This window comes from Necator americanus, chromosome I, assembly GCF_031761385.1.
Source record: "Necator americanus strain Aroian chromosome I, whole genome shotgun sequence".
Classification (NCBI taxonomy): domain Eukaryota; kingdom Metazoa; phylum Nematoda; class Chromadorea; order Rhabditida; family Ancylostomatidae; genus Necator; species Necator americanus.
In genome coordinates, this window is record NC_087371.1 from 1,567,415 (window position 1) to 1,820,568 (window position 253,154).

Genomic DNA, 253,154 nt, shown 5'->3' on the forward strand with positions numbered 1-253,154 from the left:
CTAAAAACTCTTAAGATGTTCATTAGTTCGCTCCTCCTACCTCGTACGTAGTTGTACTTAACTTTGAACAAGAAAAAAAATCCTAGAAAATCTCTCTTTGTGCTTTGAGAAATTCCATTTTTTTCTAGGATATTTTTGTAAAATAAAAAAAAACACCACATTTTTTTTTCTGGTGTGTCACATGGGAATTCTCCCGTCTTTCTGTTTTTGTTTACTTTTGATATGTTTCACTGCTGCATATAAATCCTCTACGCGCTCTTGAAAATAATATTTTCTAAGCAAATTACTCGTGTCAAAGGAGTTTCGTCAAATTTCCTAGCACAGTTCCTGGTGGTTCCAGAGAAACTTCTAAGGTTGAATCACAATCAATTCGCTGAAACCACCGTGATGTCACCAGCGTCAGAATCCTTGATATGTCAGTATTCACGTCATGGTGGCAGGAATATTTCTGTACTTGTGAAATCTAAGTCATTTCCAGATTCACCCGGCAAAGTATACAAGACACAAGTTACTGTACCATCCCAAATACGGTAGAATATCTTCAGCCAACCGAATCATCCTCCTCTCCCTTTTCCGCTCTTCCTCACTCCCTTAACAAAAAGATATTCTGCAGAAAAAAAATTCACTTATATTAATATTTCGCGTAATTCTTACATCTCTTAATCTTATAGCAAAGATCTGTCTTTAAAAATTCTTCTATTGACATCACAGATGATTTGAACACCGTGACGATGGAAGTTAATTAGTAGAAAAAAATTCGTTAAAATCCTTATTAACATTTTTCATGTCTCATACGCTCCTCTTCATCACCATTTTCTTCATTTTCTTTATTTTCGTTCATTTACAATTCGCTAATTTAAATAAATGAGGGAAATTTCTAGAAGAAAGCTCAAGAAGAGGTGGATTATAACATGTAGATTTCCAAGACTTATGTATTCTCCTTTGATCTATGGAAGGCACAGCGCTTCTGTTGCTTTCCAATTTTTTCAAAGAAAAATAGCAAAAACTCTAAGAAAAATTCATTTCACCTGTTCTGAATATATAATTCAGAGAAAGAAAATATTCGGACAATTCCGGAATCTCTTTAAAGAGAACTGTTTGGATCGTCCAACGAGCTAATATTAAAAAATTTTGTTTCGCAATCAAACATTATTGTTTTTAAAGAAGTCAGTTTTTTGAAAGTCCCACTGGAAAATTGAAAAAATTCTAAATTTCTTAAATTTCCGTCGCTGAATGAACTCGGTGAACAGAAAGGAGATAATGTTTGCCCTTTGAGAACAGCAGGAGCACAGAATAAATCGTATTAGGTGATTTTAGGTGAAAATATTCCTATCAAACTAAGGATAGAGATTTGTAAAGTTCACGAAAAAAAGGGTTTCACATAGAACAGTAAGATCAAAAGTTGTTTTTGACCGTGAAAATGTTCTGGGAAGCTGAGAAGATTTCAACACAAATAAATAAATAAATGAGGAAAAATAGCAATAAAAAGTGGCTCACCTAATGTGAAAGAAGTCGTACGAAGGGAACAAAACAAGAAAAAAAATCAAGTATTTCGAGTTAAAGACTGGTCTTTCGTTTCCTGTTTGTTGAAAAAAAATAAAATATATACATTTTTCCATAGAGCAAATACATAAGAAAACACCTTTTAGGTAACTCCAATGTGGAAAGGACTAGAATAAGAGGACCAATAATAATTAAAATTACCACCAACATTTTACAAAGCTTGCATTAACCAAAAATTATAGGTCGCATGAACGAAATCCAGGGAATCTCGGAAATCGTTTGCGAGAATAAAATTTCCGAAAAATTTCAGAAAGGGAGCACATATGTAGTTTTCGTGATAGTCTCTAAAGGGGTCTCGAACCATCGACCACCCAGTCTCAAGTCGCACTCAAGCCTCTTACCAACTGCGCTACAGCCAGTTCCCAAATATGAATTGAATTAATATATTTAAAGCTCTAATTACAACACGGTCATAGGCTATATGAAGGGCTCCAAACTTCTTGATTTGTTTACAATCTCCGCCATGTTACTATCATTCCAAGATTTTCAAACATCTTCTCCTATTTTATTTTAAAGGCATCACCCTACGAATCTAAGGTGGTGCGGATTTCAGGTGGAGTGTTCGTATACGGGATGGGAGATTATGTCCAGGAGGGTGATTCCGTCCATTTCTTCCTAATTGCCGTAAAAAACGGCCCAGAAGATGCAGCGCGCGCGTAAGGCTGGCGCGCTCCAATCGAACTCGTTGTAGGAAATAGCGCGCCGGAACGCCCGAAGCCGTATTTCCCGGGCCATTTTTTACGGCAATTAGGAAGAAATGGACGGAATCACACCCTCTCCTTAATCTACGATCCTGTATACGAATACTCCACCTGAAATCCGTACCACCTCAAAATCGTGGGGTGATGCCTTTAAACGAATCATATCTATTAGGTCATGCCGAAAATGATGAATTTTTTAATTCCATAAATTAAACTCAGACGGAGTTAGAGGAGAAGCGGACTTTTATTTTTGAAGAAAAGGACTAAAAACCAGCCAAAAAGATAGAGGAGGATTACAAAGAATAAAAGAGATTTTGACAGAAAATTTTGTTTTTAAAGGTTTTTACAAGTATAATACATCACAAAACAGTTTCCTTAACTACGAGTTTACGTCTCCCTAACTTTCATTATATTGTATTAAATAATTTTCTGCTGTGAAATTCCTACTATTTTCTGACGACTAAATAGTGTAATGTCTGAGGAGAGTATATTTTAGATTATAAAAAAGTTGTTTTCTATTATTTTTTATTTTACTTATTTTATTTCTCTTCTTACTATTACTTACTACATATTTGTTATTTTTATTTTGAAAGAAAAGAATAAGAATAAGAATAAGAATGCTTATGAGATGCCCCAAAACAACACTAAGAAGTCGGGTTCAAGTTCTAACAAAGTGATGCGAAAGAATCGATTTTTTTTTTCTTCTTTTTTTTCTGTATTCTTTTGAAAAAAAAAATGGTGATTTATTTGAACAACTACTCGAAAAGTACAACTCTTCAGTTAAATACAAGTCAGGAATGTAAAAAAAAAACATCAAAAGATCGAGAGCACTTTGCAGCAAGCGTTCAAACATTTTTTTTTCATCCAAAGAGGATAAAAGCGGATAGGAAACGCTTGGAAATCGAGAAATACGAGCATGGACAAATAATGGCGGATTTTTCAAGACCCCTCGGAGAGGGTCGTACAGTAGAGAGGAAGAGATAAACCCTATTAGTTGATCAGTTTTCTCATTTCCTTTTAAAATTAGACCACTTTTCATTTCTTTTAAAATAATTAAGCTCGAAGAGAAAAATTCGACGATTTTCCCATTCGAAGAGAAATGTACATAAAAAAATTATAAAAATTTAAAAAAAAATCAGGACCTTACTAATGTAATGGTAATGATGTATTAATAATACCATAAGATAATTTTTTTGTCAATGTATAGAAATTCTTACTAGAAACAAGGAGCTTCATTACCTAATTGCATAGTCCCTCGTAGTTAAGTAGGTCAATAGGTTAATCACAAAAGATATCATACGTTGATCGCCAAATGTTGTGTTTTGTTAAGCGTTTCGTGGGGGGGGGGAAATCTTAGAATTTTCTGAAGGAAAAGATCTCCTGTTCCCGTCGAGGATTTTTCACTGGAGAAATCAACGAGATCAACGCCATCTCAGATTCACTTCTGAATCTCCATTATTCTCTCGATCTACCCAAAATTTCCTACCGATCTTTACACTCTGTTGTGGTCGGTGATCTTCGCGGAATTATGTGTTCAGTGTTTTGTTATCGTTCTCGTCTAGACCCCACCGATGTGGCCTCCCCGTTGCCTTGGATGCCATTGTGTACTAACCGGTTCTTTCGATCTACTTTCACCGTTTGCTTTCGACGTTCGACGATGACAACGACGACGACGACGTTTCGGTTCTTATTAGCCCGAACTTTACATTTGACTCTAACGAATAACATTCTTTGGTTGAATTAGTTCTCATTCACGTAACTGGGCCGGTTAGGTCTTTTTTCTCGGGTTCTTGAAGGTTCTATTCTATTTTTTTTCCGCTCCTCAAGCTTTTTTTTCTTATTCTCAATCTTTTTTTTTCAACTCATCTACTCTTTACTTCATAACCCCAAGCTTTCCTCCTCCTGAAATTCTTCCTCTATACCTCATCTTTTAAAATGGAGTTGAACTGGGTTGATGACTAAGACCACCACCTAGAAATATAATAAATTGTCACGTGATACGCCCAATTGATGCGAAAGGGTCCCAGGTCCCACCTCCTTACGCCTCCAACTGTATAAAATCTCACGGGAAATTATGTCTTTTTCAGCCTAACTCCCACGGATTTATTTAGTTTGTATCTGTAAACCTCAAAAATTGAGGAAAATAAAGAAAACATAAATCGTTCGTCCAATTAGGGTAACAAATTTATTTTTCAAAGGACTTCTTTTGTAACTTTAAATACACAACAATGAATCACGAAAATTTCCTGCCAAAAGAGCCGAACCACTAATAAATCTTATCCTAGAAATACTTTTCTAATGTATATGTAATCGAGAGAATTGAGGGAAAAAATTGTGAGCAACTTTGCTTGGAACAAAAATGTCCGGAACATTTCACGTAAAAACAAATAATATTTTTTAACCAGGGATGTTCCCCGGAAAACATCCTCTCTTTTAACTCCAAATTCCTCACCAATATGGTGGGAGTTGTCAGCTACTTCTTCTATGAAGCAGGATTTTCAAGAGGTACAAGTTCGATTCTGTGAAAAAGACTTTAAACTGTTGCCATCGGCAAAAAACTCCCCAATTTCTTACACTTTGAAATCATTAGCGAATTCTCGTAGAGGAAAAAAGAAAGTGAGAAGTACTTGAAATTTCGAAGAATTTGGAAAGTTAGAAGAGCTGAGTAAGTTTGAACCACTTTAAAAGACCACTTACTACCTGAAAATTTATCTCAGTCTCTTCGAAACAAAGTACAATTTGCCAAAGCTGAAGAATTAATAAAAGAAAAAGGAAAAATAGAAACTTAGATGAAAATTTTGGTATAATCATCCTGGTGGTAGTTTTCCTGAAATCAATAATTTTTCTTTAAATATGAAATTAAATACTAGATTTATTAAGTATTAATTTAAACATACTATTAATTCATTATGGTTGATATGAACAAAAAAGCAATTTTTTTTCTAATGATAGCCAGGCATTTACGGCTGAGTAGTCTTGGAAAATTTCCAAGAATTTTGTCTCTTTCTCATCCAAAAACACTATTTATTGCTCCACGTTTCTGATCCTTTACTATCGCATCTATTTTTACCCAAATCCTTCCATCAACCTTCTTACATAAATATCTTTGTTAAACAGTAGCTCCACAATAACTTAGAAATATTTTTATAGAAATTGTTATTTTATTATTATATTATTTATAAGGGCGGGTGTAGTGTAGCGGTTCCGCTTCCTGCACGATCGATCGGACGTTCGAATCCGCCCTAGTGCTCACCAAGCTTTTCATCCCTCGGGGGTCGATGAATTGGTACCAGACTTGTCTGGGAGGATAAAAGCACTGACTTGACACATCGGCTAGCCACCGCAAGTCATTGTATAGGTCAGATACACGTTCGTAAACCTCAAACGATTCTGAATTGAAGTAAACGTGTTGGCGCATCCCGAGCGGATTGATCAACGCCAGAAACTTCGCCCTTTACTTTATCCTTTTATTATTTATAAAATCGATACAACATCTTACGATGCCAAGATTCATTGAAAACCGAATATTTCGACTGCTTAACAATGTTATAGCTGAGTATTATGGACTTGATTTATTATTCTTCTTTTATGGAATGGGTGTTGGGACAGTTTGTAAGTGGTTGCACGGTCGATGGTTCGAATCCGCTCAGGTGCCAGCAAAGCTTTTGATGCTTCCAGGAACGATAAATTCGTACCAGATTTGTCTGGCAGGATAAAAACACTGAGTGACTTGACTGTGACTCGGCTAGTCCTCGCAAGTCATTATATAGGTCAAACACGCGCTCGTAAATCTCAGACGATCTTGTTGACTTGGAGCTTTCGGAACGAATTTTTAACGACGGAAAATTTAATTTATATGATCTATGGTCAAATATGGTCAACTATGAGCTGCGGATACGTTGATTTGGTTTTCAGCTTAAAGACATCACCCCTCGAATCTCTGGCTCCGGTATGGATTTTCGTTAGAGTACACCTATATCGGGTCTTAGATTATGAATGCAGGGGTGATTCCGCTCATCTTTCCCCACGTCGCTGTAAACAGACGGCTCCGGAACGCTGTTTCTTACGACGTCTTCTATTGCGCGGGGCGGAAGGGTGGCGCGCTGCAATAGAGTCGATTTTCGACGAGTCGCAGGCGGGGGCGGGGCGCAAGGGTGGCGCGTTGCAATAGAGGACATCGTAAGAAACAGCGTTCCGGAGCCGTATGTTTACAGCGACGTGGGGAAAGATAAGCGGAATCACCCCTGCATTCATAATCTAAGATCCGATATCGGTGTACTCTAACGAAAATCCATACCGGAGCCAGAGATTCGAGGGGTGATACCTTTAACCACGTCCGCCTCAACTCTGCTTATTAGCGAATTATTAGCGAAGTGTTAAATTTTGTGCGTCTACTAGCGTTAGTTATGGATCTGATTCATTTCTATACCAACGGTTCTATTGAAAAATTCAGGGGAAATTCCTGGAAGATCTTCAGAAAGGTTCTAAAGTTATCTCGAGTTTTTCTGGATTCTCCGGCGTTTTGGCGCGGACAAAGTGCTCGATGTTAGGCACCATATCAAGCCCGCGGAACCCGTTCATTCGTTTTTACCCTTTCTCTCTTTTATAGAAAACTCAACATTTTTAAGGGATTTTTCGAGAAAAAAAACATATGATTATATCGTATAAGTATTACTGAAGGTCTATTCACGAGTTATTTTCAACGGGCGAGAATGTAATTAACGAACAGGTATCAGGAACTGTATTAGGTTGTTTCAAAATTTTAATCCACGGTCGTAAACATTTTTGAATTCACAACAACCTAAGTCCTGGAAGAAAAGCACCGACGGACGAATCGGTTTGCTAAAACGACGAAATCTCTTCGCTATTCTATTGACTATATTGTTGATTGGAATTTTCTTTTTTGAAAGAAAAAAATAAAAATATAAGAAAAGTAGGAAAGGAACCTATGGGACAACCTATCACATATTTATTGTAGAGTTATACTGATCTCACGGTGAATATTCAAATATTTTGTCGTAACCAAAAAAAAATTCCCAAAATTAACAGATTGACGAAGAAGAACTGTACGTGCTTTCGAAATCGCTGTAAAATCCGGAAAATTATAGAACTTCAGTTTCTTCTGAAATTTCTTCTGAGAGTTTGCAATTATGATGCAATTGATTAATCACTACACTTCTTAGGATTTACGAATACGACATCAAAATCAAAATAAAATTTAAAATTTAAAAGAAATAATAATTAAATTTAAAAAATTAAAATTGGAAAAGATTTGAAAAATAATAACAATAAAATAATAACTAAAGCTAAGGCGGTCAATGATACAAGGTGATCTGGGTTAATCCTGTAATAATCGTGTAGCTATATCGTATCTCTCCTTTTTATTGCTACATAACATATAAAATATGTTAATTAATTAAAAAATAGTACCAAAACACTAATCGCACAAAAATAAAAAAGAAAATTCCCGGTCGCAAACTTCCCCATTCCAAACAATGCAACGCGAATCGCAAAAACGAAAAAGACATCGCTGCGCTTCGCTGATGCATTGTACGTTTTTTATTTACACACGAGAAATTATGAACAGCAAAAAAAGAAACCATTTATTACTTGTAATAATTGCCCAATAACATACGCAATAACAAGTTCAGGAATTTAATCGTTTTATGTTTTCTTTACGTTTTTTACGACGGAAGCAAGGCCAAGAGCGCCAAGAGTTCAACGGAGAAACTCCGCTAACTACAAAATTGTGATTAGATTTATGGCAGTTTTTCCACCTATTTCACCATTCCTAAAATTTATGCAACTAGAAATTTCGATCAATACTGGAATTATTCTCTTTTTTTCTGAAAGTCTTCTGTTTAACATCGGCTTCAGATAATTGTCGTCTTTAATTCGATCAAACTTCAATCGGTATTCGATTCGATCATGAGGCAAACTGATTTTCTCACGATGCTAATCTGATGAATTGGTATCGAATTCTTCTGAAAACTACCTACAATTACAGTAATTATAGTAGTAGCACAGTGCGTAGTAGTTATAATTACATGTGTAGAAATCCCAGAAATTATATGAGACAGTTCCAAGAAATGTTTTAAACGCCAAAAATAACCTACTTTATTTATTTTACCTGCAACGAAATTTTCCACGTGTTTTCTACCAGTTTTCAGTTTGTCCTCAATCTAAGAATTAAGAATTTTTTCTTTTTTAATTTTTTAATTTTTAAGATTTTTTTCTCAACAAGTAGAAAGAGATAAATCATCTAGGAAACCCCCCCCCCTCACTCCCATCAAAAAAAAAAAAAAAAAAACGAAACACCCTATGAAAAACATATATGGAGTCAACGAAAATCGTTGTAATTAGCTCTCGTTTGAGAAAGCCGCTTTTCTCGCATAACAATCTGTGACTCAAAAAATACCTCCCAAAAAATAAATAAATAAATAAATGAAAAACACGAAGTTTTAATCGAAAACTTATTGTGAGCTGAACTCTTTGGTTGCTTATCTTCTAGGCTTACGAGTTTTACCTTAAACGAGATTTTGGATTTCTTCCAAAAGTAATTTGACTAGTTATATAATTTAGTTAATTTAGTTGTTAAATTTAATTGTTAAATTAATTTAATTTAGTTTTCTAAATTTCTTGTCCACAGATTTCTGGATGTATTTCTAAAGGTTTACCTTTTGTTTTCTATTTTTTTCCGATTCTCACCATTTCTGCTGTGAATCTAATGCTGCAGATCATTTTCTCGTCTTTCAGTCCAAATGTACCCAATTTTATGTTAAGTTTGCAGTAAACGCTTTTACTTGCCAAAAAACTAATTAAACTAATATAAAGTAAATAAATAATAAATTAAATAATAATTAAATTAAAAATTAATTTCTGCCAAAAATTTTTCAAAACTTTTCGAATTCCGAACCAGGAAGGTTTCTAACTTAATTTCTATCACTTCTACACTATTTTTCTGTACTTTTTTCCTCATTTCATCCATGAATTTTCTCGAATACCTCTTCGATTCGATCTGACACCACGCTAATACCGTGTAACTTTCGCGCAACGCTGAAACGCTTCCCCGTGGAATTAGCGTCAACCGCACTTTCACCGGGGAGCGCATCTTTTTCATTGTATGGCCGCTACCATTCAACCACCTCCTGAGCTTGACAATAGCGCTAGAGGTCACGATCTGTCGGAAGGCGCGTGATGAATTCGTGAAGGTGGCAGTGGCACAAATTTGAGTAAACAAACGCTCGGAACACAGCGAATTCACGGTTTCGGAGTCGGTTTCTGGACTCGTGTGCCGCTGCCGCTGCTGATCCGATCCCGAGTCCCGAGTCGATGCGCAGCCATTGTTGTTTCAGTGACTATTAGAACCTGTTCATTTTCTGCATGTTTCTTGTTTCACTTTTTCTTTTCTCCGCTACAAAGCGATTAACCGTTCATTCGTTGAACATTGAACGCTCCTATATTTCAATTTTATATAATTACCCTCTAATACTTTTTTTTACGATGAAGATACTTTCGTTGATAAGAGCGCGAAGAAGCTTGAAGAGCTCTCGAACTAGTTCTAGCGTCAAAAAAAAGAAAAGAAAAACGCCGAGTACCCACGTCAGAATTGTTTCAAATACTAACGTATTTTTGAATTAATTCAAAAAAAACTTGAAAGAAAAAACATCATTTTAGCGAATCTGAAGGGAAAGATTGAGAGGATTACAAGGATAAATGCGGTGAAGAAGGACTTTTCCTAACGTGGAGGTTCCCAAATACTAGCTGGAGACAGAAATTGAATAGTTAAACTCTGACTTTACACCTAAAATAAAGTTTAAGGGGATCTTAACTCCTAAGAATGAACAGGGCGCAGACAGGAGGAGTACAGCTCTAGCTTCTATCTATTCCTGCAACTGCGCTTACCGCTAGTTATAGAAATTTTAGTTAGATTAACCAGGGTCGTTGGAAAGCGGCCCTTGCTAGGTTCGGCTGGGGAAAGTCTGCATCGAGTCCAAGTCCAAGGGAGCGCACGATTTACGGCCGGCGCGTCGCGGTCACAACCTCAACATAAGTTGCGGAGGCATTCAAGAACAGTTTGATGTTTCCCAGTTCTTGCAGCGTCATTTTGCCCCTAGATGGAAATGTGCAGCTCATATATGAATGCAAAGACTCTAAACAAATTTATTTATGAGCTTTCAGGCTCTGAAGAAGGCATCTACACCGAAACGTTAGACGAAATAAGATGCCGTTATCAGTCTCGGTCCTCCCCCCTGTGTAACGAAGCAAAAAGTAGATTATCTATTCCCTACCAGGTCGAAAAATTGGTAGAAGACTTCAAAAACATTTTCGGAAAGAAAAACATTTTTAAAAATGACATAAAAAAGACATTTACAAAAAAGACTGAAGAAAAAATAATGTTTAAAACGCTGACTTGAAAAGTCGGCTGTTGGGACCGATTCAGCCCTCAATCCGCTATTTATATTTTCAAAATTATTGTATTATTATTGTTTTCTGACTATTATTATCCGCGGAGCATTCTATCTTTTTATCCTAATTTTCTATCTATTCATTCTCTTTTAATGCCATAAATCTTTTCTTGTTGTTGAACGAATTCGGAGGTATCGGCGCTCGTTGATCTAACGGGTTTGAGGGAAGAATTTCAGTAAAATTCGAGAATTTTCCGCCTTTCACGTCTTCTGTCTCTTTTATTCGTACTTCCGAAGCATCATCAGGTTCTACGACACATTCCAAACCAGTTTTTATTCAAAAGAGTTACGATTTCACATAAAAGTTTTCCGGATTTTGCAGAGGAGTACAATGAATCATCTCTTCAACCTTTCTTAACCACGTTGTTAAGCTATCAAGATGCGGAACTGCCGAAAAGATCTATGTAAAGATGATCTATGTATAGAAAAGGGTAATTCGCTGGTTTTTAAAGAAAACAAACATATTTTGAACATAAATAAATATTGTGCAAAAAAATCAATAAAATATATGATAAATGAAAACGAGAAATAGCTGCCCGCGGAAATTTATATTGTTGTTGTTCGTTGGTAAAAAAGAATTACAATAGATTAAAAATTAGTTGTTAAAACCGAATGATGTATTTATTCATGATATTTATTTGGTGTTTTTTTAGATTCTCAATAATTTTAGAGAAAAAATTATTTGAATGAAGCTAATGTGACATTTCTTTTACGTGAAACACGTGAATTAAGTCAAAGGGCAGAAAAAGTAAAAAAAAAAGAAATCTTTTGATTTTGAACGCAATACATGAAACTGAAAGCGTTAATTGTATTGATGTATTAAATAAATAAATAATAGATATAATAAATTAATTTAGTGTTTTAACACTGTCAACGTCAAAGGAAAAAAGAAATTTAGAAAAATTGTAAACAGAGAGTAGGAAGTAACATAATGCCAAAAAATTTATTTTTACTATAGAGGATTTCCGGTGCTTGCAAAAAAAAAAATTCCATATGGTTTTCAACCTAATATTAGTGGGGTTCTTGTCTTTGTAAAAGAAAAAAAGAAAGATTTTTATACGTTTTTGTCTCAATTATCAAAGCATTCAAGTAGAAACCATAAGCGAAATTGTTTTCATGCTTGAGAGATCAGAAATTTCTGTATGACTGCTTACAGAACGTTTAAGTACAATTATAATTCCAGGAATTACGAGGAAGGAATAGGCACGAACTGGTCGTTTACGACATCAATCAATTAAAAATCAGAACTTACGGAAAGATCAATAGGAGTCCCAAAGGAATTGTCATTTCTACTTTTTTTTTCGCTTTTTTTATCACTTTTAATGCACCGACCCCTGCGCTTTTTTATTTTCATGTTATATAAGACTGTAGCAATTTTCTAATCACCTGCACAAAAATACTGTTCATCGCTCTGTCCTCAGTGACAGTATCTTTGTAACGATTTTCTCGTTCTTGTTTTTGATTTTCATCTTTTTCTAGAGCAAAAAATCTACAAAATCCTTAATTACGTATTGTCTCATGGATCTAAATCCACGTGACCCAGACGTGGGTTATTGGGTTAGGAAAATAGAATTAAAAGACTAACCAGTAACTTTGCCGTATCTTTCTTCCTGCAGCGTAAGCGGAAACCACCGAAACCGTGAATGAACATCACAAAGTCGCCAATTGATGGACATTCCAGTGCTAAGGGGACCCATCGCAACGAGATCAATGCATTCTAAAAAATCAATATCAGAAATATGATCTCAAAATAATCACGAATAGAAAGAGCCAGATCCATGATGCTATCCGCCCCTACAAAATCTTCGATTCAACAAAATTCGTACAAACACAACAGAGCGCACGAATCAAAGCTAATATGCGGAAAAACGGAAGGATCGAATAAGATTTTGAGGTTTTTGGTGGTTTTTTGAAATTTTTTTTGGATGTCTGCGGAATATCGGTCAAGAAATAGCTCCGAAGCAGAATTTCTGATTCTGAGCACTTAAACGCCTGTACCGGTAAAATAAAACAGTTGATAATGCAAAAAAAAAAAATAAATGGCAAAAAATGAAGCCCATAACAGTAAAAACTCGTAGGAAAATTAATTGTGGACGATAAGGCAATGTTTGTAGGAAAAAAGGTGAAAAAGTAGGTTGCTATTGAACGAGAAGAAAGATGAATTGAAAAGATTGGAACTGATTTTTAAAAAAATCCATGAAAAAGACATATATCGGAGGGAATTAATGGATTTGCTCCGATTTCATATCATATATGTTGTTTTTTTCTCGAAAATTCCAAGGATTCCACAATCTTAGAACTCAAAGATCAGAATAGAACTGCTTCAGAGCAGAAATTCACTATGGGTAGTGAAAACACGTTAAAGAGCGCCAGAGTGTACTTTCGAGAAGAAGTTGAAGCTGTTTACAACTTCTGATTTTTCCCACATCGTTCAGTTGGGATTTTTTTTTCGCAAGGTCAGGTGGTCTCACACATCACCGATGAGGTTCAAGCACCTCGTCGGTCTTTTAGCCTCTCTTCTCCTCGCTACACACACACACACACACACACCTGTACGACGACTTTTTAACGTGGTGGTACAGTCGTTATTTTATCGTAAATAAGGCTATTTATCGCTGGATTTATCATCGTTGCTCGGATTTTTTCCCTTTTCCAGGAATACCAATTACTCTAAGTTTACTCTCTCTCTCTCTCTCGCTCTTACTCAACCCACATTCAACATTCTTCAGACAATCGTGCGGGTTTTCCCGTAGTTTTTGCGGGTAACCACACGAAATGGGCGTGTCCGTGCGTTGACTTTCACTTTGCTACCTCTCATTTCGTTCATATAAACTCAGCTGCGAAGCCTCTTTGAGGTTCGTCATTCGTGTTGATGTACGGTCTATTTTGCTTCCTTACGATGTTGTTTTCTTCCATGTTCGTTCAGCGTTCAGCTTGTTGTGTGTACTGTGCCGTATTCATTGCCGCGGTAATACGCTCGAAATAGCGCTTTTCATGACTGAATCGTAAAACGACGAGCTCGTCGTCTTTTAAGGTTTTCCACCACATCCCTCCTCATTCCTCCCTCATCTGTTGTGTTCTGTGATTCTGAATGATTCCTCCGGTTTCATCTTTTCGTGGTTGCTCCGGTTGTGAAAAGAGAAACTTTCTCCAAAGAGAGCCGCCGTGTTCTAGCCGTATTTTCTCGGTAAATACTTCTCCTCCAAACTTTTCTCCTTACTTTACAGGAAAGAGTAAAATTTTGGTTCGTTCCGGTTTCTTATCAAAATAGAACTTGTTTCCAGAAGAAAACGTTAGTGGATTTAAAGTGCAACCTTTTATAAATGCCTGTTTATTGCTATAAAACTCCTTTCCGTTCACTTTTAGTTACCAGTAGCTGCGGTCCGCCGTGGCACTTTGCAGCTGATTGCTCAGACTCAGCAAAAAACCTGCAAAGAGCGTCTTTTGAAGCGCTTTTACCACTCCTGCTATAAAGCTGCTATTCTCCTGCAAAATGTGAACGAGCTACTGCTTTTGCACTTAACAATGGCTCATCCCATTCCTTGGATAAATTTCCTTTCTCTTTTTCTTTGGATTTCTCTTTGGAATTCCCGGAATTCTTCTTATTTTCATTCTCATTTGTTCAGTTCGGTTTTCTTGCATTTTCGCATTCGCACCATTTCCACTTAAGCTCTATTTATTCTATTGATTGATCTATTGAAGGTCTTTTTTTTTCATTCCTGCTGATATATCCATAATTTTATAAATCGGAAGAGTTATCCATTCTTGCAAATTGGACAAAAAATAAGTTACTGGACAAAGAATATGGATCGAATACTTAATCTAAACGCTCATCTCTAACATTGTCAAGAATTTTTCCAGAAACCAAGCATTTTAATTCTTCAGCACCACATTAAAGTAGGACTTGGGCTTTTCAGGCCCTTTTACCTCTTCTTTTTTTTTCTTTTCAGCAGAAATCTTTGTTATGTTTATATTTACGTCTGTTTCGTCAATTGCAAAAAAAGGATAATGCGATGAAACGAAGCTAATAATATTGAATAAAAATTATATTAAGAACAACAGAAAATATTAATCACTGCTTTGAAAGCACTGTAAGCAACGCTCGGAATAAGAACCAACCAACATACGGACGGAGACTAACTGGCCATAATCCTCGGTGGCCGAGAGACGTTTCCCACCCAGAAATATCATAATCGTTACCAACTTAATTTCACTTCCATGAATTACGTTTTCGCTACCTTTCCGAGATTTTCCGAGGGAGATAGAAATTGGTAAAATTATTAATTAGAAAGTGATTGGTAAATTTCGTTAAATTTGATCGTTAATCAAATTTAGTCAAATCGTAAATTAATGTACATTTTTTTGAACTTGAAAAATTAAAATTAAATTCTTACATTTTTTTATTCTTGAATTATAATTTTAGGTTTTTTGCCGATGTTTTTGGTTTCTTTTCGTACTATAATTTTTAATCAGTGTTTTTAGTTCCATTTTATCGTTAATTTCAAACTTCTGAAGGACCATTACAACTATAAGAATTCTCATGAGAAGATATATGGAATTTTCTAATTTCTACACAATTCACTATGATGTATTCATTGTTTTACGCGACTAATACTATCAATACATAAATACTATACTATCAATACTATCAACACATAAATAAGAGGACAGAATTCTATTAATATTTCTTTTATCTTTATGTTCTAATTTTTTTGCATCCTAATATTATTTATATTTTATACTTTATTGCTCATATTTTTATATCTTCATGTGCATAGATTTTACATATGCACTTTGTTACATTTTATATTTTATTTTCTATATTCTTACTTATATCAGCAGCAACGATATTACGATCAAAAACAGTTCACTCTGGAAAGATGCGAATTGGACAGTAAATCAGAAAAAAAAATCCCGAAAATAAAAACTTTTAAAGTTCAAAGTTTTCAGCTAAGGAAATGTAGCACAGTAGTTTGGGTTAGCAGCATTCTCTAATTTCAAGCCAATACCTGGTCAAAGTCCATTTTTAATAAGCGCAAAAAAAAAATTAACAGACCTTCAATCAGGATCATCAATTAAATTCACTATTAAAAAGACTAGATTTGCTCCCTTAACTTTACAGTTCTGGAATCCATAAATAAAATGGCAGGAGTTCGAAGAATATTTTTTTATAGTTTTATATTCTTATTATTATTATTCGTTATAATTATTATACTGCTACATATTATTATACTATTATTTATTATTATTATTATTATTATCTTATTTTTAATACTCTAATAATCTTCTTATATATATTTACTTAGTTTTTGTTTCTTTTTATTTATTTTCAGTTCTGGAAGGAAGTATTTGTATTAGCTGATATACTATCCGATGCATGCGATTACCATTACTTTACCGCAAATCCAGTCCCGATGATGTTGGCATTCATCGATTAGATCAGCTGAGCTCAATTTCGATTTATCCACTGGTCATAAACACGAGCGCATTAAAAGGCATTAAAGCCAACATATCAGGAATTTGACGGTGGTGAGGGAATCCACGGGAAAAGCTAGAGTTGGAGTTGTTGATTAGGGGATTCGTTAAAAAAACGATGTGGAAAACACAATTTTTTACGACGATTTCAATTGCAACGCGCCACCATATGCGCACGCGCTGCATCCGCGTGCGTGCAGTCCAGCAGGTCAATGATGTCTCTTCACCATCCTATTTAAGTGAAACCAAAGAATAGGCTGCTGAGAGGATCGCAACGCAACGCGTAAAAGGTTAAGTGTTCCAACGTGCATCGTAGGAAATAAAGGTTTTACCCACGAGTTTTTTTTTAACGAAGATTAGGAGAAAGACGAGTGTAATCACACTAGGTTTATCAGTCTATGACCTAAACTCTACGCTTTCGCTGCTGGTTCCAAAATATGTCAAAATTGTGATACAATGCGTTTAGCTGACCTTGTGGTTACATAGATCTACGTAACCGTCCGGATCTAAGCACAACTCCGCCTTCTTATCACAAAACCGGTCCTAACCCTTACAGATAAATTCTCTATCCCTTAAAACAGAGAAATCAAGCGAATATTTTAATTTTGAATAGAACAAGCTAAAATATTCGCTAGTGAAAACCACGAGTTACTTGAAGAATTCGAAAATTCGACTATTCGAATAGTCGAACGATTAAGAAGATCGTTCTATAAATTCCATCCATTATTTTCATTTGCTCTTCAAAAAAACACCTCATCATTTAAAGTTGTTTTGCAGAGATTTGTGTACCAAAAATCTTTCTCAACCAGATTTTCAGCACTCACTCACTCATTTCATTTCTATTTTTTTTCTAGAAAAATCCATTAGCTTCAACATTCATGCAAATATATCATTCACACTTTTCGCGGTCCGGAAACAACGATTAATTCCAGTTTTTATACATGGCATCTACTAAATTTTCCAGGTTTTTCTTTTATTCTTCTAAAAAAACAAGTCGTGAACATGCAAGATTAATGTCTCACCCATTAAAGGGCATATGTCGACGAGTTGAAAAATTGGTTCCAGTTATAGACTGCAAATAGCGAAACGAAAACGGACATTTACGAATTATGTAAGTGATCGCTTTTATGAGAATATAATAAGAGCAATCATGTTAATAACCTTAGCGATTTAATCGGAAACTACCGCTACATACAACTATACTATATACGCTACATATACCTCTCATAGAGAAATTAATCATTAATTCCAGAAATTTATCTTTTTTTCATAGAGAAATCAATCATTAATTCCAGAAATTTATCACATTCCTCCTTATTTTAATCTTATTTTATTTATCTCTTTCTCTTTTTCTCTTTTTCCTCCTTTACATTCCCACATTCCCATTCCTTCCTCCAGAGTTTCATTTCTCACAAAAACACTAAAATAATCGTAGACCTTCGCTGGTTCTTTGGGAATCCTTTCGAACTCAAACTTTCTCTTTTTTTCGCGGATATGAATAAATCAAATGAGCAATAAACAAACAGAAACAACAACAAACAACAGTAAAACAATCATAATTATCCTCTTCTTTTTCCTACCGCATTTTTGTGATTTTGAATACGAAAATTTGATAGTTTGCATTTAAGAAAGGTGTGCTCTTTCAAAAATGATAAAAGTGACTAAATTTGATCATGAGGTTAGGAATTTCCGGTTTACTTTCCTGATTCATTAGAGATTTCTATCACTGAACACTCAAAAATTCGATTCCTTAACATTTTTGCCGTTTTCGGATGCACAACTAGTTTATCATTTTACAGCTGTCCTCACAAATTTCTAGCACGATCTGTTCTTCTCAGCTCTCAAGGTCGTTATTGAAACGAGCGAGAAGGGCACGGATACATTTTCCTTTCTAGTTTTCTCGTTACCTTAACCACACTTTTAACGATATATGGTACCTTCGTTTCGGTCGCGGTCGCTCTTTTTACTTTCAGGAAAACAATCCTCCTCAAACGACTCATAACGTCCTTATCGAAAAGTGATAATCTTTCGAAATGGAAATAGCCAAACAAAATCCGCCTCTCTCTTTGTTTTTTTTTTGTTCTTTTTTTTTGTTTTTTTTTTTTCGTTTTGCTATCTACTGATTTTTAATATTGATAAAAAAAAATGGAAAATTAGCGGCAAGGTCCATCCTGCAGTGACTTCTTAGTTGAAAAAACCTCAATTTTTGACTGGAAGGTAAACAGAACGCTATTACGGTTGTAAAAGTAGTTTAATCTTAAATAAAGTAAAGAAAAATGGGAAACTTGTAAACAAAAGTAAAATTGTAAAACAAAAAAAAAAACGCAACAGATTCAAGTAAACCAACCGATGATAGTTCCATGGGCATTTCAAAAATGATTTCCAAGAAAAAAAAGGAATTACGAATCCGCAAGTGATATATTTTTGAGTTCGTTCCATTAAAAAAATAAGAATATATAAAAAAAAGCATATAAAATAATCCATATAAAAAAGTTCCATAACTTCTGATCTCTGAATTATGACCACCAACCTCATTTACTAGGTCCTCATTCATTTTAGAATACAATCCTCAGGATCTTATGATAAGTTCTACACTGAGATAAGCTCAAGAGAATACCAGTACGGTAGCAAAAGATAGAAACGTCTTATATATCTGCTATATATTGCATATCTACAAAAATCCCTCAGCATTTCTATTCGGGATCTACATACTGTCACCGTAACGATACATTTTACAGTAACATTTTTGCTTTGCTCATTTTATGATGTGTCAAATCCTTGAGAATGCAATATGAATGAATGTTAACTACGTCTGACAACTTCTGCTTTCCTGGGAATCTCTGGAGAATTTTTCTGTGGACGTACATTTTCATAGCGCAGTTTTTCACGAAGAACAGCGCAAATTCTTTACCTATCACTGGAACGACGTTGAGTTCATTGGAAAAATGTGTTTTCTGCCACAAATTTTTCTCTTCTGCCCCTTTTTCTTCCAATATTCCGCTCCCAGACTCGAAAAACATTTTAATTCTCACCTAGGCCGATGGAAGGTGACGACGTAACGCTTTTTCTTGTGGAATCTTTTTGAAACTTATGTTTGACAGAAAAAAACCTCCATATTCAAGCAGAAAAGAAGTTTTTCCTATGAAATGAAGAAATGCTGTGTTCACTCTCTTTAAATGACTAGATTTCGCCAAAAAAAAAGGTGAAAGACTGGGAAGATGTGTAAAGTAACCCATGGAAAGACTATTCTCCTATTACATCATTTTTCTGAGAACGGTGACCTTTCCATTCAAATTTTCTCTTCTCGCTTTCTTATCGCTTATTAGTTAATGGTAAGTGGTTTCTACTTGTTTTCACACAAGGTTTGCTACCTTTCGCTTGTTTGTTTTTCCTGCGATTCTGTAGATGAATAACTGAAACACAATACATCCAGAAAACCAAAAGTAGCAAACCCCGAGTCTAAACAAGGAGAAACTACTTGCCATCAAATAAACAAGTATTTAGAAAGCATCCACATCGAAGAGGGAAGTTCAGTTTTTGTCTATATCATGTAGAAATTTGTAATTTTAATTTAATTTTAATTATTTAATAATAATTATAATAATTATTTTAATTGTACCAATTTTAATTTAATTTAATTTTTTAATTAATTTAATTTATAGTTTTCACATAGTTTTTTTGATTTTTTGTAAAAGATAGTAGATAGAAAATAACTTTGTAAAATTGTAATATATAATTACATTATATTATAAAAAAATATTACAAAAGAGATCTGTCCATTCTTATTTCTTTTTTATGACCCAACTATGGGTGATTTCAAATAAATAATAAATAATTTATCCAAGATCAAGCATTCATCGTCATGATCTTTTTTTTTCTTGCTTCCGTTTCTTTTCTCTTTCCCCCACCTCTCCACTTTTTCTTTCTTCGGCTCATCGAATGTTTCATTTCCGTGCAGTGTTGCTGCGTAAAAGTGGCTATTTCTCAAATCCGCACCAGATTCGTATTTTTTCTATTACAAAATAAAGCCAAATCGTCAGTTAACGATATTATAACGCTAGTCTTTTGGATTCAGAGAATGTCCACGTTCACCACGACCCTAACGACCTGTTTGTTTTGCTTCGTTCTACTTATAGATGGACAGGAAACGAATGATGAAGTGAGTGATTTCTTTTCCTTTTTTCCTGATGTTTTCATCTATCTTGGACGGAGCTCGTTTTCCAAAGGCATTCGCTGCGAAACCAGCATGAAATATGTGCTCTACAACCTCTGCACATTTGTTTCTCTCATTGTTTCCGCGAACCCCGAGCATGTAACGAAAAGTGAGAGAAGAACTTATGCAAACAACACAAATCATTGGCTACATCTAAAAATACAAACCACCTCCACCACCACCACCAATCCTGAAGAAAATGTTTGTCTTCCGGCCGGCCACGTTCTGCATCCATGCAATCTAGCGCTTGTTCTCTCATATGACCGGTATCGGTTTCGTTCGTTGTGTTTGGCCAGCGGCCAAATCCACACCGTAATCAATGGCCGCTTCCGGTATGCGATCGTCACGGATCGGATTCCCCCGCAGCAATTGCGACAATTGCAAAATGTTTGCCTAAAGACGCCCCAGGGCGCAAAAAAAAATCACAACCGTTCGCTTTTCTAAGGAGGGATCTTTGAGCTTTCATTTTTTTCCAGAAAAAAAACCGCCTTCATATTCAAAGAACACGGTTGGAACCGTTGAGAATTTTCGAAAAAAAAATTTGTGCGAATGTGCAAATATTTGAGTAAATTGCAGCAGAATCACGTAAACATTTAGGGAACAGGTTTCGGATTTCTCTCGAGTTACCAATTTCATTGAAAGAAAAAAATCATTGTTCAAGTCTAATTTAATTAGAAAGAGCCCGAAGATAACCTGCTTCTCGGCAGCAATTGCTTGACACGAAGAATTTTCAAAAAAAAAAAAAAAAAAAAGACGTCTAGCACGTCCCATTCGAGACATTTTTCTGGAACGTCGCTAATAGCTGTTGATATAGGTAACACCAAATAAGGAACAAACTCAGTAGCTAAGGGTAACTGTAACTGGTTCCCAGAATATAGGGAAAAATTAAGGGGAAAATCCTACAAATATTCCAGAGAAGATCCATTGATTTCTATAGTAAATGTTACGGTAACATTTCATTTTTTCAAAGTTCAAAGTTTAAAATTCAAAGAAATAAATCAATCATAAGGTGGTGAGGGTGCACCTAGCAGTTGACGTCATTAAGCTTTACCGTCATACTTGTTTGAATAAGAGTTCATTCCGGCAGAAACCAAGTCATTCATCAGAGCGTCCGAGTAGCAGGGACCTTAGTCGTAGAACACTACACTTTCTTACAAAGTACCTTTACAAAAATGAATTTGGCAATTTGAAAGAAAAAATGTTTGAGATTCTTTGGATTTGAAGAAAATGATTTTTTTTAAATTTTTAACAGAGAGTAGATACCCGCAAATCCTTCGCTTTTTTCCCAACAATGCAATTTTGGCGTTGCAATTTCTCAGCCCTTCAAACTTTTTGCAATTCACTAATATGAAAGCGAGAGTGTGTGTGAAAAAGTATATTTCAAAAAATAACAAAAAATAAAATAAAGAAAATAAATAAATATAAATAAATAACAAAAAGTAAGTTGCTAGGAAAAAAATTAGATTCTGCTTTGATTTTGGCATAAAGTGGCTATCTGATTTTTCAAAGCACCTTTCGTGCATATGAATAGGTAAAATAAACAGTAGATAAACATAAACAACAAAAAACAGAAAAATAAATACGGTTATACTTTGCTTTTTCACCCAAAACCCGTGATTAAGGAATGTAAAAAGCCGATAATTCTGCAATCTAGAAAGGTAAGCTCTTTCATGAATGGAAAAAGTAACCAGATCTAGTTATGAGGTCGACGATACCGTAATGAGTAGTTCGGATTTCGAGTTCGTAAACGGTTACGCTATGCTTCCGGAATTCGCAAGCGTATAATCGCTCAATACTGTGAGAACGATTTTCTGTAAAAACTATACACTATGCACTGTATAAATTGCGCTGCAATCTATTGTTGCTGAGTATCTGACAGAAAACACCAGAAAAAATATAATATATTGGAGGATTGTATAGGCTTGTGCCCGATCCAAACATAGACTTCAGAAGGTCAAATTTTTAGAAAAAAAAATGTTTTTATTAGTCATTTATATAGTTTTCATTGCTCTTCACAGTTGTCTTCAGTCTCCACAATCCCCTCAGTTGTAATTCCTGAGTTTTCTTCCACTGATGTACTCAAAATTTGTCATCAATGTCAGAAGGCTTCCCCAGAACGGGGTTGATCTCCCAGAATGAAATCTCCGCTACAAAATCTGTCAAAGCAATTTTTTTAAGTATCCGGAAAGCAGGAGCACGAATTAAATAAACATCCGAAATGATCTTTTCAAGCAGTTCCAACACTCACACTTTTCCCAAACTCGTATAGCATTCACTTTATACCGCAAATGCATTTTTCACTCTTAATTCGGGAAAAAAAAATCCACAAATCGATTTATTTGGGAGATATTTTGCAATAAACTGATACAAAATCTTATAACCTCTCCGGAAAAGTAAACAAAAATACCAGAGTTTACCTAAAAACACCAAATTTAGTTTACTTTCATGCCATCCATAAAAATCAGGCCCGAACTACCTGCATCCTCTAATACGCGGGAGGAGCGCCAACATCACGGGAATCTATGAGTGTGACCGCACCATCACAGTGGCCTTAGTTACGGATAATCCTAAAGAATTTCTCTGCACGGGAACCACTTTTCAGATATTTTCTTTCTTCTTTAACCGCAAGAAAACTGGTTCCAAAACCAAATCATCGCCAAATGGTTACGCCATTCTTCCAGTGTAAACAACATTTCAAACAAAAGTAGCGAATTTATGGACTCCTCTTGAAAAAAAAACTCCTCTTTGCTGTTATTGTCACTGTACTAAAATAATTTTGCAGATTTTCGATGTTGTTATCATCGGCGCGGGGCTCACCGGTTTGAGTGCGGCTCGAGAGTTGAAGAAAAATGTGCCGGATGCTCGAGTAAAACTACTGGAAGCTAGAAATGAGGTAACATAAGCCTCTTTGCTTCCCAAATCCAATTTTTAACACTTCTGCATAAAAATTCCAACAAATCTACGGGTTTGGATCCGTAAATTATCTACTGACTAGTTAATGTTAAGGTTGGTGGCCGAATTCGAGCGAAGACGATGCGAACTTCTAAACAAGAAGAGTTTGTGGATATTGGTAATGTCGTCTTTTCAAAAAACACTCTTTTTAATACTCTGAGTCTAGAGGAGTGCGGTAACTTTAAGTCCTCACATCCCATCAGATATCCCTCACAGCAGGTCCCAATATTTTTGTTGCACCAAGCGACTGCGACGCGTCTGCTTCACTTTTCTGCCTCCACGTTCCTCTTGTATTTTTGATAAAAACCCTCTCTGTAGCCAAAACTAAACCTTCATTGCGGTGGTTTGATTCAACACATTTCTTTTGTACATATTTCCATCGCCAAAAAATACTAGATCCAAATTCAAAAACAAAGTTATAATATAATTTGTTTGCATCTTCATAGTTTTTTTCTTTTATTTTAAAGTGCCTCAGGTTCATCTTCCATTTCTATTTATCCATGAACCTAAGGGATTCCCACAAAAAAAAAGTTCGATGTTTATTCCTGTTTGTTCGCCAGATCGATAATTATAGGAAAGTGCCGAAAAAGATCCGAGTCTCATTTAAAAAAAAAGTTTCTACTGACAGCATTAATCTCATAGAAGAACGTAGCAGTAATAATGCCAAGTAGAATAAAGTAAAGTAAATAAAGTAGAACTCTTTTTTCATGTAATCCATCCTGCTTCCATACTATGTATCCCGTCAAAAAAAATATTGATTTCCCGAATTTTTCGAAGTTCCGAAAGAAAAACACTGTAGAAAGTAAACTTCGAGGTTTTTTTTTGCAATTTCAAAGTGAAATTTGGAAGATCTATTTAAAAAATCAAAAAAAAATAAAATCGCACCTCACTGTCATACTTGGCGCCTGCTTCCAGGTTCTCGATTCATTTCACCTTCTTCAAGCGGACTTATCAATCTTGCTAAAGAGCTTGGTCTTGGGGTTTTTACTCAATCGAATTGTGGAACACGTACGCTGAACATCCGTGGATTCCGAATAAAAAGGTAACTTTTGTCATTGTGCTTAACTCAGACCGGATTGTGATTTTACGTATTTCACCACAGACATTACGATGTCAATGGCTGAAACGTTAATTTGAACTTAAACAGACATTAAGTGCGGAAATGGCTACGACTTCACAGAAAACTTCTCAATTAGTTGTAATTGATGCTAAGTGCGGGCGTAAAACGATGAGGAGTCGGAGGAAGAGATGTTTTTGTAGGCAATCACCGCTTCTTTCAACTCCTCACACGTTCAATGAGGTGCTCGAATCACCGAATATACTCGTACTCGCTTCAAAGAATGTTCATAAATACTTCAGCGGTAAGGATACTTCACGAACTGAAACCGATACGGCTAATCGATTATTACAGGTGAGTGACGGGCAAGAATTATTGTGAAGTTTGTTGTTGTTGTTGTTGTTGTTTTTTTTTGCAAAAGCAAAAGCGAACGCGGTTTTTAAAACTAATATGACATATGTGGAAAATATATTGGACATGTAATAAAATGGTTAATTTATATATTGGAAATATAATAAAATGGTTTTTAAAACTCATATGACATATATGTAAAATTTATTGGACATATAATAATAAAAACAAAACCAAATGTCTTTTAAACTACATAATATGACATATACGGAAAATATATTGGACATATAATAATAATAATAGTAATTAATAATAAAACACAATAATAATAATAGTAATAATATATAGGATGGAACTTCACCTTTCATGTCTAGATTAGGTTTTTTGAAAATCGAATTCCATTCGAAATTCATTGAAATTCAAATTCAATGGGTCCAGAGCAGAAAAATTGGAGGTTTTCATTATATTTCAATTAAATTATTAATTAGTATTAATAATTAATTAAATTAATTAATTAATACAGAATTGAAAGTTCTCTTATAATTTTCTTTCTCAAACGTCAATTTTTTTTTCACCACGACAAGCTATATTATTAGTTACCGATTTCCGTAAGTGAAAAAGTAATGGACAAGGTATCAGACGTAAGTTTAATTAAAACTGGACACACGGATCTTCTTTTTGTTTGCAGACTCATGTTAGATCGAATTGTGCGTTTCCGACGACACATTAGCACACTCCTACGCAAAAAAAAGTACAAGGACAGTCCATCCTACAGTATTCAAAGCTCGACTGGGCCATTTTATTGTAAAAACCCTGGCACGTCCTTATCCTAATATATATTATCGTTATCATTAGATTATAACAAGTGGCTTTTCTCATGCAATCCCATAGATCAATAGATAGCGATCAATGGCTGTTGCAGAAATTTCTCTCAGAAGCAATGAACGCCAAGAAAAAACGTGGCCTTCAAGAAATTTATTGAAGAAAATATTGAAAATCAAAACTTGAATAATCGAATAATAGTAGTTTCGAAAAAAAAATTAAGAAAGGTAGAAGAAGAATTCAAGACAAATTTCAAAATTTTTCGGTGATAATAACGTCTCTCTCTATGCTGTTCTTTCTAATGAATTTATCTACTCCAGAATTTCTAGCACTCTTGTAAGTTGTAGAATTTTCTTTGAAAAATATTTCATACTTCAGGAGATTTTTCTTTTCCAGCATGAAAATAATTCATTGGGAAGTTGAACATATTCAAATTATTTATTTATATTATATTATTATATTACTTATTACTATATTTATTTACTTATAAATCTTTTACGTCTACTTCCCCAAAATTTCCCTGAAGGAGAAGAATTTGAGCAGTTTGCAATAATTAAACAGAGCTAACGGAGATTTCTGAGACTAATCCCAGTGATATATGTATATGTATTTATATACCATGAGCAACATCACATTAAGAACTCCATAATATCAGCATGCACCACGGTGTTTGGGAGTTAATTGTCAGCGGAGATCAGTTCTCGCATCATTTCATCGACACATGTCATTCTTTGGTAAGAAGTTCCCAGACCGGCAATACAATTAAAAGGACTCCTTGAAAAACTGGTTTTTTTTTTCAAGTGATCTATTTGCTATTTTTGTTTACTTATTTACCCAAGTCCAGTGCGTTGCGATATTGACAAACACTTTAGTATATCTAAGCTTTAAGTGGAGCTAATGTTATCAGAAAAGTGGATATGGTGGGAAGGAAAAGAAAAAGCCGTAGAAAATATCAGAAAACTGCATATGGTGAGAAAGAAAAAGGAGAAAGCAAAAGGAAAAAAAAGCGAAGAGAACACCCACGTAATCTATGGTCCGCAAAAGTATGTCGATTTGTGGATCTGGTTACAGATTCTCTACGACGCTCCCGATGTCTCCGCTTCCATTGTTCATCTAATGTTGGCATCTGGAAGTGAGAACGCTACGCTTGCTGACATGCTCTCCTACTATGGGCATGGTCAAAGTCTCTTGATGCAAGACGGTTTATATAAAATGACAAGGTTTTCAATTTCAGGATCACTTCATAGAATTTGTTCAAATGATCAATTGTTACACGTAATTTTTGCACTTTTCAGAGCGCTGGCTGAAAAAATGGATGTCGGATTAAATGAAACTGTTACCGCTATTGAAGAAGGTAAAAGAATTCAGTCCATAAATTTCTCCGCTGCAAGCAATTGCAAAAAAAAATCATGAAATGACATCTTCTAAAGTCTCCAAAACATAATAAGGTGGAATAAAAGGATTTCTTGGTATCGATAATTTAATAATTGGTACCAGACTTGTGTGAGAGGATAAAAACACTGACTTGATCATCGGCTGGCCCTCGGAAGTTCTGTATACCCCAACACGGGTTCCAAAACCTCTACGATTACGCATAGCAGCAAAACGTGTAAGCGGATCCCAAACGGATTGATACGCCATATACTACTTTTTAATAACGTGGAATCATACCCACTCATCATCAACAATGACGTATTTCATCGTAAAATGTAATGTAGAAAAATGTAAAAAGTTCCATCTTAAACTTTTCTGAGTTTAATATGTAGCTTGATTGATTTGTCTGAGCTGTATCCAAGATAGGTATTATGATCATGATCTTCTTCACTGTTAACGTTCTCAATTTACTCCAAATAAGTCTCCAGTTGCTTAATTAGACACACAATTCTGATTACTGAAAACAGGATTACGATCAGAAAAAAAGATCAGTTGTGCAATATCGCGTCACGGTTACGTATGAAGCAAAAAGCGAAATCTCTTCTAATTGACCTGACTGGATGACTGTAAGAATGTCGTTACGGCAGCGGTTGTTGATTACGACAGCGGAGTTATGTGATTACCTCATAGCGTAGACGCATACGATAGATTCGTCGGAAAACAACACGCGACAAAGGGATTGCAAGTGCTGTAATTACAGAATACTTGACTGTACTATATGTATGGTATGGTTGGATTGAGATTGTCCTAATCTGCAGCAAGAAATTTTGTCATCAATGGTCTCTGCTAGATTCTAACCGCTGCGCTCCGCCGCACCGCTTCGAGCGCAGCCGCTTACGCAATTGCACGGTGTTTCATGTCGTTTCGACCCTACTATTTGCGCTACAAAGAAAAACAAGCTGCGAACAAGCACAACACTATGTTTCTCTTTGTCGAAATAAGAGCAATCCTTTCGGAAACGAAGTCTTGGCCACCGAAAAAAAAGCAATAAGCCTTAAATATCAAGGCAGCACTGAATAAAATTATACACATCTTGGGAATGTGCAACTTATCTCCACTCCAATTCTTTTTAGGCGAATCCCATGTGACCATCAAGACTAACTCTGGTTTGTATACGGCACGACAGGTCATAGTCACCGTTCCACCTGTTCTAACATCATCCATACAGTTCACACCAGAATTAGAAACAGATTTCGCCGAATTTGCCAGTAAGTTTTTGAAATTCGCCAATTTAATCGCTTATTTAACTATCAATAGCAATTAAATTAGCGACGTTGGTTTTGGTTTCAACAAAATAAAGTTTAAAAGTGTCTATGAAAATTGTATTCTAATATTGGCTACGACTCCAAGAAAAAAAAAACTTCTTAACACTTCACGACCTCGACACAATTTTAGAGACATATAAACCATCTGGTCGAGCCTACTACTTCAGTATGATCTACGAGAATCCTTTCTGGAGGTCCGAGGGGAAGAATGGACAGGTATGTATGTCATAGAAAGGTGATTTACCAGAGACTCTAGGTTGCTTTAGTTTTGTCGAAACCTACGAGGTGACCAATAGCTGAACTTTGAACTTGACGTTAAAAAAAAGAAAAAAAAGTAAGCAAAGAAGCATAAAGAGGAAGCAAGGATGTGTGTTAGCCCCTGCTACCACATGGCTCCGCGAAGAGAAGGTCCCTCACAGAAATTTACATTGGAATAAATACCGCAGTTTTTGTTTTTCAAACAACTGCGATTCGGAACAGTTCGCAACTGCAACAATTTGTACCCTATGCATGCTTTTTTGCGTGTATTGACATCATTTGAAATAAAATGCTGAATTCAACTTAAGTTTTGTTTACAAACGTCAGCTAAGGCGTGAGAATGTTCAAAATATGACAAGTGTTTCTTTAGATTATCTACACAAACGCGCAGGGACCAATCGTTTGGTTGACGACATTCGATGTTGGGAAAACCACTGAATGCGGTATGAAAGAATCGTTTTCTTTTATGTGTTTGTATGATATGTTCGCATAAGTTATACTAAAAAGATGTTTTCATCTACAAATGTTTTTTTTTCCATTGAGAAACTAAATCCATGCAAAATTCGATAACCTATGTCTCAATAATCAAAGTGCGGGCCAAACAGGTCACTAACTATACGCGAACGCAGCTTGTTTATGAAATGTTGAAGTTTGTACACTCGGCAAATGGCCTTTTTGTCTCTTTCGTGAATCTGACCAAGCCAACTATCCAGCTCCATTAAAACAGCACTTAGAGAGACTTTTATACCTAGTGCCAGGTTTACTGTTCCCTACAACGACGCATCATGGCGGCGTTGATCTTCAGGAACACCTGGGGACAAAATAGTCGTGTTAGAAATTGTTTCCTATTTACATTGTTGACAGCTTCATTGAAATTGTTTTTTAATGATGCATGAATGCATGGTTTCCCACACATCCCATATATATTCTAGCTGGAACTGGATCGCCAGGAATTCTTTGGGGAATCGCTCACTTCACTGAGGGTAGAAATAGCAGCCAAGCACAACGAAATGCCGCTTACGTTGACGTTGTCACGAAATCGCTTGGACTTGGAACGCATTTACCATTAGATATCAGGTAAAAAAAGGAGCAAATGAATAATTTCTTCAGAATTTGAGTTAAGAAGAAGTTATATAAACAATGTACCTCGCTCAGTGATGTACATTTTTCCTCCGATCCGTTCGCTCGCGGTACGATTGGGGTAATTCCGCCCGGAGTGAAAGTCACGGGTTTGCAGTACATACAAGGAGTTAACAATCATGGCAAGGTGTTCTGAAATAATTACGCTGATTCTTATATGTGCTACTGACTTTCATTGTTTTTAGAGAGTTGTTTTTGCCTCAGCAGAATATTCGAACGTGTCTATGGGTCTTATGAATGGGGCGATTCTTTCAGGAAAACTGGCAGCAACTGTAATTGCACCGAGGGTGCAAAATCCTGTGGGTGAGTAACGAGTAATTCTCTACGTCTGAACACTCAAAACTACTCCTATTAAGCCGTTGTCGTCAGAAATTTCGAAATAAAATTCCAAACATTACAATAAATGAGCAGATTTCAGAATCTATGAGAGAAGGCAACGAAATCGCTAACATGGTTCGTCTCAATGATGATGCTAGTGAGGTTGGCCAGAGTTCCAGCATAGCAGCCTTATTATCCGAGATCTATGAGTTCCTGAATCTCACCCTTAGTTCCAGAAGCCTATAAATCCCGTCTCTCCTCAATTCCCATACAGTACTTCGACCCATTATCCGCCAACGACTACTCTAGAGTTTACGACTTATAAACACTTCAGCTTTGGTAACAATGATGAGGATCAAAGCGATGAAGGTAAGCGATCGAGGTATTACATTCTATGAAGTACCGTACTCCGCGTATTTGCAAAGGAGAACAAGACAATTTGCTGGGAAGGAATGTGGGCGTAGAATCGCAGACGCAAGGCACATCATTCGTGTATCAGACGTCTAGCCAATATCCACCTACATCCACAACACCAGATCCAACCACCTTCACACATTTCAGCTTCGGAAATGGAGAACTACGTAGGGATTTGCGGATTTTAAAGACACACCTCTTCTGCTAAACGCAACTTTCCTTTCTTAACACATACATGCTTCGACTACCATTTTTCATCATGTCCCTTAGACATCCATTCCCTAGGGTGTAGCGCATTCGGTAAGAGGTTCCGCTATGGCTACAATCGATCTGAGGTTCAAATCCGCTCTAGTGCAAACCAAACCTTTCACTTCTCTGGGGTCGATAAATTGGTATCAGATTTGTCTGGGAAGATTAAAACAGTGACTTGGCACACCGGCTAGTACCTGCAAGTAATTGTAAGACTGCAGCGCGTTCATAAATCTCAAACGAAGTCTGAGTTGAAGTGTAGGCCCCGTGGGGATTGATCAACGCCGTCCCTTTATTCTCTGTCCTTTATTCCTCAGAAAAGCAAATATATGGGGAGTAAGTCATACTAAAGTTGCATCACTCTATTTGATTTGTTTTAGTTTATTTCATCAACCCTCACTTTCTATTTGAGTTACAACTGGTCTAGTTGAGTGTGGTTATTAGAATTGTTACCAGTATGCGTTCAATGCCGCTAACTCATCCGCATCCTACAAATCCGGAATGCCAACCTCTGATCAATTTAACACACAGTGGAAATAGAGACGTTCCACAACAAATCTGCAGCAAGCAGCTAAGTATCCTACATTTTTCTGGGATATCTCCATTTTTGGGTCGTCACCATCACCGTCGAATGGTACCTTTTACCCCTTAGTTTTAAGTAACGGTTTTTCACAATGAGAAGACTATGAATTCTAACTATGCACCCATTAACCCAGTGTTGAAACCATTACATTAACCCGCATACTGTAAGAGAACTTAAACCCACTTTAAAAACACACACACACATTTGAAAAAGGAAGTAAGCGCATTGAAAACATCTCTGGCTATAATGAGAGGTAAGGATCAGGCAAAAACTGTGTAATTCACCATCACAGAAACAACCAAATGAGAAAAAAAGAAACAAAAAAAAGCGCACGAAACTCTACAAACGTTGATACTACTGAATAATTAAAGCAAGAGTTAAGTAAAGAGTTAAGTAACACTTCACCTTATATCATTCGCTGTACAGGCCAATTTTGTGTTAAAGCCCTTGCCTTTAATGCCAATTTCTAATTTCTTTTTTTTTATGACGCCGTGGAAGCTTCCGTTCTTCTCGCAACTTCTATCTAACATGCGTTTCTAAACTACTGTCTATCAGCTGTTAACGCTTTGGAATAGAAACGCGCATTTAATCCGATTTTCCATTCCAATACAAATTACAAACTTATTAGTTTCAGTGAAACCATTTGTTCCTCCACAGATTGTTCCCAATCTGTCTATTTCGACAATTCCACCGCCTACAACAACACAGAGGTTCACACTTACTCCCGTCGATCCAACCAGAAGCACAACACCGTTCGACTACCACACGTCTACCGTTAACTCTCCATTGGAGACGATTGAAACAAGCACATTCAAGCATTTCAGTAATGGAAATGGTGAAAGCGGTATGTATTAATCAAATAGAAGAAAAATCTTTTTAAAGAAAGTCAGAAAATCAAGTTAACTAACCGGAAAGTTTTCTAAAAACGAAAACTTGCAGAGTCCGTATTAGCAGTCCAACAGGATGCTTTAGCAAGGAACAGTGTCATTGACGAGGACATCATGAGACGCCTCAAAGATGCGGTTGATGAGGTGAGACCCTATTGATACTACTAGACTATTCACCTCTCTTTATCATATTTTTATTTCATACTTTATCCCACACTAATCTCAAAGAGTTCCCAGTAGAAACACGACCTCTAGCGTCCCGTTCAGGCACCAACATCCACTTCGATCATGCTGGCTAAGAAACTATCGTCGATCCTTCAAAGTCTGTTACAGTCAGTAGACGCCGCACGACGATAATCATGTACAGATGTGATTGCCTGCGCTTGTCACAATCTTTTTATATAACGTTTTCCGTTCAATCCTATTCGCAGCGGGTCGTTTTTGTGCCTTTCTTTCAATAAACATTATGAAAATTCTCAATCACAGTTATCATGGGTACAGTGATCACAGTCAGCAATTTCTAACTGATCACAAGTCACTTTAAAAATTTAAGATTCTGGGAGAAAAAAAGAGTATTGTGCAAAGGAAACGTCACGGATGGTGAAAGAAAACCGAACGGATGAATTGGTGCCAGGTTATGGATGTCTCACTACTTCAAACTGCAAAACCGAGGGTACGAATGACAAAAAGAAGGATAGAGAAAGGATGGCTTTTTTCTTCGAAACATCGATGAAGAAAATAAAAGTCGAAAATCGTGCAAGAAATCCAGAAGCAAATCGAAACAAATTAACCGGAACTAACTTTTTAGACTTTTTCTGTTTTGAAACAGGAAGTAGAAGAGGAGTTAAGTGTGAATTCTTCGGCAATTAATTGAAGTTCTGCAACTATCGAAGCAGAAAGAATAAACGAAGCGAAACCTATTAGGATTTGACTTTGTCATAAAGAAACTAGTTGACAGCACTCGCCAGAAAATTTGATACCATTCATGTCTGCAATCTCATCCTAAAAATAAAGCTACCATATCCCCGAGTCACCACATTTTTATCGCATTCGCTGTACTACGATCACATTTATTATTTTTTATTTACCCCATCTCCAGCTAAATAGTTAACAGGTGTCAATATAGGTTGCGCTGTACGTCTTAATAGGACTGGCAACTGCACAACCACAAATAAACTATAAGATTCCGCCTACGAATACTTTAAAGATAATCGAATTCGATACTCGGAGCGGAATAGCCGTGTTCCATGGAGTTTCTGACGGAGCGATACCGCACCACAACTAGACCCAATAGTTTTCTAAGTTATCGGTGAATTGCTCGGGATATGTGATTCCCCATAACTGACTGTTTTGATGCATTAAACCGATCGAATCCGGCGCACGATTTAACAGGCTACCACAAATTCAAACCCTTGAACAAACCAATGGATATTCACGCGATTAAATCCACCAAATTTCTTTTCTCTACAAGTCTTTAAAGGCAGCGTATCACGATGTTAACGATGTTTGGATCTCAGTGGGCAAATATGGAGTTCGAGCTGTAGATTACGAGTATGACCGTGCCCCGGCTCAATTTCCACTATCCGTCCTGAAAACGGCATGGGGAGAGGAGTTTGCTCCTACGAGGTACGTGAAAACGCGCCACCATTGTACATGCGCTGCGTCCATGTACGAGCCGTCGGAAGGAGATGGGATCTTCTCGGCAGCTTATTGGGAAAGAACTAATGAATAGGCTGCTAAGGGAACTGGACAAGGGACAAGCCACCCAAACAAACTACGGCGGCAGATTTTGTTTCCGCGGCCGCGTCGCGGCAGACCACATCGGACAGAGCAGCATCGGCGCAGGCTTCTACTGCTTACTATTCGTAATTGTGAGGACAAATAAGGCTTTGTCCTTGCCTCATTTTCTCTCGTTCCTTCAATGTCGTTTTTCTTAACAGTCTAGCTTCACTACGCTATTGCTACTTTTCAAACTTATTGACTTGATTTACAACTTGATTTACATTAAATTACATTTTTATATTAAAGAGAAGTGTTTCTTCTACAAACTTCCGTACTTTCCTCTTCACGTATGAATTCAGCTTCTGTCTCTTCAGAGTTGTTCTTTAGGCAAATATAGCCTTACTTTCGATACATTACTGCTCTTCATTCAAGTTTATTCCTACGATCGCCTATATTTAAGAGGTATGTATCTTGTGTAAGCTCCTGCTGCTTTCTTTTCATGACTTTACGCTTTTATCTCCTCTCTTTTCTTCAGAGTCCTTCCTTACATCAGTCTATCTTTATCTCTGATTCGTTACTGCTCTTTATTCAAGTTTATTGCTAAGCTGCTTACATGGAGAAGGTATTTTTCTTCGATGAACTCAGGTTGTTTTCTCTTGATGTGTGGTTTCAGTTTCCGTCGTTTCTTCAGAGTCGCTCTTCACGTCTGGTGATATGATAGACTGATGTAAGCAACGACTCTGAAGAAATGAAAGAAGATAAGAACTTCAAACCACGAAAAGAAAACAGCAGGAGCTTACAAAAGAAACATAACTCTTGAATATAGGCGATCGTAGGAATAAACTTGAGTGAGGAGCAGTAATGTATCGAAAGTAAGGCTACATTTACCTAAAATAAACTTTGAAGAGACGACAGAAGCTGAATTCATGCGTGAAGAGAACAGAGCGGGAGTTTGTAGAAGAAACACATCTCTTTGATATAAGCAGTTTAGCAATAAGTTTGAAAAGCAGCAATAGCGTACCAAAGAGGTTCTAGACTGTTGAGGAAAACGACATTGAAGGAACGACAGAAAACGAAGCAAGGACAAAGCTTTACATGTCCTCACAATTGCGAATAGTAAGCAGTAAAAACTTGCGCCGAGGCTGCTCTGTCCAATGTGGCCTGCCGCGACGCGGCCGCGGAAACAAAATCTGCCGCCGTAGCGTGTTTTAGTGGCTTGCGACTAAGGGTGGCGCGACCACGCCTTTTTCCAGGGCGATTAGGGGGATTGAGAAGCACCACGCTCATGTTCGTATCTATATGTCTTGAATCTATCTTGAACTTTATGTTTCCCCACACAGACCCAAATGTCGCTAGTTTCATGACTTCTCAAGCATATAAATTCTATGCGTCTGTTAACTACTCCTACCTGCAAGCGAAACATCAATGAACAACCACGGTGGAACAGAAGGAAGTAGATAAGCTCTAGCGTAGACTCGCTAAGTTAAACGTTTATTTCCGTAGTTAAATACAACTGAATAATATATAGCACAATCGAGTCAACATTCTTAAAAGATTAAAACATGTGGCCAATAAATAACATCCACTGAAAATAGATCAAATAATCTGCTCCACACATTCTTACGAAGCATTGATCAGTGCCTTAATCAAATTATTAAATATACCATATAGAAAGGTCTAATAGGTACTACAGACAATATTTCTGTGTTCTCCTATTGAATGAGTAAAGCACTGCATCGAAGTACTCTTGAGAGAGCGGCAGTGAGCAACACTGAATGGTGAGCAAATGCTGACTTGAAAACTAGAAAGAAGGCACAACCAACGAAAAAAATACACTGAAATCTATAAAACTTTCAGCCGCTTACTCACGAATGATGTTAGATTCGCGGCTAGTAAGAAGAAAATGAAGATTATCCCTTCAAAAATAAATCTAGGCGCAAAAATTTTCCACACCATCAAATGTCTTCTGTGGATAGTGGCAGCTAAACATGAAAACAACGAAGAAATTGCAGCACTGCCAACTAATGAGAGTAAGGACTCTCGAGAGACAAAGAGGTGAAGGGGTAATGAAAGAGGCACTAAAATGGCAGAGACACAAACATGCGATAAAATCAACATGGCTGGAAAAAAGCGAACAGGGAAATTACCAGGAATACCAACAAATGCGGCTTGCCATGGAATATTCGACAGCGTCGGTGAATGTCCGGTGAGGTAGAACCCAAGTGGAATCAACAGTGATAGGAGAGGTGGAAGCACAGCTGAAAAAACCCAAAAACACCTAAAAAATAATACAAATATAGCAGTCAACACAAGGAAATGAGCCGACCTTCGTTGGATAAATGAACGGATCCATAAAGAATGATTAAAAATCCGATGAAAGAAGGTTGCAGGCCATCGCCAAGAAGAAGTAGTAAGGGCCAGCAGATTGTGTGAACGAAACAGAGATAGGCAGCGCGACCATAAGTACTGCAATTGAAACGTATGTGTTGCGAAAAAAAATGACAGGGAAAGAAAATAGAAAAAAACTTCCAAATAGTTAATGGTTATCAGGAAAAAAAAAATCCAATGAAACTTTAATTGAACTGATTCTAAAGATCATGGTAACTACGAAAATTGGGTGACAACGACCTGAAGCTCGGTGTAGCTGCGTAAACGTCTGCGCTCCGTTGCTAGCTCATTCAGCGGGGAGTAAGATTAGCGAGGGTCCCGCTCCGATCGCAATTGCTTGTTTCACCGCGCCGCTTCGAGCGCAGACGTTCACGCATTCGAATTTGATTGATTCAGGTCGTTTTGCGCCCTACTATAACTTACGCCTTCGTGCCGACATACTCGCAGATGATAGCAATAGCAGATATGGCGTAAACACTCTGAAACACAAAACATGGATTAGTAAAGAAATTTTCGAGAAAAAGAAAACAAAAACTTTAACTTTTCTTTCTCCATAAAACGACACATGCAAGAAAGAAATACCTTTAGCAAACAATGACAGAAGTATTTCTAAGTTTGGAAACAAAAAAGTGAACTCACCAAAGCAAGAGCGATGCTCATTGTTTCTACCCGCTTCTGCATTGCTTCAGCTTGCGGAGCGATTTGAATTAAGTGATAAAGTGTTATGAATGCATGGCAGGGCCATGAAAGCGCTCGAGCAATCTGAATAATGAATTAATTACTAATCCAAAATCACTTTGGAAATTCACAGAAATTAGTATTTACTCTGATCGAATTCGGGAGGTCTTTTGGTAGAATGCTTCCGATAAAAAAGTTCAGCGAATATATGGCTCCCGTTGCTAGGATGAACCGCCAGAAAAGTGCATCTGCTGCAAAGTACGAGCAAATTTCCGAGCTTTGGACCATAAAATGTACTCCGAAATGTTTCATGTCATCAAATATTTGTACTGTTTTGCTGATAATTTAAACATAGAAGCTGTAAAAAAATAACTTACATGACAAAGACGTTATTAACTCAAGTGGTAGATACTGTTGACAGCCAACTTCTTCTTCCCTGCATCGATGAAATATAGGCTCAAATCTGAGCAATAGTAGAGACAGGATTAGTACTCCCAAATCCCATGTGTTACATCTTGAGAGCACTGCTTGAAGTGGAGAAGTTGTACGAACAACTGCTTTGCGATCCGAGATTGCGCTTTAATTGGGCGAATAATTGTAGTATCTTGCTTACTTTCCAAACAATTATACGTTATAAAAAGTAAGAATAAGTTTAGGATTACGTAAGATAATACGTTAAAACATAAGAACATAAGAACAATCAAATTGGTTAAGATAGATTCAAAGAACTGTATTCCTACCTAGCTGCTTTCTCCACAAAGCAAACGAGCAAAATGCTTTGTGTCACAAATCTCACGACGTGGCTCTCATAGACAATATAGCTGTTAGAAAGAAACGAAAAAGAATGGAGAATGACGCAGAGATAGGCAAATAATGTCGAAAATGACGACAAGCGTAGAGATAGAAGCCCAGAAATTAAAGAAGTTATCGAATGAAGTGCCGATAAGGGTAGAACTGCCTAAATCACATTTCTAATAGCACATCACGCAAGCAGGACTAAAGGAAAACTTTGAAAAATAACTGTAACGCACCAGTAGCAGCGGCACTGCTGGACTATCGTTGGAACCACCGAATATTACAGATAGTTGGAGCAGGAGACATCCTGAGCGTACGACAGACTGAGCTGCTGAGAGTGATCGAGAGGACATGGTGAACAGTAGGGTCTCGACAAAGGATAGCAACCCGATTCTCATGAGGGATAGATCGAACTGAGTCCATGCGGCTCGAAGAGATGCTTGCAACCGGTGCATGATTCTGGAACCGACACAAGAAGCTTCGAATAAATCAGATGATGAGGTTAGGATACTACATCTGGGATTTAGAACTTTGTTAAAGTTGGGTTAAAAACCTCTCGCGTTGCTTTTGTTTGAATATTGTAATCTTTGTAAGATTCACAGAACATACCTTAGTTGTTCTACAGCATTTGTTGCGTCACGGACAATAATTTCCGAAATTTCGAATGATGGATTAGCTGCAGCATAAGAATTCGCAAATCTGGAAGTGAGATCGTTGCACTCATTGTATATCGATGTCTTTTTAAGAAAAAAATCATCAAACCTTCGAATTTGTTCATAATTTAGAGCTATGGCCTGTTCAGTAAGGTTCTGCGGGAAAACTGATTCAATCACTATCCCCAGATTTGAGAATGGAATAGGAAGGCCGAGGAGCAGAGCTAGAGAAGGTACTAGATCTATTTGGCGCAATCCATCCTGTAGAGGGGGAAATTTACGTCCCGGAGAGAAAACCTGTAACAAGACGGTTTGGTGCTTCAAGTTCAAAGAAGATGTTTGATATGATTCCCATAGAATTCACCCGGTCCACTCACCAGTAGTCCAGCATGAGTCTCATCGTCGCTATCTCCACCGTGATCACCTGTGGATGTCATACCGTGGTCTCCGAGCACTACCAAGAGATCGTCATCGAACAACTGATTTGCTGTCTCCAAAATAATCTCATCCACCTGCAATTAAATTCCTTTGACTCATACCATCTGAAGAGTTCTATCAGTGACAGTTCTCCATTCTCACTGATTTCATTTCAGAGAAAGTTCAATAGCTCGACAAACCCGAACGTAGATGGAGTAACCTGTGAATTCAAATTTTTGTACGTTCGAAAGCGAAGGCGTGGTCTTCTTTATATTTGAATAAATACAGGAATAAATAGTACAAGGTGAGATAAATGAGGTTTTCAAGTGAAACCATGAGCAATAGGATCCTAGTGCTTTTCCCGAAGCGTGATTTCACAAATTACAAAAAAGTAAAGTCAATGAGTTTCAAATTACAAGCTTCTCTGGTCCATGCTCCTTGAGCAGATTTGGAAACAAATACAGTAATCTTTCAAAATCATACTACGATTCCAGTATATAGTCCAGCTATTAAAATAATCAAGAAGGAATAAAACAGCGACTGTTAATCATGAGTATTCTAAAAAGAAAGTTGGACATACCTTTCTCAGCTGGTTAGTCATTTGGATATGATTAGGTCCATACTTATGACCACAGTGATCTACTCCGAGCACATGAGCCACGATAAGATCCGCAGGGGACTGTGATAGTAACTCGTCGTGCAGCAACTCTACAACGAGAGTCAATTACATCAAGATAAAAATCATCGCAGTTAGAAAAGTCATAAGTCATGATTCTGCTCAATATCCCAGTTATTAAGATGTACTCTGTAGAGAAAAAGCGTTGAAAAATAGTTGCAGAAAAATCCCAGAGACTTGTTCTGAAAGATGACCGCGAGGTTGACAATTCAGGATTTCAGAATTTTGAGATTTTAAGAGCTGCATTCTCCCTTCCGCAACTCTTTAGTGATTTGATAACAGAAGGCGTGGAACGCGTTGTGTCGCCCTGACGCTTTACGTCAGTAGTGGACCACAGTGGGCGACTTGATGACGATCGCTCACCTTGATGGTCGAACATGTGATTATCTTTTAAAGTAAAAGGCCATTTGGAAGAATTGTGAACAAAAGGAGGGTAGGGAGCAATTGTAAACAAAAAAGATAGTCTCAAAAGTAATTTTTTAATCGAATCAGAAGCTCTTCTCTTGAGAAACGCACCTTTCACAACTGCATCAACTGTATTAAGATCGTGAATATCGAAGCTGTCGAATGGATGTGCGCGCGTGAATACATCCGGATATAGAGAGGTCCTGAATTTTTGAAATTCCATGTGGCAAAAATAACCACCAGAAAAAATACTAATATATTCGCAGGTTTTGAGGGAAACCCTAGCTGAGAAATGGATTCTTCTGCCTCTCAAAGATATAGCTCACCATGTATTATCTCCCATGAAGGTTACATTCAGGTTTTTGTTGCGGGCTTGGAAGAAGATATTATCCTCATTTATATGAGCGCTTGGAGCGAAATTGTCACCAGCATCGATAAATGTTGGCAGCGTTCCTGCAAATTTTATGTTGCCCCAACAGGATTTTTTTATACAAGATAAATAACCGATATCATGAAGAGTGGGGTGGAAAAAGTAGTAGATAGGAGCAGATAATATGGATTAATGGGTGTTGGATCATGGAGTTGTTTATTCCCAAAAATAGGGAAAAAAGTTCTCAGCAAAAAAAAAAGAAAAAAGACAATCAATCGAACAAATTTAGAGTAAATAAAAAGAGCGTTTATAAAAAGCACTTGCTTCACTTCTTCAGTGGATAGAAGAACCATACCTGTACTGATTGCTTTGATTCTTTGCAACGTAGTCGTGGGCGGATCGGCAAGAAGTAATCCAATCGCTGCACCGCGTTCTATTAGCTTTTTCACACCGGGCATATGACCACGGAAAAATGAGCGTGGAGTATCATTTTCCGGAGGATCGAGAAAATCGTAGCGAAGGGCATCAACTAGAAGGACTACAACCTAAAAACAGTGTTGTTTCACTTAATGAAGCGTATTTTGCGATAAGAAATTATAGAACAGAAAAGTTCAACCTTTTTAAACTGCCGCTGCATCCAACATTCTGAATGAGGTAGTTTGGCGTCACTGCATTTGCTTAACATGTGAAGTTCCTTCCTTTTAAGAAGGAAACCGCTTTGAAAGATTACAAGAGAAAAAACGAAACTAAGTGACAACAAAAAGAGACGCATCATATCCTGAGATGTACGGTGACAAGAGATAGCATAAAATAAACTTCAATGTGCCGCGACGTGATTCTAGTCGTTATCACTTGTGTATTCGTGATCTCCAAGAACTTCTTTGGCGCAGGCCAGCAAGGTGATGAGATCGCTGGCACGTGACGGAATTCGGTAAGGTGGCGGCAACCGTGGAGCTTCCGCAGTTTCCGGTTTGTCTTTTTGCGATTCTTCCGTAACCTTATCGTTAGTTGAAGTCGCTGTCTCAGTTAGAGAAGTTGCTTCCTTTTCCTCGTTGGTTTTTTTGTCAGTAACTCCCAGTTTCTCGACTGGTTGCTGCTTTTTTGGAGTTGTGGTCTTTGCAGGTGACTCTTCTATTTTGCTACCTTTTGACGATTTATTTTCGTTTTTCTTCGGCGACTCTGTCGTTTCTTCTGTTTCCCTGCCCACTTGTATTTTAGACGTTGTTGATACAGGAGTAATATCGGCCTTAGTCTCCTTCTCCTCCCCCTTCGTTTTTCTCACAGCTACTATTTTTTCTTTCTTCGACGCGGGCGATTTCTTCTGGTCCGAAACTCGGCGTGCAGGCGGAGATGTTTTGGTTTGCTGGAATGAATCCCCTTTACTGAAACCAAAACGCACAAGCAATTGTTTACCTTAGCTTCACTTTTGTTTCCCTCCCTTTTGTTGCGATCCTCTGGCTCAGATTCTTTCACTTTCCTCTTCTTAACAGTTGGATGGGCAACAGGTTTGGCCTGTAGAAATTTTAAAAAATTTTGGTTCTAATTCTGACCACACTGACCGTATACTGAGGCAAAAAAGGATGAGAAAAACTATTGAGACCTTCGAAAAATGATTCTTACCTTTTCAGCTTTTGTTTTAGTAGCTCTTTTTGTCGGTTTTTCCTTCTCCCTTAAGCGCTCCTCCTCCAAACTTTGTCGCAGCGCGCGTTCGAGTTCGTGTCTATCAAACCTGAACGATGATCAAAATTAAACCTTGCATCCCTGAACATTTGACGTCAGTATTATCAGATATAAACTCTAAACCGTTATTGATTGCATTTCCTCAAAATGACTGAAACGAAAACAGTTTCTTTTTGTCGAAAATACCAAGTAACTATTTAAGAAAAAAACATGATTCTGTGATCACTCATAAGGATTTAATGAAGAAATCTACATCAAACTTATTTTAATACCAGGTGATGAAAGGGATAAGGATACAACAGTTTGCGAAAAAAAAAACCGGTAAGTAACGGAAACTTTACGCCGAGGAAAATCAAAAGAGTATGAGTGAGAATGCGCGGTACAAACAGGTATTCTGACTCTTTTGGACTATGGATGGACTACTTAATGCGAGATACTTCATTAGAATAATCAGAGTTATTAAGACTTTTACAACTTATCATAGAGAAAAACGTTGAAGGAAAGAACGTTCTTATTTAAAAAAAAGCAACATAAATGAGAAGTGGAAGAGTCTCAAAAGAGTTTATAAAACACATCTGATGAGTGTACTAGATCATTTGTGAAGATAAACCTTAGAATTGCGCGCAAAAATACCACATACTATAGTCGAGTGAAAACGACGTGAATCTCGGTGCAATCGCACAAGCAGTCACGCTGGAGCTGTGCGGTTTTTACGCGCAGCTTACTTGGTAATTTGCCAACTGCCGGATCAATACTCGGTGTTGCTTCGGCAGTTTATGCATCTTTTTGCTTCTGATTTCTTCCTTCTCATCTTTTATGTTTCTTCCCTAGTATTTTTGCTAAGTTTACCGCACATTCTTTTGTTATGGAGATCTACATAGTACCCGTATTCTACTTGTGTTATTACAATGTCTTTGACTATGTTTTGCTGCTGAAACTTGGTTCAAATCCAATACAAAGGTTATGGCAATAGGCAAGAACAATTCAAATCTTGACCCAACTCATGACAAAAATGATTTCTTCCAAAAGTGTTTTATGAATTGAATTTTGAATTATTATTCATACGAAGAAGAACAGGCTATTCCTCTTACTCCACAGCCTGTTGAAAAAAAAAATCCCGCGATCTACGTGCTACATCTCGTTATTTCGTGTTTACGCGGCGCGAGACTCGTTTAACTTTCCTCTCGAGATTGAAACTCGTCTGCCACAATGGCAGATAAAAAAGTGATCAGCGATTTAAGAAAAAAAAAAACATTTTCAGGTGTGAGTCATAGAAAAGCCACGTGTTATGATAAAACACATTATTAGAGATCGTCCAACTTTGTACCAGTTTACACCATAAATCGAAATCAAAGTTTTTAATTGTGTTGGACTTTGTAATGACAAGACAAACATTCGAACTCACCCTTCCTCCGATGTAAGGTCGATTCGCTGGCGCTTACTCCGCCTCGGCTCACCAGGGCTTTCGTCCGTGCTTGTACCACCGCGCATGCACGCCTTCAGAAATAGCAAAGAAATTTCATGGAGATTTCGAGCTATGGTACGGTAATACGCGTTGGTAACAAAACTGTGAATATCGCCCAAAACTGGTGCACTGAACATTCCTAACCGAAACAGATCTGTGCTCTCTACGAAGGAGAAAACAGTCGTGATAAATGCTTAACCTCGAATTTAGCCCCATGTGGATTTTTGAACCAAAAACTAAGGACATCACAATCGACAGAATAGAACATCACACTACATTTATCACATTGCTTTCTGTCGCTAATCTGACCGATATTTAGTAAAATTCATGGAGTCATGTGAATTTATCAAGTTGCTTCCGGAAAAAAAATATACGATTGTAACATACCGTTGGAATATAAGCTACAGAAGTTGCGCTTGGACTAAATACCATGCAGAGTACGAACAACGGTAAACGACACAACATCATTTACTCCAACAGCGTCATGTATTAAACAGTTCAAAAAACGCGACAAATCAAAGCATAGCCATAATAAATAGGATTAATTAAATCGAACAAAATGAAATAAATAATAGCACAAAACAGATTACGTGAGGATATGAAGACCTGAAAGACACGTAGGATTCATATCTAATAGAAGAGAAAAAGTGGAAAATCAAATGAAAAAAGATAAAGATCACGAAGTGGTCCACGTAACTGAACAATAACTGAAACAGACTAGACGCTACGACGTAATACATATAAGTAGAAACAAAAAACAAACAATATTACTCGAAAAGATAGATATTACAACCATAGTTACTACATTAGAACAAACAAGACAACAAAGTACGCTAATGCAACTTGCAATGTGTTCGAAACAATGTACAGTAATGAACAATCCTGCAGCAAGATGCTCAGCACTAAATGAGCTCGGCTATTCTGTTTCAGTCGACCTTTCAGATTCTCGACTACCAGTAGGCGACGGAGCACTACAACACTGCTCTCGCATCCTTTGAATTTTCTTCATTTTTATAGCGTTGATTCCAGTGCGGATCTGTAAAACAAGTACTTTCTACTGAACAGTGAATTGAAATTAGGATATATTTATGAAAATCTCTGAATTCTAAGTCTTCATTCTTGAAACAAAGCCAAAAGTCTGAACTTGAATGAAAATATTATTGAATATGTCAATCCACAAAATAGCTAACTTAAACCCTTCTCCTACTTTTTAGCGGCAAAATCTCTCTTTTCTAACTAAACTGTTTATGTTCTCAGTGATCAGATATGCCCCTCATAGCTTATGAAAATTGTTTCATGAGATGAGACTAAAAGTATGTTGCCTCCGGCAATACCTGTTGTATACAAAGAAAATAGACAATTCTAAAATATCGCTGTAGAAATCGCTTACCATGCGAGGCATTTTCTCCGGTGACGGCAGATTTCGGGGAAGCTTCCACACCTCCAACGGCGTATCGTTATCAACGTTCAGTAAAGTATGAGCTGTAAAACCATATCACTTAGGATTTTTCGTCCACAAAAAGAAGAAGAGAGGACGCATACCAAGATGGGCAGCCGATGATGGAGTTATCAATCGTCGTGTGCGATTCTGCTGTATTTTCCCATTTGGCAAACTCACAACCTCTTCGTCGTAAAGGCTAGTTCTACGCAGCAATGGTTCGTAGTAAACCTATGAAAAGAAAGGACAATAAGAAAAAGTGACGGCGACCACATAAAACACATTTGCTTCGCACTAACCTCAGACTCATCCAATTCTTTAATGTTGTTGATTTCCTCAACACGGCGTTGAAATCTAAATTATTCAAATTAGAGATTCTAACTTCGACATACTTGTCACCAGCTAACTTTTTAACCAAAGGATAAAAATCAATCATCTCAATGTTATGTACATGTCACTTTTAACATCACAATTTCGCGCAGCATGGCAATATGTGTGCCCTAACACTGCAGAAAAGCTGTTAGCTAATGAAAAAAAGCAAAAAGCATGGCGAATTGTAAATTCTCACTAAGTCAGCAACAACAAACTCAGTTTGTTCAATTGAATAGGGAATTTCTTAGTATCACCTGTAAAGTCTCAAATAATAGCGCAACAGGAACAAAGAAGATGAAAAAGTGACGAGATACAGAAATTGAGGAAGATTTTCAGAAGTGTTGTACCTAGACAATTGTTCTTTTCCAAGAATCTCGTCTATTCCGGCAGTGGAGGGAGAATTCACGGGGGTAGAAGTAGGTGCAGATGTAGCAGAAGATGAGAGTCGAGTTTTCTTCTCGGGAGGCTCCGACGACTACAAATAAAAATAAATAAGTATTTATTACATTGAAGCCACAAACACTAACACGCGAAAAAGAAACATACACTAGGTTTTACGTCGGCTGCCCTCTTAGGAGGCGTATTGTGCGAAGTACTCGAACTTCGTAACACTCGCATAGGCACTTCTTCGGCCTCTTTATCCTTCGATTCTTTGTTGACTGTGTTGCTGAATCTACTTAGTAGGTTCGACTTGGCCCTTTGAGGCCGAGGTGAAGGAGTGTGTAATCCGAGAAGGGAGTCACGGGATGTCGGCACAACACTTTGAGACGCCTAGATAAATGTTTGGAGGGTGGACAACAAAACTTCTTGCAGAATATGAGCAACAATTGCAAAAAATCTAAATGCTAGTTATTGCTAACCTGAATTATAGCTTTACAAGCTTTAGCCGACGCTATGGCAGCTGCTCGTGGGATTTTTGCCCGTTCCTCACTTATACGAACCAATTCGGAGAGTCTTGAATGGCGTCGCCTTGGATTTCCGCAAACTTTTGCCATCGGAGTAGCTTTTACAACCTGAATCGGTTCCATATATATTTTAAAAAAACAGCCCATAAAAAGAAACGAGTACATATAACAGTGTTTGGTTACAGAATGAAAACTTGAATTCGGCGCTGTGATGTCGGTGAGTAAGGAAAGCATTCAAAGAGCGTGCCATGAATTGGAAAGACCATTATTAGTACATACAAAGTTTCGTAGGAAAAAAAAAACGCAAAATAAAAACGATCAGAAACAAGATTACAATACAGAAACCAATTATTCAAACAATACCTCAACTTCTTCATCTTTTACACGTTCACGTAATTTTTCTTCTGGAGTTTCAGGAATGGTGCGAGGTGGATGTAGGCGACTAGACTTCCTCTGTGTGGTTTCTGTAAATTTTTTTGTCATACAACTTCACTGTGTCTCAATTTAAGCATAGAAATAGGAAAAGTAATTAATAAGGATTTCCATGACAGTTCTCAAATGTGGAATACCAAGGTCCCGCATTAGTCGCAATAACATGGAAGTACGAGTGGCGGAGAAATAAGATTACCACCCAATAATCACGTTCACCATAACACGCAATCCCTTTTGAACAAGGTAATCTTTTCTCATTGGAGTCGTTGGTTGTAAATCTTTGATCGTAGGAACGTTATATGCTCATCTCTGACACGAACGCATGCCGATAAGACGCCCATTGCCCCACAGTGAAGGTCAATGAATGTTACAGCGCGTAACAATTAGCGACACTTAACGGGATGTTGGTGTATTAATTCTTCGTTGATCACTGCCAAAAGCGTTCATATTTAGAGCACCTATATTACACAAATTTTGGTTACAAGTTACATTTCCCTCATATTAATTTACTTTCTCAGATTTCAAATATGCATTCTCGATTTGTTTATGAGAAATTGTCAAGATTAAACCGGAAACGTTATTTATGAGGAAACCAGAAAATTCCGTTTGAGATTCCGAAATAATAAAGGGTAGGAAGCTCGACAGTAGTGGGATATGTGCTCTGTACGATAAAAGACAACCTGACTCTGGCAAAGGTCAATGGGTCGTGCAATACGGCAAGTATCTCATTAGATAAAGCTCAACGTGCCCAAAAAAGTGCATAGTGCAAATAAATAAAAAACAAATTTAGTGTACGAAGCGAAATCACATTTCGAGGGCGTGGCATAAGAAATGTTGAGGATAAAAAACCATTTTTCAAAGAAGAACAATGAATGCAAAATTGAGTTGTTACTCTACTTAAACGATTCATTTCTTCATTTCTCGTCTTCATCACTAAGATATTGAAAAAGCTCGATATTCAACAGCAGACATAAACCCGAGAAGAAACAAAAGTCATAAGAAAATTCCAGGAAAAATGTGGAGAACGCCAAATAAACAAATACTTGTGAAAACCCGGCATCGAAAAAAGTCTCTTTGGGGAATAAATGCGATTGAAATGAAACCATCGGCGTCTTTTCCTTACAACCGTACAAGTATTATTCTGACGATCTCCTTACGCAAATTTCATGTAATGGGACTTCGTTGTGGGCCCTACCCACTTCTCGGATGAGATGTTTGCGGTGTTAAAACGGGTATTCACTTCCATTGCGTGATGCTTTTATCAGCAGTCAAAATTCTATTGGTATCTCCAACCCGAGCGCATTTACTTCGGTTGAATAAATGATATTGGATTCGAACCCAGATTCCTAACACACTGACCAATTTTACAAGCGTGAAAAGAGATGGAACTGTGTCAATTGAGAATGAAATGAACAGAAGGGGCGGGGTATCGCAAAAAAAAACTGTTGATAACACTCGTGCAGAAAAGAGTAAAATATTCGTTGGAGACGACATCTTAACGAAAGGCTAAAGAAACATTTTAACACGGCACGAAAACTCACTCCCAGACTGCGATTCATCATCCTTTGCTGTTTGTATGTTAACTTCTACGCCACGATCAGATTTTTTCTTCGCTCCTTTTATCTTCCCATTCACAGGTTCTTCTTCAGGTGCTTGAACTTCTTCGATGAGTTGATCAAGTTGCTGTTGTTGGGTTGGGTTGCCACCTTTTTGATTAAACAGAGGGAAAGAGAGATCATCATCCTGGAAGAGTAGAAAACATTGAAAAACATTAATGAACGCAAGAAAGAAAGAACGTACTTTATTCCACACGGAGTCATACTCCTCCAGGTCATGGGGAAGTTGTATGCACAATTCGTCGAATAATTCTGCGACCAGCTTTGGCACAAGGTGGACAAAACTAGAAGCACATCACTCAAAAAGCGCCGTGAATCTAACGTCTCCAGAGAGATAAGATCTCAAAAAACCGAAAAAGCGATACAAAAACTATAGAAAAAGTGACAAAACCTCTAAACTAACTTATCAGCCACTTGCTCCTCCAAAAATGTACGCATACTACTTGCATTGGCCACGAAGTAAACGATACGCATTTTCCTTACGATCTGTAATAATCGAGAAGTGGTAATAACACTATTGAGCTACATTTTGAAGAAAAAAAACTTCAAAAACGAACATCAGGAACTCTCGATGGGCCCTTGGGATCAAGATGACTAATGTGCACCTCCAGAAGTACTTGTAATTGCGTTTCACGTAATCTACGTTCACTATCAGTTGTTGAAACTTCGTACTGTCGGTTTAATTCAGCACAGGATCGGATGACATGAGCTCTAAGAAAGTCGCTCACCATCGTCTAGAAAAAGTGTTTTGACAATAGCCGTATACAACATGAAGAAAGAGAAACCGAAGCAATAACGAAATGAATATTTCAAATGTGTACATGGTGGAAAATGCAATAAAGATGAGGTGCTATAGCGTATTTATCGAAACCGTACCTCCACTGCGTTCCCGAATGTGTTCGTTACAAAGAACTTCTTCAACGAATTAACGATGAGTTGATAACATTTTACAGGCTGTTCTCCGGCATCCAAAAGGCCATCATACCACTGTCCGAACACCACAGGAAGATCTTCTTCAGAACAACCTGGAACGTTTCAATATTTTTCTCGATTCAAAGATGGTAAAACATAGCTCTTAATCTCTTTTACTGACAAAACATATGAGTTTCATCTGTCTGAGCAGCTTTCCTTCTGGCAGCACGTAATTCTGTTAAACGACGAGCTCTAGTGCTCTGTTTGAGTGACTTTGGTGGCGAATTGAGCTGCGAAAGTGAAGAAGCTGACGAGCTGTAGCCACCAACACGACCTGAAACAGCACATCCACAATATAATCTCTGAACTACATCACGATAACTGACCAAATTATTGTTTAAATAACTTCTGAGGAAGCCTATGTACGAATTCAAAGAAAAAGAATGGATTGAAAGAGGAAGCGCTTGTTCCAGATGTGAAAAGTATGCGTTGAAGTGAGCAAATTTTTACCGTGAACTTAAAAAGACATCATTTCAGGAAAAGAGTTAGGGAGTTGAGAAGAAATTGTTTTGCTTCGAAATGAACCGTCCTCAAATCGCATAGCTTCAACAAATGGTAACTGTTGTTAAAAAACCAATAGATTTCACTACAATTTGTATCAGCTAAAAAGTATGTTGTCAAGTAATGTGAGCAAATACATTTGAGTTGAGCTTTAACAAAATATTACGAGAAATAAATGCGAAAAATCAATTTGTCGAGTATATCAGTACAACAACTCGCAGTTAGTTTTGAAAAACATGTTAGAATGAACTATAGAACGTGCAGCAAATAAATTGCCCAGCAGTTAGCGCAGATGAACACGTGCATCACAAAAGGCAGCTATGTAAACAAACAATGACAGTGAATCTCATACAAAACACCAGCCAGCAGTTAAAGCTCGTTGTTAACATACACATGTTACATATTCTACTCAATTTAACATTATCTTCTAAAGTGAAATCAAAAGTTATAACTTTCGAACTGCTTGCTTTCGTACGCATTACTAAATAAAGGCCTCGAAAGTGCAAAAACAAGTCTTTCGATAGGAGTAAAAGAACCCGCGTCTCAGATAAAAATTGAAAAAAAGAACACTGAGAAACGCATTGAGAAACAACACACTGAAATTCACTCTGAAAATAGTTAGGAATCCTTCGTTCATATAAATCAGTTACTACCAGTATGTATTACTGTAGTGAATTTCGAGTCGAATTTTGAAAAACGAAATGTTATCTCTGAATATTGAAGCTCTGCAGAAAATCAATAAGAAAAATCAGCTAAACTATTCAGAACATTCTACTGTTTAAAAAATGTAGAATCACCTACTTTTGGCAAGTAACCTCTGAGGTTCGTCCTCAATAGAGCATTGGGATTGTGATCCCTCGGACGATTCGCATCCTGACATTCGAGAATCTTCGTCCTCGAACAGCCCTGAAGGTTAAAAATGACCTTTTAGGTGCACTGTTGCCCACTCATAGAGATCATCGATAGCCAGTGAAAACAGCAAGTAACGAATAATCACGTGGGCCACATCGCGAAACGACAATCAATGGAAAGGTGAACAGACAAGCGAAGCGCGTTCAACAACTACGCGAAAATGATAATGGTAGGAACAGCAGATAGCTGCACAAAACTATCCCCCATCAGCGTTACACTTTTTTTGCGTCACGTTTGCGTTTTTACACAGTGTGGCATGGTTGCAGCGGAGACAGAACAGACAGAAAGACACGAAAACATAACAGAACAAATTAAAAAATAGAACAACAATTAAAAGAAGTCATGTTATCACGTTTATACCTACCAAAATTTGGTCTCACTGGTTCTACTATATCCTCCGGTAGATTACCATTCGATGCCGCGCCGCTGGGTAATGCCGCAACAAAATGAGGGCTTGGAATCGATGACAACTGAAAAAGTAAACGAGAAACAAACATGAAACCACAAGCAACTAGGAACTAACGAGGGAAAAGTACCTCGTTTGAAACCATTTTTCGAAGTGCATGGAAAGCCTCATTCGGAATATCGCTTCTTTTTATCTTCCGTGGACTGACCCTGAAAACGACGAAAGATAATTCATACTCGGTCGAAAGGGCACTGACTTCCTTATCTGCACGCACGCATTGTTCCTTTACTGTGTTTTGGCAAACTATCAAGAAAGTGGAAACTGAGAGTTAAAAATATAACGAGCGGTCGAATGACCGTCACTAAAGGAACTAAGGATTTATTTACTCCTTTCGAAATAAGCTGGGATCAAGAAATTCGTCCTAAGTAATGTGACGTCGGTAGAAAAACGAAACTAGAAGAAGAGCAGAACTAGAAAGATTGAAAGTTCCGTTATTTTCAGTGTAAGTTAATACGAAGAAAGAAAAAACTTAATGAAATGTGATTAATTCCCAAAGGAAGCCAATACAATCCCAAACATCACGAAAATAACAATGCCGAAATATTCGAAAGTCAGGCAAACTAATTACAGCGTTGGATTTGCAAAAATAAGGAACTTGCAAAAACTACTGGATCCGTACATTTCGCAATCCTTAAAATTCTCTGTTAGAGTGGCTGCTCTGAAAATGAACTTCACTGCATCAAAATCTTCCCAGTCAGATAATTCCAAAAAAATCTAGTTATTAGCCATAACGAGTTTGATTTCAAAGAAAATGCTTCATCTTCCTGAAGTGAGTATTCTTAGGCTGAGCAGTGAATCAAATTACGATACCTAACACAGTTTCATCGCGACAGCTGAGGCGTTGTAGTCATTTCCACCAGAAAATGGATAGAAAAAGCACTAGACACAGAAACTGCGATGCTGACCTGTGGTTCTCGGCCAGGTCTACCCATATGCAGTTGGCTCAAAACCTGTAGCCTGGAGCAATTGGGTAAACGATTGCGCTCAGAGTGGAGCGGTGCAGCCAGGGATTGGAATCGAGGTAAAAAAATGACTAGCTTCAGTGGGGCTACAGCGATGAGTTGTACAATGAAAGGTCCCACCGCGTCCGGTCGCTTCGACCGCAGCTGTTTACGCAACAGCACCGATCTTCGCGTCGGTTTGATCCGACTATACTTTCGGTAGCCTCACTCGCGTATGTATTCGACTTCACGCCGTTTTCACCTGACTGTGAAACAGCCTCACATAACACTCAACTCGAATTTTGATTTGGTAACTGTCTTCAATTGTTGCAGGTGTACTAAACTTTATAAATACATTTCTTTTTTCAATACGAAAAGGGACAAGCTTTATGGAGCTCTTTTCTTCTTGTCGTTCATAGTTTTCATTCAGTTTTTTCGTGTAATAGTCCTGTGAATAGAATTGCACAGTCTGAACAAAGCTTTTTTCCTCTAGATTTGGCGTTTGTTCTGTTCCGATGGCGTTTCTAACAAATTTATTTGTAGATTTCTCCTTTTTCTTTGTGATTGTGCGCAATTAGCATCCTTCATAGTCGTAATACTAAGAAGATTCTTTTTTCTGCTAATTCATTACCTTCTTCTGGTCCCAAGGTATCTTCTAAAAAAACTTGACCATGAAAACATTGGATTTAAGCATGACTTCTAATTGTGCACCGTTAGAGATCTCCTAGGCATTTTGCGATTTTACTACGCCTACGGTAGGAAAAAAAGATAATCATGCAAAGTTACACGAGGGAATGAAGGATGAATCCAATCTCTCCAAATTAAAATCTTAGAGGCGATCTAACAGTAAAACAAACGAGAAAACTTATGAAAAAGGAGTCAGCTAGAACTAACTAATCTTATACACATACTATTACACAAAGAAAGGACTTTAAACAAAGGGAAACAGAAGGAAAGGAGCTCCTAGGGGCTAGTCCCTCTCTTTTGGGGGGAAGCTTTCACCGAGAACGTAACGCGTCGTGCGGATACAACATCTTTTGCGCTGGCTGCACGTAATACACCATGTGTATACATCGTGAAGTTCTATAAACTATAGCGAAAAGAGAAGGGAGTACTGACATCTAAGAACTCACCAGGGCGATTACGAGTCTAACAATTTCATAAATTAGTTACTGGCAAAGTTAACTTTAAAAAAAGCCAGCAAATATGTAACAGCGCAACTTATAAGAAGGAAGTATATCAAAAAGAAACTTCAAACATATAAAAAAGTAGAAAAGAAAATTTCTTTCATCGGCATCCCTAAGAACACCGTAGCAGAATGTCAGAGGCATCAGTCATGCCGGTTTTTTTTGTATGCGAGCCGGGATTGTCCTGCTCGCATACAAAAAAACTGCGACATAAACTGATGGGAACTTGTTGGGTACCTAGATATTTGGTTTTATTCATATCTACTTGGTAAACGAATGTAACCTGCAATAATAAGGTTTTTAACTGCAAACTATTCCATATATTTTTCTGAGAAAGACAAGGTCAGTTTCCAACTTATTAAATGTTCAAAATCGATTTCTGTCCCTCGTTGTTCACGGTAGTAATCGTAGCAGTTTCTACTGCTCGAGCTCAAACTATATACACTCAATATTCGCTCTTTTATGTTCGAGAATGTACGCAACGAAATAATGGAGAAGAATGTTAAATTAGGTAAAATAACAGCTGCCTACTATATTCGACTGAAAAAAAAAGAACAGCGAAGCTCAGAACTCAAATTCCCCATAACGTTCTAATCGATCATAGTTCAACATAACGAACGATTGTTTTTTTAAAAACGCCTTTCAAGGACATATGACACATCTGTTCAACTTTTCGCGAATACCACATTCGATCCATTAAACTTCTTTGAATGTTCTCGTTAGATACATAGAAATAATGATAAAAAAAAAGAACATGGAGATCTTACTGTGAAGGGAAAACAAGGTGAAAACAAAAAATTATTATTGACAGTAATTTGATGTAGTTCAGTAGTTATAAGGGAAATAAAAACGCGTTTTTCATTTTGCACAGTTTTTCTCCTATACGCATGTAAAAAATGGTCACGATTAACTTCACTTTCTCAAAATGAAGCCGATTCTCCTTTACGAAGATAATTTTCGTCCTCAATACTTCTTATTAATCAAAAACTTAAGGGAAGCGATGCACTGCATGTTGACCTGCGAAGGTGTGTTTATATTGATGTGTAGGTATCGACCGCCGAAAACAACCGCAGCTCAACCCGTACCCGAAGACTAATCCCACTCCCTATACATCAAGATTTCAATTGATCCGCATTTCAAAGTGATTTACTGAATTTCTAATCGAAATGTTCACATCTTGGATGAAGAAGAATTCGATTGTTTTCTTTTAAATAGATGAATAGGTCATGTAAAAAATCCTAACAACGACTAAAACTAACTTTTGAATAAGAGCAAAAGTAACGTCGGCGAACGATGCTGATGAAACTTCACCCATCCTAGCACTTGAAGGAATAAACGACTAAGAATAGCAGCACGGACATTTGACAGAATATGAAGAGCGAATGGGATCTGAAAACGATTGAAATGTCATGCCTCTTTCATTTGCATTTCAGATGCATCTATTTTTGCAATAACTATGCATAGACATGGAACAATATTGCAGAATCCACAATCGCATTGAAATAGTACGTAAAAGCAGACTACAGATGACAACCGTAAATTCGGAAATCACAAAATTTCAACTAAAACGAAATGAAATGTCTAGAAAATGCATTGATTTGAATATGGGAACACAGTATGGAATTACTAGTAATAGCGAACGAGTAGTGTGAGGAGGTATGGGAGCGAAATGAGAGAACGGCTGGCTGGCTGGCCCCGTTCTCAGCCCCCCCTTTCCAGCGTTCGTTCGTACGTGATGCGGATCGATAGACGCGCAGACCTCCTCAGCCTCCGCCACCACCACCGATGGCACATTTCGCGTCGAGTCTCCAAGGCGAATGGCGTCGTCTCGTCGCCCATTCGTTGCCCCGTTGCTAGTGCACATAGAAAAATGTCCAACGAATGCCCTGATAATCAATGAAATCTTCGGTCTCGAATGGGTCCCTATAGCAGAAAAGTATGAACATTTAAAAGTAGGCGGTCATTGTAAAAACAAAAGAAAAAATTCAAAGCAAATCTGCTTGCAAAAACAGACCACCGGACCTTTATTTTCCACTTAAACGTCTAAAATTTAAATTAACTCTCAATTAGCCGAGCATTAACACATAACACATAACGTAATTTTGCCATATTTTTATGGATCCTAACTGGAACCGATAAATCTATTTGAAATTCTGGAACTCATATCTAGGAATAATAATGGAATAAAATCATTGTAATTGTATGCTATTCAAATATTGTTCCCTAATATGATGTGGTTCTTTTTTTTTTTCTTTGAATAAGTACGTAACGTCTGTTTTTCTGTTGTTTTTTTTTTTTGCGCGCTACTTTTTTTTTTCTTTTGTTTTGTCCAGAAGCACTTATTACACTTACGCTTTAAGTAGATCCTTCCCGAATAAAGGAAACAAAAAAAAAAAAAAAACAGACGTTCGAATCTTTTTTCTCTGTCCCGTGCGTTGAGGAAATGTGTCCAGTTCGCGTCTCAATACCGAATGAATTATCTTATTTTCAAAATGTTACGTCCTTCACCGTAATTAGTGTTTGCAAATGCCGATAGTGGAAACAGATAAGACGTGTCGTGTCGATTACACGACATATTATTGACAGCCGAGCGTAACGGTGACATCATTTGCTTATGTGCACCGCACGCACCGCACGTGAACGAACCGTGAATACTAGATCTTGAGACTTGAGTAGATCTTGAGACTTGTCACCTTTGATAACATATCATCGGCAGAATTTGGATACGTTTCTTTCGTTACTCCCGATGTCTGCCTAGATTTCGAGCAAATTCCATTTGACCCTGACGCAAACCGTCCGCATTTTCAAACCTCGGAGAAAATTGTACTATAAACCCTGCACATAGTGTGGTCAGAACGACATGAAGCACGTACGCAATTGCGTACGCGGCTTCTCTCAAGGCGCTTCGGTGGAGCGTAGCGGCTAGGGGTGCGGTGAAACCGTTGCTGGCACATCCATCGCTGCAGTTTGCGACGGTCCCACCTCGGTTCTAACTGCTTACTCTACCGCGCCGTTTCGAGCGTGTACGCAAATGCCCCGCAACTCGTGGTTCATGTCGTTTTCATCCGATTACATCGTCGGCAGGATTTGAATACGTCCCTTCTCATCTCTACCTAGAATCCAGGCGAGTCAAATTATTCCCGATTAATGAACAAATTCTGTCCGACCCTGACCTAAACCGTCCTCATTTTCAAACCTCGGAGGGAATTGTGCTATAACTGGCGAACTTCGCTCAAATCCTGACTAATTATCCTTCGTGTTAACTTATGGCATAGTGTCGTCCCCTTTTTTCCACCCATGACTTCTTCCGGTGGTGCATCCTACAGGGTGAAATGAGTGTAAAATAATAGGTATGGTAGAAAATCGACCTTGGATCTGACCAAAACCCTATACGAGGGTGGAACGTGCTGACAACAGAACAGTCTGGAAAGGAGAAGTATATAAATCAACCATCCAAAATGTAGCACCGTAATCCTGAAGCGGTTAGGCGTGCGATATGTGCGGACGTCTGCGACTTCACAATCCATGCTCGTTCCAGGATGCCCGAGGCTCAGGTTTTGGAGTGCTGATTTCTGTACGCTTCCCTAACGAACAAAAAGACCGATATCCATGAAAGTGCTGGCAGGTCAGAGGATTAAAGTTTTTTTTGGGAAATTCTGTAGCGTTCAGTTTATTGTGTCGATTTATCTTTTTTTATGTTGATTCGAGTCGCATGATACTCAAGCAATGACTCCTGCCAGCAAATACTTGGAGGTTTTTTTTTATCCAGATCTAAGTAGGAAGGCATATTTTGCTTCTCAAATCACCCCTTTTGACGCATGTGCATGTCATTTCTCAAAGATACTGTAAGCCTATTTCTCCTATATTTTTACGTTGCAATGCCCACAACAACTGCAGCAACTTTAGCATAAAAATAATACCGCAGGTGAAAACTGAACAATGAACTTCAAATTTAATTCATTATGGCTAGTCTTTTGTATTTGATTTGTATTTGTATTGTATTAAGACTTCACGACTCTCACCTTGGCGTCCGCAACATGAATAACTGTTCAAAAGATGCATATCGGGCACAAGATTGTAATCTATGATCAAACTAACACCTGCACGTACGACGAGTCAATGAAAAGATACCTTTTTTCAAAAAAAAATTACGGAAAGCATAAGGATAGTGTTCTAATCCTGGAGTGAAATGATTGCACCTCAGGCGTTACTTAACCAATGATCCCCTAACAAGGCATCGCTATTTTTCACTCAGTTATGCATGCACATTAGAAGCACGAACAACAATCTGACTCTTGGTGCAATTGCGTAGACGACTGCACTTAAAAGACCAGGGGGAAGTTTGAGCAGGCACGCAGTACCACCGGATATAGCGAGGGTCCCATTGCAAGAGCAACTGTTCACGAAATTGCACCATGAGAGTTCATTTTAACCTCAGCGTACCACTGTTGCATCCATGGCTCTTGCTCCAAGAAAGCATGACTAGCGAAAGAGAAGGAGAATTACGGCGAGGATCAATGTATGTATAGGGTAGGGTCAAAACGACATGAAACACGGTGCAGTTGCGTAGGCGGTTGCGCTCGTAGCGGTGAGGAGGTTGGGATAGTGGTGGGACCTTGCTAGCATCACCATTCGCTGCAGTTCGCGATGGTCCCACCCGCCTCCACCGCGCCGCTTCGAGTGCAGCCACAAACAGTTGCGCAACTGTACCGTGCTTCCTGCTTTATATTCCAAGTTTCCAAGCTGAAGCGCTTAAATGGGAGAAACAATGATAATTTAAACAGAGCAATATGAACCAGATCAGATCAGAAGATCGCCACAGTATCCTCTTCCGTTGCTGAGTTGTTAGCTAATTTTCACGTTCTTCATAATTTCATTCTTAAACCACTGCTTGGAACGAACTAACGATAATACTATCATTTCATAGGAATTGTAACAATTAGTGTTAACAACGTGAGCGCATTAGGCATTTCATAATGAGAAACAAGGAACAACAAAGTGTCAACGAGATTCAATTTGGACAAATAAAACAGTAAACAACATAACAATCATCCGTAAGAAAGACGAGCGTGCTTAAAGAGAGAACAAAAATGGAAGTTCTTCTCTTTGAATTGGTCAATTTAATAGAAATCTAAATCACTTCTACCTTCCATTAAATCGGCATATTATTAATTGAAATGAGACAATGGAAAAGGTTATAATAATCCCCTGAGGCCGCCATAATTCAAAAAGGTAATTCAACTATCTTCTCCTTTTCCGAGATGTGGCTACTTCCTTCGACGGAGGTCTGAGGAGACGAGCCGCTCGAAGAGACTCCGATCTTGCAGCCTCTTCCACATTACACTGAATAATTTCACATCCAAGACCAACAAGCATCTGAAACAGCACGATAAACATGGAGTGAATTTGAAGTACAATGAAAAAAAACACCACAACTTTTATTACTTACAACGCTAAACTTTTCTCAGTAAATGTTGTAATTTAATTAGCTACTTCGACGAAATTTAATCCAAAAGTTGCTTTCTACGGGTTAAGCCTCCAAAAATTCTCAGATACCGGGGTGGAAGGATTTTTAAAGACATTTCTGAAGGGAATCGAGTGCAATTAATAAGAAAACACTAATCTATAAAGTTGCCGAGCCAGAAACCAGAAACGATTAAGGAACTATTCCACTGAGATAACGTACCTTTTCTAAAAATCTAGAAGAAGTTCTCAACGCAAGTTGCCATGGTGTAATCGGCAATGAACAATTTGAGCCTAAAAATCGGAAACATGTCTAAGATGACGAGCCGCATGGAAGGAGAAACACAACAGGAGTTACACATAAAATGATGCTATTATCACAGCTGAATCAAATTGCGGGACTTCCGAAAAACTAGAATATGGAAGGATACATGGTTAATTACTAAGTGTAAAGCGCAAACTTACTCAAAGTTAGAGCAAAGGCAAGCAAATGAGCAACAAGTTTATCCTTTTCCAGAGAAGAAACCGTCAATCGGGCAGCCGTTCGACCGTTAACTCCTCGATCAAATTGCGCAGCTAAACTTATGAATAAGATGCTACGATCAAATAGCCAAATAATTTGAGAAAACTCAATAACTCACTTATATACTCTCCCATAACCTTTTGAATGAACACTTCAGGAAATGGAATCTCCTGACATTCTTTCTTCAAGACGGATTTTCTTGAAAAAAGCTGGAGAAAGAGGATTGGTGAGGTTAGGCAAAGGAAAACGTAAAAATTACGTACCGCAGACATGTAGGTCATGCACCCCAACAAAGTGAAAGGAGCTGCCAATGATTTGTCCTTACATGCGGCCATAGAGAGCATTTTTAATACCACCTCTGGGAAACCTAAAAGTGAGCAAATATGAAAAAAACCGCTGAGAGTTATAACAAAAGCGAACGACTACAATTAAAATTCGATCCCAGGAACGAACTGCTAAAATTTGCTGATATTCCAATCAGGTATATTGTTACAACACCAACATGACTTCTTTTATAGGGGTTTTATAGACCTTTAATCTTATTGAAACAGAATCAATCTCCAAAAGACAAAAAGTACAAGGAAACATTGAGCAGAATTTGTTCTCAACGTATTCGTGGACAATTTACTAAAGAGACTGATAGCACCGTTTTAATAGAGAAAATCAAGGATGGCAGGTGGGAAGCGCAAAAATGATAGTTCATCAATGAAAAAAAAAATTTAACCACAAGGTCTCCGTGATTAGGAGCGTACGTACGTGAAGTCCTAATATGAAATTAAATACACTCTAAATGTAACAACTGGGCTTGCGCTAGCTTATGTCACATAAATTAAATGTTACTAAGATGGAGATTACCAAAATTTAAGGAAAAATGCACTACCTTTTTCAAGAAGTTCTTTCTTTGGTGTAGAAAGGAATTCTAGCGCAGCATCAGCAAACTGTTCAATTTCCTCTTGAGATATGAACAACGACAATGGATAGATGTTTCGAGGTAACTCCGCTTGCTCCGCATGAGGAAGAATGGATGATTCTGCCTGAGGAAAAATGCTGCTTGTATCTCCTGTACTTCATAACTTGTAGAAGTATTTGCCTTACCTTTGCAACCAAACTGATTTGCTCCATCTTAATATCTTCTGGCTCAGCTAACACACTTGTAGATGCAAAAGCTGTCTTTCTCATGGCATCAAGTGTTTCCTTAGAAAATAATTTTTGATTTCATTTCAAAAAGAGCGTAGCGCAAAGCAACATACGGTATTTATTTGTCGTCTAACGGCAGCTTCTTGTATTTTCATTTTCTTCGAGGAACCGAAGTCTACAGTAAGATCCATACGTTTTTTCGCCCAGTCTTCAGTTTTGATGTCATAGCTGGCTCCGTAGTCGATAGGCGCGGTTCTTCTTCAAAATATAATCTTGACTGAACTTTTAACTTATCTTAACGAATTTGAAAAAAAGTGCAAAACTTTCACTTCACTCCGAGAAGTTGTGGTACATCCGATGAATAAGTTGCCTGAAAGTTGTACACTCGTACCGGACGATAAGTGGTTGCACCGCTTTCGCGATCTACTATTGCCAGTGCATAGTCATATCCCTCATCGAGATTGGACATTTCAGTTCCAACTTCAATAACATGTTCACATACCTTAAAAACCCTTATTATAAGAGTATGATACAGTCCGAACTGATGAAAAAGGCATTACCAGCGGAGAAATCAATAACAATGCAACAAACTACCCAGCGAAAAGGAAATGAATTTCTGCAAACTCGGAGAAAGAGCACGAGCAAAAATTAAGGAGAATTCCGGCGATTTTTAGAACGCACATTAAATCAAGGATAGAGGTTAATGAAGTAAATGGTAGGTTAATAGCATGATGACTATGAAATTCGTCAGACTGGTAAAAAAAAAACAAATTAAAGAAAAGATATTTAACACATACGACTTACATCGTTCTCTACAGTGAATACTGCATCGCCACGACGACCGTCTACGGGCTTGTGCTCGCGGAATCGAAGCTGCTCCGGATTAACAAGTCGATTGTGATTAAATACGGCTATGACGTCATGATCCGCACGCCCAATAGTTGACCTGCGTTTCATACGTTCCCGATCAAACCGACGTCGTTCTGTTTCTGTTTTTTCCATTTCCTGAGAAGAGAAAAAACCTAAATTCATTTATATTTCAGCAAAACAGTACCATATGCAAAATGTATGTGGTGCATGGATGACTGTATAACCTTCCTGCGATCGAAATCTGTTCAGTGCTCCTGGCAGAAGTCACTGCGCATCAACTCTGAGAGAGAAGTATGATCTGCTACTTCAATTGAAGTCAGAGTTCGTTCAAAAATTCTAACTTCTTACTAAGATCTACTATCGCCAATCAGAAAGGAAGCTATCTTCAGCACCTTCGCCAACTAGTAACACCAAATTGTTTCAAGACCCAGAAGATTTTAGTTATAAACTGTTGATAGGACTACCGCTGCTATAAACCGCTGTCCGTGCGGGCGCAAACTCTGCCGACAGGGCAGTTTCGAATTCTCCTTAGCGCTAGAGTAACGCACGACTAAGCAAATATACATACCTTCTTCAAGTCATAACATACACGATTCAAAACCTGACCTTACCAATATGTACTTTTACCTTACTTTTTTACTTTTAAAACGAAGGAGACTGAAAACAAAAAATAGAAAGCGTGAATAGAAACCGCGCAATCCAGAAGAAACCATCCTTACTGCTACAAATTTATTAAAATACAACAAAATGCATTATTAGAAGAAACAATGTTGACAAAATAAGTTGTTCGATAACTTACAGTGACTGCATTTCTGCTTCTCAAACTCAACTATACATAATCACATGTGATTTTACAGATAGTATTGAAGGGTAAGAACGATCTGATGCCGTATTTGCACATGCGGCACGGTGTTGCCAGCGGTTGCGATCAGGGTGGGACCACTGCTTCATAGATCACTAGAGTTTAGGAAACCCCCAGCTCGATCGAAACCCCTAGCTTTGAGCGTAGCCTTCTACGCAATTGCACCATGTTTCAAGTCGTTTTGATCCGATTATACGAAATCTACATCTAATGTGGAATTTTTACAACCATTCAACGCTGCCCAAAATACCGAAAAAAAAACAGAACAAACAGAAAGAATGGTGTGATGTACCCGTTTTTATATGAGAAAAGTCTAAAACAGTGCTAGAAGTGGGAAATTGCAAACAGAAGTGAAGTTCAGTAACAAAAAGTAAAATAAAACAAAATTGCTGCAAAGAAAAACTAATGGGAAGGTATGTGCACGATTTGCATTCCTGGATGCAGCTGGCTGATATCGATATTTCCAGACGAGGGAGCAGCTGGAACGTCGTCAATAACTGAAGCATTGTAGAAACAGTAAATTACAAACTTACCTATCGGAATCGGCTGTCCAATAGGCGTGGCGTGCAACACTTGTCCATTGTCCAAATGGTAAACGTCGTTCCCTTGAGCAGTATCGCCAGCTAATACGTACTGAACCTGAGCTGGTGTTCCTACTGTGCCGTCCGACGTGACATTCATTGCATGTACATTGTTAACACCTGATTCGTCCTGAATTGACCAAAATTTTGAGATAAAAGAAACATTGTCACATAATTAGATGACTTACATGCATCTTTTTGGAGTCTTCTCGAGGAACAATATCGATGAGGAAGTCAAAGTGTTCGAACCTGCTGGCAGCGGCAGCTATATCAGACTGGAAAGACAAGTTGGGAAAAATTTATAAAGGATTGCGTTTATTTCTTGATCCTAAAGATGAAGACTGCGTATAAATGTAGCCTCAAGGACACTCTATGCACAGTGGCAGCATTGAGGAACAAAATAAATAACAAAATAAACAATAATAGTAGATACAAAATAAATAAATAATAAAAAATAATAAAAATATAGTAAAATAAATAATAATACCTTATTTCTCGAACATATACCTGAAAGAAAGAAAATCAAATGAGAGAAGGCGTGTGAGAAAGAAGAAGGGAAAAGAGGAAGAAAATCGTTAATTAACCATTTAGCAAAAGTAGCATTGGTTCTTTAGTGAAATTTACTGTTATACTAACGATGCGTGCAATATTTAAAAAAAAACCGTTGGCAGACATGGTATCATTCATGAGTTTAATAAATGGCAATTTTCTTCACAGTTGTACAGTGCTTACCTATACCTAAAGATCCAACTGTTATATTTTGAGAAACAAGTTTTTTTTTTGATAGAATAGTCGTTTTGAATGAAGGTTGTAAAAATTCAATAGTGGGGGGGGGGTTGGGATGTGGCATAATCTCAAAAAAAGGATAAATTTTAATATCCAGACGAAGTAACTATAATTGAATGCGAGCAAACACCTTTTGAAGAGTTTTTCGTCGTCCCTCTTCAACAAGTTGCCAAGCACGTAGTGTGATCTCCTGGATGAACATCTCAGAAGCAGCAGCCAGCAGTAACGGGGCATCGGAACTTATCATTTGCGATCGCACCTCGTCATCTAACCGCATTACCTTCTTCACCCGTGCCATTGGAAGCTCCATGTGTTTGCAGTGCTCACGCATTTCATTCTGAAAATACTCACATCATTTTATTAAATAGACGTGAATGCATTCTTCGCATCAATGATAAATAATAATAGTGCAACGAGAAGGGAAAATGCTACACTTCAGGATCATACTCATATAACTGCTTTCAACATTACAAACATTACTCTTGATTATAGCATATGCACAAAACCCACCGTCTTAAAAAAAATCGCAAAGATGAGCTCTCAAATGTCCAAATGCAAATGTTCTACAAGACGTATCTGAATAGATCCGTACCAAGACTATACGGAAATTCCCTTGATTGTAAGAAATCTACACTCCGAACAGTAGAAAAGACAGAGGCAACAAAGTTTTGTAACAGTAAGAGATGCTGTGCGTTCATATTAATTGGATATAACTTGCTTAATAAAAAAAGAAAAGAAAAAGAAAAAGAAAGATGTTGAAAGGAAAGAAATGTTGACTTTAAAACAAACCAAAGCATGCCAAAAAATAGAGAGGAATACACTTTTAAGGGTATTTTCGCATCTCTTTCGAGATAAGAGTGATTATCTTAACTTAAGCGATAAAAGGATTAAACCACAACAAAAATAATTAGGATCCATTTAATCTATGAAGTTTCAGTCGTCAACTAAGCTAATAGTTCGCACATCAGAAAAAAAGCACTCGCCTATCACATGTCTGTTTTCCTCTACTACCATTTCCAATTTTCCTTTCAGTTTAATATTGACAAAAACCTAACACTGTATGTGTTCATTCGATAAGTTACTGATTACTACAACAAATCAAGTAAGGAAAGTATGGAATGGGATGAATGATAATGATCGTCAATGATACCTCAGTCATGTGTTCGATCTTACGCATCTGACTTGGCCAAAAGTCTCGAACCATTTTTGTCACATCATACAGTGGCCCAGGCCTTTGTTGACGAGCGGATTGCATCGATGAATTGACGAAACATTGACCAGATATGTTCGCCGTTTGTTCATCTACCATCATCTCCTCTGTATTGCTCATACGTCTAAACTTTTAATTTTAAAACAAAATTCAAGTTTCTCCTATAGAATACACAATTTGAAAAGCACACATGAAGCGGTTACAGACGACTAAGATGTGAGAGCGAAAATTAACGAAAGAATAGAAAAATAAGAAAAGGAAAGCAGTGAAGAACAAAAAAAAAGTGCAAAATATAGTTGAAAGACCAAATAGTAATGGTGCAGGGATCTCACTTTTTCGAAAGCAAAAAGTTGGTGCAACAAAAACCGCACAACCAAGGAACCCGGAGACCGAACGGAAAATAATATTTGTGGAAAATATAAGCAAAATAGCGAAACGAACCCAATAATAATCGGTAAGTAGAAGGCGAAAATGCCGCACGCGAATTCGCGCCTCCACGCGCGCGAACATTTGTAGGATCGATGACTGCGGAGCGAGCACTACGGACCCAATTTCACCTTTCACTCATATGATTCATCCATAAAAGTTGGGTACGAGCGTTCTTTTTCTGATTTCTGTGGGTGATTTTGTTGCTGATACCGTAGTTCGTGTTTACACTTTGCTTCACGTTAGAACCGCTCCTTATTTTCTTCCTTTCTTCGTTTCTTTGAATTTTTCCTAATCTTAAATTGTCACTGGGAAGAATTCAAATGCAAACAGGTTACAGGATCTTATCGGGAAACAGCAGAAGTTTTTGTTCAGGCTGTTAGTGAATCTAATCTGCTTCCAACTTGTCGCAAATTATGTTTTTACTATAACTTTACAAAATTTTACAACAATTTACTTTTCCTAAGACTGCACAGTCTAATTTTATTAAAAAGTTGTCCAGAACTGCTACAATGTACAGGATATAATCGCAGTAATGTATTTTTTAATGTATTAGGTGTGGTCAACGGAACGGCTCCAGCGCTGCTGACATCATGAAATGCGAAAATATTTCGAGTATTCCTCTTTGAATTTACCACAAGCCTCAACCAATAATAGTTTAAACGCAATAGTTGGCAGCACAATTTTATTTGTGTTGCATAAGCAGCTGCGCTCGGAGCGAATCAAGGTGGGACCAACGCAAGCTGCAGCGATGATTGGTGTATTCCTCTCGATCCTATCCGCTGTGCTCGTTAACAGGAAAAAAGAGTGTTCATAATCCTAGTTCTTGTTTCACATCAATAATCGGCAAGTTGCACTCATTATGCTAAAATTCAAGCAGGTTCAAACTTTTACGCTTCTGAATTCGAGTTCCGTTTCATACACAAAGTTCGTACAACCTGGTTTCGATTATGATCAAAGTTTTTACAGAAATAAGCTATGGCTTCTAATCCAGCATTGCTTCGGGAAGTGAGACTACACGAGAATCACACTGAAAGAGAACAAATGGAAAATATGAGCGAACTATTTGCTGTCTTGAATGCGCTCGAATGTTTAGAGAAAATGTTTAGCAGAGACTACATCTCGCATGAAGAGTACAAAGTTGAATGTTTCAAACTTCTCGATCAATATAAGGTTTGTTCTCAATCCACATTACTACATTGCCCAACGATTTTTTCTTCTTAAATTTAGGTGGCGATGCGATTAGTGCATGGAACGGATGTGGAAGCTTTTGCAGCAAAATATCGTTTACACTGCCCCGCAGCCTTAGAACGTATCCACGAAGGTCGCCCGATAACTGTCAAGGATGATAAGGGAAATCTACTCAAGAATATAGCAGTCATTGTTGAGGTAAATGGGCATGTGATCCTTGGTTAGCTGTAAATTATTATGTATTATGCATTCATAACTCATTTGTGCTCGGTACCGAATTTCTTTAACCGGGTGAAAACAACCGCAACCAACGCTCTTTCTTGATTCAAGAAAAAAAAAACATTCCCTGTTCTTTCTGCACTTCCCCAATAGAAAGGAGGGAATTCCGTCCACCATCCCAACTTAGACTCACTAGGCATGCTATTTCGATCGTTTGCGTGAAGAAAGTGCGTGATCAGACTTTTTTTTCTTAAATACGAATTACAACTCGATGAGTTCACGCAATTCTTGCTTTTTTTTACTGCGTATCGTCAAATCTTTTCGTTTTCCAACATATTCCTCCGTTTTTCATCAGAGGCGTCTTACGTTGATGAGAAGTCATTGCGAGAACTTTTCGCTCTTCCACTCTCCTATTTTAATTCTACAGGTATTCATCACTTTCTTCGATCAGCTAAAGCTAAATGTACGAGCAGTGGACGAACTTTATCCAAATCTCAACGAACTATACACTTCTATTAATGCAATGAGCAGCCTACCAGAAGACTTCGATGGTAAGGCGAAGGTAAAGGCATGGTGAGTATTAACATTTCTTTAAATACTATACATATTGTTGATTCTAATACGAGAATTTCACGAATTATTCGTTAGCAAGAAATACGAATTATAGCCTTTTGTTAATCGCCACTACAATTTTTTTTTGCTCAAAACACAGAACTTCTTAGTCTTCAGACAGAGAGTTCTATCGTTTAATTATGATAGAGTGCAAATTCCATGGTTCTTCAGAAATATGAAATATTTAACGAAGTTGCTCCTTCAGTTCAGATTTTTATTAGCTTTACTATTTTTATAGTAAGAATAAGGTGCAATTGGTACTGTGGTACATAATTTTATAATGAAAGTTAATAATTCTTTTGAATAGTCTTTTGTATAATAGTTATAATAGTTGCCATCATTGCGTAGGGACTTTTCTTTGTTTTTAAATTGAAATGTTGATGATTCTCTAACTTAGGCATGATCGTCTTTCAAAGATGTCTGCGTCCGAAGAAATTACTGACGAAGAAGCTCGACAAATGATTTTTGAACTCGAAGGAGCGTACTCCTCTTTTATAAAATTCCTACACAATCAACAACATTAGTTTTTGATAATTTACTTGTAAATATGTAATAAATTATAACCGTTCTTTGCACTGAACGACATAAAAATTCGTGATCAGATGTTGAGATCTTAAGTTACATTTATAATTTCATTAGTGCATATTTGTGTTTTCTGCTGACTCTTGAAACAACCACCCGTCCATCGTAGGAAAGCGATGCAAATGTCCACGGATCCGCAGCAGCCCATACACAAGAATAACTGGAAGTGAAGCTAGTACTTACACTATACGATGTAAATCACAAGAATAGGGAGTAAAGGGAAAATTTTGCAAGCATCCGTGGCTCACACTGATTCTTCATGTTCCTCTATCTTCTCCAATTGTCCATCTTCCAGTTTCTCACTTCCCTCCTCCTCTGAGGTCCCGTCTAGACCTAGATCCCCCATTTCGCTACTTGCAGAGAGAACACATGACAGGACAACGGTCGCATCACTACCAGCGGATAAAATCAGCTGGTCATGAACTGGATGAAATCGAACCTAAATGGGTGGGAGTCACTAATGCTAGCACTAGCGTAGTTAAAACAACCGAAAACTTACTTGCCAAGCCCAATGAGCATGTGGTGTGACCGTTACTAACGATACATTTGGTTTACGCCAGTCCCACAATCGCACCGCGCCATCGTCTCCGCATGAGGCCACACTAAAAAAAAAGCTTGCAGCTTCAAAAAAGAATACGGAATCCGTTCAAGCAATGCGCGAAGGAATTGTTTTCGCTTCATAAGGCCATAACTTCAAATATTAATTGGCGGAAGACGGACTCCTCGCACACCTCCCGTTGTTGTGCTCATCACTTCTAAGAAGACTTCATGAAATTTTAAAAAGGTGATCATACATTCGTGAGTGAGTGCTGGCTAAACGTCCCAAACAGGGAGCGATAACGAACAAATAAACAAAATGCACTAAGAACAAATATATAGGATTTTCATGTTGTTGTCGGATCCCGAATAAAAAATCCCGAGCTATAAGAAATTAGAACGTACACATGTTGTAGATTGGGATTGAAGTCCAAATGAAGAGCACGATGTGCATGCGCGTCCTGGATGCGGACAGATTCTCTGGAATGAAAATTTTGTAATTGGCTTCCTCAAGAAGATTTCTTGATGATTTTTACTTACTTATTATAACCAACACAAACATTTTTTCGTATGAATATTAGCGATTCAATTCTATTTATTCGAAATAGAAAAGAGCGCTGACTATTTAAAAATTGTGAAAGAAATTATAAGTAAGCAATAAATAGTGTCAATGGTGTAATTTTCATGTTGTCCTCACTCTGAGGTGCGTAGATCATGGCACATAATGTCCTTATCTACAGCCAATCCTAACAAATTTCCACCACTATGAGGGTTCCATGCCTGAGCGTGTGCATTGCCGTTCAGTGTTCGTTTAGAGTTCACCTACGAAAAAAGGACATTACTCGAGATAGATTCAGAAAACGATGGGATCATGATAGGAATGATCACTCTTGCCTTTAAATTAGAATCACAATCAAAAATTCGCACAGATGATTGGAACAGAGACGATGCCTGATCACTTTGTTGGTCCCATTCCAGGCTGATCACAAAGCAATTGTATACGGTAAACTACTTTCTATCACGTCCGATAAACAAATAAACGAACAAAGTATTAAGTGTATCCACCTCAAAGGGCACTCTTCCACGGGAGCTGAAGCAGTTTCTTTCAATACTCCTTTATCGGTATCCATTTCCCATAGGTGAATACCAAATTTCGCCGGTGAACCACGAACTAAAACGACATATGTCAGAAACAATCAGGGAAAATGAAGCCATTAGCATTTTGTGACATACAAAGTATAATAATTAGTCAGTAGAAAATGCAAATTCAAGTACATGGAGAGGAGAATGGAGGCCCATTACGGAAAGAGAGTGAGTTTGTGAAAATCATTCATCATAAAAAAAAGAATGAAACACTAGTCGCATTTGAACGAAAATACTTCCGTTGTATAGTACACTTGCATAATATCGGTATTTTTCTGAGGAAATTGTAGTGACGGACCTCCAATTTCGTAATGCGATATCTTATATTCCTAATGTGAACGAAAATTGTCTTTTTTTAAATGAAAGGCAAGAAAACGAGAAAATGAGAGGCGACAGAGAAGATAACTAAACAAAAATAAAAAGACAGTCAAATGGAAAAAATACTTACAATCGGCTGCCGCCGACGCTACAATGTCTGCGTTCGACGGTGAAGCTGCTAGTCCTCGCACTTCGCCGGCTGGATGAGGAAATGACAGCGATGAAATGCGCGAGTAGTCGCCATCCAGAGAAAGACGACATATCTGATGAAAGAAAGTCAGTGCCTTGTGTTACGCCAGACAGTGCTTTCAAACAACCAGTCAATCAATAGTATCGACAATCGAAGGGTTCATGTGATGACCCACTGTTAGCTATACATGATTAGGTAGGAAGAGGATCACCATCTGTTCAAAGGACAACAAACCTGACAGGGGCTACATACCAAAGATGTTTTTGCTTGTAGCGAACCAATATGTTAAGAAGCATCTGTGGTTTAAGGATAAAAATTAGTAATGACAAACTAGAAGATCACAACTTCAAGTGAATGCATGTGGTCTACTATTTCCTAGAAGTTATACGATTACCTGTGCAGATTTGTAACCTGGGGAAAGCTTATAAACTAAAAGACGACATTGTTTTCATTCATCAGCATTCATTACCCCGATTTCTCTCTAAGTCCATCTCTACTGAGAATAATAAAACTATAATGGAGTCCCAGCAAAGGACAGATCACCTAAGTTTTGTTGTTTCCCTATCAAAATTTGTACCGAAGCACATCTTAAACACACACTTCGGTTACAATCATGGAGTAAAACAGCACTTTTCGAAGCATTAAAGAGGGCGAGCTGTGAAGAAAAAATGCCTTGGAAGTTTAGAACAAGAGGTAGCCTTGTTTTAGTCCTAGTCCTTCACCCATAATATAATAATGAATATGCTGCTTCTGCCGGGAATACCCCGACTAAAAAGAGTAATATCTGCATATATTGTGTGCCCAATGCTCAATAGGTTCAACGCAACACTCCTTCCAGTTCAGTATCTGACAGTAGTTTATTACACGATTCGGGTAAAATGTAGTTGGGTAGTTGGGGGGGGGGGGGGGAAGTGGGCACTCATTGGCGCAGCTGTTTCTCGAAGTAAATAATTAATCAATCGCGGTCCTAAGGCCTTAGCATTAGTCTTAGAGGATTTATGACACGTAAACTAAAGTTGCTAAGAGAAAAAAGTAAACTAGAGCGTCGAGAAATATGGGCGCCTCTGAGTGCCCCTCCAACTACATTTTCCCCCACGCTTCTGGCGTCTTCCTAGCCGTAGGAATTGTTAGCGATCTTTTTACAGTCAAAGTAAAATGTGTGACAAAGATGCGAGAAGGTACACCCTCAGTGAAGACGGCCACAGTCCCGCCAGACCGATTGCGATGTAGAAATATAAGAATCAATCTTTCACTAGTGAGGCACCGTAATCCTACAATGGTTAGATGTGACACATGTTGTTGGGTGTGCGTACCCACACATCCCACAAGTAGATACGACATTATTAATTTTTTTTCTGAAATGCTTCTGATTTCCACATTTCTACGTCGCTATACATGTGAAACAAATTCTTCTTCTTTCTTAGATTTTTTTTTGCGTAAATGTTCAATGGTTCAGCGACACGACTGAGGTATTTACTTTGCGTGCATGCCTCCATTGAGTGCAGTTTTTTTTTCTTTGAATGCGCATTTTGCGTTTTCCTCTGATTCTCCGCACGATTGTAATTTCTACTTTATTCTTCGTAGATTTCCCCCTATTTTTACTGTTTTCTATGACTTCTGTTATCCTTCGTTGTCGCATATACATGAACATGGCTGTAAGTTGCTGCCTTCTTGTGGTCCCCTCCAGCACATCCAGAGTTTCGCATAATCATGTACATGGAGAACAATGGATAACAGAAGGCATAGTAAACAGTTTAAAGAGAAATTCACAAGAAAAAAAAACAAAGGAAAAAGTAGTAATTACAATGGCGCGAACAATCACACGCACCGCAAGGCAAACACATAGAAAAAGCGGCACACAGAGAAAGTATGTACTGTATTGTGACGTAGAAGTGTAAAAAAATCAGAATCAAAGAACAGTATTCCACCATGATTGCGTGAGTTTGTGGGTTCACTTACTGTGGATACGGAAAGTTGATTTCTATTTTACGGCGCTCTTCCCAGCTTGTTTTAAACAATTTTTTTTTAATTTCTCATTTTTTCCTCGTGTAATATTGTTCTTTTTAATAGTTTTGTTTCTGAGCGGCTCTAATGTTGATCTTGTCGGTGACTGGATTTTCGTTCCAATTTTTCGTGCAACTGTGCGTTTTCTTCTTGTAATACAGAGTCATTACGCAGTCATTAAAAAGGCCCAAAATTCGACTGTGAAGGATGCTAGGCGTACGCAACTACACGAGGAAAAGAATCAGAAGTCCAATCTCAACGAACTGAAACCTTAGAAATACCCTGGGAACAAAACAAAGTACAAAACTAATAGGGGAGGATTTTGGTAATACTACGTAATCCTATCCAATCAATATCCTGAAAAACTATCGAAACAAGCTTTACAATGACTGTACACTGTTTATAAGAAACACGAGAATTGTTACGAAATGTCTTTCTTACTTGATTATCCATTTTTATGTTGTGTGTTCCTATAAGCATTTGCACGATATCCTCTTCGGCTGGTACATTTGACAAATATCGAGACTCCAGATCAAGTCCAAACATCAGACATTCTCCCATCTAAGAAAAGTCGCTTTAACGTATGTTCATAGCAAAAAGAAATCGCAGTAGATTATTAGGTTTACAAGCTCTTCTTTTATACCGTTATATAACATGCATTTACAATCACAGATTTCCACGAAAATGTCCTTTTCGTTTATTTTCTTTTTGTTCAGCAGCTCCTGAGGAACACATCAATATGTTTTAGTCTTGCTATTTTTGTGTTATTGAATGAGTTACTTGTCGGCACATGTCTTCCAAAATCAGGATTTGTTCTGCAGAAGCCATTGAGTTCACGAAGAGAGAGTGCGCTTGATAGAATTTGTAAGGATTGAATGTCGTTGAACTTTAATTGTTGACCCTTGACGATCTCATTTTTTGTTCTCAATTTTCGGTCACTGCTTTTTTTCTTCGATTGATGTAATATTGACTAAACCAGTGGAGAATAGTATTGTTATTCTTATGTAGTACTACTATAGTTCTTTTATATTAAGACCGTATTGCTATTCTTCTATAAGGAAACACGTAAATTTCGCGGTTGTATCAGCCATAGTTCTTAGCTGTTAACTAGCAGAAAATTAGTTTTAATTGCAAGGCTGATGGTGCATACAACGCATTTCACTGCTCCACTGCCGTTTGAAATTATTTTGTGTTGGGTTTTTCTCAATTCTGAAATACAACAAAGGAATTCCAATCCTTTGAATAAAAACAAGTAAAAAAAAAAGACAAAAAAATTTATTATTACCTTCATAATCAACAAAACAAAACAAGAAACTTTATTGAGCGGATTAATTGTCATCAACTGTTTTACTGATAAGGCTTGTGGGTAATTTTTAACTAACAAAGGATTTGTACTTGATTGTATGCATATATAAATCTCTTGTACTACAAAAGGCACATTTTGAGCTAGCTAATATTGCTATAAACTTAAAAAGTACTATAACTACTAGAATAATAATTTGTTAGGTCTTTATGAGCAACAAATGGTTCTATTACTGCACTTTTCCCTATTATGGTAAAAAAAATCCTAATAATGAAGAGCAACATGGAAGAACGTAGATTCAACTCGTAAAGAGATCATAATAAAAAAAGTGTGCACAATTTAACAACTTGTGTTTTGCACACCTTGTCTAATATCGAGATGTCACTATTTAATAAACACCTGGGTATTTAATAAAGCTAGCTTTTTCGAACACTGGTGGGATGGATGTAAGATACGAAATTCAATACTGAAAGATTGTGTGGATATTTTGGCCATTAACAGTGAAGATTTCTCCAGCATTTAGATAAAAAGTGAAGATAAGATGAATACCTAGACCAAATTATCCCTCCTAAAGAACTCTTTTTGATGAATAACTATTTTCTACCTACCTAAAGAACATTTTCACATTCTAGTACTTTTCTATTTAGAAAATAACAACTACAATGGCAGGAAATACGAGTTGTACATTACACCCATAAACGAAAGAACAACGTTCGTGAATGTTACAAAGACTAACGAAAATGACCAAATTGAACGGCAAACTGTGGCGTCGAAAATGGAACGTAGGGAACCTACGGCAGGTGGCGGTAAATCGGTGCTGGGCGAGAGCCCCAACCAAGAGAGATCACCTGAAGGGAAAAAAAATCCTTCAAAAATCATCCCTTATTAGTCAAAGAACTTAAGAGCAAGAACTCAGCAAGAGATCTGCATCAGAGGAAATAGCTACAGAGATGGCGAGGTATTAAACACTTTACGACCCACCTGTTGTCTTCAACAACAATGCAAAGAAAAACGAGAGAAGAACTGGCGCAAAGTACTGTAGTATAACTGCACAAAAATATGAGTAGTATCGAAATATCTGGAATATTTCGTTGTAAAGTAACTCAAGAAAAGAGAAATCGAGGAGAAAACAACCAACTGTTGCTTGTAGTGCGACATTTCTAATATATCCGGTTTCGCGTTGCAACGCTTTTAATTTTGCAGCAGATAGATTCAGATGAGCCTGAAACGGCTATTTTTAGAATCAAGTATGATGAGGTAGGCTTGATTATCCAGGAATATATATATATATATATATTCAAGCCTGGCGCTTACCTGAAGATGTGGAGCCTTGAGCGCTACACGAAATACCAACGACAAAATTGGCAAATAAACTCGTAGAATTTCGAGTTGAGGCTCCGTAAGTCTTAAACAATTGAAATTATTACGTAGGAATAATGCGACACGATGTGCATTTTACCACCATACTTACAGTTTTCTTGGTCCATATACAAGCTGTTTCTTTATAGGACTAGTAAAAGACGCCAGTGTGAGAAGCGGTAACAGAAATCCTACGTGCATAGCGAATCTAAAAGAACAGACAGATAAAAAAAAAAACAAATGAGATGATGACAGTATCAACATCGACTTCTTGAACTTTTTCCTTGAACTTGAACATCTAGGTATCTGATACTAAGCACCACAAGCTTTAAATGTGAATAAAACCATAGTTTCTCAACAGAACTGCAGAAGGTTTGTTTGGCACTACTCATTTCCGGGAAGTGCACATCAGAACTTGTAAAAGTCTCGAAAAATCAGCAGAAGACTCTGAAAAGATGTTTCCTTTGAACACACAATCAATGAAAAATTACTTTTTCACTCGTGAAGAACTTTGCTGGGCATTCGTGTACATATTGGCGTATCGGAAGTTTGGAAACACTAACATTGCAGCAATAAACGAGAAGAGGACAGACATAGACACATATCTGAAAGATAAATCACTTCAGTATTCATATATTATCAATTCAAATTTAGAAAACAAGAAATATACGAAGAATGTATGATAGGATAGGATTATATGACACACTCACAAAAGTACAGGGTCTCTGTATCGCGTATAGCTATCGGTTATACCAGTCTCGGACATCAACCTTGCGATATTATCACAAAAGTGATCATAACCTAAAATTTACCTTAACATGAACAAATGAGGAAAAACTGAGGATTTCACAGTGCACTGAAACAAACTTACCGCTCAGTAATCGAATGTCGAAAAAGTTGTCAGCTTGTGTAGCAAAGATGACCGAAATAAGGAAAAAAATTGCAGCAAATACCAGAAGCACGCTTCGTTCATCCTCATTTACAACTAGCCATGACGTGAGTCGTGCAAGTACCTGGAAGCTTTTTGCTAACAGTGTGTGTCTCAGAATTGCCAATATATACAGTATACAAGTTGACCGCTTTCAAAATGTGTTATAAAACAATTTTGTAGCAAAATAAAGCTCTCGTTAGGCACTTATTTGAATTCTTTGTCCGTTCTTCTTCGAAAGTTATGTTCTCTTATCTTTCTAAACTTATATTTGCACTCTTAGACTGCCAGCAAAGATGCGTTCAACTTCATTCCTTTGAACTTAGTACTACCCCTATAAAAAAATGTTATTTCTTAAAGCCGGACTACTCGGATCTGTCATTTTGGTCAGGTCAGAGGTAGCACATTTCTAAGATAGGTAAAAAGCAGAAAGAGGCAAAAAATTACTCAACTGCTCTCAAACTTCTACTACTAGCTTGAAAATGCATAGCGTACAAACGATTGAACAAATTTAGGAAAACGATTTAGCAAAAAAAAAAATCAAGAAAAGCATACCTGCAACACAAAGGCAACCGCAATGAGCAACCATAGAATGGCCACATTCGTATCGTTGTTGTTTGGAAACATATAAACGAAAATTTCGCTTAACGTATAAACCTAAAATGTGTAGGGTGAACAATCGAGGAGAATCTTAGGAGAAAGTTTTGAAATATGAAAATGTTCTTAAGACACTTACAACGAGGCAGAGCGGTACGAAAAGTGATAGCCAATGCACGGATGAGTACATCGGAAGGTTTCTCAATTCCTCTTCTTCAACCTTGCCCACCCTTAGGCGAAGAGGAAGGGATTTTGGAACGTTAAATCCATCAGTTTCTTCTTCCTCTCTTGAATTAAATATTTACAATTACTGTAACTAACCAAAAGGAGAGGTCTAATAAAAAGCTAAAACGCTGATACGTTTGAATCGAATGAACAAACCGTTTTTTCTTTCTTGCTCGAGGATTGTCTTTGGATGGTGGCATTAGTGCACGAATGTCATCATTAGAAGGAGCAATAAAGCGAAACAACCTGCAACAGTTACATGAATTATACAGGGAACGGGCCAATAAGCAAAATAACATCAAAAACAACGAACCCTTTCACAATAAACATCTGAATAACTGACAGTCGTGTACCAAGTTTGCTCATGATGGTAAGAGCAATGAGCGAGACGACAATGTGGAACCCAAGAATTGCCTGAAATCAAGAATTTTCGTGGCAGGAAATCACTTCTCCCATCCCGAAGAAGAGGAATATAGCATAGTATTCAACCAAAAAAATAATATTCCCTTTTTAACGTAGAATTAGAGCTGAAATTCATAGGTTATCAGTTCAAAGTTAGTTTTGAACTTCATTTCAGCATAAGCGCATTCTACAAAGAACAAAAATGAAAGTGAAAGTTTTACAACACATGAAGGTTGTTGTGTTCGAAGTATATAAGACCCTACTACTTATTGACAGCTTACTGAATTCTGGAAAAGTGCGCTGGTTTGTGAAATCTCCTGAAATCTCCTAAATTTTGGATTCCTATAGATTTTTTCAGATTTACAGAGTGCTGCTTCAAAAGTCTATCCACAGCAAGAGGTAATTTAGGAGTTCTGGCAAATTTTGGAAGCTTAAAATAGATAGAATATTTATATTCAGTTCAGAAGACTTTCGAGGAACTTCGTAGAGTCATTCACCCGAGGATGTGAAAGTGATTTTAAAAAATATTCTGCAGAAATATTTCTCTCCAGCAGAATAAACTAAACTAAGAAAGTATTTTCACATAGAGTAATAATGATACAAACACGCACCATTATTATCCGTTGTGAGAGCAAAATCTACGTGGAAAAAGCGACAATTTTCTGGAAAGGAAGCTTTTACGTATTAGTTCGTTTATCGTCTTCACCACACATTCGAAATTCTAGGTGTCGAACCTTTTGCGTTTAGACAAACAAAGAAATAGAAATTTTATCACAACTGTAATGTCTCTGTAAGTTGCCTCGCAATAAAATACAAATGAAATATGCGAACATTTCGATTACAATCACACGAAGAAAAAAAAAAACAAATAGAATAAAAACAGCAAAGAAGAGAGGAATATCACACGTTTTCACCTGCAGATGAAGTTATGTGGGAAGAAAAACGAGCCAGTTTGCCTATTTCTGGGCTGGTCCGCCAGGAAGCGTTTTCAAGGTTTGTGGATAATCACATAGAAGAGGACTAATTTGGATTTAATGTTCATATTATACAATCACGGAGGACAATAAGAAAAAGAGCCCATAAAAGACCAGTTCACTAATAAGTGATCGTTCATGGCCAGCATGAAGCCAGTAAATTCGGAGTAGAACATTTGCAACACTAAATAGGGCTTCTTTAGCATCCGTCAACTCCGTAAGTTCATGCTTAATAAGTTAGATAATTTACAGGCAATAAATATGAGATGAAATCCTCTGACACTTATATAGCAACAACTATCCAAGCAACAGAATTCAAATAGTAAATGATAGTCTTCTATCACAATGTAGTGCTTAGATTGGAATTTAATGAAGGTGTCAAAAAATAACCCCAAAAAGAATCAAGAAATTTTGTGGAACAAAAAGAAGGGAACTATAAAAGCATTAGCCACATGTACCACTTTTTAAGCCTACCGTACATGAGAACCTTGAAACCATGAAATAAATGACCATTCGAAAATAAGTAGGACCAAAATGAATTATCATCTGAACAAACGCAACAAACGAGGCACAAGGTGCGTTCAATCCGTATCACTTTCTGGAACACCATTCACCTCAGTTTTGGAAACACTGTTCGTGGAACCACAATTTTTAGTTTGTAAAAATTGTCGAAGAAGTGTGGCCAACAAGGAACGTAGAGGTTGTCCTTCTGCGGTTTCTACAAGTTCGCACAGATGAAGAGGGAATTCGGAGCCCAACGCAGGAAGCAAATGAGCTGGTAGACGTAGACATTCTTGTAACAACTCGCACACGACTGGGGCGTATGCGGTACGGCGAGCATCAGATGCTGCCTCACCGTATCCACGTAACACAGCGGAAACAACGCTGAAACATAATTAAATGGACTGATAACAGAAAAAAGCAAAGATAACGCTATGAAACTTTAAAAAAAAACCAGCTCTATTTGAAAACTCACTTGAGCACTCCTTTGGCAACTTGATCTTGTACAGGTTTAGATCGGGGATCGTTCAGAAGACGCAGAAGAATAGCAAGCATGGCACGCAGAGCATGTGTTTCTTGCCTAATGAAGGAAATGTTGCATAGAGACAGAACAATAAAATATAAGTTTTAGTGAATTTTTAAGCTCTTCTGCTCTAGAAAAATCACATACTGCCAAAATTTACGCATGTTGTTTGTGTTTTTTAGGCACTGAAAGTGATTTAAACAGAAAAAAAAGGATATATTATGCCATCTACCTGTGGAGTACATTTTCTCACTTCATTACTTTCGAAGAGTTTTCCTCGGATATTAAGAATATGATAGCATAATACTTCTCGCTTAGAACACTTGGAAATGTGAACATTTTACTCCAAAGTTTAGTACTATTGCAGAATTCACAACAGTGTTACCCCAGCATATACATATATTTTTTATCACAAAAAAATCGAAGAAGGCGCAAGGAAAGAGAGCAAAAAAAAACCGGAAAAGGAACCTTTTTGGCGTAAATACATAGTAATATAATAATAGCATAATATAATATGAAAATTGCCTTCCTTCTATACTTGATCAATAATGTAATAATTTCCATAGGTGACAAATGCTTATTTATTTTATCAAAAGTGCAGCGGCTTCCTCAAGATACATCCTCATTACGAGAGACCGCCCTCTGCTACAAGAAACTTGAAAGAAAAAACCTCTTCGTATATCCGTTGCACTTCTTATAAAGTGCGTAAAGTAGTTTACCTTATCAGATTCGGCTTACTCGCACCACGCAGCCCCGCCTTCCACAACAAGGTCCTCTGGCCATTATTGTCATTAAATTGTTTCGCCAATCGCTGACTTTCTCCAAGAGCATCGCAGAGACTTAATTAAATATTAAATTAAACATTCAATTCAATTTTTCAACCAAATCTCAGCTCCAATCAACCATTCACAAAATTTACACAAATTTACCTCAGCAAAAGTGTAGGATCCATGGTATTGAACAGACCCCTGCCGACTGCATTGCCAAGATCAGGTCCATTCGCGTTCTCACTTTTCGTGGCGGGTATGCTCAGTATAATTTCATCTAGAAAGAGAAAAAATAACGAAGAACGATCTAGCGAAAAGGTAATACATTACCAGAACTCTTCTTTGCCCCAAGAACAATCGAAGTGACTGCATCCACTAACTCTGATTGTACTACACAGAAAACAATCTGCTCAGAAAATGCAGCATCAGGATGAATGGATCTAAAGCATGAAGCATGGGAAAAAATTGAAGAGAAATGCAAAAGCGCAGAATTTTGGTGGTTACCCATTTGGTCGGCCATCAATGCTGGGTACTCGATCATCAAACTCTTCGCCGGGGACACCAGTATGAGTTGCAGCGCTGAGACGATCTGGTTCCCATGTTAAAAGCCTAAAAGTACAAATATAATAATATGGTCGCTTTCGTCGCACCTAATGATGAAAAATCACACTTACGATTTAGGTAACGTGGCGGCAAAAAGACGTCGGAAAAGTTTAACGGTTCTTTGCCACATGTCATCGGTAAATCGCTCCCCGTTTAATAATATTAATGTCTCCAAACAGTTCACTGTCGAACGCGCCAGCTGTTCGTTCTCTTGAAACATATGTAATGTAACAAGAAAGAATTTTAAGGCGGATTTGTAAAAATTGGTGAAGCACGTACAAAAACTGAAAAATTGTACACTTACTCTGCTGGATACAGACTGTAAATTGCTCATAAATAGAGGGGAGGACGAGTTCGCTTAGCTGTGGAAAGTACTGTGTAAAGACATCGACGATAGCATACATAGCATGGTTACATGTTGTCATCATCCACTCTTTCTTCTAAACATGACCTTTTCTGTGCACGAACTTCAACAAGGGTTTGGTAAAAGGATTATTACTATCATTGAGTGCAACATTACTATTATACTAACACTGAATGTAGCAAATACCATGAATATCAGTTGTGAACATCTAGCAAGCATGCAGTTATTCCAAAATATGTTATAAAGTGGAAAGGAAACTAGAATGCAGGAACTACATGTTGAATGTAGAATAAGTAAATAACAGCTGGATTTAAGGGTGAATATAAGAGTCCCATGAAAATCCCCGACAAAAGGTACGGTTGGCAAGTTCAGTAAATGAGAGAAGATCGAGTAAACAAAGATTATCGCAACAGTGCACGTAACATGAAGGTCAACTAGTCTGGTAGAAAGAAAACAGAAGTAAAGCGAAAAGAAATGCAGAGAGAAATCAGAAATAAAACAAATTATAGTGTTGAAATCATGGTTTGGCTTAGGATTAAGTAAGTAAAGACTTCCAAAAACACCCGTGAAGATATCAAAGAGTGTGAAAAAAGAATGATAATGTGAGGACGCGAAAAACTAATCAAACAAAGGAAAACTCTCACATCTCCACGATGTTCATCCAGCTTAGCGTGATCGAATATCCGAAAAACTATGTTGAAAAGATCTCTCCACCATTCGGAACGGAATTCATTCCCATGGTTCTTCATAATTTCAAACATAACAGTTAGACTTCGAGTGCGAACGTCCAGTTTACACCGATTGATGATGCAGCTGAATACACATTCCCCTCATCGATACAAGAACACCACAAGTTAGAAAACAACTAGATTAACAACAAGTAGAAATACATCATGACGAAATCTTCTACCTTAGTTCGAAGAAAATTGGGAACCATCCACGAAGCCATATTCGTTGGTCACCTGACACACTCCATGATTCTTCCCAAGGCGCTTCAACAATGCGTTCCTGATTAATCGAAACGTACCTAAAGCACAGAACCAACAAACAATCCTTCAACAACATATCATATGCTTGAGATGCAATTATCATAACCGAAACGAAGATAGAAGAGAAGAAAGGGGGATATAACTGGATCAAAACTATCTGAAATCTGGTAGAAATGCGTGAACCGTTGCACTCAAAACAGACTCTTGCTAACCTCAACCAGTAAAAGTCCTACCGCACTATTTCGAGTGCAACATCTCGTTTTGACCCGACCGTAAACGAACGTACACTTACTCTCCGCAAGAACGAATTAGTCGTATAGCCTCCATGTTCATATCAGGATGATTTGTATTGCATGCAAATTCAGCCAAACATTTGAGCGCCTCCTAAAAAGTAGAATTAGGGGTGGGGAAATTGTTAAACGGGGAGTTTCAATTAAAACCTGGAAAGCATCCAAAACAGAAGCGAAGTCCTCTTTGAACTGGTACAACACTACTCTAGAGCTGGCCAAGAACGCTGCTTCAACTATATCTTTCTGCACATCACCTGAAATAAACCAAACTATAAGCATAAATCGCAGACCATATTGTAAAAGCAGCAGCAGACCTGCAGCAAGTGTCCACACTGAGAACAAGTTCTGCCATCCAGACTTTATCCTTGGTGCGTGAGCTTCAACCAGATTAGAACAACAGGCAACGACCAGTTCTCGTGTTTGAGCGGAACGATTTCTTGCCATTATAACCTTAGAACAACATACTTTCGCTGTTGTTCATCTTGTGATTACAAGAGTTAACTTACCTCAAAGGGCCGAAGAAAATCCTTCTGGAATCGGAAATTCGGCAACTCTCCTTTCTCTAGAAACTTTATCGCCAACTGTCGGAGAGCATCAACCGAGTAGTGTGCAACAATCTCACTTGCATTGCAACCTTAATTTATAAATTTTAAAGATCACATCCCATATTAGAAACAACCTAACAAAGCTTATTTTCTTGAATTTGAGATTTCAACTGGTGCATTGTTCTCCCCCCAATTTGCCTAGAACTACTAAATAGCTTTGTTTCGCTCGATGGAAAACATGACATTTTTCCTTCGACGATTGCGTGAAAAAATCGTACAGGAAGTCTTCTAGTCTTCCCTCTTTTTCTTCTTTCTTCATGTAACAAAGCTGGCCAATTGTTATCGTTAGGAATCATATTCATCGAATTTTACTCCTCTTACTAAATGCGCCAGCCCCCTAAGAAGTTCGATCGCTGACGTATATACAAGTCTTTTCATCCTCTCCTTCATTTGTCTGAGATAAGGATTGAAGAATAACGTCCTTAGCATCAGCTTGCCGGCTGAGCGTTTGATAGCATCCGCCGCCTTTTTCTTCTACTTCCATCTAAGTTTGCGAGTAAGAAGTCGAAGAGGGAGAACGGCGAAATTGAAGAGATGGAGGTGAAGCTGAACGCTCTTGATTTCCTCAACTTCATCCCACCAGAACAAAAATTTTCTTACATGTTTCGTCAAAATCAATCAGCATTCATTTCGTCTGACTAGTATGTGATGTATTTTAAAAGATCTCATGAATGAAAACAGGTTTAACTGCCGCGTTCCCCATCAATTTTTGGCTCTTCTAATATTCGGTCGCAGTTCTGTCATTAAGTTGTCAATAATAGCACCTAGTATCTTAGTTGAGATTGCATCACTCTGTTGCAATTTGATTCAGAAAAAAGAAAATTTCCCTCCTTTTTGGCCACAATATCCTTTTAGTACCCAGTCAAATGTGTTTCCGCTCTTTTTTTTCGAAAAAAAAGCATAACACAGATTTTTAAAAAGTAGGAGAAAAAGGTGACCGAATGAGCAAAAAGAATCTTGATCCGTCAAAATGTCGTACTCTGAAACTTCACGCTGCACAAATCTCACGGTAGTACACAATCAGTATCCGAGTTTGAAGAAAAAGATAAAAAAGAAAGAAATATTATACGAATTTGATGTTTTTTGAAATTTTGTTCCGAAAAATGAAAAATCAAAGCCAATTCGTTCCGAAAAAAAGACAGAAATATCGTGGATTCTAGTCCTGAAGGTGTGAATAAACAAATTCCTTCAATCGTGATCACTTCTTCATCTAACTGAATGAACTTCAAAATATTTAATAGTGAATCAAAGCAATGCATATTCAAACATTTGTTAGCATTGGAGGTAAAAAACAAACCAGCCATGTTGAAATGTTCGCCAACTACCTCCCATATACGTCTCCATTCCAGTCGAATACGTCCCATATTATAGAAAGCAACCTAAATGTACAATAGTGATACTAAAGTTCTAGTTTTAATCGTCACTGCTTAGCAGAAAAAATATACAACAATAAAGAAGTCTTTTTGGCTATTATTTACTCCAACTACAACTCTTCAACCAGGTTTTCTTTTTCCTTATGAAGCAGTAAACACCTCGACCAATTTTCCTAACAGAAACATGCGTGGTGCAGCAGGCTGATTCAGCTCTTCTTTCGATACAGCACAAAGAGCGCGAACAAAGCACACAATAGCGTCTCCCGTCAGTCGGCAAGAACCATGGAAAATCCTGAAAAGTTGGTGCAATTACGGAAGAACACGAAAGAACGGGAATCTGAATACGAGAATAAAAAGATAAATTTCACAGCAGTGGGATCAAACAACTGTACGATAAGATATATAAAAGTGTAGATATAACCACAAAAACAACAATTCTATGTATGTTTCCAGAGTTTTTTTAAACTCTTCTTTGTGAAGAACGTCTTGACGTCTTAGGCTGAATATGTCCTATTTGTAATTAATACCTACCTATCAACTGCGACAACTACAGCCTGCGAACTGGTTTCACCGAGAGCACCCTGAAGAGTGGCTAACGTTCGTTCATCCAAAGCTCCCGTGCTTTTCATCACATCTACAAATAGTTTAAAGAAGCAACTAGCTGCCGAGTAGAAGCGAACAAGAAATGATTTCTCCCTAAAGGTAGAGTCGCTTACATTGTCGACTGCTTTCCTTGTCTTCTTTAGCTCCAGCTGGTAGACCCGTTCCGATCAATTGAGCAAGTTCCAACTGACTCACGCACCTGATAACATCGAGCCAGTTGTCCTCCAGATAATCTCCATCTTCATCTCCTGTGAAGAAAAAGAAATTTAACTTAACGATTGCAAAAACAGGAGGAATAAAAGATGTGAGACGTACCTATGGCTAATAAAAGTTTGATGGCTTCGATGTTCTTCTCCTTCATTTCTCCCAAAGCATTTTTAGCAGTGAGCAGTGTAAATCTTGCTAATGCCTACATAAGAAGAAAAATCATACTAGCTATCGAAGGGAAGGAACTGCCATTTTTTACAGGGAAAAATTTATGCCATATAATGTACCCCACATTATACAAAAATACAGTCGGGTTTAATCGACCTGAGGCTTGGTGCATTTGCGGCCGCGCCCGCAGTGGTGCAGTGGAGCTAGCGGATGCGATCGAAGTGGGACCCTTACTCATCTCTGCGAAGTGATTGCAGAAAGAGATCGTCCCAGGTGACAGCAACTAGCGTCACTTCGCCGCAGACTCTTACGCAATTGCACCGGGTCTAAGGTCCTTTAGACCCGACGAAACAACAATCACTCAATTCATGAAAAAATCATATATTAATTAATTAATTAAATAAGTAAATATCATACAAATATATATATATATTTCATCAGAACCTAAGTCTTTTTTTGAAGCTTTAGATATGAAAAAAGCAGAGCTTCGACCTGAATGAAAGCATTTCGCTCCAGCCTTGATCTCAGGACACAAGCAGCACGAACTCCCAGTCGAAAACCTCGTATACAAAGGTACCACTCTTCTATGTCATCAGAAGCTTGTAAACCCACACTAAATGCAGCCAGACATGGTGTCCAACATATCTGAAAATGATTCCACTACAGAAATTCCCCTTTTCGAAATTCACGTGAACCATGCAAGTTTGAACAAACAGAAACGTATGACGTGTCACAAATACGGGAGGATTGAACCAAACAAAGAAAAAAGACATTCGTCGTTGTAACGACAAAAAAAAAGGGAATTGCAACATGGCGTAACGTTACTAAACATATATTTTTTGGTTCTGTGAAATTTTCTACGCCAAAAAATAACAACTAATATTCCTGACAAATCATGCTGGTTATCTACGGTTACATTACCTTGAACATGGGTCGAACGTGATGTTGATGTTGAGCAGATGTGAAATCGGCTGCAGCATTGCTGGCACTTTCCATGAGAGCCCGGGCTGTTTCCGACATAGCTGCCAACTCTAGTGTCGCCAACGCTCGTCGTTGTTTGTCATTTTCTCCCACATTGGCTTTAGTAGCTGGAAAAACAAACAAACTTGATGACTAATAGACAGAAATCGACACCTAAAGATCTCCTACATTTAAGAAGTTTGCTTGCGCCAGCCTTCATCTTTATCTCATTGGTGGCAATGTCATCGTAAATGGCACAAAGTACGTCTGGTGGTAAATCAGCACCGTTATTAATGCCACGGTTCATGTTTACGTACTGATCCTTGGTCATTTTGCTTTTTACCTAAAACAAGAATATTCGGCTTTTTAAGCAAAATTCAGATAATAAAAACTACCTGTGCACTGTGAAGATCTGTAGTTAGCATGATTATAGAATAAGCAAGGACGTATGCTGTGTCGGCGGATGCAAAGAGACCCAGACTGGAAAGAATGTCTGCGTATCAGTCGCAAATGCAAGAATTTGGACCAGTAAAATAAAACAGAGAGAATAGGGAGGCAGAACAGAGTTGGAAAGCAAAAATATGAGGGATTTGAGAGTTAATAGCAGAAAATAAGGATTCAACTGGGAAAAATGGATGGTGAGCTTTAGAAGTGACGAGCAAAAGAAGGTTCGATACTGCAACAACAGAAAAAAACTACTTTCGAGGCGGAACACCTTACCTTGGATTGCATTCACAGTATCTTGATGCGAACTTCTCCATGAGTCGATCAATTTTCTGGGCTTCCCCTGGTAATCGGAACTTTTCCAAAAACAACCGCAACGCCGAAACAAAGTCACGACCCGAAAAATCCATGTCATCCACGTATGCGTACATAATTTGCTTGTTGAACCTAAGAAGAAAGCATGCAAGACCGAGGAAAAGAAACTGAACAATATTAGAGAAAACTTAAACAACGACACAATTCTAAAGAAAATATAGGGGGTAACATAGAACATACTCGTCTGGATCACCAAGGAAATCTCCCACAACAGTTTTGTCGAGACGATCTTCCTTCATCAGAAATTCAGCAATTTCATTTGGTTCGGTGCCAACAAACCCGTGTTCTTGCAGAAAAGCTATTCCCTGCTTAGGTTTCCGTGAAAATCTGAAAGTGTATAAATCTAGTTGTTTTGCATAGGATAAGATTAACGGAATGCCGCACAGCATTATCCCGTGTTCCATAAGCTCTTTCTTCTGTTTAAGATGAATAAATTTATGTACAGTAGGTGAAGAAGGCAGCTCAGCGGTAGCTTCATCGTCATCTGAAAATTAAAATAAAATGACACGGGAGCTGAAAACAATCTTTGGAATGCTACCTTGTCGTCCCTGATACATTGCATCTTTGGTTGTTTCACAAACGTCAAACCAGTCCACAAGGCACTGAAGGAGATCGGTCAGGCAGCTCAACCCGAGCAATCGCATGGCCCGTTCCCTGAACCATGAAATCGAAGCAACATTATCCTAAGATAAAGCGAAAAAGAAAACTAACACCTACCGTTCCTTTTGAACTATGGGAGCAGTTTCGTTGATTGATGTTCTTGCAGTTTTGGAAACTACGTCAACTAGATTTTCAAACACATTGTGCGCAGTTAAATCACAATCGTAGTTTACATACAAATCCACCACAGATTGCGGATTGGCAAGAATTTTCCCTGAATTTGCAAGGGTTAACACTTTGGAATGTGGGCAATTCAGCGAAAGAAAGTACGAAAGAAACCGAAGTAAACTATAGCAGAAAATCACCAATTGTATGAAGGACAATCCACTTGTGTTCGAATGAGCACGAAGACGACTCAAGCATGGAAATAATTATTTCCTTGAAGAACACCTTGAAATGAAATTATAAAACGTAATACCAATTAGTACTAGAAATACCATTGGAAAATAGACTACTAGGCAAACCAAAGATGTACATGTAGGAAAGACAAAACTGAAATTGCATACTGGAACAATGCTGCAATTAAAAATCTGACAGTTGGCATTGTTTGAGGATCTAAACCAGAGCAGAATGATTTCATTCACGTTGAAGTTTTATTTTAGATTTTCATATGGCAAAAAAAAGAAAAAAAAGCAAATAAGCAACAAGTAATCATACCACTCCACTTCATAATAAACAACCTATCATTTCAGAGATTGTTACAAAGTGTGACTCTAGCTGCTCATTTCTGATAATTTGTAAAATGACTGGTAACTCGAAACAAAAAAGATATTACCTCGATCTGTAACTTCAAATGTATCTTAAATTTGTCCAATAATTGCACAAAGATAGCCAGAGACTTCTCAAAAACCTAGAAACAGTAGAAATGCTTGTCATTTTAGTAAGATCAAAATAAATCACAAAAAAAAAACATGTTGCTAGGCGAACCTTCACATTCGATGAGACTGCGTTTCGAGAAAGAGCAACACATAAGGACTTTTTGATAAGCAAAATAAATGGCTGAGCATTTTGTAGAGTTGTTGAGGAATTCTGTAATACCAACAGCAGCATCTCCAGAGCCAACATCTTCGAATTCAAATGCGTGTTTCTAAAGAGAAAAAAAATAAAAGGCAGGTATGAACAAGCATGTCCGAAGTAAGATGACCTGAGATGAGACTACTGACCGTGGATCGTTCACATCACCCTCTTCCTTCTGTGCAAGAACACATAGTGCTCTAAAGACGAGGAAAGCGTCCTTTTGTTCCACATTTGGGAAGGTGATCTGATCTTCAGCATGTGCTCCATCTGTCTCACCCCAGATGGTCGATGCTCCAGCTCCACCGCGACCACTACGGCTTTCAACGTCATCGTTCTTGAAATATTACATTTGTTGATTGAGACACACTCCAGATTTCAATGAAAAAAGACAAGTGACAAAAAAGGAGCAAAGCTCACCACTTCAAGTGTCATGCTAGCAGTTGTTGAGACAAGGTGTTCCACAACTTCATGAACAATGACGGAATCATCCTTTGTATTTCCTACTCGTTCCATGTTCGCAAAAACAGCATTAATCACCTAATAAAGAAATAAATGTAATTTCTCCACCGCACGCGAGAAAGAAAAAGAACTAGAACGTTGTTATATCATTCTTAGAAAGAATTTCGATGCAAAGAAAAAAACATTCAAACATAAGATTTTGACTTGTCAAATAATTTCATGATGAAACGTGCCACCCAATTAAGAGAGAATCGCTTGTGAAAGAACTACTGCTCCGGAATGGCACATTTATTTAGTTGAAAGAGTTTTTAGTTACTAATCAGCTATTTATTTAGCAGCCATGGATTTATTATTATTCGATTCCTCACAGTTGAAAACATATTCGACCGTATTGATTGATGACTATACAATGTGACCGCAAATTCATTGGCAAAAATCTATTAGCTTGATTTGATGAACATCTCTGTTACAACCACTCGTTCCCCCAAAATAGAAACACAGCCTTTTAATCATTATAAAACTCTCGCATCGAAAGTGATCAAAGAGATTGATGAAAACGAACGGAATAAAGCCAAATACTGAGAGATATGTGGAAAAAGTCAAAATTAAAAGAAGATGAGAAAGGTTAAATAAAAACTAGTCACCTGAGTAAGAGTTCCCTTTGCCGTTGATTGATTTATAGGACTTTTAGTGGCGAGAAATATAGTGAAACATGTTCGAACAGCAAGAAGAAGTGAGCCTTCGTGAACTTCACAGTTATTAGTGAGCACAACAGCAAGTAAAGCCTGTAAATAGCATCATGAACTGGAATCTTGCTTGGTCTACGTTGTTCAATATTCTAGATATTGTCCAGTTAAGAATATACCGCGAAAAAACACCTTAATTATTTGTAGTAACACAGCTTCATCAGTTCCCTGACCCACAAATGATGAACAAATAGCTTCTACGATACGATCAATAAGTTTACGATCAGGATTTGAAGAGTCTGCTCCACGACCAGTCAAATGACCGTATGCAATTAACTTCTGAAAAAACCTATTTAGAAATAGATCTTTCAAAAAACAAAATAAGACACTTGTAACTAAGAACAAATGTAAAAAAAAAAATCGGTCAACGCTTTCGAAACCAATCGTGTGAAACGCTAAAAACTATATGAAACTGCTAAAAACCGATACGTAACCCACTTGAAGGCAATCTAAAGCAGTAATGACGATTTTTGGGCTTCTCGATCTGCAGGCAAGTTCAAAAGGTAAGAAATAGCGATCCGCCTCTACTATCCGCTCTCTATCCGGCAGAACCACACCATTATTATTCTCACCAGCATAGGAGGCCTCTCCCTTTAGCTCCTCTGAAAACGAAAGAGGTAATCCCACTTAAAGAGGAAAAATTTTGATATTTGTCAAAAACTGTCGTTTCTGCAAGGAAATGCAAACAAATAAACAAATAATGTGCCGTTTTTCTCCTCAACAATTACATTTCCGCTTGATAAACAAGCTAAATAACTTACCCAAGACATTTTCACATGCTTTCTTAAGTTGTAAGTTCTCCTTCCTCTTTATATCACGATCGGAAAGAATCTTCTCAATAGCGCTTCTCAAAAACATCAGTCCTGTTTGTTGCAGGGCAGAGTTCATCACAATCCCCCAGACATACTAGGCCAGAACAAATCAGATTACCCTGGAAAAAGTCCACAAGTTCACTATGTAAAGCCAATCGTAAAAATATGCGAAAACCACAAAGGGAAAAAAAACAGATTTAGCGCTGGTGAGCTTCGTCGTGCGATCCGCCAAGAATGTCGATCCACGCATGCAAGTGGTCGCTCGCGATGTAGACGCGACGTCGCGCGCGGCGATCGCGATGACATCAGATGGATGACTCGAGTTCCATGCGTCTAACGATACCAGTTCCACTGTTGTCTGATCCTATGATCCACACGCTTTGTTCCATTTATTCTTCGGTAGCCAAGGGTCCCATCCTGGCTAACTAGGTTAACTTTTGCAGGCGAGAAGCGAGTAAAATCCACTTATGTGCGGCAGTTACCGTACCGTCGAACGACTGATTGTCGCTAATGGTGTTATTAACTTCTGTGTTGTGTTTTTAATAGAAACTGTTTGTGCGATGATTTGACAGAAATCCGCAAGCTCGGACGTGTTTCAGCTGCTCGAACCCGTGAGAGACCTGATTCTCTGATTAGAAAGTTCACGGGACGCTGACTACTATGTTTACCGCGGCGACCACGTCGCACGTTCGATTAGAGCACGTTGAAGCGCAAAGGAGCGTGCGTAACTCGGTTGAGAATATTTGGCGCTGATTTTGTGCTTCAAATATGAGAGATTCTCGCTAAATGTCATAATTTTTACAAAAAAAAGGTAAAGTGCTTATCGTACACCAGTCGCTTCGGGATGCACCAGTACATTTCACGTCAATTCAGAATTCAGAAAAATAGGCGTGCTCACATAAAACGTTCAAACGTTTCCGCAATTCATCCTTGACATATCAAAGCAGTGTCCTTACGCTCCCAGGAAAATTTAACTCTGATTTATGTAACTCGGAGGAATGAAAGGGTTAGCTGCCTTCGAGCAGTTTCGAACCGGAGACCATCCAGACGTTGTGACTTGACTTCATCACACAGCACTTATATGCTACACATAGTCGCGTGAGAACAATCTGAAGCTCATTAGGGTTGCGTCAGCGGCTGCGCTCGAAGCGGCGCGGTGGGACCCTTGCTAGCGCAATTCATCCTTGCCGTTCGCGATGTTCCCACCGCGATTCCGTCCACTGACTTCAGCTGCTTGCGCAACTGCACCGTTCTTCAAGTGGTTCTGAGCCGACCGTATAAGATATTGTAACTTTTTATTACTTTTATCCACAGATATCCGCAAAAAGGATATCCTTGTCTAATAGACTGGTTAAAATATCGATTTTTTCGCCGGAAAAGGTGATGTGAGGTTTGAATGCGTCTAGAGAGAACTACTGTAGAGAACAAAACTGGGTTCGACTTTTTTCTCATCATGAAAATATCGCAGGCAAGTAACTACCCGCCGTGATCCATCCATGTAGACTTTTTTTGCCCTCTGACCTCCTTCCAACTAGCTTGAGGATAGAACCGGTGTTCAGCTGGGATTCTTCAACAGTAATCACAGCTGATCAGCACCGCTATGTGATCAAACCAAGCTAAGCCAGAACTACCTTAAAATCCCATAGATAAGAGCGGTTTAATTTACCGGTGAAAAATGAATTGGAATGAAATTGAAATTGAATGCAGTCACCCCTCTAACTTGATGGATGGATAAATAAAAATCGGAGAAGAAGTTTAGAAGAAGCTCCGCCCCTCAACTCTAAACCCCGCCCACTTAATAAACAATTCATATAGAAAAATAGCGATTTTAACGGAATTTCTGCCGGAATCTCTCTAGAAATGCCGGAATTTGATCTCTGGATAGAACTTGAAGAGCCCATTCGATCAGTAAAATTCCATAGATAAGAGCGGTTTAACTTACCGGTAAAAAATGATTTTGGAAAAATATTTTTAAAATTTTATTTGTATATTAAACAACAAGGACTCCAACATACCTAAACATAACACTAAACTTTTCCAATTTCTACTTCGTCATCATCGTTTATATTCATCATGGCAAAATCGTTTTTGAGATTTTCCAAATCACACAATGCTTTTTCAAAGCTATGTTGAATAACATCAGATGAAATGGATTGGAAACTTTCGCTAACTAAAAATGCAGCTTCTTCGTAGCTCATCCTTCTCCTTATTCCACTTTTTGTGTAAGTTGCTTTAGCTTCATCTCTCATCCATTTTTCCCAGCCAGCTTTCAAGTGGTCTTTAAACGGTTTGTTGATGCCGACGTCTAAGGGTTGCAATATTTTAGCCAATCCTCCTGGTATTACGGCAATTTTGCTATATTGTTGACAAAATTGTTTCACTTCATCAGTTACGTGGCAACGAGCAGAATCAAATATCAGCAAAGAGCGATCAGGGTCGGAATTGTGATTTTCTCTTTTGTTCCATACTTCAACGATCCATTCTTTCATCAATTCCTGATTCATCCAACCTTTTTCATTTCTTTTCACAATGACATCTGGAGGAAATTGTCCTTTTGGCATTAACTTCTTCTTAAAAATTAGCATTGGTTTAAGTTTCTCTCCAGCAGCAGTCACTCCCAATACAACAGTAAAATTAGATTTCTCATGGCCGGTAGAATCAATTTTAATGTTCTCTCGTCCCTTCACATCAACTGTCCGTTCATAGATGATATCAAAGGGAACTGGTACTTCATCAATATTTCCCAAATTGAAAGGGGATACGTTTAAGGCTTCAGCTGCAACGAACTTTCGAAAATCCGAGCATTTTTGTAGATGGTCAGACGGCAATGGTTGACCGACACTTGTTCTTCTTCGTACAGAGAGCTTTTTTCGCGCCATAAACAGGATGCACCAATGCGCAGATGCTTTAAAATTTTGGTGACCATGCTCTTCTGCTAATTCCTTTGCTTTGGTCCTCATTTCTTTCACCGTGACAGCTCTATTTTCTTCTCGTTTTTTGACAACCCAGTTGTAGATGGCATCTTCAACTTCTTCAACGCTTGGTTTTTTGTATCGTCGGGCTCTCTTCGTTGCTGGCATCTCTTGAAGATTTTGTCGATCAACAACCCACTTTCTTATCATTGCTTCAGTGACTTCAAAATGACTAGCCGCTGCCAAGGTTAAATGCAAATCACGATAAATGACGGCGTCTAGCTTGAAAGCTGCTGTATACGATTTACGACGTTTCATAGCAGGTGATACAGGATAGAAAGAGTATAGAAAACAGTAAGAATAAAGGTAGAGTTGTAGGCTATTATTGCGATAATCATGAGCACACAACGCCAAAAAAAACGTATACAAACGTCAATTTTCATTTTCTAGCACAAACCGCTCTTATCTATGGGATTTTAGGGTATTTGAAAATCTGAAGCTTCCTTCAAGGATGTCGGATCCTGTCAGCTGTCCGAATGAATCGTATTCGTGCGCGCGTGCGGCTGACGACTGCGATCATTTCCCGTGTATTTGCATAAGGTGCCGGAGTGCACTGATAGCAGCGATCACGAATCCTGAACGATTGCACAAACGACGATCAACGGGCAGTGTGGACTTTGAGGAAAATGCGATATATCACAATAATGACGCAAAACAATTTTTTTTTCAAATTGAGAAAGAGCAGCAGCATTGCTCTCGTGTTTTTGGATACTGTACTGTAGTGTACTGTATGTAAGGGTCACGTCCATTTAAAACAGTGCTGAGACTGGAACAAATTTTCTAGAAAAATTTAAAAAATGAAGGGCATACCAGTATCTTGCAACATAGCAATATATTCTGCCAAAAAATTTTCCGAGTGATTATTAAAATTATTGATATTAGAAATTAAACATATTACTGATACTATAGCATCCCATAACAACTGGCAGAAAGCCAACAATTTTATTTCCGAATGAATATTAAAGTTGTTGATATTTTTAAAAAAATGCAATACTAATAGTAAAGGATTAAGTCACTGGCGTATCAATCCACTTGGGACGCACCAACACGTTTTACTGGAATTCGTTATCGATGAGATTTTGGAACGCGTGTTGGCCTACACAATGACTTGCGGGGATCAGCCGATGATCGAGTCAGTGTTTTTATCCTCCCAGACAAGTCTGGTACCAATTTATCGACCCCGGAGGGATGAAAGGCTTGGTTTGCACTAGGGCGGTTTCGAACACTCGACCGTGCGGCTACAACGGACCTCTAACCGACTGCGCCACACCCGTTCCCATACTAATAGTATTATATATATTATTATATTGCTGATACTGCTATATTACTGTATATTATAATATTATTTTATTATATATTTATTTTGTTAAATCACTGAAATTAAAAAAAAAAACAGAAAAGCAGTTTTAACACCTCTGCAACAGTGCTCATCGATTTCCCTGTACTGTAGGTCCAGGATCTGCTCTGCTATGCCAGAGTTAGATGAAGAAAAAGGGAAGGAAAGCTTGGAAAATGTTTATCCTGGTTTTTTCTTTTGGATGGAATTTGTGACAAAGACAAAATGTGGAATCACCCGACTAACTGTCTGTCAGTCACCACCAACTCTCTCGCACCAGGAAAGTTCTACAATGATCTTGTGTTGTTTTGATAAACATCTCGATAAACACCTGATAAACACTTGGTAAACATCACTGTAAGTAATCATGTAGAACCATGTAGCAGTAGGTCCCATATTTTTAAAATTATTTACTTGTGCGGCTGTTAGATATTCGACTCCATCTCGGTAAGCTCCATCTCGGATTCCTTTGTGTTACCATACCAGTCATGACTGTAAATTTGGATAAAAACGACCTGACTAACAGTACAATCACGGTAAGCGGTTACCTTTGAAGCTAAGTAACTTTGAGGTACCATCGATAAGGATTGAAATCCTGGAAGATTTTCTCAGCGGATTTCGCCGTTTTTCAGCGAACCAACATCTGGGAAATTGTACAAAATCTGAGCTGTATGGCCGAAATTGTTTTATTTTGACAAATATTCGTTTGGGAAAAATGCGGATACCTTAACGACACATTGACAAAGACGACCCCCTAAGCCTCGCCTACCTTAAATCATTAGTAAATGACTTAAAGTATCTCTACAGCGAATAGCTGTCAGTACGAAGGCGGGGCTGGTCGAGGGTCCCGCTTTGAGCGCAACCGCTTACGCAATTGCACCATACGTGAGATAATTTGGCCCAATTCTATGAGTTCTATAAGTATAGTCGGGTCAATACGACATGAAACACGAGTGTAGTTGCGGTGCATTTGCGTACGCGCTCGAAATGGTACCGTAGAGGTAGCAGCTGGAACCGAGTTGGGACCATCGCAAACTGCAGCGATGGGTTGTGCCAACAAGGGTTTCACCACATTCCTAGGCGCTACGCTCCAGTGGAGCGCCTCGAAAGAAGCCGCGTACGCAATTGCGTACGTGCTTCATGTCGTTTTGACCCTACTATAAATGAATGGTCAGATAACTGTGAGCATTGGAAAAATGAAGATCTGTCCAAATACAAGTCGAAAGTCGCGGATGAGGATATTTTTGAGATTTACATGTCTCTCGCTGAAACCGCCAATTTTTCTCGTCATTTATCCTTGATAACCTTTGAACTGTCAGATAACTTTTGTAATTTTTTTCAAACTTTTTCGATTCCTGCCACTCCGACAACGTTCCTCAACCGAAGCTTCATACATAAACACAAACAACATGTGTATTTACAGACTAAACCACATAGAAGAGCATTCTGAGTGAGATTCAATACAAAAAGTACAAGTTTTCACTAACACATTCGTGTCGCGATCAATTCCGACCGTAACGAGACGATGTAAACGGAATTTGACAGCGGAATCTTTCACTTTGATCCCCATCCCTCTTTTTTGGACAGAAATTGAGGATATAAGTGTTTATGGAAGTGACAAGATACGTATTTGAAGTACAGGGCCTAAATTTCAAATGAAACTGTTTCAAATCTTTCCGTTGATTCTCCACATATAGCAAACTTTTTTGAGGAATCATTTGAATCGTACTTTCATTGTTTTTTTTTCCTTTTTTCCGAATTTTATTTTACTTCTTCATCTCTCCAAGGAGTAGTGTATAAGATTTCAGGTGTGAAATTTAATGACCAAGTTCGATGAACTGAAACGAGAGGGGCAGGAGAAGATGGGGAAACAGCAACCATCCGCTAGGTATTGCTGGATATTTCGAAAGTTATCGATGTAGACTAAACAAATTAATAATAAAAATTAAAAAAGGAAATAGATAAATAAGTGACAAATAACAATGTAAACAAATAAGAAATGAATAAATAATAAAAAAAATAGTTTAAGGTCCCACATACACTCCTAAACTTGCCTTCCCTTTTCTTCGACTTCTATTATTTTATTTACTTTTCCTTCAACATCAGACCGCAGTAGTCATTTTAAATATGCATAGCTTTATTTGTTTATTTATTTATTACTTATTTATTATTTATTTATTTATTTGACCTTTAGCTTTATTTGATCTGTTCACTCTTCTACAAGAACTGAAAAAACCGTGCATTCGCTTATTCTGGTATTATGACATTCATTACGGTATTTATTAATTCATTCGATAAGTAAATAATAAATAACATAAATATAGATAATCAGATAATAAATGAAAAGTTCTAGTTTATTCTCCTCGGTCAGTACTGGCTGTAAAAAAGAAACTGCAGCCAGTACCGATTTAAGCGCTATCATTTCTCACCCGAGTAAAAAATATGTATTATTTAAATTATATATTTCATGAGATTTTCAAGCTGTGCATTCACCACTATATTTCTTTGAGTGTATTTTATCTATGATGCCGAAATTTTGTCCATTTTAGCGAGGACGCTGACACTGAAGCGAAAATGAAGTATTGCATGAGTTGGCAGAAACGAGACAGAAAATTAATCAGAGCTTTTAAAAATTGCGCTGATGTGAGTAATGCGTTTTGTTTGAATGAGAAATCATTTTTTTGAATATTTTAAAATAGAGGTAAATAGTGAATGGATAGGTTTTAAATAATTTTAAAAAATCAGAGTACATATACAATGGTACAGAGTTATTATTAGTAGTTTACAAGGTCTTGTAATACGGGCTCGTGAGTAAATAAAAGTCAAATAAATAAAAGTAAGTAAAGTAAGTAAAAGTAAAAGTTAGATAAAATAAATTAAAGTATCTTTCTTCTAAAAGCCGTAGGACTTTCAGGAGTTGATCGTAAAAACAAAGAAGATCACTTTATTTCTATTTTTTTTCCACTGCTAATCTACTTTGTGGGATTTTCGGCCCCATCTCTATCAATCACGCGAAAATGAGTCCTCATCGTACTCAAATCCGGATACCGACGCAAAATTCACATGCGTTTTTTTCCTCAGTTTTTCTCGACCTCGACCAGTCGTGTTCATATGAAAAAGTGCACAATTCTTCCCTATTTATCCGCATGAATGCGATCTCTCCATTCAATTTTGCTATGTGTAGTAGGATTATACTTTTTATTTTTGAATTTTTTCCCCGCTGCTAAATCCCCCTTTTTGTGTAGTCAATGCTATAATAATGCGACGAAACCTAAGAAAAATCTTTTTTATTTCTTCTTCTCGTAACTGCTTGAAGACTGTATAAATATCGTGTACATATAATCGGGTCAAGAAGACATGAAGCACGGTGCGATTGCGTAGGCGGCTGCGCTGCGGATGCGGCACGCCGGAGCATTGCGGTTAGGATCGAGCAGGGACCCTTGCTGACACCATTCTTCGCTGCACCTTGCGATGGTCCCACCATGATTCCAATGATTTTCTCTTGTATGAATCAATCCATAAATATTCGAGTCGTTAACAATTCCTATTTTATTTTTTTAATTTTTGTGCTCCTTTTTTTCTCATGTTTAACAGCGATTAGAGGAGTTAGCAGTCAGTTTAATTTCTTCATCTTTATTAAGTTTAATCTAAAATCAAAATTTTAAATATAATTTAATTCCAATTATCTCTTATAGATGTACAAAAGGGACGGCAGAAGAGAGAATCTGCTGATGCATCTTGATTTGATTCAAAGGAACTCGGATGGGCCAGTAAGTTGATGGCGGTTTTTGCAGTCCTTCCGAGTTTTACAGTGCCTGCTTTTACCGTACTCTCGATTCGGTAGTGATGCTAAGGATGCATACTTTTTTTGAAAAGGAACGATCCTTGACGCCCGAAAAAAAGAGCATCTGACCATTCTTACCGGGATGAGATATAAGAAAAAACTATTTTGACTACCATAAAATCATCTGTATTGTGATATTGCGACCTTTCTGATCTCAGTAGCTCAATATTTCTACTCCTCTACATTAAGCAAGCCGAATATTGAAAAAAAAACTTTTTTCCAAGCCTTTTTATCCGAAAAATCTCCTACTATTCATTGGGGTTTTTTTTTTCATACCCAGAGATCACACTACTGCCGTTCATTTCTTACCTTTTCTCCGTCAGTTTTTCATCGTTTAGATGCACAACGGAGCGCTTCAATTGTATCAGCAACTATATCGGAAAGAAGGTGGCAAAAATAAAGAGGTTATTGATTTCCGTTGTTCTTCTTCTAAAAACACATCATCCAAGAAATAAATGGTTAACGTTCGTTAGAAATGGCTGCATTTATATGTAGTTTTCCCCTGACTCGCACGCGAAACTTTTGGGATGTTTATTTTCGATCCAAGTCGCCATCGCAAGTTCGACATCTTCATAACTCTGAAATGGTGAAAAAGAAGGTGGTCTGCTCAGCAGATCCTGAAAGAGGCGAACTGGCCGAAATGTTAGCCAGAAATAGCGATTTAAACAACATATATGCCAAAATACGATTTGGACTCTTCTTACATTTCCTTTCTTATTATTTTGTTCTATTTTCATCATTCTGGTCAATTAACCTGTCAGATACAGTACCCCTTCACCTCCCAGCCAAGTCTGTGAATTCTGATGACCTTAGAACACTCCAAACCCCATATTAAATAAAATTCTTCCAGTTGGCACTCCAGCGGAGAAAAAAATATGCCTTGGTTGGACACATCGTTATCCAATAAAAAGCTGTCCACGGACAAACACATCAGTCAGCGGAAATACCTTCTCACTCGTTCAAAGGCACAAATTTGACGTAGTGTGAAAACCTCTCGGAAAACGTACAGCTCGGGCGTAGATTACGAGTCTGAGCATGGATCCGCTCATTTTCCCCTAATCGACGTAAAAAGCAGGCGTGGGAACGTGGTTTCTTCCCACGAGATACGTTAGAACGCGTAAACCTTCTACACGCTCCGTATCCTTCAGCAGCCTATTCATTAGTTTTACTTGAACAAGCTGGTGAAGGCAAGTCATTGATCACCGGTCGCTCACTCGTGGAAGCGGCGCGTGCACAATATGGTGCGTTTTCACGTGCCTTGTAGGAATAAACGCACTTCCCGGCAGTTTTTCAGGACGAGTAGTGGCACCGTGCTTGTACTTGTAATCTACACCTCGAATTCTATGTTTTCCACCAGGTTTCCACACCACTACCTCGATTTCGTGCCTTTATTTTCGATTTACGCTGTCTCTAAGCACTGGAGCTGTTTCTGCAACAAACGGCTAGGTCCCGCAGCGAAATGCGGTTGTACCGCTACCAGCAGTACTGGATACTACAAAGGGAGAAAAACTCGTCGATGGTTTCCTTTTTACCGTATTTATCCTCCCAAATACAGATATTTTGATTACCGGTTCTGATTTGATGGTAATTTCATGCAGTTAACTATTGCAGCAAAAGTTTATGAAAATATCATAGCGTTATAAAATAACTAGCGAATTTCGTTGTGTCATTTCTTCATTCAACAAAAAATTTGATTAAAATTTTTGAAATGTATGCTTCCGTATGAGTAGGAACCAATTTTGAACGCTTTAGGTATCAGACGGTCAGAGAAAAATGATTCTTTCAAAAAAAGGAGTAGGTTATCTGTTTGTGACCTATTGTTTTTTTTTCCAGTTGGATTAGCGTTTCTCTTGGGACTTAATGCTATTGATTGCTTGTTTAGATCTCAAAAAACTTTGAAGAACGCCTTCATATGTTTGCAAGTGTTGAACTAAAGGCTATGAAACAAGCTTGCTTTACAATCGAACGAAGACGAAAACAGAAAGATGCGGCGGAAAAAGCAGCATCTCAGTACGGATATTATTTTTGCTTTTTCATTTCTTTTATTTATTTATTACTTCATATAAGTACATTTCATATAAGTTCATATATTTTCTTTTTTTGATTACATAAGTACTAGTTATTTTTTTAAGTTATTTCATATAAGTACAGCACGTCAATTTCGCGATACGCTCGAGTATAAATGTAAATTCTACAAGACGTTACCGTATCTTACCAGAAAGTTGAAAACAGAATTGTCTACTCGTTATTCCGTTCAACTCCGACTTAGTGGAAACTTCTATTTTGCAATTTCTGAGAGGATGTGAATGGCTAGCCAGCTTCTGGATACATTTTATACATCGTTTCGGCTCAAAACCACCTACAGCTCGATGCGATTCCGTAAGCGGCTGCGCACGAAGCGGCGCGATGGAGCGTCACAGTTGGTATCCATGCCAGCTGGGACCATTATTAGCACCACTCGTCACTGTAGTCTGAATGAAGCTAGCAAGGATCCGCGTTTCGTCCCAACCGCTACGCTCCATCGCGCCGCTTCGAACGTAGCCGCTTACGCAACTGCACCGAATTTCAAGATATTTTTCTTCGATCCTCATACCATCCTCATAGCTGGAGTGAGTCTTCGATCACAACATCATTTTCGAATTTATTCCCTTCACCAAACTTTTCAATTCCTCGTCACAATTCTATAATAGGTTTCCTGCTGTGTTCGCTCTTATTTCTCTTCCTTGTTTTTTTTTCATTCAACATTTCAATCCCAGATTTGTAAGACCAAAGTTTTCCAGCTCATTTTTATTTTATTTCTCGAACTTTTTCTCATAGTGTACTGGATTATTTTACTCAAAAATATAGCTGAATACAATAAATTTCCAGAGCACCTACCGAAGAACACGCTCGTAAAGCTGAAGTTGCTGCAAAAGAATTCGAACTACAACTACAGTCCACAACTGGTATGTTAGAAAAAATCCCCGAATACGACAAATTGCACGAAGAAGCACTTACGCAGGGTTTACAGTACCTTGCCACAGCATTTTAATTTTAACATTTAAAAATCGAAGACATTAATAATAAACTTCTTTTGTCTTTATTTGGTATCATTGATGAAATAAAGAATATTTTCCATGAAGCTGATTAAAAAAGAGTTTGAGAATTTTTCACTGTCCTATAATTTTCGAGACAAAGCAACAGCAACTCATCCGTACCTCGAAAATGCAATTGGAAAAGTTTTGATTTCTCATACTGTGTCAATACGGTACATTTCCGGGAAAAAGAGCAGTCTCAATCATATTGTATATCTATAGTCGGAGCAAAACCACATCCACCACAGTGCAGTTGTGTAAGCTGCTGCGCTCGAAGCGGAGCGGTGGACAAAGCGGTTGGAGTCGAGGTGGGACCATCGCAAACTGCAGGAATGGTGCGAACAAAGGTCCTGCCTCGTTCCTAACCGCTGCGCTTCACCGCTCCGCTTCGCGCGCAGCCGCTTACGCAACTGCACCGTGCTTCATGTCGTTTTGATCCTACTATGGTTTCTATCCCATCAATCAATCTCACGAATTCTCTTTTGAATGATTTCTACCATAAACTGTGCTAAACCGCTGTGATATTATACCTCATGGAACTCATCGTGCCAAAAAAAAAACTTTTTAAAGCTCCAATACCTTAAAATTCCAAGAACTATCTCGCACAATAATCCCCTTTTCAACTGAACCATACAAGGACATCAAAGGTACATTTATCTCGCATTCGCACAATTTCCCCCGGATGCAAATTTTACGAGTTGTGAACTTTTTCGCATCTCCCGGAGGGAATTGCGATGGATTTACTGGTCAGTCAATCGAATCGTCTTCTTCAGGCGAACTAGAGGAACAGAAAGTACTTGGGGAGTTTTTTGCAGGCTAAAGGCCGGGTAGAGTAGTGATTAGTCAGTGTTGGATGCGACCAAACACTGGTAACCTTATGGTTGAACTCTGTCCACTCCATTGTTAACGTGATCCATGAAAATTCCACTGTTAATGTGCGCACTCAAAGGCAAAGACACAAAGATTGGGATCTCATTGCGTAAACACACTTTCGAGGTAAAATTACAAACAAAGATTGGGATCTCATTGCGTAAACACACTTTCGAGGTAAAATTACAAACTAAGTTGTCTGCTTCTCAGATTTTTTGACGAACTCTACATGACGATCTAATCCAACTCATTTATCTGGAGGCAGTAACTTCCCAATTATTATTACTTCCTGCTGAAGCTATGGATTTTCCATAATCGTTAGCGCTAAATAAATCTAAATATCTCTAAAGGAGGTACATTAACATTCTCTATGATTCCCACTAATTTAGCACATGTCCGCTAGTTATTGCTTCTCCTCATCGTTGATCCTCGGGAGTGATTTGTTCTCTGCTTCTGTCCACCGAATCCTTTAGTAATTTTTAACTTGTTATCACATTATTTTCATTTCTTTAAGTGTTCAAAAAAAGTGCATCTGTAAAGAAAATAAAATATCACTGACAAACAAAACATGATCGTTCAATAAAAATCTTTGTTTATACAGTGTGTTCATCAGTTCTACAAAGGAGAAAGGATTGCTGACAAAGGCTGCTCATAGGATAACCTTTCACATTACACCTGATTCAGATTCGAAACGTACTAAATAGCAGGCGATCCGGTAGGAAATATTTCCGCTGTTAAAAGCCTTGTACCAAAAGAAAAGACCCGTCTATAGTGCCTATAAACTTGAAAGCTCCCAAGTTTTCCCCTAGTTTAATACCGACGCGAAATGGAAGCGCAGCAATGAAATGAGCAATAGGAAGACGATGAAAAAGTTCATCACTAGTGAATTTTGTGATCGAATATGAGAAAAACTGACAAATAACAAACGTGTGTAGTAGCTATTAGTTAAAACCGGGTTTAAAAACAACATAAATATGAAAACTAGCGCGTCATAGAGATTCGCATACAACTAAACATTAAGTCAAATCGAAAACATGGTTCAACCCACGATATCTGGAAATGGCAATTTTCAGATCGGCGTCTACCCATATTCATGAAACTAATCTTTGGTAGCAAGACCAGCAGAAGTTGCACACTAAGCAAATGTGGAAATAATGGAAAGGTAGGAAATCTCAACTGATTCAGTCTAAATTGTCTTATCCAGAGACGTTCCGAAGGTTACACTTCGATGGCGGACTGATCACCCGTAACAGCGAATCGAAGAGCTGGAAAATTAGGAGAAACTTGAAAAGTGGCGAATAAGTGAAAATTAAATCTGAATCAAACAAAAGACGCACTTAACTTGCTGAAGGAGACGGATCATCATCATCGTATGATCGTTCTCCAGCATGGCCCAACATTTGTTCTCCTCGCGGGTCCATTTCCGTTGCCCAGCTGTAGTTGAGCAGTGCCAAATGATTGTTGCCTAACCGTCGATGCACTTTTCCTGTGAAGATTTCACCGTCGAAGCTCATATGACAATTAAGTGATCAACCATGGTTGAAACAAGAAGAAGTAGGAAGATAAAAAATAACATCAAATACCTAGCAAATGGTAAATGTAAGCCTCATCTGGAGACACTTCCTTCAGTTCATTAAGCTCTTTGACGCACTCCTCATTCCTCTTAGTGTCGAACAGTAAACGAGCTCTATTGTATCGACAAGCAACATCGTCCGGATCCAAAGCCAGTGCCTATCGATTTAATTTTGTAGAACACCACAGTAAATTGATGAAAAAATCTCTGCTCTTCACATCACTTATAGGATACAAAAGGCTAGAAGACATATCTAGCAGATTCTAGAAACTACATTATGATTGGGTCAAACTAAAACAAATGGGAAAAGTCGTAATCTATTTTCATAATTCTGCAAAGAAACAAAAAGAAGTGTCTGACTTGAACGACTCACTCGGTCAGTCAATCGCATCGCCCTTTCCGGACGATTTAGAGCTTGCTCGATTTGTGCCAGTTGACAAAGCATAGCTCGGTTTGTTGGATTTATAGTAACGGCTTTCGAGATGTTAACCTAGACAGTAACCTTTCAGAATTGGATCTATTCAGATCTTCTAATCTAGAAAAACCTGTGCTAGACCCATCTGTTCCTTACGGAGATGGACCAAGCCAAGCCCATGCCATGCGCGATAATCCTTAGGTGAGATCTCTAACGCTCGTCTGAAGAAATAAATTGAACATCTGTATGAACATTTTGCAAGTTCAAATGTTCAAATTACCTAAAAGCATTTGCAGCACGGTCATATTCTTCTTGGAAGATAAGCTCATGCCCCAAAAGAGTGTATGCGTAGGCGAAATAAGGATCTAGTTGAATTGCACGTTCCATGCAATCGATAGCCTTTGCATGCTAACAACGCAAACTTGTAGAAATGCGGATGATGGAGGTGATGGAATTTCTAATAACAACCTGTCTTTGAAGAGAGAAGCAATTTCCTGCTACACACCAAGTCTGAGGTCTTGATCGAGCTTCCCTGGTCAGATGTTGAGCTAAAGATGACAGTTCATGAGCGTCTTGCAGATGCCATAACGCTGTCGATAGTAACTCCATTCCCTTAACAATGCAGTTGTTTTAACGTTTCAATAGGATGACCGGAAAATAAGCCACCTCCGCACGATGTGGATACATTCTTCTTAATTTCTGCAAAATATCTCTGGCGCAAGAATACTCTGTTAGTTCAAAGGCTATTCGTGCTCGCATATGCAATGCCACCGGCAAATCAGCCATCCAGGGTGGCACAAGATCTGAAAACTCAGCAGATCCAATGTTGCCATGACAACAGAATGAATAATAATACCTAGTATTTTCTTTGCATGACTCCAGTTGTAAGATCCAATAGCGTCCTCGATGAGAGCAAACGACTTAACGCACAAAAACAGGTCTTCTGAAAATATGGAGCATTGAAAAAAGATCAACGACAGAGAAAACCGACCTTAACTATGTGAATGTGAAAGCAAATAGGCAATTTCCTACTCAGACTCAGAGTGACTAAGAAAAATATGGCACTCCTGACAATTCTAAGCACAGATACATACATTGAACTTGTTCTCAAATTCCATGACTGCATGGCGTGCAAAACTTGAAGACGAAAGGAACTTTCGCATAATGCGTCACTGTCAAGTAACAGCTCGATGAAACCTGGACAAAACATAAAAAGCACTGTTAAATGCTAACAAGTTTCGAGGTCTAAGTTTAATCGACCTGAGGGGAAAATGTAGTTGGGGGAAGGGGCACACTTAAACATGCTAACACGCTCTTATTTCTGGGAGCTCTATCTTCTTTTTTTCTTTTACTAACTTTAGCTTACATATCAAAAATCATCATAGATCCTCTAAGACTAATCCTTAAGTCTTAATGCTCTAACTGATTTATTTACTTCCAGGAATAAGAGCGTGGCTGAGTGCCCTCTCCTCAACCCTCAACTATACTTTACCCAACCGATGTTACTTGGCTATGATACATCATGCGAAAGTTACTATCGTCCTTACCCTTTTCAACACTAGTGTACCTTAAGAGAACAATTTCGACTGCAAAAGAGCTTGTGTTCATAAATTGGAATCAAAGTGTTTCTGGTAACGAACAAACAAAATTAATTTTCGAGTAGCTTTCGGTCGTTGTACGAGCAAAATCGGAAAATCAAAAGAGCGCAAAAACGTAAAATGCAATGAGCATGGAATAGAAGTTTAGAAAAGATTAAGAATTTTTCTTATATGGGCAAGAAGCATGAAAATTAATAAGGTCACTTACTATATACAGGACTAAACTCCTTGATGTCTGCATCATTACGATTTGAGGTCGAAGATGAAGCAGAGCATGTAGAAGTAAAGGAAGTAGAGGTGGAGACAGCGGACAGCTGTGCCACTGGTGCAGCTATACTACGTATGTTACCGGTGTTTGAGCTTAGACTTTGTTTCGAATCCAGATCAAGCTTTTGTTTCCTGAAGTACTCGGATGACCTGCGATCTTATCTTATCAAAAGCAGAAATCAACCTTGAAGACGGTGACCGCTCTGGTCTAGATATCACAGATGAAGGACCCATTTCATTTATTCGTGTTATGGCACGTAAGCTGTGCTGCTAAACAAAAGCAATAATAGTTTTTTTTTTTAATTGTTCCAAAAGACAAGAAATAAGTAGAACACGAAATAGATTTCATTCGTTAGACGTACCTGACGAACTTTATTTAACCTTGGAGGAGTTGCCCGATTTCTACCACCCGCATTTTCGGAATCTTGATTTTGACTGAATAACTTGGCTCTTCGAGATTCACAAGCCTAAAGTGTATCTGTTAGTACGTCACCAATAACCGTCTTGGACAGTGTCATCTTTGCAAGATGAGAAAAAAATAGAACCAAAGTAGCGTATTATCAATTAAATGAACATATAAAATAACAGTTTTAGTCTCTCTTTACCTCATGAATGCGCGTACTTTTACGTGGAGCATGAGTTGGTATTGGAGGAGTTGGTGCGTTCACGTTTGGAGTCACACGAATTGGTGGTACTCGATTGTCGGAAGGAGTACTTTGTGGTTTTTCCAATGAATCAGTAGGATTAGCTAAGTAACTGCAAGAAAAAAAAGAAATTATTCTAAGCAACATCATCTTCTATGACATTCTATAACATTTACGATACGGAAGGAAACAGTCACGGATCAGTCATTCCCAGTACGAAGGACTTACACAGGATCGGAAGTTTGGGCACATGCTGCTGATGAGGGCAAAAATATCCGCTCCGTCGTCTCTCGGAAGAGATCATCCATGACATGATCGTCGAATTGTACTATCTTGCACACGGATGACCACAAGAAGTTATTTAAGCGCACAGCACTTTCGCTCTCCTTTGCTGCTGCTGCGTATCTCCCGCATAAACTAAAAGATGGAGAAGGAAATATAAATAGTAACAATGATAACAACTTCATCTTCGAAGAAGAAATGAAACCGTTTTGGAAGTAGAACGAAATGTTTTTGTTGGAACTCAAATCAAAAGAATACTCACCATTGAATCGTTGACAAAAGAGAATGTGCAAACGGTTCAGTTGGTGTACCGATGAAAACATCATGAAGCCTTCCCTCCTTTCTTTCCGATAAAACACGGCAGCACTCATCATTTCTTAATTTAAAAACATATGAAAAACTGCTAAGGATGAAAAAGAACGCTGAAAAAAAAACCTACTTGTTCAGATCGAAGCAGCATTTCGCAAAAAGGTAACGCAATCTTGCATTAACGAGGGAATGTGATCGTAACAAGTTGTAAACTTCGTGCTTCCGATTCAAACGTAGTAAACAGTCACAGTACAGAATCAGCGATTGATCAGATTTCACTGTAAGAACTTCAGTGTAGATTTCAATGTACACAAGGCTTTACGAATACCTTAAATCAACCAGGCAATGATTATTGTCACCGGCTTTTTATTTAGTTAATGTCCTTACTTAATACCTTTTCCGTTGTCACCACAACAGAAAAGGTATTAAGTAAAGGCATTAAATAAAATGAATAATATCATAACAATACAAGAAGAAGCGCTTTTCTTAGATTCACAAAATCCCACGGTTTCAATCAAATGAAACAACACAAATGCTAACAAGTTTCCACCGTGGACAAACTCGGATCAACCATGGATCTCAACTACAATCTCATCACCAGACTTCAATTAATCACATGGCATTTGTTTCTTTCACCAGTTAACATCTTGAGTATCAATCATACTTCTCATAGGAAATGTCGAACAACCTGATCCGTGAATAGATTAATTAGTGACTTAATTAGTGACACAGAAGATGATGACCAAACCAATTTCTCTTAACAACCTATTTATTTGGATATTGTCCGTTCAATTACCCAGCTTTATTACTGGTCTTAGAAACCTTAAAGAACTCACTGCTTACGGAATTAGGGCGAACTTCTTCGAAATCTCTCTAATTACATGAACCACACCATCGAAACCATGCCAGCTATCTTGGTTAACCACATATTGTGGATTTTTCCCCTCACAATAATTGGAATCAAAAATGAATATGGGTGTACTGTAAAATTGTAAATCTTCTCTAAACTCAGCAAAATTTGACAAGACTTACAAAATTTCTTCTTCACCAGAATTTTCAATTTTTAGTTTATTTCAATTGTGAGATTTCGCGTTGGTTCTCAAACTAGATATCCTATTCATTTTCCTTTGGAAAATAAGATGAATAATATTTGCAGTTCTTCTCGCATGCAGTTGCTCAGTTTTGCCTAGTTTTGTGGTGAATCAAAAAAGACGCAAAGATTACATATAACCAAGAGTAACCCAGAAAGATTAACCAGCTGAGCATAGATAAGAATCGCTTAGGAAAACTTTTACTTTCTCACAAATCAATGCGAACAAAGCGAAAAAAAACCGCGTAGAAGAATTACGCCAAGAAAACCGAAAACCTAAGATTCTTGCATGGCACTGCGCATTTCGTCAGTATTCCGAGTAAAGTGTAGTGGGGGGAGGGGGCCTTCAGTGGCGCACTTATTTCTCGAATCAAATAATCAAATGGCGGCCCTAAGGCCTAAGCATTAGTCATACGGGACCTATGGCATGTAAGCTAAAGTTACTAAGAGAAAAAAGTAAGCTAAAGTTACTAACAGAAGCTAGAGCGTTGGGAAATAAGGGCGCTACTGAGTGCTCCCCCTCCCCTCCCAACTACATTTTTCGCCAGTTCCCCTTTCAACCACATGAAAATGTTCTCGTGAGAATTCTAGCCCTCTCATAGTTTGATAACGCAAAACGAGCTAATTGCTGGCGTTTTGTGAAGAAAACGTATCTATAATTACAAAACAGTGAACCCCATAATCTTGCAGACAATGAATCCCGTAATCATAAAATATCCTCATCGATAACAGCGACAAAAGTGGCGAAATATCAGAAATTCGCAGAAGAATAACCGCATAACTACAAAATAGTCAATTTAAGCGGAAACAAGCGACCATACCTCTTAAATGGATCAATTCAGCAAGAAAAAGCGCATCATCAAGGCTGCTATGGTCCAAACAGTCTCGAATTAGAGCCTGAAAAGACTACAGCTGTTCTGACGTCAATTTAAATCCGGGATGAACCAATAAATGGATACCTCAGTGTCACTGTATAGTGTCTCTTCACCGTGATCAGAAGAACTCATCTATATAGCGATGGAAACGGAAGAAATAGCGAAGGCAGTCCCACAGAAGAGCTGCCGACCCTGGAATACGCGAATACGATATGTGGAACAGGAAAACTATACTATACGGGAAATGTGTTGTAGTGCCTATAGTATCCAGATAAGTTCAATGACCGAATCCCCTCCCGAAGAATTCTCTCCAACCCGTCATTACTGGCCCCGTCGAGTAATCGTTGGCAAACGGCCAACGGCCGCGATACGGTAGAGCCATTCCATGCGGTCGCGCAGCTCAGCTGACCGCCACGATCGATAGTGACGAAGAGAGTACGGGTGTGGGGGAGGCGCAGACGATTAGCGGGCATATAAGGGCGGGCGGTCTTGCGACGCGTATCACTCATCGTCAGTGTATCGTCTCGTATTCGTTCGATTCTATCGCTTCTGCACGAACTTCAAAATGTCCAGTATTATTAGCAATAATACACAAAGTAGTAACGTCAGCTCGACCACCGTGTAAGTGCGAGAAATCGTGTAGAGGAATGAGTTTGACGTGAGCTTTGAGTGGAAATGAATATTCGATGAAATTCTTCCGCTTTTCAGCTGTGAGCACCACGACGGCGCGGTCGGATGGTGTTTTTGACGTCCCTCAAAGTCTAGCAAGTCGTACTGGTGATGTAAGTTTATGTTTTTGACCGCTCTAATACGAAAAATAATAAATGCCCCAAGCGATGACTCATCAGATGATGAAGGATTTCGAAAGAATGTGAAGTAGTCGCTAACCTAATTAAAACCTATATCTAGGAACAAGAAAGTTAGAATTACCGGAACGGAAGATAAAAGGAAGTCGAGAGTTGTTGGAAGCGACGTCCAGCCTATATAAATAAACCTAGAAAAAGCAGAAGGGATGAGTTCACGTGTGAAAGTACCAGTGGAATATTTGTTGGTTGGTAGTGAAAGAACGATGCTTCCACCTCTCACCTACGGTTACTAGTGGGGATTATCAAGATAGCTCCTAAAATTTCGGTTGATTTAAATTAAGGTCCCGTTCAATGTCAACGGTTCTATTCTCAGTAGTACAACTGAACAAACTGGACATTGTTTATTTTTAAGTGACGTCACTATGAAGGATTGAGTGCTGTATATGTTGTCATAAACTTCCTGTTTGTGCTAATCAAATATGGGAAACTAGATATACACTGCAATGCGAAGTCTATGGTGGTGATTTTGCATAGCATAAATTTTAAATGATCAAATATCGCCATGAAGGAATACTGTTGGATTGAAAATTGCTATGATACGAAATAGATCTTAATGATAATTGGGGACTTGGACGAGTTGTCCTTATCCATTCGATCTCTATCAGAAGTATAAAGTGGGGGTATCAACCCGAAGCTAACGATTCCAATTTCCAACGTCCAACTTTTCCACCATGTTAAGGATTTTCTGATGCTATCATATCATACATATATTGCAGTCTGAAACCCATCGCTTTCTTTTATTAATATTGTTTGGCGGGAAGCCGTAGACGTTGACGTAGGGATTCCACATGTAGTAGGATTGCTTAATGATGTTTTCGTGGATGTGCGAGAAAATGTTCGTCGCGCTGGCTACTTCCTCATGTCAGCTGTGAGTCGCCAGCTGCGCATCTCAAGGGGATTGTTTTGTCTTCTTTTTCTTTCCAAATGTTGTTACATCTTAGAGAATTCACTACGTGGTTTTTTCCAGCAGGAAAGGTTTTTCAACACAGGTTAATGCTGGGTGAAGAGATCTGTATGATGTCGTACCTTACGAAAGAGCTGCAATGTTTTTTAAATACTGCAATTACCGCCGCTGATCGTTGGCTCCTCAGCGCCGCCATATTGACATGTGCGCATCAAAAATCATTTCCTTTAAGAATGGGCGCCTTAAGCTTCTGCATTTCCACATCTCCGATGCTTCTAAGCTCGTATAATAGGGATAAAATGGATTACGTTCCTAAGCTGCATGTTTGGTCCACCTCCTGCATCCGCTATTCGATACCGATAATGAATGGATTTTTAAAAAGAGACTTCCATATTTATCCATAAGCCTTTTTCCTAAATAGGTTGGTGTTTTTTCAGGTGACAAATCGGGTGGGGGCAGTGTCGAAAGAATGGCGTTGGGCAATGGTTGATGCGAAGTCGCTAGCTGTCATCATACCCGTGGATCAAAATCCCAGAGATGTATCTAGAGAGCGCTTTGTTTCGCTTCTTGAGTATTGTGAGGAGGAGCTTGGTACGTTAACTTCTCTTTTTCCCCCTTGGAAAGCGCCATTCAGCTCTTCTTAAGGTCTTGACCGTGTACTAGCTGTGTTTGAAAAACCTGGCCTGTCAATGTCCGAAGGATTCCCTCGTACGCTCCGGTATGTTGGTTTTCGTGTACTTCCGCCCGACGCCGTTCCTGAGATATTATCATGTGACAAATATTTTGTAATGAGCTACGCAGTCTAAACTTCGTCACCTATTTCTCGCTCTTTATTCCGTCTATCCGATTTGTCATGACACTATGTAGACTAACTTGTTCTTAGAAAACCTATCAAATGTCAATCTCTGCATCATGTATTTTTGTTTCTAGTTCTGATCATTTTCATGTATAATGTTGGAAATAAATACACTGCAGTGAGTATCATCTTTATTCCATGAAATATCTAAAAGCTGACGTTGCAAAGAGTTTCTCGATGAATATGTCGTCTTCAACGGCGGCAATATGTGCTGAAATAATACTTCTTGGTTTGAGATAGTATTCGTTTTATTATGCCCTAAAAAGTGTTTCAAAACCAATCAATGCAAACAATCATGGTACATGGTACGAGACATAGTAAAGTGCACAGAAAGCTTCACAGTCGCATGACTTTTAGATAACAGAAGTGAGCAAACAACATTGAGTTTATGGGGTTGTTAAAGAAGTTTGATAGCACTCCTAAATGGGGTGTGAAATGCTGCAAAAAAGGGGAAAAAGTGCGACCTTGTGAATGACGACAAAATCGTGAAGAGATCGTCGTTCTCCAAGAGCCCAACCGTATATTCGATTATTCGAAAGGATTTGAATAGTCGAATATAGGGAGATGGTTTCATCTGTTATGTTATGTCATAATTATTTGTTGTTGAAAGGATCTAATTACTGTAATCTTCTGCGAACAATCACAGGTGACAATTAATGCGACGGGTGGGGCCCTTTCGTTTCCGACTTTCGAAAATGTCTTGCGTAACTGCTTCGACAGAAGTCGCCGAAAGTGAGTTTTTTTGAATGCTGATTGCAGTGCTGGCATGTCTAAAAATTTCAACATACCAGCTCGACCTGTAAATCTACTCGCTCTTGGCGAGGATATGGAATGCCATGTTGAGTATCTGATTGCAACCGTAGTTCGATCACTTGTAGTGATGTCGTCGTGAACATTTGAGAGCATGTCTCTGAAATTGAAGAAAAATTTTTCGAAATAATGCTTCTTTATTATATCTAAGTGCTTTACGACATCTTCAAACACTCGCACTAAGCATCTACACTACCATATAAAGCGCAAAGTTCTTCCTACGATAATTCCCTCGGAACTCACTAGTGTAAAGGTGGTATAGTTGCGATAAAACACGGTAACACTTGCTGCAACCACTAGCCGCTGCATTTCGCGATGTCCCACCTCAATCCGAGCCACTAGCTTCACCGCGCCGCTTCGAGTGCTGCCGCTTGCACAACTACACCCTTTTTGAGCTAAATGTGAAGCGTCAAACTTCATCCTCCGAATGGTCATTCGATCCGAGTGAGGGACGGCAACTTGAGCAACCAGTGCTCTCACATTACTCAAGACGTAACTCTGTCATTATGCTGCTGTACGTTAAAACAAATCCGCGCGCATCACGCATCATACTTTTATTTGTGTCCCCTATTTCCTAGTTTTTGACAGGACAAAAATCTGTAAAGGACAAGGAATGTGGAGAAGGCCATAAATTCATAGGGTTGTCGTCACGTCACATTCGCACATTAAAAATGACAAAATTTCAACGTGGACACCTACAAAGAGGGTGCCCGCCAGCCAAATGTGATTACGATTACGCAGGATTTTCCCTTTTTATTTTATTTTTTAAAATTAAAACTGTGTTTGTTACGAACAGAAGAATAGGAACTGAACGAACCGATAAGTAGAGCCCAAGGCGGATGGATCTTTTAAAGCAGATTTGCACGGAGTTAGTAACGCGGAATGACATGGCACGAATAAATCAGCTACAAATTCAAAGATTACATCTATGCAGCTAAAAGCAGTGACGTGAGAAGAAAACATCTAGTGAATAGAATAAACAAAATAGTAACAGGTAAAAAAGAAATATACCTGGAGTTCCGATTAGTAGAACTCGACGGAAAAGGCCAAACGTTTTCTTTTGAGATAGCCGAAAGAGGAGTGAGTCGCAGAAAGTGGTTTCGTCCTTCAACGAAAGTTGCTCCATGCAACGAGACTGTTTCCACCTTAACTGTTTCAGAGTGGACGTTGTTTTCTTGTGGTTTTGAAACAAGGAGTAGAAAAAAAAATAATATGTAAATCATATTCAATAGTCCGGCTAAAGTCATGGTGCAGTTGCGCTCGAAGCGGCGCGGTGGCGATAGCGGTTGGAATCGAGGTGGGACTATCGTGAACCGCAGCGAACGATGGTAGCAAGAGTCCTCACTTGATCCTAACCAACTTCGAGCAGCCGCACCACTTCGAGCGCAACCGCTTAAGCAACTGCATTGTTTCATGTCGTTTCTACTATATATGTAATGGAATAAAGCCGGTATTGAATCGGAACAGCGCTTAACTACAAAATTTCCCACAATGTAAAAACATTGGTCGTAGAAAGAAACTGATTCTATTGATTGAAAGTTCAAAAACACACCATTGCATGAACTGAATGCCTAGATTAACACCTTTTCCAACATATGCAAGACCAAGATGAGGGCTGTTGATGGTCATCAAACAGTGTAGCCGGGGTCTCAACCATTCCGCTTCATCGCGACACACCGCCGCCCGAACAATCACTCCGCCCAGAGAGTGTGCGACGAAGCTGAACAATCATGGAATCGAACTGCTAAAGTTTTACGACGCATGCAAACTCTGAATAGTCACCTCACACGGACGGGCGGCTCACTATATCTTAACACATAGGATTGCACCTCACTAAGCAGATTTTCAGCCATCTCATCTATATCGGACCATGTTTTAGTGTGATTCGAAGAACTCAATAAATAATGAAATCCAGGAGTGTCCCCAGCTATAATACGAAAAACGTTTCGGTACGATGACAGATCATCGCAAGTTCCTGAAGAAAAAATCAAATTAACAATAAACACGTAACTAAGAGAAGGATAAGACTGCAAAATCCCACTACCGTTCTGAGCGGAGGCGACCGTCACCCGTTTTGGAACACTTTATTCACTCACTGTGCTCTGTCCATCTAATCCAAACTTTCTTATCAAATCTCTTTGTTCCATCACCAGGCAGGTGAGATGACTTGTTGCTTCCAGTGTGTACAGCGGCTACCTTGGCTCAGATTCGTACAAACGAGTAACCATTACCTTCCAATCCATGCACGAAAACAACGAGGTGTGTAGGTTGTTCAACTGGTTTCCTTACATCTCCGCCGTGTCGTAAAATTGCTTGTTCACTAGAAGAAATTATTAATCAAGATAAGAGAGAAATAAATCCTTGTTATGACAAAGTAAAGGAAATGAGAAAAATGGGAACAATTGAAGCTGGAATTTATAAATATTTTGGATAAAGATGAGGTATCTGACGTTAATCAATCTGGTTGGGATGCTCCACGACGTTCACTTCTATTCAGAATCGTTTAAGATTAACAAACATGTAACTGGCCTATACAATGACTTGCGGTGGCTAGCCGATGTGTCAAGTCAGTGTTTTTATCCTCCCAGACAAGTCTGATACCAATTTATCGACTCCGGAGGAAGTATTTTGATTTCCAACAAATATGAAGGGAATGTTTGAAGGTATATGACCACATGTCTTTTTTGAGTACCGCATTTAATCAGATTAACGACTCATGAATTTCAAAAGAATTGGAACACTGATTTCCAATACTCTGTCACCAAGACACATACGTTCCAAATACACTGAGTTATGTGAAAATCGGAGGATTTTCATCGTCAAGTACAATAAAGAAACTAAAAAGAGATCTGACATACTACAAATTCACAAGAAAACTCTTTAAATAACGCTCTAAGAACTGAGAAAACTCGGTAGCAATTTTCGTTGAAACTACACCGTCTCCTTCGCAAAGATCTTCTCCTATCGTGCACTATGGAGCTGTGCATCTCCGAAAAAAAAAACGTGCCGATAGAACCAATGTTCTCAATATACCGAAGGAAAGAAATTAACAAGTCGATGAAGCGATCATTGCAGAATGTGATGATCGTCGTGCAGAAATTTTGGATGTAATAAAACCAAGTTAAATGTTCGACGGAGTAGTAACAATACGCCGTGGACAAAACTAACATTCACTTCCGTGAATGTAATTACTCAAACAAAATAAATGAATAATTCTTAGAGAAAGTGTCGATTGAAGGATTTTATCATAATAAAAATCGAAATTCGCTTTTGTTGCTGCTATCATTGTAAGTGACAGTTATAAATTAGAAATCTATGTTAGTACTGGAAACTAAAAATCTTGTGAACGGTAAATAACCTGTAAATAAATCCATCAAACAGTCTCTGCTCTTGAAGATCTAGTTTCATACGTTCCCGTTCCACAACAAAATCGACAACCATACTCAGATCTTGTTCTGGAGGAAACACTGATAGAGGTTGTTGTTCGAGGCACAATTGTGGGCTTCGACAAGAATCCGCTGCAATAGCTACACTTAAAAAATTAGGTGCTATTAAAACCTATCCTTACTCTGTTGTGAGGAATTCGATGTCGTAGTACCGTTCACACTTTTACGTCGAAACCAAGGGAAACGGGAGTTGATACGGAGAGGATCATGACGCAGAATTGGTAAACCGTCGCCCATGGGTCCAATGGTCGAAGGACTCGGCTGAAAACACATTCATAATTTTTTTTTCATCTATAACAACATTGATACAAACTGCTCGCACTTTCTGATCAAGATTCTGATGATCTGAAGAAGTACTCCTAATGGAAACATCTGGTGATTTCAGCTCAAAAGAAAAACGTTCCTCGACAACAAGACACCTCAAATAAATAATAGAAGCAAAAAGGGACTATTATAAAAGGAGTAGCAGATCAGAAGAGTTACCAATTACTTGCACAGGTGTCCAGTTCAGGGCAGAAAAGAGAAAATCGAGGTAATTTCTCGAGGTACTTGCTTTTCGAAACAAGTGAATAAATCTGAATGAAACTCAATTATGACAGACTTGAAAAAAAAAACTAATATCTCCTTACCTTATCTGTAGAGCTATACTTGGAGAGTTCGCTTGGCGCGTATTCCACAAAGAAAAATAATTCGGCTAACATTTTTTCTCGGAATTTTAAGTAATTTTGCAACAATACTGATGAAATTGCTGAAATGTGTTGGATATGGAACCTCCTTAGCCATGCAACTTCAACATTTAACGCTCCCGAACTTCTGGTGCCTCCGGTACAGCTATACTCTGGTCAGAATGATACGATGCACGGGTACGATTGCAAAAGCGGCTGCCCTCGAAGCGGTGCAGTGGAAAGTAGCGTTAGGATCAAGGAAGACCGAACTGTAGTGATGGATGGTGTTGGGAAAGCCCTCCCCTCCTCCTCCTCCTCGATCCGCTACACTCCACCGCACCGCTTCGAGCGCAGTCGCAACGGCACGTTGTTCCGTACCGTTTTGACCGTACCATACATACTTGTTTACGAACAGCTATGACACAATATCCCTCACATATTTTCCCAGGAACAAAATGCATGCTGGCAGATATCTTCAAGAAAATATATAATGAACCTATGACTTACCTGGAGATCCAGTACAAAGCCGGATAAGTTGAGCATATAGAAGTGAAAGGCGTGAGCTAAGGCTAACAGTCACGTCCTCGAGTTCCACCCATGGATTAGTGGCCGTCTCCAGACGGCATTTCAAAGACTCCATTTCAATATTCACATCACATGGCTCTGCAAACTGTGAATAATTTCTGGAAACGTACTGCTTAAACAAAATCTGGGTTAATTTTTTCTGCGCTCTTAAATTTTTTACTTTTCTTTGGTTTTATGATAACTGTGCAGCGAGTATAACACCAACTTACCAATATTAACAGAAGTCACCATCTCCTTTATATTTCTGAAAACGAACTGTTCTATAGAACTAATCGACTGAAGCAATATGCTACCCGTTGTTAAATGAAATTGCTTCGATTTTGTGTCGACGTCCTGAACTATGAATTATTTAGATTTATGAATTGGGACAACTCGTTGATAGATTTCTAAACCTACTGGATCAGGCAGTCGCTTTTTTCTGCGTGGTAGGACCGACACGAGAGATGCAAAGACTGTCATTTTTAGAACAGCATAAGCATTATGCTCGAAGAAAATTTCTCGCGAGGAAGCTACGAGTTGAGCTGCACGAAGCGTAACTTCGACAGTTCGTTTACTATCCAACTCAAAGAGGGAAAAATTCGGAGGTCGATGTCGATCCATTGACCTAAGTTAAATTGACGACTTGAAAGAGATGGATGCTTAGTAAAGCCTATAACAAACCACAGCTCAACATCCAAAACAAGACTGCACGGTAACTCCAGATCTGCATGGGCATCGAGTCGTAACGAAATCAGAAATGGATCACCTAAAAATTCAACGGATAACACCGGAAAACACTATTCTAAATCTCAGTGAGTTTTGTTTGGGGAAAGAAGAACAGCCTTGTTTTAGACCTAGTCCGGCAACAAATCACCACTTTATCGTTCTTTGTGTTTTCTTAAAGAAATAATGTAATCATGCCTAAAAAGAAACACTTCAACTTGCGCACCAAGTGGTAAGGTTTCATCGATGTATGTTAACTCCACACTTCTAGATATGCCAACACCGTCATTGATTGATGACGGTAGTATAAACGAATCCTCATTAGAACGTGTTGTGTCCACGCATTGAATATCTATAGAAGTGAAAAGAGGAGAAGGTCTAGGGGTTAGCCGTACCTAGAAAAACAATGATTATGGACTGCATTTCAGTTACAAGAAGAAATTACACATTTTAGTTGCATCACATGTCACTAGGTAGAAGCGGAAGCAAAACAAAAAACGTGTTAGTCGAATCGAGAAAATACAAGAAATGACTTTAGGAAAAAAAAACAAAAGCAAATTTTCTCAGAAAAAATGTGAATGGCCAGTTGGTTTTCAGTTAATCACTCACACTTCCAGGATCTGAGGGATTTTATACCAGTAGAGTATAGAGTTTACAGTTTTACAGTTCACAGTTCTCTAAAGAGTTTACGTTGAGGAGTGGAACGGAAAAGTTAAGCGATAACACTTGGAAATAATCTCTTCTTCTGCAAAACTCAAAGGTTAGAGGTTTTTAGTAGCAACTCTACAACTCTCATCACCACCTATATGCGCGAAGAAAAAACCCAGAAAATCCCATTAGCCGAATTTATCATTAGAGTCACACTGGGTAACGTTGACAACACCTCATCGACTTAGTCACTCTGATGCTGAGGGTTCAATACAAAGAGTTAATCGATAGGTATAATTAGTGCTATACATGGGGAAATTCATCAATTGGTACGGTCATCAGAAATATAAAATGCAACACGTTTCCCCACATTTGAATGACGGGAGCGTGTGCTAGGGTGAAGTGTAGCGAGGAGGAATGGTACTCAACCGCGCTTTTATTTCTGGAAGTAAATAACTAAATCAATCGGAATCCTAAAAATTAAGCATTAATCTTAGAACATCCAATGAAATATAAAGTAAAGCTATTGAAAAAAAAATAAGAACGCGGCACATACTGAGGCAGGGTTTTACTTCGTTAACAATTCCAACATTCTCCATTCTTCACGGGGAATCGCCTTCACAAACACAATAAATTATTAACAAACAAAACTGGAGAGCCCAATACTAGTTAATACGCATTATTAGTTCGTCCCGACGACAGACGAGGCGAGAAATCAATGAAATACAGGGGAAAAAAGCGTTCGAAAATGGGTGGCGACGAATTGAAATTAAAATCCAACATCAAACACTGCCACTCCCACCATGAGAACGGTGTTTTTCGACAATCGCATCACAATTGTGAACGACAATAGTGATTTACAGAACAAAACTGTAATATAATAGTCATATATGATCACATACCTGATAGTATCCTCTCGTAGAGAGATCAACATTTCGTAAATCTTCCAAATTGATATGTACATTGAATACTGGGTGGAGTTCCACCCGCATCACTCAGAAATCGAACAGATAGAAGGAGCTGGGGCAGGATATGTGATGCCGAAATGAACAGAAGAATTCCAAAATGAGATTCAAGTTAGCATTGCTGGTTTCGTGAATCAATCATGTCATCAGCGCAGCCAAGTGTGGCGTACGCAACGCATCACGACCTCGTTCCATCCTCAGAGTGTTCCTGAAAAATGATGACGTGAAACTTAACTAGTCGTCTTAAAATACGTCCATTCTACGAGATCCATACATTAATATGTAGCATTTCTCGAAACAAATCCGGAGTGAAAGATCATTTCGTGTAAACTAAAAAAAAGTGCGGGAGATTATGACGGAAAAGCGTAGAATTGCACGAACCCGGCTGCCCTACAGTTATCCACCCTTTTTTCCCTATCATCATCACAACTGAGAAATTATTCCTTTCGCGGAAATTCACACCTTCCAATTTTTCATTTGATATATTCTCGGCGTTTAACGCATTCCCTCCTATCGACACAATTCACACAAAAATACGAGAAAAAACGTCTTTCAATATTTTTTTCGTCTCCTACGTGGACATTCCTACGCGGGCATTGTTTTAGTCATCGAAACCCACAATTTGCACCATTTGTCCTCTTTTTAGGACAGCGAACAGCTAATGCCGCTCACATTGCTCCTTTCTTAACAGCGCATTATCTTTAATATCACTTAAATAATGTGTTAATAGGAAAGGCAGATCGACCATGCTTCCAAGTACAAATTACGGTTCTTTTAAATTACGGTTTCTTTCTTTTCTTTTAGATTCTACGACTTCTATTCGACGCGTGTCTCTGTTAGCAACGCAGCTTTCCTTTTAGCCTCCCTCCCTGATTAGAAATTAGTCACGGCATTAAGTTACGGTAGGAATTATTTTTAACGAGCACTATCTTCAATGAAAACTATGTACATCCGCGAGTGACATGATTAAACATAGTTTAATTTCGTTTAGTCCGATCAATACCACCTGACTTATGGTGCAATTTGGCGTAGGCGACTGTTCTCGCGTCGCGGTGCGGGATTGCCACAAAGCGTTGATGATGTTTGGTTTTCGGCCCGAAGGTGATGGTGAGCAAGAATCGCTGTTGCGACTAGGTGTTTTTGATCCAATTGAATCTTGACGTCATAGGTCTCCATTCATAGAAACTCTCAGCCCCTTATTTAGATCGAACTGATAAAAGTAGATTATGGAGAGGTGGGTGGTTCGGTCCATTTCTTGCTAATTGGCGTAAAAAACAGCCCGGAAGATGCAGCGGGTGCATGCGGCTGGCGCGCTCCAGTCGAACTCGTTGTAGAAAATAGCGCGCCGAAACGCTCGAAGTCATACCTTCCGGGCCGTTTTTTACGGCAATTAGGAAGAAATGGACGGAATCACCTCGTTCTCCTTAATCTAGGTTCTCCACCTGAAATCCGTACCACCTCAGATTCGTGGGGTGATGCCTTTAAACACTACCTGAATCCACAACCGCAGGACCTAAGTACCGTTTGCCTGAAATTAGGGGATCCACATTTAGGGAATTAATTCAGTATAGCAAGGACAACTACTTATTTTAAAGCAACCTGAGCCCGGGGTTGGACTATAGTCCCGCCGCGTACATGTCTGCTGTAGGTCCGCAAGAAGCGGAGTGGAACGTAGCACGGAGATCATGAATTATTGAGCAAAGTGTGGAATGGCTAACGTGCAGGTACATGGGCTTTTCATTTGATCTGCGAAAGGCCACAGTTGGACAACCAGGAAATGCAAAAGAAAATAGACTTGCTATCTAAGCTAAAGAAGGCGAAAAAACTAAGGGAATTCGCTGCTGCACGTCATTATCGGTTGCCAGTTTGTTTGTTTGTTATTACTACATTTGTTCTATTTTATTTCAACTATTTTTAATCTTTTGTATTTTTATTTCTGGAAATTCTCTAACGTGTAGATGTCAGTGGAACAGCGTCACTATTATCTTAAGAGAAATGTACTAGGAGATGTACTGGAACAGAAATAGCTCTCCGTGGTGCTACAGATGCTCCATGGCTCGTCGCCGATTCAGAATAGCTGCCGTGCTTGTCATGGTAGGAATACGGCCAACTACGGTAGGCACAGAAAAGAGAATTGATAATTTAAGCGCAGCTTAGATTATAAAAATAGGTATTCTCCTATTTCAGCTCCTAAAAAATCTATCTCTACTATCTGCTATGGATCCTCGAGAATTCCAGGGCACCGCGGCGCAAGCCTGGCTCAGGGACGTCGTTCCCCCTCCTCTTCACCGATACGTGATGTGCGATAACTCGTCCAGAAAACCGTGCGGCTGATGCAGTTTGGTACCACCTTTCGTCCCGTGAGTTCCGGAAGGTGGCATGTGTTCGATGGGGCAGTGCCGTCGTTCCTAATTTCACATCATCACCACAGTAGTTTCATTATGTTCACTGATCGGCTCCCAATAATTGATCCGTTTCGTTGATGCTTTGTTAGCTGACGGCAAAAGCGCTCAATTCCAAACCAATTTCGTGGTGACCTATTACGCAACGGACGGCGAGTGCCTTCGCTTAGCTTTCACTGCGTTCTTTTTTTTTTCTCCTCGCCGACACTTTCCATTTCAATATTAATACCGTTTGGACTGTTTTCAACGGGAAAAAAGAGTCATATTTTTCAGTTTATGCAATGACTGAATCATCCTGTGACCGCTCGAAACAACCGGAGAAACCGGTAAAACATTTAGTACTTGATACTGGAGCGGTTATTGCCAATGTGAACTTGCATGTAAGTTTCAGTTTTCATTCCTTTTAGTTTTTTTTTTCTTATTGAATGGACGAAAATTCACTTCGCAACAGTCGGGAAAGAACGCAACAGAACGTTTTGAGTGGTTTGTGCCATTGATTTTGGCTTTGTTCGTCCAATATTGCAGTCATATTGATGGAAAGTTGTTCTGTTTGCATTGGTGGAACAGTCTTCCTTTTTGTACCTCAGACCGCCAATGTTGAGGTGTTCCTCTATTTTTGAGATGAAAGTGAATGCTAAACATTCTTTTATCATGTGCGAATGAATTTAGTAGTTTTTTTTTTTTCCTGAATTCCTTGGATTGGGATACTTGGGACTTTGCCACAAGTCTCGACGGACAAGACTATTGTCTTATTGTCTTTTTTTTCTCCCACGTCTATCTTAGTTTCAAAACTTCTTTAAGGAAATTGCTGAGCATTATTATGCACCGCCGGATGTTGTTTCGGAGCTGAAATCTTCTCGCTCAAAGATTACTTTCGATATTCTGCCATTTGAAGTCGAAATAAGGGAACCATCTACGGAAGCATTGAGAAAAGGTATGTGCTTACGATATGACATTTTGACAAAAAAAAGTAGGTGGTGGTCGGTTAAACATCTGTTAGTTGAAACGAGAAGTTCTTGAGAGTTTTATTAGTTCTTCAAAGTTTTATTGAAGGAGCAAATCTTCCTCAAATGTACAGTTTTTTAGTTGTGGAAGCATCGAAAAAGACCGGAGACTTTGTTTCATTGTCGCTGGCAGACATTAAAGTGATTGCCCTCACGTATGATCTCCATTGCCAATACAATGGACATTCTAGTACAAATGTCGACAAAGTGGGTACTTCTCCTTTTCCCATATGCAGTTCAGTGCATAAATAGAATTGTTTTTGAAGCATAGTGATTTCAGGCATGTGAGCCTGAGTCAGAGCCTTCTATTGAAAGTTTACTGGAAGAGGTTCGATTGAATTCCGAGCAAAAAAGTTTGAATGATGACTCAACCTCCACTATTGAAGAATCGAATGTTGACAACACGGAGAATGGTATTCCTTCGCGAGCCAACTTACCTGAGGGTTTTTGTGAAAATGTAAATGTTTGTAGTTAGTTTATAATATTATGTTTTCTAAAGGCCTGTACTGTAGGGTGATAGTGATGACGATGAAGGATGGATTACGGAGGATAATCTTGGAAAAGCTCTTAAGAAGATGGGAGCTTTGGAGGTAGATTATTTCGGAGTATCTGAGTATTTCCAGTTTCTTCATCTTGGTAGCTCAAAAAAAAAACAAGTTTGACATTTCCTAAATAATTCCAAAAAATTTTCCTTTCAGGTAGAAGAAGGAATTAATGTGGGATGTCTAACAACTGACTTTGCTTTACAAAACGTACTTCTGAGTATGAATCTCGGTCTCGTTTCATTAAATGGTTACCGTATAAAAAAATTAAAATCCTTTGTATTACGATGCCGTGCCTGCTTTAAGACCACTCCTATTATGACCAAAGAATTCTGCCCTTTTTGTGGTAACAAAATGCTGCACAAGGTAAATTTCACTGGTGTTTTCATCTCGTTATTTTTCAAAAGACATGAGAATTTTTCGTTCCAGTGTGCCGTTTCGGTGAACGAAGATGGAGAACAGGTTCTACACATCAATTGGCAACGACTATGTAACAAACGCGGTTTAAAGCATTCCCTTGGTGCCCCAAAAGGTGGAAAACATGCGGTAAATTTCTACTGTAAATAACCAGGTTCATAGACAAGTACCACTTTCTAAAGCGCTGTGATTTGCTAGAATACGCGTCTAGTTTTTTATGCTTCGTCTATATGCATTTTTCTTTTTGGCGGATTTGACTTGATGAAGTACCGATCATCGATCTGACCAATCATGCGGTGCATACAGTTTTTCTCTACTACAGTACCACCATTATGTAATGTCTACGCCCTTGCTCGAGCAAATTTGAATGAGAGACCACCCCTATTACCTCTGCAAATTGCAGAAGCCATGAAATCCTTACTTTTTTCTTAATTATCAATCTTATACTGAGGTCCATGAGAATTTCTTTTATCGTGGAATAAGGACCGTTAAGACTATAGAAAATTTTATACCTTCTAAGACAAAACCTCAGTACTTTTGTGACTTCGGTGAGGAAGAGTTCATATCGAAGTTTTCTCTAAGAATTTTCCTATCTGTCTTCGTTTACTCTTTGTATTTCTATGAAGAAAATCACCGAGATCCCTGCAAATAATTAGTGACAGAGAATAGAACATTTTTAACCCCAGTGTCCACTATTCCTAGAACCATTATAATTAATTGTCGATGTCTTTGTTCACGCAGTTTTCTTACTTATAATCGATCACAAGGGAGGAATCAGTGGCTGCGACTCAATGTTTGTGGATACCCTTAACCCCGGAATAATCGAAACTCGCATCGATGTACACCTCAAAGTTCTAGACTTTTTTTTGAGTGTGGAACTGGATAACTTGGATCTGGATATGTAGACAGAAAAAAAAAGAGAGAAACAAGAATTGCCAGTGAGCTTAAAACTGAATAATATATTCAGACCCTCGAATTCCTCAAGTGCATCGTCCTGGAGATCTCCAGCATCTGTTTATTGTTTTTTTTCTTTTCATGATTAGAGAGTTAGAGAATATTGTAATTGCTGGTGACACAATTGTTCTTCTACATTCCCTTTTGTTTCCAACGTTTCCATTTTCCAGTCGAGACGAACGGACGCACGTGTGGAGTAAAAAAATCTTTCACAAGTGTTTAAATGATTTCTAATTTGTTTGCCTTGTTTAACAACCAACATAATTATTTTGTAACGATAAACGAAGTGGTACAAAAACCAGGTTATCAACGTTTGTTTTTTCAATTAAACTCTTGTCAATGCCGTGGATGATTGTGTCAATAGATACAACTTCAAAGGCATAACTTTCAACACTATCTGGGCATAGCTTGGGGATTTCTTTCTCCCGTTTCTGTGTATTTTATATTAGCACCTTCACCGGAACCCAAGTTTCTCAGAAACTTTGCAGGTTTCCTAACACTGCAACACTATTATTTGCAAGTAATCACAAAACAAATTGTGTCTTTCAACTTTGTCCCTCTGGCTTATTTCTCTCGTGTAACCCATGACTGAATTTAGGTTAATGAAAAACTATTCGAAGATCAAAGAATGCCACAAAATCGTATGGCGAAGGTGCGGGTTGATCCATTTGGTGAGAGTCCTTTCGCAATTCACGATGTAACTTCAAGGTATGTATAACAGTGTACCCGAGTATGAAATGTTTGAATATAGCTATGTTTAGTGGTTTTTCAGATCTGCTATGCTCGGAATTCGAAAACTGAATAATAAACAAAAGCAAAGGCGTAATCCAAATGAAGCTCGGAGTGGAGGAAGGCGGAAATGATCCTTCGTAACGTGTGAAACTAAAGACGCTATCACAGTGATCGTATGTTGTTATTTCAACTGCAACATTTGTTGATTTTGATCTTGTTATAGAGGACAATCCGTTTCTCTGAAATTGTTTTCGTTTTTGTTTCAGTAGATTTGTATATTGTGATATGGAAGAATATGAGCAATGAATTATTACTTCAGAAGAATTTTGTTTCTGTCATGGTTATATCCAGTTCTACTTTATCTTGTTGTTCCAAAAAAAAAAAAAAATGCTGTAATTTCCCTTCTTCTGCTCCCATTCCAACCATGAATTCCAGATGTCTTCCGTCTACTATTGTCATCAGTGTCGGAATCAGGTCCCTTTAAGAAATACTGTGAGTGATTCATGCATGACATCCTAGTTTTAAGCTGTTTTCTTGAACATTTGGTCGTTCTTTTCAGGATATGATCTGCGGTGTATGCGGTGGTGAGTTTCTTGAGCAGATGACAGCGCCACTCCCTCGTCCGCCACCTAGAGTTGTCCATCATCATCATCAACCTGGCAGAGTACATTTTCATCATCATCATCATCATCATCATCCGCCTACACAACATGCTCATGTACATTTACAACAAGGCTCAAGTCAGAATTCACCGGAGGTTACTGTACTTCAGAATGCAGTTTTTGATATGATAAGATCATCATATGCTACCCCACCGGTGTCAAATCTGATAATTGTGGCAAACAATTTGTTTAGAGTATGCGCGTATTCTAGAGATTTTGTGCCTTAGAATCTATACAGTCAGCGCCGAACGTGTTGTTACCGTTTACGGCCCCGCTGGAGGCGACACACAGTCTTCGCGCCTCGGTGACGATTGCACGATAGCGGTACGATGGTACTTGTAAGGTCCTAAGAGCTCTTTTCTCCTTGTTTTTTTTTTGGTTTGTCATCCGTTCTCGTGTATTCCCCGATTAAATTCACATAGTTATAGCCAAATTCATTTTCGTTGCTTTTACCGTAAATGTCGCTTCTAGTTCATAGTAATTACTTTAGTTTGTACCGATGGGATTCCTATCTCACTTTTCCGTAAAGTTGTACGTGATTAGCCTTCTTCATGGCCGTTGCTAGGGCAACAACTGCAAAGAACGTTAATCACGCACGCACAATTACATGGATAAGAAGTGAGGACTGAAATTTGAGTGAAATCCAATTCCTAATAACTAAGATCACTGCGAAGATATCCTGGTACCAAACTAAACTATTAAGCAGGCGGAAAGAACTTTTCCCATAACTATAGCTACTATGAATGCTATTCACGTTTAATTACACCCAGCAAAGGAAACAGAAATCCAATCCCTGCAAACTAAAATCTTAGAAACACCTTGGAACCGAAACAAACAATAAAACCAACGAAAGGTGTGCTATCGAGCAATCGTTAACGGTGAGATCAGAAAGACGGGCAAGTGTCTGCTTCTACTGAAGATCTATGACATAACGCCAGAACAACAAGTTTGACGTTGCCTGTATACGAAAAGCTATAAATACGAAACTATTTTTTCCATTATTATGGATATTATGGAAAGATAATGCCAGTGATTTTGGCTTAGACTAACAAAGTAGATTAGGAAAATTCGATGGGATGTAGTCTTGTATCTAAGCCATCACAACACGTCGCACAGACATCCTTTCTTCATGTTAACAAAACAGTGCGGCAATTATACTGTGATCAAAACGACATGAAGCATGGTGCATTTGCGTAAGCGGCTGGAATCAGGGTGGAACCATTGCTAACTACAGTGAAGGATGGTGCTAGCAAGCGTACCCACTCGATCCAAACCGCTCCGCTCCATCGCACCGCTTCGAGTGCAGCCGCTTACGCTGCTGCACCATGCTTCATTCCGTTATCACCCTACTATACCTGCGGTGGGGGCAGAGAGTTTTGGAAAGATCAGTACGGTTGCCGCATTGTGCACGTTATCCATAGTAAACTCTTTTGGTCTAATTGATCGGAATAAAGGAAAAAAAAATGGATATGCTGGAATAGATCGCAATTCATCAGTGACACCAAACTCAATGTACTCAACTGACAAATGATGCAAAACGAACGTTACGAAGAGAAAAAGTCCGACCATTTCACATATTTCGGGGATTTCAAATCAAGAAACATTGAACGGAAAAGAAACGAATGATATAATCTTAGTAATCTAGGAAGAAAAGAAAAAAAGCGGGAATTAAAGCTGACATTAATAAAAGGAAGGAGTGATTTTTACAGAACTGTACAGAAATGCCTCAGGATTGTGAAGACAGACAGTCCATTGATGTTGCCTTTAGAATAACAGTTTTTGTTGTAATTTTCGTTGTCTTCAGTATTTCGATCATTGCAGAACATCCTTTCTTCTATAATGGGAATGTTCAACAGTCTATCACAAGGTCCTCCACCAACTTCATCTCAAAATCCGGAACCAACAGGGAATGATACCGCTAATAACACTCGTCCACAAGGTCCTCAGAGTATGGTGAGCGCAATTCAAAATTAATGGTGGTATGAAGTCCCTCGATAAATTGCTTTGAGACTTTCTCGCTCGATCAGGCAATGCAAATGCATCCGATTCTGAGTCAGGTGCTCGCTACTTTGGGTAATCCAAATATGCAAGTCCGTATACACATCGGAGATGACGGAGAGTATGTTACTTTACTAATTTTTCTTCTCGAGAGCTTTTATACGAGGATATTTCTTAGCGGAACAATGCACGGTCCGTTTGGTGACTATGTGTGGGGCGAAAGTGGCATGGATCGTATTGTTACACAACTACTCAATCAAATGGACGGAAACACAAGGCCAGTAGGGTTAACGGATCAGCAGATCAACAGGTTGCCCATAATAAAGGTACTAAAATTATTTGATAACGTTCTAAGTCGTCGTGTTATAAACATTAGACATTCTTTAATATCTTTCAGGTTTCAAAACAGCATGTTGAGAAAGACACTCAGTGTACTACTTGTTTCGAAGATTTTAAACTCGGTAAGATCTTAATTTTGCTTTAAGCTGCTACTTTTTGAGTGGCTTGAATTTCATTTTTTTTTTCTTCGTTAGGATTCCTAGAAGTCAGTTGTGTTCTTGATAAACAATTCATGGGAGAAATGTTTACGTATCTGTGTTTGATGTGTTTTTGTTTCTTAATAGTAATTAATTTGTGAAAAAGAGCACTTTATATTTCAAAGACGGTTTTATTTTACAAAAGTGTATTTTTAGGTGAACTTGTCGTGGAACTGCTTTGTCACCACATTTTCCATTGTCAGTGCGTTGTTCCATGGCTACAGCAGCGTCCATCATGTCCGATATGTAGACAAGAAGTCGTTGCATCGCAGTTCCCTGATCCTGCTCCAGGAGCTCCTACTGTTTCGGTGGGTTGTCTTTCAGGTTGAAAATTTGTGAAGTGGTTTTTATTTCAAAAAGTTCGAACGAAATGTGTAGGTAGCTTCAATTTTGTCTGCTTGAACACGATTACAATGTTCAGTCGGTTCTCGCTTTGCTCATTTTGAAAGTATCGTTGCTTTTTTTACTTGCTTTTGACAAAGAACACTGAATGAATGTACGCTTCTTGGCAGATATCTTCTAACGGGTTTCTGGGCCACTAAATAATAGCGCCGATAGATGCGATCAGCATTAGTTTAGTGGGAATAGGATTCGTAGGTAATAAAGTTACGCAAAGCTATTAGTGCACCAGTCAGTGCTCTAATATTTTTAGTATTGATTGTAAAGGTAGACATGATGCAATAATAGTATCTGAATGTTGTTCGATTAGTCTGCCACGAAGGATATGCTTAAAGTGTATCACTAAAATAATGGTAGTTGTACAATTTCCCTTCTCACAGAAGGTACAGACGAGAAAAATTGGTTTAAAGAAAAATCGCCCCTAAATTAATGTTCAATTAATCCACAAAAGGAATCCTGAGATCTTCGATCTGTTCTGCAACCGCCGGTAGTTATAGTTAACAGGTGATCAAGACGTATCTCTACCATCCACACACTTCCTGCGGGTGATATATGCAATTTCTCTCCCCTGTCATGGGATAATCGGAAAAAATGATCCCAGAAAAGATAGATACAGTCGCCTCTCCCTCCTCGTGTATCTACAGCCTATAGCTGCTGACAATCATTGAACTGCGATCTGTCTTAGGAAGACAGAAGGTCCGATAGAACGACAATGAGTAGATTCTATGTTATTTAGTCTAGTATTTAGCTTAGTTTTTAGATATTTCCCTGCCTGAAGGAATAACTTCGCCCTCTTACATCAGATTAGGTTGATAACTATTTCTAGTTAGATAGTTTGGTAGAGGTAGCCTAAATTGATTCTTACGTTATTCACGAATGAGGGTCTTCTCGAATGTTTCTATTTCAGAGTTTGGAAGCCAAACATGACTTAATTGAACCGGAGCTGGATTAAACGAACGGTGATTCATCTTACGTGATTGTTACTATGTCTTTTATATATTTTTTTTGCACTTGTGTGAAATCTGGTCACTTGTTTATTGCAATGGAACAAGTGTTGAAATGTAAGTGATAGATGCAACAAAACTGATCCTTTCTTTTCCCTTTTTTATTTCCTATTATATTTGGGTTTTAATGGCGATGTATGATGTACATAACTGTGCTCTTCCGTGTAGCTGTTCAACTTGTGCCTACCCATCATTGTCAAAACGTTTGTTTAGTCAAAAAACCCAGACACTGAGATAATGAAAATTCATGCCGTGTTAACCCATAGAAAACATTCATTTAAAAAAAAAATAAATATGCATCAACAAGGAAGGGACAGGGAAGAACTCGAAACTGACTATTGTTCACGATGAATAATAACAAATAAGCCGAGCAGGCCCAAAACAGCATATTTCAATTTTGGATAATCATTCATAAGGATCGTAACCATTCCAACGTAAGGTAGAATACCTTTCGTGCGTCCAACAACATCAGAACGGTGAAGCCACATTTGTCCCGGAGCATAAAGGCCACGATCATCAACCTGAATAATTTAATTGGATCTGAATTACTTCAGAAACTGGACACTTATGTTCTCAAATATAAGGAAATATAATATAGTCAGTTTAAATTTGAGGAAAACAAACAATATTTTAACAATTTCAAAACAATGATAGTTCACGCTAAAAGTTAATGGCGTTTCTTATCGTAAAACTTGGATGCACAGACTTTTTTTCCATATTTAGGACGAACATAACCGAGAAGTGAGCCAATCTCGTTAATGTTTACCTGATTATTATCTCCTTTGGTAAGGAACTTGGTATCCTGTGGTGTTTTCTCGTGAACCTATAGAGACAATCATGAACTCCAGTAATGTTGGGGATATCATTGTAAATTACCTTAATAACTCGATGAACTATTGGTATATCTCTACCATCGATTTTAAAAACAGTGATGTCTCCGGTCCTAATTGGGTCTGCTTGGTCATTGGTAAGAAGTAAAAGGTCTCCACGGAAAAACGCTGGCTCCATTGATCCTGGAATGTGGTCAAACTAAAATGGTTGAATGATTAACTCAGAAACAATGTGAACTTCAACTCACCTGAGAGAACAACAACAATGGGGCTCTCGGATCCTGTGACAACCATAAGACCTTTCCATATCATTAATGCAGATGAGACGACCATGGCGAAATTAAGGCCCTGAAACTCAAGATCAGTCATTCAGAATAAGAATGATAGTATAAAGATCACACCACTCACTTGATATATAAGTTGTCTGAAATTCATCCGCCTCAGCTCGTCAAACATGGCTAAGTCCAAAAGCCCCATTATGACTGAATGTATTTAAAAAAAATAAAAGTGGTCAGCGAACGGGACTGCCGAAGGGAACTGATACAATGAGTTACAAACTCATCCGTAGTGAAGATCGCAAGGACATCACAAACACTTCATTACTCTTTGAAAACATGGATATAACAGGCAACATAAAGTGAGATCACAATCGATAATAATGCACTAACACATAATAATCACGAAATCAAATTCCAAAAGGTAGACCTGAATGGTCTGATGTAGTCAATGCGAATCATTTGTCTGCGGAAACAAAAACGTAGGATGGAATTTGCATTTTCTCCAGTTAAGAATTGATGTCAGTTGAGTAAGATAATGATGAAGTTGTGAAGTGACCATTGACATTATTCAGTAGAGCAGAGGCCCAAGTAATCGTCCATTAATGTTCCAATGGCAAAAATATCGTTGGCATCAACCCGTGTCCCGATCAATTTCACCTGGAAGCAAATTACGAGAGTAAAAAACTGGACAGCATATAGCACTCAAGAGTAGAATCAAAGTACATGATATTATCCGTTTTGCACGTCTTGGTAATTATATAATTGTGTCCATCACAGTCCACATGGTTTCCTTCAGTTCTACATAAAATTCCTTCACATAAAGTAAAGCAATGTTTCTCTTCCGAAAGCGAGAAAATGATGAGCCAAGAAATAGCTTTAGAAATAAAGCGAATTAACGACAAGCCAAATAAGTTTTGGAAGCCTTTAGGAAAGTCTGCAACTGTAGTCTACAGTCTACTGTACACGTCCTGCTATTTTAGCATATTCCATACGAGATCAGAGTACCATATAACATTACTACAAGAAACTTATCGAGAAGAGAATTTGATCGCATTGACTGGATTCATTACGTAATTAGTGTTGTAAAGTATTTGCATTTTTGCAGTTTCTTAACATTTGTTCTAATAAAATCACAACAGTAAGCAAATAAGTAAGGACACGCAGAAATAGTGGATTTGGAAGCTATCGCAGCGGCATCATTATGCGACAGAGCTCCCTAGTTACGAAGATTTTAGAATATCCGAGAGCTTAGGTACTACATTAGGTATCCCGTGCTACTGCGTAGGACCCAATCCGATAATAAAATCGTATCCTTATGTCGCAAATTTGCAACTTCTAACTATAAGAATGATGGACTCCAAGAAAAGGGTTTGCTTCGAAATCACTCTCCTTCCAATAAGCTTCGAATCAACCCTCGTAAATGAGGAGAATAGTTAGGAACTTCTACAACATGTAGAGAGCAATCGAACCGATTTTTGTAGGATTAGTTAGCTCAGTACCTAATGTTGCAGTAATTTCTTTTATACGGCAAAAGTAAACAAATTAAATGTAGAATCTAATGGATCCAGCGATAAGATGGAAAATAAAGCTCCCGATAGAAAACTCCTTGGACAAATTCTCATCAAAAGTGAAAGCACGACAAATAACTGCTGCTTTCGCCGGAGAATTGCGATAAATTCGATTGAATTCGAAATGAACTCAATTAAATGCAATGTATTAAAATTGCCAACAAACCCTGATTTCGTCGTCCTGTTTAATAATAGATGTTTCATCTTCTGTCTTATAGCATGGCGGATTAGAATTTGGATCAAATTCCATGTCAGGAGGGATGCAGTGACGGGAAATGAAACATGATAAGGGACCAATATCGCAGAATATTCCAACTTTGTTAACCTGAAGCGAAATTGTGAAGTACATATGCACTTGAGTACGATTAAATATGATATTAACAATATGATCTTGACTTTACATCTTTACCACACTGTTAGAATGTTTACAGTACCTGGTTGACAACTGCGTCAACAACTTGGCCCTTGAAAGGCCGGAACACAATAGCTTTGTATTTCACAGGGTATATCACGAATCCGCGGCCTAAAGTGAACATTTTGCCGCAGCGTTAAATTCTAAAAATCAATCTTTACAGTGCATCAAACTAACCAGGCTGTATAAGACCATGCCCAATCGTATCGATCGTCGTAACGGCGATGACGAATCCGAATTTGCCTGTACAGGTGCCCTCCACCTCAGCGAACAGCTTCATTTTGATTGTTTCATTCAAATTTGCACCGAAATATTTCGGATGAAGGCAGACTTCATGTTCCATTGACAGGTGGAAGAACATGATGATGATCTATAATGCTCGTTTCATTTTGCATGAAGTTTTAAGAAAGGTGAGAATATAACCACACAAACAACCGTAAAAGGAGCTTTCGGAAAAGTGCAACTTTATCCTCCAACATTTCGCGAAGAAACACTCGAAATCGGAACTCCAAAAAAAAAGAGTCCAAAGTCGTCGGGATGATTGAAAGGGATGTTATACGAAGAAAGGCAAAATACTCAAATCCTTCATGCAGACACATACACAACTGGAAATACTGATGTATAGGTTTCCAAATATTTTAAAAGGTTGGATAGAATACTTGAGGATCAGTCCAAGATCTGTTTAAAAAAATACGACGACGAATAGGAACGATGTCAGGTAAAGAGAGTCGACAGTCTTGGTGATTCTACGTTTTAAGTTCGATACATTTGAGAGACATCATCACACACTTCTATATTTTAGAAATCCACATCTCGATGTAATTCTGGACAAATAAGGTGAGGTAAAGTGTAGTTGGGATCAACTCAGCCGTGCTCTTATTACTCTAAGCGAATGACTAAGGTAGAGCTTCCTTAAATAAGAGGGCGATTGAGATTTCCCCTCCCCTCCTCAACTATACTTTGCCACTACGGGGTTTCCTTAATATCAGAGTTTTGTGATGGAGAGGACAGTTTACGTCGAAATAGCGAAATCTCGTTACCAGTAATCTACAGGCAGTCAAAAAAAGAGATGAAGCATTTTCGGGTATCGAAAACTAGGTTTTCCCAAAGAGTTAGAGCCAAACACGTTGAGATAGCACATAGGACATCCGAAGATTTCAATGGAAAAAAAAGAGAAATTTAGCGATGAACACCGCTTAAAAGAATCGAAGGAAGGGAGTTAGTTCAGGACTTCTTCAAGATTTCTTTGAGAAAATACAAGGAGATTTGGATATGCAAAGAGATACTAAGGACGGAAGAGTTACTGTACGAAAATTATCCACTTATCCACGTAATGGTGATGGTGATCAGAGCACACCAGTGCTGACGTAGCACTCAACAGTTCCAGAACAATCCCGAATTTTCCCCAGAGATAGGGCAATGACCAGTAAGAAACACTAATTTGAAACAATATCGAAGGAGTTTACCGGATGCTACATCATAGGATGGAATAAACAATGTTAGATCAAATTGACAAATTTTAATGTAGAAATTCCAATAATTCCATGTTGGAGGTACGAGTTGTCCGAAGAGTGGGATTCGAGCACGATAGAAACTCGTCCTCGGCGCACCCATACGTGGTGGGAGGTCCTTCGTTACACGAGTATGCGCTTAGTAAGAGCCACGTAAACATTTCCACGTTTCCAGTCCAGCTACGGTCCGATGGATATCGGTCATCTCAGGCCCGTCAAGTTTTTCATGAAGAATTCTTGGCATTTCTCTTTCATTTATGGATTTATTTAACCATTGAGTTGCTCTGGTGAACTAGAAATTGCAATGGTTTAGTTCGTATATCCATTTGTTACATTGGATTTCTAGGATATGGTATACAAGGAGTTCGCTTTGTCTCGCACATGATTTTTTTGAATGAGGTTATAGATTCCAGAAGCTGGTTTTCTCTGTTTTTTTACCTCCTCTGCCTAGACCTGCTCACGCTCTTTTTTTCTTGCTTTGCCATCCACAGTGCTGCGTGTAGTGTAACGGTTAGAGGTTCCGCTCCCTACACGATCGATCTGAGGTTCGAATCCGCCCTAGTGCTCACCAAGCCACTCTTCCCTCCGGGATCGATAGATTGGTACCAGACTTGTCTGGGAGGATAAAAACACTGACTTGACACATCGGCTAGCCACCGCAAGTCATTGTATAGGCCAGTTACACGTTCGTAAACCTCAAACGATTCTGAATTGAAGTGAACGTGATGGCGCGTTCCAAACGGATTGATTAACTCCAGACACTTTACTTTTACCATCCATCTTTGTTGGGTGCGAACTTTGTACCGTTTACAAATATTTTCTTTTCATTTTCTGTGTAGATTTCGATGGAAAACCCAGCAAGGTTGGATAGTGAGCTGTGCTGTACTCAATTCTTCAAATATTGCGACTGATGACTGTACAGTAACAGTAACAGAATACAAATGTACTATTTGCAACCACTGTCAATGATAACAGACAGTGGTTGCAAATAGTACATTTGTATTCCATCAGAGAAATGGCTTAGGAATTGATTTATGTTTCAAATGATTTTAAATGTCAGATCCTTGACGAAGTACGAATTCGTTGAATCCCGCTTCCCCTAATAATTTGGATAAAGGCATGTGGAACAGTCTTGTGTGATTCCGCGTCTCCAACGATGCAACTAGTTACGCGATAGAACGCTGGCAAACTCTGTCGTCGTCCAATGTTCACAATCTGACTAGTATAACTCAAATAAGCAGCAGAAGCTCCCCCTCCTCATCATAATCTCAGACGTGTTGCGGATCGCTCTCGTCTTGTTGCCCGTAGTAAGTTGCGTCGTTGGGAAGACGAGATCACACAATTCCAGTTTTACACGTCTTTTTTCTGGATTAGAAGGGGAACCCAACTAAGTGATCGCGCTTATACTCGAGAACCCACCCAACACCTCTATCTATTCAAGAGAAAACTCAATAGCAACAATTTTCTGATTTTTTGACGCTGCCTTCAGGCATATATTTTGCTCCTTAGATCTTGTTCTTTAGTTCTCATTCCAATCAATGTTACAATGGGATTTACGCTATTTTCATTTTTTTTTATTTTAGGTTTCTTTAGGAATTATCCTATACAGATTTATGCAGCGGCTGAAGTAACTCGTGAAGTCTCCTATGTACACACTCTCAGCTGGTCTATGGGAAAAATTCTTCAAAAAGAGAGATTACTACATAGTAATTGTGGGCCTGGACAACGTCGGAAAAACTGTACGTCTGCACTTTTGGAATCTTACTTTATCTTTACAATTTTTCTCAGTTCCGTAGTTGTTTGTTTAATACGGTCGCTTTCTAATGTATTATGTCGGTCTGACACGATACATTCGGCAGGGGCGGGGATTAGCTCTGGGGTTCATAGCATCTTGCTGTAGAGGGATTTTGTTACGCAAAAGACTGGAACCTGACCACAATCACAGTACTATTGCACAAAAAAGATTTTAAAAAATTAGAAGAGGTAGAGTTTTCTAAGAGGCTATCGTTCCACTCTCCTATCGATTATCGCCGTATCGATCGGTATAGGTGAGCACTGGTTCGCCTCTACCGAGTAATACATCTGGATGACACGCTATTTTCCACGGCAACTGTACTTCTTTCTACAACATCCGTGTACATTAGACCAGTCTAAAAAGAAAGGATGTTTCTTCTTCTGAAGAACTCTCGAAATTTTTATAGAAAACTTGTAAATTACTTGAGAAATGCATTCGATTTCTATTCCTTTTTTTGCACTTACGAGATGTTTACCATTGATATATTGGATGATTTTCCCATCGGCTTTGTTTAAGGGTTTTTATTCATAATTGAAATTGAAAAGTAGATTTGAACAGCTGAAAATGAATGCTCAAAAACATTCATAAATGTAGGAAAATGGATGTAAGTCAGTTAGGGATTTTCAAGTTTCAGTTTAGTGGGATTTTTGGAAGATTCTTTGACGGGTTATTGCTCCCCGTCCCTTCCCTTCTTTTTGACCGCCATTCTTTTTCTCCCTATATGTAATACACATAGTACAAAGAACATTATAGGTACAGATATATCATCCATTTTAGACTTTTCTTGAACAGACGAAATCCCACTTTGTGCACGGCTATGGCGCATTGAATCCTGCACGGATAACAAGTACTGTTGGATTGAACAGTCAGTTTGTTTCTTTAACGCTATCTCCATTGCTACGAAATTTCTTTTTTTTGCTACGAAATATTTCTAAATTGAAATGTTCTGTCCTTTTCCATAATTTTAAGTGTGTTTCAGTTGGCAAGGTGGAAATCAATAACACTTGTTTGAACTTTTGGGATCTGGGCGGGCAAGAAGATCTCCGAACTCTATGGAGCAGCTACTATGATGAGGCCAATGCTATGATTTTTGTAGTCGATGCCACTAGAAGAGATTTGTTTGCGGAAGTTGCCAGTGTGTTCAGTTAGTTCAACCACTGATAAATTTGTTACGTATACTAGTGCACTCTTCCTCTTTTATCTGTATTTTTAAGGAGAAGTGATCTCAAATGAGTATGTGCAGCGAATGCCGATACTCGTCGCTGTGAACAAAAGTGAAATCGATGGTGCAGCTGAAGCCGCAGAGGTACTGTATTCCAGCATTACTAGTTCAAAATTTCGCTCTATTTTCTCTGCTTCCATTCGTTTACGTATTCTCTTTATGAACAAATCACATTTCTGCGTTGTTATTATCTCAAGACTTATTATTGAGTACAAATACAATTTTTTGGCTAATCGACCCTAAAAAGAGACAAATTAGAGTTGGATGTCATCTTAGCCACCTATGATGGAATGCCTACGTCGTACAATTTGAATGCAGGTCCAGTGGGAGCAGAAACCTGAACATCTGCTGACTTTACAGCATTTCACCACAGATCTTTTATTTCAAAACCATCTGTTAAGTTAATTTCAAAATGACGCAGAACTAAAAAAGAAATACTCTTTAGAAACACTCTTTAATCAAAAATAGAACAAATGCGGTTGGAATCTGCAATGCAGCACGGATATGATCTGCGACTCATGTATGAGCCAGAGTTAATAAAGCGCATTTTTGTTACTAAAAAGTTCTTTTTTAATGAAGAAGATTTTTACTCACATTTGAGGCTCAAAGAAGAGTGATTAGTTGCGGAAAACTTCGAACATATTTTATGTAAAGGGAAATGCTTGTTTACTTTTGCGTAAAAGGTAGCTAAATGGACTTTTGCGTAAAAGATAGCTAAATGGAAGTAAGTGGTGTGCCAACCGCCATTTTCTCAGTTTTTTAAAATGCATTTCGTTGTTCTTCCTCTGTTCTATGCTTAAAGGATTCTGACTACTTAAAGTTTTTCCTTCAGGTGCGGCATATTTTACAAGATGATCAACACATTGGTGATTTAGCCGTATTGCCAGTATCTGCGCTCGAAGGCACAAATATCGACAGATGCGTGCGATGGATAGTCCGTACCTTAGCGAGTGAACCTTTGTATCTCTAACTATTTTTTTTTTTCTACGGATTGCAAGTGATAAGAGTAGCGCCTTCTCTCATCCATTTCGTGTGTATGCTGTATAGTCTGATTTAGCGGAACTTACTTCGATACGGATATTAAGTTAAACTCATGAACTCGTGGCACTACCAATTATAGCTTATGTGTTAACTTTCTATTATTTCGACTCTACCGGCTCACACGGAAAGTAGTTGTTTTCGAAAGAAGCCCAATTTTGTCCCAGCACCACTTAAAAATCATTGATTCCAATTCCAGCTTTGTTTTAGAGTTATTTATTAGTGTGGGTTGCGAAATTGCCGGCTTTTAGTCCATGTCAATATTTCTGTACTCTGGTATAGTATAACATATCTTCAGTTGTATACTACGTGTGGCCTTGTTGTCTCATCAGTAGAATATCTGAAGAATTCGAAAAACCTCCTCTGTTTCTAGAGACCACGACTAACCCCTACTGCCTTCAAGAGCACCTGTATTTATTAGTAGAGATATGCGGCCATCTCATCTTTGACCAGCTCATAAACTGGGAACATCGAAAACGTTTTTTCTGTGTCTCAGCCAAAACAATTACGGGTCAGGATATTTTGAGGAGTTTTAGGATAGTTGGTTGTCCATTCAAATAGGGTCATTTTCGAGTCGCAGTTTTCTTTGTATTTTACTTTCTCTTTCGTTATTATTTTTGTGATCCACATTAGTAGAATTTGTGCTCCGTTATTGTCGTATCTAATGAAGAAATCCATACTTTTTTGTCAGGAAAACTACTGTGTGATTCTGTTCCCGAAGCAGAGTTTAAGAGGAAAGAGAAGACTGAGTACCTGAGTTAGTATGCGTAAGTGATTCAAAGGTGTTGTTAAGCTAAATAAGCGCCGGTGTGTAATTATATGGAATAAAAAAATGAAAATAAAAGAGGAATTTCCTTTTCCTTGAAATTGACAGAGATATTTCGAACCTTAAAGGTTTCCCCATTGTTAACATCGAGAGCTGCGCTCAACCGGGAACAAAGCAGATTTGAAGATAGTAGAATGGTTTAATTCCTTGTATTCTGCCTACTACAGTAGGAACTGCAAATAACACGACATGCTAAAATGAATCCGGACTCGATAAATTAGTACCAGAGTTGTCTGGGAGGATTGAAAAAAAAAACACTGACTTGATTCTCGGATGTCATTTCTATAGGCCAACTCGCGTTCCAAAACCTCAGTGATTACGAATTGCAGTAAAACGCGTTGGCGCATTCCAACTGGATTGATACGCCAGTGACTGACTTTTAATTGCGATTCGTGAACGGCCGTCTTCGGAGCAAACGAAACTAGCGTGTTTTCACTCACGTATCGTGTATGGAGCGCAAATATTATATTACTACTATCACTTATTACTACCGAATCATTAGTAGTTATAGTAATAATCATGACTCATTTATGGCTGCTCTGTTCTCCCTTCTAACTTTACATTTTTATTGTGAAACACTAGTACCTGAATCATTTCATGTTGCACATTTACAAACTTTACTTTTACAGTTATCGTTTGTGATCTGCAAACGAAGTAAAGAGCTGGAGCGGGCGACAGATCACTGTTTACTCAGTTATATTTTACAAGAGTGTGATATGTCCTAAAATAGATATCGAGTAAGTGAGGATCATTGCTGAGAAGAGCGTACAAAATGAATAGCGATAAAAAGAGATTTCCTACGAAGTATGCTTCACTTATGAAGGTTTGTCCCTCAGGTTCCTTTTGGAAGCCTTGAGAGTAGATTCTCGCTTCCTAAGGTGATGTTGTATCCATTCATGCGCCATGACCTAAAAAAACATGATCTTATCTTAGTAAAGGCACATGAACAGCTTTGCAATTCAATTTCCCTGAAAACCCAGTGAAAGGGAGAGAGAGAAGAAGAGAGAGATTACAAGAAAAACAGATCACATAAGATCATCAACTTTCTTCACTTAATACTCTGTGGTGTTTGAAGTATTGGCTCTACTTTCGTGAGCAGTCATACGTAAGCGCAAAAGCGGTTTCCTCGGTAGTTTTAGCAGATCACTAGTTATCAGTTGTTTTCACCAAATCTATAGACGGGTCAATAGACGTTATTTACTATTTATTTATCACGATTTATTTATAGACGGGTCAAGACGATGCTCGGTGCAGTTGCGTAAGCGGCTACGCTCGAAGCGGCATGGTGGAGAAAGCGGTTAGAATCGAAGGTGGATTTTCGCGAACTGCAGCGAAGAGTGATGAGGGCGAGGGTCTCCCTCGATTCTAACCGCTGCGCTCCACCGCACCCCTTCGAGCGTTTTGTTTTCATCCAGAGTGCATCCAAAGGTGAATTCTGATGCTTACGCGGACCCTACTATAGAAAGAGGTTGTATGGAATGTTGTAAGGAATCACAACATATGAATATAAGTAAAAGTTGTTAAACTCAGTACCTATTCCTGACAATACAATTAGTTGTTTTGTCGAAATTTGAGTGCGATCTCTAGATTCAAAAATTTTAGTTCAAGAAACTTTAACTGAATCGATATCGCAATAGCAAATACGGTTAATTAATTAGACGAGTAGACAGTAATTCTGAAATGTGGGTTTACCAGCCGCAGTTGGTAAAGAACAAGTTAAAGGCTTTTGAATAGATTAGAAGATTGGAACCATCACATATCCTCAAGTTTTTCTACTTAGATTTGAAGAGGGCAATCGAGTTCAGAACAACTTCTAATACCGAAACGAACCTCTTTCAAAGACAGTCTGTCTTGCGGTTTACGTTGCAGCAGTTTGTTGATGAGATCACGAGCGCCACTAGAAACGTAATGCGGGAACTTGTAGCGGACCTGAAGCAAGGATAAACAGTTACTTCATAAAACTGTAACCCAAACCAACTCGCAATAGTACGGCACAATTCACAAATAATCTAAGAGTTGCTTGTCAGTTTTAGGATGTCGAAGCTTCATGGCGAGAATTGCGTGGAGTCGTGATGTGTAGTCTATGGGTGTACGTAAAAAGAGTAACTAATCGGGATTTCTTAACTAATACCTCAAACTGTCCTCCTGTTAAGATCAGACCCACTGTTTATCAAGTTTTGTATATTCATACTGGTCAACGCTTGGTTGCATTTCTCTGGTTCTATTGGGAACAAAGACGTTTTAGATGTTTTGAGCGTTTACGGGAGCATGTTTTGAAAGCGCTTTCATTTCGTGAAAATGAGTCCTGTACAATTGCACAAAATTGCATCCCCTTCACCTGTTTATAACTTCGTCTTCTTTCGAAACCTTCTTTTTCTCTTCAACTATGCAGTACAGCCGATTGTACCATGTGATTTCAGTTCAACTGTTAGTGTGGCCAGTGTTATGGTGGAGGGTTTGAACAGTTGTAATCCTCGTACCCACACTTGAAAGACTTTTTCCACATGCAGAATTGGAATATAGTACTGTTCAATGTTAAATTGAACTTTACTATATTCCAATTCTTTCATTAAACTGAAGTAATATTGCAAGACTTTTACTATCAGAAATAAATAAAGTAGGATTAGCACCGTACGTTACGAATAGCCGAATATGTGCTCGTGGAATCATCATGTTCGAATGGAGGCGTACCGACTAGGAATTCATAACAGAGGACACCGAGAGACCATATGTCTACCTGAAAAAAAAGAGAAAAACTTCGACAACAACGAATTGCTGTATAGATTGCTTGTTGACAGAAAAGATCGATGCCACAGTATCTGTTCCCTACGGAACCATGAAACGTAAAGTATGGTGGATTTCCACCCACGCATACATATAGTTGGCGTCGAACGTGTCGTGTCGGCGCCACGCGTTACGTCTTCGGTAGCGCCGCGCTTGTCGATGAGACTTCCAGTGGAGCCATCGACAGGTTCAATATCACCGAGGATGTAATAATGATGACACAACACGTTGGATGCTGTTGCAGATTAAATTGAACAATTATTAAGTACGCAAAGAAAGAAAAAACAGAAACACGTCAGCTTTACCGACTGAAATTGTTTGTAATGTCCCTAGAACACCCTTCTTCTTTCGGAGTGAAGTAGAAATGGAAAGAAAGGGAAAGAAGGAAACATTTATTTCTTGAGTGAAATCTATTTCATGTAATGTACAAACAAAGGTTTCCTTAATCTGCATAACTACTTCCTTTTGTAACAACGCTCTTTGTGAGAACAAGCCAGATATTACTTAACGTCAAAACAGTTGATTACTTAAACTGAAGCAGTCGCTGTGAATCCTTTATCCTTTAAAAAATTAAATTCCTCAGTAAAATCTGCATTTCGACGTCTGAAGACTGAAGTGAACTTACGTGTTCTCTATGCTCTTCTCCTACAACCATTTCTGGGGGAAGGTAATCCAAAGTGCCGCACATCGTCTGACGCCTAAAAAGAGGAAGCATAAGGAGAAAACATTTCCTTGGAAAGGAATGCAGGAAACCAGTAAAAAAACAACTGACATACTTTTTAGATGGTGCATGCACACTCCATCCAAAATCAGCAATTTTTAGTTGTCCATCTTCTCCGATAAGTAAGTTTTCCGGTTTTATATCCCTGTGGATTACATTCTTCTGATGACAATAGTTCAAAGCATCAGCCATTTGAAACATAAACTAAAATCTTTGCTGGTATTCATTCCTGAGAACCAAAAATAAGAAATTACCACAGCTGTTGTTGTCTCATCAAAACGTTCTCTCTTCTTCAGATATTTATACATTTCACCACCCTGAATAAAAAAAAAACCTCTAGAAATATCGATTGAATAAAGTATAATCCACTCAAAACCTAAAATGTAATCCAGAAATTATTCGAACCTGTGCGAACTCCAACACCAAATAAATCCTTTTCTCGTCCCAAAAGTACGTGTACATCCTCAATATGTTAGGGTGTCTAAAGTAGCAAATGCAGGCAAACGAAAGATTTTTTTTTTAAATTCTGAATATTTGCTGGATGAAAGGTACCTCAGATGCCCTTGTATTTCTATTTCTCTTCTGAGCTGATGTTCAACATTGCTTTTCATCAACTGGCTTTTGAATAGGACCTGGAAAAATGTTTTAAAAAAGCATACAACGAATCACACTACTATCACTAGAACTTCTTGAACTGAATTTAAAAAGGTTAAAAGGAGAAAACCTAAATGTATGAATGAACAAAGAAAGGAGTAAAATCGCAGACTAAAATGAACTCACCTTTAAGGCTACGATGAATCCATTTTCTTTCACACGAGCCAGGTAAACTGAGCCAAATTTACCTTTGCCCAATGGACGACCAATCTCGAAGTCCTCCAGTGCAAATTTTCTATAGGTACAAAACACGATAGGATACTATACTAAATTGATATAGTAAATTGATAATTAATAAATTGAAATGAAAAATGAATTAATAAATTACTAAACTGTATAATAAACTCGTAAGCAAAAACAATTAACTTGCCCTCCTCTCCTCGGAGAATAAGTTGATCGATCTTGTCTATTGAACTTCTTATCATGATCATTTGGCGACAAGTTCTCCTTCAAATCCATTCTGCACTTCCGACTAAAATACTCCCGAATATAACAAAATTTCTGAACAAGAAGTTAGCCAAGCTAGGCAAAATACAGTCAGCGTAAAACGTGTTGTAACATGGAGACGCGATGCGACCTCAGTTTGCACTGAAGTCCTCTTTACAGTGGTCAAAAAAGTCCCAGGATCTCCTTTCTTCCTACTTTTTTTGTTATTTCTCATTATTTTTCCGTATAAAAGTAGATGAATGGGTTTTCATTGACTTAGTAACGTTCTTTCCCATTAGTTTTACCGATTGCTTTGCTTCTAGGGCTCCTGTATGATCTACGTTCGTACGGATTTATTCCTCTGGCCAACTTTTTGTGTAAATGCAAAAGATTTCCATCTTTTGTAATTGTTACTTAAAACAAAAAAAACCTTTTGCATCAATTCAGAACAGTTTTCCTGATTCCAGACAACCTTCTCAACGATTTCAGTTTGCAGCTACTGGATTTTTGCCCATTTTTATGTAGCTGTGCATAGTCAGCCTTGTCCTAGGCCGGATTTTGGGATTCCACTATGAAGCAGATTATAAGAAACTCAATGCATATGCAGCCAATGCAGACTGACACAGGAAAATGAAGCAGAAATCGAATCCTTTCAGACTGAGATCTTAGAAGCATCGCAGGGGCAAAAGGAAAAATAAGAATAAAAAATAAGGCTTATGGAAAAGAACTTTGCTAAGACTACGTAAGCCCATTCATGCACTATTACACAGAAAAAAGCGGGGAAAACTGGAAGAAGAAACTGAAAGAAAAAGTGGGAGAACACAAAGGAAAAAGAAAGGATCATAATCACTCTACAACACCAGATAGTGATGCATTTTGTCGTCAAAAATCTACGTTTCCAAGAAAATCAGCTGGGATAATTAAAAAAAAAAAAAGAAATTGACTGAGTAACTGAGTATATGTAGACCACAGCAAATCACATGAAACCAAATTCTGAGCATTGGCGCCTCCAGAATCATTATTGCAGCGCGATATTACTACCGAGGTGCGGAATAGAGAAGATTGTATTGTTGGCATATTTCGACAAATTAGATGTTTTCCTAGTCATACTGAGCGACTTCGTACCTGCAAGTTTTGTTAGATTTATTTGTTGTTGTTGTTGTTGTTGCTTGCTTGCTTTTATTTGCATGTTTACTGCTAGTATTTACCATGTATATGTGCAACTACACATATGGGAACTCAGGATTTTAAGAACTAGAACAGAAATGGCTAAGATTCGAAAGAAAGCTTAAAGATAAATAGTCAGGCCAGGGTTCTAATCCTAGAAAGAGCACAGCTTTTAGATTGGGAAAGGAATTGTTTTTTTTAAAATGATGTTTATCATTGAAACTATCCTTTTTCATACTTGTTGGCCAAGTAAATAGTACATATATTTTCTTTTCCAGAACAGAATCGAAAAGAAAGTTGCGCTGATAATTGCAGTAGTCACTGCACTTTGGTCAGAACCTCGCACCTTTCACGCTGCGTCTCACTGGCGATCCCGACAAATTTATTCTGTACCTGTACGTTGGGACACTTCTGCTTAATTCTCGAAACCTGCACTGTTAAATTCATGTTTGCATACAAGCCGCATTGTTTGATGTAGGTGCACACACACAATTATCAACTCTACTTCGAGCGTTTTGATTTGCACCATCTTCAGAGATGTTTTAATGGTAATATTATATTATATATTATTCCATTCATCATAAATCGGGCTCGTAAAGTTTAGAGAAAATCTTATGGTGACTTTCCTCGTTACATATTCTTAAACTATGTCGAACGAGGAAAAAACTAGGAGATCTGTATCCCACGAGAACGGTTTCACGTTAGAAAAGGCGCGGATGATTCCATCCAATTTCCAAGAGATACGAAAGTAATAAAGTAAGTTGGGTCAAAACGACATGAAGCACGTACAGTTGCGTAAGCGGCTGCGCTCGAAGCGGCGTTGTGGAGCGTAGCGGTTCGTGGATTGTGCAAGGATCCTCGCTACAGCCACACATCTCTGGAGTTCGCCATGGTCCCACCTCGATTCCAACCGTTGTCTCCACCGCACCGCTTACGCGACTCTCCGTGCTTCACGTCGTTTTGAGCCGACTATAAACTCTCAGTTCAAATAAGATAGTTTCGTTTTTGGTGTGAAAGAGCGACAGAAACGAGACTACAACCTTTTTCTCTCTTCCAACTTCCTTATCTGCTATCCGTTTACTAGTCTTTGTTATTGTTCCTTAAAAGTTATAGCAACCGTTCGATGGTTGCTATCTACGGGAAAATCAACTGTGTCCAATCGTTAGGTGGAGCAGTGTTCAATATGGTAATTAAAAACCCCACAAATGTGACAATAAAAAAACCACAGCAGATACTTTCCCGTGTAGTACACATGCGGAATTAAGAAAAAGAAGAAGAAACTACAGAAGACCACGAAGAACGAAAATTCAAGAAGAAAAATTAGGACGTTAAGGGCATGATTGCCCATGTTATCGCATGCGTACACGACAAATGTGTTACACTGTTGTTGGATATGACCTGAAATTAAGAATCCTAACAACACTGAACACTCGTTTTTTTCTAGCAAATACCCATCGAACGTGTTTCGAAGGTTCGAAGCGAGCAGGGACTGAAGGTCCGGCAACGAAGCACCGAAGGCCTGGAATTGCGTCAGGGACCCAAATAGACTGGTTATAAATGAACTATAATCTAGTATCCGCACCATTTTCGAAGATTCAGCGCTGAGGAAGAATTTCTCTTAGTTTGAAGGTCAGTAGCTTGTGTAATCAGCTCAGTGAAAATATCACTAAACTCCCTACAATTCCCATAAGAAATCTAATCAGATGCGGTTTTTTCTTCTGAAATCATGGGCTAGAAGCATTATAAGAAATATTAAGGAAATTAGAAAATAACGTTCAAAGCAGTACGATAAACATTTTTACCATGCAAGAAACCGACAACGATATTACATTAAATAATACTTGATAGAATATACACTGATGAAAGAACTAAGTATGAACAACGTGACTAAGATTAGAGATCTGATGTAGTGCAGTATTCTTTGATTTGTATCTAGTGATAAACGGGTTCCAGTAGTAATTGCAACTCCTATCGCAATCTGAAACCGAACGATGAAGTAGGAAATTGGAAGGGAAAATAAACGTGTATATAGCATAAAACAAGTTCATGGATACAATGGTGGATAATCCTGAATTCAACGGCAGCATGAGAATTTTGTCTAGAAGTTTGAAACAGATATGAAAGTAACAGCTGCAGTAATAAACGGTTCGTAAGAGGGCGCAGCCTACTTTAAAAAGAAGTGCATGGAATAAAGTAGGAGTTGTTTTGGATGAAAAGTTCTTTATGAAACTCTTTATAAAACTTTATACCTTTGGAATTCTTTTATCTTTTCAAATAACTATTTGGTAGGAAAATAAAAATAAAAATTTACGCGTTTACAGAGAGGTGTGCAAGGTTACGTACAGTTGTGTAATTTCCTATTTATTTCTGCTGGAAGTGAGAAGAAGACTCACCGGCAACAAATTCTTGGCCTCGCTCAACTCCAAACCTGGACTTCCTTCTAGTCCATGAAATGTCCATGTGAGAAACAACATCAGAAGACCTCCACCGATGACAGCGACTGATGACAAACCTCGCCAAAGAGATAGAGATGGTGAGGGGAATATGCAGAGGATTCCGGCCAATCCGTACGCAGGAACGTACATCCACCAGTTAATATCATGCTGAAAGCACATGTGAAATTGAAAATGTGCTGCCAAACATTTCTTTGGCGGCAGCAACGTTATACCACCCAAAAGAGGCGCGGCATTTAGAACGAAGAACCAAAAGAGAACCCTGTAGTTGCTTCCAAACATGGAGAAATTAAAAACAAGTGCTACGTAGCCCTGCTTCCTCGTCAATACAGCCTTCACAGGATAGACTTATTTTTGCGTGACGTTCAGCCCTCCCTTTCTCAGTCAAATGCATTGGAGTCGTCTGTACTTTACACCTCTCACTTCTTCCACGTTTGCTTGAATCCAATCTCAGCCTATCCCAAGTTTCATAATAAATAATATATAATATATTAATAATACATAATACAGAAGCGATTACTACGCGCAACATGATGGCGTGATTCCGCAAGTACACAAAACATCCTAAATTGTCGGTTCAACCGCAAACATCCACACAATTCTGCACTTACGCTACGGCACCATCAATATTCTTTGTAGCACCAGTAGGAAGTTAGAAAAAGAAAACTATCGTCCACATACTTGATACTGGTACACAGCATGAGCTAGTAGGGCCACTGAGAACACTGGAACGATAGCAGTTGCCATTCGTAGAGATCTGAAATCCACGGAAACGTAAATGTAGTGGTATTAATCATATGAAAAAGCATAAAATACGATGAGGTACAGTTGGATTTTGTTTGATGAATACGTATTGAGTATACTAAAGGTACTGAATAGATATTAAAGATTTTGAAAGCATTTCAATTTTTATGAACATATTCGATGCCATTCAATAGAAACATTCAATAGAAACAAACGCAAAACAACAAAGATGCGCGATTTGCTGCGGATGCACTGTTTTTGCTTAAGTAAACAAAAGCAAAGGTGAATGATGCAAACCCAGAAAAGTATTATCAGCAAATGGTAATGAAAAGAACGGGAATATCCGCAAAGGAGTAGAATCTTCACCTCAACCGCACGACAGGATCATAATGGAGCCTTTTACATAATAAACTCATGTAGATTTATGCGTTAGTGAATTATAATACGTACAACTGGGTGAATCCTATACACCTTCCATTATTGTTGAGCAAGGGAAAGAGAGAGTGTGTCAAAAAGAGAAAGACTGCGACACGCTAATCGCACCCACCCGGCTGAACATAATTGGCGCTGACTATAAATATTAAAGTCAACACGATCTAATACCTGGTGCAGCTGCGTAAGTGGCGCGGTGAACCCAGTTGTTACAATCGAGGTGGTACTCTCGTTTGCTACAATCGAACTGCAAACATAAAAGAGGTCCCACCTTGATCGCAGCCGCCATCTCCAACGCGCTATTTCGAACGGAGCCGTGTACGGAACAGCGTTAGCGTTCAGATTTTTTGGCCGGGACATATCCAGCAGAAGTTACAAGATGTCCTTTTTTAACTTTTGTTTTCTACCAGAAGTTAGAAAAAAAAACATAAGATTGGCGGTCTGAACTGTCTAGAGCAACGCATTAAGTATTATGTATTACTTGAGAACTGTTAGAATTATACTATAGAGGGATGTCAAAGTGCCATTACGAGAACAAAAACCGAGAAAGAAAAAAATGGTCCAATCGCGATGAGTCGGCGGCAGAAAAAGACCGCCAAGCACAGATCAACGGTCAAGAAGGTTTTGCTATGTTTTTGGCGGGATTGGAAGAAAATCATTCGCTGTGAGCTCCTCCCATTGGCCCAAAAGTGGCCACAATTGGCCAATAGGAAAGGAGTTGTGTTCCATCAAGAAAACACCATAGTGTCAGAACGCCACATCTTTAACGAAAAAACGACGCGTCAGAGGTTCGGAGAGCTTGGATGGGTGGGGTGGTTCTACCGCACCCACTGTATAGTTCAGACATGACGACGATTATCACGCTTTTCAAGAATTTGCAAAATTTTCTTGATGGTACAAAACTGGTCTCAAGAGAGGCTTGTGAAAATGAGGTGGGTAAAGTTTTTTTGCCAATAAGGACGAGAGGAGTTTCTTAAGTGCGGAATTATGAAACTCCCATCAAAATGGACAAAAGTTATCGAACAAAACGGCGCTGATTTGATCAAAATCGGTTACTTCTAACAATGCCAATTTCATCGTCAAAATAAAGCAAAAAAAAAAAAAAAACGCTCAGAACTTTCTACCTGACCTAATTTGGATTGTTGTTTTTCGTAGTGAATTTTTAGCTCATTGTCTAGATTTAGCTCAATAATTTCTTCGGATTGATTTTGACATGGAGCCTCTCGTCTTCGTAAAAAAAAAAACTCAGTTTCGAATTAATTAAATAGTAATTCGAATAATTCAGTTCAGTCGCCGAAAGTCGACAGTAAACGAAGCGTTTGGAAGGGAAAAAGTGGAGCAAAGTATAAGTTCTGCGTCCGAACTTCCTTATTCGACATAACAGTAACGCCTTTTGTTTAAACTTTTTGAAAGAGTACAAACGCTATGAAACGTACGGCCATAATCAGTCCGGAAATCGCACATAGAATACAAATATGTATTAGACGAAAGAACAAAGAGGAATTGAAAAACATTTTCTCATTCGATTAACGACATCATTCGGATTCGTCATTACTACACAAAAACAAGTCCGAAATTTCAACGAAATGAAAGGGCAACGAAATCACACAAACGGACAGGAAATAATTGGACTTTGTGGAATTTCAAAGCTACAGCAACATATTTGAATCACATTGCAGTAAAGAAATAGTAAATATGAACTTGTGGGGAAGAAACATCCACAACGTTCACCTTCAACTAATAACCCAGGATCGTTATCTAATCGATGAAATGTTGTGGTCTTCATTGCTTACAGGACGCGTACATAGAATAGCTAATAAACAAACCTGTTCTTTGAAACATTTTCCGGCCAAGAAACTAAATAAGTACTAAATAAGTATATATTAATAGGAGAATCCCAAAACAACTCTAAACTTCTCGTAATTTCAATCAAAATCGGAAAGAAGGAAGTGAATACGCAGAGGTGTGACCTTGCGCTGTTATTGATTCGTTTAGGTGCCTATTTTCTGCTGAAGACACCTTTGATAATAATAATTCCAATGTGACAGGGAAAACAAAAGGTAATCAATAAGGTTTTCCTTGACATATATCACGGATGCGCTGAATTACGTAGAAAAAAAAACAGCAGAAAATCCCGGATTCATCACTCAGTAACACAACAAGGTGGCGGAAAATCGTTGTTCGTTGATTGGTGTCGGCCTTTTATATCCAGTCCTCTTTGACGGAAACGACAGTTAATTAGGGATTCAACAAAGAGAACGATGTTGTACCAGTGAGACCCGTGTGCAACAACCTAATTATCCTCGTCACGACCGGAGCAGATCCCATTCCTGCGCAGAAATTCTGGATAAACTTTATGTCTGAGATGAATCCATGATGCGCAACATCAACAGAACGCCAGAATTTTGATACGCAAGTATATATTATCTAGTGAATATCTCTGTTAATTTCCCCCAAACTATTTTTTTTACATTCATCAGGTAAGACGCGGTATAGAAGTGGACACAGGACAAGATAACCAGACTTGTGGTGCAATTGCGTAGGTTATTGCGTTCAGAGTGGAGCGGTTGGATCTTCGCTTAGCGGCGCAGTCCGATTCAATTTAACTAGGGTCTCACCGCAGTGGTAACCGCCTGAGGGGCTCCACAAATCAGATCGTTTCTAGCTGATAGTATGGTCCCACCTTATGCTCGTATTTATGGTACTGTGAACCTCTGCGATGCGTCGACCCCCCTATCATATGTGTGCTGTTGCATGGGTTCCCGACTTTTCAAAATCTTACCTGTACGTACTCTTCGGGATTTCATCCCCGGAACCACTATGGTATTGAATTTCCCAGTTCTCTAATGTACACTAATGTGCTAAATGTCCCTTCTCCACTTCTGTGAAAACCTCAGAAATAAAAATTGAAATACGACTAACTCTGTAAAGCATACTAAGATATAGTCGAGTTTAAACAACATGAAGCACAGTGCGATTGCTGCGCTCGAAGCAGCCTGGTGGAAAAAACGATTGGTATCGAGGTGGGACCATGGCTAACTGCAGCGAAGGATGATGCTAACAAGGGTCTCTCATCGATCCTAACCGGCACGCCCCGCCGCTGGAGCTTCGAGCCGCGTACGCAATTGCACCGAGTTTCATGTTGTTTCGTCCCGACTATATCATAGCCGTCAGCCCGAGGAGGAGAACTAGGTTCTTTTCAAAAAACTGATTTACTTGAGTTTTAGCCCCGAATTAGTACAGACCCTTTAATAAGAGCTAATGTGTCGGCGTTATCGTTCTCGTCGGAGCCCAAAAAATCAGAACTGTAAGTGATTTATCCTCTCAAGCGACTCATCATTCTACAGACTCAAGGACAACGCTTATTTCGTTTGCTAAATCTGGCAGCGAAATTCGTGTTATCCGAAGTTTGGTGAGGAAAACATTCTCACGCAAACTTCAACGTTCACCTCTCTGTTGTTGCATCGAAAATATTTGTGCCGTCATTTGTTATGTTGTCAAACATAGCCCAGTCAGAAATTTTTGCAATTTTCCCGTCGTATCCCACTATGCGGCCGACGGAACTACAGTAGATTTCTTTGCGGGGATCTCCATTTTCTCCTGCGCTTGTTTTGGAAACTAACGCTGCACCGATACGATTCTAGTCAATATTGAGCCGTCGGATATTGTGCTTCCTTGTGCGTAACTTCTGTTCCTTAAGGTAAAACGTTTCGACTGGACTGCACGCCATTTTTATCTCATTTTATTCATGAGCCGTGTGCCTTGGGTTCTACTGATCCAGGATTTTGTCGGGATCATTTTCTAATGGTTCTATGCAGTTATACTCACATTTTTGTAGAATTCCTGTTTCGTTGCTCAACTCTCGCCTGGTCAACTCCATACGATGTTCCATTTCATTCAATAAACACTTGTTAGCATGGAATATGGACTTCTTTGAGGTATAAATAGGTCTATGGCTTACCAGAAGAACTTTTGTTCTGATTTTTTTCTTGCGATGAACTGTGTACCATCCCACTCACCCATACAGGAACAACAAACTCCAGGATGGGATCTTCGGATGATTTTGATCTTGACCACAGTAGAGCACTGTAGAGCGCACACACGTAGCGCACCAATACTTGCGGTCATTGTCGGCGTTGTAACCATGCGGTGGGATCTTTTGTGCTACGTACGAGACGCTTTTTCCGATTGGATGTTATGTGTGGATTATTTGGAGGAGAACAATAAATCAATGCCCTTTAGTCAGGTAAGCGGCCATAATTAATTAGTGGAAAGTTACATTCTTATAGTTAGTCATCATTCCCATCATAAAAAACTATAAAGAAAATGATGATTAAGTACAACACACTCAAAGTACGGGTGATAAATTTACTATATCCGTGGTGGCTTGCATTGTGCCTGCAGTGAAACTACAGTAGACATCTGCGTGCTGGGATCAGAGCAAAGTTCAGTCGTTTTGCTGTTTTGCTGGAAGCATGCTAGGTATGCTGTGATGACAGGTTCACAGTTACTTCTGAACGGTTTAACTGCGTCACTTTATACGTAACTGCTTACGCGAAGTTACACAATAAATCAAGCTGTTTCGAAATGACTGTACGTTCGCTAAATCTGTCAACAGTGCAGGATAGTCATTGAAGGATTCAACTACACAACTTCATTTAACTTTGATTGAACTAATAGGTTGTGAGGGTGTAAATCTGAAAGGTAATGGAATGGTGATAGAAGAAACCATGGTGGTGTGAGAAAAAGGGGAAAGTATTTATTGATTGGTTTTTGCACTGATGCGTAGAAGGTTATTTTCTTTCGTTTGCGCAATTAATATGTATTATTAGTATGTTGGAGCAGTGGACCTTGAGAGATGGTTGGTATGCAAGTTTTAGTAAGAGAAAAGAACCAAAGTGCCCTTTCAAGAGACCAGAAAAATAAGAACAAATCTATTGGGCAGCCGTCTTCATAGAATGCCATCTATTAGGATATCGTATGGATTATGTGTCTGCAATTCGCGAGAATGGACTACAGCGGAACGGCCACATCGTCTTCACAGGCCAAATATCAGTAAAGTTTTTTTTCTCATAATAATTCGATTTTCTTTTTATTTTCTTTCTGAATCTACACTCCATGCAAACGTATACTTTCTTTTTGTTGTGGAAGTTTTTTTTTTATCACAACAATGTTGTTCTAACTAGAGTTACGCTGTAAAGTGCGGAGAGCGTCGTGATAGATGAGTGAAGGATGAAGGATTGTGAGAAACTTTTGCCTTGTGGTGAAAGGCAAGTCTGAGCAGTTCTAGACAAATTGGAGCAGATTAAGCTGTTCGAAAGGAGTATCATGCGTCACTACGGCTGCCCGCAGAGTTTTGCCACCGATATACGCACGCACTGCCAATTTGTGGTAATCGATTAGCGCTGCGGCGCTTCAGCGCTGACTCCATAGCCATCAATACAGGTGGTACGCGTATTATCAGTTTTTAATTTTATCAGCAGTTGCGGAACTCTGCGGGCGACGAGCCTGTAGCGAAGCGGCTGGTCACTTTTTGAGCTGGAGCTGGGCTGAGGGAACTTAACGTTTTGCAGGTATCTTACGGTGTCTACGGGGTTGTCGAATGGAGATACGCGAAAACGTGACACAGAAAATGATTGGAAATTTCTAAATGTCTCTGTTGTCCAGCAGTTGTCATCTGACAAGTTGTAATCATTCATTCTGTCACAAGTATCTCAGGGTTTCCCATACTTCGTTTTTGTTAGTGTATACATAATTTCTAGGAAATACTGTAGTTTTTGAGCACTAATTTCCTATGGTAGTCTTGTCCAAGATTTTGTCGCATGGTTCTGTAATAATCTTTGATGTTTTGTTCTTGAATTCTATTTTACACGCAGTTTAACAACGAATTAAACCAGTACTTTATACGAAAATCGATAGTCGAAGCTGTTTAGTGCGAAGTGCACTTTCGTTGGGCGGCCCCTTGCTCTGGTACGTGCCGCTGTTGTGTACGTTTCCCTAATTGCGAGGCCAAAATCGTCGCCATTCTTCAGATCGAACATTCTAGATGTACATAGTGCTGAGGATGTGACCAAGGAATGGTACAATATTTGACATGATATTTCTCTTTTCATTTAGAACAATGTCACCAAATCTATGATTACTTATTTCTGTCTAAAGTTATTTCAGCTGCATAGTCTTCGTTGTGCGAGGGATACGGTGCGGTGTTAGTTTGTGATCCAGTGATAAGGTGGAAGGACAATGATAGCAAAGAATTTCTCGGAAATATCAGGTTAGTTTGCACTTTCACTGCTCCAGTGGATGGTTTTCAGCGGTACTATTACGTTTTTATCTAGTGAGACTGTCTGAGGAGATTCTTTTTTTCCTCCAGTTTTTGTGCTCAGCTCAGACATCATTTCTGTTCTCTTGAATTAGCAGATTTTTGAGGTCTTTTAATCCAATCAACATCTTAAAGCCCAAATTCGAATGTGCTTAGAAAAATTCCACAGTTCACAGATGTAAATTCTGAATTTAGACTACTCAAACACCAAAACATTTAATAATTCATGTGTAATAGAGTCTTTCGATGTTACTGCATTGTATGCGAACGTCTCCAACGATTCCATGATTTATGCAGGCGGTTTTTGAGCTTTTAACTGAACACCAGAACTCAATCAACCTGTACAGCTTTTCCGTGGAACATTTGATGGTTGTTCTGGTGGAATGATTTCAGATGCACAGTTTTTAGATGGGATTTTAGACACCGGGGATGAAAGGCTTGGTTTGCATTAGGGGGGTTTGAACCAATGACCTTGTGGCTACAACGGACCCCTAACCGACTTCGTCACACCCGCTGCCTCCTTGAATCTTGGCGTTTCGTTTTGTTGAGCTGCTTAAGCTATAGCTGTAAGATTGATATTGATCTTTCTTGATAGCCAACGTTAGGCTACAGCTTAAACAAGTCTGGATAACTTATTAATTCTGTTATTTGGCTCATGGCCAACTTACCAAAATGGACTTGTGCAGAGGGTAGTGCTGTACTGCGTATGATTTATGTACACATACATTACATATTAACAAATAAACGTATAGAAACATTCTATTTGCGTAATACACGGCAAAAACTACTAAGACTAACCTCAGTAATGAGATCTCATATGCTCTGAAAATCATGGACGCTGAAAAATAGGAAGCTAAAATCTATCCATTCCTTTCTTATTGCAAGAGGGGTTTTGACGTCTCGATAAAGTTCCGTCAAGAACTTTGGCTTTTGAGACATCACTATGACACTAAGTCGAGAGTCTAGTACATGGATTCTCATAGTACATCAGACAATATATTTTGATTTATAAAGCATCATTACAAACTGCGCTTTCTACCATGTGGACTCAATAGACTCTTAAAATAGCAAGTGATAATAACAAATGGAACTAAGGAATATTAATAAATAATACAACACTAAAATTGTGTTGTTTTGTAGCTAAGCATTTCAAAATGAGATCATTCGCAAGAACAAGTTACAAGTGAAGAGAGATTGTATAAGATTTTCAAAGATTGCTTGTAAATGAGCTTCAACTATACCACGAACCGACACTACTGAAACCTTGCCGCTCGTGCCCAAGCCTCACTTTCCGTATTCAGAGCCTTATAGGCAACATATCACGAAACTGACGATGTTGGAGGGTCTGTGGGCAAATATAGAGTTTGGTGTATAGATTACGAGTGTGAGCGTGGTCCCGTTCAAGTTCCCCATACTCGTGCTGAAAAACACAGTGGAAAACCGCGTTTATCCCTACGTGGCACGTGAGAACGCGTCGCCTTTGTATACGCTCCGCATCCACGAGCGAGCAGTCGACAATCAATGAGGTTACGTCAACAGCCTATTCAAGTAAAAGCAGTGAATAAGCTGTTGAGGAAACCAGAGCGTGTACAAGAGTGACACGTTCTAACGCACCTCGCAGGAACTAAGCCGATTTTTCAGGATTTTTTCTTAGGATTGGGGGGAAATGTCCGTGAAATGAGTGAGCATACTCGTAATCTACAAACCGAACTCCACATTATCCTTCAGAGTCTCCAATATGGTGATATGTTGGCTTTAATGTTGGAAATTGTGGCAGGAGCTTCGGGGTTGTTTTCAGGAGTTCTTACAGATAGAGTAGTTCTCAGTTCTGTATATTACACTAATCATCCTAAACATGTAGAGTTCTTGCTAGTAGTGTTGCAACCGTTACTGCACGCGGTCTATTCGTGTTTCTAGGGGGATTTCTAAAATTACTACCGAAATAATGATATGGTTCCATATCCTATATGCATGCGCGTTTCTCGGGCTACATCACTATTGGCGGTGACAGTAAGCAACTTTCCTTTGCATATTACACTTGTGTTAATGTATGTATGGGATGGAGCAGCGAACTGTCAATGATCTGTGTAGGATCGGCACTCAGAGACGAAGCTGACGTCCGTCGTTGCTGTGGCGTTGTTGCCCATCGTAGGCGCTGCAAAAAAGAATTTTCGTTCATGTTTGCCGGTCGAATAAGTTGTTCGTAAATGAAATTATTATTTCTAACAAATCCATTGCTCCGGATTCCGATCCATCACGGCTGCAGCTGATTCAGGAGTTGGAATTAGTTTCCAAATACCACTACGAAAGCGCGAAACACCACAAGGAATCGAAGGCATATAGACGGACCACGTGAACCGTCAGTTTACTCGACGAGACAACTTTTCACAACTGACGGAATGAAATCGCGTGGAGTGGCTTATTTGTGATACTATTTCGAAAAGCAGCTCTTTACGCTCGTACAAGCGGCAAAATCCGCTTTATTAGGTTTTTGTTCCGCTTTATCGTTGTCACACTCCTTATCCACTACTGGAGAGGAACGAACATTCGAGAATTCGAAAGGTCGCAGCGCATGGATTTGTTCCAAGAGGATAATTTTAAAACAAGGATGTGATGAAGGCGACAATATACGCTATCACCAAACAGTTGCCAATTTGAAAGTGAATTATCTACATCAGAAACCAAAGAGTCTCTCTTTGCATTGGGTTTCTTCAATCCGGAAATCATCTTGTCAACGTAACTACTAAGTGTTCAGATACCGTCTCACCTCAGTAAACGTTCCTTTCGCGAAGGAGAGCATATATATGGCAAACAGTGGAACACTCAGCACGGACAGCAATCGTAAGAACCATCCCAGACCGACGGACCAGCCGGGAAAAGTGTATCCAGGTAACTGCAGCGGTGCTAACGATGCATGCCAAACGGTCATTACGAAGATGACCTGCAATTGCGGACCGAATGAATACTTTAACGCTAAGATATAGTGAGTATGGCTTACTGAGATGAAAATGGGACACATCATCCAACATATTCGCCAGTATAATCCTGGGTAGAAGCCAAGCATTGCCCTGGAAAGCACCGTAGTTTGCAAGTGGATATTCAGAACTGAAAAGTATCAACTCACTTGATATCATTGCTGAATCGATCGATACCATAAAACCAGCAAACTGCAACCATTTCGCATGTGACGATAAACAGGACCGACAACGAAACTCCATACTCGTCCAGAAATGGGATCACATACTGTCCCCCCTTAAGACAGGTAGTGTTTTGGGAGGATATGAAAAACAACGTAATCTGAAATGCTGCAACTTACATAACTAATCGCCGGAATGCTTCCAAAGTAATAGAGCACACAGACGACACCAACGAACCATTCCCTTTTTCTTGCCAATAGGCGAGATTCGTCACACAGACCAGTTATCAGCGCTTCGATTCCAGCGAACTAAAACTTGTATATTTCAATACTCTGGGATACAATGTTGAAATTGTAGATAGCCGTAGGTCGCTCGAAGAAGAAGAGATTATTTTTCTATCTTCTCCTTTTCATTATTGAGCGTTTGCTCATTCTCGACCATTACTTCCTTCTAATGGGCTTCCAAAGTCCTCACATGCGCACATTTGCATATTTTTAATGTACTTAGTTGGACTAGAAAGTAATTTATGGATAGGATTTCCAATATTCTGCCGAAAGATCGTGTAGATGTGTCGCCTTCCCATTCTTTTGAGATCTGCCCTGTTTCGACCCGCCACCCACGCTGCGTAACTTAATTTGCAGAGATGTGGTAGGTTTCTACCAAGCGATGAACTTGGTTTATCTTTCCTTTTGATATTAAGCTATTCTTGTCTATTAAGCTATCCTTGTCCGTTTTCGTAACTGCACCGTGCTTTATCTCATTTTGACCACTACTGTAACCATCTATTGCTCTGAGACGAATGAAATTAGGAAAAATGGGGCAGATCTGGCGATATAGTGAGAAAGTGCGGTGTAAAGCGAATTACGAAGTTTATGGACGACGTCGAGGGAACCATAGGATTACTGCGTACGGTTGCCATCGCAGCCCTTGACTACCTTCGCAGAGACTATGCTCGGCAAGCGTAAGACGCGGCTTCCATAGCGGATAAGACGCGAGCAGCGCTCCACTGATTGTGTAATCCAGCTCACAGATAGGGTATCTGTCAGGCTGGGCTTACTTCGCAAACAACCATTTAGGCCACATCGTATAATAAATGGATGGAGTGGTTTTGACCAAATTCCACCGAACAATCATCTTTAATTCGAACAAATGATCGGGAATCTCCGGGAGGACGCGCTGATTACTTGTCGGTAAAAGTTGCAACATGGCTTCTTGCGAAATAAGTAGGAAAGAAGGTGACACTTACCGTGCTATCAATGCCAAGTGTTATTAACATAATGAAAAATATGAACGACCATGCGCTGCTGTAGCTCATAGTGGCGAGAGCCTGTGGGTAGACGATGAAAATCAGAGATGCATCGTGGTCACCAACTACCTGAATATTATCCGTAAACGTCACTGTATGTTTTTTTTAGAAATGGTTACTGCTTACCTCGCTGACTTCCTTGTTTGTCAGTTCAGACATGTATCCAAGGGTTGAAAAGATTACAAAACCGGAGAAAAAGGACGTCATGCAGTTGATCGTTGATGTCACTACGGCATCTCTGTATAAGAAATGTGTTTGCGGATTTATCATGAACCGTAAACAATCTGTACGGGGAATTACCCACCTGTAGCAGTTATTGTTGAAGTCGTTGTAGCTGCTCAACGCTAGAAGAACACCGAACCCTGGTCCAAGTGAGAAGAAAATCTGCGTAGCTGCTGCTGACCACACCTAGAAAAGCTGTTCGCTACTGCCGTCAGACAAGGATTCAACAAAACCTACCTTAGGATCGCTTAGTTTTGAAAAGTCGGGCATAAGGTAGTAATAGATTCCTTTAGCAGCTCCAGGAAGAGTGACACCTCTTATAAGCAAGATAGTCAACACTATATAAGGTGCCGTCGCCGTTACCCACACCATCTAGATAATTGACTAATGCACTGTTGTAAAGAAACTGTTGACTATGTACTCACTTTTCCGGAGCTCCTTGGTCCTTTCCAAAGTGCAAAGTAGACAAGTAGAAAAACAAACGCTAAGCAAAGAGCCATCGACGGTTTAACACCACCAAGGTCCTCAAAACCAGCCGATTTCTGGATTTCTAATACTCGGTGGCTGGAATAAACCAGTGTAAGTTTCTTGAGGTTGCAACGTTATTTTAACGCATTTACTTACAAATAGAATTCTTCACTGGGTGTGGTAAGGCGTTCTCCACTTTTCCCAAGAGTAGCGTTTAATGTGTCCGTGCATAAAGGGGTATTCCATGAATTATTGCATGTCTTCCACGGCACTTCAAGCTGAAAGGGATGTCATGAGCTTCGATCTTTTTTGTTTTTTTTTACCTTTATTTTTAGGAGGTCACAAAATGTTAAGTATATTTTAAAAGACTTTATTTTTGAGTGATGCATTGGCTATTATAGCCACAAATTCTGTTAAAATTCACTAAGATTTCCTACATACATTGTTCAACAACTATTGTTAACAGTAACTCGGTATGCTTGAAACCATATTCCAGAAAAAAAAAACAAATAGCGATTTCTTTAAAACTCCAGCGGTTCCTCAACGGTCGTTATTATTTGCTTATATGTACCCTATGATGTCATGCTGCTACCACATCCTACCCGATCCCGATTTCTGTTCGTTTCCCACGCTATAGCAGAAAATTAGGTGCAGCAAGCGTAGATTTATTGAGATTTATTCCACCACCTACGCTGTTCTAGCAATCTCGCGATTTTCCCGCTTGGAAGTCATAAACCTGAAGTACAATTCTGAAATGAAGTCGAACGCGTAGGCGGATTGATCGACGCTGTGCATATCGCTATATCTTTGCTTTACAAGGATAAAGTCTCTGGCGTATCAATTCCACTTGGGATGCATCAACTCGTTTGACTACAATTCATAATCGTTGAGGTTTTTGAGCCGCGTATTGGCTAGGTAAATGTTTGGTTGGCACTGAGGTGGTTTCGAACTGCCGATAGGACCTCTTACCGACTGCGCTACTTTCGCCCTTAACTTCCCGGAAAACTTAGTTAGTAGCTTAGCGTTAACGTTACTGGAATTGAATTTTCCAGGAAATGATTGATAAACATATGATGGTGGATAATGGAAGCAATTGAACAAAAGCTTACAAACAAGTATGATGACAAAAGAAAAAATAATACACTAGGAATATGAAAAGATTATGTTGGTAGAATATGAAAAGAGGCTAAGAACAACAACTGTTCAGAATAGAGTTTGCTTGCTAATATTCGCTAATGATTATATCTATCATTCATTATTTATTATTAATTATTGGTAACTACATTGTTAATATTACATTTATTATTACATCGCAACACAAATAAATAGAAATAGGGAGTTGGATCCGAAGAATTTCGGAGAAGAAACTGGCCAGGAATTCATGTTGGTTGAGCTTTTGAAAAACAAAATTGAGACAAATTTTAAGAACTTCACATTCAGCTATGTGCTGCATGTGAAGTTCTTTGAAAAAAAGAAGCTCTCGCTAGAAGCTAAACGAGCTGAGAAAGAACTATCGCCTTCTGAGGTGAGAGGAGATCCCAAGTCCGTTTCTTGTTTTTTTTTTAAATCAAATATTGGAGGAAATAAGAAAAAGTTTTCTACGGTAGAATAAAAACAGAATCACACTTACCGCTATTGAGCTCACTACGAAGTACACAGCATGTGAAATGATTGCATTGTAGAAACAGGCGATAAACGTACAAATGAAGCAGATACCGTATCCGATACCTGGAGTCATTCACTGCTATATAATTACAGTTCCCCTTCACCGAGATAACATGTAAAGCGAACCTTTAAAAAGTGGGCACACCTTCCGCCATATACTTACACATCCTGATCGATGAAATTGGCCCAACGCCAATTCCATATAAAACATTGGTAAACCGCCGACCAATAGCATCACCAAGTAAGGGATAAGGAACGCTCCTGAGGTCAGAGAAGACGAAGAATAATGCAGAAAAATTGAACCAGTGTTGTTTACTGTAGTGTTTACGCACCTCCACCATGTTTATAGCATACTGATGGAAATCTCCAGATATTCCCTAGATCGACAGCGTAACCGATCACCGCCAACAGAAACTCCATCTTGGTGGCCCAGCGATCACGCGCCTGCGACGAACGACGTCGCAACGCGGACACTCGCGATTCTACTCGTGGTGATAGCCCTGAGAACATATTGAAATAACGATTTGGCTGGGTTTTTATGTGATTTGTGGTTCCGTTACTCATTTGTATTACCTCCCATGGGTTCTATGCTGTCTGACTCTCGTACGGCAAGTGTGGCAGGTTTCTCTGAAGAGGGTAGCGGTTGGTATTCTGCAGCTGTGCCCAGACCTGGAAATATGATTTTATCCGGGATATCAATGTATTTTTCATCATTTCCACCCTATAGACAAAAATTGGTCCCTTACAAAGTCATCCATCTATGTATTTCTTTCTGACCCCAAAATTAATCCCATTCACAGTGATCGATTTTCTTACACGTACCATCTACAGTAAGATTTTCGATACATGGCAACAGTTGCTGTGTGAATTTTGCTGTGTTACGGTAGCTGATGCCAAAACTTTGTGTTTGGTTTTGCAGCATAATGAGCATCATTTGAGCTAACGTCTATACCTCGAGAATGTTTTCGAGGTGGCGGAGTTTCGATGGTTGGCGGTGCGTCGCCCATCTCGAGTGCACGCACTTCACGTGATCGCCGAACTGAAAAAAGTTAGCTAAGAATGGTTAAAAACTGTTCCTACGAGTACATAAACGGAATTTTTTGGTTTATTTACTATTTCGTGTGCATACATGGAAAATGGGGTTTCGAAGGAATATTTTTCAAAGTTTCAAGTCTTCCAAAATCTGAGGATTCCATTCCACAGTGGTCGTGCAGGTAAAGTTTAAATACCCACTACAATGTTGGTATGGACTATACAATAGCTTCTGTGGACCACCCCATGATCAATTCAATGTTTTTATCCTTCCAAACAAGTCTGGTATGCACCAATTTATTGACCCCGGAGGAATGAAAGGCTTGGTTGACACTAGGGCGGTTTCGAACCCTCGACCGCATGGACACAACGGACCACTTCACTTACCGACTTCGTTATTCTCGACCTCTCTCCTCCCACTGCACAAACCTCTTTGAAAAGCACATTCCCTTCCCTTACGCCACGAAAAGGTGGACTTTTACTCAAGGTAGAAATTTAAATGACTCGAAGTGAACATTTCTCGGTGAACTGCTGTATTTTCAAATTTTTGTTTAAAAAAAAAGTCTCCAAGTATTACACAAGTATTGGTCCTGCTGTTATTTCTGCTCAAGGGTTTTTTTAAAACAGTTCTTTTGAGTGTTCGTTACCTGAGAAGGAGGTAATAAGGCTAGTGCAAATATTTGATCATTTTATAGTCATGCCACTTGCCTACCAGTGTTTCAGCGAGAAATGTTGAGATTTGGAAAAGTTGTAGCTTCACGATATCGCCAAACTTTAGCATGTTCTAATTTTTTCTCATTCCTTTAGCGTTGCGTAGGCGTTTTGAGGACACCAGTTTTTATGCTTACTGATTTCTAGTAAACTTATAGCCAAACTTTTATCGGTGATGTAAGTTACTTTGTTTTCGGAATGTCGGTTATTTTCTTCAATTTCACTTTATTCGAGAGTTCAATTTGAGAATTTGAGTCTAAGAGTTAAAAACCTCATAATCCTATCAAAGGACTGAGGGCACCAGCGATTGATGGCATGAATCCAAAAAGAATAGAATCCGAAAAAATCTAGATTATTCCTGTTTTTAGCTTTTGTCTTGAATTGAATCCTACATTTCTTCCTTTTATTTCTACTGTCTACGAGCTTCCTTACCATCTTTTTTTTTTTAAAATTAGCTTTGTTGTATTGTTGTTTTCGTTTTTTTAACGTATAGATTGTAGACCAGTTGTAAATCGTCATCGCCAGCTGCCTTAATATTGGCCGAATGCATCAAAACCTCGATCAGAGATAGATAACCGTGAAGCCGGGTCAGTTTTCCTCTTTTTTTTTTGGCTGATGTGAACTAAACTGACGGCTTCGCACTAATTTCAAATAATTTTGCATTCAAGTTATCTACAGGAACAGAAAACTACATGAAAGTTGTTAACGGATTAGGGGCTGCAAACTATAAAACTACTAAAAAAAAAACTACTAAACTATTATGTAACTTATGAACTCGTAGAAATTGGAAAAGTTGTAAATTTCCAAGGAAACTTTAGAGCAAATTTATGGATATAATAAGGAGAACTTGTTTTTTTTTGACAAACGACAGTGGGATCCACGTGTAATGTTGCTGAAAAAATTCAAAAGTGTCCCGAATATCGTAGATCTTAGAATGTCTAGCACAATTCAATATTGAATTTACTATAAATATAAAACTATCAGATAAATCAGCCGTGATGGCGTAAGAGTTACGTACCCCTTAAGACATTTTGTAAATACTTTCCTCTCATCCTAACGCCGCCCGTAGATCCTCATTACGGAAGAGAATTTTTACAAATGTGCAGAAAACGTTTGAAAATACTTTTATTTTTTTACTTCAGATTTTCGAAGTAACATATACTTATTTAGTATTTTTTCAAATTATTATCATTCATTACCGACAACTATTTTATATTATAAAGTTGGATAATGAAAATATCCGTCCAAGCACGTCGGTAAGCGCAATGTGGGCGTGGTCAAGCGTTGCGATTGGCTTATTCCTTTTTTTTCCAGTTCTTCGCTTGACTTCGCCAACATTTGACAAAATCTCATATGTTGAATTTTCAATTCTGGCATTTTCGCCATGTAGGATTTTGTGGAGAAGAAACGGGCAATTTTCATTAAATTGTAGACAAAAGAATTGTTATGGAAGCATATTTCCACACTCCTTGGAACTCCTTGAATCAGGCTTTATCCTTCCTGACTCCTTGAATGAGGCATAAAATAGAAGTTACTGTAGTATTATATGTAGAGAAAGGTCCTGCAAAATGCTTGATTTTAAAATCGAAACAGAGAAACCAGCAAAAAGAAACTAAAATAAACATTGTTCTGCCTGCAATAAGCAAGGAAGGGGCTCAATAATCGCAGAAAAAAAACCCACACATTTTTCTCCGAATTAACTCCTTACTTAACGTTATCTGCTGTCGAAAACGTTATCGTTCTTCGCAGATTTTCAAAAAGAGTGTTCCATTGCACTAATGATCAATTCACTTCGATCCGTAGCACAATTTTTCTCCGAAAAATCTCGAAAGAAATCTAAGAATAAGAATAAGAAATAGAAAAAATATGAAAATTCAATGGTCCGATTTCTCCTCCTTTTGTTCAAATAGGATGAATGAGTAGTATGTACCCATTCATCCTATCCTCGGAAATATTTATCCGACGAATGGCTAGGTCCCACAACGAATTATTATCACTGTACGGAAAATCAACTGAATGTTATACGGTTTAAAAAAGAAGGTACCCATGCCGCTTCATTTCCATCATATTTACCCCTGCGAGGACAAATATGTGGATGAAGGACCCAGTCCCTAGCTCTTCCATGGATGGTTATTTTCACATTGGCGCGGTACTGATTTTGAATTCCGGTTTTTCCAACTTTGCTTCCAGTATCAAAGAAGAGAGAATGGGTTTAATTCAATTACAGCACTAGTAAACATAGGCAGCAAATAATTTTTGAACAGTTTAATAAAACAAATGAGTGTACTTTTTCGCGCAGAAGTAGATGGGATCTACGTTGGTGTACCGTGTTATTTGTCTTTAATAAATAATTTGACGAATAAATAAAAAAATGGACAAGAAGCAGATCATACACAATAAGACCACCGTAGACATTCACGTTCAACACTCCAAGAAGTTGCCACAGGTTTTTTTTTTGCTCTTTCCTTAAATCTAAACAAACACATTACCTTCGCCGTTGAATAAAGATAAAAAACAGTTTTTCTTCTCAAAGGTTTTCTTTTATTGACTACAACGAGGTTTTGTTTTTTGAACTTCGAAAAGATATTAGTATGAATTGGATGTGATTATTTGCTTTAAAAACAGTTAAAAAGTTTTTAATTGATTTTCTTGAGCTGTAGCCAAGATTGGTATTGATCGTCTTTGTTAAAACAACAGCTAACGCTTCAGCGTTATCGCCTTCGTCAGAGCCTGGAAAAATTTAAAAAAAAAACAATATGCCAAGATCCAAAGACAGTCGAACATGGGCAATAATCAGTTAAAAAGTTGTTTTTTTCCTGGAATTTTTTCAAAATATTTAAATATTCTCGTTTCTAATTCGTGAAAAGAGTTCATTCTGTGTGATTTACGTGAAACACACTTATTGATGGAAATTTCGAGAAAAGCTACAAATGTCAGCTTAAGGCAGCAAATCTTATACTATAGTTCAAATTATATTTTAAAATTACCATGAGTACATGTTCAAGTTGTTTTCTAATGTAGAGCTATGTATCTTAGTTGGCTATTGCACAAATTTCTTCTTTAGAATTTTTATGGCCTCTGTAAAATTGACGCGATATGTAACATTTGTAATTCGCTAAAAAAATAAAATGAAGGGGAACTGTGAGACTTGACTGTCAAGATCAGCTAAAGCCGGATTTATTTTCTTGTTGGCTTACGAGTTTACCATACTAGCTTTTTTTAAACTAAATACAACACGAATATTCATGAACATATTATATATCGCGGAAACACGGTGAAGTAATCCATTTATTTAGTGGTGAAAGTTTTTTTCTTTAAAGAAATTTGACATAACTAGGAAATTTTCTTGGATCTCTGTTCTATCTTTACTTCACAGTAAAACCGTATCCATCATAACTTAGACGTCATATGATGGATCTAAGAGAAAATTTTAGGAGATTTTTACAGTGTGGGATCTAGAAACGTCGTCTTACTCCCAGAGGAAAAAAAGCTTTAGCGATAGTGTTTTTTTCCCGCAAGACTCTCATTGGTTTCTTTGCAAATTTGGTCGGATTACATAAATCCTCCCTATTTATTCATCCATTCACATAAATCATTGATGCAGCAGAAAAAAAAAGGAGGAAAAACTGTGCAAGCGCGGGAGTAGAAGTCTCGCACTCACGTCCTTTTGGGTCCCGTTATGCGAGCTTACTGAGAACATACGGTGATCTTTAATCAGCAGTCTATCCGTAGATGTTCGTTAAAGGCGATATCAAATAATGCGAAAACGAAATGCACCGCAGCTTCAAATTTACGTTTTATGTTGGTAAATTATTGTGGGAAACGCTAAGGAAACAGTCCGAAAGAGGCCAGGTAGAAGGTGAACTCCTGTTTTCTACAACATATCCCAAGAAATGTTGTATTAAAGGTCAGAAGGACAAATTAAGCCAACATTTTTTATGTTTTGCAGGGACACTAGTTTTTAAATTTTTCACTGATTTTTTTTTATAGAAGCGAACATTTCCAACCAGTCTAAAAATTCAGAAAATTTTTGGGCTTTTTTCTCATATCATTATCTACAAGAAATAATTTGCAGCTTATAATGAAATCGCCTGGGAAACTAACGAAAAAACGAAAAAAAAAAAAAAAACTCGTCCTACGTATCATATGTACTTTTTTTTCTAAGAAAGATAAATGCAAAGAAAAAATTCTATATATGGAGCAGATTTTGTTAGCAAATTGGCAGCGGATTGGGGCAAGTTCCACGCCTAGAAGTATCACATTTCTTATGATTGGCTTGTTACCTTCGTTGGCTAGTGTTACCTCGGCACCAAATCTTGGATGGGATTCGTTTTGCCAGAGATCATCTGTGGATTTCTGGACTCATACGGGGATTTATTTGAACACAAAGCAAGGAAATAAAAAAAAAGCAAATGCCACAGCAAACTACATGAACTGTATTGAGGTGAAGAGGTCAGGAAAATCGTGGAAACAATGGAAATGTCTAAAATTAGATGTCAGAGATGAGCTCCATACGAGGCGAAGAAAACCTGCGCTTATCGTCGGCAGCGTTATCGCTTCTTTGCGGTTGTAAATCAGGAGCCGGAAATGAGAAAAGCACTAGAATATCCTAAATAGATTCGTACTCAACTGTATATGAGTATATGAAAAAAGTTAGCGCTGAAAAGCCTTCCAGAGATTTGTGTCAAGGTAGAAAATAAGGAAACGAGTTGATTTTAATTATAACGTAGGTGGGAGAGACGATGAGTTGTATACAATATCGAGTAGTAATTAATTTCCCAGCGCTTAGAATTGCAAAAAATATTTGGAAAAATCCATGAAATTACTGAAATTATAGTCGTTTTCACCAACAAAGGGTGGTTGTTACTCATCTCGGAGAAGCGCTGAAGCATCAAAGTCGTCAAAGGACAAAACCGTTAAAAGGTAACCATCCGCTCAGCTCTGTAGAGAGTGTCGAACACTTAGCGCTAACGCGGCGGTTAACGTCAATGTGGGAAGCAAGAGGACAGTCGGTCCTTAAGAATCCTCTCCACGAGGATTAGAAATATTACCGCTTATTTTGCAAAACGACAGTAAGTTAAAGCCGCCTTCCGGTTTCCGCCAAGAAGAAGAGAGCGCTGGGAAGAGAATCGTTTAGAAAATTGTGGAACGGTAATAACGGGATGGTCATGGGATCATTCATGGGTGTGATAAGGCGCGATAGGGACTCGAACTCATGATGCCGTATCGTAGAATTCCCAAGGGCACCGAGAAGTGGTGTAGTTTTTACTTGTGGCAATTTTTTTTTCTGTTAATTTTTCTAAAAAATCAACTTCTTCCTTAGAATTGATGTTGAAAATTCGCTCATCAGATGGCAGAACGTCACTGGTAATAATAATGACTACATATTTGACTGAAAAAGAAATCTTAAACATTATTTTGCTTCAACATGACCAAATTAACAGCATTATTAGAGGATATCTCCCGTGAAAATAGAACACCATTTTCTCTAGAGATATTAAGTAATGTGAAATGCCTTAATTCTCTGGAATGTCATAAGAAGCGGATAAAACTCACACTATGAAAAATTTTGAATATAAATATAATAAATGTATATGTAGGTTTATAAACGTATATGTAGATTTAAATATAGATTTTAAATAAAGGTAAGAAAAAAAGTTAAGAAATGAATATTTCTAATTTTTATAAGTGTGCTCTGCAGATTTCCATGGTTTACACTGAATTTCCCATGTTTTGTAAGTATTTATAGGTTCTCCCATAGGTTTTTTTCAGCTTTTCTGTTATTTTTATTTTTTTTCACCTAAACTAAAAACATTCCAGTCAACAATATAGTCAGCTGGATACTCAATAACTTTCTTCTAGCTATCTAATAGATCGTTGTGATTCTCTCATCCTAGAACTCAGGTTACTGCGAATTGAAAAACGTGACGACCGTGAAAAGGAACTTATGGGCCTTAACCTAAAAAAATCTGTCTATAGAATCCTCAAATTGTAGAGGACGCTTTTTTTTCTAGCGTGTGCACAGATAGTTCTTATGTAAATTATAACCAATTCGCACTTCTTTATCAATTTGTTTAAAGTTTTAGTTTTTGGTTTTGTTTTTCTATACGTATAGTCGACGAATTTGAAGATTTCTGCAACATAAATAGCTATTTTCAGAAATATGCGGTTCCACTGCTATAAAATACGATGAAACTACGTCCCACGTACATCAAGCATTTATTTCGTCTTCTGGATTGGAAGATTGTCACTTAGGAATGCTATAAGTAGATCGGGGAGAGCGTTTCTGTATTCGGTTCACATCGTTAATGACCACGTTTCTCGGATGCATAAATTGTTGGTGTCTGAATACGAGAAGAGCAATTCGTGGGTGGCTACGTTTGCATCCAGGTGATGTGAGGTCATCTAATTTTTCGATCAGTTCTTTTTTATCCAGGTGATTCAGTTTTTCAGTCATAGTTTTTATAGCTATCCTGACTATAGTTACCTACTTATCGTTTCACAACCCTGAACAAGTGGACGCATGTAAAGGACGTTTTGATCTATTGATCTAAACTTAGCAAGATTATAAAGTAGTCAAACTATGTTTACTTGTTGTCTATTGGAGCAGAAATGAGCAAATAATGTTCACGAATACGTACCAATTCAGTTTTTCAATTCTTTAACGTTTCCTTAGTCTCCTCTGAGCTTGAGATCCTCCAAACCCTTCTATTCTCCACAGACGACTTCTATTTTTCCCCTCAACTAACTCACCCATTAACTGACGATGTTGCTTTCTTCTTAGTGACGACCATCGTAGCATTTTAGATCTGATTTGTTCCCTGCAATAAATATTACAGTGTTCTGGTCTTACAGCACATTTTTCTTTTCTAGACCGAACTACGTAATTGAGAAAAAAAATCCTTATCGACAAGGGAAATATAGCATTTGGAGAAAAAATCAAAAAAAAAAACAAGAAAAGAAACGAGAGAGGTGCTAATCCGCTACGAAAAAGTTTGATTCGGTTTTTTATCCAAGAAATAAGCATTTTCTGAGAGAAACCCGATTTTTTTTTGGTCCTCGTCAGAGTTATGGAACTCATTCGGCCCCTCGAGATTTCTCAGCGACCACTTCATTGACCTTACATTTTCGTATCTGTTCAGTAATTATTCAAATCTCCCGGAAAAATCCGTAGATCTGGGCTTGGAGATTCTATGCATCATGAAAAAAACGCTGTGTTTATGACAATGTTCTGCTGTTAATTTTTTTTGGTGTTCGTCTGGTCCGCATCCGTGTATAATGTGCCTCAAGAAAGCCAGAAAAAAATCCTTGTGAATTGTTCTTACGAAGGAAATCTGTATTGAGGTAAATTTTCCAGCCTTAAAATTTGCAAAAGAATTTGTATAATTGTTAAAATTAGATCTTTAATGTGGAGTAGCGTTCGAAGGGCTGGAGAGTGGTTTCTTTTGAAAAATTGGCAAAAATTGGTGTAGCGAATAAAAAAATAAATAAATAAAGGAATAATAACAATGAATTAGAAGAAATAGAACAATAATAATAATAAACAGGATGTGGCTTGAATTCCATACTTCATAGAACAAAAGCTGATGGTCACAGTCAATTCGGTAAAAATTACTACTTAGAAATTAAGGATGCAGTGAAAAAAGAGAGAAAAATTTTTTTGAGAAAAAAAACAAGATTTAGAAGTAGACAGATTACGACCGCGTCTGCTATATTGCGTTAAATTTCTAGCGCTTTTTTTTCTGTTGCCTAACCCCGCTAGCCTTATTTAGAGGATCCCATCCAATAAGTTATATAATCGTGAAAAACAAAAGGAAGCAGAGATTGCACAATTTATGAATATGTAAAAATGCTAAAGAAGGAACAATTTTTTTTATAGTTTCGACGAATTTTCTTAACATTTTATGTGTAAAGCTGAAAACTTTTTTTACACGAGGCGAGAGCTTTTTTGAGATTTGAGACATACGAGCTTTTTTTTTTCTTTTTTTCCAAACCAGTTAAACTATATACATACAACGCAGAACAAATAAATACGAAGGTGCTCAAAATGTAAATTGTTGTGATGCGGAAGAAAAAAAAACGTTCTGTGGATTTTCTTTGAAGTTCATAAGTCTAGAAAATGTTCAAAGAAAAAGAGTTAGGCTACTACATAAGTGGCGAATCGAAATTAATTAATTCATTTATTTGAAAATTCCATTTAATTCTGGATTTTCAATATCCGGATGAAATAGAGCAAAATCGTAGCGATATAGGACTTGAAATAAAGTGATGTGTATGTGGGCGAGAAGGTTCTGGACTCCATCATCGCGGTGGTGCCTTATTCATGAACTTTTCGCGTGCGATAATCGAGCTCAACTGCGATTCATCCTACGATTCTTGCGCTCAAATATGGTCTAGGTGAATTTATAGCATAGAACTTGATAATCGGAATTTACTCACCGGATTTTTTCTCCCCTAGCTAAGGAGGACAAAAGAAATTTGAAGAGTTTGAGGAGAACTAAGTGACGTTACTTGTTTCAAGTAGGAAAATGCTAAACTAAAGTGTTGGTGGCGCTCTCATGCGTGGGAAACCGAAACGACGGGGAAAGCGTTGAATCAGCGCTTGATCAGGGACGTTAAAGTCGATATGGTAGAGATTTTTCACTAGAAAAAATCCATAAAATCACATGGATTCGATGAAATCCATGTGGTTTTACGGATTTACGGAATTTATTAAAATGAAATATTCTTTGAGAAGTCTCCGGAGCAAGTTAATTCATTACGCAAGAGTTACTTGTTTTCTTTTACATTTTTCTGATATAGCACAAAAAGAGGAGCAACTCACCAAAACATTTGAAAAATTTTCAGGATTTTCCTTTCTGGTGATGTCGATAGATTCTTGGTTACAAAATGATCCCGACCTCATTAGGGACTTCTCAGAAACGGCTACGGGTGAGAATGTTGCTGGAATTAGGCGAGTGAAGCAAGTACGCATATACGAAGGATATACGAAGAAAAAGAAGAAAATCCTATGCTATTAGTTTCTTTAGGAATTCCTCAGAAAAGATTTCTGTTGCCGTTTTTACAGCCATCCTAACGCACATGTAAATTTTTCAAAAGCTTCATATTTGAAGGAAATAAAGAACAGGAATTTTCCATTCAAATTCATTAAGAATCGATTAAGAATTTTCTTTTTTTTTGCCAGTGTTTAGCACCTATCCGTACATCTATCGGAAATCTTGAACCATCCGACTACGAAGACTTAATTTTGATGTGACCTTTGCTCGTTATTTCTTCTAGTTACTTTCTAAACATCCATTTTTTTGTCATTTCCACTTTCTCGGATAACCATTTTAATCTCTATGTGACCACCGTTATTGGCAGGAAAATTTTAGAAAAAAATGCTGGTAAATTCCGATTAGAAGGATTTTTTGCCTATTAATCTACTAAAATTTATAGATTTCGGATCGTTCACCAAAAAACGCGATTGGATTTTTTTTATCGCATATTAATTTAACCAATTATTGATTATTTTCCACTGTTTATTACTTTATCATATTTGTTTATGCTATTCATTTTATTTTGCTATATTTATTTGGTTTAATAATATTTAATAATAAATATTTCATAATAATATTTAATATACTATACTTATTATTGCATATTTATCTAAGTTAATAATATTTGTTTTATTTTATTATATTTATTTGTTTCATTTTATTGTATTTATTTATTATTCTTTTATTATATTTATTTTATTAAAACTATCATCATTAGATAAAACAACCCAAAGAACCACTGCCTCTTCCTCACTTCTTAGTTCTCGAGCAGTCGGTAAGAGGTTCAGCGGCTACTGGTACGGTCGGTAGTTCGAAACCGCAGTAGTGCCAACCAGGTCCTTCATCCCCCAGGGTCGACGAATTAGTACTAGAATTGTACCCTTGAAGATAAAAACACTGACTTGACACATCGACTCACCTTCGCAAGTGTTCATGAGGCTTCATAAATCTGAAACGATTCTGGATTGAAGTCGTGAACGTGGACGCATCCCCATTGGGATCGGGGAACGCCGTGGATTTCATCGTTTATCATTTTTTCTTACATCAGACGACATCTAACGTTGTGAAATGTCGAATTAACTAGAAGTAAACAAGACTCGACTAGAAAGTAAATCCATAATTTGACTTGATGAAAAGAGGAGTTGTTGCTGAACACACGCGGGAACCGCAAAAATCTTCCAGAAGTGTTTCACACGTGGCTGAAATTTTTGGTCTGCTCCTAACAAGTCCAGAATTCAGATGAATCAGAAGTTTCAGAACTGAATAGTTTATATCCGATGAAAGAATTCCTTACACGCTGACGAGTAACGAAATGAAAGCGCAGACTGAGTTGATCTCATCGCTCCAGCGGGTGTAAAGAGTTGCTTCGTAGGGTAAGCTGATCTGTCTATGTTCTCCTTATGTTTTCTGAATTTCTAGTGTTTCGTTTATTTCTGTTCTTGTTGTTGTTGTTACTAGTAAAATACACTACTAACCTTTTTTACCATTGGAAAGAATCCGATATTGGAACTTCTCGCAGGCGCTAAAATTTGAGAAACACTGGTAGATCGAAACTTTTGATTCGTGGGTCAAATGCGGTCACTTAAGATTTTTTTCGCGATTTTCAGTCGCTCAGCCGGTGACTATCGGAACGTCATTGCAGCACATTCTCCAGCAAGAGAACAAGAGTTCTACGATGGTCCCATTGCGTAAATGGCTACTTTGCGAAGTACAGCGGCGTACCGCTGTACTTCGCAAAGTAGGTATCGCCAATTTTTGGCGGGACTATGTTGGCATGCCCACGAAGTGGGCGCAACTGGCGCTCATTCATATAAATTGATACTTGTAGCTAAATCGTGTAGAATTGTACTAGTTAGTAATTCCCAGTTCTGTTTCATTTCAATATTATTTGAATGATGACGTCATTTGGCTTGCAAATACCCGCATATTCTCGACTTCCACGTCTCCTGGTAGTTCTAGGATTTGGATTGGGTACCTGTCTACGATTTTTTTTCCTAAATCTTGATCAAACTATCGTTCTAGTTGTTTCTCGAGTTCATTTTTAAGGATTGATTGGAGCGTTCCTGAACTCACACCTTGTGTATTCCTGTTTTGTGTATTATTTCTGCTCTTTCTTCTTTCTTTCTGTATCCGTGACTCAGCACTTTACACTTTTAGAAGGTATACAGTTATACAGTAACTGCTAAACGCATGCATTTTTTGTTTGAAATAAAGTGCGTAGTTGTCTAAACCTAATAATCTAATAAATCCTAATTTATCGTAATGTTCAGTGATTCCATTTGTTCTTTACTATCGAGTGAAAGGAATTTTATGTTTGTTGTAGTGTGATTGCGTAAACTAGCGCTCATCTCCGCAGAGCGACTGGGACATGGAAAGGTCCCATCACAATCGTTACCGCTCACGCAATCGCATTAAAACTCACTTTGCCTTTATTTGTAGAATCTCATTTATTCCATAATTAAATTAATTGGTCCGAGATCTCCTCGCAATTTCTCTTCAAATTTCATGTTTCTGCAAAGGATTCTGTAGGAAAGCTACTGGATGTGTATATTACAGGATGCATTCTACATTATTATCCATTCATCACTCCAGATTCGATTTACATAGATCTTTTTCTTGTAAGGAAGAAAATCAATCATAAATAACTTAAAATGTTTTATAAGCTCTTTAAACATGCACATAAACCAATCATATTAGAGAAAAATTAGAATTATCAGGCACACGCTATATACAGAAGCGCCAAAACTATTAAGAAGCTTCTTGACCCACCGTGAAACGACTACTTCCTGAACAACTTACAGACTCAGTCAATAAAGAGACTTAATAAAGAGCTAGAACAAAGTCAAGATACTATAATAATGGCTATTTACAAGAAAGTCACAATAGAAGCAGAGGTCCATATACAAAAAAAACCAGTATAGCTTACTAACAAATGGAGCAGGAAACATTTTGGATTCCTTATTTCAAATATAACAGCCTAAAAAAACAATGAAACATGAAACATTCACTAATCTAACAACATGAGTCAGTACATGGAAGACTAATGCATACGAAAAACTATTTACCTATAAACAAAGAGAAAAAAAGAGGAAAAACTATACAAATAAAAGCATGAATAAAAGAAACTTTCTCTTTCTTAAATTTAGTTTAGGATTTTAGTCCTTCAACTCGTTTTTCAGAGATCTTTCTATGCGTACTTCCTCAATCACTCCATGTACTACGTCCCGCAACCTAGCCTCATCGGCACCGGCAGCAGCCAGCCCGAAATGCGCAGCACGACGAGCGGCTTCGCGTGGGTGGACGCTCTATGAAAATACAATAACGAAATCTAACTACAAGTTACAAAAAAGATAGGAACAAAGGAAATTCACACGAAGAAAGTCCAATAAGGAAAGGTGTCGAATAAAATAAGATTCGCTCACTAACATTCAAATAAATAAGCTTACCATTTCATGTCGTTGACAATGCGAACGTTTAGAAAACAACTTTCCGCATATGCCACAAGAATGGTTTCGTTCACCACTAAAATTGTATAATGTAAGAAATCGATGGATATGGGAAAAAATACTATTTAAAACAAGACCAGGACTTACTTGTGAGTTCTTTCATGCATTTTTAATGCTGAGTTAGAGTGGAAAGATTTGCCGCAGTCCCATGTACAAGTATAGGGTCGCTCACCTCAAATAAACCATGATACTAAATAACAACTTGCATTTGTTTCTATTGGATATATGTAAGGTAACACTTACCCGTATGAAGCCGTATGTGACAAGTAAGGCCGCCTTTTTGTGAAAATCGTTGACCGCAGTGTGGGCACTGGTGCGGTTTTGCGCCGGTGTGAGAACGTCGATGCTCTTCGATTTTCGAAGGATACTAGAACATATGTCCACTTATTCATTGATAGAATCTTATTTCTCATACGTTGCGAAAGAACCTTCAAAAGCATTCTGAAGAAAAAGATCGACAAAAAGCTGTGAAGATCCGTGAAAAGAACAAGATATTGCGTTCAAAAACGGAAAAATAACTTCATCTTGACAGGAAAATCATTGAAAATGGTTCCAGAAACCTCAACATAAAGGTATAAAGCCGATCCCAACTTCGTGAAATATCACTCACTATCAATACTCCACTATCTAACCTCAGCACATTTGCGAATAGGATTTGCACAGATTAAAGTAAAACCACCTCCATTTAGCCATTTCCAAAAGTACATTTTTGCACTGTGGAACCTCTATATTTTTATAGTGCGGATCTTTATAACTCAAAAAGAGTTCCCAGACAGTTTTCTCTAATGTGCGGAAGTCGAAGGAAAAAAGAAAAGAAAAATGAATAAAAAAACTGACACGAATGATCTTTCCACAATCTTCACATTCATAAATGGTTAGTGGCCTCTTTAATCGACCGTTACTTCTTCGAGCGACCTTATTGACAACAAAATCGATGTGACGCTGTTTCGCTAAGCGCATACGAACATCACTGGCGGATTTCGACTGAAAAAAAAACAGAACTACAGGAATTTAATAGAGCTGCACGTAATAAACGCGAAAACTTACAGTGGATGCTACAGCTTCTTCAATATAAACATTATCATCCTGGATATTTTGAAAATCATAAGGTGCACCCTCAATTAATAGTGTCCCTCCTTCTTCTCCGTCATAAATTTCGTAAGTGGCACCATTTTCATCGATATGGACCATTTGTGTGCCTCTCGACTGCAATAAATATGAAAACTAGAACTGATGCATATATTTAGAAGCAGGTGTAATTTGCACCATATGTTGCTCATCCAGAATTTCCTGATCTTCGACAACTTCAATATCCAGCCCATCTTCACCGTTTTGATACATGCCAACCTTAAAGGAAACAATATTTCCAAAGCACCAAGGAATTAAAGTGAGAAGAAATTGTTGACCCTGGATTAGATTACCTTTTGATACCTTCCGTCTCCTTGTACAAACATTTCTAGACCGTCCATCATCTGAAACGTTCGAAAATTACAGCCAAAAAACTAAAGAACTCGAAAAGATGAAAAGAAAACAAACGTACACCATTTCCCATAGAGATATCTTGTTCCAACAAAGGCATACCAACAGAATTGCTCGAATCGTTAACAACAGATAATTGCAAGGTTTCTTCCCCCTGTGAGACGTCAATAACTTCCAAAGGTTGCTGATCTTCCGTAACTGCAACCGGTACAGCTTCCGGCTCTCTTGAACGTGAATCCATTTGCTTCACGTTCAGCTCACGATGTTGGAGGTTTGTCTGGGCGCCCTGGAAGTGTATACAGTACAGTCAAGTGGAAGCACATCATTTGGACTCTTTAACTTGAAATATATACAGTCGATGTCTTCCGACTGATATCCTTTCACGAATTATCTAGGAATAAATGATGTTCTTGACACGTTTTCTCAGCAATCTGTGGGTTTTTGTGCACATATGTACGTGAACGTAACGTATCCTTGCTATACAAGTGTGATAAAGATAAATAAAATAGCACAGTATATATGAAACGAAAGATTACGTCCCTTGATGCGTCTTTGCGCTGTATCTTGTAATTTTGTGGATTCTGTATGCCTTTGAATACTGACCTATTAATTATAAAAAGAAGCAAAAAGTTAAAAAAAAGTGAAGAGAATGAGAAACAATCCGGGGAGATTGAAGGAATGAGGACAGTATGAAAAGTACTATTGCCAGGGATTTGCCAGGGAACAAATTACAAAAATGAAAGAAAAAACTCGAATAATACCTGTTGTTGTTCTTGCTCGTAAATTTCCTCTTCTTCATACACTGGAACAACAATGGAATTTGCAATAATGTCCCGTAACCGAACTTCGTCATGCATTTTTCTTTGGAATTCAACTGGCTGAAAAAACAAACGTATCTAACACTCATGCATAACAACTCCAAAAGTCCAAGTTATTAGATCTGATCTGACCTTCATAGGAACTCAACTCAATGCCCGAAAAGAATAGACAAACCTTATCTGGAGAATGTGCCTGCTTGTAGTGTGCAACTAGTGAGTTGTGCGCTATGGCAGGAAATCCACACACTGCACAACTGAACGGGAAATTGTGCAGATGTCTGCTCCATATGTGACTTTCCAAGAGCTCGAGACTTGCTAGAAATGCTGGGAAATGAAGTAAGCAAGAAAAAAACTTGTCTTCATTTCGAATTCTGACCAATGTCATCTCCAACTAATTAAATGCTCCATCAGAAACAAAAAAAAAACTACTAATTATAAATTTCTCGATGAGGAAAGGAGAACTCACGTTGTTCAATCGTACATTCCGAACAGCGAAAAACAACAGGATATTCAACCATCGTCTGTACAATCTAAAACTAAATACTGGATTAGTCCGACCCCACCGAAGGTCGTCAATCCCGAAATCGCACATTTCAATGTATTAAGTGCTATTGCGGAAAACAATTAAGTCCACGTCAGATTTCAGAAACCCAGTTGGAGACGCGGGTGGTTTCTTGGGGAACAAGGTAGATATGGATAGATCAGAACAGATCGAAGAGAAATTTGATCTAGTTTGTGAGATTTTTCGAGAAGAAGTGACTACACTGACATAGTGTGGCTCCTAGATTATCGAACTGGTCATTTTCCTGTGGCACTACTCCACCCGGTCACGAAAATCTTTATGGATTGCTTCGAATGAAACTTTGGATTTGTACTTGACTTTTGCAGTGGTCTCTGGTGTTTTTTTTTTCTACTTAATTAGCGGGCACTTTTTCTCCGTGAAAGTGACATGATTATAACCTCCCCGTCATTTTTTTTTTGTTCTCCTCTCCTCATTTCGACTGTATCTGTGCGAAGGAAATAATGGTTTCCTTCTTTTCCACTAAAGAGATGATGTGCTTGGACTTGCGCCCTAGTGTACGGTATTTCAGTGGTTAAAGACATCACTCCACGAATCTGAGGTGGTACGGATTTCAGGTGGGGTATTCGTATACGGGATGGGAGACTATAGAGAGGGGGGGTGATTCCGTCCACTTCTTCCTAATTGTCGTAAAAAAACGGCCCAGAAGATACGGCTTCAGTCGTTCTGGCGCACTTTTTTCTACAGGGAATTCGACAGGAGCGTGCAAGCCTTGTGCGGCGCCGCATCTTCCGGGCTGTTTTTTTGAGCAATTAGGAAGAAACTGACGGAATCACCCCCCTCTCCATAGTCTCCCATCCCGTATACGAATACTCCACCTGAAATCTGCACCACCTCAGATTCGTGGGGTGATGCCTTCAAATATTTATTAGCAGATGAACGATACGCTGATAGTGTGCTCACTAGGTGCCACAAAAACCGGAATGCAGAAGTGGAGACTTGGTCCAGATATCAGGACATTGACCATCAGGCGTCAGTAATCGCCAGTGGAATCGATCGAGCCAGTTGAACCGATCATGGAGGGACTGCAGAAAAGGGAGAAAAACAAAGAGCGCAAAGAAAACTGAGAACTGTCCTAGCCAGGGAAAGAACGTCTACTACGGATGCGCTAGGAACGCAAGTGAATGATCCATGCATTAGCACATTTCCTGGAACAAACTTCACGTAACTTGTTTATCAGCCCTCATTTTTAGTAAACAGACATCAATAAATCTTCGTAGGAGGCGGCTAATAGTTTATCTTCTGCAGAATCCGTGGGCGTGGATTTTCATGACTGGGAATGAAGGAAGAAAGAGAAAAGCCGAAAGAGAGAGATAGAGAGAGAGAGAGAGAAAGAGAAAAAGAAAAGAGGAAGAAAAAAAGGCGAGAGAAATAAAGGCTGCGGAGGATATTTTGATAGTTTCAAGAGCGGCCTCAACTGGTCGTGTAGTTACACTGCAATAAACTACAATTGCTAAAAATATGAGCACCTTCACCTTGATCCCCCCTTGACTCCCGTTGATCTTCGAACTGGTCGAGCGGGCGCAAATAATTTTAAAAAAATAAGTAAGTAAAGATAGGATAAGGAAATATTTCTCCATCTTGGCCAATTATTTCTCGAGAATCTATAGTTGGGTCAAAACGACATGAAGCACGGACCGTTGCGCAAACGGTCGCACTCGGAAGCGGTGCGGTGGAAACAGCAGTTGGAATCGAGGTGGGACCATGGCGAACTGCAGAGGTGTGTGGCGGTAGCGTGGATCCTTACACGATCCCAACCGCTACGCTCCACCGCTCCGCTTTGAGCGCAGCCGCTTGCGCAAATGTCCGTGTTTCATGTCGTTTTGACCCGACTATACTGCATAAAACTTATCGTGATATGCTTAGAGTATAATATCTTGTCAGGGCACGGAGAGGAGAACATTCAGAATTTGGAAAAAAAGATCTAGAAATTGATGGTATAAGAAGTTCGGATATCGAAGAAAATGTGATTTCATTCTGTTCCAGTTTGTATCTTCATCATTATCTCCCGACTGCGAGTTTCGTTCTTAACACTAGGAATTTCCACTTCTGAGAAGGGGATAAAAAAGTGTAAACTATGGCAAGAATAGTGTATCCTTGGAAACATAATCGGGTTAAAACGGAATGAAGCTCGACGCGGTTGCGTAAGCGGCTGTGTTCGAACGGGCGCGGAAGAGCCTAACGGTTAAAATCGAGTGAGGACCACCGCTAGCACAATCCATCACTGCAATTCGCGTTGGTCCCACGTTGATCCCAACTGCTACGCTGTACCACGCCGCTTCGAGCACAGCTGCTTGCGGAACTGCACCATGCTTCATGTCGTTTTGACCCTATTCGAAATCCTTATTTTATTTTTATTTTGGTGTGCCAACATTATTCTAACAAGTTCCTAGATTTTATTGAGTTGATTTTCACAACAAACAATATGTAAAGGTCCTTCAATATTATTTTTTCTTCGGCCCACTCAAAGTTTCAACACTACTTGTGCTTGCGTTAGATGGGCTCTTATTCTTTTCTTGTGCACTTGACTTGGCTGACTTGGGTGTTGATTTCTTATTCTTTTTCTCTGGAATTTATTGCATTTGTTCTTAGAATATCCCAGTAACCCCATCTTACCTTTATTTTTGGCTACAGCATGCACATTTGAAGCAGCGTGAGGTGATCGGTTCGACATTGTGCGCTGAACTAACTTTTAATTTTCCTTTAAGATGAACAGATACTGGTAGGGGAACTTGCCGGATGTTCCACGGTGCCTTCCACAGTTGGCTGAGTCCTGGACTCTTTCTGCAACCGCGGTTCCACAGCTGACCGACTCTTCGACATTGACTGACTTGGCGCAGTTCTTGTGTCTGAGCTTTGAGTCGGCGCTTCGCCCCTCGCTTCGCCTCTCATTTCAACGATTTGCGTATCGCCAATTTTTCGCTACAACCTCATTCTCCTAAGCGAATATGCTAAGTGAGGTTAAGAAAAAAATAAACTGACTATGGGTAAGTCGGGCATTTTTATGCAAACCATTCTTCTACGTTCTCCAGATTCTGCTATATTTTGACCCTCAACTTCCTCATACGGTGGTGGTGCTTCGAAAAGGAAGCAAGGAACTCTAGAACAAGAGGGCAAGCTACACAAAGGAATTAACTAAATAAATAGATGGAAATAAATAATAATAAACAAGTAGATAAATGACAAGTAAATAAATAAATAAATCAAGGAGAATAAAGTAATATCTACTACTTTTTTCGGCGCTGTGTGCATGTTGGAGGAACGTGGGAAGTCAGGCATAATTATTTCGCATAAGCGAGCTCTGTGTGTAACATTCCGTTACGGTAGCTCCGGTAGCTCGCCATTCTGCACACAAAACCGGCTATTGCGAAATAGTGACATCCAAGCCTTTACTGTTTTTTTTTTCGTAAACTTACTTACTTTACTGTAGTATTCATTTAGCTTCAGATTTCAGGAAACGGATATCGAAGTGGCGGAAAATCTAATTTCGCTCCACTATTCTTCCACATATATTTCATGCGCAGAACTCGGATGAGTGTCAGGTGAGGATTTCGATGCTTGGTTCACTGATGGTGGCCCCCTGTGGAAAACCAGGAAGTGCGTGAACTGCGGACAACCGCGTTGATCTTCTCGCTGATCCCCTTCCCTCGAAGCACACAGCGCCCTTTATTCTACGTAAAGTTACTGAAAGATCGCTTAATTTCTGATTTTCAGCTATTAGACAGCTGGTTGGCCGCCATAGTCGCCACCAAACGCGTTCAACCGATCGTGCCGACGCGATGCGCACGCGACTGCGGCAGGCAGTGATGCGCCGAGATATGTAGCATCGATCGATTGGTACGTCAAAGAGAACGGGCATCAATGCCGTCATTGGAGCGGATGAATGGCTTCAACCGAGTTGGATACTGTACACGGCAAATGTATTAACTTAGGTTTTAAGGAATAACCAGTTGTGAAGAATCTGCAATTACTTTTTCTCTTTCACTCCATGATCATCCGTAAGCTGTTTGGTTTTACTCGTTGTAGAAGGTGCATTAGCTACGTAATCCTCACTCTTTTCAACTCCATAATCTTCATTACTTTTATATTCTGAACACTAACTATCAGAATTCATCAGTATTCAACGAAGAAAGTCACCAAAATCATCAAAATGATTATCACCATTCTCATGTTCTCTAAATACGCGCACTGGTGCATCGTACTGTGTATCGTCCATGATGATATCAGATCCTCCTGTAGGTGGAGGTAGCGGAAAATTTAGAGACACCTGATTATGTTCTTTATTCTGGAAGGCAGAGGTATAGAGTTGTGCAGTGAACAGTTTGTTTATAATGTGTTTGCAACGCTTTTTCATACATACCTCGCTCACTCTACGACATACTTTCCATGCTAATGATATAAGTACAACAGAGATCAAGACTACCAGAAGAATTACCAAAAGAATTATCCACTCCATCTTGTCTGTAAAGTCCAGTTTGTATACGATATTACCGACAATGATATGGCCAGTTCAAACGACCCGAACCTCGGTGCCGTAGCGTAAGCGGCTGTGCTCGAGGCGGCGCGGTAGAGCGAGCTGGTGGAATCGTGGTAGGACCATCGGTAGCATTACCCGCATAGCAACACGGACGAGTAAAGCTACTGAGGGTTCCCTTCCAACCACTCGCTCTACGGCGCCGCTTACGCAGCCTCACCGAGATTCAGGTCAATTTGAAAAAAAGTCTAAAGCAATCCCTGGTAATCAAGTGAAAATTGGAAGAAGAAAAGTTCTGTCAGGGGAACCAGTCCGAGCGAAACATTTATCATTTGATGTTGAGGTTTTTGGCGTAGTTTTACGGCATTTTCACAGTAAGATATTGTAAATCTGCTCTCTGGGAATTTTATTTGATAGCTCAAAAATAGGCGGTGTTCCTGAAAAATTATGCAGTGAACAGGATAGAGTTTTGTGAAATCGACCTAGTTTCTGTGGTTTTCCGGAGGAATTACATTTGGTCCTTAGCATTTCAGTTTTATGGTACGTTGCTCATCAGGCTGAAGATCACTGGCGGCATCAATCAATGATTACGATGACTGCTAACGGGACAAAATTAACATGGTAGTCATAAAGGAGAAGCTTAATGTGTGTAACTTTCAAAAGTAGTTCAATTTCGTTAATAAAAAATTAACTCACAAATATCTAGTACTATAACAGAAACCGCTTACTATGGTGGCATGAGTTAAATATGAATCAAACCAGAACGTTTCTGATGTTGTTGTTATGCACACTGTCTTAACTTACCGCTGAGCTATCAAATAAATAGAACAGAGCTTCTCCAATGGAAATAATTGCGATGGTTGTCTCTTCCTTGATTTTATTAGCTGTCTCGTTCACGTCAAAGGCAGCATATCATGAAACTGACGATGTTTGTGGTCTTGTTTTATCATGAAACGTATATAAAGATCAGTCTTCAGCTGAACCCGGACAAGACGATGCTTATGAGGAACGGATAGGTTTCTAATGCTCCATTCATGCCCAACGTAACGAATATATCCGAATCCTCCAGCTATGTACATCTAGATAGGGATATCAACATGATGAACGACCTAACCTCCGAGTTGGGCAGAAGGAAAAGAGCTTCATGGGAAGCATTTAGGAGCATCGAGGGTGTAGTGGAGAGGACTAAGAACATCCTGCTCTGTGCTCACCTATTCAACACCACCGTTCTTCCTACTTTTACCTACGGCTCAGAAACATGGACGATCTGAAAGCAGGAAGAGAAAGATTCGCTCAGCGTCATAGAACGGGCGACTGGAGGGTGATGTTAGGAGTATTATGCTTTACGAAAATGAAAAAAGTGATTCGAAGTTCATTCCAACGTCATCGATTGAAAGATCAGAGACGCTCCCGCATATGCAAAGTAAGGTAAAATATGGGGGGGGGGGAAGTTATGCGTTTCAACGATAATCGTTGGACGAGAGTTGTGAGCGACTGGATAGTGTACGACAGCAAACGCACCCAGGAAGACAGGGGACTCGTTGGTCAGACCTCTTTACGAAGCCGTTAAAAGAAAGATACGATTCTTTTTGCGTCCCTCGCAAAAAGAGAAGCCACTGGACGACCCTTATTTGAGAGAAATGGAAGTATTTCTCGCACCCGCTTGAGCAAATTGATCAGCAACTGCAGGATGGGTGGAACAGTGGATGAGCATAGCCAAGCTCAATTCCTTCAATTCGTATTGAAAAATATCGTGGGGAACGACAAGATACATTAAAACGTACATCTTTGTGCTCGCGCCGGTTTCTCCAGCAGCCTATTCAGTAGTTTTATTTGAACAGACCGCTAGTGGAACTTTATTGATTTTTGACCGTTTGTTCGCGGACAGAAAACTTTCATTAAAACTATGAGTCAAAGTTCAGATGAATCTTCACATAACAGGAAAAACACTTTTAGAACAAATTAGCTATTTGCATGGTGCCATAAAATGCCGGATTCTTACTATCTTTAAAGAAAGTATAACTAAAAGAAACACAAGTGGAAAGTATTATTTTGAACATGCCTTTCGCAAAGATCACAGGAATAAACAATCTGAAAAAGTTAGAGCTTAGATTCTTGCATCATTGCATAGGGGAGATGATCGTAGAAGCATCCGGGATTGTTGAAAAGATCGGTGGAGCGGTAGAAAAGCATTTTGACCTCAAAAAGACGAGAAACAATGTCGAAAAGGAATTTATATGATTTGAAATCGATCGTTTCCAAACACTTCACACAAACCATAGGATAAGATTAGTTAGAAGGGAATTTTTGGATTTGTTAGGCCGATGCGTTCATGCGGTTGATCACGTGATTGTTGCTGTCGTGAAGTACTAGGGATATTCTTGACCTATTGATCAATGATCTACATCAAAATAATATTGCTATTGATTGTTCATTGGAGGTGAAACGATTGGAGAGTTCTTCTAAACTTTAACCTCTAACTCTCAACATAAAAAAGTCTCAAATATTTTAGATGTTTACATAAGTTCGTCTTCAATTTTCATAAATGGCACTAAAATGTGTTGCTCGGTTAGTCTCCGGGATTTCTGTTTATTTTTTCCAAGCACTAAAAAGGTTACAGAGTATTGTATTGTTTATTTATTTATTTATTTATCAATCTATCTATTTATTTACTTCTATTTTATAAAAGTCGATTTCTTCTTTAGTGTTTTTTTTTTCAAGTTGAGAGTAACGAAAAACGAAATATTGATGTTTGAGGATGGCTACATAGAAACAAAAAAAAAACCATGAAAATGAAAACCACAAAAAATGTTATCTCTATTTCATTGAAGATTCCTTGGAAATCATCGCTGTTTGAAGTGCTTGACATTTTTGACTGAAAAGAATTCATGAGAAGAAAAAAGAATAGGGAAACATCTCTTCACACTTTTCTTTGAGGTAGTAGACATTAGAAAAACTATAAAATCTAGTTCCTCCTTAGTTCCTCCTTGTTTTCAGTATGCTTCGATTAAATCGTTTTCGCATAAAAACACCACTTTTGGTGCCACTTCTCATCGTCTCTCAATTGACTTTTTGCCTTAAAGCAATCGAACGAAAGGTTATCGAATTGACTTCGGTATAAATGGAAGAGTTTTGATGCTGATGGTAGCATCAGTCACGATGAACCCTGCTCACTTCTTCTTCGTGCTTCTTCTTGCCATCAGCCAAAGGTAGAGTCAGGTACTTTAAAATGTTCAAAGTTACTGTATGAAAAATTCCTAGAGTTGTTTTTGCACTGTAGTCCCAGCCAAGGTAGGATGAAAACTTTAAATGAAATGAATTGTTAGTTTGACTATTTCTACTCGATAATCTATTCGCATCAATTGGATGATACAAATAAGCAAATAAATAAATAGATAAGTAAAATTTTGGATGATACAAGTAAGCAAATAAATAAACAGATAAGTAAAATTCTTTTAAACCTCTCCGCCGTTTTGTAGATGGACATTTTAGATTTTGCAAGTCGTGAAGAAGTTACAGAGATATGAACCCATATGAAAATTGAAAATTGAAAAATTTTCAATTGGTTTTGCGTTCTTCTCATTGGATTTATACACGAGCGAAAAAATCGCACTGATCCTCGTGCACCTGTGAAAGTTCCTGTGGGATTTTACGAATTGACACGCATTTATGCGATTTTGAACTCTCTGGATCTCAGTCACGCATACTTTAAAAACTACAGTATGCCTAGGATTAGGTTTAGATTTCTATGAGTGTTCGTTGTGTTTTCTCTACACATAACGTTTCTAATTTTTCGCTCTCATCTTTACGCTAGACCGATCAATAGTCAGGAAAGTTCACAATAAGGTCGAAGGTCGTATTTTGAACTATTTTGCTACATCATACTCATCTTAACGCTGCAATAAATTAACATTCAAAGATTCCGAAGAAATTTTTCCCTTTAGAATTGGATGTAGATTGATTCAAAGTTATATCCTATTTTAAAAAATAGGATATTTTTTTTAGAGCGAGAGCGAGCTTTTTAAAGCGAAATAAATTAAAGAATGAATATTTTCAGGTGCTTCGCAATGTATCCGTACGGAGGTTATTATGGTAAGTGCCAGCATTTTGTTCAAGAACAATTACAATTACAATTAAGTGAGTAATTTACATTAATTAGTAGTTAACTTTAATTGGCTTTGAATATTTAATAACAAATTTAAGACAAAATAAGGAGTTTTGAAGAAATAAAGAAAAACTAATTCCATAACAAGGTGAATTATGAACAAGAAAAATTACAACAACATAAATATACCTTTTATTAGAGAAATCTCGTGCTAGGAATTTGGAAGAATTGTTTTCTAAGGAATGAAAATTAAGGACATTAATTTTTAGAACCTTTTATTCAACTACTCTCATGGCTAGTCATAGTATTTCAATAGGGGACTTTTTTTTCTGTGTATGAAAAAATAGGTGAACATGCCATTTTTATTTGCTTACAATAGAAGGTGGGAATTCAGCAACCAAAGTTGATTTTTAAACATTTTATTTACTTATTTATTTATTTATTTATTTCAAAGTTATCCATGTATGTAAGAATGGAGCACACAAGGAACAAATAACAAAAATATATGTTAGAAAATTGAGTAATAATACATATTTGGTTCATTTCACCACATTCAAAAAGAAGTGATGCTATCCAGAAAAATGCTGGATTTTGCCCTGACGTCTCAAATGACTTTTCGTTGTGTTTAGGACCTATGGCTGGTGTTCCTATTGTTCACGCAGCACCAGCGTTGCCGCATCCGATTGCTTTTTCGAATGGACCGATTTATACTTCAATTACACCATCGATTGTGAGCTTATTTTCAACCTATTCTGTGTATTTTCCAGAATTTTTCCAGAGCGATTTCCACAACTTTCCCAGACTTTTTCCCAAAACTCCCAAAAATTTCATTTTCTAAATTTAACGAAAAAAAGCATTCAGCATCCTATCTATCATACTCCACGACTTGAACTTCGCAATATTATTCGTACTGGCAGCAAAGGTACTTGATCAGAAAGTTTTTTTATCCTACAAATTTATGACTGGGACCCAAAATTTCTGCATTTACAGACACTGCACACTTCGCGGACACTATGCATCGTTCGTTAGGAATGCCTTTCCACAAGAAGAGGAACTACTGAGATGCGCGTCACCTTTCAGTCTGCTATGTGCTCAAAAATGTACTCGTCCTTTAATAAACATTCAAAAATACTTCATATTCATCGTAGGGAATGTAAGAAGGTTTAGCAACAAGACATACGGTCGCCACTGAACGTAATGTGTCAACCTGACGCATTACGTCCCTTGGCGAAAGCGGCAACTAACACTCCGTCAGTCTGCACTCGCAGATCGATTGGAATATCGATTGATAGGGTGGCGAGATCAAGTCGATTATAAATAAAATAAATAAATATAAAAACACGGAAAAAGAAGGAAGAACTATCAAAAGCAAGTGGTGGAAGGCGAGCTTTCAAGTGCTCTCAGAACGCAGCGCATCACGCGCCGGCGCACAACACGCTCGACGCCGACTATAGCCGCAGAGCAACAAAGAATAGCAGGGAGAAGAAGAGAGGGAGGAGGAACGGAGTAGCACCTGTTCAGACTTGCTTTAACATGTTAGGGCTGGAAATTTGTGAGGACGGTTGCTTTCGTGGTGGGACCCTCATTTCAGTGTCCAGCAACCATCGCATCGCCTTATTTTGAACACAACCGCTTGCGCAATTGCACGGCACCCTGTAAGGTGTCACATCCGCGAAGCCAAGCATATGCGTCACGTCTTTCGGCGAGCGGGAGCGACAGTGTCAGCACCCCGTTGGTTGTCCACTTCTTCACGGGCGAGGCGCATATCCCTGTGCATACGCATACATGACACGTTCTCAGGTACATCGTAGGAGGATAATAGGAGTGATAAGCAAGTGTTTGAACGTAACCACTTACGTTATTCTGCACTGTTACAAAGTCTTTCCTGTTGTATTTTCATCAACCCTGATTTTTTAATGGCCTCTACATCTTTGTGAATTTTCTTTCTTTTTTACTAAATTTAAAACACCGAAAAATGCTCTCAAACATTTATTTTTTAATGTACAAGAGCTATCAATTTTCTCTCGTCCATATTTTGCAATTTATGCGGGAAAATAAAGTCTTCACCATTGACTTCCTTGAATAAGCGCAGCGTCACGGAAACCTGTGAAAAAAAACTGAAGTTTTTCGAGGTATTCATATTCATATTCGTATTCATTCGAAATCGAATCGAGTAACCTACCACCGGTGCAACGATTATAACGTCGTGACTGTTCATTTGTGACCACCGCTCCTGTAATAGAACCGTTTCCTTTTTTCTTATCAGGAAAGATTATAGATTATCGAAGTTCTGAACGAGAACGGTCTCGAACGCTTACTTCCACGCCACGTGGTTTCCTTATCGAAACGAAGATTACGGTCTGCTGGCGTCCAGTTGTACAGAATCTCTGTAACACATTTTTACAATTTTTTTCCAGATTTTATTTTCCTCTGCATTATTGCATCACTTGGCCCCCGTAACCCTCACCAACCCGCTCTATGTGGGATGGTAGCCGGTGCAATCGTCCTGGCACGAACAGATCCATCGTCCTTTTGTGGTTGAGTTCCGGTATCCTGAACGGGCGGATTCTCTTCCTCTGATTTCGTATTCATTTGCGGTGGAGTACGTGTGGATGGCGGTGGTGGTGGTGGTGCTGGTGGTGGTGGTGTTCGATTTTCTGTCTCTGACGGGTGTTCCAGCATTTCCTAAAGGATCCAGAACTTCTGTTCAGAGCAGACTTCGATGGTGGAGGTGGCAGGGACCCATACCATGTGACGCTCCACTGATTGTACGTCGCAAATCTGTCCAGGAAGTTCATCCGGATCACTTTCACAGTCGCTAAGCTGTAAGCTTAGCACTTCTCGTTCGCTGCAACCTTTCTCACGAGCCTGTAATAGGTGATGGTGAACTTGTTCTTTGATTTCTAATTTTTGAATCCATGGAAAAATCCATACTTTGCGGATATAAATGTAATGATCAGTTTTTTTCTCCACACGAGCTCTAGCTGCCCATCCTTCACGATCAATTTCGGCAAGCTGAAGACCTATTCATTTTTGAGGATTATTTAGCGTTGCCAGAATTCATTGACTACGAAACTTTTGAGCTGACGAGAACGCTCTTTCAGAATTCTCAGAAGATATGCATGGGACCTTCTAGCCCAGAAGATAAAAGCACTGGGACCTCAAGGCAATATGGTGCCAGTTCATCCTAGATTTCGAGAAAGTGCAAAGATTTAGCACAGAATACGCGCTACCAGGAAATTTTTTCGATTTACCGTACCCAACTATTCTGGAAATTCCATCCTCACCCCAAACGATCGTACCTTATCCCAAAAAGGGATACTTTTGTTAACCACTTCAGAAAACGACGATAATACTCGTCCGTGATGTTTTTCAAGACATGGACGCATTGTTTCAGCGAACATTGAGACTCCTCCAGAAATGAACATCCGGCGAATCTGCTGATTCTGAAATAACTTTTTAAATCCGTGATGAGATCAAGAATTCGCTTAGAACCATTAAACTAACTTTGCCAACATCTTTCCACTGGCTCCGCCCGGCCGCCGTGGTTCGATCTACTTCTGCCGGCAGCGGAATCACTTTAAATGTCCGTCCTTTCCGCTTACCGCGTCCTTCCATATACCTAGAACAGTTGGACTTGTACTAGGACTTGAACTGTCAACGCAGTACAACATTACCTTGGATCTTTTGAATTCGGTTGCTGAATCCAATTAATGGAACATGGCATCGTTGACCAAGTCTGGAACAGAGAGATCTTTGAAAGGATATTCCTTGTGGAAGTAGGAACAACCCACAAGTGTCAACACCTACCATAAGCCTTGATGTATTGGGATGAACGACACCGTGAATCCATACTGCTTTTATAGTGGAGGATGTTAAAGATAAGCTCATCATTAGAACATCAGAACACCATTCTTTATGATTCTTCTGCAGCTATTGGTTGGTTCACCTGATCAACTAGTAATAAATCAATAGATTAGTATTATGAGGCATTACGTAAGCTGTAATATTGAAAAGAGAAAAAAAAAGATTGTTGTCCCATTATTAGCTCAATAAATTAAAGGCATCACCCCACGAATCTGACGTGGTACGGATTTCAAGTGGAGTATTCGTATACAGGATCGTAGATTATGGAGAGGGGGGTAATTCCGTCCATTTCTTCCAAGTTGTCGTAGAAAACGGCCCGGAAGATACGGCTTCGAGCGTTCCGGCGCGCTATATTCTACAACGAGTTCGATTGGAGCGCGCCAGCCTTGTGCACGCTCCGAATCTTCCGGACCGTTTTTTTACGGCAATTAGGAAGAAATGGACGGAATTACCCTCTCTCCATAATCTGCTATGCCGTATACGAATACTCCACCTAAAATCCGTACCACCTCAGATTCGCGGGGTGATCCCTTTAAGCGTTGCTTCGCAAATTTAAAGGCAGCCTATCACGAAACTTACAGTATTAGGATCCCTGTGGGCAAATATAGAGTTAGTAGTGTAGATTACGAGTATGAGTGTGACCTCTCCCAGTTCTTCCTAGTTGTCCTGAAAAAACGGCGTGAGAAACTTAGTCAGTGCTGAAGTGCTTTAGAACGCGCCACCTTTGTGCCCACTTCGGTTCCCTCAACAGTCTATTCATTGGTTTTACTTCAATAGGCAGCTGAGGAAACCTTATTGATTTTCGACCGCTCGTTTAAAGGTGCAGAGCGTGCATATGAGTAGAAACGTTTTCACATACCTCGTCAGAACCAAGGAACATTTCTCGCTGCGTCTTTCAGGACGATAAGGGAAAATTGAGCGGAGCTACATCCATAAACGTACACTCTAACTTCGACATATCCACCCGTGTGATGTACGGAGCAGCATCACTATGGCTATTGAGTGACACCTTAGCAGGACATTTGACTCTTTCCTTACATAGGACTCCTACAGAACTGTCCAGGTCAAACGGAATGGCTTGTTTCCAATGTGGAATGACCATAAGCGTTTGATTTCCTCTAAACTTCTACAGATAAATATTTAAGAGTTCAAATTAACCGTGTTGGTGACATCTTCATGTGATCCACAAAAAAAGCTTAGGACTCCTTGGACACCGTAAAATATTAAACTATGTGAGCATAGTTATAGCAGCATCTATAGAACTCAAATTTCGTGGAAGTAAGATTAAATTACGGTGTCAATCGAAAAAAAGGCGAAATAAATAAAATAGAGGATAAAATTGAAAAATGGATCGTTTCGCCTTCACTTAGACGACCATTTTAGGATTAACCTTCTTTAAGGCTCCTCAGTAGGAGAGGAAGGCTAATCCTAACAGAACAAAGTATTAAAAAAATCAAACAAATAAAACAATATAAAAACAAACAAAGTATGTAAATAAAACCAATTAGTCTTAGAAGTAGAGCGTTTTCTATACTTTAATTTCTATTTTCGTATTTTCCACGCCAGCTAAATTGAGTATCGGATCCAAGTTTGTGTTGCACTTGTTTTTTTTTACGCGTCTCCATGGGAATTCGCTTGGCACAAACATACAAACAAACAGTTTTTCGCTCTATGTAGTAGTAGATCGTTTCAGTAGATCGTTGCGTATACGCAACGCATAATTCGAATCAAAGCCATCTGTCCGGCGAACAGGTTTTTCTCTCAATCTATTCATGGTGAACCATATAAGGATGAATTTCAGTTTTATGTATGTCTCGCCGCCGTCCTCACCGCGCTTCGATTCGAACGACGGCGGCGGCGGCGGCGGACATTTGTAGCTTTGATTTTTGGACTTTTTTACAGAACAAATTTTGTACCATTTTTTTATTTTTTTTTTTAACAAAACTAATCCTAATGAAGAGTTACATTACAGTAATTTCTAAAATAGGAAAAGGAAAACTTAAAGCAATTTTTAACAATTTCTGCATAAGAGAATCCTTTCGTACACATTTAAGATAATAACACCGGATGTATATTTTTGTCAAGTATATTCCGACGGTCCGACGGCATCCTTTTTTATCTTCGGGTCGAGAATGTGTCTGTGTGTATGTCTGTGTGTATGTCTGTGTGTGTATGTCTGTGTGCTTGTTCGTACGTTCGTACGTTCACAGATCACCATTGCTGCCTCTCTCCGCATCGATTCGGCCTCATTTGTGAGGCAGGCGGCACACACTGCCGAACTCTTTCCTTTTCTCGACTTCTACTCTATAACTCATTTCTTCTAGTTGTAAACATTTCTCCTTTTTTCTTCACAAACAAAAATGTTGTGGAATAGCTCCAAACATTCGGAACATTCGATTTTCATATTTTAAACGTCCCGCCATTATTGATGTCAGCGAAAGTTACAAAAAATAGTGCATTGTTGCATTTAAATTTTCTTTCTCCGGAAAGAATCTATCTGGAAAACTAGAATAATTTTCTGATTTCTTCTTTTTTTCGGTTTCGTTCCTCTATCGACCCTCATCTAACGTCATCGCAAATATCTATCTATATGTTTCCTTTGCTGCAACGTTGTCCGAGCAAGAATTACTACGACTAAAGATCACTACGTCCTCATTTCTGTGCTGAAAAGAAATGCAAATTGGAATTGACGAGAGCTAGATTACATCAGGATACTTGGAAATCGTGCTTTATCCCGATGGAAAAGCTTCGATGTTACATTAAACTTCGGATATAAGTAGATATTTATACAAAAAAATTGATTTTGACCATGTAAACGCTGTTTTCAGAAACTCTTCGAATAGTTTTCTACTTTAAATTCATTTTCAACGATTAAGGTTAAGTCTATCACAAAGAAAAATGTGCTGGTAGTTACACAAAAAAAAGAAAAAAAAAGAAGAAAAAAATGCCATTGTCATCACCAAATTCTACATTTAAAATTTATTTAAATTCACCTCGATTTTGAGAATTTTCTCACACCTTTGGGATTTAATTTAGAGATAAGTGATGAGCTCCTCCCATTCTTCACTTCTCATTTCCTCTTAGCGCCTATGAAGCATGGTGTTTAGTAGTATTGATTTTCTTTCGTACGAATTTTATGTAATTATGAAGCTAATTTTTTTTCATCTCCTCTTGAGCTCAACCCATTTAAGATTCGCTATGGTTGCAAGGACGAAGAAAGTTGCGTGCCGTGGTCGAGGTCGACCTCCAAAGATAGCAAAGGACGAGGATGCAAATGGAGAGGAAAAGACGCTAGGCAAGGTAATGAGGTCATGCTATCGTATTGAAGAGAAAACCCCGAGAAAAAAATCATTACATAAGCGGGGAAGAAAGAAAAACATCCCGAAGAAAAAAAAAACAGGAAAGAGAAGGAAAAGGGGAACAAGAAAAATCAAGCAACGATAAAGAAAACATGGAATTGAAAGAAAATTCCCAAAAAGAAGATCTAATGGGATCGATTGTACAATTCTTATAAGCTAATCCTCAATTATTTCGATTTCGTACTCAACGAATCGATTTTTTTCCTCCTTCAAAGTGGTAACAGCGTCGATTACTACACGTAGACGGCGTTCTTCCGGAAAATTATCGAACAAATCATTCGGCGCAAGCAATTAACCACGCTACGTGAATGGGAGGGAACAAACGTATCGGCCTATCGACCAGGAACGTTGCTACATTCTATGTTATCCTATTGAGTCAAGGGAATATTGTTTGTTACTTTGTTGAAATCGGTTAAAGAAAGGAAAACGAAGGATTGAAATTAATTAAAGTTAGAAACTTAAAGAAATTTGGGATAGAGTGGACTCGTTGACTCAAAAATTCCAGGAAAATTTTCTTCGTCCTTTCTTTCACCTTCCCTGGCAATTTACCCTGAAGTTAACAATATTTGAATCAGTTCCGCTGACAAAAGAATTTTAGCGATTCAATCGCCGATAAACTGGGTGATCCAAATGAAGTGTGCGCAAAAATCCAAAGAAGAAATTTTTCTATTCAGGAGTCACAATTTCAATATTCAGAATCACAAAATTCTACATAAAGATCTCACAGAAATGTTCACATTCAAAATGACCGCCTTCGGCTTGAATACAAGCATCCAATCTCTTCCAGAAATTTTTGAGGATCATTTCTGTTGCCCCATAACTTCTTCGGCGCTCTTTTCAGCGAATCCAGTGATTTGTGTTCAAAAGAACAGGCTTTTTGCTCTGGGATCGATCAGACAGCAAAATCCAGAGGATTGAGATCGGGCGAGTTTGACGGCCCAACATCTTCATCAAAAAATCCGCAAAATTGGGCTCACACCACTCCAGTGTCTGTTCTTTGCTCCGTGAGCTGGTGCCCAATCTTACTGGAAGATCCAGTCAATGTCTGTAGCATTTTTTTGCCCCAAAGAGGATTTGCTGCATCCCTGGATTTCCCATGTCCCATCACATTTCATGTGGACCACCCTATGGAAGAGAGATTTGAAGATCGATCACACACACACACATGGATCAAGGGTCTATGCTCTCAGGTGATCCTGAGAGCATGGACCCTTGATCCATGTGTGTATGTGATCGCAACCAAGTCGTGGTCGTAAGACTTGCGGCGGTAAAGCCGAGCGCATGCAGCGCGAATGCCGCGAAAGGCGTTCTTCCATAGATTTGTAGATCAATTTTTGCTTTTGCTTTTTGATACTGCTTCGGGCGTTCCTGCGCGCTATTTTCTACGGCGAGTTCGATTGGAGCGCGCCAGCTGTGTGCACGCGCCGCATCTTCCGGGCCGTTTTTTTACGGAAGTTAGGAAGAAATGACATACGAATACTCCACCTGAAATCTATACCCACCTCAGATTCCTTGGGTGATGCCTTTAAGGAAAAAGAGAGCTCTTGAGTTGTTACAGCAGAAAACACTCATTTGATTACTATTTTACCATTATTTTATACTAATTTCAGACCACAAAAGTGATCGAAAAAGCCAGCACCGGCAGAAAACGTGGCCGCCCAGCTGGAAGCGGTAAGAAGAAATCGGGTGCAAAAAAGTCGAAATCAGCGTTAGTCCATTTCTTCCCCTATTGTTTGTGGATTTATGTGCACGACTACGTTCACACATTTCAGTCCCAGAAAGAAGAAGGTGTCGAGCGATGAGGAGAGCGACCATGAGGTATGAATGAGTCATGTTCAACGACAAAATATTTTTTAAAGGAAAAAATCAAAAGAAAAACTCTTTGGAATCCGAACCTTCCCCTATATATTTGATAGTATTTTATGAGAAGCTTTTCTTAACTAACAACAACGTTATCTACATCTGCAGAATCCAATATAGAAATACACGTAAACATCCGAGCTACCGTACTCTAATCCTGCTTACGGATATAATCACTCAGATCCCAAGCACCGCCCACTTTTGTTGACTGTTGTTTTTGCAGTTTTCTAGTATGTTACGTCGTTTCGCAAGTAATCTCAAGCTCAGCTTTACTTTATTTTTTTATCCAGAAGCTCTAAGCTACTTAAGGATGTAGCTTAGAGCTTCTGGATGAAAAAAAATCAGAAAAAAATTGAACTGGAAACATCAGTTTTCAGTTGAAAAGGTTGCCATTCGTTGTAAATCCAGAAAGGTACACTTTGTTATCGACGAGTATATGGATTTTTGATCTCCAATACTAAGAATATCCAAAAATCATAATTACCGATTATCATTAGGAAAAATAAAATCAATTATTAATCGAAAAAATTGTCAATTATCATAAATAATCAATTGTTAGCGGTAAAAATAGCTTTTCATATACGGGGTTGGCAGGCTTTGCTACTAATTATTAGCGTTAAGGCCTTTTCAATCGTCTTTTCATGATTTAATTATTGATTTTTTCTGAGAAGAGAAATTCTTAGGGCCTAATTTAAATGGAATTTTTGAGAATTATCTTCAACTTATCTCTAACATAACAGAATTTAAGGAGGAATCCATCGCGGCCGAGGAGAATGGCGAGGATAAAATCGAGAGTGATTGAAGAATATCAACTGCCGATTCGTTGCTATGTTGTAAATTGCATCTCAAATTAGGCATTGATCATGTTGAAACCTCTTAGATCATTTAATCTATTATTATTATTATACTTTAACGTTCCTCATTATTTAATATATCTGGATTCACTCATTAACTAATCGAATCTGATCTCTTATTGTAAAATTTAATTTATCTAAACACAACAACAATAAACAATGACAACAATAATCATAACATTCAACTGATAAACTCAACTGGAAGCAACATCTACAGTATCGTATTTAAATACTCACATATTTTCTAATGCAATGCTACATCTGTTACAGTACCTACTAGCACCAATCTTGTTCATTTTACGACATCTCTCACAAAATGATCCCTCACTTTTGATGGGAGTGATGCGATCCTCGGGAGCATCCTCGATTCTGACCATGGACACACCGAAAACTTCACATAGTTGCGAATCATACGAAACAGCATCTTCCTGCCATGGAGCCAATAAAGCTTTGGTTGAGGGAGAAATTTCCAGAAAAGCACCCTTAAAGTACTATTTTTGTGATTTCGAGTAGAGTAGGATCTAAAATTGAAATGAAATTTCTGTGCTTTTGAGTAGAACAGAAACTAAAATTCAAACAAGATTTTCTCAAAGAACTTCCAGAACAGAGCTGACTTGTAAAAAGAAACTATACTAAATGCTTCAAAAAAAAAAGTTTTGCAAAAAAAAAATAACTTTAAAAATATGGTCATTTATCACATTATCATGGAAAGCAGATGTGATTAACACAAATGAGAAGTTTTATGGCTAAAATCATCTACGAATCATCAGCTGCACGTGCATTACACGTGCCACTGTGGCGCCTTCTCATAGGATATTTTAAGATAATCAAAAACTGTTAGACTCTGCAAGAGCGTTAATTTTTTTATTTGATTAACTAGAGTAGCTTCTGCAATATCTATAACGTCATCCGGAATAATAATTAGAATATGCATGGAAAAAAAACCGACTACGTCAGTAATTTATTTAATGAGCGTTCTGCAGTGTTAAGATTTTCCTGAATATTGGGGAAAAAATGGAATCATCAAAAGCTGCTGCAAAACCCACAAAATAATTGAAATCTAGCTAGACTAAGAAAAAATAAGGAAAAAAAACGTTCTGGTTCGAGAAATGTTCTCATTTAGTGACATTTGGAGCGATGTTTACCAGTTTTCGAGGGGGAAAACGAAGAAAAATGGAAAAATAATAGGATCAACCGCGATACAAAACTGAAATTTGCAAGTAGGAACGAAAAAATCTCATAGGATTCATCCAAATGTGCTGGTACATGAGTAGCAGGTACGAAATCTACTATAAAATAGTATTAATAGGTAAAAATAGATAAAAATGATAAAAAGGTACTAGGTAAAAATACCAAAAAAATGCTTCGAAAAGCCCTACGAGTTTAAAATAAGACAGTAATGAAACTGCATGTATGAGTACAAGCAAAATTCCTGGCGAGAAAAAATTAACGCAAATGGAAATACGTAATTCTGAATAAATCTGCATAGGAAGTACCTCTTTGAAAAGATCGCATGATGGTCCAGCGGCTGCTGTCAGCTCACTCCTCAATTGTACCACCTTTTCCATAGTGAGATCCAATTGAGGATGTAAGTTCAGGTCATTTTCTTCAGTGAAACTCAAGACATCTCGTAAAATCTGATATTAAAAAAGAATTTAGCATTGTTTGTAATCTAAGGTATAACCTAAAGCAGCATTAAAGAACAAATCTGATGTTACCAATTTCTCCGAGCAAGCTGATTGATGTTGGAAGAATTCAGCCGATAGATGAGGCAGTAAGGGTGCCATGCATTTTGCCATCACTGTCCCGACTCTAGAACGATAACTGGCTACTATATTGTCAATTTTTTCGGGACTCAACGGGACCTAAGTATTAAAAACGTGTATAAGGAAGAAAATTTGGTTAACAATAAAAATAATAGTAACAAGAAAGCCGATTTCAACAAAAAAAAATAAGAGCAGAATAGGACACCATGAGAATCACAACAATTGAACAGTGAACGCTTAATCTCCCAAGCGTGGACGATACGAAGAGAAAGTTTAGAATTGAATCATGGACTTATTAATTCTCATAAGTCACTTTAAAACCTTAAAGTTTCGCAGCAAAATCTCAAAATGACAACAAACCTGTGGAGGGTGAATTGAGCAGAAACATGATCATTCGAACCAACTTTCGAGCAATACAAGCGATCACGAACGAGGCTCTATAAAGAAAAATAAAGTGCAATAAGTAAACAAATAAATACATCATCAATAAAAAGCACTAGAGACCGGCCGTAGAGACATTTCATTACATTTTTTTTTAAAGCTGGACCGGATCTAAATAAGAAACCCTTCAAAAATTACAAGAAATGATACATGCCTTTTAAAGAATCTACATCATTAAGAGGGATTACTCCAATTGTTTTTTTTTCAATAAAAAATTTCATTATTTCATTACATCGAAAGCCGAAAACAATCCAATAAATTGGAGTAAGCTGCGCAAAAGCTTCTTTTTCGTTTTCAAATACCAAAGTTCTATATTTTGAGCCTTTACGCCCATTTTTCTCTTAAGATTTTAAACTGAAAACTTCCCATCAACTCAATTGCGATTAAATTTTTAGCGTTTTTACGTAGGATGGCGACCACGGATATGTTTCTTTGCACTTAGAGTCATTTAAAAGTTTACATAAATCTACATTTACTGGTCTTGTCAGAGATAGGACCGTCCACTACATCAATTCTTCACCAATCAATCAATACAGATTAGATGTCTCAAAATGTCTACAAATTGCTAAAAATTGCCCGAAAGAACCCTGTACATCATACAGATATTCTCTCCATAACTTGAAATATTGCTGCAAAAGAACGTGGATAAATCAGTAGGGGCAAATCTCGTCCAACATTTGATTGTTATCCAGAAAAGTTGTTTACGACCTTAACTCACTATGTAATGTGCACTAAGGGTTCGCTGTGCAAAATGAAGAATATCCAAGGCAACTGAACGAAAATGATATTTTTCGTAGTTCTGCACACAACGCAATCCAAATAGATGGGACTGATGCAAAATCCACTGAAAATACCAAACTTCATGATATTGATTCAAAAAAATCCAAATAGATGGGATTGATGCAAAATCCACTGAAAATACCAAACTTCATGATATTGATTCAAAAAAATTCCATAATTTTATTGATGTATTGTATTTTTGGAAGATACCTGATCCAGAAGAAGTAGCGCAGATGATGGACGTTGTCCCTCATATCCATAACAGCCACCCAGAAGAAATCTCAGGGAATTCCGGATGGCGACAAGCTGGCAGAAAAATCTACATTATGCTTACTAAGTACCTAGCAAAAATCAGCGTCCTACAATTTTTGGCCTCACTATTGGTCGTAAAGGAGAAACTCTTCAACATCAAAATTTTCGTACGCTCCCTGCCCGTGCCGAAACCCTCAGTATGAGGTCGGGAAGCCTCAAATCTCGGTAAACTATTATGAATTTGAATAAGAACTCTGTAGGAGTAAGGAAATATGTTGTTGTGGATCCGTTGTGGATCTCAATGCACAATTTCCGCAAAGGGGTCTGGAGAAGGAAAGAAGGTATGTTTTATAGGATACCATACTTTCAATTCAAGATCCGCCAGTACTTTCTCTCCAATCTTAGACTCGCCCACAGTTTCTCCAGCCGATAGCGCGACCCATAATCGGAGACCATCAGCTCCCAAAGCCTTTTGACGCAATGAACCGTCCGTAATCTTAAGAATCAACAACTATTACAAAATGGAAGCAAATTAAACCTCTACTTACCGTTTCCGGATCAACAACGTTCCCCAATGATTTGGACATCTTCTTATTGTTATCATCCACACAGAATCCATGCACGTGAATTCTCTTGTAGGGAATGGCATCCTAGAGCAATGTATTGAAGATAGTTGAATAAAGTAGACACTGATATTTGAGCAAGATCCTCGAATAAAGAAATAAAACTGTTACCTGTGTAGCCACAGAAGTAAGAAGCAACGATTGGAACCAACCACGAAATTGGTCGACGCCTTCAAGCACCCCGTCAGTGGGACGCTAAACGATATGGATAACGGTAACTTCAACATAAAAAAAACATATCCATCTTAAGCCAAACTAGTTTATTACCGTCGCATCCGCATCCTCGTACATCTTTCTGGCACAGTGCCACGCGACACCGCTGTCCATCCAAACGTCCATAATATCAGTGCCTTTCGAAAGTCCATCGAGGGATTTCAAAGAGAGAGATTTTAGCACCTGTTCGAGAATAAACTCAAGAGATCAGGAAAAATTTATGGTACAGAAGATGTTGTGACATCGCAATAGTAGGACATAGTCGGCGCAAAATTTGTTCGACCGGATGAGCGGAATATGAATCGATTAGGGCAGAGCAGAGCAAGAGAGAGTGTTTGTGTTAAGCAGGTAACAAGCATATTTTGCGGAAGATGCGCCGCGCCAGGGCAGCTGAATAGCTTCGAAGTCTACGTACCTCATCAGTAGCCAAGTCATCGACTGAACACGTCCACCATACGTCGGCCCCTTTCCGTGCGACTAAATCAGCAACATGCTCGACCAATTCTTTGGAGATATACGCTTCTCCTAAACCTTACAATAATTTAAAACATTTGAAAACAAACAGACAAACAACAACAGCAATCTTAAGAAATTGAAGAAACCATTTTCATCCACCAGAGCAGGAATTGGAGTGCCCCAAACACGTTGGCGAGAAATGCACCAAGTCGGACGACCAGACACCATTCGATAAAGTGTACCAGATAAATCTATAGAATTAATAAATCAATAGCCATAAGAATACAATCAATAGGTGCTAATCGTATAAAAACAACAAAAGAAACATTTAAGCCTCTCACCCGAATCATCAGTGCCAATCTTGATTCCTTCCAAAAGCTCGGCCGCTCTTTTCCCCACTGTGGACACATCCATGAACCATTGGGCACTGCTACGGATTATCACTGGCTGAAATACGTAAGCAGTTTCTTGCAGAGGAAATTTGAAAAAAATTCTGGGATTTTTCTAGCAACTAACCTTTTTAGTCCGCCAGTCATACGGATAGGAGTGTTTATACTTCCCTTCATGGATTACATCTTTCCGCAATAATCTAAAACAATCCCGTTTCAGCCCTTTCGAATAAACGAAGCTAGTTCTCAAATTCTGAAAGAAATGCAGTGCTCAAGCTGAGCGAATATGTGCAGTAGTAAAAGTGTGAATAGTAAAAATAATAGTAAAGAGTAATATAACAGCAGCAGTAAACAAATAATGTAAATAAGAAGTCTCAAAAGCAGTTCTGTGAATTCTCTGAATCCTGCACATTTGGTTCGTTCTTGAATAGCGCGAACTTTAAACATCTTTATAGTTTGCAGAAAAAGTTGAATTAGAGAATTAGCAGAGAAAAAAAAAAACGAATGGAACAAACCTGATAGCCTCTCGTTGTCCCTCGCCAAGAACATCCTTCCCTTCAAGATTCAATCCCATATGACGTGTGTATCGTCCATCTTCATCAACAAAACTTTCTACCTTGCAATTTCTAGCTCGTGCTATCTGAACAAAAAAAGGTCTTTTTCAAATAAAGGATATGATGATGTAAGCTGACGAAAGGCAAACTTCATAGTCTGTGAATCCATGCGCAAAAGACGTGTGTACAAGCCCTGTACCCATTGAAATTGTCACATGTTCGCCTTCTAAAACTGGTAGTGCCAGCTCTGGGTGCCTGTAACAGAAAAAAGCTCGGTCCCACAAAAATCCATATCTTCATCTTCAGACTTGATGAATAATACAGAATCCCAACTATATTTAACGGTGACTAAAAAATACTAGATTTATTCCAGTGAAATGTTAAAAAGCGAGAAAGAAAAGCTAAAAATATGTGCATCTATGCACTTTCAAAAGAGAAAAAAAATCAAAAAATGATCTGTTCAAGATAAGCGCAGAAACCTACAGATTGGAAGACAGTCTGTTTTTGTGTATAACTGCACTTATCTCTTTTGTATTCAAGTCAATCGCAGATTCATCGGAAAATCGTAGCAACCAAAACCAACAAATACTGTTCCAGCAAATTCTAAGCTGCAGAGTTGAGGTGTTGGTCCGTTTTTTCAAAGTCTTCGATATTCCATGCTTCGGATATGTATTTGTTTTAACATTTTTATATGTATGAATGAAGGAAAAGCTTGTAGTCCTCTTGACTGGCAAAAAGAAAATGTTCTATGCAAAGTTTTTGAAGTGCAAAATTCTGGATTTGATATGAAAATTGCAAAAATGAAATAAATGAATCCGAAACAACGATATGACTGAACTTACCAACAACATTTGTAATGTCTTCCTAGCAGCGCTTCCCCTTTGATTTTTCCGACAACAGTGGCGGGTCGACCAATGGTTTCACTTACCGACGGCAAAAGTGGTTCAGCGACAAGATATACCTCAGACACCGGTGCTCTGAGTAAAACAAAAATACAAAAAATTAGCTACGGATTATGTAAAAATGAAAAAAAATGAAGCAAAGTATACTTCAAAGTATCGTTGAAACTAATCGCCACATAAGTAGACTGGGGGGAGACACAAATTGCGTTATTTAATGGAAGAGTCCATGGTGTTGAGGTCCACACCTAAAAACAAACCTGTCGTTTTAAGAAGTTAAGATGTGAAGAAATTAGAACTCACAAGCGAGTAGATAATTAAAGGTTTCGACCTTGAACTAACTATTTGTCCAATCGCTTCAGGACTTAGGTCAATCATCTGGAAGATTAAATTTCAAATAAATAAAAGGAAAGATTATGCAGAGTATTTCATTTCCAGCAGATTACGCTGGATGGCAGCACAAGTAATTATTTTGTACGCGAACAATCCATAAAAAGGAGTATACAACACAAGTGGACCAGCGAAATGAGAGAAGAATGTCCAACTTTCCGTGAACTCGAAGAAAAACTAGCTACTATATTATTTTCGCGTTTTGTAGGTTCTGTGTATTTCATCGAATGAACAGTTTAATAGCAATTATTTAGTCTAGACGTATTCTTTCAAAAGCTTTCAATAAATTACTGTAATTTTAAAAATTCCTCCCCTTTTCTTAGCCAGATCTTCTTGATCCTAACCTAGAGTCACTGTTCGTGGCTACCCACTGGTTATTTCCAGCAAACGAAATCCTTGCAAAAAGTCCTTACCCTGAATCGGAAGAATACGGATGTGCTAACATGCTTCTCATTATATTCTAGCTCGGATTCTGCGAGTGCGGTGCGTGAACTTGGTGACCTGAAATGATAGTTCAAAGAAGCAACAAAAAATAACATAAAAATTACATACATACAAAAGGTGCATGAAAAAACCATAAAAAGAATGGCACTAACCAGTAAACGGGTTTAAATGCTCGAAAAATGACGCCCTTTTCGATCATTTTCGCAAACAGCCGCAGTTGTTCCGAAACATATATGGAATCCATGGTAAGGTAAGGTTTCGACCAATCAGCTGAGACACCCCATCTCCTAAATAGCAAAATCCAGAAGACTTCAGAGGGCTTTTGAAACCTTTTGTAACAGATATTGAGCATTACGTTCCAATTAACCTCAACTTATTTTTAAAAAAATTGCCATGGATAAACCTTTACATCCACAAAAAAGGAGAAAACGCTCGACCTGACTCCTTTTACTTTTCATAAAACAGTTAAAACAATACAATCATATACAGAGACAAGGATTTCATCGATTCATTGATCCGCCAACCAGTAATAGTCTAACTTACCTGAATGAATTCATCTGTTTTCCGATAGCTTCGTTCGCGACTTGACGAGCCAGTGCTCTGATTTCCAATGGCGATTTTTCCTGAATTACGTCTAGAATTAGCCAAATATTTTGTAAAGTAGAAGCATTGGGTCAAACCTGTACACTTTTGCTAATCTTCAGCTCGATAGGTAAGCCATGGCAATCCCAACCGGGACGGAACCGAACCCTGAAAAACAAGTCAGTGAAGAAACACTTCTTTCCAATAGGTAATCCAATAGGTGGTTACCTGTATCCTAGGGCAATTCTGCTCTTCACGATGAAATCCTTTAAAATCTTATTGATAGCATGGCCAGTATGTGCCACCCCGTTAGCGTAGGGCGGTCCATCCAAAAGTTCGAATCTGCACAGTACTTGTTCAAAGAAGCAAAAATCAAAAGAAAACTTTCAGAATTGATCAACGGACCCAAAAATTAACAAGTATTTCTTTACCTAAAAAAAAAATGAGAAAAGACCCGGAATTATATTGGATGAAAAGGAAAGTTCTGGATCCAATACAGATAGTCTTCTCTTTTATGCACACATGAAAATAAAAGGAAAAGAATGCAAGGTGAAAGCGAAAATAGAAGCAAAAGTGCGAAAATGGTGGGAGAGAAAGCATTACATTTCGAAAAAAACAAGTCAAGTCAAAAACAAGCCAAGCTCCACTTTAGTTTACCATTGCTAACTAATTACATTCAATTCTATTTGATTAACATGGAAAATTGCAACATACACATGTTTCCGATCGTGCTGCTCCCGTTGCCATTCATACAGCGTCGTTAGCCCTCCGCTGATCGCCAAATGTTGGTCAAGACTAGCTCTTTCGGACGATTTCACGTGATTAACAAATGAAGTTCGTGGCAAAAAGATGGTCTTTTTCTTCGGACTGGTAACTGTCGTCGAAGGTGACGGCCGCGACGCCGGCTCAGATGAACAAGATCTGAGAGAACGCAATGAGAGCATAGAATAAAAATTAAAAAAATCATCACTCTCTCAAAATTGTCCACTGGTCTCGTTCTAAAACGAATGACTTTCTCTCCGACCTGCGTAATGATGGTATGATCCCAGAGAAAACAGCGCGATTTCTGACTGGGACTTGCACTACGGTAACGAAGAAGGAAAAATACATGTAAAAATGTACCTAGAGATGTTTTTGTAATTGCTGCATAGCCGTTGCAATATCCTCAACTGATAAGCCATCGAAACCTTAAAAATTAAAAATTGAGAGGTTGATAACTAATAACCTAATCGATGTAATCACTTAATAAATGTTTTATGGTCAATGACACAGAGTAGCTTTTGCAAACAATGAAAATATCGAGGAATCAATTTACAGCAAAATTGATATCATTTCTCAGCAGTGAGTCGGAAAATAGCACTTGTTTTTAGCATTTAATGCGTCTTAAAACATAATATGACTCACATTTACCTAGGATTTATGTTCGAGTTTATCGGTGAGAGGTCGCGTTCCATTGTTTAAGAAAAAAGAGGACTCCAAGAGTGCTAGCAATTTGCAGTAGTCAGGATTACATTACGGTTTTCTGTATATTCGGTGAAGCGCATGTGACTCTATGGATGAAGTATAAACGGGTCAAAACGGCATGAAGCACTGCGCAGTTGCGTTAGCGACTGCGCTCGAAGCGACATGGTAGAGCCAGCGGTTGTAATCGAGGTAGGATCAGCGCAAGAACAGCGATAGGTGGTGCTCTACCACGATTCTGACCACTACGCTCCACCATGCCGCTTCGAGCGCAGCCGCTTACGCAACTGCACCGTGCTTCAATCAGTTTTGACCCTACTACAAGATCAATGTATAGAGCCAGTAGGAATGTGAGAATGTGGGAAAGATAGGGAAAAAAATAATATAGAAAGCCCATTTTTCAGTGAAACATTGCACAATTTCTATTGATCTTCTTCAGCTAAACAGTAACATCCAGAAGAATCATAATGTATAGTCACTAAATTTTCTTCCTGAATGTCCTCATAGTTATTATACGACTATTTGCTTTACGTTAACTTATTTGGGATGGAAAAGAGACATTGAAGGAGGCTTCTCGCATCCTACACTGCCATTACAGGAAAAATGTCCTAACGTTGTAAGGAGTATCTGATTATTTACTTTTTCCCCTTTTTTGATAATGAGAAATAACAGTAAAAATAAGTAAAATGTAGAGTGGAAGCTTATATAAGAGCATACCAATTGAAACGATCAGTCGACGTCTTCTACCTAGTGACGCCAGTAGTAGAACAAGTCGGCGAATAAACAGATCAGAATTTGCCTGCATTGCTAATTTATTACGTGATTAATTCAGCGAATCTATAGAGCGATTACCTCGTCACTACCGAGTAGTAATTTTGTGTCGTATTCGACTCGTTGCTGGGTCGACAGCGTTTCGGTTACAATTTCTTCGGGAAATATAACTTCAATTACTTGGCCTATTCTTCCCAACGATGAAAATACCTGTGAAAGGCTAAGTGTAAGCCAACTTCATACGAAACATGCACGGCACAGGTAAATCATTTCAATCAAAATTATCTACGACACGTAAAGGTAGATATTTCTTAACAATTTTCCTCCCAGTAGCTTTCATAGCAGGTCTAAATGTGGAAAATGAATAGCAGAAGATTCTTGCCGTTACAAAACGATTCGTCAACTTTGAAAACGTCGAATCATATGATTGCACTTAAAAAACTATACGAAAAACACTGCCTAAAATCTTTATTTCGATTTTATTTTTACTCTATTTCTGGGGTACTTCTATACATATCGAGGGAAAGCGACTGATCCCTATACAATTTCAGATGTATAGTGCATAAAGAGAAGTAAACTTTACCCACAAACATTGATTTCTTTGTAGCTCCTTCAATATGAACATATTCGTAATAGCAAAGAGAATGAGAATATCAACTAACCACCAAGTCCACGTTTCCGTGGTTCGTAATGGAAAAGTGCGTATGACGACCGTTTAGTTCGTATGAGAAGTCCCGATATACAGGACCAGACATCAACCCTTATCGAATAAATAGGATCCAGCTCACTACTCTCCATTTCATATTAGCCAGAAATTCAGCGTCAACATTTCACCTTTTTCTGGAGAAAGTAACAGCTACTTAACAGATTTATTGAATCATTCAACGAAATGTCACACAAATAATATCAGCAGTCACACGCCGAACAACAACAGCCACCTAGTCATCAAAATCAAATTTAGGTAACACTTTGCTGCGACTTTTCTCACGATCACGTTCACGCTCAAGTTGTTGCCTGAAATATTCTTCTTTAACACATAACTAACGTAAATAAAAGTAGAAAATCGTAAGAACAAGTCATGTACTAATCTTCAATGATTTATAATAAAGGGGAAAGGAAACGATGAGGAGAGGAAATGTAGAAATGTAGGCTTCAAAAATAGAATACTACAGCTCGAAAACAAATAGCATTTTTAAGTGTATCCGACCTGCGTAATCGTCCCTCTGCTGGTGTTAGCATATGTCCCTCACCAGTCTCCTCATCAACTGTCCAGAACAACATATCATTCAACAACACACCAAACGTTTTCCATCCGATAAAAAACACCGCAAATGAGATGATAAGACGACGTTTTGTCCACTAAAACCAAAACAAATTCAACTGCCACACAACTACGAACTTATAATAGGAGTCAATCTTACCTGCTGATAGGTGAGTGTCGTGCGAGGAGCTGAATTACGAACAAATTGCCTAATGATACGTCTCCACTCCCAGAAAAGCATAGTGAGAACAGCAAAATTAACAAACTATGAAATTCCTTCAAGCAAAACAAATCTAAAACAGAGCGCCAATTCACAAGTTATGCTAACAATAAGAACAATCCAAAACTAACAAAATGACAGTTTTACAGCCTATTTAGTAAACTATCTTGGCTTGCTGCGTAGGCAGCACGCCAAATCGTCTCTTAATGATCACACGATATTTGCTGTATTTGTCCTCAGGAGAGAAGCGAGCAGGATGGGCAGACAAAGTTTCTTTCCCGTCAGGAGCTGTCTTCTGAAAAGTGAAAACAACAGCGATGTTCAACAGATGAATGTAGTTCTTGTTAAAAAGCACCAGTTCATGCCGTTATTAGGTTCATTAACATGTTTTAATCTCCTTTTCGCTATTCATATTCATTCACCAAAAAAAAAAGATCTCGAGGAATCCAGAAAAAGCCTGAGTAAAGAAATCATATTTAGAGATATTCAATTAGGTCAATACTATTCTATGAAGCCTTTCAATATACAGTTTGTTTCGTTCGATAACCAATAGCAGACACTGAACTTCGACAGAAAAAGGAATTGAATGGCGATTTCCAAATCCAGCTATGCATTTATTTGGAGATTTTGAAAGTCCAAAGGAAGGGGTCGGAACATAACGAAGGTGTTTTAGAGAAAAGTATAGTAACTTTGAAAGAAAGAAAAGAGGATTGCTAGGAAAAAGAAGTAAGGAAGAGAAAGGAATTGAGAGCCATCCTTCCGCAGAAAATCCAGTTTGAAATTTATCGCATTAGTTCAACTTCGGTGTATACCGTAAAATGTATGGATCTATATGTTTACTAATGGTGATTGTTTACCGTTCAGATCCCCTACAGGTGCTGTTTTCATGCGTAATGAAAGGATATAAGTAGAAGATTTTTGTGGAGACGAGTATTCCCCGGGGTAAGTGTGACTGATTGGAAGAACATTAACACTAACCTTCAGGGTATAAACACGTCTGCCGTTCTCGTCCAAATGGTATCTCAGAAACATCCCAAACTCAAAAAGGATGCTTGAAATATGTAACAATTAGATCTCGTATATGTATGAGTTCCAATTCCATGTAATCCTAACAAATAGGATTTCCTAACCGACTTAAATATTTACGGCAAAACACCGAAAAAGAAAGAGGCGAACCGACAAATGTAGGAGGTAATTACATGTTTATCATCGAAGAAAAACAACGTTTAACGTAACAAAGCAAAACTCTGAAAACTAAACAACATATCTGACTATAGACTGTCTTTCAAGCATAATCTATAATACAATACGCTAATAGCATTATATTATATGCAGACGAGCATTGCATTCTACTTAGAGTACTCACTAATAAATGCACAGAACACTCAAATAGAAAAGAAAGAAAAAATGAACAAACAAGTAGAGGGTATAAGCGGGAGAAGCCGGACCTCACAACCACTTAAATATGATATGGGAGAAGGTAGACCTCGGCATTATATCACAATAATTGAGAATATACCGTAAGAAAAGCATCTGGACTAATAATAATAATGCACTTGTTACCGTGACCTACTGAGAAATCCAAAACAACAAAGAGACTTCATTATTCCGCACTAAGTAAAACTTGCAAAGTCTTGCGAGATACCAATGATGTAGTAGGAAAGAAAGCAAGTACAATAAATGCTTCTTAAAGTGGGCCCATTCCAACTGTGTGGAAGACGTAGTCCCATAATGAGGTGGAGATTCCAAAACCTGAAAGAATGTATGCGATTGAACAGTTTTTCAACAACAAAATAACAATTCGTCCATTATTTTCAAGTTGTCGCATTTCTTTTCAACGAAACAATGTTCAAAGTGCGCACAAACCTGCATCGAAATCCTTGAAATGATGATTGTGATGATAGACCTTCCTGTAGTGCAAGTTTGTGAGCGGACGTGGACTTCCATGATGAAGATAATAGTGAATCATATCGTATCCAATGTAACCAAACAGTTTTCCACTACCAAATGCGCAGAAAATGTGCCTAGAAGATTGACAGCTCTATCTTAAATTTTAAAAGCAAAAAAGGAACTAATTTCGTACCAAGGCAGTATATTCGAGTAAATCACATAGAAAAATGCAACAATTATTGCGGCAGGAGCTGGAGGAAACACTAAACGGTCACCATCCATGGGAGTTTTATGATGCAGTCCTGCAACCAAAGCTTATGTGTCATGAAGGAGGTGAGGAGTAAAGCTACAGCGGCAAGACAACTACAGAACTTACCATGTAGAAGAAAATGCAACACAATTTGTCGTCGTGATTCTGGATTGGGTTTCCAGTGGAACACCCAACGATGGAGTATGTATTCGATAAGAGTCCATGTCAAAACACCAGTAATGAAACAACTTGCCCACATAAGAGCACCATTATATAATCCTTAAAGATAAACGTCAGCAACTCTGATCGGTGTAGGAACTATTTACTGAAGTAGTATTCGCCAAACAAGTCGATTTCTTTGGCACGAAAGGGAATATCGGTAGCATTTCCCGTCGTGAAATTGTGGGAAGTGTAAATGCAGAAACAACAGAAAGAAATAAAATGGGGAATTCGTGCTGGTAAATGGAAATTCTACTGCCCAGATCTTGGAACCAAATACATTTAGAATGTGGTGTAAAAATAACAAATGCTATTAGCGAACTTTCGCAGAGTTCTAAGTGCAGCAAAAGAAAGAAACAAAACGGATCCAAAACTATTACGAATTTCATAATAGCACTCTCTTTTTAGAGCATGGAAATCACAGTGAATCGAATGAAACACAAGATGGGAAGTATCTGGAACCAGAACCCAGAGCACACAAAATATGAAACCATTGCCGAATTGTGCAATCGCGAATACACTACAGTATTTTCGGAAAACATCTTAAACAAATTGATAGAAGCAAAAAAAGGGGAAGACGAAGAGAGAGGAAGAGGAACTTTCCGAAAGAAGTCAGGTTTATGATAAGTAATCTTCTAATTTTTGTTCTTCGATAGAATCATCTTCTTCGTGGGTGACTTAACTTCCAATTCTATCAAAAGCTTCAAAACTTGAGGATTTTAGGGGAAAGCGGTGGTAGAATGTAGCTGGAGGGCACTTATTTCTGGGGGCTCTATCTTAGTTTTTTCTCTTAGTAGCTTTAGTCTATATGTCACAGATCTTCTAAAACTAATGCTTAGGTATTAGGGTCTCTGGCATGGTTAATCACTTCTAGAAGAAAGAGGTTAGCCCCACCAACTACACTTTACCCAGAAACGGGCGCTTTGTTGGGTGGCATACGTCGAACATGAAAAAGAGAAAACCTTCGGGGTGAAATTTGCCCAACAAAAGGTCTAGAAACTAGCATCATAAGTGTGTTTAGAGAGGGGATATAACTAATGAAAACTACAATTGCATAAACTCTACAAATCCGTAAATAACTTACCCCATTGGTTGTACATATCGGATAACGCGAAGAAGCTAAACACAGTCACAATTGGTAGCCATACTGTTGGAACAACCCACCAAGAGGTACGAGTGAGTGACTCCAGAAAATCAGAATCGAACAACCTATATGAAGAAAAATGCCCGAAAATCGAATAATGAATTGCAGTTGAAAATAACCTGAGTGTCCCTTCATAAGGTTGATGAATCCACATCCAATAATTGGAACCCAAATTTCCAACCCTCGTCAGTACGCCACGCTTAGAATCCAGAGTTGGATCATCCTTGAAATATTGTTTATAGGGAACGAAAATATGGGCTGATGTTCCACAATAAGCCATTGTAGCATACCTTTTGAAAGTTCTCCACGTCATACTTCTCCATCATTTGGTAGGCTGCTTCCGAATGCTCGTGTTTCACACCAAGGATGCGACGTTCGCCTCGCATAAATTCATCAACATCTTCGCCAGCTAATTTTTTCAACACCTAAAAGAAGTTTCACACCAAGCATAAAAGGTTTCGGGTCCCTGAAGCGAATGCAAGTTAACTAATGTAAATAAATAGACTAGGAAGAAGAGAACTCCATAAGACCACAAGCAACTCTTCTCCTCTCGGGGAAAAAAGAGGATTCTTTTAGGAGCCTCCGCCACAAAGGGAATGTATCTAACTGTGGGTAATCCATACAAGAGCACTATACACTGACCTTTTCTCCACCAGGGTGCTTTGAAGCAAACTGAGCAACATCATAAACACGACCTTTCAGAAGAAGAAGAAGTGGTCTCTCAGCCTCATTCTGGTTGGAGTCCGTTCCCAACCCCATAGCAAATTAGCCACCTGAAATTTGAAATAGAGCGTCATTAACCAAAGAAGTAAGAACGATGGAACAAAGAACGATCAACGAAGAACAATAAAAGCGCAGCGATGTCAGCTTCGAAGAAATATGAGTCTGCAATGCTACAGAAAACATAAACGGAGAATGAAATATGCGCTAAAATGGCCGCTTCGAAGCGATTCAGAAAGTGTGAGAAATGACTAACACAAATCCGAGATATAAACATTGATGAAGGATTTGAAGGGGATTTTTGAAATGTCTGGATAATATCCTAAAACTTCTTGAAGTCTTTGACCAAGGGAATGCATTTACTTCCATGAAACAGAGCAAGGCAACAGAAATACGTAGACCGGTTTAGCTGGAAGCATGAAGAAATGCGACCTTCCCACCAATCGAAAATTGAATAGAAAGTGGATGCAAGAAAGTGAAAACTGAATTTAGCTATTATTTTATTTCATTACTCTGAACTTTTTTTTGTAACTCAATTAAGAACGAAAGAGAGTAACTGAAAACTTTCGAAAACAAGAAAAGAAAAGTTAAAAAGAAAGACTATACATTGGACGGAGACGAAGTAAAAGAAAAAAAGAGAAGATTAACTACTACCTAACCGGTCTATTAATCTTATTCTTCGCTGCCACCACTTGCGAACCGTTACATAATTCAAAGAGGGTTTCTAGCGTTTCTGAGTTTCAAAACATAAACAAAACAAACAAAAAAAACATTCAAAACATTCCCAATCCAAATTTATGTTTTTGATGGATATTTGTAATTTGCTCGCATCCTGACGAAACCAAGTAAACAGCCATATGCATAAAACATACTAACACCTGCACTTCTACTTCCAACCACTTGCACTTTTTTAGGCACACTTTCAGAACTAGGAGATCTAATCTTAAGTGAAAAAGGGAAGGGTGCAATTTAATGGAGACGTAGATTTGAGAGAAGTGGTGAGAAGGACATTCCTCAGCGACATGTAACAAAATGTATAGAGTTCCACTTAGTGTGGTGAGGTGAATTTCGAGATTATATTAGCGCGAAAGGAATGATGTCCTCAACGGAACTTTGCTCTCTCGCTTCACGTAAACTTACGTGAAAAATTCCTAATTTAATAGAGAGGAGCCATAGAGAGGAGTCAACAATGGGAGAACACAATGTTCTATCCGAATGAAGTAAGGCGAGAAACATTGAAGAATGTTCATGTGGTTGTTTTGATAAATGAGCACGATTCGTTTAGCGAAACACGTTTACAATAATAAGGACATTAGAAACGTGCAAACGCCACTCACAAGCAATCACCCATCGACTGATACATCTGAAAAAAGATTCACTAAATGTTGCAATATAGAACGACGGAGGTGAATTTGGCGACATTCTAATCCAAGAATAACAGGCACCACGCGAGTTGGCACCCGGCCAGTTTTTCTCATTCGTTCATGTGGACGATGTCATATTAGATTACAATCTTCTTTTGTCGTAGCACCGGTTGTGATTAGGTATTAGGAGCATCCGGGAAATAATGTTGTTCTTTTGTCACATTAAATTAAAAAAAAAACGACGCTGCTCGACATGGACCTAGCAAGCCATGTTTGGCTTGTTTACAAATATTTAATACCGCTGAATAAACATTACATTTGTTGTTGTTTTTTTTGCAGCTTTTGTTGCAGTGTTACTATTTCGAAACTCTAGCGACATGCAAGGTCGAATTTATGACTCTTTTGGTTCTGAGTTTGACATTTCAAACACCAAAATGTTGTAGAAATGAAATTGATTTCTAGAACAAAGGCGAAAAGGTCACGTTCACTTGCAACGATTTCTTGTAAATGCAGTTTCCACGTAGAAAATCAACTGATTAGTATCAACCAAACGTTGAGATGAGTAAGAATGACACAAAAATATATACAAATAAATGATTGATCATAAATACAGGTTTTCAAAGATTAAAAGTTCAACTGAGTAGTTAGATTTACGATGTGAAACCTAGTCTCAGAAAACTTTTCTAAATTAAGTGATTCATTACCTCTAATAGTGCGTTACAATGACTAGGTAAGGCACAAAAATGGAGATTAGGGCGATTACACCTGAAATACTTCTTTATTTCATCCACAATAAGTATTCCGTACTGAAACTTATGGGACCTAATAGCTATATCGGGTCTCAACAGATAAATAAGTGATTCAACACATTTTTCAGAACAAAATGAATAAACATTCAGGACTGAGACTCAAAAAGTTACGTGATTTACCTAAACAGTAGATAGAACAAGGGGTCACGCCCGTAGTGACCCAAGTGCGGTGAGGTCACGACAAGCGACTATCATCGTTATGACGATACTGAGCGAGGCTAAACAACATCGATTAATTCGAACTAAATTAAATTTTCACAAGAAAAATATGATAGAAGTAGAATCCTGAAGGGACTACCCTGAAAGAATCCTGAGGCGAACTGCTTATCGTGATCGAATATGTTATATAATAGATTTAGAAAAATGCATTTTAGCAAATAGGAAGACATTTCTGAATGAATAACCTCATGCATAAAAGCTATGCATCATTATAAAAGCACGGAATGATGATGACAGAATCACGAGAACGGCAGAGTTTGCCGTATGACTCAATGTTGCCCGATAATCTACTTTTTATTGACTTTCCCGTTATCACAAAGCATAATACCTTTACTGAAACGTGCAACGAAGGCGTTGCACTCATAAAATCGTGCCTCGGAAGTACATAAACCCATCGATTTGAATGAATTCCTCATTTGTAACCACGGAAATCGTTGCGTGCCTGCAGATGCAGAATTAATTATTAGTAGCTGAAAGAAAATCCATGGAATTTCTGCATAAATGCAAACTGTTCGTGCCGTCACTGGAGGTGGACGGGTGCTGGGCGAACTCTCGAGGAAGATTCATAGATTTTCCATGTACCTAAAAGAAAAAGGTGGACGTGTTAAGAGTGTAATGTGCCATGCACGTGCCCTACGAATCATGTATATTGTGTTTCGTTGTAGCGACTACAGTTTTTCGCCTCTAACAGAAAACTATGAATAGCGATGATGAAGAAGTTTCGAAATTTCTCTCAAATTCATCCTGCAACCGTATTCAGCAAAAGTGTACTGTGAACTACACTTGTGTTCAGTTGCAAAACAATGAACAAACGCCAAAAAAAGAACGGTTTACTGAATTACAGGTAAATGATGCTTTTGCTACGATCTATATTGTAGTTAAAAAAGAAGGATATTTAAAATCACTACTTTACATGTCGTTTTTGCAGAAATAAAAGAAAATAAAACAGAAGATAAACATATTAATAGGGCCAACTATACTACTATAGATTTTTCTTATAGGTTTCAATTGGGATTTTCACACGAAGCCATACGCAAAAACAATAATTTTCAGCTTGAAAACCAGCTAATTCTATAAATGTAGCGAATAATCAAAAAAAAAATGCTAAATGAGAAACACAATTGTCAATTGAGCATAGAACTCACCCTAAAATTGCAGTGCACCTAGTTTCTATGTCAGTATAGTCCCAGAAATAGTGTTTAATAGAAAATTTCAGCGATGGACATGAAACAATGACACAAACAGACATTCGGACCTATAAAAAGTGCGTTAGTGCTGAGTGCCGAAAATTTGTTAAGAGCAGACATAGCCGCTGTGCGTACTAATTTCAGCCACACAGCGTCGCGTCATCATCGCTCCGACGATCAATATGAGTCTTTTACGTAGGATTCTAATTCTATTAGTCCATAGTACATGATCAACAGAAGAGGAAAAAAAATTGTGCAACGAGTGGCTTTTTTTAGATATGCCGCCTACGGTAGAGTTATCCCAAATATTTCTGTGCTGCTGGATGCTTCGACAATGGCCTTGGCTTCTTTTATTTGAGCGAGGACGTTCAATTTCAACGAAAAAAAAAAACAAACAAACAACTATTGAGGATGATTGTCTGGTAGGTCATGGTCAGGTCATGTGACCTCTCCTCACAGTAGCCGGGGATTTGCGTTTTCTTCTCTTTTGCCAAAAATCTGAGATCTCTGTGAGGACGCAGATCTCAGAACTGAGGATTCCATCTGTACTCCATCGTAGTTTTTAGTTGGGTTTACTTGAACCATCTTAACAAAAGTGTTGAAGCGAGAAGGGAATGCGAAATTTGTGTTAAAATGTGAAGCAAAATAAAAATAAAAAACGTAGGAAAAAATCCATTGATGAAATATCTTGTATAAGTTTTGTTGGAAGATGAAATGGACCGAAACAGTGCCATATTGAGCTGAGACTTTCCCGGAACGTACTGAATCAAAAAAAAAGGAAAAAAAGCAGCTCTGCGGAAGTACCGCCGAAACTACACTACAGAATTGTTGAGGTATAGTATAGACAGGTCAAACTCGAAACTCGAATCCAATTGCGTAAGTGCTTGCGCTCGAAGCGGAGCGATGAAGCGCAGCAGTTGCGTCGAGCGGGACAGTCACTAGCACCACTCATCGCTGCAGTGAAGCTATCGATGGTCCCGGGTGGATCCAAATCGCTACGCTTCACCGTGCCGCTTCGACCGCAGTCGCTTACACAATTGCACTAAGTTTCAGGTCGTTTTAACTTGACTATAGTGAGACGGAATGGTCTGGTGTATGTGCAACTGCACCAAAAATCACTGGTTTATTTTTTTTTTCTTAACAGAACAACTAGTTTTAGGTTGAACTCTTTCATTACACGATTACCCTACCTGGAGAGGGATGACGTCATACCTGTAAAACTAAAAATCCTGCAGAATTAGAACCACGTTAGATTAATTATTCAGTTATTTACGAACTTTACAGTCTTGAAAATGATTTCTTTTCCTTGTTTAAAAGATGTGAGTGCACTTTTTTCTTATTCTCTATTACTCCTGTTGTTGTTATGATTATTGTCTAGTTATGATTTCTAGTCACTGTGTTCTGTAGTCGTAATAAAAATCCGAAAAATCACAGGTTACTCTCGCGTCTTCCGGAATTTTGTCCGATCATAGCAATTGAAGAGCAAAAATGGATTATTTAATGGTGATCCGCAAAAGAAAATGAGAACTTCGAACACAACGGGAGATCGGGAACTAGAAGAAGAGGGAATGAAGAAGAAAAGAAGAGAGGAAAAAAGAAGAGTGAACGTAATGTAAGTCTTTATGTTGGTGACTCGTTAGTGAGGATAGCAACGAGTGCCGATGGTGCACATTGGTCCCCAAGGGAATGTTGAATACGTGAGAAACGTCTATTATTATGGTCATATAAAGGACACGCGCGCCAATTATCCTAACAACGGGGAATTCTGCAGTCTTCTTTCTTCTATGTTTAAGTGTGACGTCCCGAATTAAACCCGATACGTCTTTTTACTGGTATTACTGGTTTAATAGTGTAACCGACTTGCTATATTACTTGTTACGAGGTGGAACGTATGTAGATCTAAGGGATGTGAGGGAAGACAGACAGTCCTTGGATTCCTAAACAAACACAGTGGGACCTACATGGTTACGGTAGTAGCACTGCTGAGCATACTTGTATCTTTCAAAATCGCCACAAACTTTGCCAAGTGAGATTTTTCGAAGGGTTCGTGACAAATTTAAGTGTAACAAACTTCCAGAGTTCCTCAAAATGATCCAAAATTCATTTTCTGGTTCATTTTAAATTCAAGCTACAATTCAAAAATATGAAGTTAACATTTGAAGTGCTTGATTCGTCTTACTACGAGTTTAAATAGGTTACTTTTATTTAATTACTTTTATTTGTTACTTTTATTTAGTTTTATTTTTTTTAAATAACTACTTTTATTCACTTACATCTACAATCTGGTCCAATTTAGTGGTTCCGGATGAGAAAAGACGTAGGAAAGGATATCCTAGACTCCCAAATCGCTCTTGTTTCTTTAGAACTCCTCACTACCTCAGGAGTCAGTTGAACCGCGTCTCGATTAGGAGAAGGGTCAGATCATCCAGTTTCTGCCTCTTCCTCCTCTTTGCATCCCCTCCACCACCCTACCCTTTTACCAGATTTTCAGAGAAACTTCTGGAAGCGAAGGAAAACTACCGAGTGAGGGTTGGTTTTGGGTACCAGTGACGCCGCATCCAACTGTAACTTTCAAGAACCACCCGAGCCACCCGCTGTTGTCCGTGAATCCTACGCGGATTAATACAGTACTTTGTCCTTTGTTCTTTAACTCGCGAGAGTTGTGGTACATGTGTATTTTATTATTATTTTATTACATATTATATATATTCATTTTATTGCATTTATTCTATTATTTTATAAATGGTTATCGGTGGGAAAAGTTTGTTCGCAAGGTTTCGTATTGACGAAGGTCATTAATAAGTGAACACGAATAAGTAATTAGAATTAGGATGGCATATTAATTACTAATTAATATTAATTATATATTATTGAGTGACTGAATTGAAGAGAGAATGAAAAAATGAATGGATGAATAATTAAGAGAATAAATAAAAAGATGAAATTGCCGGAAAGCTTTTTCTTACCTAGAATAAAGATATATTATAAAAGGTTAAAAAAAGGGTCTCTACTCATTCTACAGGAGCAACGAAGAAAGCTGAAGGGAAATGAAGAAGTGAGGATTGAATTCAAGCAATAAATATTTGGAAAAAACGTGATTGATTTCTGGATATGAGGAATGATTCAACTGTTGAAATGTTTATTTGAACAGCTTCGAATTCCCGCCATGTAAAACAAAATATTTCAAGCACTAACATGTACATAGAATGCATGTGTTTTCTGAGCTGTTCGTATATGGGAACCAGGAAAATAATGGTAGTACGGTAGCATATGTTCATGACTGTCAATTTATACTTTCAGTTGCTAATTTTTTTCTTTTTTTTCAAAACTGAGAAGTAGCGCTATATTTTTGTTTTCTATAGATTTGGATAATGCTTCAAATTTTAAAAACGTCTTTCAATTGTAATTTTTGAAACGAGAGACTTAAAAGAGGACTTTAGAATAGAAGGCGGTCTTAGAAACGAAAGTAGAAAAGAAAAAGAAAGAAAAAACTTAGGAAAGGGACTTGAAAGGTTCACCGACATTTGAAATACGCAGTTCCTGGCTTTTTTACTGGAAAGGGAAGTGAGGTAAGGGAATTACCCCCTCAAAAATGGATTCTTTCCGTGTGTTTAATAGTTACAAGTGAACCAACCTCACACGGAAAGAATTTTTTCATAGGAAAAAAAAGAAGAAAAGGTGAGCATGGGAAATTTACTATAAAGTTTTTAACGGCAAAAATGGGCTGTATAATAATTAATATAAGAATTATTAGTAGAAGAACTAAGCGATAAAGAATAGAAACTATAAAGAATCGAACAAATTTGTCAGATGCGAGCAACGTAGTGGCATGAAAAATCTCATTGAGAAGAGAAAAGTCTTTGTTTTTTTTGTTTTTTTCTTATTTTTAGCTATCTTTCTTATCTATCTTTTGAAAAGGTCCCCCTTTCCTATAATATCTCTTTGTTTTCAGTCAACAATTAAAAAAAAACTCCTATCTGGAAAGGCTGGCGATGTAAATTGCGGGGAAATCCGATTTCTTTCTTTCCCGTGCAATGTTTGCACAGTTTATTTGCGGCGGACACATGTCCTTTCGGGTCGGATGAAATGTTACGAGCAAGTTTTGAGTGTGTTTGTAATGAATTAGTTCGAATTCGATCAAACTACATTTTTCTTAGTGATTAAAAGAAAAAACAGGTACTTCAAGTAGTATTCATGAGAAAATTCCAACCTAAGTACAAATCAGATGATTCAGAATTCCCATTAGAAAGGAAAAACGTGTAAAAATGTTCGTAACGTTCAGATTTGCACTATAAAACCACAATTATGGCGATTTTATAAGTACATTGTCCATAAAAGCATCTTCCTAAAAATATGTTTTAGTCTCAAGGTAAAGTACTAGATTCCTACATAAAAAATCAATGAAGTAAACTGATGCGTTGGTAGATAAGAGTTTTATTTAACATAAACTGAAAAAAAATGAAAATTGAGGTTGAATAAATTAAAAACAAACTAATAACCTAGATTGAAATGAATTCCGAAAAATTATGATTTGGGCCCCTAATTGACGTTTTTGAGTAAGAGACTTTTATTTGAATATTAATTCAATTAAAGAAAAATCGAAGACGAGATTAGATAAATTGAAAAAAAAACTTATGATCTAAACTGAAATAAATCCCGAGAAATTTATTCAGGCTATTAATTTATGTTTTTGAGTAACGGAATTAATTGATTGACTTTTTTTTCTAAAGGATTGAGAAAATTCTTTGTATAAAAATATATATGTAGTATATGAAAGGTGAGAAAAGAGAGTATCTTTCTTTTTTTTGACAACATGAAGAGAAAGCCCAGTAATGTTGATTATGTGGAAAATTGCCAAAAGGAGACTGCAGAATAGTCGCTTATTGCAAAACTATTTATATAAAGTTTATTGTTTATTTCTCTATTTAAAGTATGCTTACAGTTTGTTTACTTAAAATAGTGGTTAATTTCTATAACCACATTTTTGCAACTGGCCAGTGTTGGAGACAAATTCTTTACAAAGATTTTGGCTTTAAAACAGGTTTGAGAGTCGGAAAAAAAGAAGAAAAAGAAAAGACGAAAAGAAATAAGAATGATGAATCCCTTAGATCGTCTCTCATATATCTCGGAAGATCAAAGAATGGTTTTTACTCGGAGTGAAACACAATACATCATTTTTCATTAAAAAAAACCGACTGTCGTAAAATCCTTCGACATTCGTGGCGAAAGCCGGCGCCGATCAACAGCAGAAACAAAAAGCGCAGCGGCTGGCTGTGGCGGATTGAGGAGAGGAGAAGAGATGGGTGGTCGTGTTCTGGACCATTGGTCGCGAACCGGTTGACGTCCTCGTCGAAACGAAACGTCGTCGTTCATGCATGCAGCAACGAAAGCCATGGAAATAACGTAAAGAAACCAGCGTCAAGAAGCCGACGGAAAGATTGATAGTCGTTGTTGGAGCACTTAAGTGCGTCCCAGCAATGGTTCCATTAATCATTATGTCGGTGGAAGATGCCAAAAAAAATGGCTTGTTCTCAGCCAGTCAAAGTTTTAGCTGGATTCTCCTCGAATGAGCAACTTGGGAATCGGTTACAGCCAGTACTTGCCCGAATTTTGAATGAATTAAATGTTATTTTAGCGTTGAAACTGTCTTTGATTGGAATCAATAAAACTTTTGCCGAGAAAAACCTTAGTTTCTAAGTATTATACATGTGATGACGGTATGAGTACTTGTATCTTAATGTTCAGTATATTGTTGTAGGGTTAGAATGGTGAAAAAAAAAACTTAGAAATATAGTTTGGAGAATTTCTGGAGACAGCTATTTTTTTTATGGAAAGACTAAATTCTCGAACTCGGAAAGATCGTAGTGTAAGGTTGGTGATTTCTCCTTCAAAAATATGAGGTTGAAGAAAGGTCCTATCCAAATGATACTCATGTGGTCCTGTGGTGTAGTGGTTATCACGTCTGCTTCACACGCAGAAGGTCGCCGGTTCGATCCCGGCCAGGACCTCCGTTTTGTTCGGGATATTTATTGATGAAAGTAACTTTTAGTTGTTTCCTATCATACCCTTTACCAACCTTTTTTAGAGTTTTCCATTTCATCCTTCAATTCCTTGTCGAGTAAATCTGCCGTCGGTTCTTTGGTTCAAAGTTGGCCGGGAGAGTTGCTCTGCCGCGCTCTGTAGCTAAATGCGCGCGCTCTTACCACCGGGCTGTCGCATAGGCTGCCTTCTCCCTTGAAGCTCCGCCCACTCGACTGCAAACGATATAAAGGTGCCGGGTTTCCGAGATTCTGTCTGTTTCTATCCCGTGAAACTTCAGTTTGCCTGGTTAAACCGGTTTTTATGTCGGTTGTTTGTATCCCTCGTATGCATGTAGCAGTATTGCGCTGCGTGACGTGCACTGATGTGTTTAATTTTTCCAGCACGAGGATGGCACGTGCGGGAAAAATGCAGCAGCATGGGAAAGAAAGTCGAAGTGGAGTGGAGAGTAACAGGGAGACCCACGCCGTCGTTGTATGCCTTGTAGGGACGCGGTTGGAACTGGATGGAATGATCCAAGCGCAGCACTTTTCCTTCCTCTAACTGTTGCCACACGAATTCTCACATATTGCAGGGTACTGTAGTGTAATATTGGAGAAAACAATGAACAGGCAGTGATGCATTACTGGAGCAGGAGAAGATGCATGAAATACAGAGCCCCACGGACAGATAAGCGAAACCTCTAGGTTGAGTGGATAGATAGTAGGAGCGGGTACACTATAAATCAGCGAGAGAGTTCCTCACGGGTGGGACTGAACTTCGAGTCCCAACAATCATTCATCACTAAAAAATCCAAAATAGAAATGCATCAAAATATCGAACCATCTGAGTCGTTGCCATTTTCGCGTTTCAGATCTTTTTTTTTCATAAAACAACAGTTCTAACCAAGCATTTCATATCATTTATTTACGGTTTGGAAATATTAATGATGTGTTTCTGTTCTTTCCGATCCCGGTTTTGATTTCTATGGTGCCGGTTTCTTTTTGATCTCTCAGAACCGGATTTCTGAGCAATGAGCTTGGAAGAAAAGTTTGTGAGAGAAATCCTGGCATAGTGGACAAACAAAAAGAGAACATATTAGTAACATTTATTGGAAATTATGTAGATAGGGATTTCTGTAATTTTGCGTCTCACATTGTTCTTTAAAAATTTTATAATGATACAAAGGATTGGAAATGTTGTAATGAGAGAAACGTTACATATTTCATAAAAAAAGGTACGAGGTAAGAACATATGTAAAAGTCAGAAGGCTCGTTAAATATGTGTCTCCTGCTTTTTTTCTCTTACTTCCACTAGTGAACTTTTATGGAAATAGTTAAGAAGGTTAAGAAGGAACTAGTATATAGAAATATAGAAATAATAAAATATAGAAGGTATGGAAAAACTTTTCAGAAGCAAAACTGAGAAATATGTGCATGTAAAAAGAACATGGAGATTGATATGCGAGTGAAACAGCAGCAAAAATTTCTCACGTCATGCATGAAAGAAGCTATCGCATAAAAGAAGTGAATACAAATAGGTGTTAGAAGAACTAATAGCTCTATGTGGGCGTGTAATAGTCATTTTTCGGCCAGTACATTTAATCGTAAATGCGGCTGGTGTTTGAAATTCGCCTCGGGACGTGCGACGTCTAGGCAACGGGATTTTTGCCAGGGCGACAACGTTTTTCTCAAGCTATGAGTGTTTTTGAGGAATTTGGATTTTGATTCTATGCGCACTCCATTATGTGTCCTATGTTAGTTTTTTTCCCTAAAAAACTGAAATGTTCCTCAAAACAGCTACATAAGTGGCTGTTGCTGCAAAACACTTAAATTCCTCTATAAAAAATATCCTGAATACGTGGTTTTGCACTTTAGAGGAACAGAACAATTTGCTATTGAAGGATCTGGAGCAATTTACGGAAATTCGAGGGAATTCTCTGGAGTTCTCGCTGTCGTTCGCTGTTGCTATTCATTGCAAAGTTAAAATATGCTGGAATTTTTTTTTGCTCTTATGGAGCACCTAAGAAAATGAGGAACACCTAGACATACGTATATTCAAGGACAAAATTTATCTCAGAGGAAAGGACACAATTTTTCACCAGTTCAAGGAATTTCAAGGAAATGAAGTGTTGAAAAATCGATGACCAGTTATTACAAATTGTTTTGATGAGTTGTCCAAGTTACCGGAAACGTCTTTTATCCTGTGATAATGTCCTAATTGTCTTGAAATGAAAACTTGTGATTATTTTTTTTTGATGCAATTTTGATAAAATTGTGGTCTAAAGCGAGGGGAAAAGCGAAAGAAATGGGAATGATACGATTTTCTTAACGTGTGACGGCCAAATGCACGAAGTTGCTATGCGACAAATATGCTGAAATAATTGCCTGGTATCACAGTGTAGAACAGCTGCAAGTGCCTGGTAACACTTTTTGTTTTCGTCAAGGAACAAATGAGCTGCTTGCTCGCGGCATTTAGGGTAAGAGGAAAAACAAATAGTGTAATCGCCTTAATTTTTTTTTTAAAAACTGTTTTCTTTTAAGAACACAGGAGACTCATTCAAACTGCTTCTCAGATTCACTCTAAAAGCCTTCTCTGACCTAACTTTTTCCTTTTTTAATTTAACCTTCTGGTCCCTTCTGGTGGATACGTTTTCTTTACAAATTAACGTTTTTCGAACGGAAATTTCGTTTCCATGCATAACTTTGCTCCATGTGCTTTTATTTTTTTTTTCTAGATTTCAGATGTACATTGAGCAGGCCTTTAATGATTTAATTATGTTTCATGAGGCCTTTAATGATTTAATTATGTTTCATGCTTCTTATTTTTTATTTTTTTGAATTACTTATTTGTTTTTATTTCATGAAGCTCATCTTAGATAAATTAATTATGTTTCATCGTTACTATTTTTGTTCCAGATTCCTAACTGAGCACTTTTTTCTGCTCCTTAGTTTCAATTCACATCGGCAAGGATAAATCCTCTTAGGATACATGTAGTATGAATAGAAGTGTGGAAACTATGTGATTGTTCATCAAAACATTTAATAGAACAGATCATATTCGTAAACTTCTACTAAGATTGTTTTTGAGATCAACATAGTAATCGATAGAATTTTGACCTGACGTAAGAAAATCGCATGAGTACGGAGGTTATGCTAATCTTTTACCTGTGCCTATATAATTCTTTTACAATGGACCACCTATATGGAAGCTTTTGTTTTTTATTGGATAAAAAAATCGCAGAATGCTTTACAAGAGTCTGCAGACTCTGTGGGTACTCCCTATCCTCTTGCAGTTCACTGGAAACCGCTTCAAACTTAGTTGTTTGAAGTCTTAAGGGATAAAAGAAAGGATTGGTTAGGGCGGGAAATAGGTAATAAAAATTATTGCTAACATTTCGAGGAAGTAGGTGGAAAAAGGATAATGGACATTCCTCTCTTCACCACCTTTATGCTCATTTTTCAGTTTTTTTTTTATTGTTTTTGATGGTTGGGAGAATTTTCAGCCGTTTTTTACGCAGGAAATGGACGGAGTCACCCCACTCTCCTTAATCTACGATCCCGTATACGAATATTCCACCTGAAATCCGTACCACCTCAGATTCGTGGGATGATGCCTTTAATGGATATTTTGCTAGAGCTAGAGTGGGGGATTTCGCTGCGAGACCAATTCGTTCGTTGCAGGAAACATTTCCAGAGCTAAACGTTTCCGCTGTGTGCCCATGGTCATATTTTTTATTGCATAGCAGCATATCTGAGCAAGGCATATTTTTCCCCGCTCCGTTTATCCACCTGGAGAAAAATTTTGTCGGATATCGGCTTGGATCACCTCTATGTCGAGGTCAATAATGTGAAATAACGAAGCTGAAATTTCGAGTAAAGCTTGATTTAATCTGATAATTAAATACTGGTTCCACCTTCAACCTCGGAATAATCGCCTAGAGTTATTTATCCTCCATATGTTGCAAAAAATCAGTGAATCTTCGACGGCAGCCCAAGCTAGCACTAACATGATGATTGATTTTGATCAAGATTGATTGAAATGATTACGCTCCTGATATTTTATCCATAACAGAATATAACAGAGTATCCAAAAAAGAAAAAAGAAGAAAAAACTAATCGCGAAGGCCAGGCAAATTAACAGGACGATACTGCAAATCGATTGGTTCCCTATAATCGTACAATGTTGGAGCTTGTAAAAGAATCACTAAGGTTCCGGTCAAGCAGGCGAACGAGAAAATGAACAGAAACATTCTATCCAGGACCATAGCAATGTAATTCCATTCTTCGTCAATCTATAAAAGACACATGGGAGAAGATTTGATGGAAAATTACTGAACGTGACTGTGAACTCACCTTATCGTGTCGATCAATCTCTTTTAGCGTTTCAGCAATATACACAAGATTTTCGAAAGCTTTCATCACCTTTAAATTACGGTTTTTGCGTATAGTTTGGAAGACCGGTACAGCTGGAAGTTATTGTATGTTGCTGTAAACTCGCCTGCGGCGAATAATAGAGTTTTTGTATTCTTTCGTCAACCGCCTTATCCCTACTAACTCGATGTTCATGGTAACTCAAAGGGATTTTCCCGTCCAGAGTTGTTGGCTGTGGAGAAATCACTGCAAAACATTGTTGAATTCAGATAATTATTTTGTGGAACTAAAAAATTAGTATGAATCGCTGACCAAATGTTTTCTTTGAACTGACTCCTCTCAATGAATTGCCCTCATCGTCCTGCTGTCTTCTCATGAATAAGATTTTCGGCAACCATCCAAGGAACACCACTCTCACCCATCTGGGGATCACGTGAGTCGTCGGTGTTCGGAAATGTATGTTCAATGCTGTGTATGAGAATTGATTAGAAAGTTGTCTGGTAGTGAGGCGACATCCAACAAAACTACACAGAACTCACAGACTACGGTTACCATAACACTTAGAGTTACCATTATCATGGTAAAACACAGGTATTTTCCTATTAACGGCAAAGTTAACGATGTCGCTGGGATGATTTCGATCTGAAATGTCATTCTCATTTATTTCTCAAATCCTCAACGGATTAACGACTAAATGATGCTTTAACGACAACAGCGCACCACAAAATTCATGTAGGAGAAAAGATCTCTCTAGGAAAAGATAAGGTTGGCGGTGTAGATTACGAATATGTGCGTGATCACGCTACATTCTCCCTAATACTCATGAAAAACGGCGTGGAAAAGTGCATTGCTGGACGTTTCTTCCTACGACGAACCCTAGAAACGCTTAATTGGTTATGCGCCTCTCAGCAGCCTGTCCATTGGTTGTACTTGAAAAGCCTATTGAGAAAACCCCATTGATTATCATTTGCTCGCTCGTGGATGCCGCGCGTGTACACGTGTGGCGCGTCCTAACATGTCTCGTAGGGAAAAATGACCAGCAAGGGCGTTTCCCACGCCGTTTTTTGGGAAGATTGGGGGGAACTGAGCGTGGCCACGCTTATATCCCTAATCTACACTCTGAAACCTATACTGTCCCACAGAAACCACAATATCTCAGGGTTTGCTGCCTTTAACCATGTTCTCTGCAGGAAACCAAAAAGAGGACACAAGAGCTCCTACTATCCCTTTTGATCGGAAAATACTGCAAGGCACTGATCAGTTCCCACGGGGAAATCGCACGCGTTCGATTTCAGTTCAGGGTTATTTGAAGTTTTGGGACGCGTGAAGAACTTTACAATATGCCAAACTATTTTGTTTTTTACCACTCAAGGAAAGTATAGAATTTCACACTCACCAATAGAAGAAAGATCATTGTTAAAGCGACAAGGATTGATATGCATAACTGGATTTTTTCCCCAGAATGCGATGGTAAGTAGAAGACCAAAATTGTTAGGAATGATATGCCAACGCATGGAAACACAAGATTGACAGTGTAGAAGAGTGGTTTGCGTCGAAGACTCAAGTAGTACTGAAAAATGTGCACAGCAGTCAAAAAAGGGAAAGAAATACTAAAAGAGGAGCATAGACAGACCACGATATCTATGTATGCACTATCCTTACAACAGCTGGGATAATTTTTTGATCTACGAATAGCCACCCTTGACATTATGTCCCATTCCACTGATGGGTAGTAGTCGGATAAATCTGGAATTGGAACGGTCCAGCGTGTATTCCACCAAAACAGTAGTCATTAAAAATTTGAATGTACAGGCACAAAGAACGTCACCTATTCCATCTTCTGCGATGGTTATATTGTCGACAACACCTTTTTCGTTCACTTCTTCTTCGTAGCGCACGTTACCGTCAAGTAATTCCAAGTTTAAAAAACTTTCCGAATATGTCCAAGAGCCAAACTGTAATAGTATCCATGAAGGGATGTTTCATTTCTCAGATTTAAGGCATCGTGTTAGTCACACAGAATCCTTCTCGGTTCTTTAATGCCATAAAATTCCTTAGACATCTTTCTCTAGTACTCACCGTGTGAACCTCACCAAAAAATACGACTTACCTTCAAACGGCATTGTTGCTCATCGAAGGGGAACCTGTAAAAAGAAATTACGGTTGCAAGATGTTTGATAACCTTAAAAAACTAGAAAATTTAGACAATGTATCGCGTTTTCTTTTTGTGACTTCTTTCGAAACGCCACAAAAGTCTCTAGTTGTGGTTGTGGGATTTAACTCTTAAGATACTCCTCCTGTAGCTGCGGTGGTTCTTCGTCAGAAAACAAGAAAAGCGACAAAGCATTTTTTTTTCGTTTTTTTTTCTCCGTGACTTGATTCATCTTGCTCTATATCACTAGATGTGGGGCATCAGTCGATTCCTGATGATTAGATCTATTTAGCTTAGTTTGAAGTCTTGTTTGTACCTATAAAAGTCATAGTGCTTAGGAATTATTTCTAAAAATAATTTTTTTAATTGCGCAGAGGGAGATGTATATGATATGAAAATTAAAATGAAAACATCAGCCCATGTGATTGATTTTACATTCTAAGAAGGAAGACAAAAAAATCCCAAAGAGGTAATTCTGCATCCTGGGACTTGTCAATGCACGAGGACGACGATGCCAGCCTAGTCAAAAATAGCTCATATATGTTTTTTTCCTCTGTTTGACACAACTCTGTCAAGTTGAGCTTGTCTGATGAGATCTCTTCATAACTCATGTGTTGTAGTGTGCATATAATGTGTAACTATGGAACGATAACAAAGAAAATTCCTTGTTTTCTTACATCCGTCAGTTGTGTTATTAGTCAGTGCCGTGGATCAATTTTTGAAAGGGCGTTAAGCATTCGTAAAGGGGTGTGTTAGTACATATACATTATTCACTCAGCTCGCTGCACTGTGAGATGATTGGCAGTTGTAATTTCTTCAATGAGCAACCTAATAAACCTGCCTCAATCCCAGCTCTCAAACAGCAAAGCACTTTGTCGCGTTCTTGTAGAGACTTCCTCTATGTTCCATTTAAAGGTTGCTGGACGCCGGCGCGGCAAGGTCTTGCAAGGCTTCCCCATTGCGCGGGCTTTTCGCCCCGCCCATTTTTGCCTCTATAAAAGCCATTTTTTGTTCCGAGATCATTGGACAGTCCCATAGCTGTACGTAGTGGGTGCTAAGGAGCGGATGTGAACAATGAAGTCAAACTAGCGCAACCGTCGAGCAGTATCATCCACCCAAAAGGAGGTGGAGCTACCGCGAGATAGAGGTAACTGAAGTCCTTGAGATTGCACAGTAATGTGGAGCACGGGCTTCCAGGCTCAGGCTCTGACCATGATGTTCAGGGATTTGTACCTGCTAGGCCTGGTAGTGAGTGGTCTATCAAATCTTCCAGTAGCAAAAATCACAACGTATTTAACTCACTAAATAAATGTTAACGACTATTGGCTAAAGAAGGGTTTTCGTTCGTTTTAAGGATTTCTGGTTAAAGTGTTCTTAAATCAAAGTGTAGTGAGTACTTCAATTTATTTTCTATTTTTTCTTTCTTCTTCTTCGATAAAAATTCGAGATCGTTGGACGACAGAAAATCATTTTTTGTATTAATCATAAATTTGAAAAAAATGAGATTGTTTGAAAAGTGAGACTAAAAGTTTACCTACCATCTGACGTCAATTTGACACATGCTCTTGAAGATTGCCGGAGGCTCCCAAGTAACTTGTCCAGAATAATGAAGTGTAGCCTTTGTGGAAATTGTGATATTGTAGTTACTGTCAGCGCTACAATATTCAATAATTTTTTTTAAGGAAGAGAGCGCATGAGAATCATACAAACACACTTGTTATAAAGGACAATATCTGGTACCCAAATCATCTCGTAAGGAACGTAAAGTACGCTGACACCACCGTAATTTTTCGGATCCCACGACAACTTTCTGTCCATCCATACTTGCTTCAACCATACAGAGCACGTCATGATTTGATCAATCTCGTGCTGGAAACAATTTCATTTTTTTTCTGTGATTCTAAGCATATTTCACGACATCGTGGAATAATTACCACATCGATAAGTTGGCTTAGTCGCAATTTTAGTTTGATCGTTGTCGGCTCATGCGGTCCATTGGCTGGTCTGAACAAGGTCCACTTACTAAATTTCAAGTGGTTTTTGTTTTTTTTACGAGATCTTTTGCAAAATAACGGTCGAAAGTTTAAACTTTCCCTTTCTGTTTTTCACAAACTTCGTGATTTATTTTATGTGTTCATTTTTCTTCGCTGCAGATTCGTACCAGAAGGACCCCATATTCAATCAAACTTTTTTTTTGTTGAAAAAAGAAAGATTGATGGTGATCTCGAACTCTTGTTTCTGAGACATCATCGCAAGAGAATGACTTCAACAGAAAAAAAACCAATAATTTCAAAGCATGGTAAAACTATAAAATTTCGATTCATAATGATGTCGTTGCGTGTCCTCGATTTATTACTGGTCGAAATATTCAATTACATAATCAAAAAGTCTAAATTATTAAAAATATTGATTAAAAAGAGGAGGGATGGTCAAAAGGTGCTGCAGACAAACTAATTTACAAGAATTCTTGAAACAATCCTTTTCATCCTCGAATTCGTTGGCGTTTGATTTTTATAGTATTGATTAGACTTGCACCTCATCCATCTACGAGGTTTTTTTTTTTAAAAAAAGGCAGATTGCATTCCCTCTCTATATTTCTCATAATCAATACCTAGTATTTTTCTTTTTATCTCTTGTTCTCTTTTAAAAATTAGTCTATGTGAAGTGGAATATTGTAAATATTAACAGGAATATGCATACCTTTTGTGTCGATTGTAATTTTTCATAAGGTCATCAAACAACCTTTTCGCATCCTGATTACCGTATGTAAGTGTGTAGATTAAAAAAGAGCAAATCAAGACGAGTAGAACCGTCATGATTATATCGCCGAACAGTTGTCATATAAATTGAATGACGAGCACGATTCCTACAAGTGGCTGAACGGAAAATAAGAGAATATGGTCGTTAACGGCGTAATAATGGAGCTTTTGTGAACATTCCGGAGTTGTTTCCGGTGGGTTTTTGTTGGTTAAGCTTTGAAATCCCGTCCAGAAGTGCACGATGTTGACGATTGTGTGAGAGATCATTTATCTACTAGGCTTACAGCAAAAACGTTTCATCATAGGCAGCACAGCACGGAGCACCACAGCGCTAATAACAAATCGTGGATAGTCATTGACAAATGGCTGGAATTTTGGGATTGATTAATGAGGAGAAGGACAACGAACGAATAATCCTAATGAGGGATACTTGGACCAATGTTCTACTCGATGACAAACTATACGGAAGCAGTGTTGGAAAACTTAGTGGCATTTGTCTTGTCTCATTTCACTGCCATGAAACACTCGACAAAGTTTAACGTGAACTAAAAAAGCGAACAGCTGTTTGAAAAAGTTCCCTCCGGTTCTTGAGTGACGCTAGATTAAGTAAGTCCGACTATTGAACCGGGGTTAGAGCTTTGCGCTCTTTGAGCATATCTAATTATTCACTTTTTCTAACTTGAATTTTTTAAAATAATACATGGCCTATCACAGCTAAGATTATTTCATCCTCCAGGGAACTATGACATTTAGAACAGAGTTTTTCTAAAGCTTTTTTTGTGCACTTTGGATGCAGGGAAGTGCTGATGAACGCAGCAGCGTTCAACGTTGATCCAGAAAATTACCGTTACCGGCGTTTGAAGATGCCGACAAGGATTAGAAGTTAGGGATGCTGATCTAAAAATAGACCGTCTAGGTAGAAGCGATACGATCCGTTTTTTCCTTTAATTTTCACCTTCTATCTCTGTTTCTATGGATTTCACTTTGAAGCCTAATGTCAGGAAAACTTCACTAAAGATTCCGAAGAAGCACGATGTTCATCGCTGAACTGTCCCCTGCCAAGTAGAGAAGTTGGAAAAGAAGTATAAATGGATGCCGTACGAATTGAACAATAACCTGTCTGATTTTCCGCTATGAGATTTGTTTTACGCTCATTTTTCGCAATAAAACGGATTCTGATCGTATTCGTGGATCAAATCGTTCGATACCATTACTGAAAATATTTACTGTGAAGAAATTGTGGACAACGTACATTTGGAGCTGCAGGTATATGTGACCAGTACTAGCGGGGAGAAGTGGTCCAGGACGTTTGTACCCTCGAATTCATGACGGCTTCACATTTCACAAGCCTTGGTCCTTCGGTACCTTCGGAATGGGCCTACGAAGATTTTGTTCCATTCATCATACCCACCGGTTCTGTCGTACCTCTTTGCTAAACGATCTCAAAACAGTTTCTTGTAGTTCTAATTTTGAACAATAAAGTTAGGTCCAAGGGAGATATGGCTGATGAAATTTTACTTTTTAATTGATTAATACTAGTACTAATGTTGTTTTTTTCTCAGATAATTCCCTCACATAAAAAATAAAATAGAGAAAGCGACTAGTTTTATTTTCAAAATAGAACGTAACGTCAGCATTTTCTGTCCCATATTATTGGTTAGACGGAATCCGTTCTATAATACATCTATATCGCTACAAATTACAATAATATCATTGCACGTAAATCACACCAATATTTGCTTCATAAACAAAGTTGGTCACGAGAGAACGAGAAATTTTAAAGTTATTATATAGCAGGAGTTAAATTCGCAGGTCGGTATTGCAGATCAATTGGTTTCCTGTCGTCGTAGAGTGTCGGTGCTCGTAGAAGAATAAGTACGGTTCCAAGGAAGCAAGCGAGTGAAAAGATGAGTAGAAAGAGTCGATCGACGACCATCGCAACGTATTTCCAGTCTTCATCGATCTGCAAAGAAGCGTGAACTGGCAGGAAAAGTTATGAGGAGAGAAAACCTTCATAACATCGAAGGTTAGTCGCCTCGTCGCCACCGCACGTTTTGAAACGGATGAGAAAAAACGGATGAAACGATGCCCCTTTGATTGGAACAAGGCAGCAGGAGAATAGATAGACGAAAACGAAAAAGAAGCTCCCGCTCTCCAGGATTCTGCTCAGGACCGGCAGCACCAACTGCTTTCGCGCACAACTGCGTTATAGTGCCCGTGCTCGACTTTCCTTGAATCTTGAAATGTTGAATGCATGGCTTTTGATTGATTTGCTTGAGCTTTTCTGTATGAAACTCCTGAGAGGAGAGGATAAATCACTGATGGCTTTGACTTTTTCAGGCTTTGATGAAGGCGAAAATGTCGAAACGTTAGATTAAGTTGTAGTGGTGTTAGTTAATAAAGAAAAATCAACAACAATTTTGGCTATGGAACAAGCAAATCGATCAGATCAGAAGATTACGTTTTATTTGAGAACCTTTTGTAGACCCCTGTCAAGGTCCTGAGACAAATTTCATTGGGGGTCTCCGTCCCGTTGTCAAGATAGACTTCTTAAGCGAAGAAATTAAACACTTTGCTACATGGAGTAGAGTCGAAGCTATATAAAGCACGGTGCAGTTGCGTAAGCGGTGGCGCTTGAAGCAGCAGGGTGAAGCCTAAAAACAACGTTGCGCACTCAAACGTGCCCAAATGCGCTGAATGGGGCAATTTGGGGGCCTTTAGAGAGAAGTCACTGTGAGGGTGAAGCCTAAAAACAACGTTGCACACTCAATCGTGCCCAATTGCGTTGGATGGTGCAATGTGGGGGCCTAGGGATGAAAGTGTGCACAAGGGTGAAGCCTAGAAACAACGTTGCACACTCACTCGTGCCCAATTGCGCTGGATGGTGCAATGTGGAGGCCTAGGGATGAAAGTGTGCACAAGGGTGAAGCTTAAAATGTGCCCAAATGCGCTGAATGGGGCAATTTGGGGGCCTTTAGAGAGAAGTCACTGTGAGGGTGAAGCCTAAAAACAACGTTGCACACTCAATCGTGCCCAAATGCGCTGAATGGGGCAATTTGGGGGCCTTTAGAGAGAAGTCACTGTGAGGGTGAAGCCTAAAAACAACGTTGCACACTCAATCGTGCCCAATTGCGCTGGATGGTGCAATGTGGAGGCCTAGGGATGAAAGTGTGCACAAGGGTGAAGCTTAAAATGTGCCCAAATGAGCTGAATGGGGCAATTTGGGGGCCTTTGAAGAGAAGTCACTTGCGCACATCTGGCTTCCACTACAGTAAGATCCGACAATTAAAACGCACCTTGTCACCGCGATCCTTCTTCTTAAGCAATTCGGCGATGAAACAGATGTTTTCAAACGCTTTGACAACATAAAATAGGAAAATATGAACGTCGATAATGAAGTAGAAAAAAAACTTGTGTATGATTATTCTTCTACTAGCAACTCACTTGTGGGGAGTAATAAAGCTTCTGTATCCTATCGTCTATTGCCGCGTTAGCAAGACTCTTTCCTATATCGCAACTCACACGATGTTCATGATAGTTTAAGGGAATTTTCCCGTCCAGCGTAGTCGGTCCTGAAAAATCGCATTGGATCTAACGGAAACATTTTTCTATTTTTTTTTGTCAAACGTCTCCATGTTCGTCAAGCAACACGAACCTATTGTCTTTCTGGAACTGCTGGAAGACTCTTCATCATCGTCCATAGGTCTTCTCATAAAAAGCATTTTCGGTAACCATTGAACAAAAACGAATTTCACCCATTTCGGCATTAAATGTGTGGTAGGTGTTCGGAAATGCAAATTTAGTGCTGAAATTCATGGAAACTATGACGTAGATAATTCATGATCATAAGATCATTTCAGTACTTACATACAACAGTCACCACAACGCTTAAAGTTACCATTACCATAGTAAATAACAGGTATTTTCCTATTAATGGTAAAGATATAGATGTAGCCGGGATAATTTCGGTCTGAAAAAGGAAATGAACGTTGAAAAGGACGCTGATACCATAATAAATTTAGATATTAGTTTGGTAGGAGAAAGATCTGCGTTTTTATTCTTAGCACCGATGATGAGGAATTTCATTTAGATTCTAGGATGACAAGATTACTGATGAATATCGTGTTGTAGGCGCATATCGCATTCAGATATGGGTTGTGGTAAATTTTCTGATGCGCCATTGACTACACTGACGGAGGTGGGACCTATTACGATTATTGTCACCGTTTATCGACTCTTGCTAAGTTCCAGGATTCCAGTTTTGTAAGGATAAATTGAACATATATTAATCCCGTCTAGTAACCACTGGGCTACTTTGGCACGCGATCGGGACAAATGGAAGAATTACTGGCGCCCGCTCGACCAGTTCGAAGATCAACGGGAGTCAAGGTGATCAAGGTGATTAATCCCGTCATATATTCTCCAGATTTGAATGCTCTAGTTCTTGGAAGCCTGGCTGAAAAAAATCAGGAGGTTTCCTGGTCGATTTCGATTTACTCATTCTCCAGAATTTTGATCTAGATGAGAGGAACAGATGAAAAGTAATCGAATATTAGTTCTCAGTTGGGGCATATGGTCACATACAAGCGATCCTCGGCAACAAAAGAGCGATATTTACTACTTCACTTCACGTGTTTTCTGGAAATGGAGTAATCATAGTGCAAAAGCGACCACGTCCACTACCTCATCTTCACCTCAGCGCAGAAACCCCGCCACCAAACAAAGCAAAAAAGGGGAATCTTTCCGCCGCACATTGGATTAAATTTTTACCTTTATTTTTTATTTTATATTATTATATATTATACTATATTTATTTTTTATTTACATTATTTTCTATTTTTTTTTCAAATTTTGACGGAACTTTTGAGCTCTACACTTACCAATAGAAGAAAGAATATTGTCAAAGCGACAAGGATCGATATGCATAGCTGGATTTTCTCTCCCGAATCCGATGGTAGATAGAATACCAAAATAGTAAGGAAAGAAATTCCAACACATGGAAATACTAGATTTACTGTGTAGAAAAGTGGTTTACGACGAAGTTCAAGATAATACTAAAAATAGTACTCTTAGAACATAATTACTGGCATGAAATTATACTTAAAATAAAATTTGTTGATTAGAAAAAAAACAACGTTACCATAATGTCGATGTACGCGCTCTGAAGACAGCAACTAGGATAATTCTTGGATCGTCGACGTGCGACTCGTGACATTATATCCCATTCCACAGATGGATAATAGTCGGAAAGATCTGAAATTCCCTACTGCTCGGTAGAAATTTCGGTACTATCCCAGGATGATCTGAGGCAGCTGTTTGCAGATACCGATTCCATCATCTGCTATGGTAACGTTATCGAGAATTCCAAGCTCGTTGACCTCTTCTACATAACGGACGTCATTTTCAAGTAATTCCAGATTCAGCAAATTTTCCGAATAGGTCCATGAACCGAACTGGAAACGTACATACTTTTGTTAATGTATTATTAATATTTTTTTTGCTAATGTGCCTACGAGGTTTCTAGATGGGACCTCTATAAGTTTGACGTTTCGGCTTATTTGCCGTCTTTATAGACGTGAATAGAAATCGATTGGGACAATCCTACATTTATTCTGTGACGTGCCACAGTACCTTGGGTTTATGTTTCGATAATAATAAGTGCCGCATATCCAATGGAACATGACGTGAGATTAATTTAAATATATACAAAGTATAAAAGGATAATATCACTGACGAAACAATCCACTTGGGACGCACCAATGCGTTTTACTTTACACCAATGCAGTTCGTGATCGTTGAGGTTTTTGGGACCTTTGATACAATGACTTGCGGGGGCTAGCCGATGATCAAGTCAGTGTTTTTATCCTCTCAGACAAGTTGGTACCAATTTTTGGATCCCGGAGGAATGAAAGGCTTGGCTGGTGAGGACTACTAACCGATTGCACCACACCCGCCCCATTTCAATAAATAGGTGGCTTTTGTTTTCAGCATTCTGGATGATTATCGAAACATTGACCAAGGATAGTGTGGAAATTAACGGAATAATCGTAGGATTGTTCTAATTAACGCCTATTTATACCTGGATTCCATGAAAAAACCAAAATATCAGGCTAGTAAAAGTTCCATCTACAAAGCTTGTAGGGACATAAAATAGAAAACATAGACAGCAGCGCGCTGAGGTTCCAAGACATGAGAACTTTTTAATTATCGTCAGTGTCCATAGCCAAGTAAAGGAACGAGTAAATAAATTAACAAACAATGTTGTTTTTCTTTTTAAAACGACGTCAATCTTTTTTGTTTACGAGCTCATAAAAGATTAATTATATTACAGTAGTATACCTTAAGATGACATCGTTGTTCGTCGAAGGGAAACCTGAAAAATTAAGAATTATGTTTTTTTTTTGTAACTTTTCGTATTTCCATTTTATATTCGTCATTTTTTGTACATTCCTATTTTAATGAAATAATCTCGTGCGTAATCTCCACAATCTAATCTCATTATCTTATCTTCATGGCTCTGGTTACAAAAGTATTTATGATTGCTTATTATTTTATTCGTGGACTCCTTTGTGTCTAGAAATTAATTATTTTAAGAGGAAATTTCAATAGAAATAAAAATAGAAAAAAATAGGAAAAAAGAAAAAAAAGAAAAAAAAAAGAAAAAAAAAGAAAAAATAGAAGCCTTGTAGAAAAATAGGTAGATGGATAAAAATAAATAGAAGCCGATATCGTCCAAGCAAAAATGAATAAATCGGAATAGTCAGCACGTTCACAACCAAGTGAGACACCACTGTGACTCACCCTGAAGTCATCGATCTGGTGAAGCACGGGGGCAGCTGTAACTTTTTGGGATAGGATGTCTCTCCACGTCTAATAACAAATATGTTTCAGTTATAATGGCCATGTTAAATTTTCAAATAACTTATTTAGTTTACCAGTCTCAATATTTTGAATTTTTGTCCAAAAATCAGCCGTTATCAACCAGTAGAACATGTAGATCATATAGATCAGAAAAAAAGTCCGAGTCCGGCCTCAGCAAGGTCTTTAGGAATCAAGCGACATATGGAATCGATTAATTGTCAAATATGTGGAAAAGGTGGTGAATACCATATATTTTAAAGAACAGATTTTTTTTTATCAGAGAAATTGTTTTTAATGGAAATATGAACAGGATCGCTTAGTGATGAAGATCCTCTCGAAAAATAAACACTAGTTCGAAATCCCTTCGAAAGTGGTTACTAACGTACATTGGAGCTAATAATTATTAATTAGGATAATTAAAATTAATTAAAATATGCATGAAGCTGAAATATTGGATAATTAAATAACGGTACAATAAGTTTGCCGACTTTTTCTTAGAGTGTGTCTGTTTTACACAACTGTGTTTTCTTTTTTTTCTTTTCGGTGGATCATTTATGGATGTGAATAAATAAATAACTACTACGAATAAAAATTGAAAAGTTAGCATAAACCTCTTCCAAAAACCTGAATAATGTAAACAATGTAAGCTTGGGAAGCAATTTAACAGGAACTACTAATCCTTCGTAATTTATGAAAAATTTGGGTTGGAAAAAAGTTGAAAGTTGAAGGAATGAAATTGAAATTTAATGAAAAAAAACTTAGGAAAAAAATCATTTAGAAAAAATGCAATTCACCTACCATCTAACGTCAATCTGACACATGCTTTTAAAAATGGCCGGCGGCTCCCATGTGACCTCTCCGGAGTAATGAAGAGTGGCTTTCGTTGAAATTGTAATGTTATAGTTGCTGTCCGCGCTGTAAACGTTTATACTTAGTTGTACACAGCGCGTAAACTGTGTTCAACCAGGTGAACGCGTCGCGTCCGCTGTAATCGCGCACTTTTCGTGCGCGTCACGCACTCTCTTCCCTCTCTACCTCTGAACGATCGATGGCGCAGCGCGGTCAGTCGGTTGAACGCACTCACTCCTCCCACTGTAAGGTTTTAATATGGTAATTGAAGAAGAACCCACTTGTTGTAGAGCACAATATCCGGGACCCAGATCATTTCATAAGGGACATAGAGGACGCTTACACCACCGTAGCTTTTTGGATCCCAGGACAATTTCTCGTCGATCCACACCTGCTTCAACCATACGGAACATGTCATGATCTGATCGATTTCATGCTAAAATATGTAGATTTTTCTTCGTTTTCACCATTTTTATTCTACTACAAAAAAAATGAAGTTAAACTTACCACATCTATAATTTGACTTAGTCGTAATTTTAATTTTATTGTGAGCGGTGCATGTGGTCCACTGGCTGGCCTCAAAGAAAAAAATTATAAATCTTAACAATGAATAATTGTGTAGAAGTATGGAAAGTACAAAAAAACTGTTAGCTGACATTCTTTAGATCAAATAAACACAAAAAGAAAATTTTGTGATCGCTTTATTCCAAAATTTTATCAAAGAGCAAGAAAAAATGCAAAAAAAGCTTCTCGGATCTCAGGATAACTTCTAGCGGATCCAGTACCTGCTTCAACCATACCGATTATATCGTAATTTGATCACTTCCATGCAAAAAAGAACCAAAAGCTAAAATATCTAAATCTCTCGTTTCCTTCTTATTTCACTATGGGAAACTCAAAAAAAAAAATTCAAATTCAAACATTGCTTCCTGAAAATCAGGGTAAGAGATGTGGCACTAACTTCTTCTACTGAACCAGGAAAAGATACTGCCACATTTATTTACTTATTTTCTTATTTATTTTATTTATTTTCATTCATTTATTTATTACTGCAAAAAATATTCGCTATTATTTGTTTTCTTATGCATATATTATTTTCAAGAAAGAAAGAAAAAAACTTTAAGCGACCGCTCAGAGATTCTTATGGAGCCCTAGTGCTTCTATGTTGTCACTGTCACTTTTTTTTGATTTATCTAATGGTTATTTCGCTGATTTTTAATTTTTTCACAGGATTTTGCTCACATGTGCCTGTATTTTTTTATTTTCTAAATTTCTTTCTTCTTTTTTCTAGCTGATCAAGCTAATTTTCACCCACCTCCTGTGCCGATTGTAATGCACCATAAGATCATCGTATAAACGTTTCGCGTCCTCGTTGCTATGGACAAAATTAAAGGAAAAGAATAAAATCAGCGTTTCAACCCTCATTTCGTGTAATAAGCGTTACTAGAAATAATTAGCAGAAAGGATACTTTTTTGGAAATTCCCCGTAGGAGAATCTCTAGCATCACAATGTCATTTTCACTCTGCTGCCCATCCAGAACTGCAAGTCTAAAACACAGTTATTGTTTTTTAAAATTATTTTCTGGTATTGTTTGAGGGCTTCAGTGAGTCAAAAATCAACGAGAGGTTTTAAGGAGGATGGAAGGAATAAGAAAATACGATGTCAGCTGACATAAGGTGGAAATTTGGAAAGCAAAGGTTAACAAAATTTTTAAGCTTTCATAGAAGTCAAATCATGCATCTGTTGATTTTTTTGAAGGAAACACAACAAAACGAGGAAAGAGAAAAACCAGAAAAAAAATTGAAGGGGGAAAAAGGAGGAAGAGAAGAAAAATCTTTCTATTGTAGCTTCCGGATGTTCTTATCAGTTGTGTTGTACTTCTTGGAGCAATTATTTCGTTTTCTTTTAGTTTATATTTTTATAAGTTATTTCCGTCGTCTCCAGTACGGGTTTCCGAATCCAACAATCACTGGGAGTTTCTGAGGTGGCTCTGTTTCCAACGATTTTTGTCCGTTTTGTATGATCAAATGAGAACTAATCTAAAATTTGGTTTTTGTGATTTTTTCCATAGCGAAATTCCTCCAGTTTTACCTGTATCACCTGCATTCTCGTTCCTCAGAAGTCGAGAAGTCTCGAGAAGTCTGTTACCCTGTGGCTTTCTCATCCACAACGGCACGAAAAATAATGAAGTAAAAATAAAAATAAAATAGCAAATGTTTCTTTGAAGCGCTTCGTAAAGAAACGTGAGCCGCGAATAGGCTGTCTTCTTGCAATGTGTTTAATATCGTGTGAAACTCAATCGCTCTTGGCTCTGATCCAACGGTTGCCGCTTGAAACACATCAAGTGCCCGGCATACCTCATTTTACATCGCTCAACAAGTGCAGCATGGTCGCTAATCTTCGATCGTTGACGAAGGAAAGAGCATTGAATCCATACTTTCGATCCCATGGGGAGGACTCCTCTTAGCACTATCCTTTGGATGGAACGTAACGTTAACGGTGTTTCCTTATTGATTGCAAAACTCTGGGATTCCTTGATTAAAATCGCGAGCATGGTTGTTTGATTTTAGATTAGATTTTAATTTTAGTAGACTAGGTTTTAATTTAAATTTAGCTTTAAATTTTAGATTTTGGTAAGGAGCCAGGTGTTGTTGGCTGGCTCCATTACATTTTCGATGCTTTCATATGCTCCCTAGGCCGTTAGGATTTCCTAATCCTGGTTAGTTAAATTCAGAAGCACAGTCGTCTCAAAGATTTGAGCTGAGAAATAGGGCTTTTCGGGCTACTAGGTTTTCTTAATCGCTGGTTAGCACCCGAAGGAAGGTCGTCTTAATGATTTGGACAGGAATCCAGGTGTTAGTGGTTTGTTTCACTATATTTTCGAAGCATCCAGGCGCTCTCCAGGCTCCTCAGCATTTATTGATGCTTTATTGGTGCCTGTCCTTATGAGATAGATGTCATAAGCGAAACGCAGATGGTGCAGCTCCCTGCCATAAACTTTCACTCAGTTGCTTTTCACTCCAACTTTCACATGTTCTCGAGAGTGGCGCTGAATAATTTATGTGAGCTTGTATCACTTTATGGAACCCCTACCGCCATGTTGCTGAGGATTTTCGTCTAGAACGGCGGAATTCCGGTCAAGTTTACTGTATAACTCTTAGACTATCTCTATGTTCTGAGTAGAGACGCCTTGGTTCTCTAAGATTTCATAACAGCTTCCGTTTCAACTAAGTAAAGTGCTTTTTTAAGTCGATGTACTTGAGACGCAGCGGCCCCTTGAATGTGCTTTCGCAGTAGTCGCGTCTCTTGCAACCTTTCCTTTATGGCGCTGTCACATCAGTTGGATTTCTGGAGTTAAGAGACTCTTTCCTGTTACTTTTTCGAGCGATTATTTTTAAAACCCACGGCCAACTTACTAACTTCTTGTTCCACTGTGTCTCTGAGTTGGAAAGTTCGAGATTTTTTGTTGGAGTCGATTTCAAACCACCTTCCTTGAATCTCACCTGAGCAAAAGGTTCCGGCAGGAATTCTGGTAAGATGAGCCTGCATCACGAATTAATCCTGGGATATTAGGATAGCAGGAAGCACCTTAGAACCTTCTGCCTGTCCTCAGAATCCACTTGCGGGCAGGCAGAAGGTCGCTTTTGGTCCGCATTTGTAATCAAAAATTACTTATACTCATTTATTTCTTCACAAATACAAGATTTTCTGTATTTTCTTACCTAATGTCTTAGTGATGCTATAAGTAATTTGCCGCAAGACGATAAACGTGATGACCCCAACCTTGTTTACCATTATTTCTATTATTTCTTAGCGGTTGCTCCAAGATTTTGGCTGTTCACCTCCGAAAACTATCCTACACTGCATATCAGCATGTGAAATGCTTTCTTACTAGATTACTTCCCCAAAACGTGCTTGTTGAGGTCGTATTGTCTTGCTTTCCAGTACGCTTTAAGTGGCCCCATTAAGAACGACGCTTTTAAGGGCACAACTGAGAGGAGCGCGGTCAATTTAATTGAAAAAAAAAACTGTGTGCTAGCAATGAATTTGTACTAATTTTAAAGATGTGTAAAAAAACTCTGAGTAAAAAATGAGTGAAATGCACTAACAAGAATTTCAGCGCTACAGCGCGTAACAAAAAAAAGTAGTTGTAGTAGTAGGAAAGGGAAATATCTTAGAGAGTGATTTCAAATAGCAGCAGAAAATAAATAAATAGAAAAAATAGCCCGAAAATTCAGCAGAAAATAAGCACATCCTTATCGAAAAATGGAATAAATAGGATTCAGAATCTATTCAGATCCACTGGAGATAGTACTTGTAAAATGAACAACATATACAAATCTAAGTTAACAGAACAACAAAAATTGAAAGAATAAAAAAAATAACGGTCAAAAATAAAAATAGCTAATAAATGCGCGAGAAGAAGTACAACATTACGATATTGCGTTCACAACGCTGAAGAAGTAATGATGTAGTTCTCGTTCCTGCTTTACTTTACTTTACTGCTTTACTTTGCTTTTGAAAGGTGATCAAAAAATAAAAGACTACGCAAACCACTTAGAAATGTAGTGGTTAACTTAAAAGGAAAAGAAAAAAAGAGCGATACGAACGAATTCGTAGTAATGCTGTCTTAACCAATCTCTTACTTTTATAGTTCATTTGTAATTTTATATAAAATTAAACTAAGAAATGAAAATGAAAAGCCAAGGAAATGAAAATCGAAGATATCAGCGCCTAGAATATCCCTAACGTGGAAATCCAAGCTTCGGCAGAGTTGTCTCTACTCATAGAATGGCATGAAAAATAAAGCTGCAGATTATCCCTAACTCTTGCCATGAGTTTTGCAAGCTGTTGAAAATCTAGCGGATAGTTAGAATAGAGTGAGCTGGAGGTTTAAACACTAATAAATAAAATAGTACTAACTCTACGAATTTTAAAAGAAAACTATCAGAAGAATACGAAAGTGAAACAATGCAGTGAAAGCAAATAATTGGAAAAGGACAACACTTTCAATGCCAGCCGCTTTTGGGTGATCAATATGTGGCCAAGGGCATTCTGCCGGCAGCTGGCACCGACATCAGTTGTGAACCTGCGCAGTCTTCCGTAGAACATCGGGATATCCATGAACAACTGTGGCCGGTCGAAAATTTAACGCAAGATGTTCAGCTGAAGTCACAAAGGAAAAGTTCAAATTACAATGAGTTATGCATCAAGTAGGACAACTTGACGTGCATCAACTTCAAAAAGATTACCGTTGTTTTTCGTATTTCAATTCCGAACCAAATATTATTCCACTCCAGCTTTCGTCAAATTCGACCACCAATCATTCGTTCCGCATGATTGATGCTTGATGTTATCAGAACGATAGAGTGAACGAAACGAAGATGGTGTAAATGCCGTCAATATCACTCCCATGCTATCCCATTCCAATCCTGGCATGGAATATTTTGGATGAGATTGTATCACTCTCCCTCTCAGTTCACGTGAATGATGATCTTCTTACTAAACTGATGTTCTTATGGTGCAATTACGGTCGTATAGTGGCTATATGACTCTCGAAGCAAGTTTATGTACTGAGTAGGGACGCCTTATGGATGTCCAAGGCCTCCATTGTTACCACCTCAACCAAATAGAAGGTGCTTCAATAATTGTTTTCTTTAGTAGAGCCGTACACGAGGTTGTTATAATCCTTTATTCGTGGCTAACGTTTCGGCAAAATCGCCTTCTTCAGAGCCTGAAAGGGGTGAAATCGAACGTGACTAATCCGATCAATCGCCTTATCCGCCCAACAAAGAAAGTCCTACGTTAACCGTTGGACCTCATAGCTGCCAGTGGAAGAAAACATAGAAGGTCTTTTTTAAGTTGCTGAGCGATGAACAAGGGCATATTTTACTGTTGCGTCATCGAAATGGTGTACGTGTGGTCAATCATGGCGAGCCCGTGGCCGAAACTCTGCTTGCTTGCATGGCTGTCCTTCGTCTAATACTTTTTTTTCAACTCTGTTAAAGCAGCATACGACGAACCTAACGTCATGAGGAAATCCGCGGGAAAAGCTATGTGATGGGGTTGTAGGCTACGGGATCCCAGGTGGTTCCGCTAATTTCTCCCCAATCATCGAAAAAAAAACGACGCTGGAGACAGAGCCTTTTTTACGACGATTTCAGTAGCAACGGGCCACCCTTGTGCACGCGCCGCGTCCACGTGCTGGCGGTCGACGATTAATGAGGTCTCCCCACCGGCGTCTTCAGGAAAAGTCAATGAATAGGTTGCTGAGGAGACTGCGACGTGTGCATAGAAGAGCGTTCTAACGTACCTCGTAGAAACTAAAGCGGTTCCCATGTCGTTTTCAACGAGGATTAGGAGAGGTGAGCGGAATCATTCCGGATCCAGTAGTCCACAATTACCCATCTCTACCTTTTCCCGTGGATTCCCTCACTATGTCAGATTCCTGGTATGCTGCCTTTAAGGATCACTCTTGTAAAGATGATGATGGAAGTAAGCAGATTGGGCGATAGTTGTCTTTCATGTACTTCTCTGTACAAACAGCACGATCTTGCTGGTCCTCCAGTAACTAGGAACCTTGCATTCCGACAGGTAACGCGTCGAGAACCTCGCCAAACTTTTTATGGGGAAAGTCGGAAGATTCAGCGCCTCCATTTCCACCTAGACGATCCATTCATGATCACATTGTTGCTGTACAGAAATGCTTAGATGAGGTATTCGTTTTTTTCCATAGCTTTGGTTTTTTTCTTTGGAAAATATCTGACGGATATAATTATAATTGCAATTATCATACTTCCATGTTTTTTTATTCCGTTGCCTTTTGTTCCTCTTCTTTCTTGTACTCGGGGAAAAATCACCTCTCTGTTATATTTTCTTTATAAGGAATTTGCAACTAAAGTTGATGTTCTAAATGTTTTAAGTAGTGTTTAAGCTCTATTTTCTGTGTTCGTCAATCGATAGAACGAACCTTGGGTCCCATTACTATCTTTTCGACTGTAATTGATTGTGGCGTAGGCATAAATACAAATTTATGTAAACAGCTCTTTATTCATAGATTTTTATATTAAATGACAAAAATGCGGTTGTAATTGTAAGCATTAGCATAAGTAACAATGTTCATAAGATTTTAAAAAGTCGACAGATGGTGTAGGCAAGGAAAAGGTTGAGCAGCAACAGAATCGGTGTACCGTACCTACGCATCGTATTCTGCGCAAACACTTTCACATCGTACGTAACGATCGATACTGGAAATAAGGGAATTCATCGGCAATAATCTTTCTTCAATAAATCTAAATAAATAGGTCCATAACACTTTTGTAGGACTAGGACAATTTTTTCCTTACGAGAAGTTGTTTTTACCCTTTACCTTATCCTTTATTCATATATTTAAGGTGAATGTTCCTAGAGTTTAAGGTTCCTATAGCTCTTCTTCAATTAATAAATGAAATTAGAGTTTGAATGAAAATTTGGATAAAACTTAAAAGTGAAATAGAATTATTAATATTAAACTGTTATTAAGTTTATTATTATTAAGATTATTACTATTAAAAATAAAGAATAAACATAGGAATAAATGTAATTAGATATTTTCGTGTTTTGTACTCATACGTATGTCAAGAGTCCAAGCACAGGTCTACTAATTTGTCCGCTACAAATTTTGACCTACTAACCGTATCGTTTTGCCCTGTAGAACGGTCCACCTTCAGCTTTTGCTCTCCAATCATTGGCGACACCTCGCGAGATCGTCGTCGTCCATAACGCATTCGGTGTCTGCTCATCTTCCATCACTCCGTCGATGACCTGAAATTGTGGTGATTTTTCTCGAAATTCGAAAAATTTCAATTCCTCATTTCAGAAATTTCAGAAGAATTCGAAAAAAGAAAAATCCGAACAATTTCAGTTCCTCAATTTCAGTTAGTTCCTCATTTCCCTCAAGGAAAAATGGATTTGGGAGAAATTTTTAGAGAAGGAATGGTAGAAAATTGATAACAACGAAGGTGATGGTATTAAAATATTAAATATTTATGTATTAAGGTAGTTGCGAGCAAATCAGCTAGCATTTTGTTCACAACTACTTTAATAACAGTAGATTTTTGCGTTGGGATTGTTTGGTAGCACAATTCGGGAGTATAAACAGATCAGAGTGAATGGGAGACAGAACGACGCAATGTCGAAGAAAGCGTACAGTAATAAATTGTTGCCGAATTCTATAGTGATCCACATTTAGCCTTACGCCCCTTCTCAAAGTTAATTAAGATGTCTTGAATTTTTACAGGGCCCTTCACTACACCACTATCCCCATGAATTTCCAAAATGTAAAAAAATACCAAAAATAAATCCTCACCTTGCGTCCATCAGATGTATACTCGACCTTAGGACGACGCTTGCGCTGAAATGAAAAATTTCATGCTAATATGCTCTGAACTGAATGATGAGCGATTAAGAAATAAAGGGAAGAAAACGGAGAAAAAGATAGTCTGGATCGGTGCGGTGGGGAACTCAGTAGACGTCAGTTTCTGATTGATTTTCAGTTTTTTTAAATTTTTTTTTTCTTTCAAACAGTCGAACATGGACAATACTCAGAGACGTCAGTTTCTTTTAAAACTATAAATATTAGCCTGGTTTTTATGGAGCACCAGGGTAGCTCAAAAAAACGAAAAGTTCTTTTATTTTTTAAAATTTTCAAAATTTTAATAGTGTCATGCTAGATATGATTCTTAGAGAACTAAAAAAATAGCGGAAAAAAATAAATAAATAGCATAGTCAAGGAAAAGCCTTTTAAAATTTTCCTAGTGAAGATTGGAGAAAAATAAAAAGGAGAGAATACACAATGTCATCTATACTTGAGGCCAAAATTACCAAGACCATTAAATTAATTATCAAAGAAATTAGATACAAAAATTGTAGAACCTTCGATATTTCAGGGAAGACGATTATTGTCGACGTTTTCTTCAATAGTTGCAGGAAATATTCACTTATTACTGCAGTAAATTCGGATTAAAAAAGTTCGAGGCAGGTTTTTAATGGAATCTACGTTTTGAACATCATCGACAGCAATACAATTCTGTTTTTCAGTACAAATTAGCATTTTAATTGATCTTTCTTCCTTTATCGTAGATTCTTTAAGGTGCAAATGTAATATCTGATGGATGTCAGTGGTGACGGGTCAATATTATTTGCTAAAGAAAAGGAAAAATAAAAAAACCACCGCTCATATGAAGAAAATAAAATGGCTACTCATGTTTTCTTGTTATGCCAACGAGGTTTAGGTAAAACTTTTTTATTGACGCCTGACGTTTCGTTAACTTCAAAAGGAAAACTGGTCAGTTGTTTTCCTTTTAAGGTCTTGCGTGGTGTACTTGGAACACAATATCGAGGCTTGGCGAGGAGAGAGGAGAAGTTTGATGGGATATGCTTGGTATCAAAGACCTCGAACCATTTTCTTCTAGTTTGAAAATGACGAGTTTGTCGAAATGTCAGGCCAATAAAAAAGTTTCACCTAAACCTCGTTGGCATAACAAGAAAACATAAATACACTTCCAAATCCCGAGGTTTCAGGAAGAGAGGACTTGGAGAAAATGGCTACTCGTGACTTTTTTTTTGATTTTTGTCTTAGAATTCTACTCAGTGGTTAGTGTAATGGGTGTTAATTTGAAAAAAAAAACCGTTGCGTACCTTCTCGAACACTTGTTGCTGATCCGATCGCCCTTCGGCGAATTCATCGATACTTGACGCCTCAATTGGAGAGTTGAATACGTTGATCATCTTTGATTTGGACGGACACGGTCGATTTCAAGGATCTTTGCAAGAAAAATGTGTGCAGAATATCCTAGAATTCGTACATTTTATCAGTGAAGAGAAAATAAGAATTTTTCTGGTGCTCACGACATTTCATTCGATCTTTTCAGATCATTACAATTTTCGAGGAGGCGATCAATAATGACAGTTTTCATAGAAAACAGAAACAGGAATTAAGAGCGAAAATAGGAGAAAAATAAGGAAAAGATACTGTTATAGAGACATATGCTGTTGTATACATATTATAATTATTCAAGTTAATAATAAAGTGACAATAATTAACATAACGATAATTAATTATAGCGATAAAGTACAAGGTTCAGGAACGTTTTTCAGTAATACTCTAATGATTTTCTGCAAAAAATCCCGAAATTATTTCTGGAAAAAAGATAAAAATGGCAGTGAATTCGGGAGTGGACCAGTGGAATTTGATGGGAATGTGAATTTAGTGCATCTGTAGAAAAAAAATGGAGAGAGGTTCTAACTGGACAAAAAAACGTCACCAAAATCTTCGTCTAATTTTAGTGCAAATCCGGTGGAAATCTGATCCGATGCTCTGAAAACAGCCGGGAAATCCACCGACTGAATCCTGAGATGAGACTCCATTGTTTGTAGGGAAAACGGAATTGGAAATTAAGGACTTTTCCTCCTTATGATATGAGTTTCCCAGGACGTTCTTCTCGAATTTCTCTAGATAATAAAGGAATATGACTGAGCTAGCGGAAAATACTAATGGTGGTCCCAAAAATGTAGTTTCTTCAACCAAAATAAGCTATAGGAGAGAGAAGTACAGTAACAAGAACCGTAGCATCCTTTGTTTTTTATTTTGTACCCAGAAGATAGCAAATCTTCAATAAATGTACGATAAACCTGAGATTCACGGGATAAAACACCACCTACAAATAAATTCACAAAACTCCCCCTAATACAAAAATTTTTAAAATATTTTCAATGATTTCTACCTCGAAATTTCCGAAAAATTTGTTCGCAGAAAAATCACAGCTACGATTTGTGAGGTGAACATTTCTCCGAGAACAAACAGTAAAGAATGATTTCCCATGGGTGGGGATTCAAATTTTAATACTTGGGAAATTTCAGCGATTGCTGATCTCGGAACAATTGCTGACATTTCCCATCTGGTAATTATAGGACATATTCAGAAATTCCCTCCTTATAGCCCTCAATTTACCGGGTATACTGTAGCATTTCACCGCGAGAATGTGGAAATGTTTTCTTGTTTGTGTAAAAGGAACCAGTGAAGCGGTGATTATTCATATATGACATATGACATATTCCATAGAAATGTTCAGAAAATGATGAAAAGTTATAATTGAAGGGGAAAAAAAGTTGTATGAGAAATTTCTTAGAATCACAACAGTAGTTTTTTTTTGTTTTGCCTACAAAAAAGAAATAATCAAAGCAGTCCTTTGTGGAAGTGTATGGTGTGAAAATTTGCAATGACCTCATTTTCTCACCAGCCATTAGAACTGTACTCTCAGTGATTGATTCGATTGATTCGAATTGATCGAACAATTCATATTGGCCTATTATGAAAAAAGGAATGAATGAATGAATGAATGAATGAATGAATGAATGAATGAATGAATGAATGAATGAATGAATGAATGAATGAATTCACGAAAATTTGAACGAATAGCACTAGTCAATAAGCAGACGTGGAAAAAACCACAAAGAAATATGGAAGGTTAGCAGTTGACGAAATTACCAACTTGTTTGTTTTGTTGTTTGTTTTGTTCATCATCTAACAAGTATATTTAGTTTTTAACAAGTAAGTTTAGAAAATTTTTGCGCGGTTGTATGATTATTTTTTACTTCTTCTTTCAAAGCACAATGCCAAAAGTTGTGCAGCCCCACGAGCAATTTTTAGAAGTGCCTTAATTGTAGATGAATATTAATTCGATTAAGAAAATTAATCAATAGACACTCTTTTATACGACACTAGCGTGAGTTCCCATTTTCTAAACATAAATATTTATATCCGAAAAAAATGTGCTTAAAAATACCTAAATATCAATTTATAAGGGGATTTTTCTCGGGATTATGCTAAGAGTCTCTGAATTTTTTCGCATTTTGTGTGATTAAAGGCATCACCCCACGAATCTGAGGTGGTACGGATTTCAGGTGGAGTATTCGTATACGGGATGGGAAACTACGGAGGGAGGGGTGATTCCGTCCATTTCTTCCTAATTGCCGTAAAAAACGGCCCGGAAGATACGTCTTCATTCGTTTTGGTGCATCATTTTGTACAAGAGGTTCGGTTGGAGCGCGCCAGTCTTGTGCGGCGCCGCATCTTCCAGGCCGTTTTTTACGGTAATTAGCAAGAAATGGACGGAATCACCCCCCTCTCCGTAGTCTCCCATCCCGTATACGAATAATCCACCTGAAATCTGCACCACCTCAGATTCATGGGGTGATGCCTTTAAGGGAAGTCTGTAGAGCTTCTATCTACTTTAGAAAATACCTCAAAAACTTCTGCCTTGAAAGAAATTACGAAAGTTTCTGCGTACATGTTCCCAGGATTCTCATAGTATGGCTATGAGGACAAAATTATGGCAGTACCACTAAATCCACATCCTTCTCTGTGAGTCATGTCCCTTCAAGAAATTTAAAAAAAAACCAAAATTGTGTGTTTTCTGTCACCGAAGTTGTTTTATCTGAGACGCAAAGAAAAAAGGAGGGAATTTTGGCTTCAAATCTAAAATTAGGTGACAGTGGCTATGCCTTTAAGCAGATGGATTGTGGTCCAGGCAGAAAATAGCTTTGCTTGGCTAGAGGATAAGGAAGATAAATAAATAAACGAAATAGGATGATTAAGAAAATTAAATTATTAATTTAAGTAGAATAAACACTAGACTAGAGAAAATATAGTATAGAATAAAATAAAAATGAAACAAATACAATAATAATAAATGTAATAAATAAAAATAAAAAGATAAAATACGATAAAGGAGCGTGGATCAGTTCGTTTACGATGCACCAAGGCACTCGACTCAGAATTGTTTGAGGAGGTTTTATGAACCCGTATGCGATCCATACGCCCTCTGATGGCCAGCTTCGAT

General features: G+C 38.3%; 31 protein-coding genes across 51 annotated transcripts; 10 read left to right on the forward strand and 21 right to left on the reverse strand.

The window, feature by feature from the left end:
- Positions 1-20,285: 20,285 nt before the first annotated feature.
- On the forward strand, positions 20,286-36,087 carry RB195_004184 (uncharacterized protein; the record flags this gene model as incomplete). 2 transcript variants are annotated; one of them, XM_064180274.1, is made up of 19 exons in its annotated part: positions 20,286-20,366; positions 23,203-23,313; positions 23,427-23,490; positions 24,288-24,414; positions 24,633-24,783; positions 26,674-26,822; positions 26,898-26,956; positions 28,110-28,244; positions 28,432-28,517; positions 28,930-29,002; positions 29,492-29,636; positions 29,715-29,826; positions 29,885-30,002; positions 30,118-30,179; positions 30,254-30,386; positions 31,898-32,107; positions 32,203-32,294; positions 33,631-33,776; positions 35,934-36,087. In XM_064180274.1, the coding sequence occupies 19 exons, from the start codon at positions 20,286-20,288 to the stop codon at positions 36,085-36,087; spliced, it is 2,208 nt and encodes a 735-aa protein (XP_064033193.1). The 2 variants fall into 2 exon arrangements, with proteins under 2 accessions (XP_064033193.1, XP_064033194.1); XM_064180273.1 differs by lacking the exons at positions 33,631-33,776; positions 35,934-36,087 and adding exons at positions 30,443-30,598; positions 32,418-32,507 and having other exon boundaries at positions 30,248-30,386.
- Positions 34,560-43,425, reverse strand: RB195_004185 (uncharacterized protein; the record flags this gene model as incomplete). Of its 3 annotated transcripts, XM_064180288.1 has the most annotated exons (17): positions 34,560-34,612; positions 36,020-36,130; positions 36,199-36,338; positions 36,684-36,739; positions 36,900-37,022; positions 37,086-37,189; positions 37,316-37,515; positions 37,679-37,896; positions 37,970-38,192; positions 38,343-38,432; positions 38,496-38,683; positions 38,764-38,898; positions 39,384-39,511; positions 39,996-40,087; positions 40,211-40,337; positions 40,610-40,799; positions 40,871-41,029. In XM_064180288.1, 17 exons carry the CDS (start codon positions 41,027-41,029, stop codon positions 34,560-34,562), a joined length of 2,337 nt encoding a protein of 778 aa, XP_064033195.1. The 3 variants fall into 3 exon arrangements, with proteins under 3 accessions (XP_064033195.1, XP_064033196.1, XP_064033197.1); XM_064180290.1 differs by lacking the exons at positions 34,560-34,612; positions 36,020-36,130; positions 36,199-36,338; ... (2 more) ...; positions 37,679-37,896; positions 40,871-41,029 and adding exons at positions 41,132-41,617; positions 41,668-41,766; positions 41,875-41,983; positions 43,340-43,425 and having other exon boundaries at positions 36,680-36,739; XM_064180289.1 differs by lacking the exons at positions 34,560-34,612; positions 36,020-36,130; positions 36,199-36,338; ... (12 more) ...; positions 40,610-40,799; positions 40,871-41,029 and adding exons at positions 41,093-41,617; positions 41,668-41,766; positions 41,875-41,983; positions 43,340-43,425.
- Positions 43,426-44,315: 890 nt separating this feature from the next.
- Positions 44,316-54,456, reverse strand: RB195_004186 (uncharacterized protein; the record flags this gene model as incomplete). Its single annotated transcript, XM_064180309.1, has 18 exons — positions 44,316-44,435; positions 44,790-44,881; positions 44,942-45,068; positions 45,137-45,191; positions 45,557-45,684; positions 45,756-45,980; positions 46,070-46,222; positions 46,478-46,578; positions 48,088-48,289; positions 48,347-48,446; positions 48,566-48,648; positions 48,720-48,896; positions 49,039-49,187; positions 49,256-49,408; positions 50,437-50,541; positions 50,912-51,017; positions 51,084-51,162; positions 54,401-54,456. 18 exons carry the CDS (start codon positions 54,454-54,456, stop codon positions 44,316-44,318), a joined length of 2,211 nt encoding a protein of 736 aa, XP_064033198.1.
- Positions 54,457-58,382: 3,926 nt separating this feature from the next.
- On the reverse strand, positions 58,383-61,266 carry RB195_004187 (uncharacterized protein; the record flags this gene model as incomplete). Its single annotated transcript, XM_013452874.2, has 10 exons — positions 58,383-58,517; positions 58,828-58,898; positions 59,070-59,180; positions 59,246-59,336; positions 59,391-59,494; positions 60,008-60,161; positions 60,223-60,321; positions 60,378-60,522; positions 60,594-60,766; positions 61,069-61,266. 10 exons carry the CDS (start codon positions 61,264-61,266, stop codon positions 58,383-58,385), a joined length of 1,281 nt encoding a protein of 426 aa, XP_013308328.2.
- Positions 61,267-62,398: 1,132 nt separating this feature from the next.
- Positions 62,399-64,693, reverse strand: RB195_004188 (uncharacterized protein; the record flags this gene model as incomplete). The annotated part of the gene is made up of 5 exons (XM_064180338.1): positions 62,399-62,475; positions 62,530-62,707; positions 62,766-62,852; positions 63,494-63,700; positions 64,514-64,693. 5 exons carry the CDS (start codon positions 64,691-64,693, stop codon positions 62,399-62,401), a joined length of 729 nt encoding a protein of 242 aa, XP_064033199.1.
- A 1,284-nt stretch (positions 64,694-65,977) lies between these two features.
- RB195_004189 (uncharacterized protein) lies at positions 65,978-67,545 on the forward strand (the record flags this gene model as incomplete). Its single annotated transcript, XM_013452877.1, has 4 exons — positions 65,978-66,172; positions 66,230-66,388; positions 66,837-66,982; positions 67,419-67,545. The coding sequence occupies 4 exons, from the start codon at positions 65,978-65,980 to the stop codon at positions 67,543-67,545; spliced, it is 627 nt and encodes a 208-aa protein (XP_013308331.1).
- Positions 67,546-67,645: 100 nt separating this feature from the next.
- RB195_004190 (uncharacterized protein) lies at positions 67,646-90,125 on the reverse strand (the record flags this gene model as incomplete). Of its 2 annotated transcripts, XM_064180364.1 has the most annotated exons (58): positions 67,646-67,763; positions 67,852-68,042; positions 68,103-68,205; positions 68,546-68,620; positions 68,838-68,962; positions 69,035-69,119; positions 69,206-69,311; positions 69,732-69,864; positions 72,237-72,356; positions 73,894-73,946; positions 74,080-74,176; positions 74,237-74,320; positions 74,413-74,503; positions 74,570-74,665; positions 74,949-75,062; positions 75,168-75,258; positions 75,329-75,470; positions 75,941-76,042; positions 76,122-76,269; positions 76,364-76,453; positions 76,521-76,621; positions 78,198-78,468; positions 78,560-78,664; positions 79,327-79,446; positions 79,537-79,651; positions 79,705-79,814; positions 79,879-79,983; positions 80,049-80,187; positions 80,282-80,417; positions 80,986-81,154; positions 81,252-81,368; positions 81,623-81,714; positions 81,771-81,874; positions 81,935-82,070; positions 82,127-82,254; positions 83,523-83,604; positions 83,758-83,890; positions 84,130-84,232; positions 84,315-84,449; positions 84,517-84,610; positions 85,069-85,221; positions 85,498-85,664; positions 85,726-85,879; positions 85,932-86,016; positions 86,257-86,427; positions 86,536-86,682; positions 86,740-86,839; positions 86,894-87,009; positions 87,073-87,229; positions 87,321-87,405; positions 87,791-87,865; positions 87,943-88,102; positions 88,179-88,366; positions 88,450-88,569; positions 89,136-89,276; positions 89,370-89,516; positions 89,676-89,839; positions 89,999-90,125. In XM_064180364.1, 58 exons carry the CDS (start codon positions 90,123-90,125, stop codon positions 67,646-67,648), a joined length of 7,116 nt encoding a protein of 2,371 aa, XP_064033200.1. The 2 variants fall into 2 exon arrangements, with proteins under 2 accessions (XP_064033200.1, XP_064033201.1); XM_064180365.1 differs by lacking the exons at positions 85,069-85,221; positions 87,321-87,405; positions 87,791-87,865 and having other exon boundaries at positions 88,160-88,366.
- Positions 90,126-92,076: 1,951 nt separating this feature from the next.
- On the reverse strand, positions 92,077-93,279 carry RB195_004191 (uncharacterized protein; the record flags this gene model as incomplete). The annotated part of the gene is made up of 1 exon (XM_064180380.1): positions 92,077-93,279. The coding sequence occupies one exon, from the start codon at positions 93,277-93,279 to the stop codon at positions 92,077-92,079; it is 1,203 nt and encodes a 400-aa protein (XP_064033202.1).
- A 2,898-nt stretch (positions 93,280-96,177) lies between these two features.
- RB195_004192 (uncharacterized protein) lies at positions 96,178-101,232 on the forward strand (the record flags this gene model as incomplete). 2 transcript variants are annotated; one of them, XM_064180394.1, is made up of 7 exons in its annotated part: positions 96,178-96,245; positions 96,907-97,000; positions 98,053-98,127; positions 98,540-98,605; positions 99,954-99,995; positions 100,084-100,211; positions 101,070-101,232. In XM_064180394.1, 7 exons carry the CDS (start codon positions 96,178-96,180, stop codon positions 101,230-101,232), a joined length of 636 nt encoding a protein of 211 aa, XP_064033203.1. The 2 variants fall into 2 exon arrangements, with proteins under 2 accessions (XP_064033203.1, XP_064033204.1); XM_064180395.1 differs by lacking the exons at positions 98,053-98,127; positions 98,540-98,605; positions 99,954-99,995.
- Positions 101,233-103,363: 2,131 nt separating this feature from the next.
- On the reverse strand, positions 103,364-109,330 carry RB195_004193 (uncharacterized protein; the record flags this gene model as incomplete). 2 transcript variants are annotated; one of them, XM_064180414.1, is made up of 18 exons in its annotated part: positions 103,364-103,410; positions 103,488-103,631; positions 103,729-103,876; positions 104,092-104,208; positions 104,264-104,354; positions 104,414-104,541; positions 104,602-104,745; positions 104,800-104,936; positions 104,990-105,076; positions 105,940-106,130; positions 106,183-106,268; positions 106,361-106,465; positions 106,604-106,754; positions 106,871-107,059; positions 107,187-107,300; positions 107,364-107,511; positions 109,145-109,220; positions 109,283-109,330. In XM_064180414.1, 18 exons carry the CDS (start codon positions 109,328-109,330, stop codon positions 103,364-103,366), a joined length of 2,151 nt encoding a protein of 716 aa, XP_064033205.1. The 2 variants fall into 2 exon arrangements, with proteins under 2 accessions (XP_064033205.1, XP_013308336.2); XM_013452882.2 differs by lacking the exon at positions 103,364-103,410 and having other exon boundaries at positions 103,483-103,631.
- A 148-nt stretch (positions 109,331-109,478) lies between these two features.
- Positions 109,479-111,774, forward strand: RB195_004194 (uncharacterized protein; the record flags this gene model as incomplete). Of its 2 annotated transcripts, XM_013452883.2 has the most annotated exons (5): positions 109,479-109,570; positions 109,677-109,819; positions 109,907-109,980; positions 111,406-111,559; positions 111,614-111,774. In XM_013452883.2, the coding sequence occupies 5 exons, from the start codon at positions 109,479-109,481 to the stop codon at positions 111,772-111,774; spliced, it is 624 nt and encodes a 207-aa protein (XP_013308337.2). The 2 variants fall into 2 exon arrangements, with proteins under 2 accessions (XP_013308337.2, XP_064033206.1); XM_064180426.1 differs by lacking the exons at positions 109,479-109,570; positions 109,677-109,819; positions 109,907-109,980 and adding an exon at positions 110,211-110,249.
- A 181-nt stretch (positions 111,775-111,955) lies between these two features.
- On the reverse strand, positions 111,956-119,672 carry RB195_004195 (uncharacterized protein; the record flags this gene model as incomplete). The annotated part of the gene is made up of 18 exons (XM_064180439.1): positions 111,956-112,035; positions 112,613-112,734; positions 113,452-113,539; positions 113,646-113,779; positions 114,187-114,354; positions 114,417-114,609; positions 114,866-114,954; positions 115,993-116,152; positions 116,203-116,341; positions 116,403-116,499; positions 116,564-116,655; positions 116,710-116,828; positions 117,253-117,408; positions 117,540-117,663; positions 117,727-117,934; positions 117,991-118,075; positions 118,259-118,427; positions 119,583-119,672. The coding sequence occupies 18 exons, from the start codon at positions 119,670-119,672 to the stop codon at positions 111,956-111,958; spliced, it is 2,313 nt and encodes a 770-aa protein (XP_064033207.1).
- Positions 119,673-122,328: 2,656 nt separating this feature from the next.
- RB195_004196 (uncharacterized protein) lies at positions 122,329-125,827 on the forward strand (the record flags this gene model as incomplete). Its single annotated transcript, XM_064180452.1, has 9 exons — positions 122,329-122,427; positions 122,849-122,981; positions 123,134-123,258; positions 123,332-123,508; positions 123,564-123,641; positions 123,750-123,959; positions 124,023-124,139; positions 125,563-125,672; positions 125,737-125,827. 9 exons carry the CDS (start codon positions 122,329-122,331, stop codon positions 125,825-125,827), a joined length of 1,140 nt encoding a protein of 379 aa, XP_064033208.1.
- Positions 125,828-126,131: 304 nt separating this feature from the next.
- Positions 126,132-130,243, forward strand: RB195_004197 (uncharacterized protein; the record flags this gene model as incomplete). Of its 3 annotated transcripts, none has more annotated exons than XM_064180469.1 (8): positions 126,132-126,188; positions 126,256-126,453; positions 128,180-128,311; positions 128,368-128,477; positions 128,535-128,682; positions 128,754-128,817; positions 129,049-129,200; positions 130,199-130,243. In XM_064180469.1, the coding sequence occupies 8 exons, from the start codon at positions 126,132-126,134 to the stop codon at positions 130,241-130,243; spliced, it is 906 nt and encodes a 301-aa protein (XP_064033209.1). The 3 variants fall into 3 exon arrangements, with proteins under 3 accessions (XP_064033209.1, XP_064033210.1, XP_064033211.1); XM_064180468.1 differs by having other exon boundaries at positions 128,386-128,477; XM_064180470.1 differs by having other exon boundaries at positions 126,256-126,360.
- A 387-nt stretch (positions 130,244-130,630) lies between these two features.
- Positions 130,631-131,602, reverse strand: RB195_004198 (uncharacterized protein; the record flags this gene model as incomplete). Its single annotated transcript, XM_064180485.1, has 5 exons — positions 130,631-130,816; positions 131,062-131,118; positions 131,172-131,308; positions 131,374-131,473; positions 131,534-131,602. The coding sequence occupies 5 exons, from the start codon at positions 131,600-131,602 to the stop codon at positions 130,631-130,633; spliced, it is 549 nt and encodes a 182-aa protein (XP_064033212.1).
- Positions 131,603-131,967: 365 nt separating this feature from the next.
- On the reverse strand, positions 131,968-133,744 carry RB195_004199 (uncharacterized protein; the record flags this gene model as incomplete). 2 transcript variants are annotated; one of them, XM_064180500.1, is made up of 4 exons in its annotated part: positions 131,968-132,060; positions 133,138-133,296; positions 133,406-133,494; positions 133,561-133,744. In XM_064180500.1, the coding sequence occupies 4 exons, from the start codon at positions 133,742-133,744 to the stop codon at positions 131,968-131,970; spliced, it is 525 nt and encodes a 174-aa protein (XP_064033213.1). The 2 variants fall into 2 exon arrangements, with proteins under 2 accessions (XP_064033213.1, XP_013308341.1); XM_013452887.2 differs by having other exon boundaries at positions 133,561-133,726.
- A 2,796-nt stretch (positions 133,745-136,540) lies between these two features.
- RB195_004200 (uncharacterized protein) lies at positions 136,541-138,881 on the forward strand (the record flags this gene model as incomplete). Its single annotated transcript, XM_013452888.2, has 5 exons — positions 136,541-136,633; positions 137,467-137,554; positions 137,669-137,833; positions 137,904-137,995; positions 138,744-138,881. The coding sequence occupies 5 exons, from the start codon at positions 136,541-136,543 to the stop codon at positions 138,879-138,881; spliced, it is 576 nt and encodes a 191-aa protein (XP_013308342.1).
- Positions 138,882-140,590: 1,709 nt separating this feature from the next.
- Positions 140,591-144,393, reverse strand: RB195_004201 (uncharacterized protein; the record flags this gene model as incomplete). Its single annotated transcript, XM_064180526.1, has 10 exons — positions 140,591-140,683; positions 141,606-141,704; positions 142,411-142,512; positions 143,185-143,257; positions 143,336-143,484; positions 143,535-143,597; positions 143,686-143,761; positions 143,833-143,912; positions 144,061-144,169; positions 144,305-144,393. The coding sequence occupies 10 exons, from the start codon at positions 144,391-144,393 to the stop codon at positions 140,591-140,593; spliced, it is 933 nt and encodes a 310-aa protein (XP_064033214.1).
- Positions 144,394-147,352: 2,959 nt separating this feature from the next.
- On the reverse strand, positions 147,353-148,727 carry RB195_004202 (uncharacterized protein; the record flags this gene model as incomplete). Its single annotated transcript, XM_013452890.2, has 3 exons — positions 147,353-147,505; positions 147,921-148,130; positions 148,662-148,727. The coding sequence occupies 3 exons, from the start codon at positions 148,725-148,727 to the stop codon at positions 147,353-147,355; spliced, it is 429 nt and encodes a 142-aa protein (XP_013308344.2).
- Positions 148,728-150,001: 1,274 nt separating this feature from the next.
- RB195_004203 (uncharacterized protein) lies at positions 150,002-154,847 on the forward strand (the record flags this gene model as incomplete). Its single annotated transcript, XM_064180555.1, has 6 exons — positions 150,002-150,088; positions 152,384-152,463; positions 152,995-153,094; positions 153,184-153,402; positions 154,129-154,211; positions 154,730-154,847. 6 exons carry the CDS (start codon positions 150,002-150,004, stop codon positions 154,845-154,847), a joined length of 687 nt encoding a protein of 228 aa, XP_064033215.1.
- Positions 154,848-157,507: 2,660 nt separating this feature from the next.
- On the reverse strand, positions 157,508-163,280 carry RB195_004204 (uncharacterized protein; the record flags this gene model as incomplete). 2 transcript variants are annotated; one of them, XM_064180570.1, is made up of 16 exons in its annotated part: positions 157,508-157,630; positions 158,243-158,416; positions 158,474-158,543; positions 158,600-158,727; positions 158,792-158,920; positions 159,859-159,987; positions 160,045-160,156; positions 160,223-160,326; positions 160,378-160,512; positions 160,566-160,704; positions 160,765-160,886; positions 162,239-162,336; positions 162,400-162,534; positions 162,606-162,773; positions 162,847-162,942; positions 163,096-163,207. In XM_064180570.1, the coding sequence occupies 16 exons, from the start codon at positions 163,205-163,207 to the stop codon at positions 157,508-157,510; spliced, it is 1,974 nt and encodes a 657-aa protein (XP_064033216.1). The 2 variants fall into 2 exon arrangements, with proteins under 2 accessions (XP_064033216.1, XP_064033217.1); XM_064180571.1 differs by lacking the exons at positions 157,508-157,630; positions 162,239-162,336; positions 162,400-162,534; positions 163,096-163,207 and adding an exon at positions 163,226-163,280 and having other exon boundaries at positions 158,219-158,416; positions 162,628-162,773.
- A 7,397-nt stretch (positions 163,281-170,677) lies between these two features.
- On the reverse strand, positions 170,678-173,999 carry RB195_004205 (uncharacterized protein; the record flags this gene model as incomplete). Its single annotated transcript, XM_064180595.1, has 3 exons — positions 170,678-170,885; positions 173,809-173,922; positions 173,974-173,999. 3 exons carry the CDS (start codon positions 173,997-173,999, stop codon positions 170,678-170,680), a joined length of 348 nt encoding a protein of 115 aa, XP_064033218.1.
- Positions 174,000-176,209: 2,210 nt separating this feature from the next.
- On the reverse strand, positions 176,210-183,893 carry RB195_004206 (uncharacterized protein; the record flags this gene model as incomplete). Of its 3 annotated transcripts, XM_064180618.1 has the most annotated exons (14): positions 176,210-176,359; positions 176,501-176,576; positions 176,648-176,732; positions 176,804-176,927; positions 177,398-177,544; positions 177,608-177,766; positions 177,827-177,907; positions 177,982-178,032; positions 178,101-178,325; positions 178,801-178,917; positions 179,033-179,111; positions 183,409-183,526; positions 183,599-183,722; positions 183,798-183,893. In XM_064180618.1, the coding sequence occupies 14 exons, from the start codon at positions 183,891-183,893 to the stop codon at positions 176,210-176,212; spliced, it is 1,632 nt and encodes a 543-aa protein (XP_064033219.1). The 3 variants fall into 3 exon arrangements, with proteins under 3 accessions (XP_064033219.1, XP_064033220.1, XP_064033221.1); XM_064180616.1 differs by lacking the exons at positions 183,409-183,526; positions 183,599-183,722; positions 183,798-183,893 and adding an exon at positions 179,324-179,375 and having other exon boundaries at positions 179,033-179,172; XM_064180617.1 differs by lacking the exons at positions 176,210-176,359; positions 176,501-176,576; positions 176,648-176,732; ... (6 more) ...; positions 178,801-178,917; positions 179,033-179,111 and adding exons at positions 181,882-182,003; positions 182,054-182,117; positions 182,174-182,359; positions 182,420-182,537.
- A 3,153-nt stretch (positions 183,894-187,046) lies between these two features.
- Positions 187,047-189,077, forward strand: RB195_004207 (uncharacterized protein; the record flags this gene model as incomplete). Its single annotated transcript, XM_064180630.1, has 5 exons — positions 187,047-187,120; positions 187,969-188,003; positions 188,646-188,746; positions 188,878-188,938; positions 189,007-189,077. The coding sequence occupies 5 exons, from the start codon at positions 187,047-187,049 to the stop codon at positions 189,075-189,077; spliced, it is 342 nt and encodes a 113-aa protein (XP_064033222.1).
- Positions 189,078-189,706: 629 nt separating this feature from the next.
- On the reverse strand, positions 189,707-191,910 carry RB195_004208 (uncharacterized protein; the record flags this gene model as incomplete). 2 transcript variants are annotated; one of them, XM_064180647.1, is made up of 11 exons in its annotated part: positions 189,707-189,785; positions 190,084-190,120; positions 190,199-190,249; positions 190,335-190,403; positions 190,488-190,701; positions 190,765-190,884; positions 190,951-191,031; positions 191,319-191,462; positions 191,524-191,638; positions 191,694-191,755; positions 191,827-191,907. In XM_064180647.1, the coding sequence occupies 11 exons, from the start codon at positions 191,905-191,907 to the stop codon at positions 189,707-189,709; spliced, it is 1,053 nt and encodes a 350-aa protein (XP_064033223.1). The 2 variants fall into 2 exon arrangements, with proteins under 2 accessions (XP_064033223.1, XP_064033224.1); XM_064180646.1 differs by lacking the exon at positions 189,707-189,785 and having other exon boundaries at positions 190,080-190,120; positions 191,827-191,910.
- Positions 191,911-195,081: 3,171 nt separating this feature from the next.
- On the forward strand, positions 195,082-197,904 carry RB195_004209 (uncharacterized protein; the record flags this gene model as incomplete). Its single annotated transcript, XM_013449678.2, has 4 exons — positions 195,082-195,183; positions 196,853-196,950; positions 197,015-197,060; positions 197,851-197,904. 4 exons carry the CDS (start codon positions 195,082-195,084, stop codon positions 197,902-197,904), a joined length of 300 nt encoding a protein of 99 aa, XP_013305132.2.
- A 285-nt stretch (positions 197,905-198,189) lies between these two features.
- Positions 198,190-208,732, reverse strand: RB195_004210 (uncharacterized protein; the record flags this gene model as incomplete). Of its 2 annotated transcripts, XM_064180679.1 has the most annotated exons (28): positions 198,190-198,438; positions 199,453-199,593; positions 199,675-199,768; positions 200,083-200,159; positions 200,882-201,007; positions 201,154-201,249; positions 201,560-201,691; positions 201,744-201,845; positions 201,930-202,013; positions 202,086-202,214; positions 202,447-202,556; positions 202,634-202,738; positions 202,829-202,934; positions 203,004-203,076; positions 203,392-203,516; positions 203,580-203,685; positions 204,273-204,407; positions 204,480-204,577; positions 204,633-204,707; positions 205,133-205,220; positions 205,316-205,450; positions 205,707-205,786; positions 205,844-205,913; positions 205,974-206,087; positions 206,460-206,666; positions 206,868-206,932; positions 208,059-208,187; positions 208,640-208,732. In XM_064180679.1, 28 exons carry the CDS (start codon positions 208,730-208,732, stop codon positions 198,190-198,192), a joined length of 3,144 nt encoding a protein of 1,047 aa, XP_064033225.1. The 2 variants fall into 2 exon arrangements, with proteins under 2 accessions (XP_064033225.1, XP_064033226.1); XM_064180680.1 differs by lacking the exons at positions 198,190-198,438; positions 199,453-199,593; positions 199,675-199,768; ... (21 more) ...; positions 208,059-208,187; positions 208,640-208,732 and adding an exon at positions 207,156-207,199 and having other exon boundaries at positions 201,494-201,691.
- A 183-nt stretch (positions 208,733-208,915) lies between these two features.
- Positions 208,916-210,490, reverse strand: RB195_004211 (uncharacterized protein; the record flags this gene model as incomplete). Of its 2 annotated transcripts, XM_064180693.1 has the most annotated exons (7): positions 208,916-208,991; positions 209,185-209,336; positions 209,399-209,427; positions 209,505-209,531; positions 209,590-209,608; positions 209,673-209,753; positions 210,437-210,490. In XM_064180693.1, the coding sequence occupies 7 exons, from the start codon at positions 210,488-210,490 to the stop codon at positions 208,916-208,918; spliced, it is 438 nt and encodes a 145-aa protein (XP_064033227.1). The 2 variants fall into 2 exon arrangements, with proteins under 2 accessions (XP_064033227.1, XP_064033228.1); XM_064180692.1 differs by lacking the exons at positions 209,505-209,531; positions 209,590-209,608; positions 209,673-209,753; positions 210,437-210,490 and having other exon boundaries at positions 209,399-209,479.
- A 655-nt stretch (positions 210,491-211,145) lies between these two features.
- Positions 211,146-213,720, reverse strand: RB195_004212 (uncharacterized protein; the record flags this gene model as incomplete). The annotated part of the gene is made up of 8 exons (XM_013449675.2): positions 211,146-211,210; positions 211,325-211,482; positions 211,542-211,650; positions 211,725-211,877; positions 212,902-213,026; positions 213,081-213,184; positions 213,252-213,386; positions 213,604-213,720. The coding sequence occupies 8 exons, from the start codon at positions 213,718-213,720 to the stop codon at positions 211,146-211,148; spliced, it is 966 nt and encodes a 321-aa protein (XP_013305129.1).
- A 13,672-nt stretch (positions 213,721-227,392) lies between these two features.
- On the reverse strand, positions 227,393-242,722 carry RB195_004213 (uncharacterized protein; the record flags this gene model as incomplete). Of its 4 annotated transcripts, XM_064180725.1 has the most annotated exons (16): positions 228,005-228,119; positions 228,191-228,293; positions 229,480-229,606; positions 229,762-229,795; positions 231,342-231,458; positions 231,518-231,672; positions 236,007-236,134; positions 236,218-236,367; positions 236,430-236,532; positions 237,703-237,815; positions 237,889-238,015; positions 238,902-238,935; positions 240,222-240,338; positions 240,554-240,708; positions 240,780-240,849; positions 242,631-242,722. In XM_064180725.1, 16 exons carry the CDS (start codon positions 242,720-242,722, stop codon positions 228,005-228,007), a joined length of 1,740 nt encoding a protein of 579 aa, XP_064033231.1. The 4 variants fall into 4 exon arrangements, with proteins under 4 accessions (XP_064033229.1, XP_064033230.1, XP_064033231.1 ...); XM_064180722.1 differs by lacking the exons at positions 236,007-236,134; positions 236,218-236,367; positions 236,430-236,532; ... (5 more) ...; positions 240,780-240,849; positions 242,631-242,722 and adding exons at positions 227,393-227,572; positions 227,634-227,702; positions 227,779-227,897; ... (2 more) ...; positions 231,738-231,807; positions 232,504-232,619 and having other exon boundaries at positions 227,964-228,119; XM_064180723.1 differs by lacking the exons at positions 228,005-228,119; positions 228,191-228,293; positions 229,480-229,606; ... (2 more) ...; positions 231,518-231,672; positions 242,631-242,722 and adding exons at positions 234,349-234,525; positions 237,443-237,616; positions 241,588-241,697.
- A 4,122-nt stretch (positions 242,723-246,844) lies between these two features.
- Positions 246,845-250,041, reverse strand: RB195_004214 (uncharacterized protein; the record flags this gene model as incomplete). 2 transcript variants are annotated; one of them, XM_013449671.2, is made up of 4 exons in its annotated part: positions 247,393-247,520; positions 247,947-248,076; positions 248,621-248,665; positions 249,952-250,041. In XM_013449671.2, the coding sequence occupies 4 exons, from the start codon at positions 250,039-250,041 to the stop codon at positions 247,393-247,395; spliced, it is 393 nt and encodes a 130-aa protein (XP_013305125.2). The 2 variants fall into 2 exon arrangements, with proteins under 2 accessions (XP_064033233.1, XP_013305125.2); XM_064180739.1 differs by lacking the exons at positions 247,393-247,520; positions 248,621-248,665 and adding an exon at positions 246,845-246,936.
- Positions 250,042-253,154: the final 3,113 nt, after the last annotated feature.